Below are 284,360 nucleotides of genomic sequence, written 5' to 3'. Positions count from 1 at the left end.
CTTCCTGGATGCAATGGCCTGGAACTCCCCTGGGGGTCTGGACCACAACTAGATGCTCGGTGTGTCCCAGTTCAAATGGGAGAATTTATGGTTACCAGTAAAAAGCAACCCACAACCTGGGCCTTTAGTCCCAGATAGACCCCAGCTCTACTCCAGCCTCAGAGCAAACCCCCGAGACCACAATCTCCTGTAAAAAATGAGACATTCGTGCTATGGCTATTTTTAAAGCCGCTCCTGAGTTGCAGCCTGTGTCCTGGCACGGCATGTTTGCCGAAGCCCCAGGAGCCCACGTCTCCCCAGGGGATATCCCTGCTCTCACCGGGGTCTGCTCCTTACCGCGGTGCCACCTCAGCCTTGTCCCTGGCAGCTATCCCATCAAACACCCAGGATCGGTCACGAAGACCCTAGCATGGCTTTGTGTTTCCACTTTCATATTCAGCTGCCATTTAGGTTTTCGAGGGCTCTTTTCCTTTTCATGTTTCTTAAATTATTTAGATGATATTTTATTATTGTAATAAAGTAATTGCACTGGCACAAGCTGAACATTAACATTTGCAGTGTGGGTTGAGAAAAAAAAAACACCATCTTTAAGCTTCCACACTGAAATGATCTTCACCAAGAAATGATGGTGTCACAGCAGAAGTTCCCCCTGCAACACAAATCACTGCTCCTCCTTCAGGTCTTTTGAACTTGAATGCCTCCACCACAAACAACACTAACAAAAAACAAAATCAAACATTTTTTTCCCAACAGACACCCGGTCCTTGTGATTTCAGATGTGTTTTTGTTTCCTTGTTTTATCTGCATGAACAGTTTGAATGGTTTTATAATTTGCCTGTGCTTCCATTTTATTGTATCTGCCTTCCATCTGTTATTTTTACGGTTTATGTTACCATTCTCCTCTCGCTAATGCCAGCGGCTCTACTGTAAAACCGATGTTGCATCCTAGAAACTTATCACCTCACTCGAAAAATATATCTTGTGCATGATGGCATAAGAGCCGCCTGGAGAAGAATGAATGGATCTTTTATTAATGATTTTCTTGTAGGAAGAGCCCATGCAACAGCCATACTTGGTGCAAATACATCTTCTCGCTGCACTTTGCAAAAGTCCCACTGAACGGTACAGAGCCCATTCACCTAATCTAAAGAAAAACCCAGTTACACAGGGGTGTTTATCCCGTAGGTAAGGGATGACACCACTTTCTGCATTTCTAGAGGGTAAACACTTCACATGGAGGGAAAACCCTCACCTTGTACAGCAGCCACGACACCGCACTCTGATTGCAGCAGGAACAGAAAGAGCACTGGGGAGCCGCCCAGCTCCTTCCCAGGTGCCGCGCTGGGCTACGTGCAGCCTTGGGCTCGTCTTGCCAGGCAAGGATGCACCGGAGCAGAGAGCCGGTCCCTGGGGATGCTCCGTGATCCATCCAGGGCTGCAGAAGAGAGGGGGACATGAAAAGCCAGCCCTAGGACGCCCAGGCCGGGGCTTTAGTGGCAAGTGCCCACAGCTCTCCGTCACTCTCAAACAATTATAAGTAATTCAGTCACTATATCGTAACAGTCGTCCTTGCTTCTAAGGAATTCAGCAGATCATTGGCCAGGGATCTCTCAACAAAACACTTTTTAATCAGAGTTAATTCACTGAAGCTCTCATGACATGACCTGTTGGGTTGTGCTGGGCAGGCATCTCGGGTCCGCAGAGCCCGAGCGAGGGATGTGGGAGCCCAGCGGTCCGGCCACTGCTGCCGCAGCAGGACATGCACACCGATGCCGCCTTAGCATCAGGTGGAGGAATCCATAAATGTGCAAAATAAATACAGATTCCCTTAATATTGTCTCCAATACTAAATTCTCAACCTCAGATAGAAAACAGATGAGTCCCGCATGTGTGGCAGTCTTAGGCCAGTTAAAATTTTCACTTATTTGCGGCAACACACAGTTTTTCTCCTTGTTTTATAATTTTCCAAGCACAAGTACAATTGGCTCTGGCCTGCTACCAAGAGGTTTATTAAAATGGCAAGGGATGAAACTAATGATTGTTAAGAAGATCTAATTCCAAGGATACCAAGTTGTTCATTACACATTTATGGCTACCAACCAGTGGCGCTCAAATAAAGGCCTGTGGATTTGTTTACCTTGCCAAGGCACTAAGATGCATCCAGTCACAATAATTGAAAGATTGAAGCATAAATCAATACAGAGCTACTAAACACCCTGCTGCGCAGCTGGGAGAGACTAATTTGATGATGAACCTATGAGTCCAATAAAAATGTGCGTAATTTAAAATGTATTAAAAACATAAGCTGCTAAAGCATCAATACTTAAGCACCATCCCCTGCAGTGTCACCACAGATTTTGCAGGAAGAGCAGATATTGTTGAACATGAAGGTGACAAAGATGCACGAATTGCCCGAAATACTTCTTTGGCCAAATTCCTGACATGGATTTGAATAAAACTGTCTCGGGGATAAATTTGGCCCCAGGTGTTCTCCCTCTCATTGTTAAGAACTACTGGGAAATGGGTTTCTAGTCTCCGTGCAGGTAAAGTGAAAGCCAGATGAATGCACGGAGTTAGTTTTCAGCTGGAGCAGCTCCGCAGCGAGCACACACTGCTGCTCCCACCGGGGACGCAGCCGCTGGACGTGCTCGCCCGGTGAGAGTGAGCCTGGGTACCTCTGCGTGCCGCTGGATGACGTTAGGCAGGAGTATCCTGAGGCAGGTCTGCCGATCATCCAGCGCGGAGCCCAGGCAGAATATTCAGGTTTCAATACAGTCAGTGGAGGGAGGCTGACCTGCCTGCTGGAACGTACCTTTTTCCATGGGATACTTACTCGGAGCCTAAAGGCGAGGGATGCTCGGACCGTTTCAGGTAAACAAGTCACTACGAACGCAATCCGGACGGAGTCACAAGTGACTCAGAAACTCCTAAGCCCTGCTGACGATCAGTGTGTGCATCCAGTTCAAACACTGCTTGAGAGAATCGAGGGCTGCTTGAGAGAATGTTTTCAGCTGCCGATCCCAAATCATTTATCATTCGCTTTCCGGCGTCGCTTCATGCCAAGTGCTTCAAAACACCAAGATTATTGGACAATGCAAAAGAAAATCTTCTACATGGTCACACCAGGAGACAGATGTTATTGCTGAGGAGTGTGTTTAGGGACAGCGTGAGCCTGAGCACAAGCAGAACTCCACCTGCGATTTGGGGTGAGGGAGGCACGTTCGCTTCTGAGGAGGCTTGTTCACAAAGGACAGAGCTCCATGGCGTGCAGAGGACTAAGGTCCCAGCTTAAAACTGCTGGCTCCGAAGAAACTGGCTGTGGAAGGCATGCACTCAGCAGCTCCCGACAGCACAGCACTCCGAGACAGCTCTCTTACCCATCCTCTCCCAAGACCCGGCAAACCAAGTAACAAAGCTCCTGCAGAAGCATCTGGGTGCGTGAGAAAGCTCGCTGAGGGCCGGCCCCGCGACGGCGAGGTCTCTGCTCCCAGCCTACCGATGATCCTGGGCCAAAGCACTCGCACACCAAGGAGTTGTGCTACACTGGCTAATTTGCACTTTAACTAGCTTACTGTTAAAGAGATCCTTGCATTAGTTAATTCAGAGGCCATCTGCTGAGGAGAACGCATTTATTACTAAGAATCTACCTATCTGTATTGTACTCGGCATGCACGTGGTGAATCTCAATCATTTTAACTTAGACACTCTATTATACATACCATGAAATTTAACAAGGTATGTCCTATATGGGGCTGTAACATTGCAGCTGTGTGGACTAATTAGATAACACTCATTATTGTTCATTCAATTTGCGTTTGCAGATGCAGGGAGCTGAGTGCTGACTGCTCTCGAGGCTCTGATTGATTGCTCCCACTTTGCATTCATTAGGAAGGTGGCCTCAGCACAGTAGTTTTACAACATGTGTTTGCTACCACTTAACTGGATGTGCCAGTCAAATGCCTTGAACTGTGTCTCTTGATTAACAATATTTTGCAAATATGGCGCAGTCTATTTTAGCAGCATGACAGGCGGATTGTGGAGCCGGCGTGCCGGCGAGCACCGCTCCCTGCAAAACCTTCCCCTTTCCACACGCCAAGTGGGAAGAAATACAGCTGTGACAGTAAGGGCTGATGACAGCTCGCCAATACATCAGGTTCATAGGTGGCAGTGTCCATTGCTCATCTCCTCCAGTCAGACGTGACTTACAGAAATAAATGAGCCTGTCAGAGCGTTTGACTTTGTCAGACAAATACCAAGCCCATAAAACTAGAGCAAATACCGTTCACGTTGACCTCTGCATTTTTTCCCTAATGTCCCTTTGCAGCTACAGACTGGGGTTTGCTCTGTTCCGTCTCGCCTCCCTCTCCGCGTCGCCCTGCCCAGCACCAGGCAGCTGCCCCAGGTGGACCGGTGGGTTCAGGGGCTCATGCTCTCACCCAGCTTTCTGTAACAGCAAACCACAGCCCAGCAGCACCTGGTGGTCCCAACCCCAGGGACCCCGAGACGCTCTGGGCCCAGGGTCTCCCACCCTCCCCAGCTCGGCCCTTTGCCACCGGTCATACAGACGGACGGCAGGGCTGTGATCACGGTGTGAGCGCACCCAGGAGCTCCAGCCCTTCCCAAATGAGGTGGTTCTTCAGATCGTACTTTAAATGAGCCAGGCAATCAAAACCTGTTAGAGAATCATATGTGTTCCCATAGGGCTGAGATTGAAATGATGCCTGTCTGTAAATTATTCAAGATTAGGTTACATCTTGGCAAAGCCTATGGTCAACATAATAAAGAAACAGTGCAAAAGGCAACTGATATTCATGAAAAATAACTATTGTCACACTAACTCCATGGCCAGGTTGAAAAGCAGACTGAGCAGCCAGACTGGAGCATCTCTGAGTGCTGACTCCGGCCAAAGCAGTCACCCCACGTCCCGCAGCGGTGCTGGAGGCTGCAGCAGCCTGCGTTCCAGTGCACGCACCGCGCGTTACGAGCAGCCAGGACGCCAGCGTGTGCCTCCCTGCTCTCCTGGGAGGCTGTGGTGGAGACGCTCCGGGGCTCCCCAGGCTCGGGATATCATCGACTCCATGCATCGATCGAAGCTCTTGCAGGTCTGCACGTCAACCAGCCCCGCAGTGCCGGGGTGAATGCCAAAACAGCCTCAGCCCATGGTGGGCAAAGAGCAATCAATCTATTATTAGCCCTCAACTTCTCTTAAAAACATTTACTCCAGCTTCACTGACATTAATTTAGAGGGTAAAAGGAACTGGTTCAGAAGTGGTTCCTGCAGCCTGGGGACGTGGGTACCTGGCTATCTCCAGGGCGATTCATCAACTCCTTATGCTCAGCCCCGCTCCGGCGATTGTCCAGCACTGGGCAGTAGGACCATCACAGCCCTCTCCCATTCGGCAGGCAAGCGACCTACACCGATGGTAGAGCATTTTACGGTGATGAATTTAGCGCCCTGCTAAAGACATGGGCTGGCATTCACCCGTCCCGCTTTCAGCACCCCGAGGTGAAGCTCAGGTGAGACTCACAGTCTCAGCAGATCCAGCTGATGTTGCTGGTGGACACCAACCACGCTCAGGAGATATGGGAGCAGAGGCTGCCGAAGCTCTGAAGCAACATGTCCCATTAACACCTTTCCCTTTGCTCCCTGTAACTGAGGGCTTTATTTCAAGCTGTGTCGGCTGCAATGGCAAAGCCACAAGAAAGAGCTCCCACTTTGCAACCGTGTCCCCCTTCCCCACACACACTCTCTCGCGGGGCACGCTAAACTGGGGGACAGAGGCCACACTGCACACAGCCATCCCCAAAGTGCCAGGCTTGGCAGCTGTAGGCCAACATCGCTCATCACCACCTGCAAACTCAGGAGCAACCTTTACTGCGTGGCAGCTCTTCCAACTGAGAAGCACAGGCACAACGCAGAAGGCTCAGAAAGTTCCTTCCTCAAAGCATCGCCATCTCAGAAATAAAAAAGGGGGAAGTCGGAGCAAGGCGAGATGGATGCTATTTGCTCAGAGCAAGTCTGAAGGCTGGAACGTGGATCCCACCACCACCCACACCAGGTGAGCATCAGAGTACACTTACCCCTGCAGAGCACTCCACTGCCAACTCTAAAATTTAATCCTTCTTTCAACCCCGGTAGTAACTGTCTGCTTAGTCAGTCGGACTTCTCAACCCCCGGGGGCCTCGTGTTTCATTTTTCACAATGCTGTAAAACAAAACCCAGGAAATAGCTTTTCCTCGCAATAATGAAGTCTCCACCAAACAGGAGAGCCGTGCGTCCCACTCGGTGCCGTCTGTCACTGCAACGGCTGGTACCAGGGCACCTGCCGTCCCCACGCCGCCTCGCCAGAGGTGTTGATCTGGCTGATTTCAAGCCAAGTTGACAAAGCAGCTGTGAGCCACAGTCTGATAGACACCAAGCTTGGCCAGAGCAAAGAGGAAGAAGAGAGAACCCTTGCTCGTGGCCTGATGGAGCAGCTGGGAAGCTTCAGCCCTCTGAAACGAATTGGGAGCTTACCAACAGAGTGGATGGGCTAGGGACCAAAGTCACGCATCCTGGGCTAACCAGCAAGGCTTCCATTTTGGGGCCATTTCTGGGAGAAAGGCATACTAAGAATCAATAAATCTGCCCAGGCACCCTCCATTGCAGTCAGCGCGAGGGTCCTGAGAAGAGGCTCTCGGTCCTCACTCTGCACCGGAGCTCCCGGCTCTGCGGAGGAGCAGCGCAGGGGGAGGCGTTGGGGGCTGGATACCCCGACCCAGCAGCACACCCGGGTGGGGATGCACGTGCTGCTGTGGAGGAGAAGGACCGGCTGCCAACAGGAGTACGCTCCGCTTGCAGGGGACTCTCGCTATTGGCACATCCCGCGCGACGTTTTACAGCCCGCTTCCCCGGCAGGGCGAGTGCACTGTAACGGCAAGATGATGCCATTCAGAGCTGATCCGATTTCAGGGGATTTTTTTCATTAAACTCAGTGTTGCTAGGCTGCTAACACAAGGCAGCTCCACTGCCAGCATGTTAGGCAGATGAGCTGTCGCTTCAGCTCATTTCAGTGTGAAACACTGTCACTTTTTTCCTTTTTGCATATGCAATACTCACTGGATAGTTCAGGTCTATGCATAACATATTTATTCAACAGTAATCGTTTCATTTCTGCAAAGGAAATATGTTCCACTATTCCTGCAGCTGACAGGCTCTGGCATAAGTTGGAAGCTGAGGCTCCAAAAGGAGGGAGAATATGTTTATGGGATGAACCACAGCTGTTTGCAGTATTCCTCTGCCCTAGCAATTATTTTAATAGGAAGAATTCCTGGAGGGTTATTTGGCTTCTGCACAGCGTGTGCTGTGTTCACAGTCACTAGTTAGGGTATCAGACGAGTGAACCTCCGAAGACATTTCTGTTCTTGTAAACCATTTTTTAAAAAGGAAGAGGGTTCAATTCTGCAGCCTGCTCACACACCAGAAAATACTTGCTCCTATGGGTGGCACAGAAATAGTAGAAAAACTGGTACATTAACATAATCTGCATTATCATAACGTTGTTTATTAGCATTGCTGAACTGCCCCATACCTTCTCCCGAGGTATAAGAAGAGATTACTACCCAACTTAAAGATGCAGAGCAAGGTAGGACACATGCCTACAGAAAAGGTGAATTATCTGGCTCTATGCATTTTTGCCTGAGGAAAAAAAGGTAGGACCTCCTGAGCGTGTTTGCATTGCACTGTGATTTCTGTGTGTGCTTTTTTGCACTAAGTCGTAGAGCAATTTCTGGAGGCAGAGTCTCAGGTCAGGCTTGCTGCAGTGGTGTAACAGGGATTGTTTGCTCCATTGCTGTATTTCAACGATAAACTGGAATCTATTTAAAATTCAGCAGCGCCTTGTGAATGTGTTGCTGCTTTGCCTCAGAAATAATCACTGTCAGGACAGTCCTCAGACACCATGCTCACTAAATAAAAAACCCAAATTCCTCTCTGAAGGGGAAAGCTCCCCAGGGACTAGCAATATTTTAGCCTGCTTGTCATCCAAGGGTTTCAACGTACTTCAGAAGCATTAATTAAGTCTCGTGACATGCCTATGAGACAGAGGTTTAATGTTTACTTAGCAGTGGGTAGCACTGGGGTCTGCAAGCTTGCAGAGTCGCTAGGACTGTGGAGGTTTGGATCAGGCGTTGTGAATCTCAGAGCATCAGCTGGTGCCAGCACAAGAGAGAAGAAAGTTCCTAAATGCCCGTGAACCAGCCACCGCTCACCCTGGCTCTTGCCATAACCCAGACACGAGGATGAGGCTGCTGCCGGTGGTGTTGCAGAGGAAGGTTTTGATCCCCAGGTCGGGAGATGCTCCGCTGCCACAGCTCTGCACGCTGTCCCTCCACCAGCTCCGAGGCAGGGCAGCTCCAGCAAACGCGCTGGCTCTGGCTGGCTTCCCTGTTGCTCGGCCAAGTCTGCGAGCAGCAGTATTCCCAAGCCCGCACTGTTTTGATTAGTACTGGCAAATGTCCATGTCCTTCAATAAAAGCATCTTGCACAGCCATTGTGATTTGTTTCAGGTGGCTTAACGAGAAAATGAGTAAATCCCTGCCTGGATTTTTACTTTCAAATCAGCTGTCCAAAACATTACATATTTGAATTCCTTATAGCTTTAAGATGTTATACTCTCATTTTTCTATCTAGAAATGCACATGCTGTTTGTGCACAGGAAAGCTGCTAGCAGTTCATCCCACCAACGGGGCTTTATTCACAAACTTATGAGTATGTAAGGCTGAATAGTCATCTGGAGGGATTCGTCTAATAGACCTGGTTACCAATGAAATCAAAGAGCAGCTGAATGGCATTCACACAACGCAGCGTTTGGCGCGACTCAAGCACTGCAGAAACGAACACCGGGATGACGCCCCAGCCGAACAGCCCGTCAGACACTGTGCTGGGGAGGGAGGGATGGACGGAAATCGCCTTCCCCGAAGATCAGCCTTCTGATCAGCTCCGGCTCAGGGCTGTCGGTGGTAAACCATTAATCTAATCCAGCAGCTGCCGGATGCCCCCTGTGAAGTTTATTACTGTTGACATTTCAGTTAATAATGGTCTATTTTGATGAGACTGTCTCCATCATTTCTACTAATTAATATGCTTGAGAAGTCCACCACTATGTGCAGAAATCAAATTACTCTTCTTATCCAAAAATTGCCCCTCCACCCTCTGGTAACACAGCTGAGGAGGGCAGACATGATTTCTTTTGCCATGGACTTGGCTAGGCAATCCCCAGGTGTAACCACCAGCAGGGTGTTCATCTGCAGAGAGAACCGTCCGCTTTTCCACTTAGCACAGAATCTGTTTTGCAAAAGTCGAGTTCATTTGCGCTATGTGAAGAAAATCATCTATGCTCACCCCTCAGAGACTGCAAACCATTTCACCACCATGTTCATAGGCAGCTTCTAATCTTCGCAGGCAGAAAGGGCACGTTGCTAATAGGGAAAAGGCAATGAGAAAACAAACTCCAAAAAGACTTCACCCAAAATGTGATTTTTAGTTCACTGTGCAATGGAAGAAGACAGATGCAAACACACCCAAGCCTGTGATTATAAACTCCGGGTCACAGTCTGGATGTTCCTAAAAATCATGATTTGTGCATGTCACATTCAAAGCAGCTTAAAGCATCTGACAAGAATTAGGTTATTTACTCTTCACATGCCCTGAAAATCTAAGCCTTTATGATCGCATTTAACAAAATAAAGTCTCACCTGAAGTCCAAACCCATTTTTGGATAAAGGCTGCATCCGGCTTTTCACTGTGCTTCATCTCTCCACAAGTATTGGCTTGGGAGGATTTGCAAATCACACTCGGGATCAGGGGTTCATGTTTATAGCATTCCCAGAGCTAAGGAAGGGCTGATGAGCGATGCTGTCTGCCAGAGCTGCGCAGTAACCAAAGTGGTGGAAAGATCAGCACGGAGACTCGGATGCTCCCAGGTATCCAGACATGTTATTTCTAGTTGAAAGTAATGGGAATTGATGGCCTAAATGAAAGTTAAATGCTTTAATACTTCTGTGGAAAAAGATGTAAGAGAGCAAAGCACAAGTAAATAACATCTGCCAAATCATGTTTCAGAAAGTTGGCCAGGAGAAAGAAAAAACTAACAAATATCCTGTAACTCACAAAGGGGAAAACAGATAACAGTTTGCTATCACCAAATAATGCTTCTTGCATACAGAAATGCCACCTTTTATCTAGATATTTAGAGGAGAACAGAAGTTCAGTGATTTTTGTCAGTGCCATTAGTTTCTCTGGAGAGAATATTAGAGTGCTGCTACCGACAGAACATCAATAACAGGGGAGATAAATTCTTCTGAAGCGTTAATTTTCTCAGCAATGTAAAATCTAACTTATGCATCATCGCTATACATCAGTGAGGGATAATGTGAGCAGGCACCGTAAACACCGTGCTAGAAATAAAACAATATAATTCAAGTGGAATCTGTTTCTGGAAGAGATTTTCATTTGCTAACAGAGACGGGGTTTCAACAGTTTCCAACAACAACACTGCAGCCTGACACAGCTCCGGTATCTGCCTTTTTCACAAACAGCTTTGCAATAAACACAAAATAAAATAAGGGCCAGATCTTCTAGGTATGAATCAGCGCAGCCCCATGACCCCAGCAATCTAGTAATTACGGGGAAAGGAAAGGCAGGAGCAAACGGGGAAAGTAAATGTCCTTTAGTGACTACGGGGAGTTATATGCAAACTCACCCTTAGTTGCGCTGAATGCAAAACCATGTGAAAAGGTAACTTGCGCTGTATTTCCAGCGCAGGCTTGACTTTGACCTGTAGTCTGGCTGCCCCAATCATTTGGACCTTGGGAATATTTAATTCCCACTTAATTGCTTCAGTGCCAAGCAGTTCTCTCACTGTACTTTCTTCACCCCGTAACGAGGTTAAAGAAGGAAAAAGGACCTCCTAGATCATCCAGTCTGCGTCCCTGTGACCGTAGCACACAGGCTCCTTGTTGGGATCATACAGCTGGATATTTGGCTCTCTAACAAGAACTGCGTAAGAGATTGAGCAACTCTTTTCTTTTTATCTGCCCTCCTACTTTATCCAGGCCATTACTAGAACTGGGCAAATACTGCAAACGATTATGCACAAACATTCCTTGGAATTTTTTTAATTAATTAGTCTCGACCATTTTCTCACTCCTTTTACATGGGGTTTTCACTCCTGTGACTTTATTCTACCAGCTCTGTTTACTATCAGAGTATTCACTGAAGCAGCAAATTGTACATGATTATTGGATATTATTCACTGAGAGTAAAGTGATAAATGAATTATTAATTCTCACTATTAGCACTGTTGCCCTGTTGCCTGGAGGCCTCACTGAAATCAGGACCTCATTGCTTGAGGTACTGTATAAGCAAATAGGCAGAGACCGTTCTTGCTCCCAAAGGGCTTTCAGCCTAGAGGTGACACGGCGCAGGGGGAAAGGATGTGAAGAGACGAGATGACTTGCTCAGCATTGGATCAGCCTCTCGGTGGCAGAGCTTAGAACAGGGCTGTCCTTCAGTGTGCCTCTGGCAAGAGGAAACCTCGGGGTGCGGTTTCTTCTCACCTTTCTTTGTGCATTTACAGTTTCCTCGGGGTGGGCCAGTCCTCCACAGAGAGACGACATCTCTCTACACCCATCCGTGCATCCTTTTTAACAGAAATGTGCACAGAGAGACAGGATTAGCAACCAGGGAAGGCAGTTCCTAAGGGCTGAGCACACGAGCTCTGAACCAACCCCACGACAGACCGGCTCTCACTAGGCTGAAGGCACACTTGGCTTCTCTGCTGGCTGGAGGTCTCAGCTCCCACCTCCCAAAAACCTTTACACCTTGCCTTGCACCTCCTTGCATAATAGCTACCCCAGCTTCTCAGCTGCTTTCTGTACCAGTCAGGTCATCCCCACGTCCATTGCATCCCCTCAAAGTGAGGCAATGCTGCTCCTTCGTGCAGAGCCGGTACCCTGAGCTGCTGACGGCATTGCACCTGAAGCATAAAATCACCATCGCATCTGTGAGACAAGACGTAGCCTCAAAAGACATTACTTCACCACTGCCCTACTGTACTCCTCCAGCAGAGAAAGTTCCCTCAAATCCAACACCTTGTGACCAAAATACAGCTGAATTTCTAGAGACAGATCTCCAGACCTGGGCTAAAGAGCATTCAAAGGTTTATCTCACCCCTTGAGGTTCAGCTCCAGCACAGTGCGATTACTGCTGCCGTGTCCTATCGTTATGCCGGCCTGACTATTTCAGGAACATTCAGGCTCAGATAAATTCAAGTGCCTAAATGCAGGTGAAATTAAAGAGGGTCCCCTCTGGGTGACAGCTGAACCTGGAGGAGGAGAGCACCTCCAGGGCACGTCGGGTGCTGGTAGGGCAGTTGCATTGCCATGGCTCAGGGTCCATGGCAATTCCCATCCCCTGAAAGCAGGCAGGCAGCAGGCAAGTATTGACAGGATCAAACGTGGTACGGTCACACTCTCTTCCTTCTCAAAGAATGCTGCATTAGCCATTAATTTTATTTAAGTGCTTTCTAGTATGTTGTTGAACTAAATTGAATCTGTCCACTGGCAAATGCCCTAGAAACAAAGCAACAAGCGTGCGGAGCATGTGGGACCATTCATAAATTCAATCCATATTCCTCTAGTGAAGATGCGTTGCAAGACAGGTCTAGATACTTCATTTAGATTGACAGGAGACCTGATAAAGACAGAAGTGGAGGAGCACAGTCTCCAAACTACTGTCTCTTTCTCTGGGGAAGACTTGTTACTAGCCCCCAGAAAAAAATATTTTAATTCATAAATGTCTACAAATGCCCAAGTAGCAGACCCTTCCACAGCAGTTTTGTGAGCCTTCATTAGCACATTCCTTGTTCCAAATTCATAACAAGCTCGCTGGTGAGTTTTGTTCTGACTTTCACACCCATCATAAATGCCCTGGAAGTGAAGGAATTCACATTTAAACCCCATTTAAAAATATCTTTTAGCCTAGAGCTACACCTAAGGCATAAATCAGACCGATGAAATGCTGACGTTGATTTTCCAGGTCATCTGTGCTGCAAATGTGCAGGTATTGAGCATGTAACTGCTGCAGCCCTTACTGCAACAGTGAACCCAGCCCTCAAGGGCTGCAGGCAGGCAGGGCAGCAGGCAGGCAGGGCAGCAGGCAGGCAGGGCAGCGGCTGCCCGGGCAGAGCCGCAATGGAGAGCTGATGCTCACAGTCACGCAGGTTTTCCTCACACAGAGCAGCAACGAGAAAGGCACTGTTCACCCACGGTATATTCTTATCATTATATATCGTGCCGATTGATAGTAGTAATGATACTTTAATCAATATTAATAACATTTAATATGAGCACTAAAAGGCCCCATTATTTTTCCAATGTAAAGAGCTACGAGAAATAAATATCCTTTTCCACAAAGTTTGCTGTTTTACACTCAAAGCAAAAGGTAGATAAAATAAGTGGCCAGAAAAACCCAGGACAAGAATAAGACAATATAAGGAAAGAAAGGGTTTTATTCTGTTTTGAATTAACTCAGTGGTTTAGCTATTCCCCTACCATCTCCTGCCCCAGGCATCTGAACTATTTGTAGCTCAGTCATGGTCTTGCTGAACAGAGAAGATGTTTTTAACCTTTCTGGGCAAAAGCTTCATGCAATATGTGCAGTTCCTGCTGAGACAGACATAAATTCCATGCAGGACAAGCTTGCATAATTTAGGAGGCCTGGGTTTTAATATCACTATCTGCAAACATTAAAAATTACACTTTTCCCCTCCCTAGGGGTAAATTGTAGAAATGAAATAGCATATCTGTGCAATATGCAAGTACGTTCAAACTACCACTGCCACTTAAGCTACATACATCCTTTGCTAATGGTCAGCTGGTGTCATGGTTTAACCCCAGTCGGCAACTCAGCCCCCCCAGCCGCTCGCTCACTCCCCGCAGTGGGATGGAGGAAAGAATCAGAAGAGTAAAAGTGAGAAAACTCGTGGGTTGAGATAAAGACAGTTTAATAGGGAAAGGGAAAGCCACGCACACAAGCAGAGCAAAGCAAGGCATTCCTTCACCCCTTCCCATGGCAGGCAGGTGCTCAGCCATCTCCAGGACAGCAGGGCTCCAGCACGCCTAACGGGGACGTGGGAAGACAAACGCCAGCACTCCGAGCGTCCCCCCCTTCCTTCTCCTTCCCCAGCTTCACACGCTGAGCATGATGCCATACGGTGTGGGATGTCCCTTTGGGCAGTCGGGGTCAGCTGTCCCGGCCGTGTCCCCTTCCCAGCCCCTTGTGCCCCCCAGCCCACTCGCTGGGGGGGGGGGGGGGAGCAGAACAGGCCTTGACTGTGTGCAAGCACTGCTCAGCAGGAACGAAAACAGCCCTGGGTTATCAACACCGTTTCCAGCACAAATCCAAACCATAGCCCCATACTCGCTGCTATGAAGAAAATTAACTCTGTCCCAGCCAAGACCAGCACAACTGAGGCTTTTTCTAATGCTAATCTTCAAGCAAAAATAAGACTAGGTATCTGCTTCTTTACTGCAGCCCTTAAAAGGCTTGCCTCTGTGCCACAGACAAGCCTGGTTTTGAGAAAGATACTGCATCTTAAGGCACGTACCTTAAAGAGATGTTGGTGTATGTTCAGGCTAAGACATCATTTCAAAGCGTGATGGATTCTGTACTGAAAAGATGCCCAGAGGTTTCCTCATTTATTGTGTCTGTTGGGTTGAAAGGACGCTTCACACTCCCCTGGAGAGCACATCATCCCTTATTCAACACTCCTACAATGACAAAACACAAATGACCACTCTCAATATTTCTGTCACTAACGAACACCACTTGCAACTCTACAGATTTATCCATGGTCATTTTATTTCTTTGGCATTTTCTGCTCTTTGGCTCAGAGGTTTAACCTCGCCTCCAACATCCAAGTCAGGAACCTGAAACGCAGATGCTGAAGCTGCTGGGGAGAAGGTAGGAAGGGAGGAAAAACCGTACAGAGGAACAGTTTCTCCACTCCTACACGGACTGCAGTTTGCAAAATGTGATCAATATGATGTATAACTGTGGAAACCCACACACACACAAATAAAACAAGAAAGGTGCCGTAAAATATGTTGGGGCAGGAAAATGAATGATCTCTCTGTCAACTATTTAAAAGCAATCCAGTAATGTGAACAATCAGAAGTGAAGAAAAATCAATACACTTCTCATGGTGCAGAAATGGAAAACAAGCTGGATTTTACTCCTGCAAAATCCATGCAAACAAAACCCAACAGATTAATTCTGCTTGTCAGTAAGCGCGGTCATTTCTTCAGAAACAGAACCACCTCCAGAAGAGCACTCCCTTTACAGACAATACTGTGTTTATTGACATCCGTTACAAAATCCCCACTGGTGTCAGTGGTACACGATGGAGTCTTTACACGGTATTTATGAACAATTGCTCCCAACCCATTTAATTTGTTTAATAAAAAAATCCACCACTAAGACCTCAAGCAAAGCAAACAGAGGGAGAACAGAGCGTGCCAAATTCAGCCCAATCTCTACTTCTCTGCCTAATTTCCAGAAAGTGCAGTAGAGCAAAGAAGAAAAGCAATACTATCCCTGTCAGAGAAAACGGGCAATTAGAGGCATGACTGGAGTGTCCCAAAGCGGCCATTTCTATACTCCAAATCGCAGCCAACTTCTGACTTCAGGTAACAGAGGGGAAATGGCATCAGGAGGGTAAAGGCAGACATTTCTGTAGCACCTCAGGAGGTGGGGGGGTCCTTCCCAGAAAGAGGTTGATGGAAACTGGGGGGGCTGTAATATGGGGGGGAATCAAAGCGGAGATGGATTAGTGGACAGACCGTAATGTAGCAGTACAATTTATCATGCTGCCCAGCACTTTACAGAGCTACACAATTTGTCTCACCGGTCTCGGCACCATGTGTGCACGGAAAGACAGATCTATTAGTTTTCCTTTCCAAACTTTCCTCTCCTATTGGAGATATGAAATATAGCCAGAAACATCACGGAAATTAAAGACCATGGCACTGGCTGTAAGACGATGGGAACTGCCAGACATTTAGTTAGCTCTTGAGCCTTAGCCAAACTTTTGTTTGTCATTATTGGAAGTACACAATTATTCAGCAATCTTCTCTCTGTATCTTTCAGTGGCAAAAGCAATGGCGAGCTCCACCTAGCATGGGGCAGTCCTGCGTTCGGTTCCTCTGGTCTTCTAAACATCGCCATAGGCAGTCACCCTTGAAAGCAGAAGTCAGGAAACCTGGACATTTAACAACTTGGGATATATTCTAGCTTGGACACCTAACCCAGACAGTCTGCATGTCAAATCCTTTAAAAAGAGCAGGCAACCTCCATCAACAGAAGGTGAATGCTGCTGGCAGACACACCGATTGTCCCCTCGGCTGCTCCTCTGCCTCTTCTGTGCCCCAAGGGACCACGGCACCCTTAGCAGGGCTGCAGGGAAAACTACCAACACGAGCAGCAGGCAGCCCAGCTCCTCAGCTGCGCCACAGTATTATCTTGTTCTCCAGAATCTCAGCTCTCACTAATAATAAGTAAGTCATTGGCTGCTAAAGTGGGAGAAGAAAACTCCCCAAAAGGCCCATTTTGTCTTCAACACACACTACAGATGCACACAGGGCACCTGGATGCAGGCAGGACGCTCTCGCTACAGGCAAAGTATGGCTGTTAAGTGGAAAATTATGAAGCTGTGAGGATCTTAACTACAAAAAATACCTAGTTTTTGCAGGAAATATGTTCCTTAAATCTATTCTTATGATGCGACTGCTTTCCCCCCCGTCACCCTTCCTTTTTGCTGAGCTGCTTATAGGATTATCCTCAAAAATCAAACTCTTCAGAAAAACCAAAGTTCATATGAATCTGTCACCAATCTTCTTCCAAACCAGGGGGGGTGGAAAAGCTTCATGAGACTCCTAAGAGTTCTGCTCAGTTAATTGGCAGACAATGAAGACAAACGCAAGGGGAGAAGGCTGTTTCAAACAAAAAAACCCAACAAAACAAAACAAGCAAACAAAAAAACCAACCCCCCACCAAACACATACCAGAGCCATACCCTAGTTTAGGATGGCACTGCCTTCAGCAGCCCGTGCAACCCCTCTGCTGGGAGCCAACGTCTCCAGGGCAGGATCAGAGAAGCCCCCGTGGACCTCCTGGCTCCAGCAGAGGCTCCGGGTCTCCCCGGCAGAAGCCGGGCGGAGGCGCAGGGTGCTCCTGCCACCGCCATGCAGCCGAGGGGACCGCGCGGTGGCGGGGACCCCTGCACCCCTCCAGCGGCACTCAGCAGGGCAAACACCGAGGCCGTGCAGCATCCCTGCGCGTAACAGAAAGTGAGGTAACGCTGGAAGAATTTCAAGCAAGCCTAATTCATTTCTTCTAATTAGGACAAAAATGCTTTGAAATTGTAGCATTTGGTAAAGTTGTAAAGGAAACTTTAGTAACGCTATGAAAATAAACCCGCCTTTCTCAGCTCGCTGCACGCCATTGGTGCTGAACTGTTCCTAATAGCAGCTGTTCAGTTTCTGAGAAGTAGCTCTTACGGTGTGTGATTTTTGAGGTCTCTTGCAGCATCTCCAACGTCGCAAAAAAAGAAAGATCTTCCCATTTTAGTCAAGCGTGTGAGCTCTAAGCTCCTACAACTAAAATGATTTATTTTTATCTTCAGCATCTACATTGCATGGTGTGCTTGGATTTTATTTTTGAAGTACAGAGCAATGGCAGGCGGCCAGTGAAGCCCTTCGCCACCGAGGCGATGCTGCCGCTCTGTGGCTCCTGCGCGGCCAGCCTGAACCAGCCTCCCCTGCACATCACAGGGACTCCAGGGTCTGTGTCTGCTTTCAAATGAAGCAATTCATCCTCATCCCCTTTGCATCACTCCTCCTGTCCACGTAGTTTAGATCAGCTTGAAAGAGCCTTTCGTCCTCTCTTATGGCAAGCTGGATTCAGGTCCTGCACGTTAACTGCACGTGCGATTATGAAATAAACATTCGTCCTGAAGGACCTACGCAGTACGGGAGAGATAACTCTTGGTCACACAGCCAGGGACGCCAATGTGCTCAGGACACTTTTATCTATCTCAAACGCGGCCACCCAGCTCAGCAAACAGCAGCTCTCTCCTTGTTAGTACCAAGAGGAATTGGAAAGATGGCACTTGTCAACTGTAAGCGTAAAGGACAGTGCAGAACAGGCCAGGCAAATTCTTTGTCACCGGGAGCTTTTCACTCAAGCTGGTCTTTCCACACACATCTTCCACTCCCCCAAAAACACTTAAATTCAGTTTAATGCAGGAATAAAAATTTCTGCCCTCTGTTCCAAGCAGATCAGCTTCTCAGAACAACTGCTCCAGGCCTTTAGGGATGCATGGCCCATCACCCAAGGCACCACGCGCAGCTGCAGTGGGGACCCAGACTGATGGTCCCCACTGGTCACGGGAACAGATCCGCTCTCATTTGCTTTTTGCCCAGCAGAGGCGTTTTCCCACACAGACTGCGCAAGCTGCAGCTTACAGACCCCATCCTTCACAACCACTGCAGCAAAACATCTCTTTTTCTTTCAGTATTCCAGATAGGCTTTCTGGCTTGTTGGTGGGTTTCCTTCAGGCAACCCGAAATGAAAAGCTGCTTGCACCAGCGGACTACAGATTAAGTCAGACAACCCTTGCAATTAGCCAAGGGTTACAGCGGCCACCCCAGCTCATACAGCAATAATCAGCACGGACACAGGCAAAGCACTGCCAAACACCAAAAATTTTGAGATTAAGAGTACAAGTCTCAGAGACTTTTGGCAAGTGTTTTTGATTTCCCTTCCTCATTCCTCCCCTTTCTTTTTATAGTTCAGCTTCTGCTGTCTCCTATCCTCAAGCACTGAAGTAGCAAATTGAGATTAAAGACGTCTGAACAAACAGCTTCTCCTACCTTCCAAAATAAACTCTAAAGCTCTTGAAAGTAGCTCTAAATACATTGTTTTAAGGTAGTGCATGCTAAGGGATGAACTACAGCAGTGCCATTTACGGCACTTTTGATAATACGGATCAAGTCACAAAAGTACTTTTGCAAACACTATGGCTCGTCTCCAGCTGCGGGCAGGAGAGCAGGAATTACTCCTTCACTTTTCCCTTCTGCAAGGGAGGAGGACCATACATCGAGAGCATCATCTCCATGGTGACAGCAGGAAAGCAGCAGGAGGCTTCCTAGAAAACATTGGGTTTGGTCAGAACTTGTTCAGGAAATGAAGCAGCTGCAGAAGAACCTTTTCAATTATTCAGCTGGAAGGAAGTGTCGAAAGCAATGTTTCTAAACCAATGGGCAGCAAGAGGATCTTCCCTGGAAATCTAGATAAGACAGTATCTGCTGAGGGCTGGCTGTGCCATAAGCAGTGGAGACCTGGTTCCGTTTTAAAGTAAAGGGCATTTGTCCTTAGGCTAACGACACTAGCAGAAAGTACTGTGACATGTCCACAAGCGTGCAATTTCCAAACCCCTCTGCTGCCTGATGTCACGCCTCTCCATATATCCCCATCCTAATGGCATTCTGAAGCAGCAGAGACAGCAAAAATGGCAACACCATTTCTAGGAATAGAGCCAAACTAATAAAGTAATGTACATGGCACAACAACTGCTTTTTCTGCATATGGCACCAAGCTCCATAACAACTCATCTAAAAACTGCCCTGCTTAGTACCTGTAACGATGCAGCATTACAGTAGTGGAAACCTCACTTCGATTATTAAAGCTAAAAAATTCTACAGCTAAGTATAGTTGCCCGTGTACTCTTGTTATCCAGTAATATAATAAAAAGAAAGCTATTATTTATCTCTTTCCCTTGCATTGCTTAAACTATTCATTGTGTTGTCATTTCTAATTCTGTAGGAGCTTTCTGCAGAAGGAGCTGTGATTCATACCTAGAAAGCATAATGCATATGAAAAGCACTGTTTAAATAAGACAACTGATGCATGGCAAGAGACATCAAATTACCACTTAAATGTGGCTTATGCAAACACATCAGCAGGTACTGATGAACTGCAGTCACTTCTGCATGTGTCTTGTTATCCCGAACTTTCGGGGCTATGACAAGTTACATTAGATGCTAATTCATCTGTGGAGCTCAGACATATTTTTAATATGTTCTGTGATAACTTCCATTAGCCTTTGTAGTTTGTTCAAAAGCTCTGTGGGCATAGGCTGGAAGAACACCCTACATTTCACAGAACTAGCCAGCTATGCTGCTGTTTGGGATGGCACCCAGAGCACATACTGTACATCCGAAGAATTCCCTCCCAAGCCAGCACAAGTCACCTTGTAAATTAATCCTCTGCAAGAGGCTGAACGGGACCCTTAATAACTGAGGAAGAGGGAATGCTCATCTTTTTGAAGGTGAGAATAACCCTCTGACAAGATGTTGCTCAAATGCAAGCCTGCTTTGTAAAAGCAAGCAGATGATTACGCTTTCATTCCTGTATTTCCAGTGCCACCTTCTGTACAGAAGAGGAAACCTCTGAGTTTCAGGAGCTCCAAGGAATGAAACTGGAAAATTCTTCCCCACCCACGTGGGAACACAGTCACTACTGAAATTAAACACTGAAAGATTTACATTTTCAGAAGCTCAACAGCATATTGAGTTGTGTGCTTAAGACACCCACATGTGCCAAAAACTTCTAATTTTACAAAGAAAGTACACCAGCTTCATTTTGTGTTTTCCATAAATCCGTACAGCTTCTGGGGTGACATGTAATGGATGAGAGAAATAATCATCCATTATTATTAAAAAAAAAAAATCGAACTGAAGTATAAATCTGGCTATAAATATCAAAAACTCTTGCTAAATGAATTCACAGGACCATAATTAAAGTAGGTGAGTAGGGATAGTTGTTTTTCTTCTGTGTCATCCCAAGTCTTTCCCCAGGGAAAAGTTTGAAGGGATTTTCAGTTCCATTAGACTGGCTCACGGCTGCAGCGCGCTGCCTGTGCTTTGGGAATGCACCCCTCATCCTCGAATACTCAACTTTATCCAATAGCATGTACAAATGACTGCTGTAAACATTTGCTGTGAATAGTTTTTTCGTATGGTATCAAGAGTTCACAGGCATAAAAAAAAAATCCCTAAATTGGAATTTCTTGTCCCTAGTTCCAAATTTAAATATTAAGACCAAACCTGCTTTTTATGAGCAGCTGCCTTGATTGCTTCTTAAGCCACACAAAGCCACCCATCAGAGCTGGGTCTGGAGCAGTGGCCCAGCAGAGATGCCCAGATGCCCCATCACTGGCAGTGGTCAAAGTCAGGGGGGACGGGGCCTTGAGCAACCTGATGTAGTGAAAGATGTCCCTGCCCACGGCAGGGGGGCTGCAGCAGATGATCTTTAGGGTTCCCTTCCAACCCAAAGCATTCTGTGATTTCAGTCTTCATTCTACTTTCCAACAGGGGCTAGAAAATTACTTGATAAATTACATTCAGGAGGTTTTCTAATGAGTACTATTCAGCATGATTATCTGGTACATATAGACTTCCATTAAAGAGACAGACAAGGTCTTATCAGCTTCCCTAATAGATGTACCGCAGTGCTCTGCCAGATCCGATAAGCTCTGAAGATGATTCAGAATGGCCTTAGAGTGTCTAACCACTTTTAATTGGGGTCGGAGCGGCACAGTTCACACACGGGTGGCAGCAGGGCCACGAGCGTTGCCAGCGAGCACCCCGGGGACCGCGCTGAGCGCCCCGGCAGGGCAGAGCGCCATGGGTGGATGGTGCTGGGGCACTCGCTGCGGGCAGCCCCAGCTGCTCCCCAGGGGAGCAGGCAGGGCAGCACCACCTCGGGCTTCTCCGACCGAGTTTTGTCTAATTAACACGAAGCCAGCAGAGCAGGGAAGGAGAAAGGGCTCTGGCTTTCCCCAGCCACATGCAAACACCTGATCTCTGCTCCCTTCCCACTTGGCAGAGCACAGCCGAGGCAGGGCAGCTGGTTCTGCTCCAGGTTTTGCCGCTAATTGTGGGTCCCAAATTTCACTTGTTTCGGTCGGTGGTTTTCAAACCAGGAGAGGCAGAACATCAGCGCCGTGACTTGTGTTTGCTTATGGGCTCGCAATAGTCAGCTGGAAGCCTAGAGGGCTGACAGCCGCTCCTTGCTGCTGCATTTGTGATCCACATAAGTACTCCATGTGAAGTTTTAGGTGTGATTTTGTGCTGTGCTTGTAGCATCAAAGCCTGCTTCATGTCTGCAGATGCTCCTGTAACTGAATGATCAAATTCTTCTCTTCTGTGATCAGAACTAGCAGTCCACGACATAGCGAGCACACCTACAAGAGGCAGAGAAGATGCTTGGGCAGTAAAAGCCCTCATTCGTCTCTCCGCGATTCCAGTTCTCCAAGCAGGTAAGCAGCCAAGCAAAAGCCACGGTGTTCTCAGCTGTGGCTTTGCACACATACGCAGTTCACTCACAAAAGCAAGTTGGGTGCTCAGTTCTTAGTCCTGTGGAAAGCTGGAATTGAACGAATTAAACTCCAAGCAAACATCTAATGCCTTGTAAAGCACAGAGAAAGAAAGATCACTTCCAGGTAAGAAAGTTACTCGAGGCTATAGACAGTTGCATGTCCAAAGAAAATATCTTAAGCCAGTAAGTAATCTAGTAATAAACCTCTAGGAGACAAATGCTGTAACGATTATTTATATTTTCCTCTCATGCCTGGATTCATGCTTGATTGGACTCTCTGTAGTTCACGAGAAAAGGAAAAGCAGCCGAGTTTCAAAGTGCCACTCATGCGTATCTGCCTATCGACAGAGCCTAGAAAATTAGAATCCTCATCGGAGCACCTCGAGTTCAAAATTATATGGAATAAGACTGAGCTGTAAAATTGTGTACACAGCATATCATAATTGCAGCTACTGCTGGAATAAATTATGGTGAGTGTCTTAAATACTCTAGGGCTGAACTGAAGAAGGTTCTTCAGCTAAAACTAGAAGAGCTTCCTGTCCAGAAAACATAACCCCAGGCTAGAGATCAGACTGAGCTCAGTGACCTCGTGGGGAAAGGATCTGCCATATTTGGGGTTGTATTCCGCCCGATGAGCAAGACTCCCAGCAGTTGAGCACTCTCAAGCACATTATTTAAGGATTCGGTCCATCTCAGCTGCAAAAGTGAACAATTTAGCTCAATTACTATCCTCCCAATCCTCTGAAACCTGGATTTAGGCGGTTGTTTCCACAACACTCACAGTTTGTTTAAAATATAAGAGTGAGTGAAGCAATTCTGGCTGAGAAGTCTGTTTTGAGTTGTTTTCCAGTTGTCTGGAGAATTTGAGTTTCCCTCCCACCAAGTTTTAGAGTCCAGGTTCTTTGGGCAACTTTCCAAGTTCTGGCTGGGATATTCAACCACTAATTCCTAGATTGCCCATCTGCTAGGTCTAGAAAAGATTTCTGTACCCTTAAAATGTATGTCTAAACTGCTTGTTTAACTGTCAGCATTGTCTCACAATGTTTAAGTTTAACGCTTAACTTTTTAAACCTCTCAAGGCTGATACTGCTCTATATATGAGGAACCATCAAGAATTTTGCGCTGCATAATAATTGTCTTGTGTTTTACCAGGCAAGCTTTGCTTGCCGTACTGTGCCAGCTGCTCTCTGGAGAGCGGACGGTGGTACAGCTACTGCGGGTGCACCAGCCCCGACTGGGGACGGTGACACGGCAGGGTCTCTGGAGTCCTCCCGCCCACCCCAGCTCAGTCAGGAGATGGCAGCTGACTTCAATAGTCCTCTTACAATTTGAGCTGAATACACACAAGGTGTTCAGACACCTCAGGGGAGATGAATGCTGCTTGTACTCTGGCATTAAACAAATGATCTGTACTGACAGGGGCCAAAGGGAACCTTTTGCAATTGAAGATGAAGCCCTGCCTGGTTTCACTTGCTGTCTGGATTAATTACAAAGCACAATATTTGGTGTCATGTGCACTAAATGAATACATATAATTTTTTACTGCCCGATAAAAGTTAAATTATTTTTTAAAGTTTTGTTATTACAGTATACACTCTTGCCACTGAAAATGCAAGGAAGAAAATCCAGAAAATTCCTCTTTTTTTATTAAGCGAATTATGAGTGTTTCCAGAGTACGGAGGATACCAGATTCTAGGCAAGCTCACCAGTAGTGAAAGGCTCCACAGATCTGCAGTTTCTCATTCAGTTGCGTACAGCAGTTTGAATGCAGCATTTGTTCCTGATCCTCGCAATCTCCCACATAAAGAGGGTTTCCAGGGGCTCACCCCATCCTAAACATAAGTTTTACATCTTTTTTCCAGACCACTTATGAGGACGTTGACTGCCACTAAGCCAAACATCCCACGAACTTCCTTGACTCACGTAACCGCCCTCAGCAGCCGCTCCCTGCGTGCGGGCGAGCCCTGGGCAAAGCGAAAGCAAAACCCGCTGGCGTCGGGCAGGGGAGGCCGGCTAGCCCCGCCATCAACTACGGAGTGCGTTTCGCAGCTGGCTGCCTGCCGTGCATCGGTACGTACCCTTCATAGCTCGCTTGGGGAAGCAGGGGAGCGCATCACTGCACCCCACACTCGTGGGTTCTGCTCGCTGCTAGAGCCAGCGGTGGAGCAGGCGGTGGCCTTCCCAGCACCTCGGATCCCCTGAACCAGGCACCAGCCAGGGCGTTTCAGGGCGTTTGCTGCATATTTCTAGCTTGAAATGTTTCCACTAGGGAGGGGGTAGTAATCAAGACCCTGTAAAGTGTTTTAAGTAGCCCCAAAGCTAAGAAAAACCCTTGACATTTCCAGAAGTGAAATGGACCCAAAAGTCTTTTCATTAAAAAGTAACTCAGGGTTTCACAGCCATTTGTAATGGACTACGTAAAATAAGCTGACTCAGTTTCAGAAATCGGATTCGGTAAAAGTGAGTCCAGCCTCTGCTTTGCCCAGGAAAAAAAAATAAAAATCAAAAACTCACAAGTTACCCTGCGCTGGTGCGTTTTGCAGGGCAGCCGTGTTCACCTCCAGCACACAGCGTTTGTGGGCACAGCCAGGGACATCCTGCTGCGCGTTCATTCCTCAGTTCACATACGTAAGATGCGTGCATCTTCCGAGCCTTTTGTTTTGCTTTGCTCCGTTAAAACTTCACCTTCTCTCCTATGTTCCCCAGCTAATTTAACAGCCCTTCCACAGCACAACAGTAAGGTTTCTCACTCCAGCAGGTTTGCCATCCCCAATTGGCTTGCCTGCTTCTGCCAGTTTCAAAAAGTCTTGTTACGCAAAAATTATTGTGGTTATGTATAGTTCTGCTGCAGAGCAGAGCAAGACAATATTCACACATTGCTATTCCCACATCCTCAAACAGCTCTCCTTAAGAAACCCACAGTAATTAAGGGACACCTAAAATCAGTGTTCTCACTAACAGTCCTTGTAACATTATTATTCAGGCTGTATTGAGCCTCTGTTCTTAAACTCCATAGCAAAATGCTACCCTTGCAGCAAAGGGATTCAAGGAATCCACAATATATTTTCTGTAATTAGGAAGTATTTTGCAGTTTCAAGTTACTGCTACTTCTTCTCCTCAGCACGGAACAGCAACCTCTGCACCAGAAGCATGGCTCCGTATCAGCCCTCTAGATGGGGCAGGTACAGCTCCCAGCTCCCAGCAGTAACTAAGGCCCATCGCTCACCCCAGCACCCAGTGCGAGTCACGCCCGCTCGGCCCCCGCCTGGGGGGTTTTACCGCCCCGGCCTCTAGCACTTGGCGCCAGCCTGCGCAGCAGGGTGTGTGGCTGGGCTGGGCTTGCCCACAGGTAGGGCTCCCCGAGCTTCGGGGAACGGCGGTGCCAAAGGGCAGGGCGCTGCTGGCTGTGCAGCCTCTTCGGAGAGCACGCGGGCACCTGGAGACCTCCACCGCGAGAGAGTTATTCTCTTTCAGCAGGTTTTCCTGCATCGCTCTTCCCATCATTATTCTTCCCTTTCGACTCTTGGAACAAACATTATTTTAAAGTGATAGTCATTAAAAAGTTATATTTTAATGAAAGGAAGGTATTTGAGTATTAAGTTTTTAGAAAAAGTGTTCCCTGATATAACCAGCTTCCTGTGAGCTGTATGGATTCATTACATGTGTAATGTGGCTACACAATTTTTCTGCTATTAGTAAGCTCAGTTTTGTTACTCTTTCAAGGTCAACCATGATGTTGTTAAAATAGCTTGTGTATGCATGGCCACGTCTTTCAGGACTCTTGGGGAACCCAAATGGAATCGCTGCAGCGGGCACAAGTTTCAGGAGAAGCAGGCAACTTCCCTGCGTGTTTGAGACGAGCAAGATCAACCCCCTGTCAAAAGAGACCGAGATCATCAGGCTGAACATCAGGCTCCTGCTGAGCAGAACCAGATCGAAAGATGGTCAAGTGTCTCAGCCAGAAAACCTTCCTCCAGACAGTATTCCTTCAGTTATTGTACAAAAGTGAGTTATTTGCGCAAGTCAAGTGAGCAAGTCTTGCTCCTCATCAACATGAGAAGTCACAGACAGCATCCTGCAAGAGGGGCAACAGATCTTGTACCTGGCATCTGCAGGCTGCCCACCACCGCTAGCAGTTGGAGTGTGGAGGAATGGCAGAGGTGCCCCTCTGCTCCTTTTTGCAGGGACTAGGGGTGATCTTGGTTTTGAAGCCCCACCTGAGGTGATGCTAGCTGCATCCACAGTGGTAACAAAACCAGTGATGCTCTGGAAGATTCAGAAGAGACATTTGCCTCTTGGAGTATTTTTGCCCTTAGACTCTCTGTGTTTCAGGTACTAAAGATATAAAGAAAAAAAAAATCAGCATTTCAAAACTCAGTGCCTGGCTAGATTTCACATTCTTGTGAAGATTTGTCCTTGGACTTAAGAACATCACCTTGTGAGAGTCTGATTTTGGGTGACACACAGCTTGTCCCCTACTACACACTGAATAAAAGAGGAGTCAGACATCCCCTCCTTCCAGGTGAGGTCCCCAGACCCTCTGCAGTCCCATCAGCGGGATGCTGCACCTTGCAGAAGCGAGACAGAAGGGACAGAGTTAATTCATGGAGGAGCTGGCTCCTGGGGGCTGGTACGGTGAGACAGACCACGTGCAGCGCAGAGCAAGGCTGGGCAGGACTGCATCACGAGCTGTGCGTAGATGTGGGCTGGGTTTGCTGCACAGTTAGATGGGCTGGGATCAAAACAAGTCCTTGCATGCTTTTTCTTAGAGTCCTCACTGGATATTCTTCAGTATGCAGACGAGGATATCGGCATGCTTGACTGTAGGATCAGCCGTTACTTTACAGCAGACACTCAGATCGTCTGGCCTGGGAGAGAAATCGGAGCCAGCAGTTCAGACTCCTGGTTCACGTGCACCATAAAACACACAGCTGGAAAATACACAGCTACAGCCTTCCTCGTGCAAGCCCAGAAAGAAAAAGAGAACCCAAATCCCAAACAGCTTTTCCCAGGCATTGCAGAGCAATCGCACCTTTCAGGTAACAGAAGAAGTAACTTTCCCCTGGGGACTTTCATGCACTGAAAGCATTGAAGGGAAATGCAGCTGGCCAGGGCATCACAGCTGCAGTCCCCCAGGGTAAGTGGTAAACAGCTGCCACTGCTGTATTCCAACTGTACCCCAAACCCGAGACCTTTTCAGAAGGCTTATGTGGAGGAAGCCTGCCTTTTCCTCCACACCTACGCTGGGGCGTTACAAATTCATACTCTGGTTTTACACATCGCAACAGTTGTCACCTCCATGTCACTCCCCAATACTTAGCGTCTGGGCTTCTGTGATTATGCGCTTCAGTCTATTTTTAAAGGCCTCCCAAGTTTACAAATGGTTTAAGCTAGCTTTTTAACATACTGTAAGACAAGATGCTTTTATTAAAAAGCATATGTTCTCCCTTGTGTTGAGGATTATGCATACATTGCAGAAGCTAATAACTTCAAAACAGCTTCTCAAAAGCATAATTGTTTTCTATTTATATACTTCCATACCATCATCGCTAAAAGCCCTAACAGCAAATACTTAAATCACCAAAGCTTTAACACGGCCATACCCATTAAGCCTTATCGTAGTTTTTCAGCAGACAGAGCACGCTCATGGTGTTTGCATGGAGAGCAAGCTCTGTGGTGTGAGCTGCCCTTTTACGGTTAGGGAGAAGTTTCAGGTGAAGAAACCGAAAGAAGTTGGTCAGCTGGTGCGTGCAGAAGGGTTGCAAGTCAGGGTCAGAACAAGAAAGCAAGGCTCTAGCTCCCATCTCCAGACCACAAACCTGTGTTGCTTAACCCCCCCCCGCCCAGGACGTGGCATTATCTGATCGGGAGATACGCAGCTGCAGTGCTTACAGACAGCAGAAAGAAGACTCTGAGGTCAAGCAGCCCGGGATGCGGCGGCTGGGCCGCTGCGGCCAGGAGGCTCCCAGCAGAGACGCACGGCCCCGTCCACGCAGCCCTCCCGCAGGGCTCTGCGGTGCTCGGCGACACAGGAGCAGGCAGCGGGCAGTGCTCAGCGCTGGGCGTTGCTGCAGGGAGCTGCAGAGCTCATCGCTGGCACGTACAAACGCCCTGCCTACACAGCAAGCTTCTCAGATTCTCCCCTCCCCTTGGCCCACATCAGCCTTTCCCCCATCCCTTGTAAAAAAAAATGGATTTAAATTGATTACTTACCCCATCAGGAGCACTTTACTGAGACTATAGAGCATCCAAGAAGAGTCTCTTTACTGAGACTATAGAGCCTCCAAGCAGATAAGCCATGGCAGAAACTCAGCCTGGAAGCCAAGAGAGGGACAGCCCTTCCTAGCACCCTCTTGCAGGCAGCCTGCCTAGCCTTGCTGCTGCCACCCCGCTGCCTTTCATAGCCTCCCCAGCAGGTTAATTGGGCCACTCAGCTGACTTCCATTTGCCACCCAAAGTGTCTGGGTGCTCTTTAGCACTTCCCCGCATTGAGGTCACACGTGGTCCCCTCTGCACGTTCCCTCGCAGCTTTTAGGTTTGCAACGACTTCCAGAGCAACAGTCAGTGTGGTGGGAAGGAAATGCTGCTTCATTAAACCTTCTATTGCAGTAAGAGTTATGGAGAAGTTATTATATCTGTTATTCTGTCACATAAAATGAGGCGAGAGCGCAGTGTAACACGGCAGCGGCGCAGGGACAGAAGAAAAGAGTTATAAGAACGCCTCTTGGGCAGTACCGGACTGTGACCTTCCTGCCTAACGCAGCCCCGCAGCCACACTTGCCACGTCCCGTGGCCGTGCACAAAGCGGGAAGACCTCGCGGCCCCGAGGCGGGGGGGGGCTCGCCCCGGCGGCGGGCAGCAAGGCCGGCCGGGTGCCCCTCCCGGTAGCCATGCTCTGCAGTGCGGCTTCGGGTCCCTACGTGGCAACCGGGCCCCACTGGTGCTCGCCCTGCTCGGCCCCACGCCCGGCCCTGGCTGGGCCCATGCCGCCTCTGCCACCCCCACGATGTGGCCGTCGGGCGGGAGCCACACCGGGAAGGGGGGCCCAGAACCGGGAACGCGGGCCCAGAACCGGCCGCTTCGCCTCCAGGGGCCCAGCGGGCAGGAGGGACGCGTGGCTCCCGGGGAGATGGGCCTGGAGGAGGCCCCAAGGGAAAGGCTGCTCTGCTGCCCAGAGACACGGGAATGCGAGGTGCAGGAGCCTGCTCGTGCTCGGCGTCAGTGGGTCTCCTTACCGGGGAACAGGCAACCCAGCTGCAAATGGAAGTAACAGCATGGGCTTGGGGTTTTTCTTTAGGACTGACGGGAAGTGCTCAGACACAGAATTACAGAATCACAGAACCGTATAGGTTGGAAAAGACCTTTAAGATCATTGAGTCCAACCGTAGACCTAACACTACCAAGTCCACCACTACACCATGTCCCTAAGCACCTCATCCAAACGTCTTTTCAATACCTCCAGGGACGGTGACTCAACCACTTCCCTGGGCAGCCTGTCCCAATGCTTGATAACCCTTTCAGTGAAGTAAAATTTCCTAATATCCAGTCTAAACCTCCCCTGGTGCAACTTGAGGCCATTTCCTCACATCCTATGGCTTGTTACCTGGGAGAAGAGACCGACCCCACCTCTCTACAGCCTCCTTTCAGGCAGCTGTAGAGAGCGAGGAGGTCTCCCCTCAGCCTCCTTTTCTCCATGCTGAACAACCCCAGTTCCCTCAGCCGCTCCCCATCAGCCTTGTGCTCCAGACCCTTCCCCAGCTCCGTTGCCCTTCTCTGGACACGCTCCAGCCCCTCAATGTCTCTCTTGGAGTGAGGGGCCCCAAACTGCACACAGCATTCGAGGTGCGGCCTCACCAGTGCTGAGTACAGGGCCACGATCACTTCCCTAGTCCTGCTGGCCACGCTATTTCTGATACAAGCCAGGATGCCATTGGCTTTCTTGGCCACCTGGGCACACTGCTGGCTCATATTCAGGCAGCTGTTGACCAATACCCCCAGGTCCTTCTCTGCCGGGCAGCTTTCCAGCCACTCTTCCCCAAGCCCAAGACACGTAGTATATAAAACTGTGTTCGATCTTGTTTAATGATGGAGACAGAATTTGGAAGTTGAGAGGCTTAGCAGTGTAATAAATTTTCACTCACCAGAAAAACCCACCGTGACCATCAACGTTAACTCCCTGTCCCTGGTGGAAGGAGAGCAGCAGAAGCTGGTCTGCAACACCAGGCACTACAACCCACACGGCATCCAGCCTCAGCGGCTCCGGGAGCCGAAGGACTCGTGGAAGGTCCCCGATGCCATGAAGAACGTTCTCTCGAGCAGCCATGGGCAGAGCAGCAACGGCACCTCAGCTCCTCCAGATACTTCCTGCCCACAGCATCCCTGAAGGACGATGGCCATCAGCACACGCTCTGGGCAAGCCACCCGGGCCTGCAGCCCCCCATCAGGAGAAGCGTGACTGTGGCGGTGACAGGTATGCTGCTCGCCTGGGGACATTGTCCCCTGCACACTTGACCCCCGTGGGATTGCTGGAGGGGAAATTCCTGCTGATGTTTCCCCTTTCTCACTCTTCCCTTCCACTGCTCTTCTCAAAAAAAAAAAAAAAATCCAACAAAATACTCTTTTTTCATCAGACTTTCTGCTGTCTTGATGAAAAACAACAAAATTGACTCCTCAAAATTAAATAAATGAGACAGGCCACTTTTTTTTACCAAAATGTCCATTTCTGAGGGAAGTCAGTTCCTGGCCAGTTCTGGCCTCTAATTAACAGTCTTTTTCATATGCAAGAGCCGGGTCTCTTTTGAAGCATCTACCAGATGCCCATAGCAAAACAGAGAACTCCCCTGAAAACAGCTTTGAAATGTGAGGGGGGTTTTTTGTCTTGAGTAACAGAGGAGATAATCTTTGCAGAGAGGATTGAATGAGGACATCATTTCAGACCAAATACCAGGGGAAACCTCATGCCAGGGTATTTGGGGTAAATCTAAATTTGCCCTTTAATTCAGTGGGATCAGTGGACTCCAATAAATGTCCTGCAGCCTGATTGCAGTTGCAGGATCACCGCTGGCCTGCTGGGGCTCGTCCTCACTCCAGTCCCCTGCAGTCGACCTGTACGAGCTGCCGCTCCCATCCCCGTCCCCGTCCCCTGCGTGCGATGGCAGCGTGGCCAGGGTCAGGCACCGCAGCCGCCGTGTGTCTCTGCTGTTCTTTCTTTTGTTCAGGGGCAGAAGCTACCTCCACCGCCCGGCTGCCGCTGCTGCTGCTCCTCCTCAGCCTCGCCGCGTGCCACGCAGGCGTCCTTTGCTACCATCACAGAGTAAAATAACCTCAGGCTACCAAACCCGGGCTGTGGGGCGGGAGGGAGGCTGCTGGTGGGGGCACTGCTGTGCCAGCTGTCCCCACGGTGGGCGGCCGAGGGTCTCCCCGGGACCCGTGTCGCCGAACTGGGTTACCAGTGCTGGGAGGTGGAAGCTGTGCTTTGTCTTCTTTTAGTGACAATCTCTTTTTTTCCCTTTTTCCCTGCCCTAGTGAGAAACACATTCGGTGCTTTCCATTTTACTCTTCGTTAATTCATTGCTCTTTTACCCTCCAGCCCAAACCTTACTAGAGACGGGACCTCCAGTGCCAGCCCGGTAAGGAGCAGAGCTCCTCTAAAGAGCACACAAAAAATGCTGGGTGCCAAATCTGGAAGGGAGGGTGAGAAACGACAGCATGAAAGGCCGCTGCGCTGTCTGCCGGGCAGGCGTGGAGGCAGCATGACGCAGAAGGTGCTGCCCGGCGAGACTCGCCGTGATGGCGGCAGGAGGTGGCAGCCCGCTGCCTGCGGGAAGCGCGCCTCGGAGCTTCCAAGGGCTGCGCGTCATCCGCGCTTCCACGCCTTGTCAAAGCTACGACAGTCCCGCAAGGCATCCCGGAGCAAAGGGGAGGAAGACGATTGGGACAATGTTTTTTTCTGGAGTCTGTGGTAACCACGGCAGTAGGATGGGCGCTCTCGGATGCAGTAGGCTTGTACAGGAGGGAAGAGAAGGCAGTAAAAGTGAGACAGCATTCAGTATCGTGCATTGCAGGGCGAGGTGAGCGCTTGGTCTACGTGCTTATGCCATCCATTCTTGTTCAGTCTTTTCTTCTTCTGAAACTTCTTTTCCTTTGGTAATTACTGCCCCTGGCTGAGCACATAAAGCTGTCATGAGCATACCCCAAGAGCAGTGTCTGTTGAGGCAGCCAGCAAAGGCCTTCTTTGTGCTAGGCACAGCATGTTGTCCTTGGCCAAAAATAGGCTAAGAGTGGGAGGAAAGAAACCATATCCCTGTCTGACGTGGAAAATGTCGAAGGTTGCTCAGTGTCGGGGCAGGCTCGGCTCCTCCCCTGATTTCGGAGGACAGCGGGGGGTGCACAGAGGTCCCCTCTAACTCCTGGGCTGTCTGCTCGAAAGGTGAAGAGCTGCTTTCTCCACGGTTGCTGTGGCTGCTCTAGACCACCCCTGATGGCTCACCCAAAGCCTTCTGTTCTCCCTCTTCATGCAAGCAAGTCTGGCACTTTACTCATGACTCTGCAAACTCACGGAAATGGCTCAGTTGCCATATATTTAAATTCTGGCAGGAGGCAACCAAAACCCCAACCAGCCCGGCTGGATCTTTGAAAGAAACAAATTGCCTGAGCAGTGTACATTTCCATCATTTTTTTCAATAACAAGCTTGGATTTTAGAATATTTTCTTATAAAAAATGAGCACCAGTTGGCTAATTTTGACAAAGGGATATAATTCTCAGATATAGTGAAGTTCCTGCGAGGTCATTTGTTGTCTCTGAAACAGAAGTCCATGCAGAGGAAGAAGGCCTTGGCAAGGGAAAAGATATAGCGTGGCTCAGGCGGTGTTGTCGTAGGGTCAGGGGAGAAAAGAGGGAAGATGTGCAGGACGGACAGAAGCTGTAATAAATTTCCTTCTCATAGGAGAAGCTTTAGTGGGAGCTGCATTGTCCCAGAAACCCAAAACAAATCCAGAGACTATTTATTAATTTTATTTTTTTATTCCCTTTTCTTTGCTCTCCTTTGGGTTTAAAAGGGGTGAAAGATGGGTTTTTTCTGACCAACGAAGAAAAAAAAGCCGTAAAAAGACAAATGTGTTTATTCTGATTCATTGCAACAACAACAAAAAAGTAGGAACTAAAAATTCAAGAGAGGAGAAATATCTCCAGCACATTGCCAACCCCCCCAACATATTTCCCTACCGACACAAATCCAGTAACCATCAGTCACTAGCGACGCGTTCGTGCAGCAGGACCGACGTGCTGGCTGTCGCCAGCCCTCTGTAAAGCGCTTGCCGCTGTTTCAGGTGAGTTTTGCCATTCTCCTCAGGAAACCAGAACCTGACCACAGCCGGAGGAAAGAGGTGGCTTCATCTTGGGCTGAACTCGCTTCGTTTTAGCCACAGATGGGATTTGGCAACAGACGGATTCAGTGCTGGCTCATCATCCTCTGGACAAGGGGAGAATTTGGGTTCAGTAACCGAGAATAATTTTTACTCTAATAAAGATTTGTTAAGAGAAACAGAACTTTTTAGGTTTGGTTTTGTTCTTCATCTGCCATTCCGGGGGGAAGCCAGGGGCCCTGGTGAGCGCATCTCCACAGCTCACGCTCTGCCCTAGGCGGGCGCGCGCAACCCGAAGCAAAGTCCCGAGTCTGCGGTTCAAAGGAGGCTGGGGTGACCTCCCCTGGGCGCTGGCAGCAGCTCAAGCGCTGCCCAAGCCCCTTTCCCGGGCAGTTTGCGCTTGGCTTTGCTGTGCCTGGGCAAGAGCAGCCGCAGCCCCAGCCCATCCCACCCCGCTGCTGCAGCCAGCGCCCGCCGGGACCCCGTCTCGGCCCCCCGGGCACCCACGGCCCCAGCTGGGGCTGCCAGGGGTCCTGCCGGAGCGTCCCCCGCGGTGTCGAGCTGGGGTTGCCGCAGGGTCCGCGGGCATCAGGCACCCGCGCCTGGCTGCTGCCTTGTGGAGGGTGAACAAAATGCTCCTTGTGGTGGAACTTTTTTCCTGGCAAAACCAAGTATTTTATTCTCACAGGTACAAATTAACGGGTTCGTTCCCCTCATTACAAAACGTTAAAAAGCTGACGCTGGCTAATAGCTTTGTGCTTCATTCCTGAGCCATGGGGAGAATGTACCAGACACACCGCCTCCAAACAATAACGGCTTTTTTCTTAGCGCCCTGGGAGGAAGAGACCCGGGAAATTAGGGGGATTTGAAAGGAGCCTGAGGAGCTGGAGAGAGAAAATCCAATTTCATAGTTAGCTCACGGAGGACATCCAAAGGCAGCCAAGATGCCGGAGACCGACGACCCAAGGTAAACTAAGCTGGTTTAGACAAACTGAATTGCTGCCTGATTATTTTCTTTACCACATGTGGGCTGGCTGCTGACAGGGACCGGTTTATACTGAGGGACCAGTTTATATTGAGTTTTATGGGGCACTAATTCCAGTTCAAACAGAACAGTTCACCTGATTAAAATTCCTAGGCATTTGTAAAAGAGAAGCCGGCTCCTCCTCTGCTGAGCCAGTCCTAGCGTTCCGAGCATCAGCAGAGATGTCCCGATTTACGCCTTCTGGCACCCTGACGCGCCTCTGCTTCAGTTTGTGCCTTTATGTGAGCTCACCCAGATTCACAGCAGTAACGGCTCAGCCCCGTTGCATGGTTTTTACAGGGATATAAAGAAGATCATTGTCTGCTCCCAAAGAGCTCAGTCACTTTATGGACATACACAACGTAGTACACATATGGACACAAAATATGTTATTTATTGTGAATTTGCAAAGACACAGTTAAGCAACAAAATATACATTTGTGAACCTTTAGTTTTATACATAACAAATACAATCTGCTACCATAGCAATAAATTAAATGTACATTATTTACAACAGACATAGGCCACCAGGAACTACAAAGCACCGCCTCTCTACATAAAAAATAAACTTTGTCAGATACATTTCTTCAAGATTTATTTGCACTCTATAAACTCGCTTCACATTCTAATGATATAAATTCAGCATTTCCCTTTGCAGGATATACGCAGTGCTACATTCATTAAAACATAATGAAAGCATGCTCTAGGACTGGGGAATGACAGACTCTTTGCCAGCTCTAGTGGAACAGAAGTTGGAACATCAGCAAAGCAACATGAGTGCAAGGTGCGATCTGCAGAGGCGCTGAGCTCTGACCAGCCGCCGGTTTTAAGAGCGGTTATCAGCGCTAAGCACCTCCTGCAGTCAAGCCGAAGACAGCCGAGAAACCTCAGCCCAGGTTAACAAACCCATTCACGCCAGCGACACACCCTGGCCCCTTCACCTGCCATTCCTGAAGACCCTCAAAACTCTGGAAAGAAACTAAGTTTGTGCTTAGGATCCCCCCTTGTCGCTCAGAAAAAAAGCACTTTCATGTTGTGCTTAAGTGTAATCCTGTGCTTGACTTGGTGGGAGTTCAAGAGGATGCAAGTACATGCTAAGTGCTTTCCTGAATAAAGCCCAGACGGAGCAGCAGCTCGCTGCCAGCTCTCAGCGGCTGCAAACCAGTCCCCAGGGCTAACGCAGGAGACGCTGGCGGAGGGGAGCAGGTTTCCCTCCCCGCTCTGCTGCGAGGACCCGGGCCCTGCAGCACCGGCACTGGGGAGGTGGACCTGGACCCGACCTGCCTCTGCCTCTCACCAAGGTGATGAACCGGTCCAAGCCAAGGGGCGGCCAGGGTGCAGCCGCAGCAGGCGGGGAGTGAAACCCCGGCGAGAAGGGGAGCAACCCCCCGCGACAGGAGAGACCTCCCCACGCAGCCGGGGGCTCCCCCCATCCTCTGAGCCCCTTCTGCTCCCGGTGCAAAGTCACTTCCGAGTCCGGTAGAAGTTATGTGCATGGAAACGGTGGGGATCAGAAAGGAGAATGCACTGCCCAGTAATTTTAGTGTCAGTTAAGGATCCTTTCTTTTATAGATAGATACATATACACATATAAAAAAATCCCTTTTATATATGTATACATACGTGTGTGCCACTTACAAGCACAAAACATGTTGCAATATATATACAGGAACACCTTCACCCACTGCTGGAAGTGCAAATGCCTCCGAGGTTTAACACAGCCGCTGGTCAGTCCCAGCACCGCCACGGGACAATTCGGGACAGTTCAGGGGCTGAAAGGAGCACGCCACGCACACACAGCTGCAGGGCAGCGCAGGCAGGCAGAAACCACGCCAGAGCCTGGCTAGGACAGGGGCTTTAAAAGCCCAGTTGCTACTAAGGATGTTGCAGTAGGCTTTTACAACCTGTTGTGAGGAGCGCTGTTGAAAATGTCCCAGAGCACGCAGGAGCCGCTGGCAACCCTTGTGCCAGACCTTGGCTCCAGGCCCTGCTGCCAGTCCAGCAGGCTGGCGCGGGGAAAGACAAGTCCAACGCACCGCATCTCTCTCCCTGAAGCTTCACACTGTCCTGCCTGCCTGTTAATCCCACTAGAATAATTCTACAAATCAATCTAGGTCAAAAAGGAAAGTCACAGTTTCAAGTTAAAAAATAAAAATAAAAATTAAAAACCCAGCTGACAGTAGCCACTGCATCTTCTGCTGAAAGATCTCACGGAGATCAACACCCATGCGAATGTCGATGTCTACAGAATCAAGCAACTTCTCAGGGAAAGAAAGCAAAACCAAGAACAGACCCTCAAAGCAAGTCGTTGCACCAGTCAGTATTTCTCTGCACAGCATAAGAAAACCAGACCAAAAGCTTCTAAGAGGAAGAACTGGGGATGGGTTTGAAAGTGCTGCCAAAGCATCGTCGGACAGAAGTGCTGAACAGCAAAGTATGTGGATCCTGAGACATCTAGAGCTAGCTACGGGCCAGGCTAAGCACACTGTGCTTTTCCTCTTTCAAAGAAAACCTCAAGATTTAAGCTCTATTTAAATGCAACTCACTGAAAGCAGGAGGGGGTGTCCCCACTGGCGGTTACTGGTATTTACTAGTCCTACACGGCGCACTTAGGGCCTGTGAAACTGTTCTCCGCCTTTTCCACAACACGCTTTCCTCCTTTAATCTGGTTCCTCTCCCATTAGGGCTACAGCCTTTCCTTTTCAAATGGATAAATTACATGCACAAGTGGGAGCACCTATATGAACCGAACAGTAAGGCTGTCGGATAGTCCCATGCAGACTCTCGGTTAGCAGAGCCGGTTCGGTTTGGCTTGGCTTGGCTTTGCTCTGGTCCAGGGGGAGGTGACGGGGAGGAGGGGAGGCGATGGGTTGCTTCTACAAGCGCTTGCCCCCGCAGAGGGGCAGCCCCCGGCGGGCGGCCCTGGGAATCCCCCGCAGCGGCTGCCCGGGGCTGCTTCTAGGCATGCAATTCTGCATGCGCCTCCTAAAATTCGCTGTCAGATACTTCTGTGCCCCTCGGAGCTCCAGCTGTGTAAAGTTAACTTTGGCACTCAAAGTTCTGTTTTCATTAGGAATCATGAACTCAAAGAATTGCTTTCACTTGAGATTGAGAACCTTATTTCATGGGGGGTTTTGCAAAGGTCACAGATTGTGGTAAAGGGGAGGAGGGAGCATCTCTGCAGCATCGCAGTGTATCTTTCCAAAAACTGATACGGGAAATCTATGAGTAATGTCAAATTCATGGACAGACTTTGGAAAACTTTAGCCAAAGTTCCATAAAAGAGCAAAGGATTTCTTGGCATGTTGAGAGAGGTATTTTTTGGAAAAGGGCGTTAGGAAGTCACCTTGCAGAATTCATAATCCTCGTCTTCCAAAACAAACAAAAGCACATTCAAAAGCAGAGGGAGAGATTCTGCATGGGTGGAGCAGCCTAATGCCATCCAAATCACCGGAGTTCTATGCATTTGCTTGCCTGGTGATCCAACCCATGGGTAAAGCAGAGCCCACACAGTAAATGCACTCTGAGTGACAGTTCTGGTATTCAGATATACTAGAGCTTTAGCTTTGGTTAATCTTTTCCAGGCCTGTGCTCAGAGTTTCAGCCAGGGAAAAGGCAGGGAAGCCGTATAAACCATTTCCCGAGCTGCCAGGAGAGGATGAGTCGGCCCCGCTCACCGGCTCTGCTCCCCCGGGACCGGTTCAGACGCCCTCCTCTTGCGCCAGACACTACGTACGGATGGAGTAAGAGGCTGCACCTGCCCTGAAAGTTTTGCAGTGTGGGCAGAGAGCTGGAGGGGGGAGGCAGCCAGGGCTGGCGAGCTGCTGCAGCTCCCGCTGCCCTGCGCCGGGAAAAGCCGCCCGGGCAGCACTGCAGGGGGGAAATTTTGCAAGGGGAAAATTTTGCACGGGAGAAATTTTGGCCCGTTGTCTCCAAACAGAGAAGAGCGACAGCAAACGACGGGGCGGGGGAACGGCCCTGGGGCCAAGCAAACACATCAATTTGCCCTGACCATCCACCCTTCCAAAAACCAAACACAAAAGCCCCTGTTTCCCCTGATAGCTGCAAAGAAAGCATGGAGGCACCCGAACCGCGCGGGGGGTCCGTCCTGCTTCCCCTCTGCCCGAGAGGAGCCGGCAGGCAAGCTGGGAGGGGGCATGGATGGCGCCCGCCTGGCACCCACCAGCCACAGCACACACGGGCGCCCGCGGGGTGACACGGCACGGCACCGTGGAGGGGACTCGGCCCCCGGCCGCACGCGTGTGCCAGGCGGTTGGAGACGATCTCCTCCCGTGGCGCGGAGGGAGGGGTGCGGGGCATTGGCTGGCAAGGGTTCACCCAGCGGGAAGGTGGCCGGGTCCCTGTCGGGGCAGAGATCGCAGCAAGGTGAGAGCTTCTTCCCAGCGCAGAGGTGCAGCCGGGAGGTGAGGGCACCTCGCTGCCCGCGGCCGGGGCGTGCATTTTCCCATGGGATGTTGAAGAGTTTTCCCTTTGTTGAAACAAAAATTCTCTGCAAAGAAGAAGAGGATAAAAGTGTCAGAGACTGTGGGAGGAGAATATTCTGGCGATGGCGGCGATGGCGGCGAAGCACTGGTCCCAGGGAGGGAGCCGAAGCCGTGGCAGTGCCCATCCCTGAAATGCCAAGCAGCCCACCGCCCCCGGGCTGGGAGAGGAGGAAACTCAGTGAGGGGCTAAAAATCATTGCTTTTTGAGACCCATGCTTTCAGAAATGGAAATTCCTCTCATTTTAAGTTTTATTGGCTCTTCTACTCAGCTAGAAACTTCCTAATGAAAACCCTGATTTCAGGACATAGAAAGACTCCAGGAACCAGAGCCTGTGAGAAAAACAGTAAATAAATTCCTCACGGCTTGCAAATGCCTCCTGCGTGAAAGCACCCACTCGTGCTGGTGGCCCTGCGCACGGGCAAAAGCCGTGGCCCCGGACAGAAAGTCCCCCAGCCACCGAGAGCCCAGGCTAATCACGCTGCTCATAAAATCCACCTCGCAAACTGACTGCTCCCGTCTGGTTTTTGGAAGGGGCAGGGACACCTCCTCTGCTTTTCCACCCCCAGTGCACAGAGCAAAGCACAGCAAACTTCATCCTCCCTGCGGAGACGGGCACAAGCGTTTCACAAAGCGGTTAACTGGGAAGAAATGAAACCTGCTGGGCTGTGGCACATCGGCGCGGGCGGCCGAAGCACTGCGGGAGCACCTGCAAGGACTCCAAAAGGAACACGCAAAGCTATGCACCGGCACCGACGGGCACAGACCTGCCTGTCATTAACCGCTACAGTTTTTCTCACTCAGTGCTGCCCTCATCTTGTAAAAGCATTCAGGATGCTTTAAGATATATTATTGATCACGTATTTAACAATAAACAGTGCAACTAGCCAACGTTAGCTACGCACACTTGACCACAGATGAGACAAGTCATTTTGCACGACACCGTATCACAAACACTCACCTTTTACAAGTTCATGACTTCTTCTTCCTGCTAGTGGCTCTAAACGAGAAACAGAATACGGGTTGGGTTGCAAATGAAGGGGCAAGACGTCACGAAATCCCTTCCCCGCCCTCGCTGACTGCCCCTGCGGGCTCTGCCTCCTGCCCCGCAGCCCCCACAAACCCCGCAGCCCCGCGCCTGCCTGCGGCCGGGCAGGGCAGGACGCGGCCACGCAGCACCTCGCCTGGCGAGGGCCACCGGCACCTACCATGCTGGAGCTGCTGTGGCTGAGCTTGTCGAAGCGAAACTTCAGGTTTGACCTTGGAGAGTTTCTGTTCTTTATATCTGCTGGAGGGAGGGGAAAAGCAAAGAAGAAAAATAATAATCTGTGAACAAAAATATCTGCTGAAGCTGTAGCGCTGACTGCCGCTCGACCAGCCTGACAGCCAGGCACTTCAATAGACTGTCATGAGTGCTACCAATATTTAGTCTATCTTGGCTGAATGTTTGGCAAAATCTGTACATTAAATGTTTTTGATGGAACAAATTGAGGCTTAATTACATTTCAGTCTTTCTACTGGAAATGCCACTGCAAAGGCTAGAAGAAATGACTGATCCGTATAATGTATGGGTGGATTTCCATGTTCTTGGCAGGAAAAATAGAAAATAAACACTTTAAACATTAAAAGGGGGTGGTTTAATAGTTCAGAATATCGCTAATGAAATAAGGAGGAGGACCTGTGGGGTGCTGAGATACAAAAAGCCAGCCAGCCTGCACTCTGCAGCCCAGCTTTCCCCCGTGTCGTTCCCAGCTACGGAGCTGTTCAGGACGGATTTGTGCCTCCCTGGCTGTTTCGCAAACAGCTCCCAAGTTCACGGTGTGGGTTTTCACTTGGATCGCGGTGCCTTCCGGCAGGCGTGCTGCTGCACGAGGAGATTAAAGCCGCTGTGATCTGCGGGCGAGGGGCGAGCGCTGCAGACATTCCCCAGCCCCAGCACCACCGTGCCGTCACCGCAGGATGCAGCAGCAAAGGGCCATTTCTGCCAGTTTTACCCTGTTGAATTGCACCACATTTTGCAAATCGTCCGACTGGAACGGATGGAGTCGGTGGCAGAGTGAGTTAGCAGCAGGGGTAATGGAGCCAAGACCAAGGGATGCTGCTTGTTTATGAAATAATTTGTGAGTCATGGCTCGGTCCTTGGAGACAGTGAGTTTCCACGACTACTGCACACGTCTGGCAGGGGAGAAGGGAGGAAACAAAGCCACAGCAAAAGCCACCTCTGCGCTCTAATTTAGAAGGGAAACAAATTCCCCATGGAAATGCAGAAATAAAGCAGATGGGGCCGCCTCTCCAGAACAGCCCCATTGGGATCGGGGTTTCGGGAGGAGAGAGGGCTTGCCCTGCATCCCGCGGGATGCCCACCCTGCCAGGGCAAGCATGGCTGCCGCTTTGCCCCATCACCTTCGGCAGCCGCCTGCAGCCCGGGCGAGGCTGGGGAGGGGGCTTCTCCGTCCCAGAGCCGCAGACCCCATCCCAACCTGCCACTGCGGAACCCCAGGGGCTTCCAGGGACTCCAGGAGCAAAGGCAGAGCTGGTGCCCCCCCGCCCCGGGCCCTCCCACGCCCCCGCGACCCACCTGTGGGGCTCCTGCTCATGATCACAGGGGTGGCCGCAGCCCCCACGCTCGGGCTCTCGCTGCCGGGCGAGGCGCTGTAGACAAAGACGTCCTGCTTGAACGGCGATGCCGTAGACGGCTGGCTTCCCTGCATGGGGAGAGACCGGGACACAGCTTGCTTTTGTGCAGCCAGCTTTCCTCCCCGCGCCCTGCTGGTGCCTCGGCACATCCCTGCTCACCAGAGCCCCGCAGCGTGCCCGCCCGCGGGAGAGCTCGTCCTGACGGAGCAACGTCCTGGCCCCGGCGTGCCGAGCACTGTCCCAGTGCACGCCAAGGCTCACTGGGGTGTCCCACCGGGCACCCCGACCCTCCTCCTCCCCGCACCCAGCGACGGGATTAAGCCCCTCGATGTCGGCAGGGAGGAGGCAGCTGGGGGGGGCCACAGGACACTCCCCCCCCACAGAGACCACCCAAGGGTCCGGAGGCAGCAGGAAGCCGAGGGGCGTGCGGAGCTGCGGGGTCCTGCGCCCGAGCGTGCCGCGGGGCGGTTTTGGTGCCTACCACGCTGTCGTACTCCTCCAGGGTCTCGCTCTCCCCCGCCGTGCTGCTGAAGCTGCTGGTGCTCGAGGAGGAACGGGAGATGTTTGACCTCCCGTTCTCTTTCAGCTTAATAAACGGCCTAGGAAGAGAGGCGAAACGAAACGGAGAGCACGTGATTGTCACTGGGAAAGCCACGTCCTTCGGGCTACGACAGCGGGGACAGACCCTCCCGCGCACCCTGGAGCAAAGCAGCTGCTAGGGACAAACCTGGCGGGGTGTTTCTGTGAATAACCGTTCCCAAGAGCGTGGGATACCGCGGCCGGTGCGTGCCACCAGCAGAAAGCCCCGAGTCAGGCTGACTCGCCGGCGGCAGGGAGGGACGGGCACCACGGGCCTCCCCAGCTGCCACGCCATGAGCGTTTGGGCAGCTTCTGTCAAACACTGCTCTTCGCTCTTCTTCCTTTTAAAGATGGCTATTTTCAGACCCCAAAGTAGCTGTGCTCATGAATCACCAGAATCTTTTTTTTCCTCCCTTAATATCAAACTTATTTATAGTAAAACCTGGAGACGGTTTTGTTTGACAAAGTCCCTGATGGTCTGTCAGCTACAGGGTGACTGGAGCTCCGCTGGGAGGAGGACGGGGCTCCTCCCGGCTCACCTCTCTTTGCTGGGGCATATTTCAGGGGAGCTGGGGTTGGACGAGGTTTCAGATTTCATCTCTTGAGAAGAATGTCCCAAATCTGCTGTCTTCTGGGCTCCGGAAACACTGTCACTGAGGGCACAAAGAGACAGGTTGCATGAGTTATACAAGAGACTTAAAAAGGATGGTCAAATTATACTCCCTGACACCAAACGCTAAACCGTAAGAGTAACAGATGCTCTCTGGATACCACCGCTTCGATTTAAAACAGAGGGAAGGGATCCAAGGCACCGTTCCCTCGAGCACGGCAAAAGCAGCTCTCGTTGCTGGCTTGTGTGGGAAGGGGAGGCCGCGCCCCAGACAAGGTCTCCAGTGCCCGCCAACAGCTTCGCTAATGTTTAACACGCAATAGGGCTTTTAACCTTAGTGACCAGGGCAATGTCAAACTTACCACCTTGTCCTGCTCTCCGCCTGGCTCTCAGACCCCGTGTGCAGGCGAGGGAACAGCCCCGAACGGCGCTTGATGGGGCTCCTGGACTGGTTCTTGGTGGCAGCTGCTGGTACGGGCGGCTGGAAGCACAGAACAGTCCCGGCTGGAGAGCAAAGCTCCTTCCTAGAAGCTCGTAGGACTAAACATCCTAGGCGGAATTATGCTGCCCGCAATTCTCAGCCTGCGCATCTAGGAAACGTGTAATGCCAGAATTTCTTTTATACCTCCTTTGTACTTTGGGGCTGAAAACCCCAGGAAGCTAATCTTCGGTTCTTCCACAAAACAAACCCAACTTGAACACAGCACTCATAAAATCACGCTCTGCTCAAATCTGCTCCTCGCCCTTGCATTCGCTGCCTGCGCAGGGGACTGCCGGCTACGTCAGCGCAGCGCAGCGCCCTGCCAGGCTGGGGAGGGAGGGACGGACAGGGGGACGCGCGGCCGCACTCACCGAGAAGGTGGTCTTGGTCACCTCGCCGCTGTTGTGCGCGATGCCCCCGCTGAGGCTGCCCGGGATGCCGCCGCCGTGGTGCTTCTTCTGGCTGCCCACCATCGTCTCCATGGAGTGGCTGCGCACCCGGATGGCTCTCTGCAGCCAGAGGGGACGGGGACAGCAGGCCGTCACCGCCCTGCAGGGCGCCGACCCCAAACCCCCTCCCCAGCCCCGAGCCCTCCCCGGGCACGCCGCGGAGTGACCTGCCTGGTCCTCCCCCAAGAGCAGGCGCACACCAACAGCAATCCCACCAGTAACAGCAGCAGCCGCTGCTCCGCACGGCCCGAGGATGAGTGGCCCCGGGACGGGGTTGGGCTTCCCCCCGTGACGCCAGCTGCAAGGGCGAGGACTGGAGCTACGGGACTGGGAGCAGCGGACACGAGCCCCGGCGCCCTGCCTCCCGCCCGGCGCCTGGCCGACCTCCCAAACCCCTCAGAGCAAGAATGCGGTGCCCACAGCTGAGTCGTGAGCCAGCGTTTGGACGCACACACCCCGCCACGACTCTCCCTGGACCGGAGACGACGGGTCCCGCCAGGAGACTCCTGCCCTGCCTGCTGCCTGCACCTCTCCTGCGCGCTGACGGACCTCTCCAACCTGCCCCGAAACATTCCCAAGAGCTGGAGGCTTCACAGCCTCTTCACAAAAGTACTTCTGTTCTTCAGCATGCTTACGCTTGAAAAATACGTTCAGCCTGAACCTCTTCTGCTGCTGGTTTGGCCCAGCCATCCCTGTAACGGACCCACAGATGAGCGGCGCAGCATCGTCCCCACGGCACTCGCAGCACGCTCACAGACTCCCCCGGCTCCCTTTGGTCTTCATTTCTCCAGACCAAGCAGCCCCCTCCCCTCACTCTCTCCAGAGCTCCGGGCACGCTTTCCTCCCGACCGCCCTCGCCTGGGCCACATCGCCAAGCCCCGGCACAGCTTCCAGCCGAGAGCCCGCCCGCGCCCAGGCCTGCCGTGCTCCACGCCAGCGCTGCAGCCGGCACGGCTTCTCCTGCTGCATCCCCGCTGCCGGGTGCAGCAAAGCAACGGCAGCCGCTGCTGTGCCAACCTCCTCCTGCGGTCCAACCCCTCGGCCAAAGCGCCCGTGGCCTCCTCCCGGCCCAGGCTGAGGGCTTCATTTCCCGCACAGCCGTAGGTACCCCGCTCGCTCCGCAAACCACAGCCCGCTCCCAGCTGCCCTGGAACATCCGTGCCCGTTTTGGCACAGGCTGGTTTTTGCAGGACGAGATGCCCAGCGCAAGGCCTCGTGCCCGTGTTCCCTCCGGCTGCCCTGGCGAGCTGGAGCACCGCTGGAGCTCCGCACGCCAAGGGGGGCCCACGGCAGGGCACGCCTCGCCCGGGCACGGAGCAGAGGCACCGAGGCCAGCCCACCTCCGCGGCAGAGCCTGGAGCCACGCCGCGCCGGGTCTGGACGCAACAGGACTCGCAGCCCCCGCAGAGCTCTCCACGTCCCCTGGGAAAGGGCCAACGGCCAGGCTCTGCAAACGCTGGCGGCACAAGCCGGGGAAGAGGACTGCTGTAACCTGTTTTGACTCAAACCGTTGCAAGCAGAGCTGCACATAGCGGGGGCAGAGACCTTCTGCAGATCCGAGCGCTCGTCTGGGTGCTTAAACAGGACCTGAGCTATTTTTAAAGTCTTCTCTCAGTCGTTGTCCCAAGCACTTACAAATATGCCGACGAGATCTTTTGAAAGTCTGGCACACGCTATGAAAAGCAGCAGTGAAATGCACAAGTTAAAAAAAAATCCATACCCATATTTTAATTACCGTAGTCACCATAGTAACGGGAGCCCAAACTGGCCTGTAATGCCAGCGTGCCAATTACAGGAAAGTTGTCCTTTGCAGCTTTCCCTTTGAATTGCTGCTGCACTACCCGCCACGCCACGGCTACCTCTCCTCCAGCCCCTTGAAACCCAGCTCAAGGTGAAGGGATTTTGCAGGAAACAAGCCATCAACAGCCGGATTTCTGGAGGTGCCCAGCACCATGTCGATGGTGCACAGGCTCCAGCCTGCTGCTGGCTCCAGGGGCTACTGAGCTGCAGGCGGACCTGCGCCAGGGTGAGCGGGAGCCGCAGCCCCGAGCTCTCACCGAGCCCCAGCCTGTGCCGCGGACGGTGGCTGCCCCGACAGCCCCGTGCTGTCCCCTCCTGCCCAAGCAGTAACAAACACCAAGCAAGAGTCCACCAGACCTGATTTATTAGGGTCAGCGATTCATACAAAATTCGACAGCGCTCGCAAATAAAAGCAACTGGTTGCTCGCTTTGCTGCCAGCAGACGCTCGTGCCGTGCAGGCAGGAAGGTTCCTGCCCGGGGCTGCCGAGGCTGGGGAGCTCTGCAGGGCACCCCGACACCCCCTCCCAGGGAGGGCTGCCCAGAGGCTCCTCTCCCCGGGGCAGGGAGGCGAAGGCACCCCTCTCGCTTGCTCAGAGCCCAGCAGAAACAAGCTCCGCTTTCCTCTGAGCGGCCGGTCCCCGTGTCCCACGGCCAGGGAGGAAGGGGCTGTGGGCTGAAGGCACCAGGCAAAAAGAAGCCGCGGGGATCAGGTCTCGCCCCCTCCCAGCCCTCTTATTTACCGTCTCTCCTCTCCCCCGTTCACTCTGACAGCGCGCGGTGGAGGACGTAAGCTAGGATGCAGCCCAGCAGCGCGGTCCCGAGGCAGCCGGGCAAATGCAGCCCAGCCCGGACCACGGAACTCACCGCCTGCCCCAGCGCACCCTGCAACGCCAAGAGAGCAAAGTCCACTTTCTCGTAGACAAAAAGCATGCAAAAAAAAGATTATTTAACATCAGCGCCTCAGACCCTGAAGTGAACGCCGTGACGTGACTGCCCAGCGTCTCAATTTCTACAGCGTATCTCATGCCTAAACAGGGCACACCCGAGCCTCCACCCGCCCCCACGGTGGGAGCCAGGGAGCTGCTCGCCCCTCCGCTGCAGCCGCTGGGTGCAGGACGAGGTGACCCATCTCCTACCGCTGCCTGTTTCTCTACGCCACAGAGAAAACCGTGCCTGTAAGGTAACTGCAGGAGTCGTCTCCGCACAGCCGCAGCCAGGGCAGCTCCCCTGCCCAGGGTGGTGACGGCCACCCCGCACCAGCACCCGTCCCCGCTGCAGATGCAGCTGAACGGCCTTTGCCCAGCAGAGCCGACGCGCCAAGAGCAGGATGGGGAGAGGCACGGGGGAGCTGCACAGGCCAAAGCTCGGCCACAGGCGTCACCCACGGCAGGGACACAGTGCCCTGGCTCGGGGGCTCCGTTGAACACCCACCCGTGGGTGCAGCCCGGATTTCCCCGTGCCAGCCCTTCCCAGCCGCCTCCCCACCGCTGTCGCAGGGGAGCCTCACCAGAGACTTCTGGCAACAGCTCATCCCCCAAGACTCAAGTGCCACCCCTCCATTTCGAGGGACGTCCCCCGCTGCCCAGCTGGTCATCGTCCCCACCTCCAACGGCTGCTCAGTTTCAGCCACATCATTTTATCTCATTTCTTTTTCTCCTGCCCCCTTTTCTGCCACCCCACTCCCCCTTCTCTCCCCTTACACCCCCAATCCCCCCAGCACACACCCAGCACTGTTTCCCCTCTCCACACCCAGCACCTCTCACCGTGTCTCCCATTTAACACAACAACCACCACCCCCACCTGCTTGCCGCGGCAGCCGCCCCCAGGCGTGCCCCCCGCCAGCCCCATCCCGCAGCCAGTGTGCCACAGCGGGGCCACCAGCAGCCCGGGGACACGAGCAGGACTTGCCCTGCAGCAGTGGAGCCCGACTGCAGGCACAGCCCGCGCCAGCACCCTGGACCGAGATGCCTCCGGAGACATGGCGAATGCCAGGGCACGCTGGTGGGAGAGGAGGTGCTCTGGGGCTCTGGAGAGGCCACCCCGATGGTGGCACTTGCCAACGCCACAACCATGTCAGCCTGCGCCTGCTGGGACCAGCTCGGTGTCCGCTGGCTGAGCGGGCACTGGTGATGGTGAGCTCCTACCTCCTCCCGCCGGGGGACATCTCTCGTCCCCCGACACCGCTCATCCACATCTTCCACCAAAAGGTGCTTGGCCAGCCCTGGCTGCATTTTAACTCTGCTGTTGGCAAGGGACGGGGGTTTACCTTGAAAGACTCCAGAAAGCCTCCGTGACCCCCGTTCTCCAGCTTGTCCTCCTCGGGCCCCAGCCCCAGCATGGTCTGCGTGTGCCCGTGGAGCTCGTCGTGAAGGTTGTCCAACAAGGCGGCCCGCGTCCGGTCCTGGGGGAGCGAGAACAGGCTCAGCCGGGGGCCCCGAGGGAGGGGGCGGTGGCGCTGACCTGCGGCTCGTCCCCCCACCGAGGGCACCAGCGGCCCCACGGGACCCCACGGGCATCAAGTGCGCGGAGACACGCGCACACTTTGATCGCTCGTCCCCGCACGCGCTGACCCAGCTCAGCCAGGGAAACGCAGCTCTGAGGAGGAACGCCGAGAGCCTCCCTGCGCCCGCCGCGGCGCTGGGCAGGGACAGGCGAGCAGCGTTACCTCCAGCTTCGCAAACTTGTCCGACTTGCAGCAGGCATTCTCGGCGTTGATGAGCTTGGTCAGCAGGAACTCCCGGAACTCGGGGCTCTGGGGGGAGAGAGGCAAGGTGGAAAACACCAGCCAAAGACTCTGCGTATCTCTGGTACCAGAACCGTACCAACCCAAGAGCCGAGCTCACGGCACCCTGCAGCCCACTCCAGATGTGGGAGCACTGGCAGAAAACCCCAGGTGGGCTCGGGGTACCCTCCTGCGCTGACACGGGCGCTCCGGCAGCAGAGCCGCAGCTGCCACCGTGCACAGGTTACGCTGCGCGATGGCGCACAGCCTCCCGCCCTACCATAAACCCCATGGGCCTCGCTAGAAATCCAAACAAATGCATATAAATTCCAGAAGTCACGTTTTCCCTAAGCAGGCGTGCTTGGAAACATCTCGGACAAATGCACAGATTTTTTTTAGGGCTTGGAACACGCTTCCCGTCTCATCTCTTACTTTCTGAAACACTGGCGGGCTCGGCAGGGGCGGGCCGAAGGAGGGGACGTCTTCCCGGGCCGTGACGGACACCTGCGGAGCCAAGAGAAACATTATTCCCGTGGGTGCAGCGGGGCAGCCCCCAGCGCAGCCACCCCTCTCCCGGAGGGCAGCAAGCACGGGGCGGGCGATGCTGTCCCCGGCGCACCCAGCCGAGGGGCCCCGAGCCGAGGCGCGCGCCAGAGCCCTCGCCCTGCCGGAGAGACGCTCCCCCCAGCCCTCATCAGTCACCGCTCCCGCCCGCACGGCAGGGTTAACCACGCACAGCTTTTGACACTTACTTCCTAGGAATTCTGTTTTCGTTTGTGGCTCTGAGCAACGTGCTTTCAGTTTGAAAAACTTTTTTCAGTTCGAAAAAAATTTCAATGTCAAAATGACATTGAAAAATATGTCTTACTGGATCTCTTCACAGAAAACAGAGAGATAACAGGGTTGATGCTACCTGCGCTTGAGCGATGTGTTAGACGGGTATGAGCTGTTCTGAGGCTTATTCAAATACCGAGTAACACCAAAAAACTTTAGTAAATGAGCATGCTATTATACACGCACGTGTTTTATACACATATGTAAGTATACACACACACTATGTAGTAGCACATAAACATATGTGTGTGTATATACGTAAGTTTAATATACGATACCTCTTCCAGTTAGGCACAATACTGGTTGTATCACCGAGCACACGGGCAGGGCAGCCGCTGGGCAACCGCCTCCAGACCTCGGCCTGAGATGCCGAAGCGAAAATCGGCACATGCAAGCGGAGATTCCCCTCACCTTGTACGCTGTGTTATCTGCCTCGGGGTTCTCCACCTGCACAACAATGTAGGCGTGCAAGAAGTTGGAGGCGATCATGTCTGGGACAAATGGCGTGTTCTCTTCTTGGAAGATAATTGCCACGATGTCGTTGCCAATGTGCCTCTTCCTCTGGAGCTAAGCGGAAAGGGAAAACATTTGGTCGGTAAAGCCAGGCGGCTCTGCTCCCTCGGGAGCAAACATCAGCTCCGGGTGCGCAGGCTGCCGCGCGCCGGGGAGCCCACGCGGCCGCTGCCCGTGCTGCCGCCCGCCAGCCGAGGATGCCGCGGCGCTGGGGCTCAGTGGCCGGCGGCGCTGGGCAGGGCAGCGCCAGCGCGTCCCGGCTCAGACGCTGCTGCAGAAGGAAGCTCATCTCTCTTACTTGTTGCGTATCTCCTTCGGTAAAAGGCAGCTTTGTAGAGACGTGAAACATTATCTCCCTGTCCCTGAACACCGTGTACACAGACTCTGCTCCCGTCTGCCCGTGGCTGACATCCAGACCTCCTCGAAAACTGGAGACGAAGGGAAAGTTGGGGAGAAATGAAGAAATATTAATTGAAAGCTTAGCAGAGACTGCCGGCGGCTGTCAGGGAACAGGGTGATAGAACAAACCAGCTCATTTATCTTTATCTAGTAGCGAGCAAATGGGAAAGAACAAACCGTGCGTCACGTATTGTAACTAAGCATCGCCGTCACCAGTCTGAAATTCAGGGCGCGCGGCAGAGCCGTGCCCGTCGGCCAGAGCCGACCGCAGCCGTGGGTGCCAGCCATGGGGCCGGCAGTGCCAAGCGCTGCCGTGACGGGTTGCCCACGCCTGCCAGCCCACGGCCCTCGCCAGCAGCGGGGGTCTCTGCCCGCACCGTGACTGAGCCCGCAACACCGGACAGGGCACGTTTCCGTATGAAGTTCTTTTCATCCATAGCCAGATTTTCTCACAACCTCAAAACGGCAGGAAAGGAAGTTTTTCTCTCTTGGCAGCTCCAATTTTTTTTTGAAAACTCCCCCAGCTTTGAAAAACAAGCCAAAGCTATATTTGCTTCTGCTCTGTACATCCCGCTCATGAGTGAGATGACTTCTGTTCTCACACGGTAGATATTTTTACATATGACATGGTCTCTCATTAAATGTGTTTGCAAAATCATTCCTTTTATTTAACTTACCCTTTGAAGTCCTGGAGTGTTATGGTGTCTCCCAGAAAACTTAAGAAGTTCTTGAAGGCAGCGCTCTCTTCATTATTGCCAAACAGCTCCTCCTCTTGGGTCTACAAACACAGGGCACATCTTTTAGGAGCCCCAGCCCTGCCTTTTTCCAGCGGCCAGCCCGCCCGGGCCGTGCAGCGCCCACCAAGCTGCTCCCGGGGGACGGAGGAGAGTCTGGCCACGGCTCCGTCACCGCGGCATCAGTCTGGCAGAGCCGCAGAGGCCCCCGCGCTGCCCGAGCCGAGCATGACCAAAGCCACCGCCCCAGCGGCCGCGACGCCCTGGGACAGCCCTGCACCCTCGGGGACCCCCAGCTCTGCTCCTCCGCGGCGCTTACGGGTGCCACGGACACAGCGACCGCAGACACCGCTGACGCGAAAGGTCCCTTCGAAATGCGCCTTCTGCTTGTCGCCCTGCTCTGAGCACCTTCTGAAAATGAAACCTTGCAATGCAAAAGTGCCCCAGCAAGAGAGAAAGGAACCCGTCCGCCCCTGCTCCGAGGGCGATCTCTGCTCAGGCCACCTCTCCCTGCCCGCCTGTCTCCTGCCCCGTGTGCAACCCGCCGGGGCCATGGCCAGCACCCTGTCCCTGGGGTGCCGCGCACGGCTGCAGGCTGCTCCCCGCCTCCGCTCCCCAGCCGGCACCACCACGCTCGGCCACCGGCACCGGCCGTGGGCCGGTCACAGCCCGCTCGGCCACCATGGCACCCAAAGGTAAAGCTGCTGAGAGCGACTTCTGACCAAAAGCAAGGGACCTTAGGATAACGTAGAGGAAATACCAAAAAGCAAATGAATCCTTCATTGGAAAATCCAAGCCTTAGTCATCCCTTGCGTGCTATATTTCAAAACAATGAGACCTTAATTATGGTCTTGCATGAGTTACTCAATCCAAAATAAAACGTAACACGTACAGATAACTAGAGGGCCTGCCAGAATAACCTTTGGTGAGTTGTAAGACTCAGCTGCCTCTACGCTCCCCAGCCGGAGTCCCTCGGCTAATGACAGCATTTTCAGGAAACGCATGTCTTCCGAGCCCCCAGTCCTCCAAGACAAATGTAACTGTTTCACTGTCTAAACACATATCTGATTAAAATACCATGCCTGCTAAAATCCATTTTCACATCCAGTTTTCCCTACAGCAGCTTGTGGGCTGATTTCCATACCGAATTTCTCCAGTCACATCATTTTTTAATGAGTCAGGGAAACATCCAAGCAATACGAAATGCATTATTAGTGAGGACACCCGGTAACTCCACATGTTGCACGTGACAGAATTAACTGCAGGGCCGAGCTTCCGCTTCAGGGGTCCCACGCTCGTGAAACGCAGAGCTCTGGCAAGCGGGGACGTGCTCCACGAGAACGGCACAGGGATTTCTCACCTGCCTGAACTTCTGATAGATCACACCGAACTTGAACGTGTTGTTGACCTCATGTTCATCATAAGACACTATCATCTGGGATGCCTGCAGTAAAACAAAACATGAATTATTTCACTTGGTAGTTCAAAACACGACGTCCAGAAGAGCAAACCCTGCTCGGCGCACACTGCTGGCCGGGCTCACGGCTCCGCTCGTGGCGCTCGCCATCGCCTGCGGTTCGGCTCCTGGCAGTGGGCGGGGGGGAGAGCCCACCGGAGCTGCAGCGGGGTACGGCAACAGCAGGGCAGTGCCCGAGGGAGCGGGAAGGGGGCAGAAGCCGAACTTCCACATAAATAGGACCAAAGTTTTCAACAGCGGCCCTGGTTTTGGTTACCAGCCTCCCCGCAGCCTCTGCCACCAACAGTCCACCGGGATGCCCATGGGCTCCGGGTGGGCACGAGCTGCGGCCCAGGCGTGGCGGGGGTGCGGGAAGCCCCGACTTCTCACAGGTTTTCCGGGGGAAGCGTGGGGCCCTTTGGGCGCAGATAACGGCAGTTCTCTCACGGGGATAACGGCCCCAGCTCCATGGTCCCAGCCTCGCTCTGTGGGAACCTGCCAGAGACGTTCGTCTTCCCCAGCTGGGCACTGGCTGTTCTCAAACTTCCAGACGAGGGTTTGACAGCAACACCAATAATGACAAGGGATGAACAAAACGGGTTTGACCCTGGCTACATCAAAGGGTGTGAAACTGCCTTATAACTTACTGCCGTGCCTGCCACAGAAAAGGTCTCCCACATAAAAGGTACTTGAAAATGATGGATTTGCTTTGTGACTTCCCAGGAGCGGGTCTCTATGGCACCACGAGAGCGCACGGGAGGAGAAGCGATCCTGGAGCGGGTAATGAGTCGGTCCCAGTACGTCACCAGTGGGGACTGCCACCCGGATAAAACACGCTGTCCCCCCGCAGCGACCCACCCGCCTCGGCACCTCTTCCTGCACAGCTTCCCAAGCACAGGCTCAACGCGTCTCACCGGGTTTCAAGCAACCCTTAAGGCATCAGACCCAGATCCAGGTTGCTTTTACACCCCACAGACGGTCGCCTTTCCTTCCTTCTCCATAATCTGAGGGCAGATTAATACCAAAGTGCCATCAATCCCTGGTGGCCAGCTGACAGGACAAGACGGTGGCACGCACATGCCATCAGATGGCAGCTGACCTGCTGCCCAGAGGCACGCACGGCACGGCACCGCCGCACGGCTCACATCCCCTTTGCAGGCAGGTACAAAGGCAGAGAGCTAGAAAGCTGCGGTACAAACATCCATGCTCTGTATCAAAGTAGCCGTTGGATCTTGGAGAAAAGGGGAGAGTTAACTCTATCTGACCTTCTCCGCCGAATACGTGACCGACTTGGGGTAAGTTACCTCACCTTGGGGTACAGAACCGGGTTAAACTTCAGCCCGGAGGCGTCGTCACAGAAGGCCTGCGGGCAAGGGGAAAGGGCAGTCAGTGCTGGGTCCCCAGGCGTGCGGAGCAGACACCCCTGTGCTGCCGGAACTCCACGGCAAGGCTGTGAATGTCTTATAAACGAGCCAAATCCAGCCTCCGACTGCGGGAGCTCCCCTCTTTGCATCCTCTCATTGGGATGCCCCGTGGCCCGGCTGGTACCCGACTGAGGATGCAACACGACGAGTCCCAGGTCTCTCCATGGGTCCAAGGTGCTGCCACTTCCTCACCTCTTCCCCCAGGTACCAACCCGTGACCGGCCTGGGATCAGCGGGAAGCCGACAGCGGGGCCAGCACGCGCTCCTCCCCCCGCCAAGCGCCCCCAGACCCGCGAGCCCAGGCTCCGCTGCCCCACGCCGCTCGAGGCGCAGTGGCGTGGGCTTTGCTGCAGGCATCCCAGCCCAGCCTGGCATTTTACCTTTGCGATCTGGGGGATGCTAGGGAGCTTGCTGAGTCCTGCCAGGGGGATCCTTTCGTGCAACGTTTTCACTTTGGACCTAGCAAAGAAAAAGACATGAGCGGACGTCAGAGAGCGTCTAAGGCAAAGAGGCACCGGCTGCGGCCCCCAGCTCGCCAGCCCTGTGGCGTGCACGCAGCGATGCTCCGCCGGCTGCTGGGAAACGATGTTCTGCTGAATTTGTTGGGCCTGGTTAGTAAGCAAAGGCTTGATTTGTCTTCTCAATTCTGCAGCTCTTAAAATATTCATAGTTTGGAGGGAAATGACACAACAGTTCAGACACGCTGGGTCTTGTCAGCTTACAGAGGGATGGCGATAGATGTGACTGGTATCATCCCATGTCACAGAGAGGTTTACACTCAGTTTCAGCGGGCTTAGCAACGGATCAAAGTCTCGTGTTCATTATCGGGAGTCAGGCAGTCCCAGCGCAGAAACAGCAAAAGGACGACGACGCTGCGACCCACCCCCAGCCCCTCCGTGTGCGACAGCCTGCGCGCTGCCAGCCCGGCCCGAGCATTTACAGTAGAAACACAACAAGGGACTCCCAGAGAGAAAATATTTTGTTAAAAAAAGCTTTTTTTTTTTCCATACCTGAGTATAATCCTTAAATATTCCGTGCCATCTGCCTCCTCACACTTAATAGAAAGGATCAGATTTCCGAGGCTGCTGGCTGTACAATAAAAATTTAAATGATCCTAAAAATAGAAAATGCTGCGTTAGCGGCAGGGGAGGCGGCTCGGTGACGGCAAGGACGCTGCCCCCCGCCCCGGCCGGGAGCAGAGGACTCGCCTGCCACCCCGACACCCTCCCGCCCCTCGGGGACACACACTCGCACCCCCTCCTCGCCGGGACTAGGGCTTTAATCCCTCTGCCCGTGGACTTTAGCACTCTGCTCTCAGCTTTGTTCAGAGGGAGAAAGAGGATTACAAGACTGTGAGCAAGAGGGCAGGCAGGCGGCTGAGCCCCGGGTCCCCGCAGACAGGGCAGGCTCAGAGCCCATGGGCCCACCCGGTGTCCGGGGGGGGCCCTGCCGGCCACGGGGCCGGGGGCAAAGGCTCCGTGCATGGCCATCGCTGCCACGGCTGGCAACCCGCTGGTCCCCTCCTCTCCTTGCACAGAGGGAAGTTGCAAAATTTGCCCATTTTGCTCACAATTTTAGAATTTCTTTTTTTCTTGGGGGGGTGGTGGAATTTTCAGCCGACTGCTCGTCCCCTGCAGCAGGGGCACCCACCTTCCCCAGGAAATGCTTCCTGTAGGCTCTGGCCTCTCCTTTGCACTCCAGCTTGTAGCCATAGGTGCTGGGGCTGAGGTTCTCCTCCTCCTCCTCGCAGATGCTGCTGTCGGACGAAGTGGGCGTGCCGAGGTTTTCCGGGTCTTCGATCCAGTATCCCCCGAACTGGGGCAGGATGATCAGCGGGTAGGGGCTGCCCTTCTCTAGGATCTGCAGAGACACGCGCCCACGAGGGTCAGGCAGGACCGGGGTGCGGATGCGGGATGCAGGGGCTCATGGCCCCGTGTCCTGCCCCCCACCGCCCCCTCCCGCCGCAGCCCCCAGCCCCGGCACCGCAGGGGGCAAGCTCAGCCCCTCTCTACAACCTCCTCTCTCCCCTAGGAGAGGGCACATGCTTCCAAGGAAAAGCAGCAGCCACAAAGGCGGGGAGGGGGAATGTGCTTTCTGCCGCTCCTCTGGGAAACAGGCTCTGCCAATTCCCCTCTTAGCGGCAATTTGGGAAAGGCATTTGCCTGAAGGCATTCAGGGTGGTCCAGAGCACCCACCTCATCGATGCTGGGGTACGGGATGTAGTCTTCCTGGAAAAAGGAATCAGAACACCACGTATGACCATCTCTTCCCCACCAGCCATCCCTTAAGACCGCAGCCTGGCGCATCCAACACAGGGAGCGCTTCCAGCCGCCCGCTGCACCGGTCCCTCCCGTCCCCACGCCCTGCACCGACTGCCAGCTGGTAACGGAGAGCGATGCTCGTGCCGGGCAAGGCCACCGTGCACGGCGACGGCTGCGAGCCCCGGGAGCGGTGCCACCACGCTGCCCGCGGCTGGTGGACCAGCACCAGCACCGTGGCAGCCCGGGGGGGACACGGCGCGGGGACCCCTCCCTGCTCTGGGGGTGTGGGAAAGCACTGCAGCCGGTAAGTCCTCTTCCAAAGGGGTCTCCGCTACTGGTGTAAGCTTCTCAGCTCTGCGGCAGAACCCAACCGTTTTACACAGCTTGCCGCTGAAATACACAGGTTTGGACGTAAAGCTGGATTAGGGATTTACAGGCACCACTCTCTCATCTTTGCAATTCAATCAGTGTCTTGTTTTTAGATAACATTTAAATCCTTTTCGGTCCTTTGAGTGACTATCTTTGACAATACACATTAAAGCCCCGAGATAAGGCGGGGACACTTGAAGAGATCCACACAAGACACAAAATTCAACCGACCTTATGTTTTTGGCTTCCAGTCCTCTGTTCTTCAAGTTTTGGTGCCTGTTTGGAACAAAATGAATAGACTGAATGATTAAGATGTTTTCAACAACACAGATGAAACCACAAGGGCATTTTGCTACACAGAAATCACTCTGACACGAGCGGCATGAAAGGATGGGGTTTCTGCCCGGGACAAGCCGGGCAGAGCTGCCGGCGTGGCAGGACAGACCCCGTCACAACACAGTGAAAATGGGTGACGGGGATGTGGTAGGACAAAACCTGGGACACGGCGACACCGCACTGAATGTGGTGTCTAAATGTGAGGCAGGGACTATGGTTTCCCAGGTGCCAGCACAGCACCAAACACAAAATGCCCCAAATCTCACTCCAGCTTCACCTTAATTTCTCTGGGACGGGCTCCTAAAGGAAATCCCTGCGCTGCCTTCCTGCAGAGCAGGGACAACAGCCCCGACGTGCGGCAGGGCGATGGCCCTGGCTCTCTCACAGTGTCTGTCCCAGGCAGGAGCTCGGGGATGGCAAACCCTGCTCGCGCTCGCCCGTGCCACGCTGGGGGAACACCAGGCTGGGGGAGCACCGCGCGTCCCGGCATCAGGGGCGAGCGCCGCCTGCCCGCGCCTCTCCCGCGGGGACGAGGCACGTGCCAGGGGACACCTTGGTCCCCCGACCCCCCTCCGCAGGCAGATCCCGACAAGAGAACGCCTGCCCTGACCTGAGGGGCATCGAGACAGTGTTTGACGCAGCCGTGCTCTGTACCAGAGCCTGCCGTTTGCAAAGACAGGCGGCAGCGTGCTGACTTTACCAGGGAGCAACAGGACCGCGTCTCAGAGCGTGTGCCCCTAAACCTCCTTTTGCAAAACTGCTCAGGTCGATGCGGAATAACCTCAGAGGAAGACGCGGCCAAAACCACTGCTGTCCCCCCACACGCTGGGGCGTTTCTGCGCAGCTCCCTTCTGCACGGTCCGAGCTGGGAAGCGCCTGCTGTGCCCCCTCTCGCAGTGCTGGGGACTTCAGCAGCCATTCAAAACCTGTTCTGGTCGTACAAGGCCTCCCAGCACGCTAAACGTACAAGGTGCTGTGGGATCCTTGCAGCCTCTGCTGGGTAGGGAACGTCCCGCGTTACTGGCACGCACGCTGCTCCTACTCACCTGCATTTTTTCCAGCATTTCGAAGAATTCTGCAGACTGAAAAAGAAAAGAAGGAAATCTCCTGTTCAATTAAGACAGACGTGAGGTGAGCCAGCCCAAGCCACACCTAGGCAGGGACAGCAGACCCCCCCGTACTGGGCACACTGGCTCTGGCCCACAGCAGGAACAGGACGCAGGGACTCTCTCTCTCCCTCTAACCGATGGCACGTGCCCCCGAGACGCCGCATCCAGCCCCGCTGCCGGGCAGGGACGGAGTCCCACAGACACCCCAGGTTCCCGGGGCCGGTGGCCATCCCACGCCAAGTGCCCCTGCCGCAGCTGCGGGCAGCGCACAGAGCAGCGAGCGGCAGCAGCTCCCCACCTCCTCCTGCTCTGCATTTAATTTCCGAAAAAGCACGAGAGGACGGGCTGAGTGACGCTGTGGCACTTGTCCCGCTCCCAGCCATGGGAGCTCCCGTCCAGCCTGACTCAGAGCTCGGGCTTCGCTGCTGCAGTTCACCGTTGCCGGTAACGCTCACCCCCGGACAACTTCCCAGCCCACTCTGTACGGTTTGGTAACGGTTCTTTAGTCATTTCTTTTTGTAATCACAGCAGTGTTGGCACCATCAGCTGGGCAATCTCTTTGGGTTCCTTCGAGTCCCCTGGGTGTTTCCTCAGGTCTCCAAGGTCTGTGTTTCCCAGCTCTCTGCACCGGTGACAGAGGCTAGAGACGCCAAAGGGAGAGCGGAGCCGCTGGTGCAATCCTGCCCCGAGGGGCACGGGATGGCCTGGCGGGCGGGAAGGGAAGGGAAGGGGAGCACCGGCCTCGGCCACACTCCTCCACTGCGCCGCGATGCGCTGCTTGCTTCTGCACAGCGGGCGCTGGATCTTGGAGACCAGGCGGGGAGAAAACCCAGACGGCTGCCGCGGGGCGCCCGGCAGGGCTGCGGGCGTGGGGCTTGCCGAGGACACGGGGCAGAGCCGGTCCCGCTGCGGGCAGAGGGACGGGGCACGTGCGCCTTGGCCCCCGCGGTCCTCCTGCTGCTTTGCAGGGCTCCTGGCAGGAGGAGGTCTGTGCATGAAACCAGCAGCAAAAAACTTTCCTTTTGAAATGGAACAGGCCCAGACTGATCGATCCAGAAAAGCAAATAAATACTCTTGCAAATGAGACACCTACGGCAGCCCTCCCCACGTCCCTTACCTTGCAAGGTGCAAGCCCTGGGCTCTGCGTTTCACCGGCTGCGGAAATGCCGGCAATGCCGCTGCCGGCAGGGCTGGGCTGCCCCGTGCAGGGTTAACGGCCTACTTGCCAAATGAACTAAAGAGATTAGCGAGCCCCGGGCTCCGATTAAAAATCCTGTGTGGCTCCTCTGGAGAGCAGCCCGACGCTGCAGCCAGGGAGCTCGTCCTGCTCCCCCAGCCGCTGCCCGGCTCCAGGGCTGCTGCCTCCCCGCAGCCGTGCCAGTGCCCGCAGCTTTGCAGCCCCGCCAGCATCCCCAGCCGCTGCGGGCACGCAGGGCACGCGGCTCCCGTCAGCGCGGGGGGCTCGGGTACAACAAACCCAGACCGGGAAGAGCCCGTCGCCGCCTCTCCAGGAGCCACGTCTGTCCTGCTCAGCTGTGCTCGGGCAAGAGGGGACTTCTAGAAACCCCGTTCCTGCCCTGATCTACCTGTGCTGCCCAAAGGGCCCCAGTCCTGGCAGCAGCCAGCGCGTCGCTGAGCTGCTCTGGGCTCGGCAGACACTGTCCGCCTTTCCCACTCGGTCCTGCCGTGACGTTTGGACGCAGCAGGTGCGGGTTTGACCCGAGTGACCGGCACAGGCACGGCCCCACCGCGTGCACAGACATGGGGAAATCAGTGCTCCGCCAGCACGCACCGGCCTCCCGGCTCGCTGGGCACCCGCGGGGTCACCCCTTCGGCACAGCAACTGCCGAACCTCAGCTGGACGATCCTGATCCCTCGTCCGGCTTTTCCTGCTCTCAAGTACATGCAAATAAATTATCTAGTCAAACTACGGCTGTAAATGTCGGGGCACTCCTAGTAAACTAGTAGGTGGCTTTGCTGGAGACACGAAGCAGCAGCCCTGTCCCTCCTCTCCCCCATCCTCCCCGCACCTCTCCTCTAACCCCTGTTTGCTCCCGGCCACTCACCGCGCTCCAGCCGCAGCGGATGGGCTCAGGGCTCACACGGCCGAGGAGAGGCTGGGGCCACGGCAGATGCTGCCGGTCCAGGAGGGAGAGCAGAAAGCAGGATCAGCAGCTCCGATGCTGCTGGCTATCAGAAACGGTTTGCAGAAGAGGGATGCAAGATTTGGGGCAGAAGGGGTCATGGTACCAAGGAGAAAGGCATGGGGGGCGATTTTTGGTGAGCTCTTAGAATAGACTGAATTTCTCAAAAACAAAAAAGAAAAAAACAGAAGAGGAGATGAAGAAATTCAAATCAAAGACCAAAGGAAAACCTCAGACAGATTTTCTTTTAATAAATGTGGCGAGCAAAGGTTAGTTTTACGGCATGAGCAGCCCAGTGACTGCCCTCAGTGACACCAGCTGGGATGGGGGAAAGATGCTGCCCACGCAGGCAGGGCCTGCCGTGGCTCAGAAGCAGCCCTGGCCGTGTTTGCAGCTTTAGACTATGCCCCATTTTTATCTACTGCACCTACGGGAGGAAGAATGAACCCGGGGCTCAGAAGAGCTCTGTGCCCAAAGCTGGGAGCACTTTAAAAAGGCTTTTCCTTATTTTGAGCTTGGTTTAGATTCCAGTTTATCTTCAGGTCTCTGTGATGAACAAAAGCTCTTTGAGTCAATTAAAACAGTTTCCAGGTCCCACTCTGCCAGCAGCCAGAACCAGAGAAGCAAACGGCACAGCAGCACCGGATCCACCTGCTAAAGCAAGTCCCAGCGGCAAACGCATACGCTTATTGAATAAAGCAGACAGCAGTACGTACCCTTTAGGGATTTACGCATACTTGAAGCCAAGCTTTACCGGGCCACAAATATTTTGGTAATTATAGTGGAGACAATCACAGCTTTGTGACGCCCGGCAGGAAGCAATGTCCCCTGCCGTGGGCCCGGCCGGCAGGAAGGGTTACGCTTGCCCCGCTCGGGCCACCGAGACTGTCCGCTCCAAACTAAACCCGCGTCTGCTTCTCAAATGCAACCAAAGGCAACACCAGAGCGGACAGCCGTTTCCCCTGCCACCTTCCGCAGGACAAACCTGCCCAGTAGCTCGTCCTCACGACCTCGGAAATGCAAAACACTCAACCCGCAATGGTATAGTTGCTGTTCCTTTCCCGCTCAAGTGTCCTCACCCCTCACCACTGAGCGTGCTACCCCGGCAGCGTGAGAGGGGACGTACAGTCGCATCCCAGTGCTTCAGCACAGAAAAGTACGTGGTTCTTCTCCATCAGCACCGGGCAAGGCACCAGGTCTGAAGCCGAGCCGGCTGGAGCACACAGCGTCTCTCCGACCACCCCAGCACCCCGGGGGAGAGTTTAGGGAGCAGGCGCGGAACCTGCAGCCGAGGAGCGCTCGCAGCAGAAGCTGCAGCGCAGCCCCTGAGTACCCGCTTTGAAGGTTTCCGAAGAAAATGACACCCAGAAAGAAAAACCTGCACCAGGCGGGAGCCACCGAGGATGGGGCGCGGCAGGGCAGAGCTCTGCCCAGAACCCCTCCCGGCAACCCACCGCCGGTCACGCGGCACTCACCAGCAGGCCCTGTAAGAAATCCATCACCTTCCCGGCATCACCGCCGGCCGCATCGGCCACACAGCCAGGGCTGCTGCCGCGACCAGGCTTCCTCACGGGCACCCGGCGAGCGCGGCGGCGGCGGTGGCGGAGCGCCAGCCCAGCCATCCCTCCCCAGCCCCAACGCCTCCCTTCGTTAATGTTTCTCCAAGCCAGAGGCACGGCAGCACCGCGGCTTTGTTATTTCAAAGGGTGGCTCCCCTGGGAGGCAAAGTGCCCCAAACAGGTTGGGCAGGAAGCAGGTGAGGGTTTGCAGGGGACAGGCAGGCTCCTGCCCTCCGCTCGGCTCCTGCCGGGGTGCACAGCCCCACGGCGGGATGCACGGCCCCACAGAGGGATGCACGGCCCCTTGGCGGGATGCACGGCCCCACGGAGGGATGCACGGCCCCACGGAGGGATGCACGGCCCCACGGCGGGATGCACTGCACCCCTCGGGAGAGCACTTGTGGGGGAGAGCTGCAGTGGGAACCGGGCGCTGGGCAGGAGGCAGAAAATCCACCCTCTCCAGCTGGAAATCTGTATGCACAAAAAGCCACAGCCCTTCCAAAGGAGTGGAACGAATCCCAACCTTAAATCCCCTCAGAGTCAGCTCAGGACAACCCAACCTGCTGACCCAGGAGCTGCACAGTGGGCACCAGCACCGACAGGGCCTTCTCATCCCAAAACTGCCCGGCGAGGAGGCAGGACACGACTGCTTGGGCCAAAACGCCCGCATGGCTGTGCCGGAGCACAGGCAGTCCCAGCTGCCGGGGACACGCTCCTGTCCCTGCTCCCACCGCCCATACCTACCCCTCGTCCCTCTCCGTGACACTAAGTCTTGCAGAGATCTCTGGGAAGCACCTTAAAGTCTACCGAGAGCAGAGCAGAGCAGAGCAGGATGAGCACCGAGGGTATCGACTCAACGCACCCATGCTGCGCAGCATCTCATCGCAGGTTCGGCTACACCAGCACCGAGCCAGCACCCAGCGTCCCCTGTGCTGACCGTGACGGTCAGGGGACCGAGCAATGTCTCCAGAAGGACCAGGTCTGTGGCTCCCAACCACAAAGTCACCCCAGGTTTCCCTTCATCAGGCTGATGGCTCCTTAATCCCTGACATCTCCTCTCCCAGGCATCTCCAGTTCCACCTCTTAAATGCCAGCAAACGCACACCCAGCCCCTGCCTTTCAAGAGCTGGCGGCAGCTGAGACCAAAGCAGCAGCAGGGCCGCAGGGAAGCTCCAAACAAGCAGACGCACAAACCAAGCCCAGTGGCCCACAGCAGCCCCCGGCCTGAGACAAATGGGGATATTCCTCTTTGGCCCCTCTGGAGCTCCCTGCGCCTGGCAAAGACGCAGGATCCTCCTCTGCCGCTGCCCGGCTGGGTGCCGGCGCAGGCAGCCGTCACCGCAGCAGCTCTGCCATCACCAGCACCACGGGGACTGAGGGACGGAGGGAGGGCACACGCCGTGGGCTCCCAGCTCTGCCTCGCCTTTCCGAAAGGACAACCTGTGCCATCTGCAAAAGATTCTGGAGCCCTTTAATCCTGCTGTAAAGCAGAACAACTCAGTAATCGCCTTTTAATTGCTTTAATTACGTGATTATAAAAACGAAGAACCAGCAGTGAAACAGGCAGCCTCCAGCCTTGCCGCGGAGACCAGTCCCCCGGCGTGTCCTCAGCCAAAGCCATCGCCAGCCTCTCCCCCAGCCACAGCACCCACGGCGAGATGGGCCCATGCGGCTTGCGATGTGAGAAGGAATGGCCATCCTTGAGATGCACGAAGAAAAAAACCTCAGCATTTGCCTGTGGGGAGTTTACATTACCTGAAGCATATGGAGTAGCATCTACACACTTTTTCCATGCCAGGCTTTCCATAGGCTTCCATGCCAAGTTTCCCATGCTGAGGGAAGCCCTGAGCTGAAGTTTAAACACCCCTGAAGAGCCCGACATCCCGCTGCCCCGCATCGCCCGGCTCCAGCCAAGGAGCAGCCGTACCCCCCTGCCTGCAGCGTGCCTGGGGTCTTGCCCCTCATAACCCCTCCTGCGGCAGCACCCGGGCAGGGAGCAGACCCCGGCATTGGGGGCCACCTCTGCACCCACGCAGCCAGGCTCAGCCTGCCCAGCTCACAGGCTCATTAAAAGGCAGAATTTCCACTTAAAACATGACGAGGGCAAAGGCAAAGGCAAAGGCAGAACCTTTCAGGACGCAGGTGCTGCCGTAAAGCCTGGGAAGGCACGAGGGAGCACGGCAGCAGGACGAGCCCCAGGGACGCTGCGGGGCTGCAGCGCTCACAGTCACAGAAAGTCCTGCCTGAACTCCAGCCAGGTGTTACCGAGCAATTTACCATCTTTCTGCAAGGCAAAATAAATTGCACCAGCAATTTGTTTCCTCCCGCAGGGGCAGGGCGGGCAGGACAGGGCCATGGAGGAGCCACGGTGCTTGCCCAGGACGGCCCACGTGAGAAACACCAACGCCCGCCGCTTCCCCGGCCGTGCACAGGCAGGCGGGCACCGGACACCCTGCCATGGGATGCAGCAACACCCCTGAGGCGAAACTCCTCCAAGGCCCCAGGAGGGCTGCTCATGGCCCAGCGCCATCCCGGGAAACTTCTCGTCCTCTGAGGCTGGTAAACGGCGCGGGGGCTTTGGCTTCCCCTCCTCGGGCACCAGCCCAAGGCCAGCCAGGAACGCTGCTGGCACGAGGACCGGGAAGCACGCCGTGCTGCTGGCACACCGGCACCTCCCGCACCCGGCACACTGCCCGTCCCGGGGTACACCCCGCAGGTGGGATCCCCCCTCTCCCCCCGTTTCCCACGGTGCCCCCAGGACAACGTCCCCACTGCCGGCGGGCTCTCCCCAGAGGCACGTCCCCGCTCCCTCCCATCACTCCAGGCTTCGAGCCCCCCCCAAGACCCCCCTCTCCTTCTCTGCAGCCCGACGAGGTGCTACAGCTCGTGTCAGCAGTGAACCGCGTCAGCTCCTGCCCGCTTTGTGCGCCCAGGTCATACGCAAAACCCTAAATAAGCCAAATTGTCAGAAGCTCCACTAATAAACTCCTCCAACTCAATGTGCTATTTCCAAGCCCACTTGCGCTTAACAACCATTTAACCAGGTTCTCAGCCACCTCGTAATCCTCACATTCATCTCATCTTTTCCAGCTTAATGAGTAATTTCCCGGGTGGCAGCATATTGAGCGCTCTGCAGCAACCTGGGGAGAAGAGCTACAACTGCCTTTGTCTGGAAACTGGTATCGCAGAAATGTCTCCAGTTACTCTGACAGAAGCTACTTTTGGTGAACCCGTGTTGCATTTTATCCTATTTTCCCATTCATTTCCATGCCTCAGATTGGTCTTTTCCTGCCAAAATCACTCTGAAGCTTTGCCCCAGGTCACCGCCCCGGCTCTGCATCGCCCTGCTCGGCACAGGGCTGCGCACTCCCTGCTCGCTTGAGACTGTTTCAACAAGATAACCGCGAGCTGGGAGCTGTGGAGGTGCCCAGTCAACCTTGGCTCAAGCAGGACCGGCTTCCAGGTCTGACCAGGTTGCTCGTGACCTTCTCCAGTTGGGTTTGGGAAAGCCGCAGGAGGGGCAGCGCCCTGCCGAGGCAGCCTGGCACGGGCAGAGCGGAGGGGAAGTGCCGTGTCCCGTGACCTGCTGCCTCTGCCACGGCAAAAGGCCGCGGCCGAGCAGCCCCCGGCAGGAGCGAGCGGTGGGTCAGACCCCACCAGCAGTGCCTGCCAGCCGGGGACGCGCCGTCTGCCTCGTGCTGGCAAGCAGCCGCCCACCACGGCACCCAGGGAGGGTTATTAGAAGGATAGCAGCACCGGTATTCTGCACCCTGCTTGGCGTCGCCGCTCGCGATTGCGTAACTTGAGCGGCAGCGCAGGATGGGGCCCGCCGGCACGCACGCCCCGCTGCCGCTCACGGTGTCTGAACACGCTGCAGGCTGAACTCCAGAAACCACCTACTGCTGCTCCCTCGGGAACAGCCCAAATCCGTACAGCCGCTGCGTTGGAAGTGCCGCTCCTCACCAGCTTCAGTTTCCAAAACCGGCACCTCGGCTGGCCTGCGCGCCCACAGCCCGGCGCGGCGTCACCCGGCCAGCGCAGCGTTGCCCGCGCGCTCACCTTCATGGTCGGCGGGGCGGTGAGCGGGGGGGACAGCGGCCGCTCCGGGACGGTCACATCCGCGCTGTTCAGCAGCTCCTGTTTCCTGAAAAACCAAACACAGGCGTGTCAGGTTCCCCCGCGCCCCGAGCCAGAGCGCGAGGCGGGAGATAAGGGCTTATCTTCTTTGGCAAAGCCGCGGGCGTGCGGGCTGCCTGTAAAATAGTATCTCGAATCTGAGAAAAAAAACACAGAGGTCACATAAAAACATGGTAAAAGCCATCTGAAGAGCCCCGTGCCCAGGGTAGGCTGGGACCCCTCGCTGCCTCACCGAGTGCCCGGGCTCTGTCCCTGGGAGCCAGCCGGAGCCCGGCTGCGGGGCTGGGGCGCGGTGCGGTGACAGCGGTGCCGGGAGCAGGGACAGCAGGGCCGTGTCTCTGTGACAACCTGTCCCCACGGTTTCCCTCCATCTGGTGCCCTCCCTGCCTGGGCAGGACCCAGGGCTGTTCGGCCTCCCGGCAGCCCAGGCGCCGTGGACGGTGGAGGAGGCTTCCAGCTCGGTGATGCCAGCGTAAAACCCAGGGACTCCCCGGCGAGGGTTTGGCAGGGCCCAGCTGAGGGCACCTCTGCCACAGGGCACGTGGGCACGGGCGCCGGATTTGGAGGCAGCGAGAGGCGTCGCAAGGACACAAGACCCTGGGGGAGCCGGGAGCAGCCCCCGTGCCACGGACCCGCCACGAAAGCACCACGCAAAAGCCCTCCAGCCTCGAAAAGGTACAACCTCGTCCCTCCACCGATTATCTGGTAAAAACACCCCGTCCCCTTCACACCAACAGCTTCCCAGGCAGACAACCAAGCCATCACTCGCAGCTGTGCTGCCAGATGCTACTCTGGGAATCAGAAAATCTGAGATTTAATTTAGTTTCCTCTCATCCCTGCCAGGTTAGTCCTGCAGAAACCGGGCCAAAATGTCCAACTGTTTATCTCGCAGTAACGAGGTTTGGTTCCCATGGCAGCCCGCCTCGGGATGGCACGGCACAGCGCAGCACGCACGGCGCAGCACGCACAGCGGCCGGGCTCCGGTGCCCGCCGGGGCCCTCTCCAAAACAGGCAGCTCCTGCCAGAGGGTGCGCACCCGACCTCCTGCAACGCCTGCCCTCGCCGCCAGCCCCACCGCCTCGGCCTCTGCCCTCCCACCCACGCTGCCCTCCTCCGCCAGGTCCCAGCTCTCACGACAGCAGCGACAACCACGTGCTTGTCGTGGGGGAGGCTCAGGTGCCTGCAGCCCCTCCTCGGCAGGGCCCTGCGCCGCGGGGATGCGGCGGGGATGCTGTGGGCATTGCAGGCAAGTTTTCTCCAAGACCGTTGGTGCAACAGCGAGCGCAAAACCCCACCGTCACCTGCGTGAGCAAAGGAGCGGCTGTTTGGCTGCGTCCCTGCGAACGAGAGACTGAACCAGAGCTTGAGAAGGGCTGGCTCCTGCTCCTCCTGCCTGGATGCACAACTGCACTTGCTAGTGGGCTTCTCCTGTTCCTGATGAAACTTGACTCCATTTCTTGAAACACATAAATGTATGTATGTACACACGCACACATATATACATGTGCATATAGATGAGCTTTCAGGAGAAAGCCCTCTGCACGCTGCCCGTCCGCAGCCCCACGCTGCAGGATCCCAGCCGGCCGTTCGCAGTGCCACGGCCCAGACCGGGGAGCTGGCATCTCTCCCCGTGGCTGCGGGACTGGCTTCACGGCAGAGCAGTGGACAGCAACCGGAGCCCGCGGTGCCTCGGAGCCCGCGTCCCTGCAGCCGGCACGATTCGATTTGGATGGAGGGGGCTGCCAGCTGTCAGCCTGTGCCGTTAATGTACTGCACGTATGGAGACAGGAGAAGCAGGAGCTGCAGCGCCTGTGACCGAGGGAAGGCAGGGACCAACAGGACGCAGATCGATAGTTCTCATTAGTCAATGACCAAGGAACAAGAACTAACGAACTTCGGTTGTAGCCAGGGGAACATCGGTTGGATGTCGGGGGAAATTCAGGGCTGGAGTTCAAGCCCGTAAATCTGTCCCGGAGACGTAAGACCAGCCCAGGCGGGGCACGGGGAGATCGGCACGGCACGGGGCAGGGCGACGCACTGCCATGCCGGGCAGCACCGCAGCCGAGACCAGCTGCTGGCACGCAGGGGCCCGGCTCGCAGACCCCCGGCACCCGGCAGACCAAATCCTCTGGTACTTGTAATTAACTGCTGATTGCACTTTTCGGACCCGGGGCGGCACAGGCGTGCGGGCAGCAGGGCCCTGCCATCGGGACTTACTTCCCTTGGACTCGGACGGTCCTGCCGGGCTCCTCCCGAGGCGCGGGCAGCCGCAGGCAGGAGGAAGGGGACTTCTTGGCCTCCAGGCTGCAATGCGATGGAGCGGGAGGAGCGGGGCAGAGAGCTGCTCCGCAGCTGTGAGGGGCGAAGGCAAAGCAGGACCAGCAGCACCCGTCCCCATCGCAGCCACAGGGCACCGAGGGCTGGGGCACCAGCCGGGCTGTGCCAGCAACGCAGCCGCAGCCTGAGTCACCAGGGGAAATATCCAGCGGTTTGTGTCCAAACACGAATCCGGACCAAGGACTGACATTTTACGTTACATTTAACCAATATACATCTTTTTTTCTTTCTATTTTTTAAATCAGAGCAGGTCAAATTTGCCTGACATTATTACGTCTCATTTAAGCTCTTAGCATCTTCCAGTTTTTCTAGGCAAGAAATGAACCGAAAGGATGTGGGACTGTGTACGGGCAATAGCAGAATTCATGTCCTGCCCACCTGTAGTGTTTATCGAGCTCCTTCCTCTTCTCCTCTCCACAAACTCACCGTGACTCCGCTGCTGAAAAAATGCCGAGGATGACAGATTTCTACTGTTTGCTCTTTGACTTTCTAGGACACTAAAGCACAGCCTGATCTGGAGCAAACCGCTCATCCTTTGCTCTCGTTGCTTTGAACCCTGAGCTCTGCCTGATTACACTAATCTGCACAGTGGCCTCAAAGGCATAAAATGTATCAGACTTTACAAAGATTAAAGTTACAGGGATGCACACAAATAATTTGATTTGATCTGGGATTTGTAACAGGTTGCCATAGCATCATATTCTAAGTATTATAAAATCACTCACACAACTTAACAACGTGTTCCTCTGTCACATGCTGATTGCTTCTTTGGGGCCAAACTGCTGGAACTGCTCCTGCAATTCCGGGGAGAGCAAAACAAACCCATTCACCAGCCACCGCTTGTAATTAGCCTCCGTGCACTGGAAATACGTTACGTTAAACTGCAACGACTGACTCGGATGATTCAGTCTGCCGCCAGCTATGGGGTCAAGGGCCATCAGCCTAATTCCCAAACAGATTACCCTCACGGGATGATAAATGAATCACGAGGAAGATCAGCATGTCTTTATCTGTGCACCGGCACGCTCGCACGGAGAAGCAGCCCCCGGGGATCTCCCCTGAAGACGACGCCAGAGCCAGCGGCTCCTCGCAGCAGCCCCACGCCGTGACCTGGTCCCCGGCCGGTGACAGGGGTACAAGCGCGTGCAGAGCCCGAACCACAGCAAAGGTCCCAGGCGTTCGCACCAGCGAGGACCGGGGCCGGGGGATGCCGTGCAGCTCCCCACGGCACCAGCCCCCGGCTCCCACCCACAGCAGGGGCCCCAGGAAGCGGCCCCAGGACCTTCATCCCCCCCGGGGTTTCCCTGCAAAGCCAGAGACCGGCCGGCTGGGGGATGCCGGTGGCCCGCAGCGTGCGAGCATCACCTCCTCCGCCGCGCAGCAGGATGGCCTCCCTCGCCCCACGGGGCCGGGACCCTCCCGCGACACGGCCCCCAGCGCGCTCTGCGTCAGCCTTCCCGAAAGGCTCGCGGCTCTTCCACCGAGTCCTGCACCAGGATGGCGCAGCGCAAGAAGAAAACACCTCTCCTGCCTGAGCAGCCTGGCCGCAGACACGACGCAAGAGGGCGATTAGGAAGCGGGGAGAGGACGGGGTGGGGGAGGACGGCAGGAATAGCGTGATGAGCGTAAGCCTGGCCTCGGCACGGCACGGCTCCGATAAACGGCCTCTGCGATCGCTCCCCGCTCGCCTCTCCCTGGCACCACGGGGGACGCGCGGCTCGAGGACTGATAACATACCCAAAGGTTACGGTGCTGCGCTTGCTGCCTGCCAGGCGCTGGGTGCTTCGCCCGGCACCCACCCCCCGAGCCCACCCTGGCCACGGCCGGCATCAGCGCACGGGATGGGCGAGAGCATCCTCCAGAGCTGCACGGCTGCACAGCTGGACACCCGCCTTCCCAGAAGGCAACACGGGCATCTTTTTTGTAATTGTATTTCTTCATTTTCCTCATTAGGCAAATTAAGAGAGAAGGAAAAGAAAGAATTAGAATCCTACATACTTAGTAAATCTAATTAAGGAAATACCTTAATGCAGTTACGCAGGCCCAACTGCAGGGTTTCCTAACGGAGATGGTGAGATCAGCCCTGCCAGCCCGGCACGGGTCCCGCGCTCCCCCCAGGGCCGGGGCTGCAGCCGCGGGGCTGTGCTGGGGGGGACCCCACTGCCGCCAGCCCCACCGGGAAGGCACGGCCTGCGCGGCCAGGGCTGCTCCCCCTGCTTCTCCCAAAGGGGGAGCAAATGGGGATTTTTTCCCCCCCCATTTTGAGCGTGTGGGCACTGGGTTTGTAACGCTGGCAAGTTCCCAACACAGAGAGGGCAGGTGAAGTCTTTCTCTTGTCTTTAGAGCATCCTTGATCACATCCCAAAAGTGTCTACAGACTCATATCCTGAATTTGGTAAACGCCACCAACGTCCTGCAATTGTGATTAAAATGTCCCGTTCAGTAGAGAGCCGGGGCTGCCAGGGCCCCCGGAGCCCCCCGAGCTTCCCCAGCTGAGCCCCTGCCTCCGGGCGCACGCTTCCCTCCCACTTGCTCAGTCTAAAGCCTAATGAAAAACTTCTAATGCATCCCACCTTCTTGTTTTGTTCGTCTGATTTACCAGACAGGCTCCAAATTGACACAGTACGTTCATATAAATTACGTGTGGGAAGGGGAGATGTCAACATATTATCTGACACGACCAAGTGTTTCGCACTACGTCGTTAGCTCTGCCTTTTGTTACGCTGTGTAAATTAAACACGGAGCACTGCAGGTTACATTTGTGCCTACGCTTAATTCTGCAAATGAAACCTGGCCTAAGGAGGTGCAAAACTCTTGCAGCAACAAGTTCAGCCTGTCTAGATGCTGTATCCTTGAGAAGGACAGCAAAGATGATCCTGTAAATTAACAGCCTCTATTTTTGGAGCCATAATTTTTTTGTCCTTGATGGGCATCACCTTGCCAGCTGCTCCCTTTTTAGTTTATTTAATATTCAATGCCCAGTGTCTTCAGGGGACCGTGCTTCTGCACCGCTTTTCATCCTCACACCGCCCCGGGTCAAGCCCCCGCCGCGGGGCGGGTGGTGGGAGCGGAGCCCAGGCTGCTCGCCCTCCGTCTGCGGGAGGGTCCTCTCCATCCCCGCTCCCTGCGGGCCGGTCCCGCACGGCTGCTGCGGCTCACGGCACGGCTGGGACCAAGCCTCCGACATCCAGCTCCTGGGACGCTGGTGAGCGCCTGCTGATACCCCAGGCGTGGAGGCGGCCAGGAGCCCTCGGCCAGCTGCTCATAAGTTGCAAAAAATCCAACCTGAAGATGGTTTGGTTTTTTTCAGCAGAGACAAGGGCACCGCGCTGAGATTCTACACCTGGAAATCTGCAGTGAGTGCTTGAACAAGGCACCTTACTCTGACTTTGAACAGCTCTCCATCCAATCCCGGGGACTCTAGGCAGGCAAGATCTCGCTGCATCATCACTCATCCCGCGGAGGACGTCTGCAGAGGACACGCGCTGCTGCAGGGCTCCCGCTGACTTCAGACAGCCCTGGGGCTCCGCAGACACCCCAGACCCGGGTTTCATCCTCCCGGCCACGTGCACCCAGCGCTGCGACGCTGCCGGTGCTCTGAGGCTTAAACAGGCGCGGGGCAGAGCCCCGCCGTGGAACATCTCCCCTGGGAAACTGATTTACCTGGTTACGTCCTAGGCTCAGGCTGGCCCTACCCTGAAGCGTTACCTTCTCGCATTGAAACCTGAGAGTCAGCAGAAGAAAAAGCGCAGCATTTGCTGGTCTAGATTCCTTGCAATAAATTACACATTTACAAATTGCCAGCCTGCCTCTGTGCGCACACACAGCCTCCCTGACTGCACAGCCCGCACAAGCGGGAACCGAAGCCCTGCTCAGAGCAAGGTGACATTTAACTGCCAATGAGTTTAGCTTTAATTACTCCTCTGCACCAAGAATATTGTTGAGAACAGTTCGGAGCGTCCCGCGCTCGTGCGGGCAGCGCTGCCTGTGCCGGCTGTGTGGGTCACTGCTGCGCCACGCGTTGCCCGTCCTGCTGGGGGGGACAGCGAGGAGCTGGCTCCTGCTTTGCCTGCACCTCTACAGACACTGGGTTCTTTCCAACTGGCCAAGGACTTCCCACGTGGTCTGGCTAGGAAGGTAAGGCTCGATGGCTTGCTTTCCTAGCAAATAACGGTGGAAAGAGATTTTTATCATTTACAAATTTTTTCGTCTGATCTCACTTGCAGAAGCAGAGAGAAAGCGGTGATTTCCCGCAGCATTTGGGTAAATCAGCCAAGGCGCTCACGGACTTTTTAAGACCAGAAGGCTCGTCTGATCTGATTCCTGACAAACACGAGCCAGCAAGCCTCGGGCAGCCGTTTCTGAGCTGATTCAATAATTTGCAAATTGCAGAGAACAGCTCCCAGAAACCAGCGTCTCCAACCGCCAGCAGAATCGACGGCAAAGGGCGAAGGGATGCTGTCCTCGCCTGGGCATCCATGCCAAGGGGCAGGAGGTGGAGCAGGAGGGGAGAGGCCCAAAACGTGTGGGACGCTGCTCCGGTGAACGTCCCACTGAAACAAACGGGGATTAAAATTGACTTCAGCAGTACAAAGATTTCCCTCAGTGGCTCCGGGAGACAGACTACCCGTGAGTAGCCCTTGCTGAACCAAGCAGTAAACTAACAGCAGCGAGTAGAGCCATTTGCCTTATTCCCAGTCGCCTATACCATAGCCGAGACCGATAAGCGAATGGAGGGGTGCACCCGCACCGGGACACCCACCCATCGCCTTTACCCCATGAGAAGACGGCCACCAGAGCACCACCTGGCTTGCACGTGGGACGTTCAGGAAAATCGATTTAGATGAAAATACCCGGTTCCAAATCCTAGGTTTCTGGAGTGGGACCGGAGCCAGGAGGAGCCCAAGCCCACGGCAGCAGCGGCCCCCCAGGGACAGCTGCACGTTACTGCTGCCCCCCTCCAGCTCAAGCGCGCAGGACAGGCACGGACAGATTGATTGCGGGCGGAGGGAGCAAGGTAAGCATCGCCCCGGCTCTGCGAGGGGAGCTTGGTGAAGTCGATTTGTTGTGCTGCGCTTTGCTGGGTTGCTAACAAGAAAGGGACATGGGCCACCAGGGACTCTGCAGCTGCCACCGATCCTGCCAGGCTTGCATATGGCTCATGTAAAGCAAAATTCAGTTGCAAACACAGAACAAAGCCCGAATGTAGGAGGAAAAAAAGAAAATAGGAGCAGGTGGAGGAACAGAGTCCCTTTTGACGATGCCGCTAGCAGTCCCTTCCTTTTCCTGCAGATTATGTCACTTTGATGGCCCTGGCAGCTTGCATAAGATGAAGCAACCACCGTAAAGCACTGCTTGAATTCTTGCAATCGCTCCCATGAAGGCTCCTCAGTCCACAGCAGACAGGAAAAAACCTCCTCAGGGTCTTGTTCTCCCCTTGAGATGTCTGTGTGACTCTCATTGTCCTCAATAAACCCCGCAGCAAGAACTACACTGAGAGGGTTTGTGCTCAACGTGATGGTGGGGAAAAAAAATTAAAAAAAAAACAAACCAGACTCACACATCACCGGCCAGATTTCTGTGAGAGTTCAGAGCCAGATTTCTTATCAGCCCTCAAGTATCATGCTGAGCTCATTCATAGAAATCTGGTACCTAGGGGAAAGACAACTCTTTGGGAAAAGTCTTGCTCGGTGTGACCGGTAAAGCACTCTCTTCCTTCCCTGCCATACTTCGAGGCGAACACGGGATGGCCAACGAGTTTCAGCAGGGAAAATGTTTGGAGGAGCATTCGGGCCCCCGCCAGTGGCACAGACCTCCCCAGCACTCGGACGCTCCCTACACGCAGCACGTGAAAGCGGGAGAAGAGGCTCCGGACCACGGAGCGCTGGGGAGGCACGGGGGCCCTGGCCGCCCCCAAGCCAGCCAGCCCCTCTGACACTTGCTGGCCCGTAGCTGGAGCCCACGGCCCATGGGCAGAGCTACGGCAGGGACGGGCCTTGGCTAAATGAGACAAAACCCAAGAGGCAACAGTGGGGACGGGAATGGCAGAGCCCGCCGGGGCACCCCAATGCAGCCCCTGCACCCCGCATCCCAGCCGGGGGCAGGGGAGCACAGGGGTCACAGCCATGGCACGGCCCAGCTCAGGTGAGCGTCCCTCTCTGCTGTTTACTCAGGACCATCGGGACCTGCGGGTTGTTTTTTTCCAACTGTTCAGCTTTGATGATCTACCTAAAACCCCAGCAAAGGAGAAGAAAATATCCCAAAACAACAACAGCAACACATGAACTATACGGGAAGGCCACCGTTAAGTCATAAAAGCATCGCTAAAATCCTGCTCTCAAGGGCGCCTGCCGTCCAAGGCACAGCACCTACGGCAGCAGCACCGAAAAACGGGGTATGGACCCTGCGACCCAAAAGTGTGGGTGGACAAAGAGCTAACGCTTCATCCCCAGTCGTCTTACTCTGATTTTTCAGGCTCACAGATTAGGGGGTGGGGGGGATAATTTACAATAAAGATTCCAAATAATCAATTCTTCATTCATATGGTTTTGGCACAAAATCACAAACTGAACCAAAAAACACCCCCCAAAAACCCCTCAATCCGCAGCAGTGCCCACGTTGCTTCCATCCCGAACCAGAGGCGTGCACGCCCCTGAGGTTTGGGTGCATATTTCTTACTATTTTTAACAACAAAGTTGCCAGAGCAGCAGAGTCCTGGAGGAGAGAGAACTCCTGACCGAGGATGCGCAGCATAAATCAGAGCAGGGTAAATCTTTGAAGCAAACAGCAACTCCCCTTAACGAGCGGGGGGAAAGCGGAACCGTGCAGAGCAGATGCCAGCTAACACAATATTGCAAACAGGCTATTTCCTCAAAACACAAAGTTGAACATAAAGTACAACCCGTGGCTTAGTCAATGAAAGATGAAACCATTTGTCAGCTGTTCCCAGCAAAGCGACAAAGCTGTTGAGCCGAGTTAAAGCAGTTCTGCGAACACGGCGATCCCTGAAAGAGCGCGGTCCTTCTCGGTCTTCTGCGGCGGGAGAAGCGGGTGTCGGGGTAAACCCGCCTTGGAAGGGCCGGAGTCCACCCCCTGCGCGTACATGCACAGACATACAGACAGACATACACATACACACGCGCCGGCAGCGGGAGTCCCCGCGGCTGCTGTCCGGCTCGGGGCAGCGCTGCCGCACACGCACGCCGGACCCACCCACGCCCCCGCCGGCTCGCCCGGAGCCCCCCTGCCCTGCCCCGGCCCGGCAGCTGCCGAGCGGCAGCGGGGGCTTCGCCCCGCCGCCCGCGGCGAGGGAACGGCGGGCACGGCCTCGCGCGGTACCTCTTCTCCTTGCTCTGCCTGCGGGACCGGTGCAGCAGCCCGATCAGCACCACGGCCGCCCGGATCCCCGCCCGCCGGGAGTGCATCCTGCCGCCCGGCCGGGACATCGCCGCTGCCGGCGCCGCCGACCGCGCTCCGGCCCTCGCCGCGGCACCTGCGGGGGCGGCGGCGCGTCCGCGCCCGCCTCCGCGCCCGCGTCCGCGCCGCCCTGCGCGCTCCCCGCCGCCGCCGCGCGGGGCTGCTCTCCGCGGAACGGCAGCGCGGGCAGGGCCGGGCCGGGCCGGGCCGGGCAGGGCAGGGCAGGGGCGGGCAGGGCCGGGCAGCGCATGGCTGCGAGCCCCGCGGGAAGCGGCTGCGGAGCGGCGACCGCTCGCCTTTCCCCCCTCTCCCCCCCAGGGCTGCCGCCCGCCGCCAGCCCGGGGCTCTGCGGGGCGAGCTGGCTCCGCAGCACGGCGAAGGAGCAAGGGCCTCAGCTTCTGCGGCGGAGCTCCGGTGTCACCGCTGACGCCGCGCCACCGCGGTGCCAAGGTTCTCATGAGAACAGCCCGCAAGGCCACACCGGGTTCTTTAAAGGGCGAAGTTACATCACAGCCCCTTTAAAATCTGAACAGAGGGAAGGATTTGCTCCTGCCTTGCAAACGTCGCCTTCTGCCTTTTTCAGCGTTAGCAGACCCTCCCCATACCGGACAGCTCCGGGCCGGCCCGAGCCCGGCACCCGCTGTGCCCGAGCCAGGGTGCACATCCCTGCCCGCTGCGGAGCTGCTCGGAGCCGGGCCTGGGAGCAGCGCGGCAGCGGCAGCTCTCCAGCTTCCCTCTTGCACGGGGGAGCTGGCACACGGCTTGCTCCAGGAAATATAGATGTGGTTTTTTTATTAAGTAAACTGTAAATGATCTACTTCACAACCTCAGCACCCTTCCCTGGAAGTCTCTGTTGCCATGGTGATAAAACACCCGGGTCTCTCTGCCCCAGCCCCCCCACCTCTCATCTCCCTCCTCTGCGAGTTTAATTTTCACAGGAATTAGACACAGGACTAGCTACAGCATCTTGAGCATCTTCCTCGTTAGAGGGATGAGAACACAGTCCGTGCTGCAGGCATGTATGTGAGAACGTGCCGGCCGAACTCCAGCCCTCCACAGGACTGAAACGTTGGCATCTGCCCAAAACCCACCAATGCTCCGCACCTTCGCAGCCAGCCTTCAGAGCGTCGTAATAATCCTCCTGCGTCGCCTGGTCCAGCCCGTGAAGGCGTTCCCCCGGGCGTGCTTTAACCAGCCTGGCCTTAGAGCAGGGAGAGCACAGCCTGCCACTGGCAGCGGGGCGCAGGACCCCCAGAGCGGCTGTTCGGCAAATTGTCACAGCCGACAGGTCAGGGCTTTTGGGGGGACCCTGCTGCAAACAGGCGGCCTGCCGGGGGGCACACACAGGCTGCAGGGCCGACGGCGGCCACCCCACCACCAGCATCCCACCCAAGCGGGACCCCCCCGCAGCAGCTCCTGGGGAAAGATGGGGAGAACGGCCCTCCGCTCCTCGCCCACCGGGGAGGCTATCGGGGAGGCTATCGCGCACCCTGCAACGGCCCAGTGTTCTCGACAGGCCACGGAGCATGAGCTGCCTGGAAACCCCCTGCCAGGGCAGTCAATCATTAACAGCGCGTGGGGCTCTCCTGGCAAAGTCCGTAATAAATGTGTTTGCTCAGGAGCAAACAGCTCGCAAAGGCCACAGACCACATCTGGCACAGAGAGCAGCCGCTCTCGCTGCCTCCTCCTGCCTGCCGCCTGCCTGCCATGCTTAAGGTGAGCGACATAACCTTAGCTCCGGCCTTTTCTATCCACATGTTTCAGCACAATCTCTAATCGGATGAATTCTTTAAATTCAACAAAAAACCCATCATCACTGTAATCTCTTTATGCATTCTACTGGAAGTCAGACAAAAATACGTGCAATAAAAATACTGCCACATTAATTCACCCTAGAACTGACGGCAGTTCAGCCGTCACCACACCATTCATATTCACCTACACAGCATGCGTGTAGCTCTTCAAAGCTAAACTTAAATCCAAGATTAGTATTTTCATATTTCAACAGACCTTAACGGGTCCCTGGGAAGGCTGAAGCAGCAGAAGGGTCTCTCCAGAACAGTAATTCCAGCAGACGAGTGTCAAGGTCCCCACTTCCCCACAAGGAAAAGCCCAACCCATTCTTAAAACACCCCGAAACGCGTTTCTCCCTCTCTGGCACAACATCAGATGATGCCAAGCCGTGTGTGGTGGGTGAGAGAACACGAGCGAGTAAGAGGAAAGAATTCCACTGAGCCTGGGTGCTGCCTTCACCCTCACTCGCAGGGAAGAGCGCGCAACTCGCACTGCGACGCCTTTTAATAAAGTTTTTGTGGGACCAACAAATCCCTTTGTTCTTGCAGAAAATACCTGTCTGCTTCCTTTCAAGCAGAAATCATCGGTCTGACAAATTTCTCAGGCATGGCAAAAAAAAAAAAGAAAAGAAATTAGAATCCATTTCCATGCCAAATTATACCAATTCTCCAGCACCTCATTAGCTTCCAGTTAATGGAGGGGGAGGGGTTTTAATTTTAAACCTCTTGCCTCTCGCATTAAACAGGCAGCTTCGAATTTCATTGAATCTCTCTCTCTGGAGACATTTTCCACCGTCTCTCTTCCCCTTTTCCAGACAAGTTAAGTATTAATCTCCTCTTGTTTTATGCTGAAGTGGCTTTGTATTGATTTTTAAAGATGTTCAATTCTCTCATATTTGAAAATAGAGAATCACTTTTAGCAGACACACTCAGCCATATTTTCTTCTGCACCCAAATACGGCAAACGAGCCCATGCTATAATCAATTTCTTCTGGACTTCGTTGCAGCTGATGTGTAATTTATAGGACGAGGGTAAGATAATAAATGGCAAGGGGCCGGTTGAGGGCTGGCGGGGCAGGAGCTCAGTAGCCACGTTGCAGCCATGCCGTGCCGTGCCCCTACCTCCTCTCTTGCACAGAGAAAGGGCTGCGAGGGAAGCGCTGGAGCCCCCTTTGCTCCCCGCACAAACAAGCTCCTCTCTGGTGATAGCAACATCTTCCTAGGAGGCCATGGGTTTTCCTAGGAGGTCTGGATGCTCAGCCACTGGACACGCAAGTGAAAGGGCAGCAGGGACCTCCTGCTCCCGAGGACGTCGCTTGTGGCTGCGACGGTCCCTAAAGAAGCTGCCCTGTATTTCTTGTGTTCTGCTGTCTCATAAAAGGCTCCAGGACAGACTGGGGCAGGACGCCAGGGACACCCAGGGAGGCAGGGGAGGTGGCAGGGCTGGTGGCGGCCCCTGCCCACCTTCCCCAGTGCCTGCTGCTCTCCCCTCACACCCAGTGGGTCCTCCTTGCAAAGGGACAGCTCACCGTGCACGCAGCAACGATCTCTGCTTGCCAGCCGGCGGAGCAGGAGCAGGGCGGGCACAGCAGGCTGAGCGGCACAGCGAGCTGCACCGCGTGGCCGGCGCGGGCACGGTGCCGCGGGCCGTTGGGGCACCCTGACCCAGGAGCAGAGCCAGGTCTCCTTGGCTCCTGCAGTGTGCTGGCCGTGGTGTGCGTCCCCAGTTCAGCCTTTACTCTCTACAAGAGAGGATCCCATCAGACTGATCCCAGCAAGAGGCAAGTACTCTGCCCGCGTCCTTGTCAGCCACAGAAACACCTCTGCAGGGCATCTCCCCAGCCCCATGCCTTGACCCCCGGCTCCACGGGGCCGGGGTGACTCCGGCCAACCTCCAGTTCCCGCAGTGGTGCCACCAGAGCATTGTCCTCCTGAAGGTTTGAGAGAGGGACGCTGCCAGGGCCAGCACCTGCGAAAGCCCTCCAGCTGCTGTCTGTACAGATGTGCCGACGGATGTCTCGTAAGACAGAAAGCTGCAGCCTGAGAGGCTTAGACTGGAAATCAGGGAAACTGGGGAGGTTGGGTCAGCCCTGGAAGAGGTCCCCGGAGGGGCTGCCAGCTCCTCACCCACGGAGGTTTCCTGGGCTCAGCTCGAGGGAGCCACAGCCGCTCTGCGATGGAGCCTGGACCAGAGACCATGAGCTCCCTCCCTCCACCCCCCGCGTTTCTGGGCTCCTCAATCGCCATCCTGCCTTTAAAGATTCAGTATCACCTCTGCAGTGACTAAGTAGCCTCCAAGTTAAGCAGCTACCCCTGTTTTATGAAGAAATAAATATCTTTTAAAAAATGCCGTGATGTGCTTCAGAAAGCAGTTTAGCAGCTAACTAGGAAGCCGGGTCCCGAGGGGCTGGAGAGAGCTCACGGCAGGTTAGGACAATTACACGCTGTGATTAATAAATCACCTGGGTGGCTGGCTCATTTATCCAAAGCCTGGCAGCGTCTTCTGGACACTCTGCTAAGAAAGAAGGATCTGAAAATACCAGATTGCGACAAGATCAAGCCTTCATCCCCAATATTACCGAATCCCCTGTGAATAAATGACACTATTAATATTATTAAGAAGCCATATATTTATGGAATAACTTTGTCTTTTGCGTTCATGCTGCAGTGAGATTAAACCACCCATCGGTGAGCAGCCCATCGACCTTCCCAAGCCGCCCGCGGGGGCATTTCCACCCACGAAGGCCCCCAGGGCCCCGTGGCTCACACCTGAGCCCGGCTCCGGTGACTCAGGGCTTCTCCGGCCAGAGCCGCGGTGCTGCCTTGTCAGACGGCGCAGGATAAGTCCCCAACACCCTCTGTGCCTCCCTTCGCAAGAGATATTTCTGGTTCCCTCACTCACGAGGGAGAGAGCCAGAAATACACGAGCTATGCCAGGCATTTGCCACGGCCGGGCTGGAGGCACGGCCAGCCCATCCCCGCAGCGCCGTGGCTGAGCCGCAGCAGCCGACGGGGAACCGAGAGCTCTGCCCAAGCACTCACCCGGAACCCAAGCACTCGCCCGGAGACCCCCGCGGGTGCTTCCCCCCCCCGAGCAGGACTCGGCTGGGTGCAGGCACCCACGCTGCCCAGGTGGGAGAGCTGGGCTGGGGGCAGCTGCGCCAGCACCAGGAACAAAAGGAGCCGAAGCAGCACGGACCAAAAGACAAAAATAGTAACGGGTTCTCTGTAAAGGAGCAGTCACGTTCCAATTTCCCTGGCGTAGGAAGAAAAGGATTTGGGAGCTTGCAAACTAGGGAGAAAGCGATTATAGCGTTTCAAACGGTGCTGCAGGAAGAGGATAAGAGTGCATCCAGTTTTAAGAGAAGTATCGCAAGAAATAGAGCTTTAGATTATGTTACATCAGCCCTAAGTAATCCGATTAGAGATTTGTGTTATAGCTTCAGTTAGAAAGACATAGAGGAAATACCAAGAAAGCATGAAGCTGGCTCCTCCACGCAGGCAACGCAGAGACAGAAGACAGCAAGTTTCTCTCTCTCAAAACGGTGCGAGACGCGTGCGATACGCCACCAGCAACCTTAGCACCTTGTCAATTTAGAGTGATCGGAAGAGGGACTGATGGGTGCCAAGGCGCGGGGCAGACCCGGCTCCCACCCTGGCACAGCCGGCCAGGCTTCCCCCGGCACTGCAATGCCCAAGCCCCGGTGGCTCCCTGCGCCCAGTACTGTGGCCGCTGCACGGAAGTACAGGACCAGTGTGCAAAAAGAAATTCATCTGCCTAGCTCGGCTTGTCCCCCATCCAGAGCCCGTCCCTGTCACAAGCACACACAAGCATTGACCTTTTGCCTGACGTGGGGCTGAGCATGGCCTGCGATGTTTCACCTCCCCAGAGCAATTATCAGCCTTCCCAGGAAATAGGCAGAGAAAGCAATCAAAGCCGCAGTGAAAGAACAAAAATTCATTATGAGTGAACAACCTCTCGCTGCAGAAGGAAGCCAAGGCTCAGCCAGGCATCGCAGACATTAAAAACGAGCCGGCCCCACGCAAGGGCAGCAGGGTCTGACGGTCAGCAGCACTGCAGACACGGTGCCCGTAAGGGCTGGGAGGCAGCCAGGAGGCTGGGTGAGCAGAGACCGGCGCGGGTGCACGTGAGCACCCATTCTGTGGTTAGAAAGGCTTTAAGAGAAGAAACTTCAGCATGTAAAGCGATCACAAAAGACGACCTAAAAATAATCAGGGGCTTAGCAGGCCCCAGACCCGACCCCGCTTTGGCTGCACCCTCTGTGCACAAGCCACCGTTTCCCTAGAGGGGGGGCAGGGCTTTCGCTGCATCTCGTGATGTCCCCTCACTGTGTTAGCACAGCAAAAGGGTGAGAGAAGCGGGCGGCAGCACTGAAAGCACCTCCCAGCACCTCAGAGCAGGCGTCGGTATTAAAAAAAATTTAAAAAAAAAATTATAAAAAGCCACAGCAAATGGGCCAAGCCCTCAAAGGAGCACAGCATCCACGCTTCCCTGCAGGGACCCGCGCTCCTGGCTGTTAGACATCCCTGCGCCTGGCCGCTCCCCCGCCTTCATCAGCACGAGCGAGACCAGAGGGTCTTGGGGCAAATCCCCCTTGGCCACAGCCCCACACGGTGGGGAGCACGGCTTCCTCCAGGGGGATCCCGGTGCCCTGGGGTGGGCAGCAACAGATACGCCCTCTGCCAGCTCCCCTCGCCCGTGCCGCTCCTGGTCCACGCAGACGTGGCAGGAACTGAGCCCCACGTGCCCCCCCTTCACTCCCAGCCTCCTGAGGACATTGACTCCGGAGCCACAGCCAGTGCCTGGGACACCCGCACGCCTGCGGCTCCTGCGGCCGCAGTCAGGGCAAGCCCTGACCCCGCACACGGCGCTGCACCCTCCGGCCCCCGTCACGACGGGCAGCGGGGTCCCTGCGCCACAGGGTGGGCTCAGGCTTCACCCAGGCTGCCAGCAGGAGCCTGAAAACGCTCGGCTCCTGCTCTGGCCAAGACAGGTGGTCCGAAGGGCACGCTGCAGCCCTTATCGCTCCAGTTTACGAGCACCTCCAGCGCAAAATGTGAACAATTTTCCCACTGCGGTGCCCCAGCGTGAAACCGGGCAGTGACACCAGCACCAGAGCTGAGCTCCTTGAGCAGAGCCCGGACGGCGGCAGCGGTTCCGGTGGCACACGCTGTACTCAGTGGCCTCCCTCTCTCATCCCGCTGGTGTGGAAACCGGCGCTGGGAACACCGGCAGCACCCCCTGCCCACCCCAAAACCATGCAGAAATCGGTCAGCAGAGCCCCTGCAAAACCCTGGCCGGCAGCAGGCTGGCCACCGCAGCTGCAGAGGTGGCTCCTCGGCCATGCACAGTCTGTTCCCATGCTGGCAGACACCCAGACTCGCACACAGACCCCCCTGTGCCCAGTGGAGGAGAGCTAAGAAGCAATTTAGGCTTCAGTAAGAGGCAAGAAACGCCACTCAATTAAGCCATGGGGGTGCAAATTGCTCCTTGCTGGGAACCGAGAGGCTCAGCCCCTCTGGAACCCCTGTTTGCTCTCTGTACTCCGCAAAGAGCAAGACACGTCCCTCATCACAGACGTTACCCAAAGCAATCAGCTGTTTGCTGCTGCTGCTGCTTACAAATAGATCCCAGTCCTGGCAAGTTATGCAGACTTTTCTGGGTGACAGGAGCGGCAGCGAAGGCAGGCGTTGGCAGCACCTCCTCCCCGCACACCCTGGACCGTCCCCGCTCAGGGTCGTACAGCCTCCAGAGCATCACCACGAAACAGGTAATCCCTGCAGAGCGCACGGACGATGCCAAGCACCGTGTCACCGCTGCTGCATGCGTGTTATTAATCAGACTTTAAAATCCACCTGAAATGGGCTGTCATTTGTTAGAGCACTCAAACGGAGATAATAAGAACTAGTGGAAAACCAGGGATCAGGCGTGGCTGTATGTGGGACGGGAACTGAGGGCCAGCATGGAGCAGGCTGGAAGCGAGAGGGGTTTTGCCATGAAATCCAGCTGGACACTTCTGCACAGGGTGCCACTACCAGCCTTTTGACACTGCTGCATATCGCAATAGCATGCAGAGTACAAACTAAGATAACTCTGCGTTAGCACAGTAACAAAAAATGAATTTGTATTATCACACTGCAATTAAACGTCGAGCACAAAAGACTAAAAGTAGATGTTACGATGGGGCTATTTCTGGGGCTTTCTGTACCCCAGAAAGGCGACCCATAGCAGAGCACCGGTGACGGTGCAGCCAGGCCACGGGACCTGCCCGCCGCGCGATTGGCACGAAGCCCCTTCCCTTTCCCTTCCGCTGAGCAGCCGGGAGAAGGAGGCAGCAAATATTTGCCTACTTCGCAGGCTGGCGGGAGGTCAAACGAATGGCTGTTTGCTCAAGTGCGAGAGCTGCTGGGATTTGCACCGCAGAGCGCGGGTCCTGTCTCTGTCCGCTCCGCCAGCGGCAGCCAGCGACACGGTGCCCCTCCCGCCATGCCCCCTGCGCCCGCGGGCACCCGTCCCTTGGCCCCCGCACCCGCTGGCTCCAGAGCCTCATCCCCAGATAGCAGTGAGCAGCCACACTCCTCCAGTGCCACGTCCTTCTCATCTTCCGTGACCAGCCTTCGAAATCACAGCCTTTTAATTAGATGAGCTGCAAATTATCCACTCGCTCATTTCCTCTGGTGGCCCCGCTCCCCGCTGCGAGCGGGCAGGCCTGGACCGTGGGACGGGAACCGCGAGGCACGCACCACGCACCCACCGGGAAAGCTGACCGGCCAACCCAAACCTTCGCCCTCGGCACCCTGGCTCCGGCCGAGGGCAGGGACGCTCCAGTCCCCCCTCCTGGTGACCAGGGCGGCAAAGCCCAACGAGAAGTGCCCCCCAGCCCCCTCCCAGGTAATGAGTCCTGCTCAGGACGAAGCATCCCCCAAGGCACAGGTTTCGCCTTTCCAGGGGCTCATCAGTCGCGCGCGGCTGTCATCACTGCCGGAGGAGCCGCAGCAGCCCGTGGCACTCAGGGTTCATCCAGCCCGGGAAGATTACCAAAATTATAACCGTGACTTGCAAAGAAAGCCTTGCAGGCTGAGCGAGGCCACGCCAACGAGGGCAAAGCTCTTCACCCAGGGCTACTGCAGCAACGCTTTCCAGATCAAACACTCTGGGGTCAGATGGGAATGTTCAGTTCTCTGGGCTGTGTTCGGCGTAAAACCGTCTCTGACAGTCCAGGGGGCTTAGGCAGCTGGAGCTGCTTTATGCAAGAAGATACACAGATATAAATCTTTCTGTCTACATATCTACAGATACCTATCTACATGCGTCTATATGTCTATCTATAGGTTCTCATGGTTTTATTTTTGGAACCGTTCCTCCTTCAGCAGCCTCCAGAGAGACACAGCTTTGATAAGAAGCTCTTGGAAAGCACCTTCCCATCACACGCATCCCGGGACTTCAGAACAAGAGTCGCGTTTTGGTGCCCAGCCCACCCTTCAGCGCCGGCGAGCAGAGCAGCGCTGGCCCCGGCTCCTCGGCACGTTGAGGGGCCAGCAAGCACCATGATAAACCAAAGCTGTTTTGCGGACAGGAAAATGGTAGCATGGGGAGATGAAGTGAGTTGGTGAAGGCTGGGCAGTGAATCAGGGGCAGAGGAGCAGGCAGGCGTGCATCACGCTGCTGCCGTGGGCGGGCAGGGGCCCCAGGGCTTGGGTGCAGCATCAGCCTCTGCCTGGTTTGCTCCCTTGAGTGACTGTATCATTTCTGATGGTTAAACACAGCACAAGGTAGTCATGCCTACGACAGCAGCACAATTATATGGAAATTGTATTCCTGACAATTTGGGGTACTTTTCCCTGCGAACGCAGGCTTTCTGAAGAGACGAGTTCCAAGATTTCAGCATTCAATTAAATTAGATCAAATCAGCAGAGGAAATAAGTCTTTACAGCATGAGCAGATCCTTTGAATTTTACTGGCAAATCAGTGAACTAAATGCCATCATTTATCATTAACATCGCTAATAAAGCCAGATTCAGGATGCACCGCAAACTACCATCAGCCACACGCCCGACACTTCCAGCACCACCAGCACCCTCCTTAGCCCACGGTCCTTCCCCAGCTCCCCGTGCAGAACAAAGACCATCCCTGAAGCCGTTATTCCAATCAATTGCCATCGGCATCCAGCTGGGAAGCTCAGGATTAGGCCCAAAGTTTAATCTCAACCGAGCGATGCTCCTTCCCGAGGATGCTGCAAGGGATGCGGGAGCAGGGAGGGGACCCCAGGCAGAGGAGGGGGGGCTCGGGCAGAAGGGTCAGGCTGCCAGGGACCGCTCGCTGGAGCCCAGCCTTGTGGGGAGAGCCGCCCTCCACCCTGCACCGGCTCTCATCAGCCACGGGCAGGGGAACGCCGGGAAAGGCGCGGGGCCAGCCAGCACTGCTCCTCCGACAGCAACAGGCGATGCTGATCCGTGCCCCTGAGCCCAGCTGCTGCGGAAAGCCACTGCGTCAGCCCCATCCCTATGGGAGCCGGATTAAACATCCCAAAGCATCCGCTGACGGGGTGGGATGCAGCACCGTGCTGCCAGTCCCGCCCTGCACAGCCTAAAACCCGGGCGCGTGAGTCATGGGATTGCTGCAATTAAAACTGACACCAGGGCAGGGTTTTGCTTAACTTCTGCCTGAACAACCGCGGCAGCCCCTGGCGCTGCCGGGCACACCAGCACCGCACGGCGTCCAGCACAGGCGGGCTGGGAGCAGATCCCCGCCTGGGCAGAGCGAGCAGAAGAGCCGGTGGCTGCAAACGCAGATCCTTGTGGCAACGCTGAATATTCAGCTGGCTTGGCTGGGGTTGCTCCAGAGAAGCGCTAATCACATTATGCAAAAGAGGAGCCCCAGCCAAGCGGAGTGCACGCCTGGGCCTCCCTAATCCCCCTCGACAGGGCAGCGGCACCACGGTCGCTCCTTCTCCCGAGCCCCCCACTGCCGCAGCAGCAGCCCCCCGGCCCAAGGAAAACGTCAGGGGAAGCAAGTTAATCTAAAGGCGTGATGGGGAGATGGCAGCCTGCAAGGACGACCAGCCTGGCCATGGGAGCCCCGGAAAAATCCCATGCTGTCTCTGGGCCTCAACTTCCCTCGATGCTGAGGTGTTTTGGTGATGGGGAAGGATCGTAGCTGCCTCTGCGTGAATCCGTGCTGCGATATGCTCCCGTACCCCCTCGGGAGCAGCGCCAGCACCCGGGCAGCACCGCAGACGGGTGCCGCGTAGGGAAAAACACTTTCTACCTCTAGAAACCTCTGGGGGAGATCAATGCTCTGCTTTGCTGCGCTCACGGTGGGGAACTGTGAAGGGTGGTCATCGGTTTGTGCAGGAACACAGCCTGGTGCCGCAGAGGGCAGCAGCCGGACCAGCAGCTCCCCAGCCGATGCCGCCATCTCGATTACCCGTCTCCCTGAGACACCTTGTTTGATGTGAGAGTGTTAAAAGACATATAATTTGTGGAGCTAAAACACAGGTATTATCTCAGTGACACATCCGTACAATAGGGAACGTGCTGAAGTCAATCACACTCAGAAATGGGTTTCTATTGCTCTATGGCTTTTTCCTTGCCTCTTGCTCCAGATCAAAGAGATAGAAAATGATGCAGTTGTTAGCTGGAAACCCGCCATCTTCCTCGTTAAATCACCTCGCGCTGTGCAACCTCATCAATGATTGGGAACAAGAGACCTGGATCAAGCGTGCCAGGGCTTTGGGAAGCAGAGGGTACGATGCCCGCGGGCAGGAGCTCTTGCTGGCAGCTGGTGCTCAGAACCCGCGCGCGAGGGAGGCTGGACAGAGGGGTACCTGCTCCGTACCAGCTCCACGTGCACGCTGCCTGTACCGCTGTAGGGTCTCCGGCTGGTTGCCTGTCCTCTCTAGGAGGAGACGTGCCTGCAGCAGCACGGGAGTGCCCTGGGCAAGGCAGCATCTTTTGTACGTACAGCCAGCGGCCGCCGTGACCACGTCCAGCCGCAGCAGCTGTGGTGGGCAACGGTACAAACACAGTCAAAAGGAAAACTCTCCTTTCCCACCAGCCTGGGATGCAGAGAGCCTGCAAGGGGACTGGCATCTCAGCTGAAAGGACACGACTTGTGTCCCATCTCTCAGTCCTTCCCTGAGCACTGGCGCTCTCAGGAAGCGGACACAGACCCCCGGTCTGATCCTGAACCTCTTACCATCACGTTCTCATTCTCCTGCCTGTCAGCACGCCTCCCTGTCCTCGAGCTTAATGTGCAAGCGAAGAACAAATCATTTGGCTAACATGGTTGCACTGGGTTTTGGAGCTCCAGTGAAGACCTGATGGAAATCCTGTCCCGCTTCCGAGCTGCCGGTGCAGCCGGGATGGCTGGTTATTACCCCCACATCACCAAGCAATGTAACCCACATCATCTCAGGGAAGAGAATATCAAGCTCTGCTTTCCAAATTGTAGAGGATTAACACCAAATTGCTTGTAGGAGGAAGGAGCTGTCGCAGTCCCTGGTGTGACAGCGGTAACATTTGAGAGGAATGAGACAGGACAGTGTCTGAAAGGAGTGACCTTTGAGTCTTCCCAGAGACTTCATAACGTAGCTTCGACCTATTCAAGTACCTGTCAAGCCTCTACACGTCTCTTCTGGGTGGGATTCCGAGACAAGCCAGGTTTTTACAACAGGCTTTGGAAGACGCGAGGTCCTCAGATATCGTATGGGTCCAATGCTGGTGTTTGCTGAACGAGCACAAAACCAGCATCACGAGCCCCACTGGAAATAAAACACTGGAGATGGAGAGGGCCGTTCCCAGACAGGAATCACGGGCACTGCCGGCACCGAACTGTCTCGTGGTGCGGGAGTGCTGCCGGGCAGCTCCCGGGCACCAGGCGCAGTGCCAGCGGCTGCCCGTCCCTGCCACACCGCGGGGCTCGCAGCGCCGGTCGCCATCGGGAGGCCGGGACCCCGCCAACTAGAAGGAAAAGCGACAGCCGGCGGGAGCGGTACAGTAATTAACAAAATTATCATCAGGAGCAAACCACAGACTTTGGCAGAGTGCCTGCGCTCCTGCGCCAGTGCTCCTTGCCCTGCTCTGGGCTCCTCGGCTCAGCAGAGCCAGGGCTGCTTCCACTCCCCAAATCGCACCCACCCCGGCGGCAAGCGGACGCGTGGCCACGGCCGAGGGGAGGCCAGCAGGCACGCCAAGCAGGGTAAAAGCCCCTCCGAACCTCCGGCACTCGCCAGCGGCCAGGGACCCTGCCCCAGGTGAGCCCCACGGCAGCCCCAGCTGCGCCCCTCGGCTCCCGCAGACAACCCTGTCCGTCTGCACCCCCCGATGTTTGGGAGCGCACCGCAGGCAGACGGTGCCTCTATCGCTCCAGCCGTTAAGGCTCCCTCCCCCATCACAACAATATTTGCTTTTAGAAGGCTGCTATTCTTCCCAGCGGCCGCCTTTCGATTGTCTGCAAACAGCTTCTATTTTGACAGGCTATAAATATGGCAGGAGGGAAGATATATAAACCAGCACGGTTTATTAGTTCTGAAACAGAGCTAAAAATAGACCCACATGGGGTTGCTAAGTCCTCTGGGCAGATGTAATTGTGGATAATCTAGCTTTAAATATGCGAAGGCTGTTTTGACAGCAGCAACAACATTTTAACATATGGGACTGGGTCGCACAGGAGCAGAACGCGCCGCTGCGCCACCTCCAACGTCACCGGGAAGCGGCGTTTGCATCGCCAGATCCCAGCCCACTGCCTCCGCTCCGTAGCTGGGGTTTCTGCAGTAATAAACCCCCAAATAAACCCACGTATCTACAGCAAGCCACTGAGAGGAAAGCACCTAGCCAAACACCAAGGGAAGCCTCCCAGGGTGGGAGCACCAGTGGAGCTGTGCCAGTAATCCCCCCCCAGTTTTAAACAGATAAGGCTTACCAGATTAAAGGGCCGAAACACCCCAAGCCATCAAAGCTGACAGCACCTTTCTCCTCCTGGGAAAGCCTCCTCCATTCCAGGCAAGCTTTGAAACGTGCTGCAAGGATGCTGCGCGGGCGCAGGGCTGGGTGTCTCCGAGGGGTGGACGGGCGATAACAGCCCTTCCGCGAAGAGGGAAGCACGCCCGCCTGCTCGCCGGAGATAGAGGGGAGACGTTGGGACTGGCTGGATTTTGTAAATCCCCAGCCAGCCCTGGGGCTGGCCAAGGCAGGGCTGACTGTGCCCCTGCCACCGCTCACCTCCCGGGGCGAGCACCCTTGGCTGGGCTGCGCTCTGCTCCCTGCCGCTCCCCAACCACCCGTCCTCTGGCCACCATCTCCGGAGCGTCCTTGTCCGTCACCTCCTGGCCACGGCAGTACCACCCATGCGAGGGTCTTTTGCAACACAACGCGCAGTGACCGGCCGTGCGACGCTGCTCACGTGGGACCCTCGGTCCGGCACCCACCCCGGCACTGCTGGGAGCTGATGAGGACGAGCGGACCCCTCCAGCTCGTCCTTCTCCCACCGGTGCCCACGTGCCAGCGGCTGCCCGGGGCTGGTGCTGCACCGCTGCCCGTTCCGGCTGGCGCAGCAGGTTACCAAGCAGCAGTGGCAGCCCCGGGGCTCCAAACGCTGCCCTCTTTGCAACACGGAGGGTCAGTGCCCCCAGCCCCAGGGTGGCTCCTGGGGCCCTGCCCCATCCTCTCTGCTGGGACGATGAGGACAAGGGGGACACTGGCCTCCACCGGGCTGTGCCTCTGCTCGACCAGACCTCGCCAAAGCTCCTCAGACCCTTCTCGATTTTTCTTCTTAAAATTATACAGTGCCTCGCAAAAAGAGCCGCTCTTGTACCCAGTGAAAGTCACTTCTGTCCGTAAAGAAAACAGGATATCATTAAGGTTCCCATCTCCCAAGTTGTTTTTCCCCTCTAGAAAATAGATGTGATTTGTGGGGGTGGTTCTGCACTTGAACGTGGTGTCAATGGGATGCCACGCTGTTTGAGCTCCACCAGCCGCTGCCCCCAGCCCAGCGCATCACCCCAGCGCAGCCGCAGCCTCCAAACCCCGGCGCTGCGTCAGCCCTCCGCAGGGAGAGCCCCTTTCCCTTCACCCCCGAGCCTGCCGGAGGGCCAGGGGCAGAGACCACCTGCCCTGGCATTCGCCCTGCTTGGGTTTATCTTTAGTCACAAAAGAGAGATACCAAAAAACCACCACTAAAACAAAAGCAACCCTAAAATCCGTTTCTGTCCTGACTGAGGCCATCAGGTGTAGTCCCCAGCATCCCCCACCCACGGGCAGAAGGGCAGCGCTGCCCACCAGCAGCACCTACTCACGGCCCCAGCCAGCTCTCGGCTCCGGCAGCGGGGGCTCAGCCGCGGCAAAGGGCCTTTTGGGGCCACGAGGGGTGTCCCTGCACCCCAGGCCGTCCCCGGGCAGGGCAGGGCCAAGCCCCGGCGCAGGGCCAGCGCGGGACGGGACCGTCCCTATCTCAGCCCGGCAGCCAGCGCTGCCGTGAGGGCAAAGCCCAGATTTCACAGAAGTGGCCGGGGCTGGGACGGGCCCTTCCCGAGGCAGTGGGACCAGCTCAGCGGTGTCGGCTCTGCGGTGACCGAGGTGCCAGCACTGCAGCCAAGCTCCAGCCAGGGCTCGGTCAGCAGCCCTGAGGCCACCCTCCTGCCCAGCACCGGGGCCCGCTGCAGCCCCGGCCGGGCAACGGCACAGCGCTGACCTGCTCATCCACGGGCCCCTAAACTGCCAACAAAAACATGGCTGGCAGACTAACTTCTTTGCATAAAAAGCAAATAAAGCGACAGCAGTGAGAGCTGGCTGATGATTCACTCAAGCCCCCAGACGCGCTGCTCTACTTTCACCCCATTTTCGCTAGTTTTACGTTCCTCCTTTTAAATTACTGACTCTCACCTTTGCTTCCTCGCGCCAAAGATCTCCAGCCCGGGGATGCGCAGGCAGCGCGCGCCGGGATGCGGGGACCGGCCGCACAGCTCACCGCGGCGAGGGTCCCCAGGGCACAGCGCTGGGCAGGACCCCCCCCGGCAGGAGCAGGGGCAAAGCCAGCACCCGGTCCCCGCTCCCCCCGAGGGAACCGAGCACTGCGCCATCCCCTGCGGCCCCCATCGCTCACACCAGGGCCGGAGGGGCGACCACCACAGGGCGGCTCGTGGCGTGAACCGGTGACGGGACTTGCAGCAGCCTGGTGGCTATCAGCCAGAAACCCCCTCAAAGGGGAGGAGAGCCGCACGCGTACGACCACGCAGCAGCAGGACCCCAACGCCCGGTGCCTGGGCTCCCCTCGCTTTTATCCACTCACAGCAGGAACGAGCAGCAGCGAAAAGCCAAGCGCTCGTGTGCCGACTGCCGGCACGCCTGGGAAGAGGCTTCAGCCGGGGAAGCACCGGAGGGGACCAGGGGGACACAGGCAGGAGCCCCGGCCTCGGCAGCCCCAGCCGAGCACCCGCGGGCTGCAGCCAGGCTGGGAAGGAGCCTCCGAAAGGCCGCGGGCCGCTCCCACGCCGCAGAGACCCGCTGCCTCTCCCAGCTTGATGCATCTGCACTGCAAGTGAAGGAGGACTTGGAAATGCTTTCACACGTGCCCACCTCCTCCTCCCAGAAGAGGAGGATCGAACTGAACTGCCTGGGTCTGGATCCACGCCCGAACCTGGCCAGAGGAGAGCTCCCCCCTCCCTTATAAAAAAAACAAAAAAACAAAAAAACCCACACAAACCCGAAACATCACTGAATCAGTGAAGGACTCGAATCTGGATGCGGTGCTGCCAAAGCCCCGGGCAGCTCCAGCCGCCCGCCGGCCGCCTGCACCAGGAGCCGGGGCGGGCGGGCGCTTCGCCTCCCCCCGCCAGCCCCTCTCCCGCCAGGCAGAGCCGTCGCCTCAGGCCTGCGTGAGGGTAGAGCCGGCATTCGTCTGCGCAGGCCGCGGCTCCCCCGGCACCGGCAAGGGCTGGCCCAAACGCGCAGGAGGAGGCTCTGAGGCAGCAGACGGCGAGCGGGGATGGCAGGGACCTGTCGCCGTCCCCGGCCGCTTGCCTCCAGCCTCCCTGGCACTCGCAGGGGGCTTCGTCGCAGCAGGGCCCCGGGCACGAGACCTGCCGCGGACACAAGGGCTCGTCTGCCTGGGATGCTGCGTCTGGCCACGTCCCTCCGAGCTGCCACCGCCCTGCACGCCCACGGTGCAACAGGAACCTCCCAGGAGAGGAGGCAGAGCAGCACCTTGACTGGGGACACTGGGGAGAGACTAAACGAGGTAAACCGGGTTTACACCACCGTTTTGGAGGGACTGCGCCATTTCAGGGTGCGCTCTGCCGCCTCACCCCTCGCCGCCGCATGAACGCAGGGGAAACCCTGCGGGAACCCACCCGACACCTGCGCGGGGACTGCTGGGTCGTGAGCCATCGCGGAGGGTTCAAGTTTCCAGAAAAAGCTTTACAAAAAATCAGGGTGAGATTAGAGTCGGGACCAAGAAAGACGGTTTAGGAAAAGCTCAGAAGAACTTGCTGCGATTAGATGAGCCACATGCACATCAACAAAAATTAACATGACTGACAACAGCAACATCAGAAAGGGAGAGGCGTCGCTCAGGGCGAGAAGAGCGTCCGAGCCAGCAGGGCGATGAATGTTAAACAACCTGCCCTCGGCTGGGTGCCCAATCAACGCTCACCCGCACACAGACCCGTTTAGGGACTCTGCCCAGCACTCGGCTGGGAGCCTGGACCAGCCCGTACCTCGTCTGCCCCTCCAGCCCCAGCACCGATTTTAACCGATTTTAGAGTTTGCTCAGAGTCCCAGGGCGTCCTTCGCACACCGGCCCCATACGCTCGGTTCTTCTCTTTCATTTCTGCACCATTTCTGGCACGCCGGCTGGGAGGGAGTCGCTGCAGGAAGTTTCACCGGGCGGGCTCGGCAGCCCCGGAGAGAAGCGGGTACGAACCACGTGAAACGGGAAGCCTGCCCGCCTCCCCTGCTCCCTGCAGACGGCTGCTTTGCAGTAGTTTTGATAGCGTTTTCTTTGCAGCGTAACGCATATGCTACTACAGCTAACATATAATTGCAAAACATCCATTTGCATGCAATTATCCATTTTAAAAGATGGTAAAGTCAAAGGAATTTACTTAGACACAATCTGCTCTCCAGACCTTGTCCTCACAGGACCTAACGCAAACCTCTGAGATTACTGCAATAATCAGTGCAGATACCGCCAAGAAGCTAAATCATTCCCACATCTTCCCATTAACTCAGCTCTGGCCCATCAAATATTAAAGAGCCTCAAGTCTGGACACAGCTCATTTTATGAAGGTCAAGTAAATCTTTCATCTCTTCCATTCCCACCTTTATCTTCCACCACTGTTCCCATCATCAGATGAGCACCACATGCTCTTTCACGTGAATTTTAGCTGTACGCACGCTGACTCTCAGTAATCGGTGTACAAGGCTCCTCTGTCCCACAGAGACGTGATTATTTCATTGCTATTTTTGCTTTATAAGGCTAAAGCAAGAGGTGGCTCTTTGCCTGAAGGAGGGACTTCTTTATTGATTTTTTTTTTTTTTTTTTTTAAATACTCCGTGGTTTCTCAGTACATCCCACTAGTGATACCAAAGAGAAAACCAGAGCGCAGAGGGCTGCGGAGGCATCGGCAGGCAAAGGGCTGGCTAACCTCCCGTGCGGGACATCTCCTGACCAGCTCATTCCCGAGAAGTCCGGCTGGATGGAGGAGGAACGTCCTCGCGGGTTCACCCCCATCAGAGGAAGCTCCCCACGGGTTCGTCCCCATCACACCTTCCCACCCCCGGCGTCCCCAGTACAAGGATTCCCGGAGGCAGAGGGGGCTCAGGGGTCCCTGCGTGGCCCCTTGGGACCCCTGCACTTGCTGTGCTGCCTGGGGTTAGTGCAGGGCGGTCATGAGAAGCAAACCACCTCACTAGGCAAGCTCATCTGGCCGAGGCTGATTTTTGATACGCAAAGATCCTTTGATAGGCTGATATTTTCCTCCAGGGTGACCTCCCCGGCTCGGGAAGCGGGTTTAGCCGCTGCCTAGCTCAGCTCTTCCCCTGCCCAGCAGCACAACCTGATCTCAAGCTCCACCACGTTTTACAAGCTCTGCATGGAGCCGTGTCCCAGGGCGCACTAAGGGCACCCCAGGAGCACCCCGCCATCCCAGAGGTGCTGCTAGCTTTCTGCAGAGACTCGACCTGACACAAGAAAACACCAGCACCAAGCCAAGGTTTGGAGGGCTGCTTCTGGACGTGATGCCCCTTTTGCCAGCCTGGGGGGTTCAGCTGCCCCCAGCGCTTTCCCATGAAGCGGGTAAGGAATAAAAAAAACTTAACAGAAAAAAAGGAATCACGATGGAATCGGTCCATGCCAAAATTCTTGGGTCCGCACACGCCAAATCCTGTTTACTGCACAAGTGCCTTGGTCTGCATCTCTCAGCACCCTGGGGCTGGCCCTGGTCCCGGCAGCTGCTGGCAGCCCCGGCCCCTCTCCCGGCACCCGCACCCCGCAGCACCAGCTCCTGCTGCCAGCCCTGGGGACACGCACCCCCCAAAACCAGCCAGCAGAGCATTTCCAAGCCTTCTCCGAGACTCTCCATCCCCCGTGCGCTGCCTTCGGGCGCTCTGCAAGGCTTCCCCGAGCAGCCCCCAGCCACGCGAGGTGCGAGCGTGCCCGACCTTTCCAGAGCAGCCCACAGCTCCCCACGGCAGCCAGAAACTCAGCTCGCTCCTGCCCCAGAACAGCGTTTTTTGCAAGCCAGGGACAGCCCGCTGCCAGCCGCACGGTTAAACCCGAGCAGTGGGGCCGGGCACACAAGCTCCTGCTGGAGAGCCGACGCTTCCAGGCTGTTCTGCCCCAGCAGGGCGCGGGCACAGCTCCCAGAGGCAGAGCCAGACCCAAACTCACCAGAGCTTCCTGGGCATTTCGGAGGCTGAGCAGCAAACGTGGCCGTTCAGCAGCAGCTGCCCGGGGATGCTCGGTCCTCCGCAGAGCCTTCCCCGCCCGAGCGTGGCCCCAGAACCTCCCTGCGCTGCCCGTCGCCGAAGGGGGCCAGCCGAGCCCCCGACCGCAATGCCAGGGCTCCCCATCCATCGCCTCTCCTCCAACACTCCCACTCTGCAATGTCTACTCATTCTCTCCGGTTCCGAGTCCCTCAGACATATTCATGGTTACCATAGGAACTAATGAAACCCATATTAAAAAAGAAAAAGGAGAGACAGACAGAGGGAAAACCACGTCGATGCTCTGGTGCCACCTGCGTGTGAGAGTTTATTACGACGAAGGACAAGAGCAGCGGGCAGGGAAGCGTCCCGCAGCCCACTCCGTACTCACGCTCTCCCGCTGCAGCGCTCGGTTTCACCAAACACCGGCTTTGCACAGGACCCGGCCTTCGCTCTCGCTGGGACGCGCAGCCCACAGCTCCCCTCCGCCACGCTCCCCGGGACGGAGGGGCCCGATGCTGCCCCAGTGAACAGCCCTCACCCCGGGCGCGGGGCTCCTGCAGCCCCCCAGCCACGCGGGGACCCCCGCTGCAGCCAAACGCTCGGGGCCACATCCACCACCACACGCTATTCCTCCCCTGCCAGGTTTCTGCAAGTCAATATTGATGTTTGCAGCATGCACAAGGCTTTGTGAAGTGCTCCTTGGCTTGCAGAAAGCAGCTTGTCTTTTTGTTAACAAGTTATACAGAGAAGAAAATTGCCTACGCCTGGTATCTTAGCCAGAAGGCTGCAGCAATAATAAGAGGGTGTTAGAAAACCAAAACTAATTTTTTAATTTTTTTTTTTTTTTTTAATTTTAAAAGCTTTTACAAATATCTAATGTGGCTCTGGCTGGGCCCCAATTACAGAACCATTTAATGAAGCAATCTGTCCACAAACCAGAAGCATTATGAGGCTGTGGAAAGCATTAGCTGCAAATAGCGGGGATAAAACAACTCCAGTGGATGCTCATCGAACGTCCCGAGCAAACCCCTGCCCCTCCGGCCGGGGCAGGAGGGACGGAGAGAGAAACACGGCCCCAGACCCTCACCCCTGCCCAAGCAGGAGCGCGGCAGCATGCCCCACAGCACCGGCACGGCACTCTGAGCATGGCACTAATCGCTCGGCACAGAGGGCAGAGGAGGTTAAATGGTATTTCTCCAGCAGAATTGCTGCACAGGCCCCGAAACAAAATCAGGGCACAGCATACAGCAGCGTACGAGGAGCAGTTAAACCCTTCTCAGCTCCACGGGAAAAGGAAAGTCTACTGAGATTTCCCTCCACTCCCAAAAGCGGTAAACATTGATTTAAACTTCTCATTAGTTCAGCAAAAACCCAAGCAATGAGCTTAGCAGCAGCATTTCTGTTGTGCTATTTACAATGGGCATTTGCAGGCTCATTCAGGCAGCCCATTCCCCCAAGGCTTTCTGTATACTTTTCCATTAATGAATAATTTGCACAAGTAATGATTATAGAGAGAAACCGCATGAGCTGTTACCCATACGCATTACCCTGAGCTCAGGGGAGGCTTGGCCAGCATATTTCTATATTAGCACACAGCTACGTTGATAGCACCAGAGCTGTGCGCGTGCTTGCAATGGAAAACCCTCGACTCGGGGAGCTGATCCAGAAACCGGGGAGAGGGGAGGATCCGCCGCGGCAGGAGGGAAGGGATCGGTCCCCCTGATCGTGCAGCCAGGAGAACAAGGCCCAGTGGGAACGGGAGGCAGATCCCAGACAGCCCCGAGCACCAGGAGAACAGCGAGCATCGGTACCACCGTTCCCAGCCGTTCCCCAGCCAGGTGACGACAATTTCCCGCAGGGGTGGTGATCCCGCACGCCTCGCTCCATTCCAGAGCAGGATCGGGCCAGCAGCAACCTCACCAGGAGCCACACAGCCCACACCGCCAGCTTTCAGCAAGTCCGTGGCAAACCCAAGATGGGCCCACCAAGCAACAGCTCTGGCTCACGGACCCTCCTGCGCTCCAAGAGCATTTTCACTCCTCCAGAGCAACAGCCAGAGCCCCCCCAGCAGCACAGCAGCAGGAGCTGGGTAACAAGCACAGGCACCCCTTATCCCACCGACACCCACCCCCTTTCCAGACTGCAAGATTCAAAAACAAAACAGAAACACCCCAGACTTCACCGAATTCACAGCCAGAAGCTCGGTGGCAGCCCGTCCTGCCAATTCCCACCCCCGTCCCTCCCCAGGCAGAGCTGGTGCCCCGTGAATTGCACCGTGCGTGCCTTAACCCACTGATGATACAGCGATTGCATTGTTGCATTTATTCTAGTCACCCAGTGCCTGAATCACCTTGGACTTGACAGGAGAACAAGCTGCGTGACGTGCACAAACACATCTCCAGGAATGGGTAGATACGGCTGGCCTACCACGGCACAGAGCTGGCGCCGGGGAGACAGCCCAGCTAACAAGAAAGCACCCTCCGCGCACAAAGCCATCTCTCAGAGCCGCGTATCTCGCAGGGAAATCACTTTACGCGAGGGAAGAGCGCGGGTACTCACTTGATCTTCAGGCTGGCCAGCATCGTCTTGTCGATCCTGGGGAGAAAGCAGAGGAGCGTGTTACTGCGGGCGCAGGGGGCTCCAGGCGCAGACGGGAGGGCTGCCCCTCCTCCCGACTCGGGGACCGGGGGCTGCTGGCAAACCCGACCCCAGCATCTCCTTTGGAGGTGCCATTGGTCTGGCTGCCACAACCATCACCACAGAAAGACTTGACCAGAAAACAAAATCAACCAAAATTTAATCCAAACTTAAGCCTGGCAGCAAGTAAAACAAAACCCCCCCACTTATTTCCTGGTAGTGACCAGTGGAGAACTGTTGCCTCCCCACCCAAAATGCCAGAGGTGAACGGAGCAGCAGGGAAGGACATTTATCCATGTCCAAGCTCTCTCCAAAGCACTGGTCCCACGCCTCCCACAAAACACACATTTAAAGACAACAGACCCGTGACAGACCCAACGCGCCGGAAAAAATCACACCAAACCCCGCAAACTGGACCCTGCAGCACGACGAGCAGCCCAGTCCAACGGGGAAGGAATAAGGATACAGCAAGGCGCAGGATTCCCACACCTGGCTGGTCGCTGCCTCGCGGCGTGAGCTCGGGCTCATCTCTGCAGGGCTGCGCCATCCCCGCCCGGGCAGCAGCCGCTGATTCACCCTTCCACTTACCCCCGTACCCGCCCGCAGCTGCTGCGAGCACCCGCGCCGAGAGCCCCAAACGGAGGGAACGCAGAGCAGCCCCATTGCCCCCGGCCGGCTCACGCAGGGCCCGGAGCCCCAGTCGCTTCACTTATTTATTTGGCACCGTTAATAAGTGCCTATCTCCACAGAATTATTGCGGTTAAAGTCATATTGATATTACCATGATTTGTATTCATTAATGTCTCAAAATGCAAAATGATGTCTTTTGGCAGTCATTGCAAATGCTCTGTTATCTGCCACGTGGAATTAATTCCACATCTCTAAAAAAAAAACAAACACCAAAAAAAAGCCCTAAACCCCACTTGTTTTGCACTGCAATTGCAGAGGACACGGCGAGGCTGCAGAAATGCAGTTTCCCCTCTACTCACAGCTTTACCTCCCTCCGCTGCCAGGCTGAACTTCTCTATCACGAGGAGGCTGCGCCCGCCGGTGACGCAGAGGGGCCGGATCCCCGGCACGCCGTGCCACAGGCTGAGCCGGCACTGGGGCAGACACGGCAGGATCCCCACGTGGGGTGGCCCCGCTCCCATGGGCGAAGGCGAAGCCACCCTGCGCATCCCGGCGCCTCCTGCCCGCCCTGCCTGCCGGCACCGTCGCCCTCCCTGGGTCCCTCTCTTGCTCAGACCAACGTTGAGCTCACAAAACCCCAAGGCCACGGGAGCTTCATCCCAGGCATTTCCCCAAACATCAGCTCCTGTGCTCCGTTCCCGGAGAGCCGGCACGCTACTGCTCCTAAAAATAGACCCAGGGCACTCGCTCTTGTCACTTAATACTTAACAAGGCTGTCCACAGACCTTGTTGATCATTAAATCAAGTTGAACATTAAAGCGTGCTTTATGTTCGGTGTAAATAGCCGCTGCCAAACTTGGTGACAGATGCAAATGGGCCACGGGGACAGCGGGTGGCCGGGGCAGCTCCTGCAGGACCCGTGCAGGAGCAGGGAGCTGCACCGAGCAGCTTCATTTGGAACCGCAGGAAGAAAAATCAGTTGCTGTTATTTGGCCTCTTGGAGAGGAAAAAAAAAAAAAAAGGGCAACAAAAAAAAAGAAAAAAATGAAACACACAAGAAAGAAAACCCTCAGCTAGGGAAACCGCAGTTGCAATATGACTAAGTTATGAGAGCCGCTTCATCAGGCCTTGCCCTGCGCCCTCTCCCGAGGTGGGGTGCAGTGAAACACCCCACGCCCAGCTCCAGCCTCCTCCCTGCGCGCCCTGGGGCTCCCCGAGCCCCGGCAGCACCAGCAAACGGGGGGGTCTCCCCCCAGTGCCGCCGGGAGCCGCGCCCGGGGGAAAGGAGCAGCCGACACCAGCTGGGTGCCGACGGCTCAGGAGGAGAGGGGAGGAGGCTGGCACCCACATCGGTCACTGGGGCCCTGGTGAAGGGGTGCAGGCAGGGGGCTGGGCTGGCAGCTCCCGGGGTTGCACACACGACAGCTTTGCATTGCCCACGATGAGCATCCCCGCGTCCAAGAGCGGCAGCACCGCATCTGCCGCCCCAGGACAAGCACGCTCCTCCCAGGACCTCGCTGGCAGCAGATGCAGCCAGTAGACAGAAAACACACAAAAAAAACCCCAACAATTTATGCTCAAGCGGAGGGCTGGAAATCGCAATTGCAGCTACAGACAGCGGTGGCTGGGTGTGCCTGGCCACCCCACGCATGGTCCCCACAGGAAGGGTGTCGGCCGCGGGCCCGGGCAGCCGTGAGAAGATGCAGATGCTGTACGGGGCTGCGGCAGGTCCCTTCCTTTCCCGTCAACACCCGGAGAAGCGTTTTCCTGGCTGTGCACGGTGCTCTCCAGGCAATGCACGACTGCAAGGGGCGTCTTGCCCAGGGGCCCCCGGGGAGCTGTGCACCGGCCCTGCTTGGGAGCTCCCCCCGTGGAGCACGGAGAACAGGGCTCCCCCCGTAGCCCTACTCTGTCTTTCTCACTGTGCAGACACCGATGCTGATATTTAAAGGAAAGCCCGCACCCTGCTTCCCTCCAGCCCAGACTGCGACGGCGGCACAGCCCCCTAACAGCCAGCAGACCACGTTTTCCTGCGTGACTCTCCGGCTCGTGGTTGTCTTTTCCCTGCAGCTGCCAAAGTGCAGAAGGAAAACAACCGAGCAAAGACCGGATGGCCCCAAACGCCCCTGCAAAGGGGGTAACGGCTCCGGTCCACCGCAGCAGGAAGCCTCGACAGCAGCAGCTCCCAGGATGCGCACGGCGTGGTCAGGACACCAGAGCCACGGCTCCCAATGGCAGCTGCAGGCAAAGCTGCCTGAGAGCTGCCGTTTCTCTCTGCCACAAAACGAGCCCACATTTCACAAAACTTATCTGTACAGAAGTTTACAGACCGCTTCCTTCCCATTTTTATGTAAAGAAAAAAATATCCAGCTGAGACAAAACACTTGGCTTCAGTAAGGTGCGCGCTATTCCCAGGAGACTTGGCCGAAACCCTCAACAAGTTCCCTGCCCTCCCACAACCCTCGCAGTTACTCAACGTTTGCTCCAGCAGGTTCAAGCAGCTCCAAGCCCACCGGCACAAGCACTCTGCCAAAGCCGCCGGGGCTGCCGGCTGCCCAGCCCCAGCCCCTACAGCCACCGCGGCACGGGGAGGGGAAGGCAGAGCGACCCTCTGCCCCACTGCCAAACAGCCAAAAATCATTACAAAATCGCCAATTCGGCCATCAGTTCCCACAGCCTGATCACAATCACGCAGCGCAGACTTAGAATGGGCATAAAATACCTTAGAGGGAGGGAAACTGGAGGAAGGGCAGAGGGAGAACAGTGCCATTTTCTTAAACTATTTCCCTACAGATCAACACATCTCGGCAGGAAGGGACACGAGAAGCAGTCCTGCTGAACCCAGGGTGCAGGCGGCAGCTGTGGTGCTCTGCCAAGGACAGACGGAGCAGGGATGACTCGGGGAGGTGCTGATGGCACCGGGAACCTGCCACGGACCGGGTGGGACCTCACCGTACGTGCCGCAAGGTGCCGAAGCACCTTGTAAGCATCGCTGCCAGGGCAGAGGAGGCACGGGCAGCAGGTCCTCGGCAGTGAGAGAAAGGAGTCGGGGGAGAGCCACAGGACGCTCTCGCAGGTGCCGTGCCCGTGGGAGCCCACCACGAGCCCCCGGGAAGGTCCCCTCACTGCTTGGCACCCGCAGGGCTCACAAGGGGCTTTGCTGGGGCACAGCGGCACCCGCCTGCTGAAGCTGTGCCGGGCTTCCCCACAGACACAGGGGAAGAAGGTCCTTCCCGACTCCCACGCGCCGCTGTCGGCGTGGGGCAGCGGGAAGGGCTCTGCCGCGAGGGCACCGCGCCGCAGCACCGCGGCGCTTCCTCCTTTGAAGCCACAGAGAGAAGAAAAGCTCCTCGCGTGGCACCGCGCTCCCAGTAGCGAAGCGGGGATAGAAAGGAAAGGCACCCACCAGCCATAGCCGCCGAAGGAGACGCTGCGCTTTCTGTGGAACATGGTGGCAGCTCGGTGCTGCCAGGGCGCTCCGGCCATGGGGGCTGCAGAGATGGGGCCAGCAGCACCTGCGTGCCAGCCGCGTGGAGGACGGCCACGGCGGGTGCTTCCTGCCGGCGTGCACGGCGCTGCACCGGGGCCGGGGGACCCCAGCGCCTCCCGGTCAGCTGCCACAAGCGCAGAAGCGCATGCACACGCGCACACACACAAACACCAGAAAAAGTCATTTCCTTTTTTTTTTTTTTTTGTGGCCTCAGGCTTTTCACAACCTTACGCTGCAAATATCGTATTTCTCCTAATGGCAGGAGCCACAGGCAGCGCTGCGCGGGCAGCGTGGGCATCGGGGCCGAGCCACGGGCACGGTGTCGCCCACAAGCATCGTGCTGTGGGGCCGCCGGCACTCCGCCTGCGAGCCCAGCCAGCCACCAGGCCGGGTGCAGAGGGCCACCGGTGGCAACGCAGAGGTCTGCTTCGCAGGGTGGCTTTTCTCTCCGCTGTCCCCGAAATGGCAGAGCTGCGTTCGCTGCACCAGGCTGGCTCCCTGCTAGGGGATCCTCTGACTGACCCTCCAGTGCACATCCCACTAAAAGCACTGAACCTCGATAAGCAAAAATCCCGTCACCTCATGTCTCACAACAAACAGATCCCCAGCTGCCCTGGAGCCCGGGGCAAGGCATCTCCCACCCGGCCCCCGCGCAGCTGCGGCACGCAGGGTTTCTCTCCTCCGGTTCCCAGGCAGCTCCATAACGCCAAAGCGTGCGTCTGCAGCCTGACCACCACCGAAAACCGCGGTCCTTTAACAGCCAGGCTTCAGAAATCCCATTTAAATGGAAATGCTGACCTCTAGCTGGGTATGAGCTTCCGTCAATCACAAAGTCCCAAGAAAACAGGCTGCCGTCCCCCGCACCAGCCTTCGGGCATCGCAGGGCACAGCAGAGTCGGCGGGGACGTGAGCCCTGTGCAAGGTGCCAGCGGTCCGTGCATCATGCCCAGGGGGCCGTGCATCGCACCCGGGGGCTGGCCACCCTGGCCTCACACCTTCCGCCTCCCCAAACCAGCCCCCAGCACCCGGTCTGCGCCCACTCAGGCCTGGGCTGCAAGAGGGGCTCACCCTCCACCGGTCAAAGTGAGGAGGACGGGTGGGAACCCCAAGCACCCCTCGGCAGTCGCGGGGGGCTGCGCGACCCCAGGGCCGCAGCGGGACTCGGCGTGGGTGCCGCCAGCGCGACGCCGGAGCGGAGCCTCGCACCGCAGCCAGGAGGGGACGAGCTGCTCGGCCGCGCATCGTCCACCGAGCTCTCGAGATACAGGAACCCAAAGCTCACTTCCCAGAGTCCCGGCAGTGCGAAGGCCAGCAGAAAGCCTCTGGCTGCCAAGGTCCTACTGGTTCGGCTACCTGAACACTCACCTCCTACTCCGGTGATTTAAAAGATCGCCTGGCGCACACAGAAAACATCCCCTTGCCTCGGTGCTGCCGGGCAGTGCCTGGCTCACGCGGCTCCCAGGGGACTTGAGGCAGCTCTTAGCCCAACGCTTGGCACTTGCAGGAGTCAGACTCTCATCCAAGCACCCAAAAGCTTTAAATTGAGAGACATTTGGATTCTGTCTGATGTGTGAAAGAAGCGGGGGGGATAGGGAGTTGGAGAGAGAAATCGCTCAACTCCAGTGAAAAAGCTTGGATTGAAATCCAGCTATTTCAACTCCTACTTTTCTGCCCACAGCCATCTCTCCTTAAAGGGATGAAATGATGGAAATCCTTTGCATTTCAGAGCTCTTAAAGACGTTATTTAAAAAAAAAAAAAATCCCAAACATGCTGCAGGCTTGAAAGCCATAATTCAGGTACCATGAAATATTTGGAGCAGACATTTGCTTGGAGCACATTTGTTTCTGGCCTGCACGCTCCTTGTTAAAGCTCTGCATCAATAGCAGTGTGACATTATCCTCTCACTTCATCTTCCCCCAGGTCATGTCTTTCTTACACTCATACCAGTTGATTTCTGCCCAGCTCTACTGAGCTGCTCACGATTTACGTGCCTGAAAATAAAAGCAGAGAGCTTCCCCGCATGGCCAAGCTCTGCGGTGCGTCAGAACAACGCCCAGCCGCCGCAGCTCCAGCGCAGCCCTGCACACAGAGGCGCGGTGGCAGGTAGCGACAGCAGCCATGGGAAGCGTCAATCTATAGCTGGCATCACACCAGAAACAACCTGGAGAGTCCCAGGAAAGCGGCCAGCTCTTCATTTAAACATTTACTCTTGCAGCGCTGTAAGCACCAATTACCGCATCTTGTTCTGCCACTTCAGTCCTCGCATGAACTCGCTGTCGTCAGAGGCAACATGGAAGCAGAGAGGGCGACGGGGAGACGCACAGCAAGGCAGGCCCGGGCTCCCCTTGAAGGGGAGGTCAGGTCCTCTGGCAGGTCTTCCTTACGCCTCGTTGGCCTGGCAGTTCTGCTAAAGCACAGAGTGATTCACATACCTCCCCCCGGGATTTCGGAGCGCGGGAGGGCAGGACCCCGATACGGCTACAGGGAAATTGTCTCCATTTCCTCCTGCCCAGGAGAGGTGCGAGGCAGCCCCCACACGAAGCCCACCTTGCCCCGCACCAGCGGGACCAGCGCCCGAGGATGCCCGTGGCCGGTGGGGCAGAAGCGGAGCTCTCCCTGCTCCCCATCCCCAGGGCCACGTCGGCCACCACCGATACAGGTGACAAACGGCATGTGAACCAGGCAAAGGTTAAAAATATACCAGGGACCCAACTCCAACCCCCCAGAGGCCACCGGCCTCCCTCCGCTCCAGGGTATCACATCGACGCCTGCCCAGCGCCACCCACCCCGCACGGGAGCGCATCCAGAAATAGTTTGTCTGCAGTGACATTTTCTCACTTCCCCTCTTCCCCCCGAGGTATGTCACACAGTTGGGCTCAAAAACTAAAGGGAAAAAAAAAAAAAAACAAACCTCCTCCTTTCAGAGCAGGCACCGCCAAATCATAACTGATCAGCCAAAATTAAGAAACAAAGGCCTGGGGGAGGATGCCTCCTTGGTACCATCTGCACCAGACAAAATTAACATTTCCCAGGGGCCTCTGCCAGAACCAGGAGCCCATCGCCCTGACCTACCCTGGCTCCGGTGAGCAGCCCCAGCCCCGCCGGTAACACCGGGGAGGGGGCGCGGCACAGCTGGGGCAGCAAGCCACATTATTAACAGCCAATTAATAAAACCAAGCTCCCCTGGAGCACCAGGCACTTGCAGCTCCCTGGAGTGCAACCCCAGCCCTGGAGACCCCGGCGCAGCTCGCGGGGGGAGCGGTGCCGCATTTCGGCTGGCTCCATCGCACCCCCCAACCAGGCACAACAAAAGAGCGAGAAAGGGGAAGGAGCGTGAGGCTGCGGCCATAGCAGTGCGCTGACAACTGCACGGCATTAGAGCTTAACGAGCCCGGACTGCTGGGCTGCGATCCTGTTCAGGAAAGGAAACACAGGCTAATTCTGCACAGCCCCGGCCCTGCTCTCCCATCACCTAACAGGGGACCGCGGGGCTCGAACTGCCCCGCCATCGCATCTGCGGCTGCCAGCGAGACCACCGAAACCAGGGCGTTCAAAGGTCCACGCAACACAGCACCGGCGAATACACGAGCCGACGGCGCAGAAGAAAGGAGGGTCCGAAGGCACCTTCCTCCCAGGCAGCTGAAGCTGTCAGCCCGGTCTCCTGCAGACACGCCAGCCGCAGGACGGGTTAGCCAGGCCGCCAGCCCCTAGGCACGCCGGCGCAGCCGCCCAATTCAGCGCCCAGTTCCCTGCAGCACGGGACCCTTCGCGGTGGAGCCAGCACAGGCGGCACCCGCTGCTCCAGTCCTCAGGGGCTGCTCCGGGCTCCTGCGGCAGCCCGGCAATTTGGACAGACGTAGAAAGGTGAACCACTCGCGAGGGGCTCCGGCGCGGGCGGCGGCACGGGGCTGACCCTCTGCCCACGCGAGCCCTTGGCACGGACGGCACTACCCCTGCCGAGGGACGAGCGGCAGGCGCAGGCAGAGGAGGGGGCTGACGGGTACCCAGCCCTCTCAGCCCACACGGCAGAGCAGAATTACGCCCAGGAAGGGCAGCGTAATTCTTTCCTTTGTTACTGGGGCTAAGAGAGACTGATTGCATCATTAGTGCTTTAATATTGCATGCAGCACACTGAGGGTATTCATCTTTCTATTATGATTCTAAGGAAGGTTGTGGGCACCCAGAAATATTAGATTTTGTCCTGGCAGGAAGAACACGCTGTGCATATCATCAGCCTCAACGTACAAAGCAAAGCAAAACAGTGTCCGAATTAATTCTGACTCAGCGCATGGAATATTTTTAACAGTATTTTCTCCCCTTTATGGTGCTGCTGAGGTGAAATGAAGTGAGAAGCTCAATGCCTTAAAACAGCAGCTTCCCACAAAGCCCAGCTTGCTCTCAAAGGTAGCGGCTGTTTACTGCTCAACAGCCAACAGGCCTGCAGCACTAACCGGCTGCCACGGGGGCTTCCGCAGCCCCAGCCGCCGCGCTGGGAGGGGGAACGCTGCCTGTCACCCAAAAGGTGAGCTTCAGCCCAAGAACAGCAAAGCCGAGGAGAGCTTCCAGAGACCAAACCATACCTCCATCAGCCACGGGGCTGCTCACTGCCGGGGACTCCGTGACCGCTTCCTTCCAACAGCCCGACCTGCCGCTTTGTTCTTCAGGGACGGACGGCAGCCTGGGGAGCTGAGCCGCACAGCCTGCTTATCTACAACCCGCTTGTTAAACTCATTAGGGAGGGCTCAATACATCTGAGGTTTAACTGGGAGGATCAGCCTGCAGAACAGAGCAAGAACTGCAAACACATCTCCACAAAGAAATTAAGAGCTAATTCCCAGCAAAACACTCAGCTGGCCAAAAAAAAAGAGAAAGTTCAGCGTACTAGCAGCCTCCTTAAGAAAGGCAGTCCTGCTCCAGGTGCCCCTAACCCGAGGAACAGAAAACAGGGAGAAAGAGTGCACCGAACGCGCCTGGGGAGAAGGGCAGGCTGCGCCTCCATCCTGGGCACCGAGGTTTTATCCAGCTGATGACAAGGCTTGCTGGTCCATGCACCGGCAGCACCGGAGAAGCGATGCGCCGCAGCCCAGCGAGCCCCCAGCGCAAGTACACATCCACTTCGTCCCCTGGAAGGAGCCATCGGCTGCAGCGACCCTGCAGGTAATGGCTCTGGTTCCCGCAAGCACCAGGGCTTCCACAGGAGCCCCAGGAGCCGTGGGTGCCAGCTGTGCACGAGGCTGCGGTCCCTGCTCGGGGGATGATGAGGGGAGGCTGGGTTAGACACCACAGAGCCCAGCCCACGGAAAGCCCCGTCGCTGGGCTCGCCCCATCCCGCGCGCTCTGCTCAGCGGCACTCGAGCCGCTGGAGAGCGAGATTGGGGCAAGGGACAGCGGGGAGCTGGGGAGAGGCGGGCTGGCTCCTGCCCTGCCAGGGCCTGCAGAGCCCTCCCGGGGACATCAGAAACATGGCAACGGCGAGGGTGAACGCTGGGGTCAGGGCTCCGGGGAGCTCATCTTCCACCCGCAATATTTACGCGTCAGGGGCAGATTCAGCGCTGGATAAGGCCCGAGAGTTTCTTCCTTCTGGAGACCAAGGTTACGCCCAGCCCATGCTGCGGACCGCGCGCCAGCTCCTCTTCCACGTTCTCGAGGCCATCTGCCACCGCTAACAGCTCACAGACTCATCCCAACATCCAAAGCCATCTGATCCCTCTTGGTCAGTCCTATGAAAATGGCTAAAAACCAGATCTTGGAGGAAGCCGCTGCCTGACCTGCGACACGTCACTTCTCAGACAGCGGTGGCAGAGGGGTACGCGTGCCCAGCTCAGACCCTGCAGCCAGGCGCTGTGCCACGAGCATTCCCAGCGGCCCGGGGAGCGCCCGGCTACACCTTGGGGACCACAGCACAAAGGAGGGGACCCCAGGAAAGCAACAGGCGCTGGCTGAGCCCCCCCCCAGCACTGGCCAGGCACCCCTGCCGCCCACAGCCCCTGCGGCTGAAGCCCCTGGCTCAGCTGCAGCTTTCAGGTTTCTAATGAGCTCTTGCGCCGCTGCCCCAAGATGCACAGGGGATGTCAGAGAGACGGAAAGGTCGGATGACTCAGCCGCACGGAGCCGCATCCAGCCTGCAGCACCCCCGGCTCCCCTCTGCCCTCGCCAGCAGCTCTCTCACAGTCCCTGGCCGGCTCTTTGCACACCATGAAAGGGAGGAGCTGGCGTGAGCCAAAGGACCAGCAACGGCACGGCCCGCACCGCAGCCTTTCTCCCTACCGAGACCCCGGGGCAGGTGCGGACGGCCCCGGGCTGCACCGGATCTGCTCCAGGGTCACCAAGAGAGGTGGAGGAACCTGCTGGCTGATGGTTGCAGCAACCGAGCAAGCCCAGCGCAGGGGGGGCTCCCGTCCTCGTGCGCTTCAGAGCTGGGGAACCCACAGCCCGGGCAGGACAGACCCCGCGGCCATCGCAGGGGAGAGGGGCAGTTCCTCCCCATCCATCTCTGGAGGCATCCCCACTCCGCGCCTACCGAGACACCCAAACGCCTTTGGGTGGCGGGAACGGGGCAGCACCGCTGCTCACCGTAAAGTGATTTCTAAACCACGCAGTGGCTGCTGCCAGGCACCAGGGAGGCTGGGTCCACTCCCTAAATGAGGCAGCTCAACGACCAGCAGAAACAGGAAAACTCTGATCAGCCAGGTTGGGGACCCTAGAAAGGGCCGTCCCCGAGCCCCCCATCAGGCACATCCCAGTGAACACTGGTGGTGGGTGGGAGCGGGGCTGTGGGACAAGCCAGCGAGGGCTGGGCTCAGCCTGGCAGAGACGCAAGCACTTCTGCGGGACGACTGTGGAGGAAGACACGGCCAAGCTCTGCAAAGCCTGGGTTGGTTCAGGACAAAAACATCAGCAGAAATCAATGTGTTTAACTGTTTCTAGGTCTGAAGTCCATCAATGCTAATTTGTCTTTTCTTTGCAGTATCGATCTCATTGCTTCCAGGCAGCGCGGAGGGGAGGCAAGGAAAGCCCGGTCCAGGCCATCCATTCAGGAGCAAACCTCGCTTGCTGCCACACAGAGCAAGCGACTCCCCATCCCTCCAAAGCTCGCTCTGCACACAGCGTTGGGGGAGTTGGATAAAATCCTCCAGGTCCCCAGCTGCCGCCTTCGGTCCTCCTGGGGGTAACTGGGTTTGCCGCACACCCTGCGGCACCGAGAACATCACCAGCATTCACATTTTGGACGCACACGTGCTCTCTGGGTACCCAGCCTGACACACATTAGCAACCGGTTTCTCCCAGCATCGCACGACCCAGCTCTTTACTGCAGAGGGACACAGATCTTGTCTGATCACAGCGCTATGCACAGAAAGTCATCACACAGACTTCCAGGTTCATTAAATTCTTCTCAGCCCACTATGAATTTAACGTACAGAGTTGCTGGTTTTCCCAGGTCCACCCATTTGAGAGCTCTGCCTTGCTAGCGAGGGGATGAAAGTCCCTGGAGAGGCTCGCTCTTTATGAAGAGCCTGTTCAAGCATACAGATTTCCTGCGTGTCCGTTTTCCCCACCTCTTCCAACCATGGCCCTTCCCGTGCAAGTTGAGCCCAAGAGAGGATGCTTCAGACGAGCAGCAGACGCCCGCGTCCACACGCCCTGTGCCTCCCCCCAGGATCGGGCAGGAAGGTTTCTCTGTGCGTGCTGCGATACGCACGCGGCGTCCCTCGCTCGGGATGCTCCAGAGACAGCCGGCCCCAGGCAGGGCAGGCACCGCTGCCCTCAGCGTGCCCCCTCCCGTGCCCAGGGGCAGCCCTGCTGCAGGCAGGTAGGCAGCAGGCGAGCAGGCAGGCAGCCGGCCATGCCCGCTGCCAGGTCCGTGGGCACCGTCACCACGGCTACCTGCACATCCACCGTGCATCCCACAGCGTGGTCCCCTGCCACGGCTGCTCGGAGGAGCCAGAGCTCTTCGCCTGTCTGCCCGGGCACTGCAGGGGCTGGTGGAGGGAGGACGCGTTCGGGCAAAAAACAACAAAACCCCGTTCCTGCTGGTTTTCACCTACGTGTCCATCCAGTCACCTGCGGACCCGGGGAGGGAGCCTGCCGCACGCCTGCCCCAAGGGCCGAAGGCTCCCACGGGTGGGGGACAGGCTGGTGCTGGCGTGCAGCTAGGCCAGAGGAACTGAAGAGCATTTGGCCCAGATCACACGACAAACACGGGGGGGATGCGACTGCAGCCTATGAAGAAACTGTGGCAAGGCAGAAAAAGAACTGCTTAAACTAAAAACCAGGGCTGGCAAAACATGGGGGTGGGAGGAAAGCATGGATATGAGATAGACCTGAACATGCTTTGGCTGGAAATTAGGAGGTTTCTAATCTTTAATACAAACAGTCTCTGGAACAGTTTCCTAATAACAGAAGTAAAGGAAAAAAAAAAAAACCCTAACAGACGCTCAGCACGTTTATGAAGACGTTACACGAGATGGTGCCTGCAGTAGCAGGGAGCCGGGCTCGGTGAAGCAGCGCGTGCCCTCGCACCCGCCTCTCACGGGGGCTTCTCCTCACAGCCCACAGCCCCCCGGCTCCCCAGCCCTCCGACAGCATATGGTTAAGCAGTGACTGCCTGAAGCCAAGATGCGCTGCCACAGGATTAGATTTAGGCAGCAATCAGGGCTCGGATTCAAGGCCAAACTTGTACATGGTTCCATCTGAACACTGCAAACAAGACACGCAGGATTTGGACTCCAGCTTTTCAAAACCCTGCTACATCTTGCCAATATCACCTGTATTTTTCCACCATTTTGGGTGGTTTTTGAAAGAGCTGGGCTAGATTCAAATCAGAATCAAGAAACAGCTCTTTCTGGTTTGGCATCCAACTTGGAGGCAGATGTTAACTTTAAGCAGGGATTCATCTACCCCCATGAAACTGGAAGGAGGTCTGGGGAGAATGAGCCGTTTTTAGCTCCTGGAAAAAATGTCTCTTCCTACTGTTGCTGCTGAGGTCCTGTTCCTGTTTCCACAGCAGCCGGTAATGACAGCCAGAGCATCTGACTTCAGGTACACGACAGGCAACAGCAGCAGAGGGACTCTCTGAGCAGCCCCCAGGACCCCGCTACCATACGGATACGCTGAGCCACGAAGAGGCAGGAAGGATGATAAAACAAATATCACCAAAGAAAAAAGGCAGTTCTGCTGCCATGGTTATCGTGAGCTGCCCTTTGGGAGGAATCAGCAGCAGAGCGAGAACGAAATATCTGTTAAACCTGGTGCGTGCAGCGAGCGAGCCTGCTGCCTGGAATCAGGCTTCTTGTTGAATCCGAATTTAGACTCCTTGGCGTGTTTCCAACCCCCAATAAATCGTGCCGTGCGGACAGATATTACGTCCCTTGCGCTAGTAAAACAACAAGCAGTCTTAAATAAAACAGCGGAGCCTGAAGCGTGCGGAAGGCGAGGAAATAAGGCAGTACCTTACTCCATCCTGCATCCATCTCGTGTCCCGTATGCGCCAGGGATGCAGCGACATGCTCGCACAGCCCTCACCGGCGCCGCCGAGCTGGCACGGCGGGTGACACCGGTGCTCTGCCCGCAGAGACGAGCAGGATAAAGAGCAAGGCTCTGCTCTGGCTCTGCCTGGTGAGCAGACATTACGCTGCTTGTCTGGCAGAGATAAGCTGCGATGTCGCTCGAAGAGGGAGGGGAGGAGGGTTACCCCGCAAACCGGGCGCTGGGTGCAGCGAGAGGCTCCGAACAATCTCCTCCTGCGCCCTGTTTCCGCCAAACGCAAAAAAACCGGGGGCTGCTCAGCAAAGGAGGTGCCCTGCGAAGGCAGGACCGTACCCCCGCAGCCGGAGAGCCGCTCGCAGCAAGCACGAACCCCCCAGAGCACCGAAAAGACCTTTTGAAGTTGCCTCCTTCGCGTTTTCAGTATTTAACACGAGCGCCGCACCGGTCCCGGCGGGGCGCAGACCCCGCGGCCCCCAGCCCCACGCACGAAGCCTCCGTCGCGAAGTGAAACGCGGAGGGGGAAGCCGAGCACTGTCGAGCGTTTCAACAACAGAGCCCCCGGCTCCGCCGCGCCTTTGCATCCAGACGAGCCCCCGCAGGGTACAAACGAGGGCAAACAGGGGCTGCGAGCTTCCCCTGGGTATTCACATTCCAGCCCCCACACGCCACCTAAATACCGCCATATATCGCGACGGCGGTTCGGATGTCGCCGCTTACCTCGAGTCCCCGCTGCTCTCTGTGCAAAGCCCGCAGCCGCGGGAGCCCGGCGCGGAGGGGAGCGGAGGGGAGCGGAGCAGCCCGGCGCGGAGCAGCGCTCTCCCCGCCCGCAGCCGCAGCCACCGCACGGCGGCTGCCGAGGAGCGTGCGCCGGCCCCGCGGCCCCCGGGCGGCCCCGACACCGGCACGGCCCATCGCGGGGGCCGGGCCGCAGCCCTGCTCCCGCCAGCACGGAGCCGGGGGCTGCCGGGGGCTGCCGGGGGCTGCCGGGGGCTGCCGGGGGCTGCCGGGGGCTGCCGGGGGCTGCCGGGGGCTGCCGGGGGCTGCGCCGCCCTCCTGCAGGGCTGCAGCCTGCCCTGCCCTGCCGACACCCCCACGCTTTACCCCTGGAGAGGGAGAGGAATAAACGCTGCTCAGGTGAAGTGTGTCAGCGAGCTGGAAACTGGGACTGGGCCCCTGGGGGCTGGGGGGGAAGAATATGAGGGTCAAGATGCAATGGGTTCCTGAGCAAAGGTTATTCACGGGGCGAGGTCGCTGGAGCAATACCCACCAGCAAAAGCCGAGGATCTTGCCCATTAAGCCTGCTTGGGGCTTTTAGAATGAGAGGGCTGTTTTGTGGAAGAAACATAAGTAGAAAAGCGAGCAACCCCCTTTGCATTCAGCTTTGAAAGCAGACTTGAGTGTTACATGTGAACCCCTTCATCTGTTACAGCTGAATTAAAGACAGACACAGACTGGACCAGGCAAAAGAGCAGCTTCCAGGGCCAAAACCTGGACTCACGGAAAGGAAAGGCAAAGTTTCCATTCCTACCAACAGGCCCATCCTTTCTAGCTCATGGGGCATCCACCCCAGCCCCACGCTGCTGTCACCCGGCAGAGCCCAAAGGATGAGCCGGCACCACAGAGCTCGGCCCCATCGTCACAAAGCTGCATCGCTTTGGTCCCACTGGTTCCTAAAGAAATTCAGTGAAACCACTGCAATTCCTTTTTTTTGGCAGTCCTGAAACCTGTTCAACAGCACCAAACATGGACATAGGTGATTTCAGCTACCAAAGGCGCTCAGGGCTGAGCTGGGCAGCCCCCTGCACCCCACGCTGCTCCCAGCTGGCTGCCTCCACGCTGCCTGGTCCCTGCCGGAGCACACCAGTGACACGCACAGCTTGGCCAGGCCAGTGCTTGCACTGGGTGACCAACAGCCTCGTGACTCTTTAAAACCATCGCGGTCTCCTGCACCCAGGTTTGCTCTGTGTTGCGAGCCAAACAGCCATGGACGTCACGCTGTTCCCCGGCAGCGGGCAGCCGGGCTCAGCTGCCGAAGCCTTCCCATGCCGAAGGAGAGGCCCATCCCAGCCAAAGCAGCTCTGCCAGCCGCAGCGTGCCTGCTGCTTCCAAACACAACACTGTGTGCACGGGACCAGGGCAAAACCAACCTGGCTGTGTGCAGAGCCATAGGAAAGGGGACCCCTGCTCTCCTCCTTCTGTAAAGTGCTGCTCAGGTGGGACCAATGAGTACTTTCATGTGTGCAAAGAATAAAAATAACAAAATGCACCTGTTACATTAACCCCTTCAGCAGATCAGCCATCCTCTTGCTCAGCTGTGTCACTACCATTATGCAAAGAAAAAGCAGCAAGTGCAAAATGGAGACAGTGATCCGATTAATGTGACAGATAAATAATGTGACAGCCTGAAATGCCACAGAGCATCCCAGTGTCAGCATGCCACCCGAGGCACTAAAATGTTCCCCAGCCGAAGCCTCTGCAGAGTGTCAGCGCTGGGAGGTGGGCACGGCTGCCCGCTCCCCGTGCCCTGTCCCTTGCCTGCCGGCAGGGACACGCTGGGCCAGGAGGATGCGGGACACCTCACTGCTGCTAGTAACAAACGAGGGCCTTAAAGACGGTAACACATCCCCGACGGGGCTTCCTCCTCCTCACCCCGTCCCATGGAGCAGCTGCTGAAGCGAACAGCACGGCACGGGGCCAGCAGCTCTGCTCCCCAGCTGCAGGCACTGCCTGAGCGGGCTGCTCTCCTGTCTGCTTGTGGAGTCAGGGTTAGACAAACCTGGGACTGCCTGAGCTGGAGTTTGCACTTGGGCTGCCCTGGGCAACAGCCCCAGCTGCAACGTGGGTAAAGATTTTATCCCCTTAAGAGGGATGCAGGCACAACTGGCCACACTCTACGAGACTTCAGGTAACATCCCAGCCCGCTAGGAAGTCAAATGAATCCAGTAGAATTAACCCCAATGGTACTTAACATTAATTATAAATGACATTACACACATTTAAGTTCCACATGCTGCATGATATATGTGCATTGGGGGTGAGATTAACACAGCCTTTAATTTTTGCAAATTGCTATCAGTTAAAATCAATAACCAGCATGGTAATTTCAGTTTTTGGAGAGCCTCTCTGGCTGCAGGTGGAGGAATCACTGTCTCGGGAAGCGGCCGTGGCACACGTGCACACCAGGGCTCCCACCAAGGAAAGTGGGGCACCTCCCTCCTGCTCCTAGAAATCTCTTCTAGGCGTGGATGTTGCCTCCCCTCCTGCTCCCCATGAGCAGGGCAGGGCCCTCCCCACCCAGCCCGGGGGCTCTGCTGTATCTTGTGTCCCCCAGAGACCCCCCCCACCCTGCAGGGAGCCTCCGAGAGCACCCACAGCCCTTCCCCATCCTGGGGAGGGGCTCAGCCCCAGCAGCGAGCCCTGCGTTTCGGGCACCCCCTCCCTCCCGCTGTTACTCTGGTACGTGCGATTCCGGAGAGGTAAATACTTCAGGGCTTTAAGGGCCCTCAGAACAAAACTGCTGCTGAAATAAAGAGGGAAAAGCTTTTAGCCGCACAGCCACCCAGGGACTCGGGGTGTTTCAGTGCTCTTAACAGGCAGGAAAACAGACACTGCGCTATACGTGTCTTGCGGCCCGCAAGGCTTTTATGTTAATGGCATTTTATCACCAAACACTGGGATCCAAACCGACAGCGATGCATATGCATCAGCAGGGAGAGCCATGGCACATGCCCAGGACGCGGCCCCAAGACATGTTCTCAACGAAGGGGAGAGTTTAAGCACCAAATGAAGTCAGAGTATCAGAACAAATATTTTCCAGAGATCACTTATGGCTGGGAGATACGCAGCCCCTGGCTCCCAATTTATTTCTTAAGTAAATCTCAAGTGTGCTACATGTGTAAAGCAGGTCCACAAAAGACTCTGCTTGACCAAAAGCATGGGGTGTTTTAAAAATAAAAGTTTGGGGAGGCAGTCAGTAATTTGTCCTTTCCACTGCTTTAAACCAGAGGGGTACTTATGCAATGTTTGCAGCTCCTGGCTGCGACCCCTGCATCTGGGGCCTTACTTTAAAGCGAAACCCAAGATGCTGGGATATTCACAGGGCTCCGAGACCCACGTCAAAACCACGAGGGCTCATGACAGAGCGGGCTGCCAGCAGCGCTGGCAGGGGACATGCCAGCGCTCCCCGTGGCCCCCAGCCCTGCACCCACTGGCCCCCCCTCACCTGCTGGGCGAGCCCAGGTCTGCCCGGCTGACAATGCGGTGCTGGTGGGGCGAGTACAGCCACTGGAAAGCCGTCAGCGTCCTCTCCTCGATCCGAAACCGGCCTTCTCGCACGTACCTAAAAATAACAGCAAGAAAGACTGAAATATTTATTAGCGCAGGACTGGGGAGAGGGAGCTGCAGGACGCAGAGAGCAGAGCGGCTGGCTCAGCAGCGCTGCTCCGAGCTGCGACTCCAATACCACCACTAACAACATGTTCCTCACTGGAAGCAGCAAAACGACGCTGCCGTCCCTGTCCTTCCCTGCCCATCAGCGGATGCTCCCACGGGCACGCAGCCACGGCTGGGACAGGGCACCCCTTGGAGGGCATCCCCCAGGGGAGGGGACGGTGGCCGCCTGGCCACCCTTGCTCCCTGCCACCAGAGCAGCGGTCCCCATCACCCAGCGCAGGCAGCGACCACAGCGCAGAGCCTTGCAGAGGACGTGGGCTCCCCCCAGGCACCCGTAACCCCCGTGCGCAGAAAAGCAAAGAGCAAACATTTCCAAAGCAGCGCGGGACGTTTCACTGTAAAACCCTGGGAGGCAGGGGTACAACACCCCCGGCTCGGCGTCACCGCCCTGGGGCACAGCCTGCCTCCAACAGCTCCCGCCTGGCCGCTCCCCACCAGCCCCAGCCCTGTCCCCAGCGTTATCACCGGCTCCAAGACCAAGCTAATGCCTTTCTAACATTATTTCGAATGTCAGGCCAGATGTTGAGGCTTATTTAATAACATTCAAGTGATGAATTTATGGTCATTATTTTGATTAGAGAAGTACGGGTTCTCTGTTACATGAGCAAAACGTCGGTAACCGCAGTTGTTCCCATCTTTTAGTACACAATTCTGCTGCCTGTCTCCATCCCAACAACCAGCTGCACTTCACACACCCTCCTCTGAACATGAAATTTCATCAGCAAGCAATTAATAATTTAAAGCCCCTGTAGTACTGGTTGGAGACACACACACACACGCGCGCACACACACAGCTGCGGCATCCATGAAACCCCAGCCAGTGCTGGGGCGAGCTCGCAGTCCTCTCCCCTGCGTGCGGATGCTCTGGGCAGTGCGTTCCCACCATTAACTGCAGGGATCCGGTCACGCTGCCTGGATGGGGCCACGGGGATGTGCCACGGTGCCACAGGCTCCCCGCAGCCCTGACGAGCAGGGCCATGGCTGGAGCCATTCACTGCTGCTGGGCTCTCCTGCCTGCCCAAATTCACCCAGCCCAGCCCAGGGCTGCTGGGTCCTGCCGGGGCCAGCGACAGCGCTGGAATCGGGACCTCCCTCTCTCAGCAAAAGGAAATCCAAAAGGCTGCTTGAGTATCCCCCGGTACAGACCGACTTGCTAATTTTCTTGGTATAAGCAACCAAGCACATTGCAGTCCCAACGCTCCCCTGCAGCTCTTGCATATGATAACATTGCACAAAGTAGTGGCAAGCAAGCCAGAAGGTCTTTTGGGAAGGAAGGTGGGGCTGAGGCAGTGGGGATGGCAGAACGGCCAAGCCAAGTAGCCATTGTAACAGTTTGGGTCTAAGCGTGCAAGAAAAAGAGCGCCCTGGTCTGCTGGGGAGGGGAAAAGAAGAAAGAAAAGAAAAGCTTCACAAGCTTAGAGTAATCTTCTGATGATTTCCACTCCGGCTGTTCATGCAGCTTTGCAGGGATCCCACCCAGACCTGGGAACCCCAGCACCCAGCCTGCCTCTGCTCCCTGCCCGGCCGGCGTTGGGGTGCGGGACAAGCCCTGGGCCCTCTCCCAGCTCCTACATCAGCAGCAGCACGCTGTAACCGGAGTCACCCCAGACACAGCCTGGCATCGCTACAGCACCCTGCTCAAAAGTCACAAGCTTTAGACGTCACAAACTACACAATTAAAAATAAAAAACACACAGAGAAAGCTTGTTTCCGATGTCAGCCCGCCCCAGCTGCTCCGGCCACTGCGCTCGCCCCGGCCCCGGCAGGAAGAAGCGGGTCCCCACGCACCAAAGCCTGGAGCGGCCTCAGCACCCCTTTGCCCCCACGGCAACAGCCAGGGTGCCCCAAAGCATCCCCTGCGGGTCCCAGAGACCTCCCGCCGGCAGGCACAAGACCCAGGCATGCCGGGGGCCGCGACGCTGCTGCTCCCCACGCCGCTCCCGTGCGGGGCAGGGCCGCTTCCCAGAAGCGGGATCTCGCTTCGGGATCCGACTCTTCTACCTCGACTGGACCCCCAAAAGCCAAAGATCCCCCTGGCAGCAGCTGCAGCCCCGGACCGCGCTCTCCCTGCCCGGGGGCGTGTGCCCCCGCCCGGCTGGAGCGGCCGCCCCGCTGGGACCCACCACAGCCCCGCTCCCCGGCCCACGCTGCGGCCCTCGCAGTGCCCTGGGGGGCCCCGGGGCTAAGTCTCGCCCCCCGCCCCCCCCAACGCCCCCGGAGCCCCCCCCGGCCAGGACTCCCCTCCTCACGGGGCTCAGCAGCCAGGACTCCTCCCGGGCTAGGAGCACCCCCACCCCGCCCCGCCCCAAAGCCGGGACCCCTTTGCAAACTTAGCCCCTCCCGGTCGCCCACGGAGGCCCCCTCCCCGAGCCTGCCGGGACCCCCGGCCCCCCCCAGCCCATCCGCAGGGCCCCCCGCCCGGCCCCGCACTCACCAGCGCACCAGCTCCCAGCGCCGCTCCCCCGCCGCCTTGCCCGAGGCCATGCCGGGGCCGGGAGCGCTGCCGCAGGGCGGGCGGGGGACGCGGGGGAGCCCCGCCGGCAAAGCCCCGCTGCGAGCCGGCCCGGCGGCGGGCAGCGCCGGAGCACCGGCACCGTCCCCCGGTCGGGCACCGTCCCCCGCGGGGGCTGGGGCGGCTGCGCCGGCTCCTGCGCGCTCCCGCCTCCGCCGGCACCCGGGGGGGACCCGGCCCGGCCCGGGCAGGTGCGGGGGGGGGGGGGGGTCACATCACCGTGCCCGGTTACGTAAAGCATTACGCAACGCCCGCTTCCCCCCCGGGGAGCCCCGAGGGCGCGGGGGGGCTGCACCCGGCGCTCCCGGCCCCGCTGTGCAGACCCAGCTGCGGGAGGGGGGTCTCCCACCGGTCAGCTGGATCCCGCCAGAGCCTCCAAGGAGACGCGCGCCTTCCAGCCTCTCAGACGCTTCGAGCAAGCCCGAGCCGAGTACCACAAAGTCCCTCGGGAACGGTCACCGGTGGAAGTAAACCCAGAAACGGGCTCCTGCCAGCCGGGCACCCCCCCAGTCACACCGTCCCCCTCGCAGCAGAGGCACCCGGCCACACCAGCACAGGCTGGGGGCTGGAGCCCACCCCTTGAACCCTGGTTCCGTCACCGGCCCTTGCTCACCCTCGCAAACGAACAGCCCAGCAGAACTTGCCTGTGTGAGGTCCGGCAACGCCGAGCAAAGATTATTCTCCCATGGATTCAAAGCTAAAACCTGCCATCGGCCTGAGCCGGGGCTCCCCTTCCAAAGCCCCTGGGAGCTGCCGGGTGTGCTCAGTACAGACGGCCCGTAGCGCTCAGGAAACAAACTGGGAGCACATCTAGGTGTTATTTCAAGGAGCTTCAAATCACACTAAAAGCTGTTTCTCAAAAGTGATGTTCTGGCCCTAAATCCTGACTTTTCTGATCTTTGAGAACTTAATTTCACAACTCAGCAAACCCAGGTGTTGCACCCACAATCCAACAGCTTCATTTAAATCAAATGACATTAATTACTCAAGTAATTACCTATTCTCGGTAATTCTAGAGCCCCACTCTTGTGGGGCCCAAACACAGCTGAAAGGCACCGATGCCTCCATCCCAGCTGCCCCTTGCTAGGAAGCAGAGGGGTGCTTTGCCGTGTCGGCTGTGCCTTGCTCAGCGTCACATAAAGGGAATTTGGCTGGGGCTCTCCCAGACTCTGGGCAGTGACCTTCCCTCTGGAGGAGCCGTCGCCTCTTACAAGCTACGGCCGAAGGCTGGAGGGAAACAACCCGCCCAGAGAGGCTGTGCCCGTGCGCTGGTTTGGCAGCTGGCAGCCCGCTCTGCGCGGGGACTGGGAGCTTGGTCCTCACCTGGATGCTTCGGCTGAAATTATGACCAGGAAATTGTTGATACATCATTTTTTAATGAGCTGGGCGGCAAGTGAGCTCACCCCGCAGCAAGGCCCCGTTACCAGCAGCCTGCAGCCGTCCGGCACCAGCTCCGCCTGGGTTGATGTTGCTCACGATCAGATTCGGAGCCAAGGGCAGATAAAAAATCTGATCCTCGCTCTGCAGAGCCTGAGAGCCGTGATGAATTTCACACTTATAAGCGCAGAGACAGTCTCAGTCCTGATGGATGAGTCTCCGGTGCTCGCAACCGCTGCGGGAGGTCACGGGTGGGAAGCAGCGATGGGACCCTGTGGGGATGTGGGGCCAGAGGAGTGGGTGCAGGAGAGGCCAAAGCTCTCCCTTCTGCCCCGGGAGCCTGGGAACTGACCCACCCCCGTTTCAGCACACATATGTTTTTGCAGGCCTGTGAGATCTAAAGAATAAAAACAAATTTTATTTTTAAAAATTGAAAAAAGTTCTAAAATAATGAGAAATTTTAAAAATCGGAGTGTTCACATAGCACGTATGCACTAATGTGTCCGACACCTTTCATGTGCCCCTTTGCGCTGCCAGTGCCGTGCTGATCCCGGCTGGGCGTCCCTCCGGGCCAGCACGGCAGAGCCAGGCTGACAGATTTGGCCTGTTATTCCCCAAAGCTTTGCCCCCTTCAGCCGGGCGTCACGGGGCCACGCTCCCCTGCCTCCTTCCCCCAGCATCGCCGCAGCACGCTGCAGCCCTCCCTGCAGTGAGCTGGGCAGAGCAACAGCTCTTTGAAGAAGGACAAATTGCGTTGCTTAGCTCAAGCAATATCCTCGCAAGTCTGATATTTTCAAATCCCTGTGGAAATGTTAAGCTAATGTTAAATTTATCAAAACTCTCTAGCTTTTAACCCTCCATCACTTTAAGGAGCTTCTTATTAGGTTCTTCAAAGCAATTAGAAGACACACACACATTACATTTCAATTAGGTTGGAAAACAATATTTCAGGCAAAGTTAAACTAACTTTTAAGTTAAATGTAAAAATTCCCCTAATAATTAACTCGGGAGGTGGAGGGGAAAGCAGCAGCCTAAAAGCACTCCACATAGTCTAGAAGGGCGCAGGATGCAGGTTTAACTTCAGCGCGCACCGAGATGCACGCTCCCCTGGGGAAGCGGCTGTTTAATCCTGGTGTCAGTCACCTCTGACGTGGGCCGGTCTCACCTAGCGCAAGGCCTTTAACCGCAGACAGACCTGCGGGCAGGGGCCCACGGCCCTCAGCTCCTTCTGCAGCTGGAGGAAAGAGGGATGCACGGTCAGGAGCAGCCAGAGGAAAGAGGGATGCACGGTCAGGGGCAACGCCCGGGTGCCTCTTTCTTTCCACTGCCTGCAAGTGGAGTGCGAGATGGCTACCGCCTTACGTGCCCTCCCCGAACAAACGTCTCGGCTGACATGGGATCAAAGCAGTGTCACAGCCAGGCCCCGAGCAAGACCGCGGCTCACGGCACAGCTTTCCTTGCGCCGCCTCCCCTCCGCAGCCGCTCTCTCCACAGGGCAGCACGGTCACGGCCGCAGCCCCAGCCCTCCCGCCTGCCCGGAGCACCCGGGAAGCCTCGCACCAGGGCTGCAGCCTGCAAGGGCCGTGCGCAAACACCACCGACATGGGGACACATGCGGACACACACACGGACACACACGGACACACACGGACACACACATGGACACGCACGGACACACGGGGACACACGCACAGACACAGGCGAACACATACATGGACACGCACGGACACACGCGGACACACGCACGGACACACACGGACACACAGGTGGACACATGCAGACACACGCAGACACACACGAGGACACAGGCGGGGACACACACACACGGGGACACACACACACAGGGACACACGCGGACACACACACGCGGACACAGACACGCGGGGACACACACACACACGGACACACACACACACGGGGACACACACACACACGGGGACACACACACACACGGACACACGGACACACGCGGACACACACACACAGACACACACACACGCGGACACACACACACACGGGGACACACGGACACAGGCGGACACACACACACACGGACACACACACACGGGGACACACGGACACAGGCGGACACACACACACACGGGGACACACACGGGGACACACGGACACAGGCGGACACGCACACGCGGACACCAGCGCTGGCCCCCGGGCTCCGTGCCCACCCCTCGCTGCCGGCCGAGGCCTCCCCGCCCCGCAGCACCCTCGGCATCCCCCGGCCACCCCGGCCACCCCGGCCGGGGAGCCCAGCCCCGGGCCGGCCCAGCCCGCCGCCGCCCGCGCCGCCGCCGGTAGAGGTCAGTGCCGGTACGGAGCTGCGGGCCGCGGGCAGCCCGGCCCCGCACGGCGGGGCTGCAGGGGTGCGCAGCCTCCGCAGCCCGCGCCGTCCTCTCTCCAGGGCGGCTTCCGAGGGGAAAAGCCGCGTCTCCGCAGCAACGCCGGGCCGAGGCGCTCGGGTGGGTCCCCCCGCAGCCGCCGGCCCCGAGCCCCGCTGCAGCCCCGGCACCCGCCCGCGCCCGCGGGGGCCCGGCCAGCGGGTGCTGTCCGTGCCCTCTTCCACCGGGCTTGCGGCTGGACGTCGCCCGAGCCGCGTACGGCAGGCAGGGAGCGGGCCGGCTCTGCCCGCAGCCTCCAGAGCTCAGGCACGCCCCTGGGCTGGCAGCAGGGACCCCACAACTCCTCCTGAGGCCGAAATGGGCACTCCTGCCATTTTTTTACTCGTTACGTTGATGGCAAACCGCCTCAGACCCATCGGAGAAGCGGTCCCTGTCTCTCAGAGCAAGGCAGGAACGGGGAAGGGTCGCAGCGTAACTGCGGCGCAGGACAGGGCGGCTGCCGGAGGCGTTAGCCAAGGGACTGCTAGGTCGCGTCCCACTCAAAAAAGTGGAGAGCAGCTCTCGCAGAGCAAAAAGCCACCAGTGAAACCAGTTCACCGTGGAACGGTGAGCGCAAGCAAGAGAGGCGACGGGAAATATTAACGGGGTGCGGGCATTGTGGCTGGATCCGAGCCGCCGGGCAATTGCTGCAGCGGCAGCCGGCTTTATCCCATGCCACGCTGGGCGCAGAGGACACGCTGTGCTCCGCTGCCTTCCCCCACAGCACGGCTGTATCCTGGAGCGATGACCTCATTTACAGAGGCAGCTCTCTGTCCCTGAATGCCCGACCTTGATCACTTGCAGGCTTGTCTTTTATTCAGTGGAAAATCAATGAAAATTGTACAAACCTGGTGAAGTCACTCCCCCTCTTCTCCCTGCCTCCCCATCTGTAATTCACTGCTACTCAAGTTAGCACATGGGTTAGGGGAAGATACAGGGAGACATTAAAACGCCCCCCCCCCCCCCAACATTGCAAACTGCACCGAGAGGGACAAACGACATCTCGGCAAGCGTTGAGCTGGTGGTTACAAACGGGTGAGAGGCGCTCCCCATGAGACGACTGCACTTCTCTGAATAAGAATGTCTGCACTCTCCTCCTTCACGCAGAAGTCCTTCACCTCTTAACTTATAATTGCAGGAAGAACTCCTTTTTTAAGAGAAAAGAAGCTGAGAGGAGGCTCACACAGGGGCCAGCGTGACTGGATGAGCGTTAGGAAGCACCGAAGCTCTCGATTGTGCCGGCCGGGGCCTTCGGCAGAGATGTCTGAATAATTCATTGCAAATCAGGAGCTTGTGTGTGCATGTGCAGACCTTCAGACCTCACTGGGCACCTTTTCTCCTGATTTAATGGTTTCTCTTTTAGTGTGAATTAAACTCGTTCTCCACAGAAGAGCCCTGACCCCAAGCCCAGTCTTCCTCTGCCATCAGCCAGCACCAAGCCAGGCCGTACCACACCGCTTTGCATCAGGTAAGGACCCGCTCTGCAGCTGTTACAGCGCAGGGATGTTACAGACGCACCACGTCACACCCGGACTTGGCTCCTCTCCGCCCGCCCTCCTGCAGGCACGAGGCAGGACTCTTTCCCACGGCATGCCCTCGATGGCTTTGGGTAGCGCAGGCGCTCAGCCGGAGGTTTGAAACATCCAAGGGGAAGAAAGGATGTGTGGGACGACAAAATGATACCACAAACCACACCCTGTGGGCTGCCTTACCACACGTTCACGTGCTGTCTGTGCACCGACGGCTGACATACGCGGAACAGTGGCAGTTTTAACGTGAGGATGGCAGCGCAATCCAGCTGAGCAGTGGGCCAGGAGCACTGTGCTCTCTGTAGCAGATTTTGGTTTAAGGGAAGGGGAATCAGCAGGCTGTCAGCTGACGGGGAGGACGCTACCACTTCTCTGCTCCTTCACTGCCGCGCGACATGGAACAGGCCGCTGCATCTGAGCTTCCCCGGCTGTAAAAGAGGCGCAATGAATGTAGTCACCTTTGAAAGTGGAGCCCCAGCGGCTCTGGATGGCACAAACAAAAGGCCACGAAGAACTAGTAACCACATGAGTAAACAACCCTTTCTCATCATCTCTCCGAGCGCAGCTTCTGGGAAGCTCTTTTTTGGCTCGCTCTTCCCCCCGCTTTCCGCCTCGCCTTCCCCCGTGAGCCGCGTTTCCCCTAACAGCCCCGCAGGGGACACGAGCGCTGCCGGTCCCCCAGCAGAGCCCGAGCGCCCCGGCTGCATGGCCTGCGGCTCGGCGGCTCCCCGCGCCCCGGGGCTGGGCGGGGGGCGGCCGCGGGGCCCGCGGCGGCGGCGGCGGCGGCTCCGGCGGGCGGCTTCAGCACCGCGGACAGCGCCGGGGCAGCCGGCGCCGAGCCCCGCCGCAGCGGGGGTCCCCGGGAGCGGAGCCCCCCCGGGCAGCGGCGCCCCCCGGGCAGCCGAGCCCCGGCCCCAGCGCGGGGGCACGTCCCCGCCGCCGGGGTGGGTGCCCGAGGCCCCGCCGCGCCCGGGTGCTGCCGGAGCCGCCGCGCCCCGCGGGCGCCTGTCCCGGCGCGGCTCCCGGCGCGGCCCCGCTGCCCGCCCGCCCGCGCCTCGCCCCGGCGGAGCTCCCCAGTTCCGGTCACGTTGCCGCCTGTTTACGGCGCGGCTGGCGGCGGCGGCGGGGCCGGGCCGGGCCGGGCGGGGCGGGCCCGCCGCAGGCAGCGCGGGCAGCGCGGGAGCCCGGCGCGGCCCCGGCCCCGGCCCCGGCCCCGCCGCCGCCGCCGCCGCCGCCCCATGACGCCCAGCGGGCGCCCCGCGGGGCCCCGCCGCTCCCCCCAGGTAAGGCCCGGGGCTCGGCGGGGCTCGGCGCGGGGGCTGGCGGCCGGCGGCCGCGGCGGGGGCTCGGCCGTGCCCCGGGCGGGGAGAGCGGCCCCGGGGGCGGGCGCGCCCGGGGCGGCGGCGGCGCGGAGCTGCCGGCGGGGCGGCGGCGCCGGCGCGGGGAGCCGGGGGACGCGCGGCCCGGGCGGCCGAGGAGCGGGGACCGGCGCGGGGAAGGGTAGCCTGGGCTGTCCCTCCAGAAGTTGTCCCCGGCCCTGCTCGCGCCTGTTCTGGAAGTCGCTTCCCCCCGTACGTGTCGCCGGCGGCCCCTTTCTCCTCCCGCGGCAGAAAGCGGTTCCGAGCCCGGCGGGGCTGTGCCCGCTTGCGCGGGCAGCTGCGGAGCCCGGCGGCGGCGGCAGGGCTCGGGCGGGGACCAGCGAGCCTTGCTCCGAAATTCCCGGAGTGCAGGATGGCACCGCTTAAGATGAAGGCTGATTCGAAGCGCCGATGGTGGGCCCAATTCTGCTCCTGACGGAGGGCCGAAGCCATAGTTAATTCCCCCGGAGCCAGCAGGAGAAGCCACGGCCTTGCTTTCAGCATCTGCAGCCGAATGACGAGCTTCAGCTCTGGCTCTTAGTCAGGCAGTTGTGTTTAGAGAATTGCGAGAAAACACAATAATTTATAATCAACGTTTGTACTGATTTTATCTTTAAATAGATACTGATAGATAAGGAATAGCAAATAGGACTCCGAGTGTAATTCTGCCTCTGCTGAGACCAAGGAAGGTTTCCCACTGACTTTCCCAAGGCCCGGATTTCACCTCTAGGTTCTATTCCTGGCATTGCCACTACCTCTGTGACCTTCTGCAAGTTTCTTAGCTTCCTGCTGCCGTATTTTCCTTGCATTTGGAGACGAACTTGCTTCGTGGCATTGCAAAGTTTGCGTTCGTGTTCTTTGAGATCGTAAATACTAAGCGGTAGAGATTTCTAATATGTATCAGTGTTTATTCCTGCATACGTTTTAATGCGATGGAGAGGGGGTTGCTGGCAACCACAGCAGGATAAATTATCGACCTGTTCCTGCAAACCTTGTTTGTGCCCTCTGACTCCTAGTTAATTTGCCATTTGTGGGGAAAAATGATTGCGTGAATAAGGGCTGGATCTCGGTGTGACGGTGTTTGTGCTGGGGTGTGTGTACATGCAATACCGTATCTGCCTTTGAAGTGCATCATCAGGAACGGAGGATTTTTCTTAGGTCAAAGCTTTGGGATTCTGACTGGCATTAAACAACAGCCTTCAGTATCGTTTTGTGCAGGAAGCAAATTCTCAAACAAGCTGTCTGTGCAAAGGAAATCAGTTCTTAGTAGACTCGCAACTAAATCAGTCATTGTAGCTACTGCAAGAGGTTGCTTCAGTCATTTTGTCTTGTGAGAAATAAGAATTATGATAAACTGGGATGAAATTGCAGATCTCACTGAGGTCTTCTGATAGCACTTTGAAACGCTCAGCTGAGATCAGGACTCCCAATGTGCTTGTCCCAAAGGCTGTCGTCAGATGGTGAAAAGATAAGGAGTGGGAAAAAAATGTGTTTTAGAGATGGAGGCAGGTCCACAGGAAGGCTCAGCAGTTGAGACTGTGCCCACAATCACCCAGCGTGGGGAGTTGCAGGGACTGAGCCCAGCACCGCTGCGCCCCACCTCGGTGCCGTGGCCGGGTGCCAGCCCACAGCCCGGGCTTGGAGAGCCTCTGCCGAGGGACCGGGCAGGGGCAGAGCGGGCAGGGGGTGGCCGAGCATAGCAGGGAAGCTTTCTGTGCAGGGAGCAGCTCTCCCAGGGCCATTCCGGAGCGTGCTCACCTCTTCCTGGTGAGTATCTCCCCAGGTTCATGGATTGCACTCATGCGGACTCCCATGAACTGCTTGTGCTCAGCAGCCCAGAAACCTCCTCTGACTTATCCGGCACTTTACCAGCTCAGCTGTCACAGGTTCTCTGAGGAAATTTGCAGTTGAGGGTTAAGATATTAAAAGTGCATTTTTAAAGCTAAAGATCTGGTCCCGAGTGCCCTGCTGAGGGCTGTCCCACCTCTCCAAGGAGAGGCCTGGGAGTCCTGTGCTCAAAGCCTTGCATGGTCACCAAGGGAAACTTGTTCCTGGAAAGCTCCTTCTGATGGAGCAAAGCCCGTTGGAAGTCCAGTCTCCAAAACCGGAGACAGTGTTCAGCCACAGCTGTGCAGGGAGAAGAGGCCAGCTCAGACTGCAGGTGTCACCTTTGAATAGGGGCAAAAATCACTGTTCAGCCGATTGCTGCCTCCTCTCCAGCTCTGTGTGTGTGTACATACAACTGTCAGAAGCACAAGGGCACAGAGCATCCTTCAAACTAAAGGGGACTATCACTTATCCTTGGCTTTTATTCTGAATGACGGTGTTTTCTAGAGTTATAACCTCATACATAACTCCTCAAAGCCACAGAGTACGTGGTCACTGCGAAGGCTTCCACCACCAGTTGCTTTGGCAAGTTAGAACTAGTCTGGAAAAGAAAAGTGACAGCTACAGCAGCAAGGCAGGGACCAGAGCAGGGTCACTTCCAACCCCATCCCTACTTGCAGCACAACCATCCTTTCGGGAGCGGCACTCGCGAGGCCGGGGCGAGGGGAGCTGGTGCTTCTTAGCATCCCTGGGAGTGACAGCCCTGCTCACTGTGCTTTGGGTCTCATGCCCCTGACACAGGCTGAAGGTTCCCACCTTGCTTCACCTCATAGAAACGTGGTCATCAGCACTTGCCGGGTGCTTTGAAGCCCTCGACGTGGCGAGCTTCGGTGTTATTAGCTGGGAGATGCAACGGCCCAGTAAAGCGTTAAGTCAGCCAGCAGCAGCTAATCCCTATTAACTCCCAACACCTCGCAAGTGATTGTGCTGTGTGAAATGACCAAAGGCATGCATCAAACTAAAGGCTCAGAATGCTGCTGCAATCTCCGCTTGACTTCAGAAGCAACGGAGGGACGATATCAGTCGTTGAGAGTTCGGTTCTGAGACCCTTTGGGGTAACGGGTGGACGCAGCCCCGGCGAGGCGAGAGTTCATCCGCTGCCTTCTGGTAACGTTAGAGACAGTCGAACGGCTTACAGGTGCTATTGAAGCCTCAGGACTAAATTGCAGCTTCGTTAAAAGCTCTTGGCTCTTGCATCATGACCTGCGATACAGCTGTCTAACGGCTGCGGTGCAGAACGGCGCGTTCCTCCCTTCGCTCGTGGGGGCTGTGGGGCCGGAGAAGCGGCAGCAGCCTCAGGTCACCACCCGTGGCCCCCCGGGCTCCCCTTGCGAGGGGCACCGGAGCCCCAGGAGAGATCTCCCCATCTCTGCTCTCAGGCAGCAGCGCGACCGTCACCAGCGATGTCCCCGTTTGCCTGTGAAGGCAGCTCCTGCCCCTGCCTGCCTCCGTGTCCTCTGTGCCGACCGGAGTTTCAGACGTGGACAAAACGAGGTGCTCTCCCCCCAGGCATGACACCTCTGACGTTCCTGCCACAAGCTGAGAGCTGTTTCTCAAGGGAAACGGTGAAAGTCACGTTGGATAGGCAAAGCTGATCCAAACCCGCTAAGGATTTCCCATAGCAATTTTGAAAACAGACTTTGCCCCCCCCAGGTAAATTATGCAGGCTTTTTATCTTCCAAATCAGGGACAACAAACAGATCTCAATTCCAGAATTTTTTTCTTTGACTTTCTTTACAGCTGGATATTTATCAACTATTTAATTTTAAAGGAAAACATCTTCATTGGTAAAAAAGGGTCATTTCGCACTTAAAGAGAGGAGGGAAAGTTCAATGGAAAATTTGCAGCCATTTCTACTAAAGACATTTCAACTAGACAGAACAAAGTGCTTGAAAATAGCACTATGTATCCCCCGGGCTTCGTCCAACCTACTTCCCGATGTTTCCCGAGATGAGGTGCCACAGTCCCGTCACGAAGCCGCTCCAGAGCCCAGCACACCGCGCTTCACAGCCCCCCGCAGCCAGGGCTGGCAGGAGGGTGTACGCTGCAGTACGATTTGTATTCCTAGCCTACAGCAGACGCCAGATAACTTCCATAGCTGTTGCACTGGCACAAGTAAATTACCCCCCCACCTTTAACGAATCGCCATCGTTGCCAGCTCTCACGGTACAAAGAACGAATGCCAGCTCTCTTGTCTATTAATTATCGTGCCATCAGGAAAGGCTAGGTGACTTACAAGACTTACAAAAATCATCACGTTGCCACTCAGAAGAATAGGAATGATAAGGAAGTAAAGTCTAGAGCTAGATTTTTTTTTTGCCCCTGATCCATTTTAAAATGCCAAACATTGAGGGACTGCAAATCCCCTGGGGTTCCTGGAAATGCCCGTGGTTTCCTTGCACAGAGCGTACACACCTTACCTTCAGCCAGGCAGGACTAAGCAGGCTGATCCAGGGCTATTTTCATTTACATGACATTGTTCCACAGGGAAGCTTTAAGCCGGTATAAATCATACCTCCCACAATAAGCACCTTAAATGAGAAGCAGGACCTTTGTATCTGTTGCTTTTATGTACCACACCAGCCTTTTTCGTGCTTTCCCATAGCATTCATGGGGTGAATGTCTGGAGCATTTCATTCCCTGAACAGCAGAGCTGTCCTAAAACTCCCAATTTCATTATTTTGCCCCCAGAAATGGCTCGCTGGGACATGAAAAAAACCCAGCGACAATCCACCATATATGCCAAAGCCCGTTCCCATTACCCGATATTCTTATTTAAGGCTTTATGCAGAGCCCCCGCAGGCAGACGCGCCTCCAGGCTGCAGAGCGAGCCCCGAGCCAACCCTCCGAGGGGAATGGCCGGGCCAGCCCCCAGCCCCTCGCGCAGCTTGGGCTGACCCCCGCAGGAGAGCACAAGTTCTATGATTTCTACTTTTTTACATGCCAGTTAGGTGTTGCACCACTCTAACCACCCTGCCCGTGCACCGCCAGCATCACAAGTTGGGGCACCCACCCAGCCCCCTCCCAGCACACCCCACACCGGCTGCAGGAGAGGAGCGGCAGCACCAGAGCTCCCCGACCCCTTGGCACTGGCCTGCCTCGGGGGCACGCAACCAAGAAATCCCCCGAGGAAGCCAGGCTGATGGCTGGCTGCCGGGCTTGCAGGGGGTGCAGCAAAGCAGAGTACCCCCCATGCAGCACCCCAGGAGGCAGAGCAGCACCAGCCCCTTGCAGGGGGGTTATACCCCAGGAGGGAGGGAGCGAGGGCCGGGGCAGCTGCAGCCAAGCCCGGGGCAGAGCCGGAGCAGAAGCGGGCGTGCTCAGCCTGGGCAGGGGGCAACGTGAAGGCAGCATCACACTGCGCCATGGCCCTTCTCCCCAGCCGCAGGGCTCGCCACCCTCTCACCCCCGCAGCCGTCTCCTGTACATGGGGGCTGACGTTCCCCACGGATCCCATGGCAGCCGTGGCTACATGAGAGGTGTCAGCAGAGCCACCGAGTCGCCGACGGGAAGGGTCACGCAAGTGCCAGGAACCACGGCTGGTGAGGGTGGGCTGGGGCCAGCCATGGGGCGATGCCGCAACAGCGGGGCACGGCAGGAAACACCCCGAACCCGTTAGTTCTGGAGCCTCGCTGCACCCCCCCTTTCATGAAATAGTAGGAATACGGAGACCTGGCTGTAAGGATTTCATGAATCTGGAGAGGCTTTGGCAAGAGCAAAGCTTTGAACTCGGGGCACTGCCAAGATCGCTTACTGTGGAATCGAGCTTAAATGCAGTTTCATTCGATTTTGGTTGCGGGAATTATCTTAAAATGTACTACATTACCAAGCTGGGCGTGCCGTAAATATGAGCCAAAGCGTTCGCTTAGTTCTGAAGTTTCTATAGAAAGCAAACTGAAGTCAGACGCAGACGAAGGAGGGAATGGAAGCAGCTTCCCAGGGGCAGGACAGTGCGTGCCGTCCCTCCGGCTTGCTGGCAAAACATCTTCCCCACCGTCACCTCGGTTTGCTGTGGCTTCCCCTCCTCCTGGGCTGGCTGTGGGGAGTAAGGATGGATCCCACATCCATACAAAATGGTATTTCCCAGGATTAAGGGTTCTTTCAGGGGTTTATTTTTATCTCCCTGGTGCAGCGGCACAGGTAGGCAGCTCGTGCAGCTGCTTTGCTGAAGCCATTAATTAACCCGTGGTGATGGACCCCCAACGCGGGCTGAGCCGCCCGGCGCAGGGCCGACAGCAGCTCTTGTCTGCCAGGCGAATTACCAGGGAAGACGTTTCTTCTTCTGGAAGACAACACGACTCTCCTCACCACATAACACTGATCGGGTTAGATGGAGCATATTGTATTTTTCATGTGTTAGATCTCTTGCTGCAGTTACTGCTTCGTAATATGTGGCTTGTCAAGCGCGAGCCAAAATCGTCTGTGGTGCAACTCCCACCTGGGGACTGCGGGGAGCAATCCTGTCCCAGATGTAATCCTGCTCAGTGATAAAACATTTCCTAGGGCCAAATTCAAAATAGAAACGAGCCGTTCGGATGCCAAGGTCCATGCAGCAGCATTTTCTGCTCACGCAGTCCCTGAGCCTCCCAGCCCGAGCGCGGGCAGGACGGGAGCCGGCCCCGAGGGGCACTGGGGCGGTGGGATGGCTTGGGGGCCATTCCCCGGGGGTCTGCTGAGCAGAGCTGCTTCACCCACAGCCACGTCCCTGTGGAAAGGGCAGCCGAGAGCAGTCACCCGCCGGCCCACCCCACCCTGCACCCGGCGGGCTCTGCCCCTCGCGAGGGCTCCGGGGACCAGGCTCACCAGCCCGGTGTGCTGCTGCGTGTCTGATCACGAGCCATCTCCGCTCCCCGCAGGCCTGGACTGTGAATTTGGTTGCGATGGAGACCGTGTCCCTGGAGCACCAGATCCAGAGCGTGCAGCGGCACATCGCTTTTCTGAAGAAGGAGCAGATGGAGCTGCTCCATGACCTGCACCTGGAGATCCTCCGCTTGCAGAAGCACTGCTCAGGTGAGCGTTGGGGTGGCCACGGTGCATGGGAGCTGCGGCCCACGGTCCTGGGGCCGGTCCCGCATGGGAGCTCGTGCTGGCGTTCAGCAGGACGCGGAGGAGGTGAGCGCTAAGCCGCAGGGGATCCTGCTTGGTGTGGGATCAGGGGATCTCCATCCCCTTCAGCCTCCTGCTTGCACCCCTGGCCCAGGTGCCACCAGCCCCTCCCTGGACCATGCTACATGGCCGCCAAATCTGGTCTGGGTCAAACCCTCTGAAATCGCTCCTCTGCGAACGGGTACCAGCAGCTTCCTCCAGCTGCAACACTGAAGAACCAGAGCGATTTTTTTTCTGGGCATCAGCTGGCCAGGCGGGTGATAAGACAGCAGGCTGTGTTGATAATCCATCATTAAAACCCTCTCCCTTTGTTTTCATGCTGTGCTCGGGGCACGCTTCTGAACGAGGATTAGCCCCGGTAGCTCAGCACTCTCCCCGGCTGCGTGTTCCTGCACCTTGCAGTGGTTTGGCTGCAGCAGTCGCTGCCCCAAGGGATTCACTGGTGTAAGGAAAGGGAAAAACCCAGCATTAGCCAGCAAGATGGTCCTGCCTTTTCCTCCCGTGATCTGTGCCCACAAAGGTATTTTGATCATTAAAATGTAATAGTAGTTCATCATTTCTCCCGGGTGCCAGCGGGCTAAGGGAAAGAAGAGAGTTGAACGCTGTCAGTAATGGGGGTGTATGAGACCACTTTCAGAACGGGAGGAAATGTGGTTCTCTTGTTTATATGTTGTTACTCTCTATTCTCTTGCACACAGGGAGGTGAAATCCGTTCCCTTCCTGCCGGCCCAGCCCAGAGCAGTCCGGCACTAGTGCCAGCGTTGGTACCCCTTGCCGCGCTTTGCCGCTGCGGTGCTGAGTGAGCGCTAATGCCCGCAGCATCAGCGCGTCTCTTCCCACGCCCCAGGCCGCTCCCTGCTCCGGAGGGGGGGTCCCTGCCAGGCATCCTCAGCAGCCCCTCACGCAGAGGCTGCAGCCTCCCAGCCTTTCCCGGGATCGGGGGCTGTCACCAGGAGCCTGGCCCCCCGGGAAGGGCGAGCGGCTCCCCAGGGTCACGGCAGACCCTGCAGCAGCTGGCTGGGGGCTGCCCGTCTCCAGTCCCCAGGAAGCGCAGCCACGAGCCCTGCGTGGGGCTCGAGGACCTGCCCCAGCTGCAGGGCACGTAGCCACCGGCCCCCCACCCGTGCCCTGCTGCGGCAATGTTGCCCTTCCCTTCAGCCAGTCTCACAAGAGCAACGGCTCCCCGGCCTCCTGCCCACCACTGAAACTCATCCCAACTTGTGCCATCGCTCTCATCAATAATTCAGCCGTAGCTAATTATTCCTTGTCTTCCAGCCTCTCGTCCTCCCTGATTCTTGGGAAACAAAGACATGTCTGCAGTGATAGAATTGTCTCTTTTCCCCCACCCTTCCCAAGCTTTTGCTGTTCTTATTGTTTTCTTTTAATGGCTTCATCTACAGCCTCTCCACATAGGCAAGACAGCAGAGTTCTCGTGCCTAAATCAGGCTGGGGGGTTCTGAGTCCCCAGGGGCAGAAAGGAGCCCATTGCACAGTCGGTTATTAGCGATCTCCTTCCCAGTGCGGCCGACCGACAGCACTGTCTGACCGGACAAGTCACATCCTCGTCTGCGAGGCGTGTGATTCTGCAACGCCTTTCCATTAGGAGCGATGGGGGCAAAGCCCCTGGTTAGTTTTAAGATGACTTTGCTGATGGTTGGAATGCCATTGTCTGGCGGGGCTGTTGGCACGAGGAAAGTGGCGTCGGTAAGTCAGCACTTCCCCTGTCGTGCCCCCGTGGGGCTGTGCCGGCTGCCCTGGAGCTGTTGGTTCAGACCTTGACTTTTGCACCATCCCCTCGGTCTCCTCGAGGCGTCACCGCTGGAAATGCCCACCCCCCTGCAGAGCTCTCTTTCTCAGCTGCCACCTACTCAGCCCTGAGAAGCTCCATCCGCCTGCAGCGGCAGCAGCAGTGGCAGTTTCCAGGTGCCAGAGCCCCCACCGACGGAGGGACCGAGTGCTCCGAGGGGGACCCGAGCCGGCTGTGTGCGAGGGAATCCCAGGGGGAGGCACGCAGCAAGCCAGCACCTTTGGATCCAGGCTGGATCCAGCAGCAGAACAGCCGTCTTCAGAAGGGACCTTATTCAAGTAAATAAACCCCTGGGTTTGCTGCCTCTGGACCCAAAGCAGTTCCGCTGGCTGCACCCAGCGTCCCAGGAGCCTCCGACACCAAGGGCTGCTGCTGGGCCAGCAGCAGGAGCTGAAAGCGGGACGGAGCCTCCGTGTGCTCAGCCCCCGCGAGCCCCCCGACGCCGGGCAGCCTTGTGCCCTCGCCGCAGCCTGGCAGGAGGAGGGGGCGGCTGCTTTGGCAAATACCGCAGCCCTCGCTGCGGGGCCAGGGCAGAGCCGGCCCCAGCAAACCCCTGCAGCCCAGCGTTCCCGGTCGGAGGCTTTACAGGAAGGTAACGCAGCCCAGCGCCGCGTGCTGTGATTCATGTATTGGAACGAGCCTTGCGTTACAGAGGAGAGTTGGCTTCCCTCCCACTCCTGTTTTATTTGCAAGGTATAAACACAGCAGAAATAGCAATAGATTCCTCTGACTCTTCTGTTTCTCCTTTTACTGGAAGATGAGCTCAAGCCTTGTGGCAATAATTAGCCTGCTCAGTGGTGTTAACAGAGTGACGGAGGGAAGGCTGGTGCAGAGCGGGATTTGGGGGGGATCCCTGCAGGCGGTGCAGTGGATAGCAAAGCTGGCCGGACGGGCTGTGCCAACGGTCCCTCTGCACCCTCACACAGCGGGGCACAAGGACGGTCCTCCCAGGCAGCAAAGGGGGAAGCCTGACACGTTGAGAGAAGACGTGTCTTAAATGAACCCATTTCTAGCTTGCCTGCGAGCGTCTAGTCCCCCCGAGGGGCACGCAGCCACCTCCGAGAGGGTCACAGGCCCTCGGGCAGCTGGGGCTGGGGCTGGGGCTGGGCGGCTCCTGCGGAGCAGACCCGTGTCTCCTAGCCCATGGCAGGGATTACAGACCAGCATGTCCTAGCCCACGGCAGGCAATACAGACCAGCATGTCCTAGCCCACGGCAGGCAATACAGACCAGCATGTCCTAGCCCACAGCAGGCAATACAGACCAGCATGTCCTAGCCCACAGCAGGCAATACAGACCCCTCCTCAGTCTCCTCCTGCACCAGGCAAGTTGAAGTGCATCACCCGGCAGCGCCCCGTCCCCTGCCCTGCGCAGGGGACACGCGGAGCCTCCAGGGCCGAGCGGGAGAGGCGCTGGGAGGCAGCTGCAGCCAGGGCTGGCAGCGCGGGAGGTGGGTATGGAAGTGCAGAGCAGCTGGGTCCGTCCCGCAGAGGCCAGGACGGCCTGAGAGCCCTGCGGGGTGCTCTCCCCCGGATTCGCCCCTCGGGGGTCGTGGCGACAGTACTGGGGCGGGTTCCCACCAGCCCCCGTGGCCCCGGCACAGAAGCTGGGACCCGAGTTATGCATCATCCCCGAGCCTGCGCTCGCTCAGCAGGGCAACATCTTCTTTGGAAACGGGCGACTGCTTTAGTTTTCATTTGAAATATATCTGAAACTCCAAACCTATTATTTTGGCTTCAGAAAAATAACACAGTTGCCATTGATTTCCAATGGGGCAGCCAGGAGTGCTGAAAGCTTTCCAGAAACTGCATTACGTTCTCAGTTACTTCTGCCTTCTCACTACAGATTTGTTTTCCAAGACAGACGGGCAGAGCAGCCTGAGCCAAGCGTTTCGTTTCAGCAGGATGGCAGTGATGAGGGTTAGAGTCAACATGAAAGCAGATTAAAAGAAAAATGTAGGGCAAAGATTAACCATTTTAACTCATTTTTCAGTGGGAAAAAAGCCCCAAAACAACCAAATGCTGCTGCTGTCCCTCTCTTCGCAAAGCTGCTGGCAGTTTGGTGGGCTGTGATAATTAATTCAAAAGAGATTGTTAAGGTGTGCAGGTTAAAGTGAGCTCCGGAAAGTCCCTGAGCTCCCTGCCTCGCTGCCCTTTGTGAGCTGGTTTTGCAGCCCGGGGCTAGGCAGAGAGCAGGCAGCGAGCAGGCAGCGAGCAGGCAGCGTGTCAGGGCCGAGCAGGCGAGCAGGGGCTGCAGCCCTGCGATGGGCTCATCCCCGCAGGACGCTGCCCTTTCGGCTGCTGCTGCTGCTGCTCCTGGGTGCGGCGTGGGCATGGGGCAGCGCTGCCCGCAGCTGCCTGCGCCCGGACCCCAGACCCGCAGCACTGCCACCCTGTCCTGGGCCCGCCGCAGCGGGAGAGGGGACAGTCACAGGGACACTTTGCAGTGCCCGAGGTCTGCAGCCTATGTCCCGCGGTGGGACGTCTGTATCCAGCAGCCCTGAGGAGCCTCCCTCGGGAAGCTGGGGCCACATCCCGCAAACAGCAGCTCCTCTGCAGCGCTGCTGCTGCCTTGCCCCCCTCGCCCGGGGTGATACCTGCAGCACCCGGGCTGCGCTCAGTGGCAGGCTGAGAGGGGACTGCGAAGGCGCACATTGCCCCCGGAGCAGGGCAGCATCCTTCTGCGGGCACATCGCGCAGGGACGAGGCCATCGCGCTTGTGTCACGTGCAGAGGCAGAGATCAGCCTGGAAGCATGATAGCATAAATTATGAAATGCTTTGGGTGGCAGCTTACACTTTGGTCTATTTTCAGTCCATTGCTCTGCTCTTTGTCCCGATTTAAAGCACCAGAAATGGTTCAGCAACTCTCTGAGACAAAGAAAAGGCATTGCCGGAGAAATGGAAGCTCTCCCCGCGCTGTGGGGCAGGACCTGCAGACACTGCCTTGGCCACGTCGCAGGGGCGAGCGCCATGGCAGATGCCAGATCCCAAGGCTGCTTAATAACATATAAATTGCCAGAATTGTCTGGTTTTTGTCTCAGCCTGTGGCCGGTGCTCCAAGATGGCCACGCTCACACCGTGGGCCGGGCAGAGGCAGTGCCGCAGCCGCGGCGATAGCCAGTGCCCCGGCAGCCCCGGCGGGGAGCAGGGGGAGACACAGGGAGCGCACGGGATGGGCAGGATGCTCCTCACTCCTGTTTGATTTCTCTTCCAGAGCTCACCCATGACCTGGAAATAAAAGAGCTGGAAGCCCGCCAGCAAGGTAAGAGCACAGGTTGTGCATGAGATAAGGGGGAGCACGTGTGGGTGCGGGGGGCCACCCCAAGAGCCTGCGGCCAGAGGGGGCCCATCGGGGCCGCCCGGGGAGGGGACATGGCCCTTGTCCGCAGGAGACAGTCGGGCTGAGGGCAGGGCTGCGGCTGGGAAGCCAGCGTGCACTAGGGTGGCTTTGCTAATGCCCCGACACAGACCCCCAGGAGCAGCTCACAGACCCCCAGGGCGGGACTCAAACCTCGCAAACCCTGCAGCCCCAGGGAAAAGCCAACCAGGACATTATCACCCCCCCCCGCTCACCGATTGCAATCCAGATGCTGATTCAGAAACTCTCCCAGCACCCGTGGTTCATCAAACAGTCAGTTTTGCCCACCAAATAATCTTTCACATTCCAAAATAAGGGGGAGAAAAGTCTTGGTGCCTGAAAAATGTCTGCAAGCTCCAGGCACCACCGCAGGCCTGGGACCAGCAGCAGAGAGCTGCCCAAAAGGCATCGCACAACGCGCCGTCCCCTCGGGCCACCCGGCGCCTTGTCCTGCAGCCCCCCCTGGGCTGCTGCCTGAGGCGAGGGCGGGTGCTGGGACCGGCAGCCCTGCCTGCCTGCCTGGAGAGCTCTGGCAAAGCCTTTCCCCAGCCCAACGGCAGCCTCCTTTCCCCGGGACCAAACCCGCGGGCAGCTCCCCCAGCCCGAGGCCATGCCGGCAGGACATCTGCTGCCAGGCCAGCACGTGATGGGGCTCTGGCATCTCTCAGCGCTGGCGAACAGCAGCCTGGCCCTGCGACCCAGCGGCTGGGAGCAGGTTTCCAAATGAAAGGCTGCGCCGATAGGCACGGGAGCAGGGAGCTGGTGCTGAGCTCGCCCTGATTCCCAAGGGGCTAAAGGCATGCGGGCTCAGCGCCTCTCCTCCAGCAACGAGTGCCCAGCCGGCTGGGGGAGCAGAGGAGCGGGGGGAGCCGGGGGCCTGGCCGCGGGCTGGGCTGTGCGCGGCTGCACACGGACACGCCGGCGGAGCAGGGACCCCTGGGCACGGTGTCCCGCTGCCAGCACGCGGCCGGGCGCACACACGCACGCACCCGCACCCGCAGCCCTGACCTGCGGAGCAGAGACCGGCCAGCCTGGCGCCCGAGCGGGATGCGCTGGGCAACCCTCCGGGCGGTGGGCTGTGGCCAGCGAGGCCCACGGGCAGGCGCTGCACGCTCCCCCAGAGGATGTGCCCAGCTCATCCACCCTTCCCGGACGGCTGCGGTCCCCTTTCCAGCGGGGCTGCGGTGCCCTGGGGCTCCCACTGCCCGCCGGGCTGGGGCCGTGGCCACGCTCTGTGCATGGCCCAGCAGGGAGGGGTGCGGGATGGTGTCCCCGGGGTGTCCCTTGGGGCCCTGTTCTGCCTGGCCTTGCCTCTGTCCTGAGATGCCACAGGCCGAGGCCGCCCTCACCACGCTGCTCCATGGGCCAGCAAATGCCACCGCATGGCTCCGGGTGACGCATCCCCATCCCCAACAGCACGCGGGTCAGGCAGGGGCAGGCAGCGGTGCCTGGGGACCCGTGGCCAGCAGAGAATGCTCTGTGAGCAGCCCGGCTCCTCTTCCTCCTCCGTCCTAGGGATGAAGCTGAAGCTCGTCCCTGGCGCTGCCCGGGCACGGTCCCTGGCGCCGAGCCCCAGCCTGCGCTTCGTCCTCAGAGCCGGGGCTGGCGGTGCCAGGGCGGGCACGGGGCCGCTCTCACCAGGGCTGTCGGGGTTCTCGTCCCTTGGCAGCACCGCCGCTCAGTGCCGGGGCCGGCTGCAGGGGAACGCGGCTCCCAGCCCCTGGGCCATGCCCAGGAGGAGGACGCGCAGCAGGCGGTGCACACCCAGCCCCCCTCAGCCCATCGCAGCCCCCAGCGGACCCCGCTTCCCAGCTCACACCCCCCCGCCAAGCCCGGGGTCCCTTCCCTGCACGGGTGGGCCCGCTGCTCGCGGGAGGGCCTCGCGTCCAGCCCTCCGGGTGCCATCCGTGTGTCACAGACCATAATTTGCAGCGAGTCCCACCCACAGGTCTCTGCCCATCCTTCAGCCTTTTAACAGCTTATGAAGAGTAGGATCACATTTGCCACGTTTATGGGGCAACCACCTAATTTAAGATGCTATCAAATGATTGCTCTTCAAATGCCACTCAGGTAATAATTACTGCGTGCAACTGCCTCCCTTAAGATCTCATTAGAAAGCATTTTTCCTCTGCAGAAGACACTTAGGAGATGAGGCTATAAAGCGGTTGCAAATCGTATCGTAAAAAGCGGAGATTATTGCAGACAATGGGAGCAGGCCCGGGCAGGCAGGGGTGAGCGCAGGGGGGTGCCAGCTCTCGGGGGGAGCGTTCCCTCCCCTCCCTGCACCCCACCAAGGGCTGGGTGCAGGAGCTTGCAGCCAGGGCTGCCGGGGCAGGAGTCCGGCTGCAGACAGGGAGGGTGCACCCAGGCGGTCTGGCCCCCCACGCCCCTGTGCTGGGCTCACGGCGCGGCCGCACAGCCCGGCCCTCCCGCTGCCGCTGAGCTCAGCCCCTTCACCGCAAGGGCGCGAATCCCCCGCGCTGGCTGCTCCCGTCCCCCAAGCACCTTCCAGGGCTGAGCGCGGGGAACGCAGCCGGCCATGAACTGCGGTGGCTGCAAGCGGAAATCTGTGCCTGGGCCAGGTCCCCGGGGTCCCGTGAGAGCCCTGCGTGAGCAGCATGCCTTTCCTTTTGGGGATGGTAAGAATTTTTGGCTGCAGCCAAGAGCGCTTTGAGCCACTGCCCCCTGCTCCCTCCTGCCCGAGAGTGCGGAGGGGAGGCAAAACCTGGCTGCCGGCAACACTTCAGTCTCCTCCTTCCCGTTTCGGAGCATCCTTCCCAATGCATCACCTCCAAGTCGGTTCTGCCGTCCCGAGCGCAAGGCCACCACCTGCGGAGGACGGGAGGCCCCCAGGGAGGCCCCCAGCACTCAGGGCTCCCGGCCGTGCCAGCCTGCAGGAGGGCTTCTCGGGGCGGGGGGTGCTCGGGCCAGCCCTGCCCCTCTGGGGCGCGGGGGCATCTTCCCTGGTGCGCAGAAGTGGGTCCCTGCGGACCCGCACATGGCTGTGGGGCAGGACCTGGGTGCCCTTGTGCAGGGACACCTGCAGTGCATTTCCACAGCGGATCGAAGGCTGCCCAGAGGAGTGGAGAGAGTCACCGTGAAAGGAGTCGCTGCGGCTGCCATGCTTCCCCTCCATCCCTCATCTCCTTCAGCTTTTCAAGGTCATTAGGCAGAAGGGATTGGGGAAATGCAAAGTTTTGTTATCCAGACTGCTCTACAGGCGTTTACTCAATGCGGTCTCTTGACGCCACCATGGCAGGTGGGATGGAGGAAGGATGGACGGCGGGTGGGGTGGAGGGAAGGATGAATGGTGGGATGGATGTCGGGCAGGTGTTATCCTCCTGCAGGCAGGTGGAAGGGAGCCCACGCGGGCTGGCCGGAGCGGTGCAAGGTGTGCAGGAGCAGCGTGCAGGGCCCCGTGTGAAGTCACGCTTTTTTGGGTGCCTGGGGTGTGACTCAGAAGGGCCAGGGCAGGGAAGGCATCCATCACCCGCCAAGGTGTGGGAAGGGCAGGGAGGGCGGTGTGAGCCGTGAGGAACCTGCTGCTTGATGCAGTGCCTCTGTTTTAACAAGCCCCGTCCGCGCCCCATCGCTGGCAGGCAGCCGCTGCCAGGAGCAGAAAGATGAGCAGGTCAGGCATTGGAGCCAGAGGTGACGGCCTGGTGAGCGCACAGCAGCCGGGGAGGGCTGGCTGCCTGGCCATCCTGCCCCCCAGGACGGGCTCCCCCTGAGCCCACTCCTCCTGCCCGGGGTGGGGGTTCCTTCCCTGCCGAGCACGGCCTGGCTCCTCCGTAATCCTGGATTAGCATCTCCATCCTCTCTAATCAGGCTGCGCAGTCTTGGGGCTTGAGGTCGACGACCCCTGCTAAGTTGGGCTGATGGTTTCACTGCCGCCGTTTCCTTTTCTCTCCCAGCCCGTACGCTCCCTGCGCCCTCTGTTTGCACGCACTCAAAGTCGCTTTTAGGGTGAAAAACTAGTTACCCAGGGAAATTTTAAAACTGCAGCACGAGGCTGCAGTGACGCAGGGGCGGCAGGTTCCATGGCAACAGCATCTCCGCTGAAACTGCCTTTGCTTTCACCCCCCCGCATTTGGGTGTTACGCATCCCACCGTGCCTGCGGCACCGCAGCTCAGGGCTGACGGGGGTTCCCGTGCCTGCCCGCGGTGCGCGGGGAAAGGCTGCCTGCGCCGGCGGGGAGCCCGTGCTCGGGCGGCTCACGGGGAGTTTTGGAGCCCCAGCTGCCAGAGGCCCCCGAGCAGCCTCGACAGCACCGCCGGGACACGCCAGCACCGCGGAGCGGCCGGCAGCCGCGCCCGCGGGCCCTCGCAGCCACGTCGCGAGCAGGCGGGGACCACCGCGGGCCCAGGCCGTCGTGCCGGGCCGAGCCCCCGCTGCCTCCCCTGACCCCCTTCTGTGCCTCGCCCCCGCAGACATCCTGGACCGGGAGCTGGAGGAGAAGTGCCGGGTGATGGAGGCCCAGCTGCAGGAGAAGGAGAAGGACAACCTGGAGCTGCGCAAGGAGCTGCGGCACAAGGAGACGCTGGTGGCCGCGCTGCGCTCCAGCCTCCGCAGCAAGGAGCGCCGGTTCCTGGAGGAGCTGAAGCGCCGGAGCCACCGCGTCACCATCCTCGACACCGAGCTGCAGAAGCAGACGGAGGCGGCCGCCTACCTCTCCCTGCAGCTGCACGCCACCGCCCAGCGCCTGCCGGGCCCCCGGGCGGGCGGGCGGCCGCCCCCCGAGCAGCCCCCGGCCGAGGGCCGGCCCCGGCGCCGCGGCCCCCGGCCGCACCCGCGGCGCCCGCCCGGGGCCGGCGCCCGCCCGCGGGACGCGGCGCAGGAGGAGCACGACGCCATGCCCGACCCGGCCCTCTTCCTCCGCGCGGCGCGGCCGCTCGGCCCGCAGCGCCCGCCGGCAGAGCCGCCGGCCCCGGCCCCGGCCCCGGCCCCGGCCCGCGGCCCGGCCCCCCGGGCGCAGAGGGCCCGCGGGCAGCCCGCGCAGGAGCCGGCGGCCGGGGCCAGGTCGGCCACGGGCGAGCCCGGCAAGAGGCAGGGCCTCGGCCCCCGCGGTGCCCCCCGGGCCCGGGAGTAGGCGGCAGCGGGGCGGCGCGGCCCGGCCCGACCGGCCGGGAAGGCCTGAGCCCGGCGGCACCAGGGTGGGCGCCGGCCGAGGTTGCTTTCCCCCGTCCCCTCGGAGGGGAAGGGGCCGTGGGCAGCGGGTGCCCTGCTCGCACCTCCCGCCCGCAGGCAGCCGGGAAGGAGCCCCTCGCCCCACGGGTGCGAGCCGGCAGGCGGGCGAGCGGCCCGGGGCCTGCGGAGGGGAAACGGCCGAGCGCCCGTCCAGAGCTTCCGAGGGAAAAAAGGAAGAAGGAGAGAGAGGAAGAGGAAGAGGAAGAGGAAGAGGAAGAGGAAGAGAGCGAGCGTTTCTGCGATGAGAGGGTCTTCCTGCTGCTGCCGCCCCTCGGAGCGGACGCCGGGCGCGTTTTCCCCGGCCGGGGGTGCCGGGAGGTGGGTGCGCAGCAGCAAGCGGAGGGCTGTGCGGCACACGGCTCGGCACAGCGGGGCGAGCGCGGCCGGGCCTCCAGCCCTGGGCGTCGCTGGCACCGCGGCCGGGCTGGAGGGCCCCAGGCGTCGCCAGGAAGGTCCTGCGGGACGCAGGCAGCGGAATGACAGTCGGTCCCGTGGGCGCAGGAGGGATCCCCCCTCCACGGGGACAGTGCGGCTCTGCCAGCCATCTCCAAGGCCCCGTCTCCGCCGCACAGCGGTTCGGCCGTCTCTAACGCAGATTTCCCCGTGTTACATTTACACCTAGGACTTGGACGAGGCGGCTGGCCGCGACCTGCGAGCGCCAGCCCTGCCGGATGCCCCGTGCGGCTCCTCGCCTGCCGCAGCCTTGCTCCGCGTGCCGCTGGAGCACGGCTGCGGCTCGTGCCCCCCGCACCGGGCAGGTCTCGTCTCGGCACCAGCATTTCGGTTCTCGGTCACATCCACAGCCAGGTCTGGGTTTCCCACCGCCGACTGAGCAGCCACATCAGGAGCGTGCTGGTGACAGCGAGCGATGGCGCACCCACCACGATACAGAGGAACCCTGCTGGGGCCAAACCAGCCCCAGGCTCAGCTTCCACAAGGAGCAGAGGCTGGAAAAGCCACTTCACCCATGTTCCTTGACGCATCCCCCCGAGCCGCTGCGGGGCCCTCCAGTCCTCCCCCAACACCTCCCAGTCCCTCCCAGTGGCCGCACAGCACGCAACCTTCGCCCTGCCGGGGCAGCCTTGCCCAGTCTCCAAACCAAACCAGCGGCTTTATACGTCCATTCTCGGGATGTTCTGAAACAGCAGAAACAGGGAGAGGAGAGAACAGCTCCGGCAGCCGGGCAGGGCGAAGGTCTCGCTGTCCGGGCACCAGCGGGAGCTGCGCTGCTCCGGGCAATACCAAGGGGCAGGTTTCGCCCCGGTGGTTTGGCTGCCAGCGATCTGGGGAGGCGATGCCCAGCTGGGAGCCCCGGCCCCTGCCCGCAGCCAGCGCCTTGCCTGGTCACCTCCCGCGGGACCCCCGCTGCCCCCGTGGCTGGCGCGGCCAGGAGGAAGCTGCGGGCCGTGATCGGACCCCATCTCCGTCCAATTCAGTTTGAAACCTCTTCAAAAACATCGCCCTCATAGACCAGTCGGGCTTAGCCTGCCCGAGCTCACCCGCAGCGTGCCCATGCAGTCAGAGGTGTCTATTTTTGTAGTTCAATATTTATATACTATATTAAAATGCTTTTACGAGATTCTCAGCAACAGTTCCTAGGCCAGCTCTTTGGTAAAATCAAACCCCTAAGCATATGAGCTGCACTAGCAGGACAGAAATTAGCAGCTTTTGCTTTTGTACCTTTTCTTTGGCTGTGATGTGAATAGTCAGGCTTCGGAGGGCAAGACCCCTCCTGCTCCCCCCAGGGCACCCTCGAGGGATGGGACCCCCCCCACTCCCCAGCTGCTACCATGGTCTCTAACGCACTCCTGAGTTTGGGAAGAAGCCCAGCAAAGCTGCGCCTGGGCAGGTCCCGCCTAGCAGGGGCCCAGGGAGCGGTCACCCTGGCTGAAGCCCTGAGGAGGTGCACAGCTCCTGGGGGCAAAGGCGAATTTTGCAAAGGCAAAGGGGAAATTTTTGCTGCCCCTGACACATCCGGAGCCGCTGCCTCGGGAGCCAGAGCCCAGCAGAGCCCCCACCGGCTCCCGCCTGCCCTCCCCAACTGTCACCCCCCGCAGAAGGCCGCAAAGAGGCCGGGCATGGCACTCGCATGCCCTGGCTGCAAAGCACCGCGTGCCCAAACTGCCTCCCAGGGCAGGCAGGGTGCAGGGGCAGCACGGGGTGCATTGGTAACGCCCAGCTGGGGTATGAGCACCGGGCTACAGCGGCGCAAGGAAGAAAAGCCCCAAGCCTGGCCCTCGGGAAGGCTGCGGGATTTTTCCCACCTGTTTCCCACCGCAAAGTGATTTAAGGCAGGCTCTGCCCGGGCCCCAGCTCCGGGGAGAGCGTGGGTGCTTGGGGCCCTGCTGTCGCCCCCCGCCCCAAGGCAGGGCAGGGCAGCAAGGGGCCGTTGGCGTTGCGTTGCACGAGCAGTACCCAGGGGCGCAGCATCGTGGCCACCCGGTTCCTGGTGGTGGCACGCGGGTGAGGTGCCGTTTGGCCTTTGGAAATCGCTGTTTCTCTCAGGTTCAGAGGGGTTCTGCTGAGGATTCGCCCCTATTCTCTTTTAACGTGAAAGAGGGTAATACATGTCTCTGCGCTGTTCGGCTGTTCCTTTAGCTGTGGTGTGCACAGCTGCTTTCCTCTCTCCCTCCTAGACAATCCTGATAAACAGTGTGTCGCATTTTTATTATAAAATCCTTGATAAGACCATGGTGTTCATGACTGACCTGAGCATTGCAAAGGGGAGGGAGAGGTATGATCCTTCTTCTGTGTAAATACATTCCTAGCAAACATCATTTTTAGTGCCTAGTATGTAAATGAAGCAACCCTGTCTGAGCTGCGGGATCCTGTCCTCTTCACCACTAATTAGCAGCTTGCTCAAGGAGTTGGTCTCATTTCCAGTCCCCCGATTGTTTCTCCCTCCTCCTGGTGCTCACGGGCAGCGGGGCAGGCCCTGAGCCCCCCAGCCCTCGGATGTGCGGGCAGAGCTGCCTGCAGCGAGGGGGGGTTGCTTCCTGAAGGGATGGGGGGGAGCACCCCGGTTCCTGCCTTCACGCCAGTGCAATGTGCTTGGGAATGAGTTGTCGGGGCGAGCCCTGCGCTTTTCCCTGGGCACCCTTGCCTCGGAGCGGGAAGGATCAGCTCGGGCGTGCTGTACCTGCTGCAGTCACTGCTGCTTTTCTCGGGGGGGAGGGAAGCTCTAGAGATAGTATATATACACTTATATATGTATACACGTACCCGCACTTGTTTTGAAGGGAAAGCACTGTATGATTGTAATAGAAATGATGTTGAGATAAATTATTTTAATCTTTGTATTTATATAAAATGATCAAAGAGATCAAAATGATCAAAAAAAAGAACAAAAAGACAGCGTTCCTATTTTTTAACGAGTAGGCCGCTGTTAGCCACAGCGAGCCCCAGGGAGCAGCGGGAGCCCGGGCAGTGCCTGCCCTCCTCTCCCTGGGCGGGGGCCCTCACAGCCCCCCTGGTCTGGGACTGTAAGTTCGCCCTCAGCCTGTAAGGTCTAACAGGGATCTGCGATTAGCGATTAGCCACAGCTGCCGGACTCCCTGCGAGTCCAAAGGGTGCGCGCGGCTTCGACCTGCGCCATATACCCGCCACGCATGGACCGAGGAGTGTAACCGCTGGCACCTACCTGCTTTGTATGGAACAAGCAATGTTTAATGTTGACTCGTAAAGCTTAATGAATAGACTGGAAACGGATGCATAGCAATAATGCTCGGTTGTTAAACGATGTCTTATGTGTATAAACCACAACGTGCTGAGAGCTTTCTGCGTACAGACTAACAGCCGGGCACCTCTCCTCTGCACCCCCCCTTTCTTTCTGCAGCTCTGCAGAGGCTCATGGATTTGATGTGTTGGGTTTGCTAATCTCTCTTTTCCTTAATATTGTTCCTAATGCTCTCTGAGAAAGCAATGTCTCAAATTGTGCAACCTTGCAGCAGGCGCAGGCCGAGCGGCAGGTGGGGAGGAGATGCGCCCGCTCCACTCGCTGCGGCTGCGCCCGTGCCGGAGCCAGTGGCACCGAGAGGCAGAGCCGGTCCTGGTGACTCGGTGCAGGCTCCTCCGGACTTATTTTAGCCCCGGGCAGACCGATTGGGAAGTTCTCCCTCTTGACCCTGTTAATTAAAAAGCCATATTTTCTGAATGTGTTTGCTGGGGCTAATCTAAGCGCTCCTGGCTGCGTCCTTCCCGTCCCTGCCGTGAGGGTGCCATTGCGAGGGCCTGAATAGCGCAGCCGCTCCCAAAAATCCCCTCGGGAGGCTGCACGACCTTCCCCGCTGCCGCATGGCACTGTGCAGAGACCCGTCCGTGGCAGGGCCTGGTCCTGCTGCCTTGGGGAAGCTTTGCCTGAGGCAGAGCCCAAGGCTTTCTGTAAACCGCCTTACTGCGAGAGAAGTTAGGCGCAGGGCGCAGCTGATGGGTGTTACACAGGGGCAGCCACGGCGGAGGGGCTCAGGGTCTCTCCTGGATGCCCAGGAAGGCTGGCAGCAACGCAGCAAGAGGCGTCCCACCTGAAGCGGCTGGAGAGCCGGAGCCAGCAGCGGTCGGGGATTGCTCTGCTCCGCACAGAGCATCTCTGTGCGCGAGTTCCCCAAAGTAAGCTCCCAGGAGGCAGAGGAGTGGCAGCACCGCAGCGCTGCCCGGCTAGCTCTCCCCACCGGGAAGGCAAATCAGCAGCACGCTGATGGGCTTTCATCCACGGGACCGAGGTGAACATTCCGGGGTCCTCGCGTGCAGCCTTGTGCACTGGCTACTGCTGCCCCAGTGAAGCCGCGGCATCCTGCCCTTCTCCGGGAACACCAGCCCTGGCTTCCCAGCAGCCCTGACGAGCCAGTCTCGCTGTAGTGAGGCTGCAGCTGCCTCAGTGCACGTCTGTTCTTGTCACCCTCCTGCACTGTCGGCGCCTGGCTGCCAAGTCCTACAGGGAGCGCGAAGGAGGGGAGAGAAAACTCCCTTACGTCTGTAGGTTGCCTCACGCTGTGGATAAGATCAGCAATGCCAGTGTGCCGGGGCTGGGCGAGCAAGAGAGACCTGGGATCGACGAGCACAGCCGCCGCGGAGGATCCCGCCAGACCACGCAGCCTGCAAAAGCACGAAGATAAAAGTGCCGTGTCTCCTCGCTGGTTAAAGCTGCCCTTTGCTCCTCAAGGCCAGGTTTCTGCCTCTCTCCTCTCTGCCAGCGCTGCCTAGGGGCTGGCCCCGCAGTGACGCTGCCGTCCCAGCTCCCTGCTGCGGCCACGCGAAGGGCCGGTGCCTGTGGGCAGGGGGACACGGGGTGCGACACTCGCTACGGGGTACTGTCACCATATCAGATCCCTTCATTTCGCCCTCCCTCCCCTCACGCCTTCGGGCGGGAATAGGGTCATGAAGCTGCTGGTGTGAGAGGTGCACCCAACACAAACCCAAGGGGCACCTGGTCCTCCACGGGGTGCGTGATGCCTCCTGCCTCTTTCCGATAGATCTCATGGATCTTGTGGCTTCGAAAAAAGATCCCCTTTCCTGTCATTGCAGTTATAGCAGGAATGAGACTCGGGCCATGGGAATCCCTCAAATCTTTGTATGTCTGAAAAACCAGACCCTTTCTCCCCCAGGGGACGTGGGTAAGGTGCTGAGCCACAGCCCCGCGGCCCTGCAGGGACGAGCACCGTCGGTATTTCCTCGGGTGTTTCAAGGTCACGCAGAAGGTTGCTGTCATCCCAGCCCTTGCCAAGGCTGTAACAGCCCTCCCTAGACGGAGACATCACCTCTGCCTGGCCAGAGCTGTGCTCTGGGCCCCGGGGAAGGCTCTGGCCGAGGGAATGGGATGGAAGCACCCCCGGGTACAGCTCCTCCGGTCCCGGAGCAGCTGTGGTTTCGTCGGAGCAAAAATATTCTCCTTGGCTGAGTTTGCGAAGCTCAGCTGAGAACAGTAAAAGCCTGTGCCTCGTGCTGGGGAGAGCCATTGTGGTGGGACAGATGCCAAAGGTTTGACACTGCTCTGCTTTATTTGAATGTTCATTTTACTACATGACACCATTATTCGCCAGGACGATGTTAATGTCGACTTTGCTTTTTAACCAAGTGCTTTTCAAAATGTGTTAATACCCAGAGACTAGAGTATGGAGCTGTACTTTAGGAGTCGTCGTAATATGCCTTTTTCTTAATAAAGAGATTGAAATCTGCAGTGTTGCCCTGTCCTGCCCCAGCACCCAGGACCTCCAGCCACAAACCACGAACGTCTGTGCCTCCGTCCCCGGCCCTGACTCCTGCCTCACGGCCCGGAGCCCCTCGCAGCTCTGGGATCTTATAGCAGCCTTGGAGGGGGCCTGCAGGGAAGATGGGGAGGGACTCTGCCAGGGAGCGTAGTGATAGGACAAGGGGTGACCGTTTTAAACTGAAAGAGGGTGGATTTCGGTTACGTAGTAGGAAGAAATTCTTTCCTCTGAGGGCGGTGAGACACCGAACAGGTTGCCCCGAGAAGCTGCGGATGCCCCATCCCTGGAAGTGTTCAAGGCCAGGCTGCGCGGGGCTTTGAGCAGCCTGGTCTGGTGGAAGGTGCCCCTGCCCCTGGAACTGGGTGATCTTCCGGGTCCCTTCCAACCCAAACCATTCTGTGACCGGTTCTGTTCCATGAGCTGCGGGGCTGCGCGGGGCCGGCTGGAGCCCGCGTCTGCCAGCGGTGCCAGGCGGTGGGCCCGTGCCCTGTCCGTCGGGCCCGCAGCGAGGGCCGCAGGCTGCGTCCCTGCTCCGGCGAGGGCAGCCCCAGGCACCCCTCCGCGTGCCCGGGCTGGGTTCGCCCCCGCTCCCCCTCCACCCGCAGCCCCTCCTGTCCCAGCACAGGGAAGTGGCCGGCCTCGAAGGCTTCTGGCCGTGTTTGCCGGTTCCCCGCTGCCCTGGGGAACACCCCAGTGCCCCAAGGGGCGGGGGCCGGCCCCCGCAGCTCCGGCGGGACCAGGAGCAGGAGCAGACGTGGCCGCGCGGGACGGGGCGCACAGGCCCCGCGCCACCGGCTCAGCCCCGCGCGGCCCTTCCCTTCCCTTCCCTTCCCTTCCCTTCCCTTCCCTTCCCTTCCCTTCCCTTCCCTTCCCTTCCCTTCCCTTCCCTTCCCTTCCCTTCCCTTCCCTTCCCTTCCCTGCCGGGCCCTTCCTGCCGCCGACCTTGCGGCCTCCGGGAAGGTCGCACGCAGCCGGGCGGGAGCGAGCGGCTGCGGCAGCCGGTGACCTTCACCGGGGCCCGCGGGGCCGCCCTGGGCCGTGCCCCCGCCTGGCGCCGCGCCGAGCCGAGCCGGCAGCCCGCCCCCGGCCGGTGCAGGGCCCGCCCGCGGCCCCACGGCGGCGCCCGCGACGCAGCCCCGTCGCGGGTGCGGCGGCCGCCCGGAGGGGCGGTTCGCGCAGGGCGAGCCGGCCGCGCGGCGCTGCCCCTTTAAGGCGTTGCCGCCGGGCGCGGAGGTTGGTCCCGGGCGGCGTGCCGTAGCGGCGCGCGGGGTCGCGGCACCACGTGGGGCCGGAGCGGCGCTGTCCTTCGCGGCGGGCGGGCGGGCGCGGGGCTCGGCGCGGCCCCATGGTCATCAAAACGGACGAGATGCCGCCGGCCGCCGTGCCGGCCGCCGCGCAGGGCGGCGAGCAGCAGGAGCCGGGCCCCCGCGGCAGGAGGCCGGCGGAGACGCAGCAGCGCCCCGGTAAGGGGGCGCCGGGGCCTGCGGCGGGAGCGCGGGCCGGGCCTGGCGGGGCCTGGCGGGGCCGGGGTGCCCGCCCCGGGGGTGCCCGCCCCGGCAGCGCCCGCCCCGGCGGCGCAGGCCCGCCGCCCCCTTCCCGGCGCCGGGGCGGTCGCGGGGGGCCCGGGGGAGCGGGGGCCGGGGCCGGGGCCGCGGGGGGCCCCGGGGCACTTCTGCCAGCTTGGGCCGCCCGTCCCGCCGGGGGAGACCCCGCCGGAGCGGCCCGGGCCCGACCCGTCTGCCCCGCCGCGGGGTCGGGCTCCCGGGCCCCCCCGGCCCAGGGCCCCCCGTTTCTTGCGGGGAAGCCGTGCCGGGGCCCGACGCCCGCTCCGCCGCTCGGGGAGGCTCCGTGCAGCCACGCCGGGGCCGCCGCGTCCCCGGGGAGGCGCTGGCTGCCGGGCCCGGAGGCCGCGGCGCTCGCGGCGGGGCCGGGACGCGCGATTCCCGCTGCTCGTCCGCGTCCCGGCCAGGCCGAGCCGGGGGAAGGAGCCCGGGGAAGCGGCGGGGAACCGGCCGCGCCGTGCGGCGCCCCCGGCCCGGCCCGACCGGGCCCGGCCCGGCGGCGCGGGGAGCCCCGGGCCCCGGTGAAGGTCACCTTCACCGGGCCGCACCACCGCGCGGCCGCGGGGGGGGGGGGGGGAGCGGCCGCTCCGGGGCCCCGCGCGCTCCCCCCGGCCCTCCCCGCCGCTGCCCGGGCCTGGCCCCGGCCCCGCAGGCGGCGGAGCGGCGGCGGCGCGGCCCCCTCGGTGGTCCGCGGGGCCGGGCCCGCCCGGTGCGTCCGCCGGTGCTCGCGCCCTGGCTGCGAGGAAGCGGCCGCCGTTGCCGCCCGCCTCGCAGGCTGCGGTGCCGGTGCCGGTAGCGCCAGGCGCGGGGCGGGCCGCGGCGGCGGCGGCTGCTGGTGCGGGGGGGCCGCGGGAGCGGTCGCCAGGCCCCGAAGTTCGTTCCGGGCGCCGCGTTGGGCGCTCCCGTGCGCGGGTGCGGGCGCTGCCCACGTTGCGGACGTTGGGCGCTGCGGCGGTGGGTGGGAGAGGGCTGGCTCCTCCTGGAAGCCTGGGATACCGGCGCCGGTGGCACGCTAGGGAATGCTCCAAAGCAAGAACTGGGGTTTTCCTGGGAAGGGCAGGTGGCTTGTCCGAGGCCTCGGCTGAAGACTGCGTGCTTTAACTGGTTCTTTGCTGGCTGCTTTTCCCTTGAATCGGAGCCTGAGCGGCTCAGGCCAGGGACGAGGCGCAGCCCCACGTCCTGACCGTCCCCAGCGCCTGCTCCAGGGCTCTGGGCACAGGCCCTGCGAGGCCACCCCCTGCTCTGGGTTTTGCTGAGTTTGGTGTGTTGTATCTTCAAGAAGTTACGGTCCTGAGCGCTCGTCTGGGGCTCAGCCTTTTTCCCTCGTCCTTAACGTACGAGAAGAAAGGGTGGAAGCAGCGTGGTTTGTGGCTGGCCTTCGTCCTGAGGCACTTGTATCCGCTGAGCGAGTGCCCCGCCACTTCCTCCCTCCCCTGCTTTTATGGTGCCAAGGTGCGTTTTTGAAGTTTGTCACCTAAAGCAAAGTTTATTGGCGTTTGGTGCTGGAGCAGGCTGGACGCAGTTCAAGAGCGGGTAGAGCAGTGCTGGAAGCCTCCCCCTCCCCCTTGTGCACCGTTTTTTAAAGCAGGCGTCACGCCTGCAGTGCCAGCAACTGGGTTAAAAAGTTACGCTGTGTAATCCCTGCCTCTCGGGGCAGAAGCTGATTGCCGAAGGAGGCAGGGAGGTGGAAAAATCCTCCCCGTGTTTCAGCACTGCACAATTGCTCAGGCACCTCGTGGGTCTGGGGAGGAGGGGGAGGAAGGCTCTCATCTTGTCTGGGAGCCTGGGGCTGTGGCGGCGGTGCTGGCCGCATGGCTCCCAGGCAGAGGTGCTGTGCCGCGGTGGCGGCGGGGGCAGCCTGTCTGCGGTGGCATCGGCAGCGTTAGGAGCTCTGGTTCCCAGGCCTCTCTATCTGCCAGGGAAAAGAGGCCTCCGCGCTGGTGTCCCCACTGCTGCCTGTGCGGCTTGCGGAGCACCCGCCTTGGGCACCCTGCTTGGCCGAAGGAGACTGTCGGTACTGCTGGGCAGCGGGCGGGCTCCGAGCGGGCTTCTTGCTGAGGAAATACACCCTGCTGCTGCGCCAGGTGTTGAGACTTCGGGGTGGTTGTCTCTGCCTCTGAAAGGCGAGAGGGCTGATGACTGCTGCTCTCTACGTCCAAGCCAGACAAAAATGTTGGGGCCGCTCCGTCCTTCTGAGTGCAGAAACACACAAAAATGTGAACAATTGGGGTTTCTGTAATGATTTCTGATGGGGGCAGTTATGGGTTAAGTTACCTTTCTTGTTAGCTAGCACGAGATCAAGAGACAGCCATTGTGTGCAGCGTTTCTTGGATTATTTCTGTTCCTGCAGTTGTCACTGCCTTAGAACAAGTTTGTCTCACGTGCCTGTTTAGCAGTGCTTCTAGCTACCGTAAAATGCTTTTCAACCTTACCTTGCCTTGCCCAAAGATTTGCTTTTTCTAGCTAGGTCCCTCCATCCCTGTTCCTCCAGGCCACCCATATCTTCAGCCACGTCTTCTGTTAAAAAAGCGGAGAATGCAGGTGTTAATGGAAAACTGCTGTGGAGGCAAGCGTAGCTGTGCGTTAGTAACAAGGTCAGAAGACTGATTCTTAATCTCGGGATCTGCTATCGCTGTCTGTCGCCCGACCTTGGAGGTTCGCTGGTGTTTTGGAAAGAGCCGAATTGCTGGCAGTTGGGTTTTTTTAATATGCAGTTGTAGCAGGCTTCAGGGGGAGAATCAGAGGAATATTGTGCAAGAGAAATCTGATCACTGCTACAAGGTTACAAAGAGGAAAGGAGTGTGATAACACCGCATTTGTGCGGCAAGGTGGGGGATGGGAACCTGGGGGGGCCATGTCGCCAGGGCCCCATGGAAAGCAGTTCTGCTGGCGGGGTGACAGAGTCGAGCTCCCGCTGGAAGCTCGCTGCTCTGCCTGAGCAGCCTTGCGCGTGGGTTTCCCAGCTGAAAAGTGGAAGTAAGTAGGTCAGGAACGTGCACCTGGATAAATCCACCCGCAGACGCAGAACTGCCTCGTGCGCAGTAAAAACAGCGTTGTGTTGCAGAGTCCTGTGTTTGTCTTCGTTGTCTGTAAATGGCGAAACTTGGCAGTGAGTCCCTCTCCTGGTGCAGCTTTCCAGCGTTCACTTTGCTTTCTTGTGTTGTGTTTTATTGGTTGTACTAGAAAGTTGTTATTTCTAGAAGCTTTAAAGGTCTGAAGTTCATGTGGTTTTTTTTTATTTGCATTTGAGAAGTAAAACCAGTCCACAGGGCAGTGCTTGGACAAAGCACAAAAGATGAAAACCAAAGCGTGGCTGCTCCCATGGCGGTGGTGGCTGTCGCTTTTCGGAAGCAGGTCAGTTTTTTGCCAGTAGTAGCAAGGCTGTCTGAGGGTTAGTGTTTGGTTCTCACCTCCTGCAAGCACGTGGTTGATGTAGCAGAGCTCGCACGTGCCCTTTTGGCAGCTGAGCTTTCTGTTGCATTCCCCCTTTTTCACGTTAGTGAGTCTGGGATGAGTGGTTATCTGGCATTTTCTTGACAATTCAGCATAGATGCACTTACACAGGCATCAAATCTTCTCTCTTCGGGTGGGAAAATAGATCTACGTGCACAGAAGTAAGCTCTTTTCTCAAGCTGAAGAAATAACTGCTGTGGTGCTCACCAGCCGCTTGACTGGTCCTGAAGGAAAAATCCCGTGAAGCAGGCCACTGAAGTAGGGTTCCCTACAGCTAAGTGACGTTAGAGTAATGGCACATTTTTTAAAAAAAATTTAAGGGCATTTCCTTAGTTTGCCCTTCTCTTTCTCTTTAAGGAGAAAAGCTCTACTGCAACCCTTTGATGAAGCTGCAGGCTCAGAGGAGTTTTATGTAGTTACTGTCCAACAATATAGGACTGCAGGATCGTGACTCTTGCCCTGCTTGCCTACAGCTGCTGTGGGTCAGATTAGCCTGACAGCAGCCCTCCTTCCCAGGCTCTCCACTAGCTAACCTCCTGCCGTTGCGGTTGGACGAGACTGGAAATGGTAATGTGGATATTGCCTGTTAGCAAGCCGTGTTGTGCAGAGTGCCCTGCGAGCAGGCACGGGGGGTAAGACTCCGTCTTTGCTGTCTGTCAGTGGCGCTGAAGCCTGCAAAGCCTCCGCCAGCCTGGAATCTCGGTGTGCAGGTTTGGCTGGGGTTAAAGTGGGCTCTGGTGCCAGCTCAGGTTATGGCAGTGTGCAAGGTCGGACGGCGTGCTCGATATCCCTGGCAGAGGGGTTTCTGCGGGACGGGCGAGTTTCCCAGGCTCCTGCCTGCAGCCTGCTTCTGCAGAGCCGCTGGGAGCAGCCGCCCAGCCTGTTTCCCTGGGGCTGTGTGTGGCCCCGAGCAGGCCCGGGGCAGCCGCGGGTGGCTGGCACAGGGCTGGTCGGGTGGGAGGCTGCGGGCTAATTGGCACATCTGTGCCGCAGGATGCAGGAAGGCAGCGGGAGCTGCTGAGGACAACACTGCAGCCGTCGGATCTCCCCTGCAAACCCTACCCAGAGCTCCCTGCCATCAGCTCGGCAGGTCTTGGGGCTCTCAGCCACATTAAGATTTATACAGGGCTCTTGGGACTGGCAAAGTTGGTCTTTCCAGGCTTGTGCTGCATGGAGTTTTCTCCAGAGCCGCTGTGGTTGTGGTGACAGGCGTCAGTGGTAGCGCGACGTGAAGCTGGAGTCTTCCCTGCAACACTGTGGAGCTGTGGCTGTTGCCTCCCAGTGCGGCTGCTTCTGTCTGCAAGCCTGATGTTCTGCTGGTCCCACCGCACACAAAGTCTAACGGGATAGTTCACTGTCTTGGGCTCTCGCTGTCTCAGTAGCTTTCTGAAACTAAGGTATGTGCCAGAATAAAATACGTGTACTTGGAGAATTATCGACTGGTTCTTGGTATCTCTCTGAAATGTGATTCCTTCATCCGGCTCTCTTCTCTTGAAATTTGAGAAACATGCTCTTCCTAACATAGCTGATGTTTTTGTTGGTGCTGATCTTTGCACTTTGCCTTAGGTCCTAGTCTTTGCTCCCGATTTCTGTGATGTTTGAATTGCACGTTGTTGTAGCAGGGTCACCCAGCCAGCTAGTTTCAGGACTAAATTGCCAAAGTTTTGGCCAGATAGAAAGTTTACAAATGGGTTTAAATGTAGTTCCCAGGTGTGGAGAGCACAGTGTGGGTAACTCAGGGTGCCAGATGCAAAGCATGAGGCATTTCAGTGGCTTGTAAGTGCCTGAGCCAGCAGCTGTGGGACCCTGTGGATGCCCTAGGGCACAGCTGCAATGCAAATGTCCCCGGTCTCATACGAATACAGAAAAGCCACAAACTTCTAAGTGGGCTGGAATGTGGCTTGAGTTGTTTAGGTCTATCCAGACAAACTTTACTGCAGATGCACAAGAGCTAGGAATGAATAATTTCGCCACTTCCCATCCCTGGATTGGTAGTGTTGTAGGAGAGATGTCCAGACCAGTGAGCCTGGGGCCCTCGTCGAGAGAGCCGCACACTGCAGCCCTGCTGTGCGCTCCGTGTGGTCAGTCCCCGGTGTTGTAAAGCTGCTGAAAAATAAATGCAGTGCTTATACCTCTACCCACAGATGGGTTATAACCAATTTGAGTTTAATGATGGCAGTAGCACAGCTCTAACATTTCACTGTGGGCCCTTATTAAAAGAAGTGCTTGTTGCACCTAAAGTGCTGAAAGTTTCTGGGAAGCTGTGGTTTCCGCTGGGGAGGTAGAGGGAGGCACATCCATGCTGTCTCCCACCTCCCCTGGGATGTCCTGCAGAAATGTTTCCACTAGGGCCATTTCTGGAGCTAATGCCTGTTCATTTAGTCGATTTATTTACATTCATTAAACTATTTTTGTTTAACTTATAATTCAGCTAAAATTTAATTTGCATTTGCTATACTGACACCAGCCTTCACGTGTTAAGGCTAGCACATACTGCACTGCTCTGAACTTGGTTTGGCTTGGGTTGAAGAAATGCGGCTCAGCTTCATGAGACCTCCTGACCAGGTACTTCTCCAGGAGGAGATTTTGCCTCTTCCCAGAGGTCTCTTGATAAGGAGGAAGAGTTGAAGCTGTCAATACATCTAAACTCCTTCAAAAATCATCAGAAAAACATGAGTTACTGATGCTGATGTGATCTGAAAGTTGGCACTGGCTCCCGAGGCTGAGGGGTGCCTTGTCTCAGGGCTCCAGGGCTCCTGCCCCAAAGGAGCAGCCGTGGCGGTGCCTAGGGCTCCGTGCTTATTGGGGCAGGAGCTCAAACAGTTTGGCGTGGGAGAGCCTTCTCTTCTGATTCCCCTTCCCTTTAAAAGGACAGCAGAAGCTAGCCAGGGTTTTCTGTGGAGAGCTTTTGCTCTGTTTTTCAGCTGGTTTCTGCCTTTCTCCTGGCAGGTGGCTTGCTGGCGTGGAGGCTCTGGGGGCTGCTCCTGGCCTTCCCAGTGCCGCCTTTGGAGGAGGGATTGCCCTTCCTCTGTGTGTGTTGTGTTGGCCTTGAGCAAGCAATCATGTGAGCTGTGTGGTCTTGGCTTTGTTTTAGTTTTGAGATTTTTGTGCTAGGGATGTGGCACATATTTTTCTTCTGCTCAGTGCGGAGTTGTGCCCCTTCCCATCCATGAAGCAGTCGAGCGCTTGGGAGACTTCCCAAGGAAGCCTGTGCCGAAACTTGGGCTGCCCAGGAGTGGGGGAGTCGTCAGGTTTGCTAACCAGACACGAAGGCTTTCCCGGGCAGGTCCAAGGCCGGTCGGTTGAGGCTGCAGCTCTTGCACATCACATTGTGCGTTTGAAAGATCCGGCTCTTCGCATGCGTCCTGGGAAACTGGGGCCGCTGAAGGGACCCAAGCAGCTGAACGCCGAGCAGCATGTGTGTCGGTACGGGACGTGCGCCTGCGCGCGAAGAGCCGTGGTGCCTGGCTGATGGCGCGGGGGGAAGGCGAGGAGCGGGCGGCTGCAGCGCAGTCTTGCTGGAGGCATGCTGCGGCCTGCTCGGCTGCAGCCTCCCCGGGGCACCTGGTGCTTGCAGAAATCTCCAGCTCTGTAATCCCTGCTTCAGTTGCAGGGATTTCTTAGATTAGCACGGAGAGAGGAGTGGTGTTAGGGGGTTGTGTGTGTGGTTTTGTGGTTTGTTTGTGTTTGACATGGCAGAGCAGGGTGAGAGGACAGAAAATTCGTCTGGAAACTACTTACTGGTTCACTGCCTGGCTGTTTTGTGCTCGCCTGCTTAGTATGGATGGCTGTGCCTGGGCCCGGGCGTGCCATAGTAACTGCCCTCGCCTTGTAATTCAATGCATCTCACTTGCTTACAGGTTTGGCAGCGCTGAAGCGCTCTAGCACTCGTCCCATGCTGCACTGGTGCAGCACTCGAGATTGGGCTATTTATAACAACCTCCAGGGCGATCGGGCCGGCATCCCTCTGCGAGCGCGCCTGAAGAACCTGTTAGATACGCGTCTGGCGTGGTGGGGAGAGGAGAGCTTCAGCTGCGGGGAGCTGCTTTGGGGCTTCATGGATATCATGGCGGTGTGAGCGTGGCAGTCGGGGAGAGGGGTGAGGGCACGCGGTGGATGAAGGTCGCTCGGCGGCACTTTGGGAAACTGCTGCGAGCCCAGCGCCTGATTCTGGCAAGCACGTGAGATGTGAGCTCAGGGCGTGCAGGACGCTGCGCGGAGTCAGCTGCTGGCCCTCCGCGTCCCACCACCCTGGGGCCAAGTAGGAATTTTCTTTGGAGAAGGCGGCTGACTGCGTGAGAAGGCGAGCAGGTCCCGGCTGCGGAGGGCGAGGGCTGCCGCGTGGGAGTTTGCCTTGTGGGGACTTCAATATATGTGTGCAAACAAAACTAACTTTTCTAATCCAGTGCTGTACGAGCCGGGCTGCTTGTGATCATGGGGAACAGCCTTTTTGCAAACTGCTGCAGGCATGTCACTGATCTAATCTTCCAGACGCGCAGCTTTAACTTGCCCGATGAGAGGTCACCCCTCTTACCAAAGCCTCCCACGAGCTGCGCCGTCTGCCCGGAGATGCCAGAAGCTGCCCAGTGTGCTGGGCTGTATCCAGACATCATCCCCAGTGAGGCAGTGACTGGAAGCTTGCAGAAGTGCACCTACATCCAAGACCGATCCCAGGCCAAGGACGAGGAGGGAGCAGTGACGGTGTGTGATAAGAGCTGTTTGAGACCTGGCGTCGGCATTGCCGGCCTGCTCCGGCAGGCAGAGGCATCCCGTGCGGTGGCTGTCCTTCCAGCCGACCTTGGGGAAGGGCCGGCAGGGCTGGTCGATCATGCTCACTCGTTTGAGGCCTGCCAGAGCTGCGTGAAACTTGAGGACAGCGGCTTAACCCATAGATCCTGCCGCCGGGAGGAGCACGTGGCAGCAGCTGACGGGGGGGATGCGGCCCCTGGAGCACGTCCTGCCGGCCGGGGCCACGGCAAGGGACGAGCAGCCTTGTGTTTAGACACAGCCTTAGTGGGTCCTGACAGCGTGCTGAAACACAGAGGTACTGCTCCCTCCCCAGGGAGCCCTGGGACACCTTCCTCTGCTCCGCTAGCAAGTGCGGGGAAAAGCCCGCCGGCCCAAAGGACAGTCGTGCCGCCTGTCCCCCCTGGCGAGGTGTCGTCTAAGGCTCGGGACGCAAGTACTGGTTTTGTAGTGACGGACCCCACTGCCTGCCCTGGTGGCAGGGCAAGCTGTGATCCTGACTCTCCGGTGCAGGCACTGCCCTCAAAGCAGCACCAGCAGAAAAAGAAGAGGAAGAAAAAGAAGCAGATGCTTCTAGGTGCTCAGTGGCATGGCACTGTGTTGTGCTTCGTGTAGCCAAAACGCTGTATGCCTGTAACGGGGGTGGGTGGCTGCGTGTGCCCGTGGGATGGGGCAGGATGAATGAGAGGGGAGGCAAGGTGACGTTTTAACTTCACGGCAGAAGGAAAAGGAGGAATGTGGTGAGGTATCCCACCCGGGCTGCGTACCACGGAGGGACCCGTCTGTGCCTTGTCCATGTTAGCAAAACAAACATAGGGGGGTTCGCTTATTTTTTTTCTTAATTCATAAGGCAAATCCTTATCTTGTTTGTGACTGCAAACATGGTCCTTGTGAAGGATGGGAGCGGGTCTGCCAGGCCCGGCCTGCAGCAGTGCAGACAGGAGCATGGGGCGGCGAGGGACTGGAGCAGCATTTGCTCAGAGCCTTTGGCTCCCTTCAGCTGCGTGCAGGTGGGAGGAGATGCCCGAGCTGCAGGGATGGAGCAGCTCCGCGGCCGCCCTGAGCGCAGGGACGGGGGATGTTCCTTCTCCTCCTTCGCCCAGTGCATCTTTCCAGTGCTGTGGGGACAGCGGGGCCCCAGCCAGTTGCTGCAGCGTGGGAGGGCAGCAGCCGCTCGGCCGCATCCTGCTTTCCTCCTCTCCCGCTTCTCCACGAACTGGCACAGCACGGCTCCAATGTGGCACCACATGGGTAATGGAGCTAGAGTGGCTTTTGTCCTCGCCGGGATTTTTAGGATACGAGAAACTCGCGTTATTATTTTTCAAGTCTCAAGTCGTATTTTGCTGTTCTGTCACGTTACTTTTTGTTCGGTCCCTGTGCAGTGGCTGAATCTCGGTCTCAAATGCTGTCTTTTGGTGCCCTTGGTGGCACGAGGGGATGTGTCGGGTGACTGACCCGAGCTGGTTGCTTGGTTTCTGGTTTAGCACCTTGTTTGCTTTCCATGTGCCTGCTGGCATGTCCGCGGGGGGTGTTGAGGCTGCAGGCACGGCTGGTTGGGAGACTGTGCAGAAACCTTCACACTGCTCAGAGTTCGAAATACCTTTGAGGAGGGAAAGGCAGAATTTGGGCCTTCAGAATGACACTGGAGCCGATAATAAGAAATGCACTCCTAAACTCAGTGATGGAGAAGGTAGGGTCTTAATTTTCAGTCTTTGTGTCTCTAATAATCACTGCTGTTACTAAATGTCGGGAAGGAAACGTCTCCTCTACAGAGCAGTCCGTGGGTTTGGTACTGTTGCTTCCCCCACTCTTCAGACCACGCTAACTTGCAGCAATGTAACGTTGCCGACTTTTTGACCTGATCCTTTAAAAAAAGGACTAGTCACTGACTTCGGTTTAGAAGATTTGTTTGAATGTTAATTAGTTATTAACTAAAACTTCCCATGATCTATGCTGTCTATCGCTGGATGCAGCCAGCGACGTTCAGGTGTGCACCCTCTTTCGTGCTGGGGTCCTGACCGGCCGGGTTCGTGAGGTGCCCACCCCCTCTGCAGGCTCACTGTAAATAGGAAGTGTGATTAAAACGGGGCCTGTCACCTTGGCGTGTGCAGTTGTCCAGGTGCACGGATGAAACTTAACCCTTTTGCTGAACCTCCCTACCAGGTACAAGCTGCAGTCAGGCAGTCGATTCCTGCCAGTGAGGTGGTGCCTGTGCCGCCTCCTCCCCTCTTCAGTGTTTTGCTTTGCCTGTTCTCCTGACGCTTCAGTCTTGCATGCACTCGGGGTTTGTTCACGCTGTGCTCCGAGTAGCAATGAGAACATCGTGTTACAGCTCGGCTGCCAGCCAGCACAAGCTGGAGCTTAGCAGCCTCAGACACGCCTACGGGTACAAACCAGGGGCCGAAAGGAGGAGGGTCCTTGCTGGGACGCTGGCACGTCCCTTGGAATGACAGCGGAGCCTGGAGGTCACGGCCTTTGGTCGAGACCGCAAAACCGCGTCTCAAGGCTGACGCGTACCAGGAGGGATCTCCTCGCTCTGTCTCCAGCCGCGCGAGCGGGGCGGTAAGCGGGAGGAGTGGCCGGGTAGCACCCCTGGAGCGGGTGGGATCGCTTCCCTGTGACTCAGCCGCCTTCTGCAAAGCCGTCCGGGGTGCATCGCACAGTGCTTTCTCCTGCGGGTGAGAGCTTGCCACTAAATGCAGCTACTGGCCCGTTTGGGGCTTGAACAGAGAGTGAGTAACAGGAGAGAGGTCTCTGCAGGTGTCTCTCAGGTGTCCTTGTTGTTCTTACTGCCATCTTGAGTATGCTGAAATCAAGTGCCCGATGCTTTTGTCTCGCTCTCCTTGCTGGCACTGCTGAGGCCACGGCACAGCCGGTCTGCAGCAGGCGGTAAGAACCAGTGACCCACTTTAAGGCAGGCGGGTGAAGCTCCGCTTCCCCGCGGGGAGAGCACGCGCGGTGAGTCGGCACCCAGCAGGCAACACGTCCCCCAGGCAAGCTCACCTGCACTGCCGTCAGCTGGGGTTGAAACAAAACGCGCCGTTTTTGTCGAAACGTACCCATTCTGTAAAAACACCACTGGAAAGCCTTCCCTGGCCTTAAATCAGAGGGTTAACCTGCTGGACAGCCATTCTTTCTTGGTCCAGGCTTAACTTTTGTTTCTAAACTTAAGACGGTGCTGGCTGGAGCTGGATCTTGTGGCATAAGGAGACATGAAGGTGTTGCCTCTACATGTCTCTTCTGTCGCGAAGTGCAGAACTGTACCATCTCTGTCTTCACTCAAGTAGGTAAAGAGGGCTGGAAAGTGCCAATATGCTGTATTTCTGCAACAAGAAACAGCCTTCTGGTTTCTGAAGCAATCGGTAGTTTGGGGATCTGATACCACTGAGAGGTGAAAAGCAGAAACGTGGTCCTGGTTGGTAACTTTTCCTTGCTGCGTGCAAGCTTTCCCTGTCTTGCTTTGCTTTGCAGCTGAAGGTGTTTGCTGTGCTCGAGACCAGCGTGCGCGTGGGTTGTTCAGCTCTCGTGTGAAGCCTGCCTCCTGGTTTGGTTAGTCCCTATGCACTGCTTTCCTTCTCCCCACTTCCAGCTCCAAACTGGCCAGTTAATTTCTGCTCGCTATGGAGGCACCTTCTCTGCTGGATCTTGCTTAGAAAAAAGACAAAACAAAATCACATTTACCCAGCGATGACAGTGTCCCTTTCAGGAATATCCTGCCAACTGTTGTGGCACAGAAGTAGCTTCAGATCCCACCTCGCTACTGCTGATGAGCCAGTTGGTTGGAAAGCATCCTCGGTCAAGCCTTTAGCATGACTGCCAGGCACAGGAGCGTGCCTGGAACATGGCACAGGGCGGACTGCAGGAGCATCGGGACAGGTGATGTGGCTGGGAGCGAGAGCAGAGAGACAGGAGCTGGCACATCCCGTGGGCTGCTCCTTCCACACCTCAGCTGGCAGCGAAAGTCAGCTGTTTGTAAGCAGCACCTCGAGCTTGGCATCTGCAGCGCTGCCGGAAAAGGTCCTTGGTCATGGATAAGTGGAGGCTGGGGTCTCGGGGCAGTGGGCAGCACTGCTGTGGCTGGATTTTGCCCTTGGCTGCTGCCACAGAGGTTAAAGATGGGCTGTTGGGTCTTCAGTCAGTGCTACAGCCTTCCTCGTAGCCAAATTCTGCCTCCCCTTTCTGGCTGCTACAGCAGGAGCAGAAGTTGAGTGATCCTGCCCTGCTTGGGTGGGCAGGGGCTGGACCACGCCTGGCTCAGGAGCCTGGCAGGTCATCCTGTCTACGGTACTGGTAGCCCCAGGTGTAGCTTTTCTGCTCTCCCTCCTCGTCCCCGCGTGTTCAGGCAGTCCAGGAGCGTGGCTGTGCTGGCTCTGGGGTGTGACGAGGGGCTCTCCCCAGCCCTCTGGGCACGGTGTGGTTTTTCTGAAACCATGTCTCTTGGGACACTCTTGTGTGGAGCTTTTTTTCCTCCTTTCTAGCATGACTGCAGCTTGCTGGAGCCAGAGCCAGGCCTCTCGTCTGGCTTGCCTGTGGCTTCATCTGTCAAAGAAATGAACAGCTCGTGTTAGGGACATACGCAAAGTGACAGGGAACATGAGCAGCAGCTGCCGAGATGCTGAAGGCAGCAGAGGCTGCTTAAGGTAGCTCTGTTACCTGCTGCCTTTTGGAACGGGTGTGCTTTCCTTGTGTTCCTTGCTCTTTCACCATGTCCTAATTCAGCCTTGACAGTCGTCTCTGAGGCGGGTTTGCTGTTGGCATTCGTAGTCTGGAGCAGGAGTATGACCCTCTGTGGACACTTCCGCAGGGCTTGTAGCTGCAGCCTCGTGTTGTGCTCCAGAGGTGTGCAAGGGGATGAGGCATTTCCATCCCTGTTTTTATACATGGTGAAGGTAGAGTGACTTTTCTGGGCTGCAGGAGCAGTTGGGGCTGATAGGTGAGAACTAGCCATGATAGCTTTAGGTCTTCAAGCCACAGCGCCAGTCTGCATTTCAGAAATGATGGAGGTTGAGCTGCCATCTCCCCCAGAGCACAGCTGGGGCTGGGACTGTTGCCTTGTTAAGAGGTGAGGAGGAGGAAAGAGACCGGCCAGGTGGAGCTGGCTGGAGGACTGCAGCGTGGTGCTCAGCAGCCTTGGGGTGTTATCCTGGCTTTGGGTTGCCCCGACCCCATGCAGCCTTTCAGAAAGGCTGTTCCCAGTGCCTGGGAAAGCCCCCAGCCCGCTCCGTCTGTGCCACCTGCGAGCAGGTGCCTGGGAGCACCAAGCTAGAACCGCAACGTGTGACTTTGGGGGTCCAGCACCTGGGTGTGCTGGCTGTGCATGTTGTCAACACGCTGCGGGGCACGACGCCCGCTCCCTTCCAGCATTTGCTGCGCGGGGTAGGTGGATCAGAGCGGTGCCCTGCTCCCAGGCTGGGGACACCGGGGTCTCTTCCCTCTCTCAACAGCTGTCATCAGCGGCTCTTTCCACAACTCCAGCTTACCCTGGCAGCACCTCGGGCCAACAATGCAGCGTATCCTCTTTAGTGTGGTCCCCAGCCCAGTTTGGTGGGCGTAGGCTGCTCTAGGAGACCTGCAGCTTCCTAGATCTTATCAGCTCTGACACTATACACCTTATTGGAAAAGAAAACAAACCATTGCAGGAGTGGTGAAGTAGGTGCAGAGAGCTCCCTGTCCCTGTGACGCATCTGTCTAAATGAGCACTTAAAATGTCGTCACCTTTTTCTTGAATAAAATTGCTTAGGCAAAGCCTCGCCCTGGCACCATGGGATCTCTGCGAGGTACTGTGGAAATGCAGAGGGTGGCCAGATGCGGGCAGGGGCGTGGGAGCTGTTTGTGTGCCTGTGGAGTAACCTGGCTCCCACGTGACGCGCAGCTTAGCAATGCAACTGCCGTCTCTTCCCCTCCCTCCTCTCCTGGCTGAACAGTAGCGTACCAGGAGGTATGTTAGGAGCTGTGTAACATGTTGGTGCAGAGGTTACAGCTGCCTCCGGGCCGCAAAGCACCACACACCCATTTCTTTTAATTAAGAGGCTTCTTAAGACTAAGCTGAATGTGTTGTACACTGACCCATCCTTCCTGCTTTCCTTCCCTCCCCTCTCCGCACATGGTTTGTGGAAGATGCAAACCCCGCAGGCGAGCGAGAGCGCGTTAATTATGCTGTGAGGGGAAGGGCCTGGCACACCTATGTCTAGTAAACACCAAGTGCAGAATAAAACGCTTGCTGCCTTTTAACCCCTGGTTCGCTTGGGTTGGCCAGAGGACGGTGGTGTTGTCCGAACCAGTCTCTCTAGCCACTTGGAGAGGACCGTCCATTTGCTCAAACCTTGTCTAAATCCCTCTCTTCTCGCCCAGAGCACCCGTCTGGCGTGGCACTGATGAATGGCGGCGGCCCGCACGAGAGCCTCAAGGGCGAGAAGGATGCCAGGCAGAACGGTCACGAGGAGGCTGACCCGGGAGAAGACGGGAACGACCAGGAGGTCATTGTCATACAGGACACAGGATTTACCGTCAAGATCTGTGCGCCAGGGATAGAGCCCTTTTCCCTGCAGGTACCGCCCTTTGCCGGCTGGGGAGGGGAACGGAGGTGTGGCACTAGAGGATGAGGAGGAGGTGGGAAGCGTTTGAGCCAGGGCACACACGGCACCGTCCCTTCAGTCAGCCAGGCAGGGAAGGGGACAGGGGACTGTGCCCAGGAAGGGCCCTGTTAGTCCCCGCAGCCTGGACAGTACCTTCAGGCTGCGCACAGCTCCCTGACTCGTCCGTCCTCCGATGGGATTAAGTGGGGAAGGAGGCAGCAAAGCATGGAGGGTGCAGGAGAGAAGCTGCCTGACTGGTGGCTTCTAGAGAAAAAGGAAGGAAGAGGAGACGTGAGCAACAGGCTGTCTGGCACAGGCCTGCCTAGGCTTTGCGAGGATGTTTTGCTCCAGGTCCCAGGTGTGGAGCAAGGGGAGGGGGAATTAGCTGAGGTGTAGCTGCTCCTTGCCCATCACAGAGGGGCTCAGGCATGGAGCTGAGCACAGGGCAAATGGCCTTCCCACTTCTGGGCTGTTTTAAAGGAGGGATGTGAAAACGTGATTTCTGGGCCTGTGTCTCAGGAAGGGAAAATCCCTTGCTTGCCCAGCGGTTTTGGCGTGATGCTCCTTCAGGCTAACCTGGGTTTGGTACAGCGACGGGCGCTAGCGCAGCTCAGGGAGCTCGAGCACCAGCCTGAAGATCAAGGGAACAATGCAGTCTCTACTTCCCCTCCGCACGGAGAGCTCTGCGTGTGTCGTGTGGACAATGACGTGTGCTGCCAGACCAGGACGGGCTTTGACATGCCTAGCTGATATTCCGATTTAGCTTGATACTTCACTGAAAACCATTTGGATGAAGTATCTCTCACTTTGGGGGAGGCATCTGGAGTCTAAACCCAGTGGGAAGCCTTATCTCCCAAAGACCAGCAGAGAGTGCAGTGAAATTACATCCCCTGTGGAACTAGCTTTATCTCAGCCTAGCTTTTTTCTCCTTTAAATCCTTTTGGCTGTTAGTTTTAATAGGCTAATAATAGCAGGCCACGTTGTTTACAGCAGCTTATGTAAACTACCCTGAGTCCTCCTAGCTTGAGAGCAGTGTCAGCGGTGCTGGAGCCAGAGCAGGGAGGTAGGAGAGCAGCCCTGGTGCACAAGCCGGGGCGGTTCTTGCGTCACGGGAGCCGCGCGCTTGCAGGCAGCGTGCCCTGGAGGTGTGGCACTGGCACGGACGTGCCACACCACGCTGCGGATACTGCGGCAGATCGAGTGGAGGAAATGGTCTGTTTTCCATGTGCATCGCTCAAAGCCTCACCACAGCTGTGCAGTGTGAATGGATAAGGGAAGAGCCCCCCGTTTCCCCCCACCACCTTCTCTTCCTTCGCTGCCCTCTCTGCCATCTCTGTCCCATGCCGAGTGCTTGGCGTGGTGCTAGGCTGTGACACCTCTGGGTGCCGAGCCCTTTGGGATGGAGCTGGGGTGGCTGACCCTGCCAGAGGTGGCAGTGCCCTCCCAGCAGGGACAGAAGTGATCTTCCTGGGAGGGAGAGCTAGAGTCTGCCTTTCCAAGCCTGGGGGGGTACGCGAGGTGTTTGATTCTGCAGCAGAAGGACAAAGTTTGGCAAGAACACGTGTGAGGACTGAGAATAACTGTCTGGGTTCTTCCCTTCTTAAGGTCTCTCCTCAAGAGATGGTACAAGAGATCCACCAAGTTTTGATGGACCGTGAGGATACCTGCCATCGGACCTGCTTCTCTCTGCAGCTGGATGGCAATGTCCTCGATAACTTTGCTGAGCTGAAAACTATTGAAGGACTGCAGGAGGGCTCGCTGCTGAAAGTGGTGGAAGGCAAGTTCCTCCAGACTTCGGGAGGGAATGAGTGAAGGTTTTCATAGGGAGCGGTTCTGGCCACCTGGCAGCCCTTTCCTGTGGTTCCTTTTTGAGACCTGTGTGCCAAAGGAGTAAGCAGCTGTGTAATTCCAGTTTCTTTCCTCTCTTTTTGCTCATCAGAGCCATACACAGTACGAGAAGCCAGGATACACGTGCGTCACATTCGGGACCTTCTGAAGAGTCTTGACCCATCAGATGCTTTCAATGGTGTGGACTGTAATTCATTGTCCTTCCTGAGTGTCTTCACTGAAGGAGACCTGGGAGGTACGGGGCAAAAAGGCTTCTCTGGTGTGGTCAGTGTTTTCATTCCCCTGCCTCCTTGCTTTGTTAAAACACATCGTAACAATCAGCTGTCCCACATCATTCAGGAGTGCAGAGAAACACTCAGAGCACTTCTGCATTCCTCCTTGAATAATTACTGGAGGAGGGGATACTATGTTTTTCAGCACTGACTTTCTATCTCTGTCTGTTCTAGACAGTGGAAAACGGAAGAAGAAAGGTACCGAAATGGAACAAATTGACTGCACCCCTCCTGAACATATCCTGCCAGGTAGCAAAGAGAGACCCCTGTGTGCCCTTCAGCCCCAGAACAGAGACTGGAAGGTAGAGTTCTCCTGTGTCATTAAAACAGCTATCGGCACGTTCCTTGCAGCAAACTGGTGTTCAGGGATTGGAAGCTGCACTGAAGTGGACTTTGGGATTTGCTCTGCTTGATGCTTAATGAGTGCTGGAATAGCACTGCTTAGCCAAACGAATAAAGTCCAAGAGCTTGTGTGCAAAACACTGGACACCGAATTTGGACACCTGCAGAGCGTAAAATGGCCAGTCTTGTTGGGAGGGATGGCAGGGAAGGGAGGACAGCATTTCTCTGCAGAGTCCTGGAGACGGGATCTGCAGATCGCTACAAATTACCCTTAACTTTCCCATACCCTCCCACTTGGATTCTGGTTTAGAGGCTGCCATTTGAAAACCAGTACAGCAAGAAATCCATGCCTTGTGCAGCGCAGAGGCCCAGGGTGTCTGTTTTTACGTGTGTCTTACAGTGTGAAAGGCAGTAAACAGGCAAATTAGTGGATTGCAAATGGCTCAAGGAAGGCTATGCTCTTGAGACCAGGTTATTTTGTAAGCTCTGTTTCTGGAACCAAGCGAGGGCAGCAGGTAAAAGGAATCTGGCGTGTACATCGAATGGCTCTGTAACTCAAGGGAATTAATTCCTGCTAACAGGAGTTGCTTCTGTTTTGTTCTTCTGTAGCCTTTGCAGTGCCTAAAGGTATTGACGATGAGCGGCTGGAACCCTCCACCCGGTAACCGGAAAATGCATGGGGACCTCATGTATTTATATGTCATCACTGTGGAGGATCGGCACGTCAGTATCACTGCATCCACTCGAGGATTTTACTTGAATCAGTGAGTAACTAAGATTCCTCCTGCCCTGCCCTGCAGCAGGGAGCTTGCAATAGCCAACTGGAAAAGAACCCACAAACAAACAATTGCTGCCTTTTTTTTTTTTTTGTGGAAAATAGCCTATTTTAATTTGCTGCTCACATGGGTTTGTAGGAGTTGCTATACTGGATTGGGCTGTTCAGTTATGCCTGGTACTATTTCTCCACAGTGGCTAAGTGCCTGATGCTTTAGGGAAAGTTTAAACATCCCATAACGTCATCAGCTCATTAGAGCATTTTGAGTTGGGAGGGAATTCCTTCCTGACCATTGAAACTTATCTCATTTTGCCCTAAAGCAAAAGCACAATCTGTCAGAACTTCCTAAGCTGGGCACAGATTTGACTAGATTTCTTTTTTTTAATAGTGACTGTGAGAGACTGTTAAAGCGGCTGTGCTGTTCCTGTCAGAGTGGCTGTATTGAGGGAGGTGCAGGGTCCATCCAGCCCAGCAGCCTGTAACAGAGACCTCTTGAGTTGAGGGTGGACAGGAGAGAACTTCAGAGCAAGAAACCCTGCTGTACCTGAGCAACCATCAGCTCAGAGACATCTCTGGGTGGCCTTAATCCTGCAATCCAGATAATTGCCTGGGCAACCATAACTGCGTGCTTGAAATACAAGGTTATAATTCACAGAAGGAGAATGAAGCTGCCTGAAGAGGGGGAGAGCTTAAAATATAGAAGATAAAATTCAAGCACATTTCCTCCTTCTGTCTCATTATGAAGTGGAAGTGCTCTGTATTAAACTGGCTCGTGGAAGAAAGAATTTGTAGTCCATTGTGGCCCCCCAGATCTGTAAAAATAAGTGCTAAAAGTAATGAGTCTTAGGGTACGCGTCTGAGTGCAGGTCCCAGGAGACCAAGTGGCACAATGAATGTGAAGCAAGTGGCCTTTCTGAGTTTGGCAGAACGTGACCTGGGGAGGGGGACCTGTCGGCGTGCTCCTGGCAGGTCTGGTGCTCAGCCTTCCAGCTGGGAGACAAGGTATCTTGAGAGGGCACCGACTGTTTGGTATAGTTGGTGCCATTACCGTTGGGTTCTCTGTTAAACAAAGGCCCTTTTGGTGTGTTTGGGAAGCTCTGTGAAATCAGTCCTTCCCAGCTATAAAAATATAAGCCTTTCTTGAACCTGGCGGTGGCTGAAGAAGGTCCAAATTAAATTTGCTGTGCAATCCATCAGGGCCCAGGTACAGGGTTACTAGCTGTATCTCGTGTGGAGAGACTAGAGGGGGCCCTTGCAGCCCATCTGTCCGTGTGCCACGTGGTCGCCATTTTGCAAGCAAGGGCACATTGTGCAGGCCTTTCATGCAGTGCATATATGGAAAGCTCTCATTCATGTACCACGTTCCTAGGGTATGGGAAATCTTGGGTATGACAATGGCTTGTGACTTTGTTTCTTTTTTCTCTTGCAGGTCTACTGCGTACAACTTCAATCCCAAACCTGCAAACCCCAGTTTTCTCAGTCATTCCTTGGTGGAACTACTTAACCAGATCAGCCCTACCTTCAAAAAAAACTTTTCCGCTCTGCAGAAGAAACGGTAGCAGCGCTTTTTCCTCTCTAGTTGCCTTGAGCAGTCTGTTGTGAAGTTGCTTGGTGAGGCTCAGCTATGTGGCTGGTTCTGTGGGAACTGGATGCCACTCTGATATAGCAAGGATTGCAATGCCTGCTTTCTCTGAGCTCACATAGCGGTGGGGTGGTCGGTACATGCGAGTCTACGCAGCAAGGACCACAAAATACCTGACTAAATATCATGGCAGCACCGTGATGTAACTGTCTTTCCCTTGCTCAAAACATGGGGCTGTCGGGCTGATGTGATTTGTCTGCTGTTGTTCAGCACGACAGTAACAGAGGCTGGTGGAAGCCCAGAGTCCTGATCCTTATCCACTGGATGGTTTCTCTTGGCTGTAGCTCCCAGATGACTCTTGCTTACAGCATGTAGATTTACGGATTTCAGTTCTGCCTAAAGCAAAGGGTGGGGGGATGACAGCTTTCCATTGCCACGGGAGTATCAGCTGTGGGCCTTACCTGGAATTCAACGCGCTCTGTCCCTGCTGAGAAACTCAACACGTAGGGCAATTGGCACAGTGGGAGAGAAAGGCCAGAGATGGACTGCAGTGTTCATACAAGGGAAACTGCTGATGTGTTGACCAGCTCCTGAGAGGTGGGTCTCCTCGCTGAGTCTGCATGCTGGCTACATGCCTCGTGGGAGACTTGATGACTTCCTAGCTAGCCAGGCAGCAAAGAGTTAATGTGAAGCATGGCCCCATGCTGGAGCAGCGCTGGGCTGGCAACCTGATCAGTAGGTACTTCTCCCCTGACTCCAGAAAAGAGACTGAAGCATAAACTATCAGGGAAAGTAACACGAGGGCTTTGCATAGGCTTACAGTGGAGAGAGAATAATTACTTTAAACATGTCTGTACATGTTAATTTTCTCTAACTTCCTCTAGCTCCTATAATAATAATAAAAAACCCCAATAATGTATTGTTTTATTCTCCTGTCCTTGCTGCAGGGACCATTTATCCTGCTCCAGGACAGTGGGTCCTGTGCAAACGCCTGTCATTCTTTAGAGTCCACTTAATGAACTGCCTCGGCTCAGCAGGGTGCAAATTGACAGGCACATTGTGCGGCTTTCAGGAGCCCTGCTTCTGCTCTCATTAAGAAGATGAAAGTGACACTAGACAAGGGCTGGAAATTAGCAGTGGCCTCCAGCCACCACTGTGACTATCTGGCCATTTAAAAATGATTATACTGTGTTGCTTCTTGGGCCAGAAGTAAATACAGATGAGACTCCAGCACCTGCTGAGAGCAGACAGATTACACAAGAGGCCATTTGGTGAAGCTTGCTTTGTCACTTCATTAGTGGATGTGTGCTGTAGGCTGGTTTTATAATGCAACCCCTGTGGACTGGTGTGAAAGCTGAGGGCCAGTCTGAGAGGTGGCTGGCTGGGAGTGGGCATCGTCCGCCTCTGAATGCAGAGGGTGATGGGGATCTCGGTGATAGAACTGAGGCTAAAACTGGGGAAAGGAGGATGGGGAGAGCCCAGGTAATTCTGCAGGCTGCTGTTGAGAGATGCTGCCCGTGCCAGTCGCTCATCATGGGGTATAGTACTTGTTAAATGAAAGTCCACTGTGTGGCTCACGGGGCCTGGTCTTGCTCTTTTTTTTGTCAGAAGCTGGTGTTGCAGCAGAGGGAAAATTCTCTTAGAATGGAAAGAAATCTTCCTTTAGAAAATGTCTAATTGTTTTCACTCCCAAACTAGGGTTCAGAGACACCCTTTTGAAAGGATAGCCACTCCTTTCCAAGTGTACAGCTGGACGGCTCCGCAAGCAGAACATGCCATGGACTGTGTCCGGGCAGAAGACGCTTATACTTCTAGACTGGGCTATGAAGAGCACATACCTGGACAGGTATTGATCTTGCTTCGCCTGAGAACACTGGCAAGAGTTTTGCTGCCAGCTGTGCTGGGAACCAGTTAACTTTTAACAAGTAGACCTCTGGTATTTGTGGAAGGGTTTTTGCTCATCAAGGGAAAACTTGTGGGAGTCCTTGTTCTTGACAGTGCCCTTGACTGTACGGGCTGTGCTGCTCAGGCTGCAACTCCCTGAGCACATAAAGGTCTGAGAAGAGCAACTTCTGCTTGGGTGTTTATAAATCCCATGTCCCTGCTCTGATGAGTGCCACTGCACAGAAGGCAGAGCGCTCTTCCATGGCAGTCAAGCCTGGAATAGCTCTTGTGTCTCTGAGTAAACTATTCCAAATACTTCAGTTGCAGCTTCGTAGCATAAAATCTTGCAGGGCTGTAATGGCTGCCCATGGGCAGCTGTCTGCCTGCAGTGCGACCACATTGCAGTGTGGTGGCTAGTGAAACCTGCACTGTGCTCCTCCAGAGCTAGCAAGCTGCTATTTCAGTTAAACTGCACTGCATAAGCTGGGCTAACGTAAGATCTATCCCAAACTGCTGTTGAATACAGTCCACTCATGAGGAGTGTTCATTCCTGCTGCTAATTCACTTCCTCTGAACTCCACAGCAGCCTGAATTCTTGCCCCTTCCCCTCCCTTCTCTCACAAAATGCCTCATAAAGCAGAATGCTGACTTGCCAGCCCCTTCCCACACAATGCATTGCTTCCCACAAGGCTTTGACTCTTTCAGACCAGAGACTGGAACGAGGAGCTGCAGACCACGCGAGAGCTGCCGCGCAAGAACCTGCCCGAGAGGCTGCTGAGAGAACGAGCCATTTTCAAGGTAACTTTGGGATGTGCAGGCAACTCCTCGCGCATCCCCTTCTCTGCTGCCCATATTGCATCTGGACACTTCACCTGGGCTACCCTTTAGAAACGGCAAGAGGAGGATCCCTGTTCGTAAGCTAAGGGGTCTTGTTCTCTCTTGCACGTCTGCCTTCTGCTCCCAGCCCCACGGGGAAGAGTTGCGCTCCATGACCCCGTGTCTCCCTGCTGACCCCAAGGCAGCCTCCTCTTAGTTCTCTGCTGTTCTGTCGGATCCAGTCCTCCCTCGAGTGGGTGTGAGGAACAGGGGGAGGGGGGACACGCTTACATCTAAGCCCTCCTCTGCAGACAGCTGATGAGCCTGAGCCATGCTGATCTCTAATGTTCTGGCTCCTGGAGCTTGTATCCAAGCCACTAGCCAGGCTCACAAAAGTAAAAGCCAGCTGACCTGCCTGTCTGCCTGCTGGAAGGCTATCAGGAGGACAGGAGTGAAGGAGAAATTTGCAGGGAGCTTTGAGAGCAAGGTGCTGGGAGGGTGGCAGCCCTTCCTTACCCAGCTTTCTCTCCACCTACCTCCAGGTTCACAGCGACTTCACTGCAGCAGCAACAAGAGGTGCTATGGCTGTCATCGATGGCAACGTCATGGCCATCAACCCCAGTGAAGAGACCAAGATGCAGATGTTCATCTGGAACAACATTTTCTTCAGCCTGGGCTTTGACGTCCGTGACCACTATAAGGACTTTGGCGGAGATGTTGCTGCTTACGTAGCTCCTACCAATGATCTCAATGGTGTGCGGACCTATAATGCTGTGGATGTAGAAGGGCTGTACACGCTGGGGACTGTAGTGGTGGATTACAGAGGTTACAGGGTGACAGCTCAGTCTATTATTCCTGGCATCTTGGAACGGGAGCAGGAACAGAGCGTCATCTATGGGTCAATAGACTTTGGCAAGACAGTTGTCTCACACCCCAAGTACCTGGAGCTGCTGGAGAAGACCAGCAGGCCACTTAAGATCCAGAAGCACAAAGTCCTCAATGACAAGAATGAGGAGGTGGAGCTGTGCTCCTCGGTGGAGTGCAAAGGCATTATTGGCAATGACGGGCGTCACTACATCCTGGACCTGCTCCGCACTTTCCCCCCAGATCTAAACTTCCTGCCTGTCGAAGGGGAGGAGATGCCAGAGGAATGTAAGAAAATGGGGTTCCCCAAGCAGCACAGACACAAGCTTTGCTGTCTGCGGCAAGAGCTTGTTGATGCCTTTGTAGAACACAGGTGAGCTGAGCTCCCCCCTTCCTCCACCTGCAACTGGTAACGGTCCAAGTCAGGACCATGCTGTGTTGTCCCAGGGACATCACAACAGAGCTCCCAGAAGTGGGCAGCTAATTTCCCCATTGCTTGGCCATGCAGGTGCAATTACAGAGCCTTAATTAATGAGAGGTAAAAACAGTAGGGATTCTGACAGGGTTACAGGGAGCCAGGGAAAGAGGTGGTTTGCTTTTTAGTCTCCAGATCTGGTTTTGTTGTTTCCTGTCCAAACATTTAGAAGTTCTTCTTTCCCTGCAGATATGCTGTGCACCTGATGGCTAGGGAACGGGAAGGATTTATGCATCTTTTTAAGGCTCTCCAGATGTCTTGAATGCTACTTTTTTTTCCTAGAGGCTGAAAAAAAATTCCCTATGGGAACTGCTGTAGGCACTTTTGTGGTGGGATGTGTTGGCATTTGGGCTCGCTCAGTGCAGGCGAGGAAGTGGGAGCTCTGGGAGCAGGACAGCTCGGAGTCGTGTGGTGCGGCCGCATGGTGCTGGCGATGTTGACGCTTCTGCTTCTGATGTGAAGGGCTGCAGGTGCTCTGCTATCACGGATGGTCAGAGCCTGTGCTTTGCTTGCTGGGAAGACAAGCCCTCCAGTTGCTGATGGAGGAGCCCTGCCCACTGAGCAACCAGTTCTGCAGCCAGCGCCCTTCCCGGTTCTGCCACGTGCCTGCGGGCAGGCTTTGCTGCTCCTTGGGAGAGCTTCCAGACCAGCAGCCTGCAGGACCGTGGCCGTAGGGTGCTGCTGCTGCTCCTCCTTGGCTAGCAGAGGCTGGGCCTCTCTCTGCTAAGGTCTCTTGGCAAAATTGCTGCTGGCTTGTGTTTGACTAGTCCTGTGCATCTGGCAGTGAGAGTCTTCCCAAGCTGTCTGCTGATGCTGCGCGTGGAAAGCAATTTGTTACCACTGCAAGGAGATTAGTTTCCCATTGTGATGGGTAATGAAAACCCACTTTTTTTGCTTCTTCCAATAAACTATGTGCACTCCTTTGATTTTGGAAAGCTCATGGGAAGAGGGTGTACATCCTGCCTTTCCACAGGGGAAATGGTATGCTAACTTTGTGAGGTTTTTCCTCGCAGAGCAGTGGTGATCCTCTTGGATTCTCCTGCTGTGCTGAATTCCTCTTTTCCTTTACTGTAGGTATCTCTTATTCATGAAGCTGGCTGCGCTGCAGCTGATGCAGCAGAAAGCCAACAAGCAGGAGAGCTCAGGTGCGCTGGAAAATGGAGCCTCTCCGGAGAACGGTACTGCAGACAGCGAGAAGTCTGAGTCAGAGGATGGTAAAATAGATGATAACGTGACTGGACTTGATCAGGTGAAAGAGCTTGCTGAGACCATTGCATCTGATGACGGAACAGGTATTTCATCCTCAGCACCAGAAGCAGCCCAGGCCTCCTGCCCTGGCCGGTGGGCTGTGTCACTGGTAGGAGCTATGCCAGACGGGGGGTGGTCGGGGTGATTATTTGTTGTTAAGGAGGACAGGCACTGCTGCCTTCTATCAATATTGCCCCAGCTCTTCGCATAGACCTGTTCACGCACTAATGAATTAATCACCCTGGGGGACGGGTGGGTGGGTGGGTGAGCGTCTCTGAATGCGGCAAGCCCATCAGCTCTGCCGCAGGAGCGAGAGCCTGGGCAGCAGGCTGGCCTGCAGGGTCGGCGGCTGGGGCTGGGCTGCCAGAGGCTTAGTGCAGGTGGAGGGGAGCGGGCTGTGGCAGGGCTGGGAAGCGTGCAATGCGCAGAGACCTTTGGGAATCCCGGGCTTGGATTTCTGAGTATCAGGGGAGGAGGGGGATGTCCATGGGTTTTCTGGGTCATCTTACGTGCTCTTGTTCAGACTTTGCATTTTGCAGCCATCCTCCTTTCCAAATATCTTACAATTGATTGTTCTTATAATGGATTTCTGCAGAATGTGCCATCATTGCTGCTTTCAGTAACAGAACTTTTCTCTTAATTTAATAGCTCGGCTTGTCACTTTCTGAAATCCACATTCATTTGTATTCTATTTTTCTTCCTGCTCCAGTGGATCCCAAAAGCAGAGAAGTGATTCGAAATGCTTGCAAGGCTGTAGGCTCCATTAGTGACACGTCATTTGACATTCGGTTTAACCCAGATATATTCTCACCAGGTATGTGTACAAAGAGCTGGCTTTAGTCCTCCTTCAGAGGATTGCTGTGTCCAGCCAGCTACAGACAAAAATTGTGTTCTGTAGCTAAGAATACTGCTGGCTTTTGGCTGGCTGGGCGTGGTGCAGGATTCTGCATGAAGCACAAAGATACAGAAAAGAGAAAGAAGTGTAATTGATTGCAATGCTCACACTACCAAACGCAGGCAGTACGCTGTCTCCCACTGCTACACTTGGGGGAGGTCTGCACATTGCTGCCAAAAATCTTCTTGTGATTCTCCAGCATCCCAGCTGCTAGACCACATGAAAAGAAGCAGAGGGAGGGAAAAAATTAAATTTGATCCTAATGTAGTAGTTCACACAAAAAACAACAGTTGTAGTTGAATGACTGATGTTGCGTCCTCAGTGAAGGGCAGGATTTGTTTTAGTAACATTGTGGTAAGCAGGTCACAGTGCCCTTTCAAACGCATGCATCAGTCGCAGGCGTTGTATGTAGCTTTCCATGGCTGCAATCAGTATTTTTTTTTTTTAATTTGGAAATACAGAAGAAGCTCCCAGAGTGTTTATGGGGGTGAATACCGAGGCTGTATGCATGGCAATTGCAGGGGAATGGCCATATAGTTGAATTTAGCTTGGAATAAATGTGTGAGAAGGAGCATGTGTTTTGAAACGCCCAAACATCTTCTAAGGCTGGTAAGGATTAGTGCTTTGGCACAGACTTCGCCGCTAGAACTTAAAACCTTATTGTAATTTTGGTGTGCAAAAGCAAAAGGCTCTGAGTTTCTAGCAGTTGCAGTATTTGCTGGTCCATCTGCTGAAACATTCCCACTCCAGTGTAGTCACTTGACTCTTGCACTGGAGTGTACCCAGCACTTTGCAATGGGTAGAATGGACCAGATAAAGAGCAGAATTTGGGCTTTTAAAAGCTGCGTTAAGAATGAATGAGTGGGCAAGAGCAGCGCAGCTACTAACCAAGCAGAGCAGCTAATGCTCTTTCCATTGAAACATGTTGCAGAGTAGATGAGTTTTTGAAGAAGCATCTTTAATTCCAGGGAGACAGAATCACTTTAACTTTTTACCTGCTCTTACTATACGCTTTCTGTACATGACTTGTATCTTCTTTGAGTTGATGTGTTCTGGTTTTCTCTTTACTCTCCTAGGTGTTCGTTTTCCCGAGTCTAGCAAAGAGGAGGTGCAGGATCAGAAGCAGTTGCTGAAGGATGCTGCTGCGTTCTTGCTGTCGTGCCAGATCCCAGGTTTGGTAAGGAACTGAGGACCGGCAGTACCCCCCCCTCTGAAAGCTTGCCTCAAGCCTGGCCGCTCTGAGCAAGCACTGACACAGCGGTACACCAGCTTCGCCTCCCGAGCAAACGCTGTGTTCTCCTGCTGGCAGCCGAGTTCTGGCACTGGTGGTGAAGTACAGTGAACAGCGCAAGCATCTCTGGTGCAAGCGCAAGAGTGGTTTTCCATGTCCCGTCTTACCTCGTGGCACAACTTTCCCACCTCAATCCAACAAAGAATTTTTGGCACTAGTAATTGACAGCTATTGCTAAGAGTTTGGGACAATAAAGACCACATAAGTCATCCTCCCTTACCCCACACATCTTATTGTATTATCTGACCTGGACTGTGACTCAATTGATGACTAATAATTTGGAGTGAACTGGGAAATTGTTCTTACTAATATCTGTTGCAAAAACTCCCTCTGTAAGTCTTAAGCATTTTGGATGCTTACCCATGCACCTGGCTAGATGATAAATACCAGCCTTTCCCTTCTCAAGAGGCTCTCTAAAGTGACTGCTAATGCATATGTTACAGCAGCACTGTAACTAGGAGGGTAGAATTGATGATCTCCACTCCAAGAGGTTCAGGAGTTGTTGGTCTTGTATACGAGGGGATTTTCCTTGCTGAAAAGTTCCTTCTGAACTCCAAATCCACTAGTTTTGTAGTCAGCGTAACCTTTAAGGCCAGCTATTCAGCCTTTAAATAAAAAAGGAGGGGGAGTGAATCAGAAAAGGGCTTGGTGACTTGTTTTATAAGATAGTTTATACATTAGCATATAAACCCAAAATGCCACACAAGCATGTGTGAGGGCGCGTTACAGGCTGGCTGCTGTAAGCAGGCAGTCCTCCATACTCCGTGTATCAGAGTAACTGGTGTTGCTCCATGACGTGAATTAAGTGAGTCTTTATCAGCACTGCAACACAACTTAAAATGAAAGTGCCATTTCCTCTTATCAGCTTAGTGTGTGCAACTCCATGTAGTCTTCTAATTGGAAATGTTTTTAGTTAGTGACTGGGAGGCCCTTAAAGAAGGGTTAGCCTGCTAGTTCCACAAGCATTAGTTAAATAAGCCATGCCAAAGGGAAAGCGGTTCTCATTGCTGGAGCCACAGGAGTCCTCCGAGTCCCTGCTCTGCTACTGAGTTCCTCTGGCCTCAGGCAAACCGCTGGAGGTTGTGTGCTGAGCTATGCTGAACACCATCACTGTCTCCTTGGGCCACTCCAGACACTGCGTGCTCAGCACTTGGTTACAATCCTCTGCGCTGCTCCACGGGGCCTTTGCCTCTGCTGGTTTTGCACAGGGAATTGGATGAAGCCTGAGCTGTTTTACTATGACAGTTGGTCTCTCCACAAGTTTCCCAGTGCTTATTGGGAGTGCATAGTGCTGCTCATTCTCCACTGAGACATAGGAGTGAAAACGGTACAAGTGGCAAGGAGTGTGCACAAACTGCTTTGGGCTGTCTGCTGCAAGTGTTCCCCCTGCCTGTGTAGTGTGGTGGTCTCTGGTATACAGCACTCTACCCACTGAAAGAGCCTTGCTCGGGGTCACTGTCGGCCTTCGGGGCAACCCTGAACCCCAGGTAACAGAGGTGCGTGCGACCGGCAGTCGGGGAGCAGCGGTGCTGCCCCCCTCGCCCTTGCAGAGCTGCGCGGATTGCCATCCCGTTAGCGCTGGAGAAAGAGCTCTCCCTCCTGCTGCTGGCACAAGGCCGCTCCTGCTCGCAGCCCCGCGGCTGTGCAGGGGGCTCGAGGCTGTGGCCGCTCAGGCTTTCCTCTGTGCCGGATCCCAGAGCAGCAGTCCCACCCCAGAGGCAGAGCAGAGGAGGCACTAACCAGAGCTCCTGAGGAGTCTCTCCAGGCTGAATTTATCCGCTGTGCCGGCTGTGGAGCCTACGGCCCAAGGCAGGGAGCACCCAGCAGCCCTGGCTCCGGCTGATCAGTGCTCTGTACTTGCCAGTTCTTGCTGTGCTTGTAACTTAAATGTCATCCCTGGAAACTGCCTTCTCTGTCAGACAATGCCTTTTCCCTCCTCAGTCAGATTTTTTTTTTAATTATTTTTCATTTTTTTAAAAATTGAAATTCTTTCCTTCATGTTTGCTCTCTGTAACTGAAGTTTGCGTACACCCTGCAGGTGAAAGACTGCCTGGATCACACGGTGCTCCCGATGGATGGGGCTACCTTAGCAGAGGTCATGCACCAGAGGGGCATCAACATGCGTTATCTCGGCAAAGTGATCAGCTTCATCTCCAAGACCCCTGGCCGTGCTCAGCTGGATCACATTTTTGTAAGCATCAGGCTTAACTTCAGAGTGACATTTAAAACTGCAAAACTGCCTCTGGCATAATTTGCCCTGTATAGGTTCCAACTTGGCCAATTGTTTTCTCTGTGTAAAAATAAACAGCTTCACAAATAGAGGAAGAGGGAGAAGGACCTGTAAGTGGTGGATGGGGAGTTTTGCTCCCAAATCTTTAATGGCTTTCATAATGTTAGAGGGTTTGAGCGTCCTTTGGGATAGAGAAGTGCTTCAGGGATTCCCAAGTGTAATAGCAGGTAACACGCAGTTGGATTTTAAGCCATGCATTGTTTAAGCCTCCAAGATCTGTCAGGAAAGGTGTTGCGAGCACGGCTGCCCGCGAGCGCGCACAGGGCTGGTGCTGCGGTGGCTCCTGGAAGCACCGTTAGAGCTGAGCTGTGCCGCACGGGGTGGCTTGTGGTCACCGTGCAGGGTGCGCAGGGGGCTCTTCCCCAGCTCCAGGAGCGTTGTCAAATGCAAAACAGTTCTGCGCTGCAGTGTAAGGACTGGAGAATGCGTCTTCTGCAGATCTTGATAAAAGCCTGCTTCAAAAGCAAAGCCTATTTATTGTTGTTGCTGACTGACTCAATCTCTGTTCTTTATTCCTTTGGGTAGAAAATAGGAATCAGCGAATTGATCACTCGATCGGCTAAACACATCTTCAAGACGTACCTCCAGGTATGACCCACAGTCTAACCTCTTGCCTTGCATGTCCTCTCCGATGACTTTTTTTCCCCGCAAATAGAGCTGCTGGAGTCTCTCTGCTCATTAGGCAGTTCCTAGGGGTTGCCTAGCAATGGGAAGTACAATCTCATTAGTGCTAAAATAGGTGCAGGCCTGCGCGTAAGGGAAAGCAAGTTCCCACTTGAAGATAGCTTTCGCAGAGAGTAATCATTCATGCTTTTCTTCCCCAGGCTCTCACTCATTCTGTTGAAGTGAAATCACAGCTTGTTTTCCTTGTGATACCTTTTCCAGTGTTGCTTTGGCCCCTCTGAGAAGCTTCTTTTAATTGCATGAACACAAGTGCTTCCTTATACCTGTCCGTACATAGCACAGCAATACACCTGGCTTTATTCCAGTGTCCAGATCTTCTTCACACGCTCTAGTTTCTCTGTCCCAGGTAGCAGCCCGAAATGGAACTATATATTTGTGTGTGTGTGTAGGTATATACGTATCTCTTAGATCTACGTAATTCTGCCTGTGCTAGTTCCACTTGCAAATACTGCCTTCCTCTCCCTCTCCTGAAGATTTTCCTGTTTCTGGTAGGACTGGATTTGTGTGAGACTCAGGGTCGGAGTAGTGCCTGTGTGATGGCAGGTGTCTTCCACGACTGATTTCGGTGTCTCGCTGTAGGGCGTGGAGCTGTCGGGTTTATCAGCAGCCATCAGCCACTTCCTCAATTGCTTTCTAAGCTCCTTTCCAAATCCCATTGCCCATCTTCCAGCTGATGAGCTGGTCTCCAAGAAAAAGAACAAGAAAAGGAAAAACAGGAACCTTGGAAATGCTGATAACACTGCATGGGCCAGCATGACCCCTCAGGAGCTTTGGAAGAATATTTGTTCAGAAGCAAAGAACTACTTCGATTTTAGTCTTGAATGGTAAGCAGAGCAAACTACCCTCGCTTGTGTCTGGACTCTCACCAGATGTCTGTAGCTCTTATTGTTCTTTAACAGGACCTGCCTTTTGGACTTGTTTTTCTGTTTCAATATAAATTTGTACTCTTGAGTGTGTTTTACGGGCTTATAATGGAAAGAAGTCAGGCAAAGAGCAGCAGGGGCAAGTGTAACTGAAATGTGAAATTAGATGAAACCTATGAGGCAAAGGCAGGTAGGAAAACCAGAGGAGAAAGGGAAACCTCTCCTTAGTGGTGCAGAGGGGAGCAGAAGGCAAGAAGCTGAAGGAGCGTAGTCAGAAGACACTTGTCTGTATAGGCGATGATTTAGGCTGAAGGGAGCTTATGTTCCAAAAACAAGGACAGCTTCTCCTGTATCTGAAACAGAGATGGTGAATAAGGCTGCTGGAAGGTGCAGATAGTGACTGTTAAACTGGAAGTACAAGCAGAGTGGCCCAGGAGAAAAACCATGACTAGTTGGCTAAATCAGTGATCGTCCCTTCAGGTCAGGGACAGCTCACTCTTTACCAAGAGCTGAAGGCATTCAGACTCTCGCCTAAACTGTGCAGTGAGCTTTGAAGAGAACACACAGAGGATTTCAGTAAAAAGTACTGTTGTGCATCTCTGAGCTTTAATAGACCATTAGCAACCACTGTAGTGTTAGTCATTGGTTTCGGTTAGCACCCAGCTGTACAGGGACCTGTGCTTCAGCTGCACCGCAGTGGAGCGATGTCCTTGAGCAGAAGCTTACCTGAGAGCTGAAGCTTGTGTGTGCTTTTTCCAGTGAGAATGCTGACCAAGCAGCTGAAGTGTATAACCTACAGAAAATCACCCTGCTTCGTGAAATCTCCCTCAAAACTGGAGTCCAAGTAAGATCCACGTCTTCCCTCCCTTCCCCATCATGTTCTATACTGAGAAACATGAAGAGTAAGTGCAAACTACTTTGCAGGGGACAGCCTTTCAGACAGACACTGCGAGCCCCTAAAGGTCTTTGTGGTGTTAATGTTGGAATACAGGTTCTAGCCCTGGGGAGAGAGATTTCTAGTCCAGTTCCCTTTTAGGGTAAACTTGCTGTGCATCTCCCTTGGAAGATGAGCCAGCCTGATACAATTCCTGTAGCTTGCTGCTCTGACAAACCAAACTCACATCTTAAGTTCATGCACACGCATACTCCCCATCCAAAGAGAAGCAGCTCTCTGGCTGAGCAGAGCAGGACTTCAGGGTTGTCCTGGCTTGAAGAACAGGGGGTTTCCTTCCCCACAGCACTGCCTTCTCGCTCCTCTGTGGGGTGCGGGAGCTTGGCTGGATGGGGTTCCTCTGTTGGGGCTCCAGTACTGGCACGACCGTGCCTTGGCGCTGCCGTGCGATTTTTGCCATGCACACGTGGTGCTTCACACCTACACGTCACCTTCTTTCAAAAGTCTGTCCCTGGGTAGTGATACAGGAGATGTTTCGACTGTGGATCCGCATGCAGAATTCAAGGCTCATTTTCCCCTCATTTCTTGCCAAGTATCTATGAAAGCGGTGACCATGACCTCTGGTCTTTTTGGTTCCTCCAGATACTGCTGAAAGAGTACAACTTTGACAACAGGCACAAGCCCACCTTCACAGAAGAGGATATTCTCAACATCTTCCCTGTAGTGAAGCACGTAAACCCCAAAGCCTCAGATGCTTTCCACTTCTTCCAGAGCGGGCAAGCAAAGGTTCAGCAAGGTACAGACCCAACATGCCTCTGCCTCTTGAGGCAACTGCTGATAAAAGGAAGAGCAGGGTATGTGTGGCGTGGCCCGCTGCCCTCCACCAGTGTACCCCCGCCCACCCCGTTTTGGCACAGAATCGTGGTCTCCAAGACCATCTGAAACACACACCTGCTGTAAAGTTACCAACAGTGAACAAGGGTGGATGCAGGGCAGCAATTTCCTTCTCCTAGGTTTTAGGCATTATACAAGGCAGTGGCCTATGGCTACGTATCCCACCAGCGTCTTCAGGTCATGGGCCACGCGCTTCCCCAGTAGTATTAGGGGTTATCTAACATACGTGCGTATGTGAATGTAACTTTTTTCAGGTTTCTTGAAGGAGGGCTGTGAGCTCATCAATGAAGCCTTAAACTTGTTCAACAATGTGTATGGTGCTATGCATGTAGAAATCTGTGCCTGCCTGAGGCTACTAGCTCGTCTCAACTATATCATGGGAGATTATTCAGAGGTAAGCAAGGGCTCGGACGGGGTCTGTTTAGGCCTCTCATTCCTTCCTCATGCTTGCTTCCTCAAGTGCACAGCACTGCGTGACTTGCTCTTGGGTCTTCTGTTCTGTTTAGGCCTTAAGTAATCAGCAGAAAGCGGCGCTAATGAGCGAGAGGGTCCTGGGTATTGAACATCCTAACACGATTCAAGAATACGTGAGTACAGGGTGCTGGGGGAGAAGCAGCACCTCGTGTGTCCACCTGGAGTCTGTGAGCCTTAAGTTGTGTCTGCATCTAGAAAACGGCCGCAGTTCTCCTTCCTTCTGCAATGTTCTTCCCAGAATCCTCCACTTGCATCACAAGTCTTGTATCTTATGATTTTGTAAACCAAACACCTAAGCATTTGCATTATAAGCGTCCTGCATGGTCAGTATTTGTCCTACTTAGTTTAGAATTTTGGGGTTTTGTCTGCTGAATGTTTATTTATATTCATTAATTCTGCTTTAATTCTACTAATTCATTAATTCATTAATTTTGCCCTGGGCTTATGTCAAAAAAGAAGAAAGAGAAAGAATCTCGCCCAAAAGCGCAATCAGAATATCGTATACATACAGGTCAATTTTGAAGTTATTCCTTGAGGTGCGCAAGCGAAACTGAAATGAAACACTTCAGCTTCCTCAGTACCGTGTCTTACGTGGTACCTCAGCGGAGCTGTAAACCAACCAGCAGACTGGGACTCTTCTGAGTGGCTGGAATCCTTTTTAACCACAAAGGAAGACCTTTTTATTTGTGTGCAGCTGAGTGAAGGAGAAGAAAGGAGAGATTAATTTGCTTTACAGAGTGGTAAGTAAAAACCATTCATGCTGGGTTACTTCTTTTGTTACAGATGCACCTCGCTTTGTACTGCTTTGCGAACAGCCAACTCTCTACAGCATTGAACTTACTGTACCGTGCACGCTACCTCATGCTATTGGTATTTGGGGAGGATCACCCAGAAATGGCCCTCTTAGATGTAAGTAAGCTTTTAGACTCTTCAAGTTTCTAATCTCCAAGAAACCTCTTGGCCTTTAAGATGCCCTTAGTGCTGGCTATTTAAAATAAACATTTAGGCGCTGCTTTTTCCTCCCTGCGTTACTACCAGTTAGTGCTATTAGAAGGAGAGAAAAAAGGAGTTGGACTCCTTAGCTGGGAAGGTCAGCCTTCTGTGGCTGGAGCTCTGCACTGGGACGCTGGAGATGTGGGGTCGAGCGCCTGTAGTTCTTGGGCAAATTCCTTAATTTAGCCTGTTCTTGTTGCCCTTGCATAAAATGGAGAGAGTTCCTTATCTCTCTTTTGTCTGGCTTGTTTGGACTGAGCTCCCAAGGGGGAGAATGGTCTCCTGTCATGTGTTACGTGCTGTAGAGAGATCTGCTGGGGCCTTGTGGCTGCTACAGCCTTTTCAACAGTGAAATACCTGTGTGGTCTTGGTATTTACGAAGCAATAAATGCGTAGTTTGAATTTGCTTTCTGAATGCCTACTTGACTTCTTTGTGCAGAACAACATTGGCTTGGTGCTCCATGGGGTTATGGAGTATGACCTGTCCCTCCGGTTCCTGGAGAACGCGCTGGCCATCAGCTCCAAGTATCACGGCTCCAAGTCTTTGAAAGTTGCACTAAGGTGAGGCAGGGTGGAGTGCTGGGCTGTGTCACCGTACTGTTAAAGAGAGCGAGTACATTCACCATGCGCTCATACGGGAGGATCTGATCCACCTGTGTCCAGCGGTATCCTGTCCAATTCGAGATTGTCTCCCAGCTGTCGGACTCCTCGGGAGTGCTGGGCTGTGTGAGTCAAGGTCATGGTGCAGCATCCAAGTTTGTGGTCTCGAAAGACAGAGATCCCTTGTTCTTAAAGTTAACTGTGGGACCTGCTGTAATGCTGGTTGCCCCAGAAATCTGTCAAGATGACCCTGGTCCTTGTGGACTCTCAGTAGAAAAACGTATGTGGCAAGCGAAGGTTGGAGAGCAAGGCTAATGTAATTATACTGGGAGACTGGGATGATACGTAAACACTTGTATTTAATTGTTTTAGCCCTCAGGGAGCTATCTTTGGGAAGCATATAATTTGCTTTTGTCCTTTACCATAAAGCCTTGTATTTGAATAAAACACTGAGCGGCTTCCTTGTTTCCAAGGGAGCCATGAGCAGTCGGCACCTTTAGGCTCTGCTCTAGATACCCACTGCTCTCCAGTGCTGCGTGCATTGTCCTTGAATGCAAAACTGGCTCACTATCAACCAAGCAGTGGCCCACTCCTAATTACTACTACCACACCGCAACCCATCTGTTCTTCGTCAGGGTGAAAATAAATCTTATTAAGCACCCACAAGAGTCTGATTTGTTTTCCAGCAGTTGATGGATATGCATTCTGCAGAAAGCATCTTGCCTTCCTTTAGTAGCATGGGGATGCTTGATGAGATTCATCACCTCCCACAGAGTCATACTGCCAAAACCAGAAATCTTCTTTTCATTCCAGAAACACTAAGGAAGCAAAGTCCAAGCCAAGTCAGCTCTCCCAACTGGAGAGAGCCCAGGTGACTTGGGTCCCAGCTCTGCCGCTGGTTTGCTGGTTGTTTCTGTGCTGAAAGGTTTTTTGTGGTGTGTTGGTTTGTTTTGTTTTGTTTTTTACTTTTGGCTGTGAATAATCAAGGAATTCACACCTTTGCTTTCCAAAAACCAAAAAGACCCTTTTTGAAGGGTAGGGGCTTATAGCTGCTTCCTTCTTCTCCTGTTAACAAATCTAGCCCTGAGATGTTCCCGTGGATGTGCTGCCTCCATTCAGTTCACTGCTGTGGCCTTCAGCTTTCCTGGGTGCAGGAGGAAAAAATCCCCAATTCAGCCTTTACTTCTGTAGGTCACTCCTCAGCATTTCAACAAAAATCCAGCCCAAAGCAGCAGAGTACACTAATTCCCAAACGGGGTGGGGAGAAGTAACTACCAGGGTGCTGTATTCAGAGTCCAGTATCTGCCCTCTTTGGCACTGATATTAACACTTCTAGCCTAAACTTTGTTATGTTAAAGTCATGCTCGCTGTAGTGCAGAAATGTTTCTTCTTCGTTAAAGTACCTCTAAACCCCTGTCCTTCCATCAGCCACCACTTGGTAGCCCGAGTGTATGAGAGCAAAGCAGAATTCCGGTCAGCTCTGCAGCACGAGAAGGAAGGCTACACCATCTACAAAAACCAGGTAACGAGTGTGCAGGCTGTGCATTTGTGTCGCATCACTTCCCTGCCAGAAGTGAGCAGTACCACGGCAAAACAGTGCCACGGCTTGGAACTCGGGGAGGCCTTTCTTACAAACAGCTCCGAGCAGACGCCAGGGAATCTTCTTTCTAGGGACAGGGCAGAATTGCTGCCCTGTACAATAATTGACCGGATTTTACGCCCAAAGTCCTTGAATAGCCTTCCTGGAAGTTTGTCCTTGCTGTACCCCTGTCGCTGGACAGAAGCTTCTGTTGGTGGCACAGCCCCGCGTTCTGGCAGGGCACTGAGCGAGCTGGTCTGTTCTTCCCACTTTTTGCACCACCTGTCTTTTAAATACCAGATCCAAACTAGTTTTGATCTAGTTTGCCCACGAAAGTTGGGCAAACCTTCTCCCGCTCGCAGCCCTTGCTGATGCACAGTGAAACTTCTGCATCCGCCCGGGGTCTGTCCGAACACGCCTGCGGTTGTGCAATGTGATTCAGCGCCATCTCACTGGCTGAAAGCACAGCCTGGTGGAGGGAACGCTGCTCACCCTGCAAACGTGCTCCTACTTGATGGAAATGTGTAATGTTGATAATAAGGCTCCTAAAGGAACTTGGTTGGTTTGTTTTTTCAACGCCAAGGCAGGTGAAATCCAGTTCTGAGGAGTTTCTATAAGGATGTTGAGCTAGGAGAGACTGGGAGTGCACCCTGGTTTGGGTCCTGTTCTGGTTTGTAAAGTTGTATCTTTGCTTTTCCCCCTTTTCCGATTAGCTTGGAGAACACCATGAAAAGACCAAAGAGAGCTCTGAGTACTTGAAATACCTGACTCAGCAAGCAGTCGCTCTTCAACGCACAATGAACGAGATTTACAAGAACGGCTCCAATGCGAACATCATGCCACTTAAGGTAACCTTATGCGATGAGAGCAATCGAGAGCACTTGCCACGGAGGCAGAGATTTGTATGTAGCGGCTCCTGAAGGACACTGAGCGTACGCAGGCAGATGCTGTCTGTGCAGGAGGCGGGCGTGGCTGTGCGGTTGCAGACCCTTCACAGGCAGGAGGTCCCTGCAAAGGCAGAGGCTCAGACAGACACAGCACAGCGCAACCGGTGCGGACCAAGCGTTTGTTCCCTCCGCTTCTGAACAGAGCGGCTCTGGGCTCTGGCTCTTTCTCCTGAGCTCAGGCAGTTGAGCACAGCTGACCGCGTTGCAGGGCACCCAGGGAAACGGGTAAGGACGCGCTGGGCAGCTCGCAGCCTGGGAGCCTGGGACGCCTACGCGCAAACCTGCCCCTCTGCTGACTCACTGGCTGTGGGCAGGTTGCTCAATCCAGAAGTGGTTCAGTTTCCTCACCCTAAAAAATGCTGTCATCTTTCACCAGGTGCTTTGTTCTCCTTCCAAGGATTTTGTGGTGTGGGGAGGCTGGGCAGCGGAGCGGAGCGTGGGGGGGCCTGCCTTGCCTTGCCTTACATGGAGCAGGAGCGGCTTGGCCCTCTTGGGCCAACCCCAGCTGCTCTTATCTGCCGGTGCACCTGGCAGATCGCGCCAGCCTGTCCGTGGCGTAGCTGGGGAGTACGCGCTAGCTTGTGCGATGGGAGCTCTCCCTGCCGTGCTGTACGCTGGTGGCTGCCAGAGGATTGTGAGGAAAGAGGCTTCCAGCTGCAGAAACTCCCTCCCAGTAGAAAGGGCAGAGCACAGTAGTGCTCGGGCAGTGGCTGGGTTTTCTTCTCACTGCAAAGAACTGGGTACAGAACTGAGGAGGTTATGGCAGAGTAATTTGAGCATAAGGACCTTGAATTGAGTAAACGGTCAAGTCCAGAAAATGGTGTCCAGCTATGAGGCCCAAACCCGTAGAACGGTAATGAAGATTTTACCCTTGTTACAACACTTGAAGGAGAGAGGGAAAAAAAAAAACCAACACATTTTGAACTCACATATACACTGCATTTAACTGGAGTCCCACATGGTTCAGAGGGAAGGCTGCCCACGGTGACCACAGGCCTCTAGATGCTGCTTTTCAACTTATGGATATAAGGAAGTAGAAAATATAAATTATGCCACCTTACAGCTACGTGAGTGTCGTATGAGACCTAGATTTTTCTCAGCTGTTGGTAAATGGTGTCTGGACTTGCTTAGGAGCTCTAAGTTGTTCTGTCTGGGTTTTGACTTTAAAAACTTTCTCTTACACTGTAGTTCACGGCTCCCAGTATGGCCAGTGTCCTGGAGCAGCTCAACATTATCAATGGAATTCTCTTCATTCCACTAAGGTAGAGTGATACCTCTGTGTGCTGTACCTTTAGAAATCAAGTAGTCTTTTTGTGTAATCTTTGTTCCCAAGACAGCATAAATGCAATGCTTCCCTCTGCATTAAGAGTCCCTCACATGAAGTGTGGAGTTTCCAGTGATCTTGGGTACCTCTTCTCTTCAGGCAGCATTAGGCAAATAAGGGCAGAGACTGTCACTTCTGCATGAAAACTGCTTTTGAAGGTGCTGGGTCCCCTGAAGGCACTGCTGAACACTTGAAGGGCTGCTCTACGGGGACCCCTGGGCAATCCTTAGCGGCACTAAAAAAGCTCCTGGTTGGGGGAACATTGCATGAAAGGTCAGGTGTCTCTTTCCAAACTGTAACCTTGAGCTTGTAGCAGCAGTCTGGTCTCATAGAACCTAAAACCCCCAGCTGCTCCATGAAGCTAAAGGAAATCGGGCAAGCTTCCTGGAGCATTGATGCATCAGTGGGCAAGACCACTGTTGCGTGACTTGCCCCATGGGTCGCTCTGCAAGCAGCCAGGAGCTGGCATCTCCCCTCGTCGCCTGTTCTCAGGCCGTCAGCCCAGCAGCAAGGGGATTCTTTCCTGCTCTGCAAAGAGCTAAATGAGGTAGTTGAAGCACAGTCAGTGGTCTCTACCCAAAAGAAATGAAGTGAGCAGTGCTGGGCTGTGAAGAACAGCGCTGACTTCCACAGACGAGGCTGCTTAGCAGGGTAGTTGCTTTAAGTACATCTTGGAGGTATTCCTTCCCCAGCTCCACAGGATTTGTTTACAAAGAACATTAGCTGAGATCATAACACTAGCCCTAATTATCATCATCATCTTTAAGACCACTATAAACAGCAGTATTCTTAAATTATTTTTTTCCATTTATTATAAATTGTCTCTTAGCCTTTTAGTTGAAAATTTGATTGGGGTGGTGGTGGAAAAACAAGCTAAGCTGAGACTGTGTTCTTCTAAGGCTATAAATAACCACCGATGGTAAAAATTCACCAGAAGCAGCTGGAGGCTGCCTGCACGTAGACAAGCTCAACCTCACTGCCTCCGCCCCGAGTGGCCACTGGTGGGTCACACCCTGGTGCCTCTCGGTTCCAAACCAAATGGCAAACCAAGCACCTAGCCTTGCGTGGGTATTGCTGGGCTCTGGCAGAAAGAGGGCAGGTGCTAGGAGCATTCCCATTGTGTTGAACGCTACCTTGTCCCTGTGCTTCGTGCTGTTCCTAAAGCTAGTCTAATGTTTGCTACCCTTCCTGGTTTCCCCTTCAGCCAAAAAGACTTGGAGAACCTTAAAGCAGAGGTGCAGCGACGCCAGCAGCTCCAAGAAAGCATAAAAAGTGGCGAACAGCTGGAACCAGAGGACAAAGCTGTGGAGGAGAAAGAGGCTGAGCCAAGCATGCCTTCTGCTGAGATCCCCTTAACACAGAGCTCTGCTTAATGTGTACCTCGCTTAAAAAAAAAGTTTAAACCACCCTTTTCTGAATCTGACCCAGGGTCTCGGACTCCCCTGGAGCAGCTCCTCCTTTTTTGACAATGTTATTGCACTGGTACAATTAATACACAATGCAAAGAACTAATCTGAGAAATGTAATCTGTCTGACTGAGCTTGTGTCTGCCACGTGAAGGGGAAGGTGGCCAGGATGCAGCAGCATATGAGAGACCCATCCTAGGTGAGCGCAGCCAGAGGCTGTCGTGCCTGCGTGTGTACGTGTTGTGTGTGTGCGCATATCATCAGTTATTTCTACTTTGTACATATGAATTCCAAATGAACTGTCTTGAGGTATGTAACATTTCTCAGGTCATTTTTATGTTGACTAAGGACACTGCTTTGCTAAAACAGTACAAAACCAGCCCCATCCACTGCTCAGCATTCTTGTAAAACGTGGATTCCAAGCCAAAAGATTTATTTTCCCCCAGTCACTATCCTGATTTGTGCTAAGGAAAACTAAGCAGCCATATTTGTATCGCTCAGATGACTGAAGCCTGTAACGTGTGTGTATAAGCAGGGGAATGTACAGCATTTTCTACATCAGGATATAGCCATTGGATTCCTTTAACCATTTTTTCTACTTTTGGTTGGCAGTTTGGCGGGGTTTTGTAACATTCACATTCTAATTTTCAAGGTAAAGATATAGATAGAGAGAGAGATATATATATATATATGATACTCACAGTTCCACCTCTCTGCTCTGCTTGTAGCTGAGTAACTTAGGATACTGTATCCAAAGAGTGAGGGCTTGATGTTTAAAAAAGCGCACAAACTTCCACTACAATGGAAACCCCAGTGCCTAGGAGAGATTGATAACGGCATCAAATGAGGTCTGAACGAGTGATTTAGCAGGAACTTGTGGCCCTAGCAAAAGGGGGGAAGAGGGGAGGAAAAGCCAGAAATAGGGACTTGGTCTCATTTGCAATAGCAACTGTAACACAGAGCTGATGGACTTTAACCTGACAGGCAAGTTGAACCAGATTGGAATCCTACATTTCCCACAACCTGAAATTACTTGGCTTTGGGGAGGGGAGGGGGTTTAGCTAAAAACTAAAATTCCCACAGCACCAAAACCTATGGCTAATACCTTCTGAACTACCTTTTTTGCACACTGCATTTGAGATTGTTGCCGGGGGAGTTTCCATTGCTGGCAATGGACGTTACTAAAAGGGCAGATGCCACTAAAATCCTCACGCCCCCTCCCCACCACACACACATCGGTGGTGGTCGTCAATGACTCGCGCGTGCTCCCCTGGCCGCGCCGGTCACAGAGCAGGGGAGATGTGGCCACTGCAGGCCACGGTATGCCGACAGAGTTGAATGTCCTTTTTTCCAAACAGATCAAGCTGTAGAACAACTTCCGAGCGCTAGTCCACAGCCACCCTGTGCTGACAGGGGAGTCCAGTCCCTCTCGCGTGTTGTCTGTCATGGATAGTACCCTGTGCTAATTTGCGTTGCTTCTTTTACTGACCTTCTGGAGAACAAGTGCTGTCACTGTGCTCTGTACCCTTGGTTCCCTGTACTGCATTACAGGTATTTGTAACTCTTGGTGGGGGGGAGGGAAGGAGGGGAGCAGCCTCCGAGTTGTTAGAGGCGACGAAGCAGGAAGAGACTTTACTGCAAAAGAACTTGCTCCTATTAGAAAAATTCTGAATTTCCTGGAGAGCAATCAATAAATGACTACAGTGCATCTTTCCTACAAGATTTTTCTTTTACTAGTGTCTTTCAGTCCATTAAAAGCTTTTTAAACTATTTTAGGTACTTTATTTATTGGTTTCTTTACAGTTTGGTGCAAGGGCTTGGATACCATGAGGCTGAACACCATCACTAGAGCTGCCACTTTTGAGCAGGAGCCAGTAGCAGAGAACAGGTACAGATCAGCTGGAGGCTTTAAAACCTGTAACTGCACTGATGCCACGCTGGGGCGTTCAGTGCCCCATTAAGCACTCCTCTACCTGCAAATACGTGTTCTCTGCAGCCAGTAGACACTCCCCAGCTTCCATTCCTTAGCGATGCTCAAGGGTGGTGTGTGCACACTGGGTTGTTTCACCGGCCTGCTGCACAGGGGCAGGACTGAAAGCTCGGGGTCCATTTCAGTACGAGCTTGTGTGGTTAACGCTGCCTCTGCTCTGTGCACCCTCTTCCTCTGGACAGAGGAACTGACTCCAAAAGATCAGTAATAAAGCTAGGACCAGAATCGCAACCACAGCACCCCAAACCCCCGGAGAAGCCAGCACTACCCTCTTCTGCCAACAGCTGCTTCAGAACCACTTTTGCCTCAAGGGAGAGGAGCTACTTCTCCACCTTGCTCAAGGGGAGAGGGGGGAGCAGCGGCACAACTGCACCGAGGATTTTTGTAAACGTGTGAAATGAAGCTGGAGGATGCAAGTCCCGGCTAAGAAGGCTACACAGCTAAGCAGCCTGAACGCCATCATTAGCTGTTAAGTAACCGCATTTACAACACGCATTCCGTAATTCTCTGACCCTCGTTCGGGATTTGGGTGTTCTCAGGTACTCCGTTCACAAGTTCTTAAACAAAAACGAATGTAGAAGAACGGACTGAACTAGTGCTGGGGATGTACCGGGTCAAGTGGAGGTGGGCCTTCAGGAACTGAACGCAGCTCTCCCAGCCCCAGAACAACTCGCCTCCATGAGGCCAGCTCTGGTCCTCGTGCTTACAGTTACCCCTAGGCCACCACGCACCTTCCCAGACCTATTCAGGTCTGGCTCAGACAGGATTTAACACCCCGTGTGTAAGTAAGTCTCACGTAGAAGCACTGAACCTCAGCTGTTCCCATCCCTGGCAGGTAACTATGCCACTGCCTGATAAAAGTGACTGCAGCAAAATGAAATTATTTCGGAGAAAGATGAAAAACATCAGCAACGCTGAAGGAGGCACACAGAAACACATTATTTTTATCCTCCTTGCTTTCTTTCCAGACAGAGGGATTTCCAGCACTTAATGTCATCAGACATATCGCATACCACAAAAGCTAGAACTTTCTTTCAAGGAAAAGTCAGCGGTTAAACCTTCGCTGCATTTAGTGGTCGTACTGTTCAGAGCGAAGCCTACTCACCTGAATAGTCATCTTCCCACCATTGACCAGAATCCCTATACGTGCAATTTCTTTTCATATTCAACCCTGTCTGCTGAAAAATGCTTTAATAGCCATCAGTGCTATGTCAAAACTGGAAACAACTGGCAGAAACTGGTCTCATAGCCTTACAAAGCTGCTTTCAGTAAGGCGCTCGCTGCATAACCAACAAGTCACTGAGTTGAAGGGGAAAATGAAATTCTTCAGCTACCCAGATTGCTCTTAGCAACTTACATTTTAATATCCCTTCTCTCTCCCTTTTGATAAGCTTACTGTTTGCAAATATATAGGAGGCTTTCCTTTCAAACCTGCATCCTAACACCGTCTCTGGACCGGACACTCGGGACAGCCAGCCCGTTCGGCTCAGCCAGGACTTCCGACTCGCACGTTAGCTCTGGCAGAGCAGGAGAGGCAGTTGTTTTTCCCAAACGACAGTCAGTCTCCCCCAAAAGCCTATCCCAGGTCAGTTCCTGCTGCTAACGCCGTGCAAGACGCATACACAGAACACAGCTGGTAGGAGCCTCGTTTCATTCTCTCCCCCGCATCACAGTCAAGGTCACGTCCTTGCTCTTCCATCAATGAAGAAATGCACATTTCCATTTTAGTTCACTGACCCATTTATAAGCAGTGTTCAAGGCAATTAAGGGCAGATCACAGGAAAAAAAAAAACCCAAAAGCAAATTACACACCAACTGAAAGACACCAATAAGCAAACCAAATTTCCAAGAACCATTCAATGCCTCAGCTTTCCAGGTATGCACCTCCCCCTGCCCAGGACCTGTGCTGCCTTGGGAAGCCCAGACAGGTTACTCCCACGCTGAATCACTCGGAGGATTCACCACAGAGTGCAACCTACAGCGTCAACAGCTCCAACGGTACCGAGCAGAATAGCGAACGATGGTCCTTATTAGGTCTGCTGTAAAGTAAGGGTCAAGGTAAGGGGAAAAAAAACCAAAACCAAACCAAAAAAGGGGAAAACACAGCCCTGGGACAGGAGCAGTAAGGGAGGGAGCTGCCCTCCTGCACTCGGCAGCCCCGCACAGCAGGAAGCCGTCCGGTGCTGCACGCCCGTACCCACAGGGCCTGCTTCAGCACCAGACCTCGGGGTTGCTCCCAGCACCTTAAATAAATTACGCTCCAAACGCTTCTTCACTGAAACTCCATCAAGCAGTTCCCACTACACGCACGCTGCCTGCAGCGCGCCGGTCACTCAGCGGGCACACAGCGCAGGCTTCGGCCAGAGACCCAGCGCAAGCGAGCCAGCAAAGCGTGCGGCAAGATGTCAACCTTCCGCACAGCGTTAGAACAACGCTCCTCCAGACCATGTACGAGACAGCTTAACAAACATGCACGGATTTTTTATAAAACCTCACTCCACCATATTAACCAGTAAAACCTTTGACTCTTCTAACTGTAACCAACTGCCCTAAAAATGCTTCACATCTCTTCAGTCCAGCACAACTTAGAATAGATAAAAAGCAGCAGGTATGGAGCAAAATCTGAAGGGTGAAACACCAATAGCTTTTTTCAAAATAGTTTTAATTCTTGCATCCAAGGAAACAAAAACACATCTAGTTTTATATGCATTTAATAGTTTACCAATTGGTACAATAAGATTTTTTTAATATGCAGAAAACATGAATAAATTTTGTTTTACACAGTCTGAGAGCAACAAATCTTACTGTAAAACACAGAGCAGTATTATATACATTCCTTTACTGATTTTTTTTTTCTTTTTTAAATTGTGTCAATAGCTTCAGTTAACTCCTACAGTCTGGGAACTGTTTTCTCCAATTGCAACCTCTAACATTGTTCTTATGAAAAAATTCGACGTTTGCCTTCATGTCGATGTCAGGATCAACTTCTAAAACTTGAAGATTTTGCTAACTTATCTTCAGAATGAACTTGGGGAAGCCTGAGGGATAGGCAGGACAAGAAAGCAGCTACTTACATGACACAGTGGAAAGATAAAAAGGCCAGTTAAATCCAGTTGTGACTTGTAAATCCAACTCACCTTCCCCGCTCCTAACTTGTTTATCCCTACCATTTTATGCACGTATTCTTGCTAGAAGATTCTTGGTATTGACTTTTTTAAATACACTGGACTTTATGTACAGCTGGACAGCAAATAACTCATTCTAAGTGCGTTTCTCCTTCACTCAACTCAGTATTTTTTTTTAATATTCAAATCATTAAAAGGATTATCAAGCCACCACTGTCTACAAAAACAAAGTATAATCTTTTTCTTTTAAATAGCTTTCACATGAGTCAAAAGCTATTTAAGAGTGATATTATCAGGCAGTTCACATAAAAACAGGAGGAGGCAAACAGGAGAAGCAGGGTACTGACAGTATAAGTAGACTGGGCTTGGTGAGTCTATAGCCAAAGCTTTCAAAATACTACAGTGCTCCACAGCCCTTGGACAACTTGCTAGCAACTAGATTTTTTTTTCTTTTTCATTAGTGCCCCGGGCACATCATTGGTCACACCATACACAAAAGCAGGACGGTTTTTTTTAATCTTCTAAAGTGCAAGATGCTATAAAACATCAACTTCCAGATTCTGTCTAAACCACAATAAATGTTGCACTTTTTAGAATGCATCTAAGACTTCCTGGGCACGTTGCATTAGTGTGGCACTGGAATGTCTGTCTGGTTTTAAGCCAAAAAGTCTGTATTGTCTATTTGGTAACACGGTCTATATATAGTTATTTTTTAAGCAATGCCAATTTTAGTAAGGAAAGTGACAAAGCAGCAGTGAACCTCTTAAACCCTCTAATAAACTTGTTTTGTAATCCAAACCAGTAACCTCATCATTGTACTTATCATCACAGGAAAGGCACAGGATTAGCTGACAGAAAACATTGCAAACAGTGGAAAAAGTTCAACACGGTGTAGTATCACGGAGCGACACTGCAGGAAACCCTCACAAACCCACCTCCTGTGTTGTGGCTTTCACGGTTTTGTCTAAACAGGGCTTTAACTTTTGATCCGTTCAGGACCATCCCTGAGATTATTCACTGCTTATTCAAGGAGAAGGTTGCAAATTGCATTGCAGAAGTACTTAGCAGACTGTTTCACACAAGCAATTAAATGCTGCTTACATGACTTCGGTTCGTCGTTTGTCCTTGTAAATAGTTGTATGCTAAAGGGAAAAAATGCAGTAGACAACTTCCACTTAATAGGTACCTTTAATTTCTCATTCATGTTTATGAATTATGTACATGGTGTGGCTTACGTTAAATAAAGTTTATAGGTCCTATCAGGAATTAAACAGATGTATTACTTTACAGTTGCAGATGCACTGAGGAATTTTAAGATGCACTACTTGTGTATCTGGAATTCTCAAATAGGACAAAAAGCAGCAAATTTTTCCAGTCCAAGCAGCTAACAAACAAAAAAATACTTTATTTGTGCATGCTTAACTGCAGAAACACACACTGAAAGTTACATAAACCACTGGATTTCAGAGATTAGCCTGAATATTAAACTGGCTCCAAACCCCCCACATCAGAACTCCATTTCCTCCACCCCTTCCCAAGGCAAGTCTACGCCAGGATCCAATACCCAAACCCGTCTCCTCCACGCAGAAGAATGGATCCTTCTGTGGGTGACTGTAGGAAATTAACGGCCATACCCCTCACCACTTTAGTGTGTACACCCTCCAGCCAACCCTGCGTTGGTCAAGGATTCTTATTTTTAAAAGGGACAGTTTTAAAAGCCATGTATTAAACAAAATGGATAAAATAAAGCACAAATTCACCTGTTAAAACATCAGACTGGTACTTCATTATATTGTAAATTTTAAAGTGGACTCTTTAAAAGACCTGGTTAGTTTGGTAAGTATTGTAATTCTTAGTTATCTACAATGGAATTTGTCACAAAAATGCTGATTAAAATACTAATTTATAATATTTTCATTCACTTCAGATCAAAATATGTAACTTTAGGGATATGCAAATTAAAAATTGTATACACCAAACAACATAAATACTAATAACCAAGGCAGGCTAGTTTTGCCGATAGGATTCGCTTTTGTTTTTAAATGTTTACTTGATAGCATCATTCCCACAGATGGGCTTTGTTTTGTTGATGGTGTTTTGTTTTTCGTGGAGAAGCCTGTATCAATCTGTATCTGCCATTATAATCTGATTCTCAAGGTATTTAGTGCTTTCTTTAAAGCATTTAAATACTGTATCCCAAGATGTTTCTCAATATGCAAACCACAGTACATTTTTATTCAAGCCACATTGTCTTGTCAAGGTAAGTATAACCTCATTCTCAAAAGGGTTTCCGAGGAGGCACTAAAGAAACCAAGAAACCTTTGTATACCCCAACCTCCTGCAAGTGAGTAAGAGGGAAGTGTACTTTGATACTGTTGTGTAATAGGAATTGCACATCTCTAACAAACATTGAAAGCAAACAGCAAGTTGTACCATGGCAGTCATTTGGGAGATTAAGCTCTAGTGGAAATTAGATCACTAAATTCTAGTGGGATGGACAACTCCTCCTGGAAGTTCGTCTAGCATTTAAAAAAAAAAAAAACCACAAACAAAAAACCATTTAAACTTAGTTTAACAGCACAGCTTAACCATTGAATGACCAAATAAAAAATAAATACATTTATCACATCAGCTGCTACTAAGATTTGTTGTCTTATTTCAGGTTTACAGTTAGTTATATAAATATACCAACCCTTGCGTGATAGGAGGCCAAAACAAGTGTATTCTGTTGATTTGGCAAATGTTTCATGACAAATATTCCAGAGTTTAATTAATTTCCATTAATTACATATAAGGTTCAGAAGATTCTGAATTGCAGCCTTATTATCTAGTATTCTTAGAGAAGATTTATTAAGCACACTTAAGTGATGTTACATAGATACACATTTCTGAAAGAGCCCTACAAAACTTTTCCCAAATGAGGTCACCAATTCAGGCACCAACAGACAGCAGAAAGAAAAACAGGTATAATTATCCGACATAGAACGACACTGTCAACTATTCAGTTAAGTGCCCTATTTCAATTATCCAACTTCTGCCTTCTTAGGTCTGATGTGACCAATGCCAGCCCATGTTCTTAAACCTATGGTACTTCTAGACAACGTATGTAAATTTACAGTATACAATTTGGATTCACCATGCATGAATACTTTGTGTGTAACATTTAATAAGCTCAATCTACATCCAGAATAATTTACATGAAAGGACAATATTTATTTAAACAGAGCTCAATGGGTAACCATGGTATCTGAGTGCATCCAGAGGAAAAAGGGGTCAAATGTGAATTCAATCAACGGCACTCCCACACTTTTACTGTTTGATCTACACTTCCAGTAACCACATACGGTGCCGTCTTGTGGAAATCTGCGAGGAAAGAAAAGCTTATGTTAAGAATGAATCCAAAACTTCAGTATTTTCCGCTCTTGCTGAATGTCATTACTTTTTCCAAAAAAAAAAAGATACCAGCTCAAAGACTAAATTTCAAAGCTCATCATGTCTGCAGTTCTAAAGGCAAATTCTCTCATGCTGTAGTTCTGTAAAGTGTGAAAATCTACCTTCAGTTCAGTTATAAAGGAGCTTTCATGGAAAAGAAATCCAGATAAAGTTATAACAGAGAGGAGTCCAAAACTTCTCAAACTGATAAAACCCTTGAATACTACCAGGAGACAGAACTTCATGTATTTACATAAGAGGTATTCAAAAATCAGAAGTCAAGAAACTTGACTTTTTCTTTTTGCTGTGAGCTGGTATTTAAAAAGATGTGAAGTGTACTGTTTCTCAGGAGATCAAGATATTTCATATACACAAATCAATTTTGGACTGGGTCAGCAGACAGTACTGGGAACTTTAACCAAGAGGAGTCAAAAAGCCTCACTGTGCAGAAAGGGTTCAGCAAAGCAATCTATAAACTGAAGCAGCCAATTCCAAGGTTAGCCAGCCATGCTAATGGCTTAATGTTCTTCAACTCATAACTTTTCTTTGCCCCCTTCTGATCAGCTGTCTTCAACAATTTCAGAGCGAAGTCAGAAACCTGCATTTTGATTAGACCTGCAAGTTTGATTAGGAAACCTTAGTAGCCAATTCCAGGTCCACTGCTAACCTAATTTACACAGCTTTACTGAAGAAGCTATAAACTGCCAGAGGAATACAGAGGAAAAAAAAACAATGGAGAAGATTCCAGAGTAAAGCTAACGCTGTTGAATAGCAAGGGGTTGGTTTGTTTTGTTTTTGCCAGGGCAGGGGGGGAACTAACGTCTACCAAGATCTAGTAATACCAACCAGGAATGCCCATGAATTCAAAGTATTTTTTTTTCTGACCATTTTTCCCCCCTGCCCCTTTTATTTTGCTGGGCAAGCATTTGCAATACAGCACTCCCCAAATGCCTCCACACTCAGTGGTGAAAAGTTCCAGAACACCCTGGCAGTTAATGTCTTTATCCAGCGTGCAACACTGGCAACAGAAGTGGAAAAATCCAGCACGCTCGAAATTCATATCTGTCCTTAGTTGATTAAAATACACATAGCACCAAACTTCACTGGAATCCAAAACATGAATGTCTAGCTTGGTGCTCAACTTCAGCTGGTGAAGATGTAGAAAAATCTGTATCTCTGGCACTGTACTTTGCAGTAAGCACTGTAGAACAATACATACCCAAAGAGGTAACAAAGTGTTCGTGCGCATTGAGGGTTTTCATGCATCGTTTGTTCTTGAAGTCCCAGACACGTAGAGTCTTGTCATCAGCACAGCTCAAAATAAATTTTCCCCCAGAATGGAACAGAACGCCACGTACCCAGTTATCATGCCCCACCTTGTGCATAAGGAGAAATCAGTGAGGAGGTGCACGTGTTAAGGCTGACTATTCTACAACTTATGCTATGGCAAACTGAGTGACTCCTTGCCCTGTTGCTGCAAGGATAGCATTTAGCTTTCTAAAACCCATCAGAACTCAAAGTTTATCTTCAGTTTCTATTATTATGTCTATATCAGCACTACCAACAACATGAGTTCCTGTCCTTGAAGGCAAACAAACAGAAGTTCTCATGTGATCTGCACTGATTCTGCTCCCCACCCCCAGCACCAACATCCAGTCCAGCCTGAATACAGGCCGGAAAACAGCAGTGCATAGCCTGCGGGAAGACCAACACACTGAAAGAACACAACAGCTTACAGAAGACAAAATTCAGATGATTATCAGCATTTCTGTAGACAAACCAAGGTACTCATCACAAACTACACCACAGTACTCCTGCATTTATACTATGTATTTTGAGATTCTTAGTATTTCTTAGCAATGACAAAAGCTGAAATATAGAAGCCATTAAACCTGTGTATTTCCAGAGTTTGTCTTATTTCAATAACTCTGGCTTCTCTTGAAAACAAAAACATGTAAGATAATTCATTCCATTAAAACTGGTTTTACATATGCAGCTATGACCACCAGGAAAACACCAATGAACTTACAAGTGTCATAAGGCACATGCCAGTGCTAATGTCCCACATCTTAATGGTCTTGTCTCTGGATCCAGACAGCAGAAAAGGCCCAGGCTTGCCACTCTTCTTAGTCTACAGAAAATTATGTTTTAAGTTATGGAATACATGGGGGGGGACAGAGGGGGGAGAGGAGGGAGGAAGCAGATCCCTTCTGAAGGCTATTTCTTAGTAGCAAAATTAGATCTTATGACAGCTTACAGCTAATAAACACACAATGCCAAAGCTGGGAGTCACAGGTGTTTTGTTACTAATACTAGGAGAAATAAACAAAAAAATGAAAGGAATTAAACAATCTGTTAAAAGAAATGGTTGTATGTCCTGCTGATGCACCAAGCCAAGTAATACTTTGAATCCACACTTGCCTACTGCAAGACATCCTCTGTAACCTAGGCACAGTTCAAGCAGAGTCAGACATCTCAGGACAAGAGTATGAAGTTCAGACATACCTTTGTGTTCTCATTCTTCATAAAAAGTAATGAAGCAGGTTTAAGAATTTTTGAAAAGCTCCTACTCTGAACTTATTTCTATTTGTAATCATGGAAAGTATGAAAGAAAGACTTAGTTCCCAAGAATCTGAAATGTTTCAACTGTGAAGTTAACATTGACTCGCTGCTTGTTGAAAGTTAAGTACTGTGCTGTATATAGTTGATCAGACCAGCAGAGGGCAGGGGAGACACCACTTCAGATAGTTACCACTGCAAGAGGAAGTGAACATTTGGAATTTAGTTTGAATTACTTCTAATTAAAAGATTATAAGGATCTTTTAAGGATGCAACTAAAGTTTCACTGAAATAATCTGTAAAATCCAACAGTAGACAAGTCCCTGTCTGCAGTGTATCTACTTTTCCCCTTGGATATTTGTGTCCTTTTTGAGGAAGAGGGCATGGCAGAAATGCTTGGGGGTTTTTTAACTAGAAATTGGGAGTTAATTTCTAGTTCATTTCTTCTACACTTTGTCATCCTTAAAAGGAAATTTTTGCTGACCTTTAGCAAGCCTTTCTTGAAGATTTAGTAACCAAACCAGAGAAGATGTATCTGTGATCACACAAATGGGGATTTATTTTTGTTAAAGAATGCTTTCTCCTATCATTGACTTTGTACCCTAGGACATGGCGGTCAAAGCTTAATTCCAGCGCAATACACTCAAGACAGCTTCACTTCTGCATTCCTGACTCACTAATTCCCTCAATACCTTTCAGTTGCTGAGCATCCTTATAATCTTCACGTTATGCCAAATAAGCTACCTTCCACATTTCTTTGCCGAAATATGTGAAAGTAGTCCCACTCTCAGCCTTCTCAGAAATAGAGCATCTCTCCAAAGTTCACTTTCGTTAGTGCAAAGGTAGGGTCCTACTGTTAAAAAACACAACAGCATGGATCCTATGAAGCCAAGATGGGGGATTAACAGTACATCAAGTATACTCAGCAAAAAATACTCATACACCTGCTATATCTGCCAAGCACTCTGAGAACAAAGCTTAGTTGTTCTAAATACTATCCAGTAAGTTCTATATAGAGCATAGTCAAAAATCTTACTGTATGTGCTTATTTATTAGCATTGGAAACATTACCTCTGATCCCGTAGCTTCTGATATGGTGGAGTACGAGCTCTCGGGAGCCCAGGAAATGCATTCTACCACGTGCTCATGTTCTCGGAGCTCAGCTTTGCATTCCTTTGTCGCTACCACCCAAACACGCACTGTCTGGTCATTAGAACAACTGGCAATTAAGGTGCCATCCTGGTTAGGCCGCACCATGCGCACCCATTCTCTGTGACCCGTGAAAGTCTTCACACAGTAACTATTCAAAAAAAGAGAAATACAGCATGACTCAATTAACAAGGCAATAAAAGCATTACACATGCCTTTGAAACGTAAGGACGCTTGACCTACTCTTAGAAATTAAGATAAAATATTTTGGCATGCACGTGTCCATCCTGCATGATGATGTACAAGGCCATAAAACAGTTCATGGATAGGAAGTTGACATGAGAAAGAAGTGACAGCTAAGAACTGTCAAATCCTTGTTGAGGTAGAAGGCAGGAAGCTTGGGGAAAAAAAATGAAGCTGACACACAGCTTGCATTAAATAGGTATTTTAAGAACAAGTAGAGATTTACAGGTTATTCAGATAGCCTTCACCTACAGCTTACCAAATGGATGGATTAAAGAGACAACTGATGAATGAAACAATAAGACAAAAAAACACCAACCAACAACAAACAAAGAAACCCACACCCAAAACAAAACAAAGCAGGAGACATCTTGACCTGTGTCAAGAAAGGCAATAGATTTCTCCTCCCTATTCTCAGGCTCCCTTTAAACTTGTGGTTAACCACTGAATTTATATTCCTACCCGGTCCTGAGTTATGGTGTTCTACCCTCATAGCTCCCAGAAAGATAAAGCCAGTTAGTTTTAATTAGTCACTACTAAAACCTAAAACCCTGTGCTTAATGACTTAAGGCAGAATCCTGAAGTGAAATACTCTAAAAGGCACAATGTCATACCTCCATTCCAATAATGTTTGCTGACATTCAAGATTTATGTGGCCCATTTCCTATAAACAGTGGTTTATGCTCGTTTTGTTTAGGTGCAGGTGTTTAGCCAGAAGTGCACTTACCCTGTTTGGACTTCCCACATTTTGATAGTTTTATCCCTTGAAGCAGAAACTATATGATCTCCATTGGGCATGATGGCTACTGAAGAAACATTATGATCATGACCTAAAAACAAAATAAAACCTTTCTTAAGTGGTACTGTAATAGTTTTTACAGAGCACACAGGACTTCCTATTCATTTATCTTGGGCAAGTAGCTACAGCAGTAGTGCATGCTTTATGGAATAATCTTTACAAGTGAACTTGAGGTTTTATGAAATAATCTTTATATTTTTTAGAATCCACACAGTCCAGACACTGAGCATCGTTTAAAATTGTTTCAAAAATTTAAGATGTTTTAAAGCCAGACACCACTGCAAACAACACTTCTACACAGTTACAAAAGCTGGTAGTTTAAAAGAGAGAGCTGCTACAGTGACTGTCTTTAAAACTATCAGTTAGATCTGATTACAGTATGGTGATGCACTATGCAGAAGATGTTTAAAAGGAGAACAGGTCTTCAGTGAGAAGCACGCCAAACCTCACTGCAGAAGCTTAATGCTAAAAGACTGAATGTTTCCAGACATCTGATACTAGGTTTTATTAAAACACTGTACTGCATTGATTGAACAACCAAGTAAGAACCAAGTGTATATACATGACAGCAACTTCTACTGTTGAGACAGCGGAGAGGAAGATGATCAGTCAAGTCAGGAAAAAGCATCCGGATCATTTCCTTAATGCAAACTCCTTATGACCTTGTGTATGTGGTTTCAGCTCTTGACTTTACTCATCCCACAAGCAATGGAACATAACATACAAAGGGAGATAACACACTCTGTAAAGACTATTCATTTCTAGTATTACAAAAAATTAGAACTTGAACTTCCCAAAGTGGCAAACATTAGAATTAACTATTTTGAAATTTTAGTATTATCCAGAACAAGCTGTTGGGTAGGGGGTTTTTTGACAAGTCCAGTGTACAAGCTTGACTATAACAGTTCATATATAATTCACACACTTGTCTTACTCTAAGCTCTGCAATTGTCCCTACTTAAATTGTCGGGATTAGAAATTAATCTTCTGAGATCACTAGTTTAGAGTAGATATAATTTCTCAACATATTAGAGGCATTAAACAGCTTCCCTTTTTTCATCTGGAGATATGATGTTCTTTTTTCCAAAAAGTTATAGCCAGTAAGCTCACTAATAAGTCGCTTTTTTTCTTTTATTGGCAGCTACATTGCATCCTGCAAGCCACGTACCTATGATGCACAACTTCACAATTTTCATTTCCATTTTTTCCACTAAGAACTCGGAGCCCCTGGTGAACTCCTACTAAAAGGCAATCACACCAGTGATCAAGTATCTGAAGTGTCAGAGAATACTCGATTCAGTGCAAGTATGGTACTTTGGAACTCCTCACTGAAAAGATTATTTATTTCTTTTTACTTGAAATTGAGTTGAAGGGATGTAACTGGCAACACACGTGAAGCTAGTTCACCCACACTCATGTTACAACATCCAATTCATAAAAATACACATACTGCATGGGTGTTCTTATAGAAATCTTTGAAGACCAAAAAAAACCCCAAACCCTGTAGCACTACTATATTTTCTTGCTATCACCCAGCTGCAACATCTGTTCTTCCTCTCCAATAGTGTTCTGTGGCATTTAAAGAACTGTACGCACAAAAGTCACCAGCTTTCTGTTTTCTTTGGTATATATGTGTGTGTGTGCACGTTTATTTTCGTAAGTCTCAAACATTCTCTATTCCTACTCACCACTTCTACAAGAAGATACTAAAAACAAGACAAGCAGCAGTATAAAAACGCTTTTACATCAAGACTGTAAAATAAATAGTTGCTGTCAGTATTAGAATCTTATAGCAGTGGTCGTTTTACTTTCCCATTTTTCCCTATGGCTTTTGAGCCTAATGCAAAGGGCATGTTCATTTGAAACCAGACAGACATGAAAGCAGAAGACTGCACAGTATATACAGAACACCTTTCATGCTAATTCCTTCCTGAAGCAGTACATCAGGGAAATACAGGGGTGAAGAAGGTAATATTTTTACTGATTTGAAGGCACAGTTTTATTGTCTAGTAAGCATTTAATTTTTAGCACTAAACCCCTCTAACTGCCATTTCAATATCATTATGGGATGCTTCCCACAGCATCACGCATAGCAGATTTGAGATGCTATTGCATTCCATATACTCTGTAAACATATACCGCATTTACAGAGCACTCAAAGCATCAAAATATCCCCTCTTTCTTTTGGACAATACCCTGGTTTATAACCCCTTTCCGCATCAGCAGTTATCCTGGATTTAAAAAAAAAAAAAACAAAACCAACAACAAAAAAACCCCACAGCAAAAACAACCCAACCAACCAAAAAACTCCTGCCCTCTTCACTTTACAGACCAAATCGATTCCCTTTATACCTTACCATGCATAGTTCTGATGCACTCAAAGCCCTGGAAATCCCATAGCTTAATGGTCATATCAGCAGAACAGGAGGCCAATAGTTTGCCAGTGTGGTCAAAGGAAATATCTTGCACAGAGTCTGTATGCCCCTTAAGGGTTCGTTCAAAGTCTCCTGTCTCATAATCCCACACCTGACAAGTGAACAGAAAATCCGTTAACAGCAACGTATTACTCTTTGTATTCTCCAGCCTTACATTTGCACTCTGCATGCCAGTCTGGCACCTTATTCAATAATTAATTGAGCAAGAGACAAAGTAAGACAGCCCTAAAAAGCCTAACAGCATAGAAAAATAAGCATTATTTTTATATGATTTTGTTACTTACAAATTAACTGAATTCATGCATCTTGAAAACTGTTTTTCAACTAACTTAAAGCATTATAAACACAGCAGGAAAATAAGTTCCACTGTATTTAAAAGTCTTAACACCCAATATCCTTAAAAATAAAGATCAATTTAGAAAACATTGGACAGAACAAATCCATTTTGTACAGGTTTTTCTTCCTCCATCCCTTTCTATGCTAGTTCTCTAACTCCAGCAATACAGCCCATTTTCAGTTGGTGGGGAAAGCATCATCTTTAACAATCCCCCCTCCCTCCTTTCCCAAGCTGTTCTGTGCCTCCAGAATTTACTTGCTGCTTCAGAACCAAACAGCAAATATTCTGCATAGTAAAGAGCAATATTCAGAATGCACTGGGTTAGGGATGATAATCCAAAGCACTCTGAAGAGTCTGATATGCACACATTAGTAGATTACAGAATTTGTCAGAGTTTATTTAAACATTTGCAGTTAATAACTGCAAGACAGCATGAAGTCCCCATTCTCACCTCCTAATTAAGTCAGTCTTCTATCATCTAACCACAAACAAAAGCCTTTGAAACAAAACAAGCTCCTACAGATTTTGTGTGTCTCAAGCACAAAATTAGACATTTCATTTTAAATTATATCCTAAATAAACAAACAAAAACACCCCCACCAACAAAACACCCCCACCAAAACAGACCCAACAACAAAAAGAATCCATCATCCCAATAGATTGCAATCATTGGGAATGCAGCAGTCAGAAATTAAGCTATACAGCTTGGCTTCAAGAATAAGGAAATTCATCCAGTGTATCCATAAGAGGGAGCAAAACCAAAGCTAATTAGGCTCCTCTCTAACATCTAACAAACACAGAGCTGTCACTGTTTCAGCTGGCCCTGTCTGCTTGAGGAAAAAACACACCAGTCCTCTATGTTCACGTCTACTACAGAAACAAGAGCAGGTTAAAGCTTAAAGCTCTTCGTGACCTAGATATGGCTGACACTATTTTAATCTTCTCCAACAGGTACCCACTATTAGAACAACTTGCATTTTTAAGCACATTGCTTAATATGCTACTCAACGTTTTTCAGAACAGCACTTTTCCAAACAGTTTTCAAACCAGCATAGAAGAGAACAATGAGAAGTATCCTTTATTGGGATAATTCCCTTAAATTGTGACATTGAAACAAGAACAAAACGCACAATCATGTCTTTACAGGATGCTAAAATAAGAAACTACTTGCCTACTAGAACAAATCTCTTCATGCCACTGTACATTGCAATAAAGGCCTATGAAGACCATTTAAAGTTACTGAAAGTCACAGGAACTTCATGGGACTTACATGTCCCATTCAGAATAAATGGGAAGAACTAGTTTTCAGTTAAGAATACAGCTGCATAACCACTTTAACTCAGCTTTAAAAATAATAACTTCAGATTACTTGAGGCAACTGTCTTCCTCCCTCTCATCACATCACTACTCTATACACTATGTCACTTCTCCTTTACTGAGCAGTCAAAATGCATTCTTCCCCCACCAACCCTTTATCTATTTCTCCAGTCTCTAAATCCACATTAGCTTAAGTATTTTTTCCTCAAGTCAAAGGATAGTAAAATACTCTTGAAGATATTAATTGGACCAGCATAAAACTAAAATTTGTATATTACACAGGACATCATACTTGAAAGAACTGTCCCTATTGAAGCTAAAGCAGAATCTGAAACAGTCTTCCGTCAGTACAACGCACATCCAGCTTGAAGTACTGATGTTACATATTACACATCCTCTGACTTGCTTAGTTTAATTTTCTGTAGCAAACACATACCTTTATTGTGGCATCCTCTGAAGCAGAGACCATAACACTGAAAACTGGATGGAAAATGACTCGAGTGACAGGACTCCTGTGTCCACTCAATGCATACTTCTCTGGAGGACGAGGAATCCACTCTTTAGGGTCTCGTTTCTGACCAAGAGGTCCACCTGATGTAAATTCTTCCTTAGCTTCATTCAGCTTCGATTCTAATTCCATTACCTAAGTTTATGAATTTTAAAGAGACCACTCATTCCTAGTTTTATACCAAGATTCACCTTCACTCATTAATAATCCAAATACCAACTGGGTCCCAAACTCACATTAAAGCAAAGATTACATGAATCCAAACTGATTCCAACATTCAATAGTGTTGGTATTTCTAAAAATCAAACCTAAATTAATAATTTCTCATTTATTCTTCTCTGACTTCCCAAATATTTTGACAGGAAAAAAAAGTTCTACAAAATCACGTTCACTCAAATACTGTATAAATATGTTTGAGCTACTGTTTTCACAAACTATTGAAGGAGGTTGTGTTAACAAAAAGGAATGCTACTACTGCAATAATTTTTTGTATCCCTGAGATGGCATGCATGTTAACCAACAGCAGAGAAACTGAAGGTGTAATAAAACCCTAGATACATTAACCTTTACAATAGACAGGTCTTTATTGTTAGCACACTGATTTTTTTTTTTTTTTAAAGCTTTTAAGATACTCTAGATCCACTGAAGCATTACTAAAAAGAGTTTTGTACTGTCCACTTGCAGTGGAATCACTTGCTCTAATGCACTGGAGTTAATGGTTTCCTCCCTTTAACGTAATGGCCAAAGGCAACTGGCAGCACACGTTTTTACCTTCTTTCTAAACCAGTTAAGCCTTTGGGAGACAACCATTCAATCTTTTCACTCACAAACTGCCTTAAGGCATCTCTTTCATTTCCAGCTTCAGAAATTGCACATGCAATCCATAAACTAAAGTCAAGAATTTTTATAAAGAAACCAAGAGGATGTCTCTGCTAGCACCGAGATAGACAAAACATTTTCTACAATGTGGATTTAGCTATTTTCCCTACTCAAGTCCTCAAAATTCATCTTTGAGGCATGATTTTCTAAACCTTGCATTTGTCTGACAAGGAAGATACGTAACATTCTGTTCAGTGATGGATGTTTGATTTCAGTCATAACTTTGTATACAAGTAAATCCATCAGATCTCTACTTACCTTCTTTTGTAATCTTATAACGGATGTCCATTTTTTTTCCAGAAGTCCAGCATACTTCTTATCTAACTCTTCATTCTGAGAAGGAGAAGCATTTAAATAAATTAATAAATTCTAGTTCTAAAGCCTGTAGAAGTGTTTCTTCAAAGGCAACATAAACAACTCATTTTAATTCAATCTCTTGACCACAGAAAGAGGAATTCAAGCAAAAGACTATAGTCAGTTTTACTAGTTAAACAGAACAACCACACTTCAAATTTTAATAGCTACAATTTACATACACAGAAAAGAGGAAAACATTTTAAAATATATTTTTAAATTAAAAATACTGCAGCAGTACAGATTAATGATGCTAGATTCTGCAAATAAAATCCAAAAACTAGGACTAAACTGGTACCTATGCTGTTTTCTATCTTCACTACTTGAAAGCCAAGTGCTCTGCACATCTGAGAATGTTGTGTCATATTTTGTTACAGGATTCCCCCCATCCCTCCCCCCAACTAACTCTTTTAAAAAACAACAGCAGACAGCACGCACTGACTGCAAGGACCAAGATACATAGAACTGGTAATTAGTTTCTCAAAGATAGCCTCCTTTTTCATATCTACCAACTAGAGCATCAGGACTAACAAAGTCCTATCTTCAGAGTTAAGACTGTGCTAGCACTACTACTTCTTAGCACAACGCACTTCTCTCATGGAAGCACATGCAGTTTGGAAGTGGCAGCCAGCTGTCAAGAGTAGGATTACATATATTCCATCTCACTTGAAGACCAGTTAGCCCAAATTAACTCTTTTTTTTTTTTTTAAACTTGATTATAGTTAACCTCAAATTACCACCATAATACTGCATTATTTTGTGCTACCTTTTCAAAGACAAGCTTTAAGTACACTCTCCCTGCATCTTTACTTCAGTAACTGAAGCAGAAAGCAGACTACTACACCTGCCCTACTGAACACCACCTCAGCTTACTGGAGAAATCAACACTGACTTTGCAGCTCTAATGAAACTTTAATGAAGAATAATTTTCTTGCACTAAATATTTTTCTCCTTTGGGCTCTAAGGAATAGCTGAGGAGCAACAATGAACAGCCAGCTGATGTTATTGTAAGAGCCAGAGGATTACTCTTTTTTTTTTCCTCCCACCTATTAACACAAGAAAGAGGAAGAAAAGCAACACAGAAAAACAAACATCAGAGGCACAGAAGAGTAATTAAATGCTGCACACTTTCTTTCCATGTAAAAAATGACAAATCTCATACTAGGATAATTCTAAACTAGATGGAGAATAACAAAGGCATAGGGAAAATAACAATGCCATGGCTTACTCCATAAAAGCTCTGAGGAGTGGCTACCTTGGTGAGAGACCAGATGTTAACCTACTACTTCAGGGGCATTTGTAAAAGCTGGAGTTATCTGCAGGAATAATCAATACAAAAAATGAAATCCCTCTTCGTAGAGCTACAATTGAATCCTTCCAATTGACTGAAATAATTTCTGCCTTTAACTTTTTTTTTTGTCATTTTAGTAGAGCCACATCCAATTCAAATTTTCTTGCAAAAAAGTCATGTGGAACTTTTAGCAACTGCATTTTCTATTTCCCTCAGGATCATCTAGCCTATTTAGATCGCCTTTTTAACCTTTGGGAAGGGAAGACTTAATTAGGTTGATAGATAAGGCAGATAAGGGAATGGTATCAGGATTTTCAATTATAAGTATGGTATTCCAATTTGTCATTTCTACTTATTTATTAGATACTGGAAGCAGATTGGAGAAATTAAGTCAAACTTCAACCAAGCATTTTAGAAAAAGAACAATGCAAGATTTATAATACAGAAAAGGCAAGGATTTATCAAAAGTCAGCACACAAAAGTTTACTACTCAATCCAGGTGTCTCCAGAGAAACTTAAACTCAGATGAAATGCACACCTCCTATGCTAATAAGTGGAAAGTTTAAAAATTATACAAAGAATTATCTGTTACAAAGGCAAAACAACAGAATTAAGTTGCAAGAAGTGACTGGTCTAAGTCACTAGCATCCGTACAGTCTAACAAAATAGAGTTGCTTACCAGACCTGATCAACTCATATTAACTATTTAGGCTTACCCTCCTACTATATGGTTAAGCAAATGGCATGCAATAGTTTCAGGCAATGATTTAACTACTGACCCAATTCCAATCACAAAACAAATTTCCACCATTTGCTCTGTATGCTAAAAGAGAACACAAAAGCAATCCTGTTTTGTCTTCCTGTTTCTTAAACATCACCTGTGAAGACAGCCTCCGAAGCTGCATAGTCTTACACCATTTCAAATCTGGTTACAAGAGAATAGTCTTCTGTTTTCTAATTTTGTATTGCAGAAAGTTTATGCTTTTATGCAGAATTCCATGATAAGAATAAGCACAGTTAAGGAAATGAGTTACAGGGAGGGGAGGTGGGGGGGATGGACACAACAGCAGGAAACAGAAATTAAATGTGTTAAAATTAGACACATTCTTCTGAATATTAAGTACAGAATAGTTCAGGTTGGAAAGGATCTCTTGAGATCACGAAGTCCAAACTCCCTGCTCAAAGTAAGGTCAGCTGGAGCAGACTGCCCAGGACCTGTGTCCAGTGAGGTTTTGAGTATCTCTAGGGACAGAGACTCCACGACCTCTCTGGGCAACCTATTCCAGTGTTCAATCACTCTCACAGTAAAAAAAAAAGTTTTCTATTATGTTCAGATGGAATTTCCTGTGTTTCAATTTCTGCCTACTGGCTCTTGCCCTGTCACTAGCAGCCCTGAGAAGAGCTCTGTCATCTTCACACCCTCCCATCAGATATTTATAAACACCAGTAAGGTGCCACTAAGCCTCCTCCAGGCTGAACAGTGCCAGCTCTCAGCCTCTCCCCATATGAGAGATGCTCTAGTCCTATATGGAGTTGCTGGAGTGAGTCCAGTGAAGGGTCATGTCTTTCTTTTTTTTAATATCATCTTATATCACCTTTCTTATACACTTACATTGCCTTTTGTTAGCTTTGTTTCCTAGCACCTTTCATCTTGAAGTACCTAGGCCCTCTCAAGACTTGGATCCTTAAAAGGTCATTATAGGAAAAACTCAGCATTGTATACACGAGTGGTAGCTAGACAAAAAAAAAAAGATTAGAAATATGCCTAAGTCATTAGTTGAAGATAAAGGTAAGAGTTTTGCTCAGAAATCACCAAGTCATCCAATGATTATTTTTAAATTTTATGGCAAGGCAATAAGCTGTACAAGTTTATCACCTCCAGTTCTGAAACTGCATGAGCTAATAGGTACATAATAGATATACATGTTCAGAATGGATGCAAGTGGTATAGAATTATAAACTCTTTACTTAAAATATAGAGGAAGAAACTTGTTTGAACTCACCACATCTAACTCAGCTTCCTTTTTAAAAACCGAATATGCCTCTTCATAGCCATTAGAACGAAGGTAATCTGCTATTGCTCGATTTCTAAAAAACAAAGAACAGTATCTTCAGCCACAATTCTGAATAAAAGAGTAGAAGAATTGGTTCAGACTTTTCGTTTTTATTTTTAAAAAAGCATGATCAGCATCTCAGTCTTCAATGCAGTACAACACCTAGGATTATTAGGTTTGTTAAAAGCCCAAGCTAATTTTATAAATACATTTGGCAAACAGATTTTGCTTCAAGATGTCAGGATACACTTTTTCTTTATGTTTGGTGAAGAGGTTTTTTTTGTTTTTGGTTTTTTTTAAGTTATCAAACATTGGAGTAGCATGAATATACTTATCAATCTGTGTCACACATAAACCCCACAGCAGATACAAAAGCGACAACCACATCTACATATTAAAGTTGTGGCTCTGTCTTTGAAGGAAAACTATTTTGGGTAGAACAGTTTAGGGTACAAAATTTTACTTCAGTTAAACTTGAATAAAATGCTCAGTTTGAGAGAACGAGTCTTAGCTTTGTTTTTCAAAATGATACAATAACTTCTAGGTAGATTACAGGAAGGGATACTGCCTGTGACCAAAACGTACAGTGCCTCAAATTTTACATTATTCTTCAAAATATTCTGCACGTTGACACCAGACAATTACCAAATTAATCTGTCTTGAACCTCTCTCTCAAGATAGCATGCGTTTGTTTTGGGCCTACTCAAAGTTTCAATATTATTCTAAGACTTCAACAAGCAGTCAGCACCTTCTGTTTAAGAGAACAAGACTAAGGAAACCCTGCATTTTCAGAATTTACTTCAAATGGATAAAAATTTTCAAGTTACACAACAAAGTTTGCTTAAGAGAAGTAAGCTCAATGTTCTAAACAGACTGAAAGGTAAAATGACTTTATCAGCCTCCAGAAGGAAGCCTATTTTTTTTTCTTATTATCACTTACTTTCTTGGGAAGGGATGTGTGTGTATACATACAGATAGGGAGAGGGGAGGAAAAGACATACACATACTAAGATATTTAAGTAAACTGATACACAGATGCTTTTTAAAAACAAAAATCAGAAGGTCATCTACACAAGGCATTCAAGAGAAAATTAATACCCTTTGGTAGCTGAAGAAAGAAGAAAAATTACTTTTTGTTCTGAAAAGAATTTGCTTTTCACATGAAAATTCTTCCTGTGGTTTTCATCACATTCTTTCCTACCTTTTACATGTATTCAATCTCCCCTCAGACATTCAACTCTAAATATCTATGCATTCAAACAGGAATTTCAAATTTATCCCCATAAACAATGTATGCTAAAGCAAAGTATTGCCTCCTCATCAGACCTCTAAAGTAAATCCTAAGTCTCTGGTCATTTCCCATTTCCCTTCATAACAGTTCATTACTTCCATCTCCCCGTTAACGCATGTACTCTTTGCAGTTTTTGCCAGAAAAAAACTTCAGAGAATTGAAAAAAAAAAAATCATAATCTTGAACATGTTTAAACCCCAGAGCTTCTCCAAATCTAATGAACAGTTGTAAAAATCAAAATTTGAAGATAGCTTCTACTCTGCTTTAAGAAGTAGAATAACTGTATTTAAGCATACAAAATGAAAAAGTAAAGCACGTACTATCTTTAATATAAAGGGGGTTGAATCATTACTGGAAAAGTGAAGAAGCTCTATATTAAAAAAAAAAAAAAGAGAGCTTACCATGGACAAGAGAGACACCAAATGCTAAATGATACTTGATCCATACTTTTAAAAGGAATAAAAAAGTTTATGAAAGTGGGTATCATGTGAGACACTGCCATCCTGATTGCTACCCACCACTCGCTCTATCATGATTTATTACAGAACAGAAAGCAAACTAAGACATGGAACTTGACAGCCTATCCCTAGCCTTAAAACCTGGAAAGAATTCCACATCTGAAATTGAATTAAGGTGGGGGGTTTTGGTGGGGTTTTTTGGTGGGGTGGGTTTTTTACTATTTTGTTTGGGTTTTGGTCGCTTTTTTTTTTCCTTTAAATATACCCTTCATTTTAAATGCAATTTAAGGAGTCAAAGAAAGATTGTAATCACAATGTAGCAGATCCTGATCAGATCCTTATCTACACTCGGGAGTAAAATAACAAAAAAGTGTCAGAATTTACGCAAGAGAAAAGAATTCACAAATCAGTTTGGAGCATATATTGCAATGTGCTTGCTGCTTACTGTAACCCCTTCTTAACTTTGTGACTGAAGTCAAAACAAAATAGAGGATAATAAACTATAGCAAATTTAATAATCCATTTTTATGCTATTAATAACTTTGAAATTATATTTTCACCATTCCACAATTCTATTATGAAATACCAGTGGTTGCATCAAAAATAAGACTACAGAGATCTAAACCATAATACATGGTATTTGATCGGCCTGTGAGCAGAGCCACTCTGTAAAATCTATTTGGAAACAAAAGTTAATATTTAAAGTTTAATGAAAGAAAGTGCGACACAAACTTAAAAATAACCATTCCTTACAGTTCATCTCGTTGCCTTTGTGACAGCACCATTGTGGCTGCGATGTCAGGTTAATGTGATTCAGCAGTGGCTGCCTCCTCAAGATCTAAAGTCTTGGGAACCCTGGATCCACAATTCAGCCTGCCACGGAGTGGTTTAAATAAAAAATATTTTTCCAGACGTGAAATCCAATAGGAAATCCGGAGGCATTCAACACAGAAGATTCAATCCATCTAGAAGGTAGAGAAAGAGACACCATTAATTTCCTTTAAATAAGCATTCATTCACTCTGGACTGACATGATTTTTGTACTTGGATTGCAACACCACTCTGTACAGAACAAGCTGACTAAAATTATGAATGCAATTTTATTTTGCTAGTCTGGATTATGCCCTTATAGCACATCTCCATCCTGGACTGAGTAGCCTGGACAAACTTGTATGCTTTCTTTATTCCCCGTCTTCCCACCATTACTCCTTCAAGAAAGAGAGAGAGCTGAAGGAGACATCTTCAGTCACAGCCCACTTCTAGTTTGTGGGCAACTCCATGTTTTCTTGTGATGAAAAGCACTTAGGCCTACTGTAAACAGCCTACTTTTTGCACTCGCTACTCCTATCAAAAAGCTACACACCCAAATCCTCTACCCTTATGCTAGATTTTTTAGCTTCTGCTGTAGATTTATCTGTTCAGACTAAACCCAGCAAGGTTCATTCAGTTGATTTTCAACACACCCTAGAGATCAGCTAATGCTCTCCTGTATCTTTCAAGCTTTGGGGGAGAGTTTAAGGAAAGAAGGGAACATTCCAGAAAGGGACTATGGAAGATGCTATGGCACACTTCAGGCCATAACCAACAGCATCAAGGCACACTCAGTTTGTCATTGTAGCTCATTCATGGCGTTACACTGGGCAGTTCTCTAGGATTTACCCAACCAGCATCTTTAGAAACTACAGCTATAATTCAGCACGTGAACTTTACAGGTAGATTACTACACAATTATATTGGACAAATGACTTTTTCTATTCTAGTAACACTATCTGAAGAAGTTCCGAAGAACCACGTTCTAAAAGACAATACTCGCCTTCTTTTCAGTCATGTGTTACTATGGTTTACCTATGGTTAATCTTTTATCTCACCCATATTTGGGGTACAGCAAATTTTTAAACAGTTCTTCAACCTTATCAGAGTAGCACAATTACCATGGTGCAGAGTTCCCACAAGCCTGTTACTTCAGCTGGGTTCAGAGAGTGAATCGATCACTACACATGTGACAATGCAAGCTAATTCAGAATACAGGTGAAATTTGACATTTTCAAGCTAGTGTTCAAGTCAGTCAGAATTGTGCCTTTCACAAATTACTTCTTTCCCCCACACACACACTATTTAATATCTTCTCATGCAGTAACATGAACTTCAGTATTCTTAGCATACAATCTACTTCAACTGGACAGTTTTAATCTTAGTCAAGTGACATCACCAAAATCATTTTAGCAGCACTGCCTTTTGATTTCTGCACTGCAGGTACTCTTTTGTAAGCAACGTGATTATGAAAAATGCTGAAGTTGGCATTTCTTGCATACAACACATGATTTACTCAAGCCGTTAAGCAAGTTTGACCAACCGGCTGTTAGCAACAAGATAAACTGAACACGACAATACCCAAAGACTGAGGAAAGAGTATCTGGGTTTGTAAACTCTACCGACCACTCCAGGAAACACGTGTTCCCATTGCCTCTCCCCTGCTGTTTCCCCACTAGACATACAGGTACACAAGGTTCACTATAAAAGTTGGATAACAATTTTGGTAAGGAGCTCATTTCAAACCAAAGCCTTTCTTATATGAAAAAATTAAAGAAAATACTAAGCTTGTATCATTAATGTCTACTTATCCATCAGAGGGGATCAGGAGCTTGTTTCTAAACCTATCTAGGCTCTGCTGTCTGCTTCAAAATAAGCTTAAGCTGCGAGTTGCTTGTATTTCACTCTGCTGGTGGATTTTCCACATCAGATGCTGTACACGATAATACTGCACTGCAAGCCATTTAGGACAAGAGCACTCTAAACAGGCAAGACATTATTTAATTAGTTTGACCTCTTCCCTAATTGCTATTTCAGAAACAATTCAGTTGAAAACTGATAGCACAGGCTGCATCCTTCCAGAGAACAGAAGCAAGCATTTCACTTGTCCCATGCCTTGCTTTCTGACAGGTAAAGAGACAACTGGTTTTCAATAGATGCATCTGCTTCACTACATCGTAGAAGTACTGCACAGAAATTAATGGAAATGTAGTTAATATAAAAAAAAATAATCTACTGAAATGATCAGAATAAGTGCCCTCTAGAGGGCAATGCTGCTATAAATTTAAGTACTGAAAAATAGAGGCTTATAATGGCTGAATCTCTGCACTTCAGTATGAACATAGCAACGCTTTCAGTAGCGATAAACATTGCAGAGAAGAACAAAATAAGGCCCTTCTTTATACACAGAAGCACTGTTTGAAGCACTGAATAGCAGAACACAAAGATATCAACTTCCAAAGTCTGCTTGTAGTACTACCATGGTAAAAATCACGGTATTAAAACCAGAAGGTGGCTTTTGTATTATGAACTACCACAACGCAGTGAATGCCTTGTAAATCCAGCATCGGTGCACTAACTCCAGTAAAAATCATACTCCGATATTTTGTCAATTTTGTCATTGCGTCTGGGAGATGCAGCTATAGCACTTGCCTAAAAATAACAGCAACTGCATTCGTAAGGCAAGCCTTGACATGCCATCTAGTTAGAAAGGCATTTTTCCCCCTCAGATGTAAAGTAACCCCAAACTTCTCCTGTATCCCCAACACTTGGCAACGCCTGGCCTGCTCCATTGCTCTAACTCCAAACTGTTATTCAGAAACAGATCTTAGTACTAGATAAATTTCAACAGCTACAGGGCAAAGCAGCTATTTCTGCTATTAGCAAATTACACATGTTCCACAATAAGTTACCAATCAACTGACCTACAGTATCATGCTTCTCTGAAAAGTGTGTGTTCCAAGCACCCTTCTCATTATTCCTGACTTTTTAACTACAAAGGCACCTGGATATAAGGCAAAGTATTTTCAGGGCAGCTTCCTCCATATAGACTCTTTAACAAAAGGCAAAACAAAACAAAAAGAATGAAAACAAACAAACAGGAAAAAAAAAACCCAACCAAAAAAACCCCACAAACAGACAAAAAACCCTCCCAAGCAAAAACATCCAAAACCAAAAAGCCAAAAGGACCCAACTTTAATTATACACCTGGGCCACTTTTAGAAACAACAAAGAGTGAATAAATAGTGTCCATGTGCATTGCCTTCTCCTTGACCAGAGCAGGCTTTGTGACATACAAAACTCAGTGGAGCAAGACTAACCAGTCCTCCCTCCTCCACTGCCTATCACGGTTTACAGTCACCACTGCCCTACACACACACCCGCAAATAACCTCAGTGATGAGAGGAAGCAAGTGTTCCAAGAGAACCCTTGGGAAAAACAAACCCACAACAAACCCAACCCCTGTTCATTACATCTTGCCTGAAATTGGTCATTTTTAATACCGGCAGCTTACTCTGAATAAGGTGGTGTCAAGACAGAGCTAGATCTTTTTTGAAAGACAAACGTCTTTGTATGAAAATTAAAATTTGTTCTCTGTAAAGTACAGAAAAAAGAGGCTGAACCTAAATGGAGCCATCCATGGAGTAACAGCTACTAATTAAAGGTAAAACAAGATGTGCCTTCTATTAATAGCCCCACTTACACTGCAGAAAGTTTTAGTTTCTAACTTAAGACCTGTTTGATTCCATATCAGTAGTCTGCATACATAAAAGCACTAAGTGGCAAACCTCTGCATATGTACAATCCTGCAACAAAAGTGGGCTACAAGTACTTTCAGCAAGATCAGTTGTCTTGTTTATAAACATTTTAAAATTGGGAGCGAGACCTGGCTGGACACAGCACTGGAACAGGTATGACACATCAAACGCTCGCCTCTTGCTCCTCCTGGCAGGGCAGTACAGTCTCTGCTCAGTTTTCTAGAGTGTACCGCTACCTGGTGGGAGAAGAAACATGGACATCACCCACTGCAGTTTAGGTAGGCTACTTTGTTATGGAGCAACACAAACCATTTGAAAGCTGTATGTAACATCCTCAGCTCCATGAACAGTAGCATACCCTCAACAGACAACTCCATCTCATCTCAACTGCTAACTTTTCCACTTAGCTAAAGATCAGCTTTTATACTTACGACTGGTAGAAACATCTGAGCAATAAGGATAAAAGATCTAATTCAATCCTTAACTGCTGTAGGACTGGAGTGGCATACTAAAGCATAATCTTTTAAAAATAAATAAATAAATAAAAAGCCAAGAATCATCACAGGCCAGAATGTTTTCTCTACAAAAGCTTCTAAAACATACAGAACTATTGATAAAGAGCAACAAATTGGGCAGAAAAACCCTAAAAGCAGAAGAGTCCTTCCTTGTAAGGGAAGGTGGAAACAGCACAGTATAGGTTCTTCCGACTTTCTCATAAAAAAAAAGAGAAGTGGAAGACCCTCTGTCTCTTCACATCCAAGAATCACCTCCCATCTTCCTGAACTGGGATTCAGAGATTCCTTAGCTTCACCACACACAGCCTTTTGCTGGAGCCAGCTGCACTCACCACAAGGTTCACCCACACTGCACTGAGGACACATTTACTCCTATTGAAATTGCTTTGAGGCTCAGAGATTCTGCCTGGCATGCATTTAAAGATGGTCCCACCCTGATGGTGACTAAATACATACCTTTCGCAACTGGTTAGTGTCAAGGCACCCAGCTGAGTCTAACTTTGCACTTGAAGTGGACATCACAGATCTGATACTGTATAGGAACCACCCTCTTCCTGAGGGTGACTAAGACATCCTAACAATTCAAAAGACAGTTTCTTCTTCCTGACTTTAAACAGTAGGTCCTTATACCGATGTAGATCGGTGTGGTTCAAGTGCTTCCTGGATTACTGGAAAACTTCTCAATAACTTAACAAGAGACACTGACCTGCTAACCATTCATAAGATGCACAAATAGAAAAATGAAACAGGTTCAGCTACATTTGTTAGCTCTTTGGGACGGCTATATAGTAGGTATTCAAAGCACAATAGCTGAACAGATACAGTCAAAGCAATGAGGTAGGAAAAAAAAAAAATCACTTTCAGGCAAGAGATAGTCAGAATTCCCCTGAGTTCATGATATGTCATGCCAATAAATAAGCCTTGGCTTGTAGGTATTTCTATGATGATGTTCATACTTGCTTCAGGAGACATTTAAATATTATTTTCCATAAGTATTCTCCAAATATAATTGAGAAACAGGTTATGGAATCAAATTAACCCTTCAGCATTTTAGTCTCAACCTGCCAAAAATGCCTCTTCATTTACCTAAACTAGCATCAAGCAAGAGCAAAGTTACTGGAATTAAAATTCCTAAAACTGCCCATTCTGTACACACACACACAAAAATAAAATTTAGTGTGTAAATTCCTTCAGAGTTCATTACGTCTTTGCTTATCAGAGTACACTGGATGCTGAACAGTACTAAAATTTGGTTTGAATACCTATGTCTGCTAAAGACACTGTGCCCTGAATTAGACATTTAGCTTTTATCTATTTCAAGCTGAACATCTACTTTGCAAACCTACAATGAGACTAAACAGAAGTTTTCAAACACACTTGAAGACAGAAGTTTTCAAAAATCAAAAACAGCCTTTCTTAGTCTTAACTGCTAAAATAGTGTTTCTGGACTTAATCCTTGACTTATTGATTACTGCTGTTAATTACTGCATAGATACCCATCAATACCACAGCTCATCCAAGTATTTTAGAGCAGGATGAAAGTTTTGTTATTTTTTGTTTCACCTACTTCTGTTTTACTACTGTTATTACTTTGTTTAACAATTGTAATAACTCACTGCTACAGCTTTAATCGGAGGGTTTCATCTTCATGTGGCAGGGAACCATTCAACTCTTTCAAAGCAACACATATGTTGTACCGTGACAAAATTGAAGACATAAATACGGAGGTCAAAGAAACCATTAGCTACTAGTTATTAACTCGTGATATAAATTATACCTTCAGTAAGATGCTACATTGGTCCCTGCAAGGTATTTAGCATCCCAGAAAGAATGAGGGCTTTTGTCCTTTAAACTGCCTTATGGGAATCACACCACGGGAAGGAACTGCACTCAGTGCTCACCAGCTGCCAGCACACGACAATGAAGTTATTAACTTCTCCGCTGATGTTGCCATCAACAGGGTGTTTCACACGAAGTTCTTATGAAGCCCTTCCAAATCCAAGCATTTTCATAAGTGTATCTGGAGATACCGAACTGTGCCATCACAACCTTATCTTCCACAGTATTTTATCAGCAAGATCAGTTCAAGGTTCTCCATTGTCTTTCCTTTACTCCCATCAAGTGTGTATCGCAAAATACTGCTATATTACAAAAATACTGCTTATGGATCAACACCATAAACAAATCACTGAAATGGCTCACCTAACAATACCCATTTCTGCTCTTCAGAAAAAGTTATAGTAAAAATCACTCCCAACTGAGATATGATCCATCTAAATTGCAGTTAGCAAGTTAAACAATTACATATTTTATCAGAAACAACATATACACCAGTAAATGTAGAACACATAAATGGGAAATAATGTTTGTCAAACTCATCTTTCATTCTGGATGTAAGCTTGCTTTGCTAGACTCAGTGGAGCACGCCTCTGTAGCATGAGCAAGACCCAATCTAACATGCCAGCGTTAGGATCAGTGCTCTCCTTTCACTGTGAGTGACCATGCTTCACAGCAAAGCCATCTGTATCAATGCCTTGTTGACTGGCAGTGCTCTGCTACCATGACAATAAGGTTAAGAAAATCTACACAAATATCAAGCAGCGACATACAGACAGAGAGCAGAAAGCTATTCCAAGTTCATCATGAACCAGTATTCTTTGCAGACATTTGTAGGTTCTAACCAGATTTTTAAAGTCACCTCAATAAAGCTGCACAGAGTAATGCAGAGAAAGATGTATTGCATTATAAGGCCTTTACAAGTTTCAGAAGTTCAATTTTACAGGCTTCTTTCATGGCCTAAGTTACTCTGATTACTTAAGCCAGGGCTCCCGTCATTAAGAAAATCCTCATCAGCACCATGATGAAAGCCGGTCTCACCCACTGAAATTCCAGGCTCAAAACCTTTATCATTCTGGTCGTTTAAGTCCTCAAGCCTACAGAAACATTTGCTTACTAGCTAGTACAAAAACCAGTCAATCAGCCTTAATACGTTCTTAAGTACTTTTTCTGTCTCCCATAATTCCCACAGGCACACTTGTCCCCCCTGTATTTTATGTTTTCTCTCTTAACTTCTGAATTTTTATGAGTTAAACCAAGAAAATCAGTTTCAACATCATTCCTTGGTTCACAACAGCAGCAGCAAATAGTTAAATATATCAGCACCACCCCAAGTTCACACTGCTGCTGTCTAGCAACCTAACAACCACTGCTGACCAATCTGTTATTGCAGATCTTGGAATACATGTTCATAGCTCCTCCAGGAACTTAAAAATAAATAAATTAAATTTCTGCAGTTTTAATGACCGTTGCTTAGGCTCCATAAACAGTCTTCCCCACAAAAACACAAGCTACATGCACTAAACACATAACTGTAGCTCATTATATCCAAAATTAGAAGAGATGGATGGCATAAATTACAGAGAAAATGTATCAGCAGATACAGAACAGACCAACACCTTTCAACTCTGAAAGCTTATCAAAGAGCTGTGCGCTGCTGTGCTTTAAGAACAGTAAATTTTTGCTTTTTTTCGCAGAATCCTAATACCCTAATAAACTCACCTACAAGACCATTTGTTTTCTAAGTATTATTATGACAAAATCATGTATTTAATAATATTCTACAAGAATGTTTCTTTGAAGGAGACAAAATCCGACTTCACGTTCTCAGATTGGCAGGTTAGTACTAAGCACTTAGGTTATAAAAGGCACATAAGCCCTTACAAACACAAGGAACACACAACTGGGTTCACATTATGAAATCAATTACAGAGTTTTAGATTGCTCACATTTAGCTTCAAATGTCAATCTTAATTTGCAATCATTAAGAATTCCAACAACCTGCGTATCTTGAGTGTCCAGCTACATGCTACCAAATTCCAAGTGGTTTCTCTAACACATTCTACTGTTCTTACGCTTCCTTATGTTCTTACGTAAGGAAAACTCCTTACGTTTTCTTCTGAGTTTGTTAACATATCTAAAATCCTAGTTCAGTTAGCTTCCTCTCTTCAGGTAATTGTTCAACCCCAGTGAAAGGTAAGTCACTTATGAAGTGGAAGCAGAGAGCAGAGCCACCAAAAGACTAATTGAATTGATACAATCAGAATTAAATTCCACAATTCTTTAAAGTTGAGGCTATCTATTTATGCATTAATAAAGTAGAAACTCTTGTTGCATTGTCACTTGCTACATGGCTGGCACATTAGATCCTTACAAAGTTTTTCAACAGTGTATCTTGTTTCATAACATATTAACAGGACTTAACAAAGTGATTATTTGTGAGTATTTGCAGGCAATTAGAGCTACAGTCCTTTATGGGAGAGCTAGATTAAATGAATTGTTTTCTTGTACCTCTAGATTATACTGCTAAATTCTAGCAAGTATATAAGCAACTATATAAGAACACTTCCTTTTAATCTAGACTAATTTTTAATGGTCTGATTTTGTTTTAAACCCAGTAAGCAAAAAGCTGCTTTATCAAACTCAAGCCACCGAGTAGGACAACTCTTCCCACAAATGTACTGTACAAACAGATTCCATAGAAGCTGCTGCTTAAATACGACTCTAAAAGTGAAGTGATATCCACATTTCTTGGGCATAACTACTATAACCTGAAAAGGTTTCTTAGAAATCTGTCTCCATCCGTTTTTCTTTCCGAAAAATGGTAACAAGTAAAATAAAACATCCAGTTCCTTTTTTCCTCCCTTCATCTCAGCCCCAGTTACAGCAGAAAAGCACATATAGAGTATAATCACAAGTGAACAGCCGTGCAGTTCTTAGTGTGGCAAACACACCTTATCCTAGCAAATGTTAGAATTCATCACCTGCTAAGCCGGCAGGGATGAGCTGAAGAATACAAGAAAACTACTCACTTATGAGCTCGGCTAATCTTTTTTCCACTTTTCAGCCAAGATCAGTAAAGCTAGCTGAAGGACTATGAAAAAGTGAGCTCCAACAACTATCTTATTTTGGAAAAACAAAACAAAAAGCAAATCTGATCTGAATTACAACTCTGTGCCTTATTTTTAATTCACATGTTTAGTAAGCCTGTTATTCTGCAATTAAGTGAAGTCTTAAAACACCCATAGGTCTTAAACACAAATGCTTTGCCAAGTATATCAATATAGCATTACACATAATATAGCATTTTGTGCAGTGTTTGTTCACATTTTGCAATAAGGTACCAAAAACAGTTTCCATTTCAGTTCAGGTAAAGGTTTATCAAAGCAAATATTTTTAACACAAAAAATTGAAAAGTCCTATGCCTGTTTTCTTATCCATTTCAGCTACTTTTACAGGTTAATTGAATTGACTTCACTAAAAACCTGATAGCTTACTTCTGAAAATAATTCAACAATAAATCCACGGGGAACTACAAAGTAATCTATAGCAGATCACGTATAGTGCCTATGTTCCAAAGACTTGGAATGCAGGTTGTAATTATATCTAAAAAATAAAGCTAGGAAATGTCATCAAGACACTATAAAATAGGAGCAAGTTAACTACTCTATACTGCATGTTCCCTAAATAAATGCATTTCTGTCCTAATTAGAGATGTGCATTTTGAAATAAACTTATATGTCCACCTACTTTCCCATATTATTTCAAGTTATAATCATTACTTAACAGATCACTGGCAGTCACTACCTACCTTCAGGACTGTAAAACAACAAAAGACATTTTTGGCCTTGTTACTTTCCCAGGCACTGTGCGACTTTTCGATGCCTTTGGACCAAGTTTGCTAGGAAAATATTTTTTTGGGGGAAAGAAGTCTTTAAATTAATACAATCTTGACATCTATCCTCCCTCTATCACTTCAATTTTGCAGTTCTGGTAGAAGCATGATACAATTAGCCCTCAGGAGAAACATCTCAAGCACATAGTCACTACATACCATTTTAGAGCCTTTAAGCTTCTTCCAGGTCAGAGTTCCAGTCTGTAGTCTACGTGTAGACTTTGGCAGAAAACAAGTGAAAACATCTTACTTCTAGCCTGCCTGTCCAGTTCTGTGTGAAAATGCAGGTAAATTTAACTATCAATAAATGAACAACCTGGAAAAAAGCAGGCTACAGTAGAAAATAAACCTTTAAAATGTGTGAAAAAGTTTTGGACGTAGAACTCTCCATGCTCTTGTTTAGTATGTTGTGATAGTGATACAATAGCAAGGAATTATTTCACAAAATTAGTTTAAAATTCATACTAACCCCCACCAGGTTTTCACTGAACTTTGCTGGAAACCTGAATGACTTTCTGGTCAGACACGGGTCAGTGAAATTTGGGGGGGGGGGGGCGGAGTAGAAGAACAGGACAGAGGGAGAAGGGAGGAGGAGGGTTAGTGTTACAGCAGACTAAAGTATTACAAGCTGCTACTCTAAACTTGTTCAGAGAAATGCACAACACGCGTCATGGTTTATCTGGATGACTTCAGCAAAAGATATTTTTCAAAATCACTTTTGCTAGGTCAAACAATACATACACATTTTTCAATAGCAATTCTAGAACACTGTATTTAAGCTACTTTCTCTTAGCCACCAAGAGAAGAGGGCATGTACTCAGAATAGTTTCGTACAGTTGGTCAGCAGTCATGCACCAGATTTGAACTTTGTTCTTTTCAGTTCTTCCCTCCATCCTTTTCTGGCTTGAAGAATTAAGTAGTAGACTTACAACTGTAAAGGAGGTCACAGGACTACATCCAAATTTAAATATTTTGATTATTAAACTGCCTGTTATATTGGAAATGTGATGTTAACAAAAATGATTGTGACTTGACTAAATTTATATATGAAAAACATTTGGAAGGAAACTTGAAGGAACACCTACGTTAAAGCTTTAGAAACAGGAGAAGGTCAAAACCACAAAGAAATCCAAACAAAAATTCAGACAGAACTGCCACTCTTCAAATCATGAGAATGCTCTGTCAGTCCTTTAGCCATTTTCAAAGTCTGTTGACCAAAAATGGCTTCACTTGACAAGTAAAGAGAGAAAAAAAAAAGGAACATCATAATTGTTATACATGCATCTTATCCTATTACACGGAACAGAGTTTAATCTTTCATGACACTGGTACCAAAAGTAATGAAATCAGTATTCTTGTAGAATGTGTCTCATCTTTCTTACGGCCCATCTTCACCGACTACACTACTGCCTCTAAAGCAGATCTGAAGTTGTGGGAACCAGTCCCTAAGAAATACCTGACTTCCTCCTCCCAACTTCACCAGCATCCCTTCTCAGAGTCCCTACCTCTCCCATCTATTTGCACATGCAGTAACTCTCCTGCTGAAGAGGAACTGCTCTCCCTGGAGGAAGGTCCCTCATCTAAGCCAAGAGAGCGGAAGACAAACACAGAATTACTTATTTTACTGCTGAAATGGAAAACACCTTCCCATGTGGAAGCAATGTCAGATAGCACAAAACAGGGCCAAGAAAGACCAGACACTAGGCAGCGGACATATTCACCACCATCTCGGTTCTCATTTGCTGATGTATAAATTTGTGATTGTGATATGCTGTGGTACTGGAAAGTATCTATCATTAGTACTCATCCCAGCCTTATTAGTGTAACAAAACCACAGAAAAGATAAATTCCAAGTTTGTTGGAACAGGGTTAGCTATTCACAAGATTTTATTACAAAAATGGCATGCATGATGTTAAAACTTTAACCCCATCCTCACTGTCTGCTGTGGATGAATACAAGGGTTGGAGCTCCTCTGTTAAGCTTCCTCTAATCTAGTTTGTGCTTGCTGCCTTCAAATCCAGCTGAGTGAGAACCAAAAACTTCCACCATTACTGATTTAATAGACACCATCTGTTTCAAAATACATATACACACACTTGCATTAACGACATCATCCTCTTGATAGATTGTAAAGACACTAGCATTTAAATAAACCAAATTGTTTATCTGATCTTTTTTTCACCCCAAAAAACAGGTGAATCAAGCATAAGACAAACTGCCAACATTGTTTCTTTATGGAAAAAACAGTCATTTATCTACAGCTAAACAGGCCAGATGTTTCCAACTGATTTTCTTCTAGTCTTAAAGAAGGATAAACGTAACACCTTTGCTTTAGCATTAAGCTACCTCCATGCAGAAAAATAAGGCAGAGGCAACTGGGGGGGGGGGGGGGGAAGACTTGTCTCATTAAACCAAAGGAACTTAAGATTTGTGGAGCACAATAGGAACAATTAACATTGATACAAGAGGGAAGGTATAAATCTCAATCATGAAGGCCACTGCTCTATCTCAGATGTAAACTAGGACGGCATCATGCCATAAAACCTGTTACCTTTAGCCCTACCTCAAAGGAGGTAGCCAGCTGACTCACCAACAAGCATGGAGGACAAGAGGTGCTTCAGAAAAGCGTATCTACGAACTCACTCAACAGGGACCTATTTAACAACAGATCTGAGAAAATTACAGGACAGACATTTGCTGCAGCACCACCTGTAAGCCTCAACCACGATGGATTGTCCCATAACTGGAAATACCTTCAAGACTGCAGCAACTAGTTACTGGTTAAAAATATCAGGTAAGTCATCTAGAATCAATGGAATCACAAGCACAAAGATGTATTTATTACACGTAGTCACAATCCTTATCCATAAGCAGCCAAGTCAAACTGCTGGGCTCTCTCAGAAGCAGCATCAATAAGGAAGAAATGGCAAAAGTACTTCCAAATGTATTAACTAACAAGTACTTTGAATTCATAATGTTGATTTTTTTTTAATATAGTTATGCATGCATCAGTGCACTTGATACTGTTTAGTATGACAATGCTGTGCACACATGATTTGCTTTGAAGAGGACTGTATGTTTTATATAGTACTGATGAAATGGATCACAGCATACACTTACTTTGTAAGTAACACTTTTTCTTTTAAATTTCCTCAACAGCACATGCCAGCATGAAGTGATATGATAGGTGGCTTCCATGACAGTAAACTAAAAGCAAGATAGCCTAAGTCACACCTATCTAATCCCCTAAAGAGAAAGCATGAGGTTAAAAAAAAAAAGAAAAAAGAATGAGCTTTTAAACATGCTGAATGAGACAAGCGTTGCCTCATTCAAGTCCTGCCTCAATGAGTATTAAGAAGAAAAGGCCCTTCTTTGAACAACTAAGATAAGATATAAGTTAGATATACACATTTGTTGGGGCTAACCTGCAGTACCTAGCAAGTTGGCCAGGTTAAAAGTAGAACTAAATTGTTCATCAGATAAAAATCATGGTTCTTTCAAATGTTTCTAATATGTAATATTCATCAGTAGGTCTCAAAACATGGCAGGAATGAGGAAAAGCATTGTTCTAAAATAACTGTAATACAAGAAATACAGACACTTAACTCAACCTAGGGTACAGGCACCACAATGAAGCTGACATAATACAGCTACAGCTCAAATCACACCTCTGCATTTTCAGAAATGGCACAAGCCTTCCATGCAGAAGATGACCATGTGAGCACTCCTGCTAACTTGGGCAGCATTTACACTAAGAATTCTGAAGAAATAACTTTATGTACTTGAAAACTAGTTTTAAGCAGGTCAGGATTATGTCAGTGTAAATGCCTATTTTTAAAAAACTTAAATTGAGGTGTAACCTACGCTGTCAGGCAGATCAAAAGACGAAGCAACATCACCCATTAATAAACACCTATGCTCACAACACCCAAAAGCCACATTAGGAGCCCCATTCCCCTTGTGTCAGGTAATAAAGTAGCTTCCGAGAAAGCCATTCAACCCAGGCAAGGCTTAATCAACTGAATACATTTCTAGTAGACAGGCTGTTCCACCAATGATATTTAAGCTCTTATAAAAAGGAGAAAGAGGAGAGCAGTTGTAACTTCATTAACAGATCTGCATGTATAGACAGTACATAACTTACTACTACTCTGTAATAAACCTCAAAGAAGAAACCCAGAACCGTTCTGATTAACACACACGGCTCTGATACTTGGGAAATATCTTCAACTGCCATCAGAAATTACACGTTATAGGCTGGAAACTCCGGCACACCCTATACGAAATCTGAAATTATTATTTATTAATAATAGTTACTGATTTTTATTGTTCTCTTGATTTCCTAAATTTAGGCCTAAGCAGTTCTTATTTTTAGGCTAAGTATTTCAGCATTCACTTCATGGACATTTCAGCAGCCCTCCCACAGTCTTAGCCTTTAGTTTAGAAAACGGGCCTGAAGTTCACAAAAGTAAGGGAAAGCTGACTGAAACAGAACTGTTCAAAAGCTGTTCCCCTTCGTACTACAGTAATTCCAACCGCTCTAGTTCATAAATACCAGAAGCAGCTACGGAGGGTTGTAAATAAACCTTGTTACAAACATACACAGTATATTTCTGAGCTATAGAGAGGCAGGGGTTTTCCAGCTATTGTTTGCCCAGAATATTTTACAAGAGGGTACACACACTTTATAATTAGCACTGATGGAAGCTGGTTACAGAGTTCTTGAAGAAAGACAAGGTTGGAGTGTTGGACAAGACAGTCAACAAATGTTAATTCAATAGCTGTCCCATCGATAGCAAGTTGGATAGACAAAAAAGTTGAGAGCAGACAAAGAATACAAACTGAGCACTCAAGGCTGGGTGGAGCATAGGAAACAGTATAGGCAGAAGAGTCAGCAATACATGCAAGACAGACCTTGCATACAGTCATAAAGGTAAGTATGAATGCCTTTTCCTTTTGTAGAACAGAAATTAACAAGTTACTCCTGTACAGAAAGTAACTGCCATCAGTTCAAGGACAAAAATCAACCAAAGTTATAAGGAGGCAACTATTTTATTGGATTCTTCATTGCTCTTAGCCTGGATTCGTTTTTAGACACAGGCATTTAGTGAACACATCCCATTGAATCCTGTAACATCTACTCTAAGTGAATGAACTACGTCTTATAAAAAAGCCACTACCCTTTAATTTAATTTTGGGCAAATTAAAACCAAATGCAGTCCCATCTGTGGCCACCTACCATCAAAAACTGGACTCCAAAACTGAGACAGACCCAAGAAAAAGCAAAACCTGAACCTACTTCAGAATCATTCATGTTCCATGTTGTACTCACTCTGATCAACACTGAATTCAGGTGGGAATGCCATGAGCCACATCTGGAACAGGAGAGCACTTCTACAAGCAGCCCTTCCTAGGTGCTTCATCTGATCCCTATTGTACTCCCCAAATCCTTTGTTCTAACGCCTTTCCTACAGAACTTTAAGCCTAAGCATCAGTATTACCCCATGATGCAGCAGTACCCGAGTGGTACAGTAATGCTCTTACAGAGCCATATTGTTCAAAAGGGCTTCCAAAATCTTGAGATGTTATTTTATATGAACTCGGCACATGAAGAAGGGTAACGCAATTAAGTCCGTATACTACTAGGAGTTACTCTGCTGTGGGCACCAGAGAAAGCAGGGATTGTCTTTTCTTGTGTGTCCACCTATAACCCACTCTAACCAAGAAGTTATAGGAACAAATAATAGCACTAAGAAACAATACAGGGGGTTCTCTGTATTTCAGAGAATCTTGTGTGTAAAATACCTGCACAAAAATTATAATTCTTATCTAAAGCACAAATAAAATAAATTCAACAAGTGAATATCTAAGTCGATAAATTGAAATCGTTATCAGACAAAAAAATTCTGGCTTTGCAACAGTGACTGGTCACTTCTCACTGTCAGACAAATCAAGATCCACCCTGCAGAAAAATAAGCCTCAAAACAGAATGTGAGATTTGTTTCATTTCAGAAGGTTCCTGCACCATTAGATTCTTCCCTAAAGAAGAGACTTCATTGTTACGGCAATTAGTATTCCTCCACCCCAGCAAAACGCAAGCAAAGGGAAAAAAAAAAAAGCTATGAAAGGGTAATCTAGCCATTTCGCAGCTTTGCCTCCTTACTCCACCCAGTCTCTTCTCTGCTCAATGGCTGCACACAGCATCCATAAACATGGTAATATCAAAAGAAACACACAAAAATGAGATCCCTGAGAACAAGCTAGAAATTTGCAATAAATCTTCCTGTTTAAAAATATTTTCTTTGTTTAGTTCTCTAACATAATTTTCCTATTTAGCAAAATTACTCTAAGACCAAATAACATTTTGATAGCAGACCCTCCCTCTTCCAAAAAGCAGCCGAATGCTGCACAATCATTTGCGAAACAATCATCACTGAACGTAGGTTCTTTAACCCCCATCTCCTAATACTATATAAACAATGCTGTCATAGGAATATACACTTAAAATATTATCTCCACATAAATAGATAATTCAGCCAGGTCAATATGCCCAAACATTTATTTACAGTAAAATAGTGTTTATTAAAGATTTTTAATATCGGTTAGATTAACCTTCCACCATCCCCTGGTTAGGTAATTCATTATGAATTGACTTGACCTGCAACAACCAAGCCCTCTGCTGCAGCACTATCAGCAAGGAAATTTTAGCAGTGATACTATGGCAAAGAAATGGAAGGTGTCACATTATTCTTGGTATTAAAGGTCAAGTTTAACTGCATCCACCTTAAACAAACAAACAAAAAATCTCACACCCACAGAACTGAGTAAACCCTAAACTTTTTAAGGGAGGTACCACTCCCACCCCCCAACTTCCATCAAAAGCCCTGCCTGCGTATAACCTCCTGCCGAAACAAAAACTCAAGAATAACCATAAATAGAGCATTTTAGCAAACTCGATTGCTATTAAAAGGTTTTCAAGGCAAGTCTGTGCGACACTAGGCAACCAGGCAGCGATATGACCCCAAGGAGAGATTAGACCTCCCTCCCCCGTTTTTACTGCAGCTGGTTCTGAAGGTCTGAGCCACCTCCTATCAATGCTTTCCCTGCTAGCTCACTGCAGGAAAACGGGGTGGATGTGAAACAAATTCTCAAAATAACACCTACTCCTTTCCCCTGTATTATCAATTCTCGTTTTGTCTTCCGTGCTGCGGCCGACTCGGAAGATCTGGGCCATCTCCTGACAAACGCCTGCCTTGCCCTCGGAGAGGACGGGGGAGAGGAGAGCAGGAGGAAACCCTCCCGGAGGAATTCGGGGAAGGGATGCTCGGTATCCTCTCCGGCACACGCACACCAGACTCCTCACCCCTGCCTATTTCTTTATCATTATTTGCGCCTGGCCCATCGCCTCCTCCCCGGTATCTTGCTAAGTCACCAGAAGAAATGAAGCGGCCTAACGGGGGGGAAGGACGCGAAGGCCGGGAGAGCCAGAGCGCACCGCAGGGGCTCCTCTCCCCCTCACCCCACCCCGCTCCCTTGTCTGGCCCACTCCTCCCCCGCGCCCTGTTTTCCTGCTAAGTCACCGGCAGCGAGGACGGCGCTGAAGCCCGGCAAGGGCCAGCGGAGAGGGGAGGGAACCGCGCCCGGCGGCCCCCACCCCACCCCGCCGCGCCGGGCCGCGGGGACCGTCCCCCGCCTCGCCTCCCTCCCTCCCGCCCCGTCGCCCTGCCTCCCCCGCCTCCTCCCCGGCTCCCTCCTCACCAACGGGCGCGGCCGCCATTTTGAGAGCGAGCTGGAGAGAAAGAGGGAGGGGGCAGGAGAGGGAGCGGAGGGCGGGGAGCCGGAGGGGAGAGGAGGGGGAAGAGAGAGGAGAGGAGAGCCGAGCCCAGCCGCGCCGGCCGCACGGCCCGCCGGGCCCCGCCGCCGGCCGGGACAGCCCTCCCGCGGGGGGCGACGGCGGCCGGGGGAGGGGAGGCAGGCGGGGAGGGGAGGCGCAGCCCCGGCCTTACCCGAGCCGCCGCCAGCGCTGCCGCTTCGCTCTGCTCTGTGGGGCCGGCGCCGCCCGCCTCTCCCATTCACCGGTGCGGCGGGGCGGGGCGCGGAGGAGGGGTGTCCGGGGGGTCCCGGAGGCTCTCGCCGGCTCTCGCCGCTCGCTCCGCTCCGCGGTCTGTCAGTGGCGCCCCGGCCGCCAGGAGGGAGGGAGGGAGCGGCGCGGCCCGCCGCGCCACTGCGCATGTGCGCGGCGGGGGCGGGGACAGCCGCCGGCCACCATCTTGGGCGGCTGAGGCGCAGGGCGCGTGTCCCGGCGTGCCCCGCGCCGCCCGCCTCCCGGCCTGCCCCGCGCGCGCGCCCCGGCGCGGCCTGCCGGGCGGCCTGCCACCGCGCCGGGCCCCAGGCCCACCGGCACCGGGCCCGCCGCCTCCCTTGCTCCTCCCCCGGCCCCTCGCTGGCCCCCCCGGTGGCCCCAGGCGTTGTAGCTCCTTGTACGTGCCCCTTCCAGGCGCCCGGGCCGCTTTGCTCCGGCTACTGTGGCAACCTGCTGTCCTGTCACACGCACGCCCTCCATCACTGGCACTGCCGCTCTTCTCATCGGTGTTTTAATTAGCGGTGAAGCTGCGTTAGTGATGTCTGTGAATGGCAAAACAAAGCTGCAAATATCAGTGAAGAGACTAATGCTACTGGAGGGGCTAGGGAGAAAGAAAAGGCACAGTAAATGTATATAATTTCCATTTATCTGTACAGTGTGGCTTGGAGAATGCTCCTCAGGCTGTCCACGTCACTAGCGCTCACACGACGTGAAACGCACAATAATCTGCATCGGTGCTGTGCGAAGAGATGGAGAGAACAGTGAGTCGGGGCCCTGCGATGCAGTGCGGCACAGCTTTCTGCTCTAGAAGGCCATGAAGGAGCTGATGCTGGCTTTCTTCTAACCAAACTGGTGCAACTGCCAAGAAGAGTCTTAAAGCAGAGTTACACCGCTCCTTTCTGTGGGCTGTTGCATTTGGTCTCGCTGCACAGATACACTGCTATGGCCTGTTCTGGCTTGTGTGGAATCTGCTCCTGAGACAGCACTATTTTTAGTGAGTAACCTTGTCCCACAGACCTAGTGTTACCAGATTTGAAAGAAGCATGCATATCATTTGTGACCGTTACCTCTGTATGACTGGAACTGTATGATCCAGGAACTTGGCATGTCCCTGTGCATCTTGCTAGTGCACATTCAGAGTATCAGTGTGAAAAGAATCATACTTTACTCTTGGAATAGAGTGTTTTCATAATCTTCTACAAACCCCGCTTAGTTAAATCTCAAAATATCCTTGGTTTAATATATCAGTGTTCCTAATGGTAAACTGATAATTTACCATTTATAACTGATCATATACCATTATCAGTGGTCTGATAATTTAATCCACTGATAATCCACACGCTCACAAGAAGTGACTGACAGAAGAGAGTACAGAGTCCTGGAGAAATGGGCTGCCGTCTCCCTCAGTTGCCATTTGACAAACATAGTCAAGCAGCTGTGTACATCAGAAGCCGAATTCTCCCCTCAGTTTTCGATTTTGCAGTCCTTATGGTCTTCAGCGGTTTGAGTATCGGTGACAGCAGTCCTTGCCCAGGTGCTTTGCAAAATACTCTGTTTGGTAAATGCCAGAGATGAGCTGGTGGCAGACCCAACCAGTGCAACTGCTTAATCGGAGTAAATCCAGATGCAAAACAGAAAGAGCCCTGCTGTTACAGGAAACAGTTACATGTGTCACTATCAAAGACTGGTGACCAAAGTCACCTCTGATGTTGGCAGGCGTAACAGCATAATACAATATTTAACATCGGCCATAAAGTTTTCTGAAATGCTGATTTGAGGAAATAAGTAATTCCACATGTAAAATTATCTGTATAGCAAAAACGTGAAGAAACTTCAAGGGACACTGAAAATTTCATAATCAAAAGCTGTGTAGTTTTATCTGTTTCTATCGCAAATAGCAACTGAGATTACTAATATCTAAAATTTATGTAATGAATCTCTCTTTATGTACTGAGGGCACTTGACAGTGCTTTCTGTCAGCTTCACTGTTGTGCTATGGCTTATGGTCAGTCACTTTCTCTTTTGTTTATGTTGTTGTTTTATATAGCAGTAGGCAAGAGAGGGCTATTTAAACCCAATACACAACGCAAAACTGCAAGTCCATCCAGGACAAATTTTGAGTACAAATCTGTATTTAACTTATTTTTTTAATTGACTAGATTACAACTTTTAGATCCATTTAAGCCTTGAAAATCATTTCTTATCATTTATACCCAGAGATGATGATATCGCAGACATCCCCAAATACACTGGTGACATTCAAAATGGACTAAAAGTATGAAGTCATTCAGGTTCAATATACTGATTAATACAACTAGTGATGAGATAAACAGTTGGATAAGTCAGTAGGCCAGATTTCCAGTGAGGAGGCAATGCAGTGTGGATCTGATCCTTTTCTTAATGAAAAATAATCAAACGGAGCAGCATGTGTCAGTATCCCTTACCAATATTTCAAGGAAGTGTCAGATACTTTCCAAAAAGAGGACTGGTTTTTTTTCCACCCAGTATTTCTAAATTTCTGTGCTGACCACTGGCAATAGCACTTTCCTTCCGTGGCAGGGAGAACAGTCCCGGTTGCCACGTGAGGCACATGTCAGTGGTATTTCGTAGGCTTGTCAACATGAGAAACAGAGTGGATCAAATTTGCAAATCTGCATGATCCTTCGTGCCACTCAGGTATACAGAAAAATTATGCGTCCAACTGAAGATTATTGCTCCCCACATTCTAAATCTTAGGGGGTATTAGCCATTGGTCAATTTAGCCTCTTAAATTGTTCTCTGGCAATGAACATACTTTTAATTTTTAAATGTGTTAAGTAAATTTTCTTATCTCTTAAGAGGCATACAGTCATTGGCTCGTTTGTTTTTTAATGTGCTGATTATAAATGGACAGGCCTGGCAGTAGCTTAGAGTCTTCCACTCCTACCATCAGTAAGGGATATGAGCCCTTTTCACGTTCAGGTTAATTACCCGTAAGCACATTCTCAGTGTCATTGTTCTGCATGTAGCTTACATCCTGAAGCCCCCTGGACTTTGAACTGCTGGTTGCAAGCCTTTGAGCCCAATGGTTCAGCCATTTTTCCCCCACCCGTACAGTCTACCTGTCTAGTCCATATCTCACCAGTTTGGCTATAATGATACTGGGAGACCATGTCAAAAGCCTTGCTGAAGTCAAAGTAAACAACATCAACAGCTCTCCCTTTGTCCATCGCACTGCAGAATATCGGGCTGGTTAGGCGCGTTAAGCACAGCCCGCCCTTGGTCGATCAATGCTGGCTGCTCCCAGTCATCTTGTTTCTTGTGCCTGAACGTGGCCTCCCAGAGGGTCTGCTCCGTAACCTTCCCAGGAGCCGGGATCAGGCTGGCCAGTCTGTAGTTCTCTAGCAGTGCCCAGTATGTTAACTGCAGCCAGTGAGCAGGGTATCTGCAGAAACAGGGACTGAAATTTAGGATAAGACTTGAAAATAGTATGCCGAAATTACCTTTGCTTTATTTCAGTTTGTTGCAAAGCAGGCAAAACTGCTTTGCGTTCCCAAAATTCTAATATATCAAGTATTTTGGGGTGCATACTCAAGTGATAATTAGCACCTACCCAAGAAATTAAATCCATTTCACAGAGATTAATGACTTTTCCCAACACTTTTATGACACAGGTATTTTATTCTCCTTTCACAGCTGGCCTTCCTTGTAATATCATTGCTTGATACTGGGATGGAAAAAAAATCCCAGCTCCCAGCACAGCTGAACTATGAGGAGTTTCAGAGCCCATTTTTCTTGATAGTTTCCTTGATTGCCACAGTGTACCTTGATAATAGAAAACACATACCCTCTGCCTCAGCGGGGACGTGCAGATCCAAATTGCATCGCTCCTTCGGATTCCAATTTCAAATTTTTCTTCAGGATATTCCTAAATATTTACAGCTTGCACAGCCATGCTTCAGAGCGAGCCAGGCTTCTTCTGTGTATTATTTCCATATGGGGTGGCACACACAGCTATATCTGCTACACAGGAGATTACATATTTCAATACGTTACATCAAACCTTGCTAAAAGGTTTCTCCTAAACACTGAAAACCTCATTCATTGATCATTCATACGTTGCCTATGAATGAAAGTTGTCATTAATATTCTATGTGTCTACATATTTGTGTAGCAAAACATCTGTAACGACTGTACCACTGTAATCAACTAATTTACATGTTGCAAGTCCATCTTGGTGCCTGACCTACAAAAGATACGAGCTGTTACAACTACAGAGCTTTGAAAGATAAAAAGTTGTACAAAAATGCCTCCACAGATTTGAACTGAAAGATTGACTCAGTTTTAGGTCGGGAATAAATTCTAGTGACACAAATACTGTCGTAACTAGGTGCCTAAGCACATACCAAAGGAAAATTAACGTCTAGCTGTGTCTTGCCGTTCAATTTAATGAGTCAATGGGCATGTCTACCTATGTCGTTAACCCTGTCATTGGAATAAATCACAAGAAGTGAGAATTTTCTCATCTCTTTGTTCACTCGTAAATAGTGACTTCTCTGTGGCTCAAGCAAGACTTGCCTCTAAAACTTCAAAATTGTCCACTTTATTGTTTTTATAGATGGAAGTACATGCCAAAGTTTCTGCCATTGCATATTTTTGAATTTTAACATCTCTTGGGGTTTAACTTAAAGATATTGAAAAAATTACTGTTTTTGCAACCAAAACAGAGAGAAAATACCTATGTGTGGGAAAATGTTGTGTTCCCAATGCAAAGCATAGCACAAAAGCACTCAGATTCCTTTTTAATGGATATTTGGGTTTTAGAAATCCTACTTCCAGTACTCCTGTGGCCTTTCTTCTATATTATCAACATAAGGAAGAGGGCAATCTGTAACTCTAGCCCTCTCTACCCGACCTTCTTAATAGCATTAAAAAGAACAGCAGATAAACAAATCCGGTCTCTAATGTGTTTCAGTATTGAGAACCTTGGCCTTGTGCAAAGTCTTCGCCCTTCACAGTAGAATCTTTTACTGAGGTGAACCCCTTTTCAAATTTATTATAAAGAAAGTGAAGTGATTAAATTTTCAGCAAGCCTTCCATTTTTACTACTAGAAGTTCACCTGCCTATGTTTATTCCATTTTGCTTCTCAACTGGTCATCATGCATAGGGTATATATAGTTTATGCTACTAAGAGTGGCAATGTTGTCTTTCTATACCTTGATTTAATAGTCTATTTTTCTATAGATATTATTTTCATATGGTTCTTTCTTTAAACTCACATGTTAGTCCAGCAACTACTTTTCCTAGAACTGAAGGGTGAAAGTCCAGGTACAAGTAGCATTCAGTTTTGTTTTTACTGGCTGTACCCTGACAGAAGACCTTATATAAACTTTATTGTTCACCTTTGAAGTACAGCTTTATCTAAGAGCTGTAAGCCTGGCTCACTTGTTAAGTCACAATTTATCTGCTGGCTATTTTGCGTTTTAGGGAGGGTATAGTCAGTGTCTGCTGTGACTCACATTCAACCTCCTCTGTCCGCATACAGTGAGATATTAGAAGTGTCCTTTTGTGTGATGCTGTGAAAATGAATATTGCATATAAGAACCTTGACAAAGTTTTTAACATAAGAGTATTAATTGCAGGTATTTATTGCCATACAAGAAGATGTTTTCTGGTCCCAATTTTTTTAAATTTAGATGAGAATTACACTTATTCAAAGGATGAATATACTTATTTTTAAAACTTTTATTTAATATTTTCAGCAAATTATTCCTTATATCTTCAAAATGTTCTTATGAGTTTAAGTGAATGCCAGTAACATGTACATTCCAATTAAATGTATAGTAAAGCAATGCGGGGATGATAGAAGATCCGCCTTTCAATCTCATGCACTTTTGCATGCAAAAGATGCACACAGTTTTCATGCTAATTTAGAGGTGTACTACAGCTGAACATGCAGATTAGGTCATCGTAGACTCCTGTAGCTAACTAGAATAATTTGTGTGCATAAGTACCTGATTTGCATAGAAAGCTGCTGCAAATGCACATGCAGATATTTTAGATCAGATAAATCATTCATCAATCTTACAGATATGTTTCTAAGCATATTGCAACTGCAATTAAGCAGTTTGACGTGCTCTAAGTGCAAGCCTTTGTTGTCCCTCAGCATCACTTTTTCATTCACAGCTATAACCTTTAGAAATCACACTTCAGAATGGAATAAAAGAAGCTAAGTATACAGATTGTGAGAAGTAGCGATGTAAGGTTGCTTCACAAATTTGTGTATCAAAGTAAAAAAGGCGACTATAGCGTAAGAGTTGATCAGTATGAAGGTTGGGGAAAATAGTCCAAAGCACATTAGCATGAGGTAGTAGTATTAAAAGAGGGGAGCACAAACTAACATCAATGTATTCTTAATCCATAATTATCCCAGATTTGGATTAAACTGCCTTCTGGAGGGTTTTTAGGGCCCTTTTTATATTGAAGTGTTTGCCTTTGGTCACAGCATTTCTCCTTCTAATGGGTTTATATTTTTAAAAAAGAATGAGAGAAACTTTTCTGCCAAGTATATCAACAGAATTGCTGCTGAGTCAAAAGCGTAGGTAAAAACAAAGCAAATATGTTACTTTTTTAATTCTTTAAATTCCATTGCTAATTATAGTAATGCGTAATAATGTATGTTGTTACTGCTGACACTATCCACCCCCTTCTAAATTCCTTTCACTATATTCCTTTTCACTTGAAATAATAAAGCACTGCCAGCAGTGCTAAATGGCATTGTTTGCATTTTATATAGTCATCATACGGCAAGGGGTAGTTTCATTGCACTCAACCTAATATTAAAAGACGTCCTCGTGTTATTTTTCATGCTTTTATAATTTTATTGTTTATATATAACACATAGAAATCTGGAATTTCCTTCTAAGTTAAGAGTTTCTTTCCTCTAAGTCATTTTCAGCCATACGTATTAGTTTGTTATTGCAGAATCGTCAGAAGCTCTTTCAAGTTCTGCTTTTACAGCAGAAATCTGTTGCTCGAGATATTGTAAAACAGGAGGGAAATATGGCCTCTGCCCCAAGGACGCTGCAGCATTCCAAACACAATTTTAATGGTACAAGTATCTTTATTTAATTGACCCATGAAAATTAGAGAAAGATGTTATGCATAATGTCATTTCTGTTATAGATGGGGGAAATGGAAAAAGCTATATAGGAACTGTAACCTGTGGCTGTTCTAAGAAATTTATCAACAGTGACTGACTTTGTAACCATTGCACGTCTTGTTGACATAACATCTTACTGTTCTAGTCAGGTGCAACAGTAAGCTGAGCTGGCTTGAAGACTGAGTTGCTGCTTCTCCAGAAGGATGATGGACTTTGCAGCTGAAGTTATTAACGAGCTAGCAGAGGAGATTTATAACATACAGGCTAAGGTATGCAGTAAGCCTGGTCAGTAGCTACTTGAAAGATTATTTTTAATCTTACATGTCTTCTAAACAAAAATATAATCCTGAACAGAAATACCTACCTCTTACAGCCAAAATTAATGCTCTTTTCCTAACGTACAATCTATTTAACTAATAAACCTGTTCCAAACTTTAGTAAACTGACAATCTATTCCCCCTTCAAACTCAGAACTATTTTACAAAAAATAGAGCTATTCAGAATTGTAAATGCCATACTGATGCTTCATTTTTTAAATTTTAGGATATTTATTATTACCAGAAAATTAAAATTCTTTTAGTTTAGAAAATTCATAACTATTGTTTGTCAGTAACATCATGAGTGTTATTGGTCCAATTAGAAGGCCTAGGAGTTAAAATAGATGTGTGCTGAGACTGCTGTCAGCTTTTAAAAAGATGGTCCGGGTTTCTTTCTAATAGGAAGGAATATTGCAGCTTCCCTACTACCAGCAGGTAGGTGGCTCATAATGCCTTATGATTCACATACATAAGAACGTACCGTGAACAACCCATGCATAGATACTCACACACCCTAATCAAATTATATGTTTGACACATTCTTAAAATGAAACTTTCTGAATGCAATTATACTCGTTAGTTGTGCTGTGATTCAGTATTATGCTAGCTAGTAATGAAATACTTCAGTGGAATTTGGCTTTCTTCGTAGCATATCTTGTAAGGAAACAGTAACCTTAGCTTGCTTTTTTACCACTGTTTTTCCTCTGGAGAACAGCTATAATTAATATTATGCTGTCTAAAATGGGTTGTGAAGAAACCACTTAGAGACATCGCCTGTCATAGTAGGTATTTTCTAGTGAATGTACTGAGAATTGTAAATGGAATTACAAGTCTGAGATCTAAAACTTTTATCAGACAGCAAATACACAGAAAGAGTGGGGTGGAGTGCTTGCTGTTACTCTTGGGGTACTACACTGCTACCCATGTGGAAGTTCAGCATTGAAAACTGTGAATGACAGAAGCAGTAAAATGATTCATTCTGTAGTACCTGACTACATATATTTCTTTAGTTAATCCCTTCTATCTGAAACTGTAATTCTGAATAGTGAGGAAGATGGTAAAAAGAAGGAACATTGGTTCATTTTTGGAAAAGTTACAAATTATTAACACTGATATACTGTGATGTTGTCCTGTGCTTTGTTCTCTCAATAACTCCTTTTGGGCAAATCATTTAACCTCTTTTGAATACTTCTTAAAATATTTTAAATGTCGGCAGTGTTATTTCATGTTTATGGAGTTTGTTTATATTTATGCTTCAATAAATGTCGCCACAAAAATAATATTAACAAATATTGGAAAAAATCTCTTTCAAAAACAGTGTTAAAGCTGTAGGTGACTGTGATAGAATTCATCATCTAGCTGGTCTGTAACGTTTATAGCAGAAAGTTAACGTGCGTTCACACTCTCCTGGCTGAAGTGCTTTCTCAGACCTGTGGTATACTTCCATTATTTATTCTAACCATAATTTAGTGCCCTCAGTGACCTTATTATGTTTATATATATCGTTAGAAAAAGATACATTTCAGGATGTGACATTTTTTGGCCAGGTTAGAAAGTGCACTTAATTAAAAATGCTTTGGAAAGGATGAATTGTCCCTGACTCTCTACTGTATTTTCTGTTTTCATTCCAAATAGGAAAACGCTAAGCAAATTTCATTAAATTAATGTGTGTTACCTGAAAAATTGATAAAGGCTGAGTGCTATGGTTTTAAGAGCTCTCTATGAAAAAAGGGAGTAGAACTTTACCTGAAGGTAAAAAATTAGCATCCAACCATGACATAACATTTTGCAGGCAAAAATTCCATTGGTTTCAGTTAGACCTGCACTAAAATAAAATCATAGTTAGGTAATAGAATGTTTTATTGAATAGTTTCATAATTCAATAAATTACTATACCACTGAAAGAGCCATTGGACAGAGTGGTCTCAGCAGATGACAGGACATGATTTTCAGAGTGTTTACCCTATATTTTACATCAGTACTCCTTCTGGCTTATCCAGTAATGATATACCAGTTTAACTGGGAACAAGATGTGAGACTGGAATTATAAAAATTACAGCTGTGAGGTTCAGTTTGTTACCATTTTAATGCATAGTGACATCCTTGGTTAAAAATTGTGTTCATAAATAATGACAATTCTTATTTGGAATTGAGAATAATTTCTAATTGAGACTGATTTACTAATTCTTAAAAAAATGGGAATGAACTCCTCTTTGGTTCATTTACAGAATCCCAGTAGATGTCCATTTGGCCTGGAGAGCTTTCTCTGTCCCCGTTTTCAGGCTTCATTGTGTTATCTGTATTCACTTCTTTATCTCATATGGCAGCTTTTTCATTATTAAGCAGGCTCTGTGAAGGATATACTAGATTAGAACATTTTTGTCAGTTTATGGTACAAGACAATACAAAGTATCTCCTAAGATTTCTGATATACTGATAGAGCAGAAGATGTATTGATATAAACTGTAACACATCTAATCTGTAGTAATCTTCCGAAACATTGTATTTACAGAGCTACTCTGGAATTTTTCAAAAACAAACAAACAAACAATTTGCCTCTTTTAAGGATTTGTTCAGAAGGATGTAAACCAGCCAAAGATCCTGACCAGCCAGCAAGAGACTGAGAATTGCATAAATAAGAAGTTCGGGTTTGCAAAGTTGTTTCTTCCCATAGCAATATTACCTAGGACTCTGATTTCTTAGGACTTAGAACTAATCAGGCCAATGGTATGTAACACAGCTGAAAGAAATATCTTCTGTATTCTTGTAAGTTGGCATTGTAACCGTAATTTTAAAAAAACCCAAATGGTGTGTGTGGGGGGGCAACTGATTGACATATTATGCCAGAATAATTAAGTTAGGTAAGGCTGTTAAAAATAACTTGAATTATGGTAAGACAGTAATAACTAGTATGGGAGTCTGGACTTGAAAATTTTCATCTGTAGTAGATCAACAGTCAGTTCTGTAAAATTCACCTTTCTGTAGCCACCTACACATCTGTAGGAGCAGGCATTTACACAGCTGATAAATACCAGTCTAAGAGCTTGATTCTGAAGCAAATATATATGCAATTGCCATTTGTCACAGAGGCTGTCGCAGAAGTAGAAAGAAATTAAGCAGCCCAGAAACTGCTAAGCGTTACTTTAGTAAGTTGAAAAGAAAAAGTAAGTTATGAGGACAAAACTGAATCATTTGGGAAAAGTGTTGGAGGGCCTGATCTTCTTTTACGGAATTCTGCTTTCTCCGTCTCCTACTCCATCTACTGATGCTCAGAGTACTTTCACCTTTCATTGTAATGTGAGCAGAACTGGGCTCCATGTGCTAGCATACCTTTCAGAAGCATTCTTCAAATGTAGAGAAATTCCTATAGGCAATTCCAGCCGCACAGCTTTTATTTTCATTTTCTTGAAAGAAAGAAAACAAGCACTGAAAATTGCGATAATTACATTTTAATATCCAAAGAAATCAGGTAAGTTTAAATGTCTTAAGAACAAATGTTCATGGGAAAAGAAAACAGAAACTTTCCACCTTCACCCCGAGACATCAGTCTTCAGAGTACGTAACCTGCCAGATTCTGTATGTTCACTGTTAGGTACTTCGTACAGACTACCTTTTTTAGTTCAGGGTGTTTTTCCCACAAGGGAATCCTTCCATGCTCCAAGTTAATTATGTTTCTCTCCTCTCGAGTTTCTTTACTACCTAGAAATTTAAGCTAATGTAGTCTATTTTAGGTTTTTAAAAGTGCTCAGTGCTACAGTATCTATGTACTAATCTAAAAAGATTATAAAAATCTGAATACAGGGAAGTAAGAGGACAGCTAGGGATCATCTTAGTTCTCACAGAACATAGTATCTTTTGGCTGGCTTAAATAGCTGTCCTGAAGTAGTACTGCATTATGCTATGCAGAATGTGTACATTTTAATGAGGTGAGTTAATCCCTATATTCTAGGAAAAGACCTTGATAGCATTATCTGTCATTACTTACAATACTGTATGCATTAGAGTGCACAGAGCTATGCTTGGACTGCCAGACCAGTTAAAGAAAAACAACCTTTTACATGGAACTAAAATTTAGTTGCTTACAGGCTACTAATCAGTCACCGCAGTGAGTATCAGAACCCAGAAATGACTGCTGTGTTTGCCGTGAGCACTAAAGAAGGGCAATGAGGGCACTGGCAAGGTACTAAGAACAACTCACTGGCTTTTGCAAGTTGCAGGGGCTCAGCAGCACTCAGCTCCAATTTGGATCAATATTAGCAGTGACAGCTAAATAACAGAAAGAGTGACACATACTTGACTAAGATAACGCCAAATACTGAGGTTTTGTAATAAATCCCTTGCCCCACACTTCCATCATCCTTGTCCACAGCTGGAAGTCTTCAAAGCCTGTTAGCAAACAGCAACAAGTATTCCACTGACACCTAAGAGGGGCAAAATAAACGCCAGCAGTGCTAAATGTCACGCTTGGAAATGACAATCGTACTTGTTCAGCAGCCCTTTATCAGTTGAAGATTAAAAAATAATGTGGGTCCTTGCTGATGGGATGCATTGCCAGTCAGAAAAGTGGAAAGCACTCTCAGATCAGAAAGAGCTGAGCCAGCTGAACGTGTTGGAAGGAGCTCTGTGCCAATGAGCTGTTACCTAATAACTTGGTAGTTCAAGCTCTGACACAGTCAGAGAGCACGAGAACCTCTTGTAGCCTGACATTTAGGCAGCTGAAACAAAGTCAGCTAAAATCACTGGATTTTTTTGTTTTTTAATATTAGTAGTCCAGTGTTTATGTGAGCTGTGAGACATAAAGGGGAGCAAAGTGAAGTTACATGTGGCTGTAAAGCCAGAATGGAGACATGGGGTCAAATAAGCAAGCAGGAGCCTCTCTAATGTAAACTGTGAGCAGTGAGGGCTCCGTAGTCCAGTAGTGACGAGACACTGTTACCAGGAGCAGGTACCAATACTACATGGAAGATGATGGAAATGCAGACAAGTCAGCAGCTACACGAAGGGCCAGATGCCCTGCAATGCCTTTTTGTCCTCGCTTTCCAGGAGAGCACTGGTGTGACCTGGGAGGCATCTGGCGTGGTGATTGCAAAGGGGAGTGATGCTGCTCTGCAGGAGGAGGCTTCTGAAGGACAGGAACATTCTTTCAGTGGCTGGTGATGTTTGTGGTTTGGCGTGTGGGTTCCTGACTCACCTATAAATTCTTACGAAGATTGGCAGTAATTCTATTGGTAGAGGCTCACCAGGTAAAGGAGAGTAAATGCTGCTCAAAGGTGGTCAAAGAGGGTGCTCCTGCTGATAAGGGCTCCCTAAAAAGCAGCAAGAGTTTCCTGAAACCTTCTCCAGCATGGATGCAGGAAAATCAGTTGTCCAGCTGAAAAAAGGTTAAAAATAATGTGAAGACAGCAACTTGATTAGTTTAACATTCATTCCTGTCTTAATGAATATCTAAAATACTTTATTCCACCTTTAGACTGTAGAGAGATACTCTTCCTATAATTACAGGGCTATTATGAAAATTGGAAAGAAAAAAAAAAGCAAAAAAAAAAAAAAGGCTACAAAAGATAAGTAGGCTAATTCCAGGAAAGGCCAGAGACATAGAAGCACATAGCTGTTGTGCTTCTAAAAAGGTACCAGCGCTTTGTCTAAATGACTGTTTCTGACAGACAGCTTCCCCAAACTGAATTTTGAAAGTGAATTAAAACATGAACATTTTGTCTCAGCTATTGTTGTGTTGCTCAGGGCACTAACACTCTGAAACAGCATGTAGGAAGGGAATAAAAGGGAGACAAAGTGACAGATCACTAGAGAATTTGTCTGACCACCTTCCTTCCTTTCCTTTCTAATATTTTTATCTTGGACCACAAAGTGTAAAATTCTAATAACTTATTCATGCAAATATATGTGTCTATTACTATATTATTAGACATAGATGCTGTGTGTGTGTAAATAATACAGTATAGATATGTACCTTCATGCCTATAATATTGCTAAAAGCTTGAGCTGAACTTACCATGCAGATTCAGAAAATGGAACAGAATCATTTTGTATAAAGAGACTTCTTCAGGATTAACCACATCTGCTACTTCAATATAATATCACTTTGCCATTTTTCAGTGCATATTTTCAGCTCATAACATCTTTTTGCTGCTAAATGAATCCTATGAACACTTCCTTGGTGCTGCAGTTATTAGAGGTGAGCTATTTATCCTGTGGTTTCACAGTAAATGTTAACTGCTCTAAGACAGCGCTTGCAGCTAAAAGAAGTGATCCCCTCTTCTGCAGTTCCCAGCCTCCTCTTTCTGTCCCCATGCTGTTCCCTCCCTTGTGTGATGAATGGATGGGAGAACAATCAAAGAGAAACATAACCAAGAGCGAAAAATGACCCTAGTTTTTACCTGGATCAGTTTCATGATGTGTTTCATCATGTGGCTACATGAAAACTTTGGCTGGGACAAATAAAAGGGCCGTATCAGTGCAGAAATGAGCGGATGGAGAAGCATGTGGCTGCTTCTCTCAGCACCAGTGCCAAGCTATATTGGTTTAAACTGGGATGTCCAAACTACAGTACACTTCCCTCCAGCAGCTGTAGCATACATACAATGAAAAGAGAAAAACAAGTTCCATAATCTCCACTTGGATAAACCAAAATGTTTCTATTAACTTCAGTTAAACTATGGCTGTTTAAGAATTCGGAAGATCACCCCCTGGGCCACCTTATCTCTTTGTAGCCTGATCCAGTTCTTTAAGCTTATGGAAAGCCCCCCATTGAAGTCAACTGAAGCAGGCCCTTTAAGGTGCAAACGAATCTTTGGTTTATATTAAGGAAGTCACACCGGGAGTGAATATAGCCCTATTCCAATCAGTGATCTAATTTTTGTACAATGATTGCAATTAACAAAGTACACTTTTTTCAGATAATTTTTAATGGATGTAAGAGCTTGACGTTAGCTACTTGCTGTATCCCAAGACCAGCTTAAAAACACTGCAGAACCTCATCATAGTACATCTGAAATCGAGTAGAAAATTTCAGCACTTGTAATACTTTTTTCTTTAAGATCTTGAAGTAATAAAATTAATTTTCATAGCATAACTTAGGATGTTTCCCTGTGTGATGCTGACAGTACTTTAGAATTCTTTAATGATTTATTTTTGTGCACTTCATTCTTCATTTTCCATTGCCTCGCTCCTTGTGGAGTAATTTACATATATGCAAAATGAATGTAAAAAAATCAAATCAAAATTGTGGCCTTTCTCACTAAGGCTTTGCAAGTGCTAATAATAAAACAGGGTGCAAGGCAAGTGGAGAATCTAGCCTTCAGGCATGAATCTGATTTCATATTATTCTTGTCCAGTTCTTTGTTTTGATGTTATTCTTAATTTTTATCAGTATTTTTGCTAATTAAAAAACATGCAACAAACTACACCATTCAAAAATTGTTGTGAAACTCATCAGCTAATACAAATTTTAATCTGGAGTGTTGAGAATGATGGTGAGAGGCAAGACAGGATGGAGTGGGGGTAGGGAACTTGGAATAATTTAAAGAAATTGGAGGAGAAGGCGAGAAGCTCATTTTATTCTCATGTAGCAATTAAGGCCGGAGTCTGTCTTTATCCGTTGTAGCAGACAGAGGAAGGTAAAGAGAGGAGGGGGTCATGAGTTGGGTGTTCCTTTTTGAGCATGCAAGTTGTGATGAGAAAGATGAATAGAGCAAAAGAGAGACGTTACTGTCAGTATCCACGATAAAAAAATGTCTTAGCAGGTTGGCAATCAGCTCGTCAGAGATTCTGTAGCCCTCGTATTAGCCAGGTGGCCAGTTCCCCACTTAGCCTGCCAAGTGAGTTGATCATCAGCTCGGAGCCAGACAGAGTGCCAGGTGGCCAGATCCATCACTCAGCATCCAATTAACAATGACACTGGTTCGGAGCCAAGTGGAAAGGCAGCTATGAGACGGGGAGAGGGAGTGTCGCTGTACCACCAGTCCAGTCCCTATGTCAGGTCCAGCTGCCTTTAATTTTTCTAGAAAGCTTGATTTTTTTGAGTCTTTGCTTTGAGTTGTTTTGGTTGGTTGGTTGGGTTGGGGCTTTTTTAAGCAATAAAGCTGTCTAAATCTTTTGGATGTCTCCAGTGTGGCACACTATAAGTGGTGAGTCTGCCCATACTAGAAAGGAACTACCCAAGTCATTTAACTTGTGAACTGTGTTTGAGTATTAACCCAATGTAGGGAATGTTAGCCCATGTCTGGTACTGGGTATCATGGCACAGGTGGATCTCACCTGATTATACCTGAATTACTTGGCAAGAAATGATCCTCCACTCAGTCCTCATCAAGAATTTTAGATATAGGGGCAGTTCTTGAACTCTGTTTTTCATACTGTTTCAACATTTAATAAAGGCAATAGTCCTTTAAATGCTTTTTCACTTCAGTGGATTTTGTAAGATGCTTTTTATTACATACACATTACTTAGGGGGTCTACTTTTCCCGCCCTTTAAATCTGTCACAAATTTTCTATAGGTTTAAATGGAAGTATGAAATTCAATATTTGTTGTGATTAGGTGGGTATAATCATGCATTTCCTAAGAAAGCTTTGGGAGACAATCAGGATTTGGGAGATGGGGTGGCCCAGTGAAGCTGGAAGTTCAAATGATCCTATGTTTGTTGGGATAGTTGTTGTCCACATTGGTGACTGCCTGGAGGTCCCTACATGAAGTGCACGTGGTCTTTTATTGCGCCTTACTGGTCTGCCATAGGAGCAAAGCCAAAAATTAAAAACGTTTGAAGTCTTTTCTGCTCCCTAGGAATCAGGTTGAGACATGTAAGTAGGGAAAATTTGTCAGTTTTATACACACATTGTGAATAGAGGTCTTCAATTTGTAGTATCTTGCCTAAGTACTGAGGTATTAAAAAAATCGGGGAAAGGGGAGTATTAAAAAATTCAGCCCCCTTTAGGCCTCTCTCATAGTCTGGAAATAGCATTCCACCTTTAGGCTGGCAGTTAGGGCAAGATAAACACTTTTGAATGAAGCAAGCCGACTGGCCAAAAGTGAGATAATAGTTCATAGGGATAGAGCTATTTATAGCCCGAAGGATGCAGCGGTTGGAACTACAGTCCCCAGTGACTCACGGTCAACTTGGGGAAGGTGCTCTCAGGGGAGAGGCTTGTCCAAACCCTCAGAGCTGTCACTGCAGTTAACACAAATGAAAAACTCCGATGGAGAACGAGTGTCAGAGTTTTGTGGTTCTACCTAGGCAGCTACAAATAATAACATTTAAAACTCAGTTCCACAGGCCAGGTATCAGATTTGTCACATCTGACTGCTTCGGTATATATTAGTACAAGGATATGCATATAAGAACAATTAGCTACATCAAACAGAGATTGTTTAAAAAGAGATGGTGGTTATCTCACCTGACAGATGAAATACAAAAATATCAGTGCTTATTTCAAGTTCTCAAATACTTGATTCGGTTAAATCCTGTAATACTTTTCTGTATTAGATTTCTCAGTGGTAAGACAGGAATAGCGGTTTTGATCCATAACTCCTTAAAATCAATGAAATATCCTGGCATTTTTGGATTAAGGACTTAGTAACTGATGTATTATAATCCCGAGTTGACTCAGAGTAGCCCTGTGACCTTGTGTTAGCCTCTCTCAACAGTTTCCATAGATGCAAAATGGAGCTAACAATGCTTAATTATCCACTTTATCTACTAAAGAGAGTTAAGGCTAGGGACGTTATGACCATTTAATTGCTCTTTGTAATGAGCTCTGAAAATAAGTGACTAAGAACCCGTGTTGTTGGAGTAAATCGCATAGCTGTTGGATAAACTTTGCGCGGGTAGGGTGGGAAGGCTGAGCGCATCCGGAGGGTTGCGCAGCAGATGCGGATGCAGATGTCACTGCTGGCTCTGCAGTCCCAGCTCTGCACGCCCGCTGACTGCGCGCAGAGCTGGGCTGTCTCCGGTGGATTCCAGCGCTTCCTCGCCTCTTACGAAAGGGTGCAGTCTAGCGATTGCTAAGCATGATGCCAAGCTCCTTGCATCATCCGCTCTCCTCCCCCTCTCTCCACCACAGCTGTGATAGTAACAATTATGCTGGGAGGAGTGTGTCTATCTGTGGCATTTCTACCATTTGATCCCTCTCAGACATTCACATGGAGGTGGGGTTTCTGTCTTGCTTACGTGTCTGTATTTTTAAATAAGCCTCTCCTTGTGTTGCTGCTCTGCAGTCAACATACTCCCAGGCGGTCTCTGTACTGTACCGTGTACCGCACAGTGTCTGCATCAGGTGATAACAACTTGTGGCTTGCAAACTGCATGCGGCTTTTCACAGACGCTGCCTGCAAAGATCAAATACCCGGACACCCTGCTCGCCTCCAGAGCACCCCGCTATTCATCTCTCCCTCCTCCCCGGCTGACCGGCCCTTCAGCAGTACGCAAGAAGGAGGGAGATGTTCTTTCAGTGCAAGGGAACTTGGAGAGAGGAAAGGCTGTGTTAGGTCAAGTTTTTGATTATCAGTGGCAGGACACAGACTCCCAATAGAGGGCATGATAATTACCGAACTGACGCTGCTTGCCTCCGTCACCAAATACACTGAGCCCCGTGGTATGCATCAGTTCTGCCTTTTACTAGTACATGTTTACGCAGCTACTCCAGCAAACCTACGGATATCCATAATGCCTGGCCAGTACACAATGCACAAGCAGAGCAATTCTGGTCCCTGAAATTGATTTATTTTGAAAAACAACTTTAAATAACAAGTTTTTGCTTCTGGCTAGGTCCAGAAATGCTTCGCTCTCTTGTGAAATATATATTTATATTGTGAAATATAAAGAAAGGAGGACTTTCTGCCTTTTTCTTATATTTTAACGTAACTTCTTTTAGAATGCCTCCATCATTTTGGACAAGAAGAAAGGTGTTTTCATGTCAGCTTCCTAAGGGCCGTTAATTAATGTAGTAGTATGCATGGATGAAGGCAGTGCCCAGCCAGAGGAAAAAAGAAAGGACAGAGAAAGGAATGGCCAGCTTTACATATTTCAAAACAAAAAGTCCCAGATAGGTCCTCCCCCAGATAATTTTTTTTCCATTTTAAGTAATTCTTCGATCTCTATTGATGTTTTTTACCAGCATCATCAGGCAGTATTTACATTTGTTTATTTTGATATTAGAATGTTGATGAACAACATGTGAAAGAGCCAAACCAAAATGAGTTCAAAGATATTATCACTTTGTCATTAGTGTAATTTGGGGCTTTTTTATCAACAATCTCACATTCTCAGATGCCAGTTCAAAATCTGCTGAAGGAACATACAATTGGAATGGACGGTCTGTAATTGAGTCCAGTCAGCTGCTGTCGCAGGGAATCATATAATCCTGTTCCTAAATGTCTGTGACACCACAGAATTTCGTGGGGGTTTTTTACCACAAGAAGATGAGAATCTTCTCCAGGTTAGAAGAACCTCTCCTGAGCCTCTCTTCTCTGGTGGTTAGAAATCCTGACTGCAGGCAGGGACCTATCTCCTGGATGGGCACTAGGGAGTATTTTGCAAGACTTTTTAAGGGTAAAACTAACTATTTGCTTTGATTGTAGGTGGTTTCACTGGCAGCACTGCTAAATTCACACTAATTTCAGTGTATGTTTGACATATTAAGCCCTATATATTTCTAAGGGTGTAGCCAGGCTTTTCAAAGTTCTTGCACCAGTCCCTCTGTTGACAGCCACATATCCATTCTCTGCCAGGACGGACGTTCCATTGCACATAATCTGATCACTAATGCGGTGAGTGCGGCTATATGTGCCTGGCAGCATGCTCATAAAGGGCCTGATGAAATACAGAAAGCCCCTGCCAGTCACCATAAACAATGCTGCCCCAAGGAAATGAAAAATTGCCTGCCTGTTTTACACCCATGTGCTTTACAGATTAGAATATGGCTTTAGGGATTTAGGTGCTTTAAGCCTGACTGTAAGATTTTTTTTACCCCCATAATAATGAAGTGGAACTAAATGATCTATTTTCCAATATGCCACAAGGCTGATTAAAAAGGAGGCTGGAAAAGGGGTTTAGAGTCAACATTTAGCTTTGGGTATTCTTTTGTTTGTTAGGTTTTTTTTAACAGTAGGTTGGAGAAGATTACAAAGCCTGAAATGAATTAAATAGTTTCCTGATTTAAAAAAAGAAAAAAAAAAGCAAAAGAGGACTTAATTTAAACCTTGCCCTGAGGACCTGGTAGCTCAGAGCCATGGACTCGTGTAGTAGAACTGTAAAGAGTAAATCCTCACCAGAAGAAAATGAAACTCATCTAGTTGGTTTTGCTTCACAATGTTCTTCTAGCCTAGCTATTTGTTGTGCTATTACTAACATATTCAGACTAGGAATTAGGAAACTTATTTATAATATTAGTGCCTACATAGCTCTCCTTAGCTTCAGAATACTTTCTTAGCATCAACAGATTTCTACAACACTCCTGAAGTGGCAGTGATCCTCATAATTCTAATAGTACTTACCTGGGAAATATTAGTAAATGTTTCCTCCCAGCACACCTGGGAATAAGCAGCCTGGGAATATTTACCCATATATGTGTAACTTATGGAGGTACATATGCACTTCATCTACACAGATGCACAGACACAGTCTTGTCATGAGGTCCTTGCAGTCCAAAGCCCTGAGCTTGTGACTGTTCCTTGTCAGTACTCCGTCTCCTCCAAGATTCCCGTTGGCTCCACTCAGATCTGCCCTCAGTTGCATGATTGGTGTCAGTTGTAAAGTCATGCTTCAGGAAGACAGGCAGAGAGTACAGTACAGAGGGAAAAAAGAAAAAGATGGAGGTGTGTAGGAGCACAGCCGCTGACAGGGTAAGCAGGGAATGAGGAAGATAAATAGGGAAGGAAGGGCAGCTCAGATTTGTGGAAGGATAAGAAGTAAATGTCTGTGGAGCAAGGAAGGACAGGAGGAAATCCCTCCAGGTGATTCTGAGTTATGAGGAAGAGATTGACTTTGGCAAAAATATGACAAGTTTGGGTGGAAAAAACCTATTATAGTTGTGGTATTTGGGGTGGGCCACTGTAACGGACCCCGCTGTTGGAAGGGCTAATAGAATGCAGGCTGTAAGAACCAGGGAGTCCCCCTCCTGCAGGTGAGAAGTTGGGAAGCAGGAGCAATCCCTATTGGAGCATTTAAAATTGGGATTGTAGTATGAAGTTACTTCAGGTCCTGTAATTTGTATTTGAACGATGATATGATTTAGGAATTTAAACTCTTCGGCTGTGTCACATGACACTAGAAGTCCCGATCCATTTGGGGGGTCCTGGATTTACTTACAGCATTAACGTTAGTTAATCAATGTAATAACACTGATATCGTTGTTTGTTATCTGTAAGAGTTACATGGGAAGGAAGCTTAAATGTCCGTATTGATAGTTGGATAGAACCAGGCAGGAAGGGCCCAGTAAGGCGTCAAGCAAGTCAGGAGTGGAATACCAGCCTGCTGCTTCCCAGCTCCCACAGTGTGACCTCCAGGCAAGATCTTTCCATTCGTCCTAGCACTCAGTTTTTCTGAAGAAATCTGGCAAAGGATCAGGCAAAGCATAATGGAAAAGCTGTTGCATACTGCAAGCAACAAACCCCAAAGCATTTTGCATTTATTTTTGTTGCATTTGGAGACACGGACTGGGTAATCTAATATGTCTTTTATGTCTTATCCAGCAAGATTGTTTAGTGAGCATGCCACCTTTAGGCATTATTGATGAAAAACATTTGAAAATAGAACCTTAACAGGCTGCTTCTTAAGAAATATGAAAGCACAGATAATGCTTACAGCAAATCTAGGGCTACATTGCCAGCTAGCACAAATAGCCGTGATTTACTGCCTGCTGAGTTACACTTACTGAGGATGTTGTCCACTAAAGGCATGCTGTGCTTAAACTTTCTTAATTTAAGACTTTACGTAGGAACATATGGTAGAAATACAATGAAGCAGTTTGGAAATATTGGTGGAAAATAATACACCTTTACTTATCCCTGTTTTCTTATTTACAGATCTGTGAAACCATAAATAACATCTAAATGTGTTTGTTTACATCCATATTGCATCTTATATCTGTTAATTAACAGGTACAAAATATCCCTGTCTCTGCCTAGTGCATTAGGAAAAGAATTGTAGAGGGGTTTTTTGACTCACTAATTAATATAGATTTTTTATCTATTGAGAACAGGGCTGAAAGTGGACTTAGCAAAAAATGCCCCGTGGTTGGTGTTTTTACTGTTGTCCTTTAGTGAATTCCATCCACAATGGTTTCAGTGCTTACTGTACTTTGCCTTCTCTGCTAAGTAGAATACAAAATTATATATAAATATATAATTATACATTAATTTAAATATATATACACTTAAATCTAGTTTTACAGCACTTTGGGGAAGATGGGGATAACTCTGACCCAATTTTTCACTGAAGTGATTAGTAGTTCTATATGCCTCAAACTGAAATACATTAAAAGGTGCTGTCTTGTTAAAGTTTTATCTCTGGTGATCAAGTTTCTTTGAGAAGTCTGTAGTTAACCACTCAAAAATAGATTCACTAACAGTCACTAAGTAATTTCTGAATATTTAGGTCAGTCGTTCTTCTCATTTCTAGTTTTCAGCTTTTGAGACAGGACCTGGTGCAGGCAGTTACTGATTTGAACTCACTTTGTTTGAGTGAGTAAAGTTAGCGCGAATTCTGCCATGAACTTCAGTGGCCAGGACTTTTTGTAAAGGCTTTCTCTGAAATTATTTTAAAATCTATTTCCTCTGACCTGGGGGAAATGTTTGCAGAATGGAGCATTTCCCATGGCGTCAGCCTTCTGATCTGAAACTTGCCACAGCTTTTCTAGTGCCCCTGCTGATCCTCAGGCTTGCACATCTTTCATCGTGCCCAAGGATGCCCTGCGTGACTTGAGGGTCAGCGAGGAGGGACTGAGTGGAGCATGCTCACATTCCTATAACGGGGCAAAGAGACGCCTGGTTAAAGGATTTTGATTCTAGGAACTGTTTGTGTGCTGTAATTTCTTTTTTTCTTGACCGTTTCATGGGTACCTTTTGCTGTGGGCTTTTTATTTTTCCCTTTCTTTGGGAGTTAGAGGGGAACAAATACAGATACGGGATTGTCAGATTAGAAGTTACTGTAACTTTTCTTTCCAAGGTGAGAGAAATATCTCTATTGGTTTCGTAAGCTGTTATTAAAAAGGCTTCAGCACGTCTGGAGAATCACCGCTACAGGCCCCTGCAGGCCAGCTGCCATTTTGCGTAGCACTGACGCCCTTGGGAGCTCCGGCTGGAGGAGGTCGGTAGCCATAACGCTGCAAAGCCGCCCCCTTGGACTTCAGCATGTTCACATCTCCTCTTCCCAAGTTGCTGTGCAACCTGCAGAAGAACACCGTTAAAAAGCAGCGTTAACGGCACTTGCTCAGATTCTCTTTCAAGCTTAAACGTAGCAAAATGTCAGCATTGCTTCCACTGCAGTTTCGTGTTTCAGAGCTGATGTATACCTTGCTGCTGTTTCAAGTGCAATTGTTCTGGTTAGTTAGGAGTTCTTTTGACTGAAATAGCTATGTCAGTGTAAGCCCAAGATGTTTTAGGTTTTCTGGCATAACTTCTTTCCCTTCCTTTTCTGCTATGTCAGCTATATCTGGACTTGGGGATTTGCTGAGCTTTAACAATCCCTTTATAATCACAGCGATGCAATTTGCCTGTAGACAAGCTCTTAATGTCATTTACAGTGATTATACCTGTGTTAAAATTACAGTATTGGTTCAGAGCAATCTAATTATTTTAAATAAGTACTTCAAAATAATTGTAAAACAAATCGGTCATCCTTTTAAATAAAATTGCTTCAAATATTTTTTCTTCAAATACTTTTCTTCTCCTCTTTAATGTATTGATATTGTGAGGCCTCCTCTCGTTCTGTCTCAGCAACTGTCAAGTGCAGCCAAACTCAGCTCACTTTGGTGTTACAGCTATAGCGTGCACATCTGGCTAAGCAGAGATGCAATTGATCTGCTCCGAGTGGCGGCGAGAGATCTGTTTGATGCTCAGTCTCTCCTGGAGCATCAGGAGCGCTGAACTGCCATCAGCGGCCATTCACAGCAGAGCAAATGGAAGGCCAGCAAGCCGGCTGTCGCAGAGGCCGTGCAGAAACCCAGCATATCACCGCAATGAAGTCTGAAGGGTGACCTTGCAGCGGCAGGTCTCCTGCCCTGGCTTGGAGTCCCTTTTATGAGCACTGCTTTTAAAGGATGTTGTTCTTTGAGATAAAGAGCTGGTAATGAAATGGTTTCCTATAATGTCAATTGGATAATTAAATGGTGTTGTATTTTAGGTTGAAGAAGTGTTGAAAAATCAAGCTGTTAATTTTACAGTAGGAAGTAAATGCATGGAAGTACATACCATCAGGAAAATGGACCTGATCCTCATTTCATTTATTCTAGTTGTGCATCATAGACTTAGCAGTTACTACAAATTTAAGTTAATGGGGTTTTTTTAAATTATGAGGGCTGGTGAGAATCAGGTCTGGTGTTTTTAATTTCAAAGTTGTTTTCTAATGTTTATCTTAATTTCCAAAACGAACCCTAATTTACATGTTAAAAGAACTTTGTCTAGATTGTTTTTATATGTGATTTTGTCACCGGCTGTTTCTTTGCCGTTGGTGGGACATTCAAGAGAGATTTTTTTTGGTCCTGAGCATCATTATTGAGTGTTTCTCTATTTCCTCACAGCAGATTTCCACCCTTGGCAAAATGAACTACAGTCAGTTTTTGCTCCAGGATAACTGCCCTGTCCCCGTACGGGAAGGAGTTAGCAGCTGGCATTTCAGGTTTCTGTTTTGTACTGCCTGCGACTGGCTCTCCTTGCAATATCATTGGATTCTTGCCAGAATGGACTTTTATAGAAGTAAGATTCACATCATCTAACTGGTAGAGTTGGATTTTTTAAAATTATTTTTATTATTATTCTTTTCTGGATTTTCCATTTTCATTTTACGCTCCTTGGCTCAGATTCTCCATTACCTTGCACCTTGTTCAATGATTTTATGCTTATTCTGGCTGGTTGTGCTAGCACGCTACAACCCCTTTGCCAGTGCAACTTTTCTCACCCTTTGGAGAAACAGATCTTCTGGCCTTTAACCCTACAAAAAAGAACATTAGTTTATCTTAGTTTTCTGTACTTTGATACTTGATACTTGAAGATTTTAAGAGATAAAGAATAAAAGTTTCCCTTTCTCCTCTCCTAATTCAACAGTGTATCTCGACAGCTCCTGATTTGGGACATTTTGTGTAGCTGTGACTCTGGACACGTTTTGATCAGACAGGATCAAATCTGGAATTGAAGATCTCAAGGCATCTGTTGTCTGTGCTGAAAGCCAGCCAGCTCTGAAACGTCTTTATATGGGCTGTCCATGGGAGGGAGACAGCGAGCTATGCCAGGGGTGTGGAAAAGGTGCTTTTCAGCCCTGGGAAAAATCTCAGTGTAGCTGGGGCTAACTCAGGAACACTTTGCAGGATGCCGGAGTCTGCATGCTGGTTCTGCGTAAAAATTAGCACATGGCACAGGACATGAATTTACTGTCAGGAGAGGAGTGAAATTGAGAACACATGAGTTGCTATCAGATTCATAAAGGAATCGCCAAAAAATAAAAAAAAAGTGTTAAATCAGGCACTTCTTATACCATATACTTGATAGAAATGTGAGACTTGAGCAAATGCTTTCAGCATCTGAAAATATTACCGCTATGTAGTGTGCTCAGATTCATCCTGGCTTTAAAAATTTTCTAATGCCAAACAAATGCTGTTTGGGTTTATATATTCAGACTAATAGTGACATCCAGTGGCTGATCAACCCAACCACAGGAATAGAAACAATCATTTCAAATGGAGCGTCCAGAAGCGATGAGCTTATGTTGATTTGGATCAGATGGAGTTCATAGTAAATATATGTAATATGCCACCTTCAAGACTTTTGTGACGGCCAAAACCTTGCCACCTTCACACTTGTCCTTCTGGGAAGATGGCAGTGAAATTGCACAGTGTCTAGAGGAGGAATTGCTGTGTCTTCTCCTGTGGTGGTAGGCAGCTTTGGACACAAATTGACACCTGCTTTAAAAATCTCATTTTATCTCTCTAAATGAGTCTTACAAAGTACGTAAGCGCTTTGGACATAAGCAAAGCTGACAGCTATTCTGAGAGCTGCCTAGGCGCTGGGGAATAGGCAGGGCTGCAACAGCAGTTCTGGTTTAAAATGTGGAAGATTGTTTCATGTGCTCATGAGTCGTCCAAAACCTTTAAAGGAAACTACATTAAGAAAATGTGACTAGTAGAACTGATAGTGCAGTGTCATAAAGAGGGTTAGGGTTTCTCTCTGCCCCTAGAGCATCTGATCAGAGTATGTCCATAGAAGATTTTATTTATTACTGAGGTGTTATTTATTACTGGCCTTGGGCCCAAAGACAGCAGCTGGACCTACCATTGCGAAGACTGACCGCTGCAGCCCTGGGCACGCCACAGGTGAAGAATCCATTGCTGGTTTGTGATGGCTGCAGCATCTTTCCTGATGGTAAAATGCAATGGTGGGGTCAAAGTTTGGCATTTCCGAAACCAGACATCCTTTTATCTTACTGCTCAGTTTACTGAGAGCAGATTTGTATTTTGTTTCCCAGAGCAGTCTGTAGGTTAAAGGAAATTTTAATGATGTACAATTCACAGAGCTTTAGGACATTGATTACGGTAGCAAACTGCGTTCTAGGAACCAAACAAGATATTTCAGAGAAACCTCACACAAAAACAGTAACATCTCCCAGGAGAAGTCTTCTGATATTAAGCATACAAATAGCTTGATAGAATAAATGGTTGCTTCCATCATGAACAGAACTAATTTTAGACAGGAGTGCCTAATATGCCTGTCAGCACTTCAAAATGAATGATTAAAGATAAAAATAGATTTATTATGTTTTCAATTGCATTGAACCTCAGATCTGCAGGAAATATGGTATCTACTTGCTGAAAACACCCGTGTAAAACTGTCCTAATGTATTCTGAAAATGATTTCACGGTGTCTGTTGAGCACAACTAATTGCATTGTCACAACGGTAAATGTTTCCAGTCCTGCTTGCAATTACAAGAAGCACCTGGTAAATTTGTTTTGACTTTACTGTCTTCTGGTTAACCTAAAAGTGCCAGGTGATGTAAGTCCCATTTTGTGGTATACTTCATTTTCTTCTAAGAGACTGCCAGCAAACTGCACACATGATGAGGAATCTGTTTTGTAAGATTGACCTGAACATAGGCGTTATCTTTTCTTGTTTGTACTGTACATAGCAGAGCTGCAGAGGCATCGCCACTCCTCTCCCTTCCAATCTCTCTTGGGCTCTGGAAGCCCAGTTCCCCTCACCGGTATGCTGCAGTAATTCCACCAGCATCACTGGTGTCGCGTGGTGGAAACCTGCCTCGCTGAGACTGCACTGCAGGCACCTGAAGTGTGGACCGGTGTTTGATCATCTTACCTATCTGCGACGGGCATTGGAAACGCAACTTGGTTGTGCTCACCAGGAGCGTCTCACTAGCACAGGCTTGCCCTCATCTGCTTAGATTAGACTTTCTTGTAGAAAGATGCATGAGATACACATTCCAGAAGCACATATTAATGAATGTAAAGAAAAGGTATTTTCTTTTAAAAAGCTTAACTTCACGTGATGCCACTAAAAGGAAGCAGGTTTTTCCCCCTCAAACCTTTGTTTAGTTTAGTTTATTTAGTTTATTTACTGTAGAATTGATTTTGTGATGACAGTATCCATTTAGCAAAAATTTTTCTTCTAAAATAACTCTGTCTCACTTGCCTCTGTCTTGTGGCTTAATTTCTAGCAAATATTACCGGAAATATATAACAGCACCAGTAATATAAAAATACTGCCACAATACTATTGGAAGCCTTAAACACTTGTTAAACACAAGCCTTAACGCTTGCTAATAACATCTCCTTCATAAGGCTGAAGCATGCCTGTGGCAGCTCCACCGTGAGCACCCTCAAGGTTTAGCAAAAATCTTTTGCAAAATACCTGGCTATAAGATACCTCCATCACACCTGCTCAAAGGGCCAAATGATTTCTCTCTTTTTATAGGCACATAATTTATCCAAAGAGCACCGAAGAGTTAACGGATCTTGTAGTTAAGTGCTTAATTAGCAACTAAAGAGTAAAGTCAGAAAAATTCAGTTCATTATTTGTCATGGATACAGAGTACATTTCACTTTACTATGTAGAGTAATACATTTATATTAAGACTTTACGCTTTCAAGGTTCACAGGTCAAGATTAATCAGTTGTGACCTTGGAACACAGCTCTTCTCTTCATGAAGTAAAAGCTGAGTAAGGGAATCTGAAACAAGGGCCCATACGTTTATATACAGCTCGAGCTGATTGAATGGTTAAAATGTAATTGACCAGCAAAAATAACATTCCTTTTCAGAGGAAGAATGAAAGACCTTTGGAAAAAGAGAGGTGAAATACAAGTAATTTTTCAGTGCAAGTGACATTATGAATTAATCTCTAACATGACTGAGGTTGATGGTTATAGTGTTCCTTTCCTACTATAATTCTTTCTCCAGAGCAGTTCTTCCTGCTTAAAATATTCAGCAGAAGAAGATACAAATATCAACATTTTAAAATGCCAGGTGCTTTGGTAACAAAGGTATTTGCTGCCCAACAGAATGCATGCTTGTTTCTACGTGACATCTTTATTTACAGAAACCTTAATTTTTTCTCTACTTTATTATATGTTTTGTAGTAGCAAAACAGAATGTAACTTGATAATAGGTTGTTGCAGTCACCCTAGCAACATTAATCAACCAGCAAAGATGCCTAAAAAGTAAGGACCAGTTTCTCTGTATCAGAACTCGGTTTGGGCTTTGCAGGAGAGCAAGGCTCCTGTCTCAGCTTCTTGGCCCCGAGTTTACAGATCTCTGTATACGTTCAAGCTGAAAAGGAACAGCTTTGATTTATATCCTGACAGTGACTTGTCAGTGATTTTTGATGGAAATAAACTCTCTTCTCTCACACTCCCCCTTTTTGTTATCCCCCCCAGAGCATCTTAGACCTCTGCCCTACTGCACCAGTACAGTTTCCCTTCACAAGGGGAATTCCTCACTCACTGTTTCTGCCTGGTTTAAGGTTATTTCATGCTACTTGTCAGGCCTGGCACACCAGACATTCTTGATCTGATAGTTTAGATGATTTTTATTTGTGACTCTGGAAACAAAAAGCCTTTATAGTTCCATGCATAATACTGGCATGAAAGTCTGTGTTCTGCTTGTGGTCTGGCTGCAGTGATGCTATTCAAATTGTTGTGCTCAGCTGTCTTTACAACCGTTTTAAAATTGTCCACTCAACAGTTTAGCAAATCTTCACCTATTTCCACAGATGTAGAAGCAATTCCAAAAAAAGAGTATTTTTGCTTAGTTATGTAGTTTTCTCTGCCCTGCTCTATTCTACACATTATCCATTAAAGTTTATACATGCCTGCATAGAAAATGCATGACTGTTACCATAAAGAGTAATTATTTTGAGCCACAACCTTTCTTCCTATTACCTTCTGGTTTTATGAGCTTCTCTGCCAAGACTAATCAATATGTAAACCCCAGCATGTTTGTTGCTAGTTTCATCTTTTTCTATTAAAAGTTGTATTTCATAGCTTCCAGGTCTCGTAATTTCATCACAGCTTTCATGATATTCACCTTTCCCTTAACTCCTGCAGGCAAGTGTTTTGTTATTTTAAATATTCTTTTCAGTTTTGCAGTTGTTGATAAAAGCTTGCAAATATGACACTACAGGCTTGACGATTTCTAGGGACATTACAAAGTGCAAAAGCTTAACCATTGAAAATGAGGTATTATTTTAAAGTTTAACTTGAGGAGTCTTCATCCTGATTCACAGTTTTGGAATTGCAGGACTGTATCTAATCCGCTGTTCGTTCTCTCTCTTATTTTATATTGATGTTCCAACCCAGAGAAAGGAATTAGGAGACACCCTGCCGTGGTCACTGGTAGCCCTGGAGTAGCCCAGCTGTGGTACCTTCACCACCAGCAGAACACAGTCTGCTTCAGTGGGGCGGATCGCAGACCTGCCCTGGCACGCCGGGATGTCTGGCAGCACCAGCATTGCCAAGGGTGACAGTCACTGAGACAGAAGTCGGAAGCGCAGTTGCATCAATTTCAGTTTCCATTTCTTGTGCCTAGCAGCATGCTTTACAGCTTGATGTGCAGTTTTTACATTGATAAGTATTGTTTGAACCCAAACTAGGATTTCTAGTCTTTTTATAAATCCCCTGAATCATTTATGTTTGTATTAAGGTTTGTAATCTTGTTTTTGAAAAAGGAGCACTGACCTTTGGCCTATGTCGTTTGCCAGACTTCCTCTAAGCTATGCCGTCAGGTATTACGGGAATAATGAGGTGGAACAATTTATTAATCTGTCATCCCTGAGCAAATGAGTTACATTTGTTTTGAAGCCTTAATGCAGTGGTCATAGGTTAACCATCTTGTAAAATCCCTTAGGCTTTTCTTTTCAGGTATGAATAAACTAGGATCTTACTGACTTACCATATATCAAGGAAAATAATGGGTGAAATCTATAATTAGTGTCAAAACTTCGTGGATTTTCATAGGGTCAAGAATTCACTGATGGCTTCAATGCTGCAATTCATTGCACCTACAGAACTCTATACTGACTTTAGAAGAGCTCTGTCCAGCACTGCAATTTGCAGGTTCATGATCTAAATTGATAAATCTGTTCACCTGGTTTTGACCATACAGCAGTCGGTGTTTTCAGGCATCATACCCATCGTTAAGACAATTATTCAACTGTTGATTTTTTTAAACTATACTTTTATCACCTTATGTATCCTTAACTGCAAAATTTATTGTAATTCACATAAAAATAACTGTGGCATTGACTCGCAGCTATTTAGTGTTACTCAACAATTTGGAAATTATCTCACAAAGAATAGAGTTTGATTCTAGTATAGGCTCAATCAATGCAGTACAATTCATCCTGATACGCATTTAAATATTCATGCTACGCACAAGGGGATAATAGTTATGTAGTGTTGGCTAGCAAACTCTGGAAAGTATAGTTTGCCTCAATCTTATAGCAAATTTGTTCACAGTATTATTTTCAGTATTTGGTATTTTTTGTAAGAGAGTACTGATGACCCAGTGTTTGATACCAGCTGTCTTGACATTTTTTCCTATTAATAATCATGAAGTATTTTATGTGTGGTGGACATTTGTGGACAAGCATAATTCTTACTGTCCTCTTGGGGACTACATTTTCTAGTAGGTAGTAGATCTCATTAGATATTGTGAATTTAACCAAAAATCCCAGCAGAACCTTTGGCGTGAGATTGCTGTCATGGGCAGAATGCTTCTGGTCACCTAACTTACATCGTGAGAGCTTATAGGTCATGCTTTTGGTGAGTGTAAGGATGAATTTCTTCAGGAACAGCTACTCGAGAGTAAGTGTTCTTAGTTGAGGCAAAGGAGCTGTTTGTATATGAGGTCAATGAGAAACTGCTACTCCGCAACTAGAATACAAGGGCAAGAAATCAGCAAATTTGATTTTGAATCAATTAAATCTTCAGTTAAGCCTGCTTGGCAGTTCCATATGTATTCGTTCTGCATAGAAATGCAAATTTACCATTTGAAAAATGCAAGTATTTTCAGATGAATCGAAATACCATTGTACTTTCTTTCTGAACTTCAAGTGCTCTTTTTCATCGTCTGTCACACACACGCTTGTTTCTATTTAACATTTTCAGCTAGTATGTGCATAAAGAAAATTTTGTCATGAAAACACCTGCTACAAGTGTGTCCTGTTGCTCTCAAAGCATGTGCCATTTGAACAGTATGTTATAATCCTGGATTAGCTTCCCTCCCAGCAGATGCTCACTAAACTGCTGTATCCAGTCTAGACCTTGTGTTCCACATGTTCTTGGCTTGCTGAGCCTGCACAGAAACATTGTCTGGCTCTGGGCCTCTCGTCATGCACTCCAGATGCAAACCAAGTGTCTGATACCACTTTTGGCAGTGGGAGCTACACAGTCTGGTTGCTTAGGCACTATCGTTAGTCCTTGCTTTCTAAATCTTTCATAATAGCTATTGAATATGCTCATATTTCACACCTGTGCACCCTTTACTTCACCGTTTTCTTTGAAACACTAACAATGGAGAACATCAGCACATTCATGTGCTCACGGCCCAGATAGCAGACAGGATAAACAAACATATAAAAACCTGGAGAAACTTATTGCAGATCCTTATTTCATTTTTCTTATGCGTCCAAAAATCAACAAAGATTTTGTCAGTGTCTTCTGACCTTCTACTTGACCTAGTTTTCTTCTAGTCTAGAACTATTCCCTCCCCTTTGCCCTTCCCCAAGTCTTCTTTCTAGAGGACCACGGGGTAACTTTTAACTCCCTTATTAGCTAAGCTGCTGCAAGGACAGCAGCCCGCCTAGGGGAATTATGTTGCCTAACATCTGCAGATTTTCTCATTTGAAGAGGTGATTATCCTGTAATAGCCTCTGACCACTCTACATTTGCCATCCATTGACAATGCTATAGGAATCACGGTTAAATGCTATGGCATAATTCTACAATCATCTCACCCGCTCTTTTAAAATCAAAATGCCCCTTGCAATTAGAAGGTGACACATACAGCCATATGCTGATTTGTCACATAGTGCAATATAAGTCCTTCTTTAGGATTGCATTTTGGAAAATAAATCTACAGATCCCCTCATCTGAGTTGACTCTCCACAGAGCAGCTGCAACAAGTCAGTAATGTCCTTACAGTCTCACTTACTACTTTCCATTTGTTCTTCTGTCTGTCTTCCGATGTGTCAGGTCAGTTTTGGTGGTCTGCTCCTTTATTTTTTCTGAGAAGATGAAGAACTACAAAGTCACTGTCTGGCATCGTACATCCATCTCTCATCCCAAAGAAACTGAAATACTCAGCGGTTCACCTGCATTCTCTTCCCCATCCGAGTCAAACAGAGGGCAGAGCTAACAGCCCTCACAGTCCTCAGCCTTACCGAGAGCGCTCTGTGGGCCTGTATTTCGCATACAAGCTGTCACCTGTCTTGCCCACTTCCATACAGTTGTCCATCTCAGCAGGACCTTTTTTCAGATGCTCTGAATCTGAGGTGGATCCAACACAGCTGCTCCTTTGCCAAGACCCAGGCACAGCCTCTTTTACAGTTGCTGTGGCAGTGATGTGCTTTACCCACCCGATTGCCCGCAGCGGTGAGTTCTCCTGCAGTGCAACTGCTATTTCTCATTTTGGCATTCTTCTGGAGATACTGTGAACCTATAAAACTGTCTGTGGTGTCCGCTGAGATTTGATGTTGTGATGCCTGTACAGCAAAAACATCCTCCCGTTTCAAATCCAAATGAATTATTATCTACCCAGACCCTCCCCATCATAATCCACATAGTCTCTCCTCAGCCCTTCTAGGCTAAGCCAAACATCTTGAAATTTGAGATTCTCTCTCATTTCCCTCAGGCTGGATCTTGTGGTGTTTGCCCAGATTCAGCACGGGCTGTTCCCCAAATTTCGGGACCCGACGAAGCTGCACTTCCTCTGTTAATCCCTCCTGGGTCACCTGAGCTTTAAAGGCAAACTTTCATAGACATTAGTCACCTTCATCATTGTTGGGGGAGGCAAAGTATTTTACTTCATAGAAACAAATCATTAGAAGCTTAAGCTATAATTTGACTCATCACATTCTTTTCCTCTCTTGATGTAATTTAGAGTCATATTAGAAGTGACTGATGTAGTAGAAACTGGATACCGCGCTGGATCAGACCACCCAGTTCAGTATCCTACAGCTATTTGATTTCTTACATTTTTTGTTGTTTTTCTTATAATGGGAGCACATCTGTTAAAATGCATGACCTGAAACTTCACTGGGAGCAAAAAAATTGCATCACACTAGTGAACAGAAAAGCTGCCAGGGATAGAGTTCAGTCCTTCAGGAACATTTTCTGTTCCTGCCTTACTCATTGTAGAGTTTCCAGCTTCCAAAACAAAGTATGCAACCTGCAGGCAAGAGTCTATTTGTACACAGGAAATCTGACTTCACCCTAGTCCAGTTCCATCCTGTGCATGGAAGAACACATGTACAAAATGCAGCATGTTCGTGACTTACAGCGTGTACACGCAGTCAGAAAAGTCAGTCTATCTGGCACCTGGAAGTTTTGTTTATATCCCAGGTTTGAAGAAGAGAGAACCGTGAATCTGAAAAGAGTGCAGACTTGAGTTCATTGCTATGGTGAAAGGATGAATAAGGTGGGATAATTTATCAGGCCAAGGGTTTACCTGGAATTAAAAAAAAGATCGTAACAAACTTCTAGGTTAAGCCTGTAGGTAAAAAATGCCTGACGACCTAGTCCAGTGCAAGCAGATTGATTAAATCCCATATGCAAGTGCTTGAATATCAGGCTACTTGCATTGTAAATATCCAATTCCAATAAATGCAGCTTAAATGAAGAGTACTACTGATCGCGTTTAGGGCAGAGAGAAAGTCTAAGTTATAATATTGCTGACACCACTATTGTACTGTGACTAAAATATGGCTTTTGATTAGTAAACAGATGGATTTTGATCTGCATCCCGAGCCTGAATGAATTTGTTGCCAGTTCTTGAAGCGATTTGTGTTCTTGGAATCAAACTACCAAACAGTAACAGATGTGAGTACATTGAGCTGTCAAGAGCTTAATGAAGTAAAACCGAGATCACTAGCCAGTTTTAGAGAAGGGTTAAGGGGATCCCTTTTTGAAAGCTAATTATTTAGGACAGCACACCTGTCATTAGGCAGCAGAAGATACCAAAAATTAACCATTGTCTTGCATGAATTCTCGCTTTGCCACATGTGGTTGAAACGATAGACAGAGTTGTAGCTCAAAATTAATTGAGCTTTCAAATCTGGAGAAAGTGGGAGAAAAAAATTGATCTAGGGTTATTAAAAACAGTTGAAATCACTAGCACAGCATGCCTTCCATTATTATGAAACATTTCCTGTTAATTCATAATATTATAAAGACATTTTGGTACCCAGGACACTGATAGTTAAATCCAGCACAGTAAATGCAACCACAGGGAGACATCTGCTTTCAGCATGGTGTGGCGACATACAGAAGAGCACGGCCTCGCAGTAAGGCGATGGGCAGCGCCGGAAAATCCCGGGTGTCTGGGTCTGCTCAGGTCTCTGACCGTGGGCAAGTCACTTAGCGGTGAATCTGGCAGAGTAACACTTCCCTTGTCTGCCTGGTCTGTGCAGGCTGTGAACTCCGATCTGGCAAAAGCTGTCGTAGTGTTTGGATAGTGCCCAGCACAACTGGGCCTTCATTCAGCTGAAGGCTTCCTGGACTGATGAGACCATGCCAGTGAGCAGAGATCAGTTATCTGTATGCCTTTCTTACATTAGTCTGAACAAAGTGTGCGCTTCATTAGTAATTATATTTCAACTTTGGCAGCGCTTTGATGACCCAGGCCACGTTGCTCAATGAAGGCAGGAGTTGCTCCTTTCCCTGACCTAAGGATGTAAAGTCACAGTTAAAGCTTTGAAGATGCCATCTATTGCTTTTTGTCCCAAGTGAAATGTGATGCAAAAGCTAACCTACGGGGTCAGACCCGCGGAAGAGCCCAGAGAACCCCCTCCGAATCCCGCAGCACACCCGCTGCCCGGCAGCAGCCTCCTCTCCCTTCACGCGATGCAGGAGGGACGTCAGCCAACGTGGCTGGGGGGTGAATCGCCTTCTAGCAAGGGACACTTATATTTGCAGCACTTGTTTGATCTTTCCAGTGAGAACAATTTAGGTTAATCACCAATCTTCATTAATCTTACTGCTGCTGTAAAAATAGCCATTGTGAGAAATCAGTATCTGCTGGATTAAAATTGCCTTTTCTGAGTACTTTCCAGTGAGCAGTGCTTCCCGCAGTCATGCATGGAAGAAATGTGATCTTTCCCAGTTCCGATTTTCTGAGGGTGTGTGGGGGTGTTGGGCCTGAAGCCATCTAGAAAGATACATAGCTATGAAATAATGCTTCTCTGTAAATCAAAGTTCTCCTGACAGAAAATGTAAGTTAAAATTCGTGTCTAAAATAATCTCGTCACAGTGGTGAGTATTTTCTTGAAATCCATCAAATCCGTATTTCCACGACATCTGCATTGCTCCTGTGGAGGCTGGTGACCGTGCCAGTGTCTGCCTGGGGACGGGAGGACTCTTCATGGTGATGATGGCGCGTGATTCGGTACAGGGTTCTGTATGCGAGCAGTTTTACTCATGCGACTCATACGATTAAAATCGATCACCTACTGCTGGCAGATGTAGAGGCTTTAAAACACAGGCATGTAAAAGAGACACGATGGCTGGCTGGCAGTAAAAGTATGGAAAGGAGAGAAAAATCTTGGTTAGTATCTCTTTCTGCGGTACACAAAGGATGCACATTTCTGACCCCAGGGCTCCTTTACAGAAAAGCAGGTTTATAAGTCTTAGGAGATTGCTGCATTTTTACAGGAGACTGGGGTGAGTGTATAACTGCCTCCATAGGAGCTTTTCATCATTTAGCATCCTACTGATGTCTGGTTTTCCTCTCCACAGGAATCCTGCCCCAAAATGATTGTAAATTACCAGGCAGAAATCTTTGATCACTCACCAATTATCTCTCTTCCTTTCAACATGTAAAGCTCTCTATATGAGGTAACTCCGGTAACTTCAGTACAGAGAGTAACATTTAAAATCAGCATATGGGGAAGCTGGTTACCTGTTACTTATTCCTGAACAGAAAATTTCCTCTGTGGTTCTTCTTTTATGCTATTCCTTTCAATGTAAACACAAACCTAGTGTGTACGCTTGAATAGCGTTACTTACTTTATACATCTCCTGTTACAAAGACTTAAATATTCTAGCCAGACTTAAATCTTTGGACTTTATAGATTATTTTGGTGAGAAGTAATACCTTGTCGTAGCAGAGAGCTTGAGATGGAGAGAGGACTCTCACTTCTTACCTTAAACTTTTCTCTTTTTTCTTGGAAGATAGTGGGAGGCAATAAAATAATCAAGATCTGCTTCAGCTTAGCAAGTAAGCGTGGACGCTTTAGCACTGCCATTGACCTCAAGATCGTAGTCCTGTGCTTAAAATGAAGGCACCTTGCTCGGCTGGAGCCTACGTTATCAAAGGGATCCTATTCCTCCTTCATTTTTTAGAACTGTGAAGAGAAAGATTTGCTTTCTTTTGAATGAAGGATTTTTCAGTTGTAATTCTGCACTATTTTATATTTTTAAAGATTGAATGATACTTTCCAAATGGCAAACTCCATTTTTAAGGTTGAGATGTCAGTATGATTGCAGCCAAGTTACATGTAAGGGACTGAAGTCACATGCGAGTTGCCCCTTGAAATTAACTGGAGCAGCAAATTGCTACACATGGTTGTTTACAGGATTAGGTTTTACATTTGCAAAATGTTGACCTTTTTAGGTCAAAAGAATTCAGCTGATTCACGCTACCTCACCAGCGGTAGCTGCCGGGCGGGAGGGCAGCTTTGGCTGAACCAGTTCTCGAGCGGAGTGAGGAGCAGCCTGAGAAGGACCGCGAGCCGCCTCCCTCTACCAGGAGGCCAAAGCCAGCATTGCCGCCGGGAAAACACGACGTGGTGGCATCCCTTTGACGTGCAGGATGTAGTACTCCAGTGCACAGAGCTCCGGCGCTGAAATAGCTGCTGTAGCGCACAGAGAAGAAGGAATGGCAACTGGCAAACGTCCAGCCTGGGAAAAAAGCAGTGCTGGAGCTGCTGATGTTACACCGTGCTTTAGTTCATGCTGCATTTACACTTACTTTATCAAACTTCCCGTCATTTGAAAATTATTTAACAGGACAATATATACTGGAAGAAATTTGTTCTTCAATATTGACGTTTTACAATTTTAAACAACTTCCCCCTACAAACTGTTGTTGAGTTTTAACATATTCTCAAGTTCTCATCTTGTAGTAAGATTAGGACTTTTATTTTTTTAACTCTACGTTATCTTACTTATTCCTTCCCTGAGGGAAGTGTCCCACATACTGAATCCAGCAGAGTGGCAGCCACAGAATTAGACTCTCACTTCCCCAGTGAAAACGTTGCAAAGTTTCTCCTGAATTTTGTTCTACTTTTGTTAAACCTATACAGTGATTTTTATTTCTAAAATAAGTTTTCTGACTCTTCCACTCCCAAAGCAGATATCTAAACCAAACAGTGATTATTAACTATTTATAGTACAGTAACTATTAAAAAGACAGGGGGGTATTAGTGTGGGTACCACTGAAACAGGCAGATCTTGTCAGAGAAAACAAGCATTTGGGATAGAAAAAAATGAACAGCACCAAAACAAACGGTGGCAGGGTAAAGAGAGAAGGGTGAGAAGTCCCTTTCCCAAGGCCACAGCAGATCCAGGAACGAGCCCTGCGGAGCTCTGCAGACACCCTGCCAGCTCTCGGAGGGCTGCCCGGGGTGCGAGGGGCAGCAGGGCTGCTGAAGCCGGGCAGGCAAGCCGGGGAGAAGCGTGGCTGAACTGCCTGCCTTTGCCAGCAGAGCAACATCAAGTATGATGTGATGTACTAGTCGGATTTTTAAGCCAGGGAGTTCTGTGTATGCACAGTTATGCTCCTGTGAAGTGGCCTTTGACACTGTACTCGATGTGAAATCTACACTTAAAAGTTACGCTGACAAAATCTCCTGGGTAAATGCAGCTTACGCCTGTGCTCGTACTGTCAAGCCATGGCACTCTTTTTGTTGGGGTGAACCGAAGTTACCAATTGCCATGCTAGTGGCAGTGTTTGCACTTGACTTGCATCTTTGCATTTAAAAATTGATTTTACCATTTTTATAGTGTGGTGAGTACTCCAAGTGGATCGGTTACAGGGGATGAGCAAAGTACATTTGGAAGTGGGAACCCCTGGGTTCTTTCCAAGGCAGTAACACCAGCATCGTTATAAGAACGTTGCTTTGGTTTACACGCTTATCAAGAATCGAATCCACGCAGCCATCATTTTACGTAGCTCTCATAGCGGTAGGCGGGCTCTGTACCATTGCAGACTACTATTTTTGAAAGAGTAGAACAGTTCCATTAGTTCTTTATTCTTCTTTCACTCATTATTTTACAGCACAAAGAAAACTTTTCCTGCTAGAATGTCTTGAAGTAAATGCGTTGTAGGAATTTGTTTTTTATGGATATTTCTTCATTCACAATCAGTAGATAATGACATCAAGCTGTCTTTACCTGGAGGGATTTGAAAATCATACTAAACCCTACAGTCACATCACCGCTCAAATGACATAGATCACTTAGGGATTAAGATGCTGCCCTCCTCCCCCCAAACCACAAAGACCTGTTAGAAGGAGAGGTGTTACCGTCCGCCACCTGTCCCTCCAGCTGGCAAGATCCCGAGTCAGTTCATTAAAAATGTGCAGCTTTTTACATGATGCACCTGATCATATGTTTTCTGGAGACTATAGAACTGAACCGGAAAACATCCTCTCTGTGCTTTTGGTGGCTGGGTGACATGCCCTGCTCGGGAGGAGTTTGCTCGCTCCATCATTTTGGTCACTTTCCTTTAACTATCCCTGATGGAGCCAGTGCTTGCGGCACAGGACTGGCAGCGGCTCAGCTGTCTGTCATCGCAGAGCTGTGTTATCACCAGCTCTGAGAAGCCGGCGGGTGATCATATCTAGCGGGCAAAAGCTGTGTACCGGGCTTTACGCTGGCCTGGGCTGTACACTGGTCTGTGCCCAAATGCCAAATTTCAAATGTCTTTCCTGTTTGGTGTTTTTTCCTTAGAACCGAGTCACAAAAGATTACAGGTAAAAATAGGGGGAAAGTGGATTTTCTTCCCTTTGATAGATTGTTTTTATTTATAGTCCAGTTAAAGCATAACAGCCCACTGACTATATAGTAGGCCATTTGTCCTTTATGCAACCTGCAAGAACAGGAGCAAGAAAAGAGCAACTTGCCCCGTGTGTCCGTTTAAAAGTAAAAACCAACAATAACATACACTCAGGGAACAAAATAAACCAAGTTCAGCAGTGATCATTTCTATTCAACTGTAAAACACGTTCGCAAAGACACTTGGTTCTTTTCTAGGTGACAGCCCGTGCGAGGAGAGCACATCTCCTCCTTCGGCCAGCTCCTGGCTCTTCAGCTTTCAGAGCTACTGGCTTGATCCATCGGGTTTTGTAATTATTAGTTCTAGTGTTACCTATTGGGGCTGCTTCGATGGAAAACACGTGTGGGTGGGCAAGGAGCAGCAGCTCAGGCGTACATCTGTGTCCGTAGACATCATGTAACCCCTTCCCTCGGAGCATTGCAGAGGGCTTTACATATATTAATGACCCGTGCGCGTTTCCACCCCGCTGAGGGCTCACCCTTGTTTTACAGATGAGAAACCTACAGGACGGAGGAAAGGAGTTTATTTAAATCAAAGGTGGCTGGAATAATCCAGCGCAAACATTTTATTGCAAACCCATTACTCTTCCTCTCCTTTCAGTCCTCCCTGCCACGCTCGCAGCGCGCACGCCACGAAAGGAGGCTGTTTGGGGCAGGTTTGCGCTGCCGGTGCCGGGGGCACGGCCCAGCCCCTGCCCACGCCGCCCTCCCCATCGCCTGCCGCAGGCAGCAGGGCTCCTCGTTCGTAGTCACCCAGCAGCAGCCTTAGTGCTGGCTCCGCTGACACGCGTGTCCCTGTCCCTGCGTGTGTCCGTGTGCGGCTGCGCGCACGCGTGTGTGCACGCACGAAGCGGCAGCTTCCCGAGGCGGTGGGGGCAAGGGCGTTTCTCAGTTGGGGGCAAAATAAATGCAAGTCGCTCATACAGCCCTGGGATGCGGGCAGGCTGAGGAGCACAGCGAGAACAAGAGCCAGCTAAGCAGAAATATTGGCCTACATTTTCTTCTCCTCCTGGTGGAAGGCATGCGAGTTTCTATGGCAACTTGTGTTTCTGTTCGTCAGGCCTACTGACTCACTTCTGGGGGAGCCGCGCAGAGAAAAAAGCTTGTGTTCTTTCCCTGCCAAGTCAAGGGGCTCCTTTTCTGCAGCCCATTGCTCTCCTCTGAGTTCGTCTGGTCGGTGTCTGAGGCTGGCATGGCTTTGCAGAATCAGTTTAGGGCCACAAGAAAAGACAGTCAAACGCTACAACATCCTCATCCCCTTGAAAAATCATTGGCAATCGGTTGAGTTTATCTGCTTTACGAGAGGATGTCAGCCTAGCTGAAACACGGGGCTGCGCTGGGCCGGCTCTGGCGACAGAGCTGGGCCGTGCAGGAGGGGAGCGCGGCGGCTCCCGGCACGCTGCAGGTCGCCTGTTCGGGGAAGGCACGAGCTGCTGTGCCTGTGCCGCGGGTGGACCAGAGCACGCGCCCCGGGTGCACGTGTGAGCGCTGACGGGACAACCTGAACAGAGGGGCCCGAAGGAGACGCTGCTGGGAGCGGCTGTCCGCCCACGCTGGTGTTGTAAGGGGAATCAGAGCTGGCGAAGGCACGGCTCAGCGGAAGGAGTGGACACGTGTTCAGAGCCCAGAGCCAGGCAGTGCAGAACACATTCATTCCGGAGTGCCTTTGTGGTGATAAGCCTTTTTTTTTTTTAATCTACTAGTCCATTTTGTCTTTTACTGACATATTAGATCGTCAGCCTGGCTTTAGCAGCTATATGCCGAATGGCTTCCCCCACGCAGACCAGTGTCATTGCTAAAATATTTGATTTATGGCTTTGTGGTGGCATCTTGAGCTTCCTGGATCAAAACTTCCGTGGGAATGGACTGGCATACCCTCCGTGATCTCACCTGATCACTCCAGTTTTTCTAATTGGGAAACTTTCATAGGTATGCAAGCTTGCTTTCTCAGCAGAGCCCAGGGATGCTGAGTAACCATCTTTCCTTGAAATAGAGGGGGAGCTTTGCATCTACTTCTCTCAGGCTCCGCTGAAAATTCCAGCTATTATACCCCCGAGAACACTGCGAACACTCGGACGACCAGCATTTCTTCTGGAGCTTTTTGTTTTGCCTAATCACAAACATATGGTACACTTTAAGGGAGATTATCTTTACATTGTTAGCTTTAAAATGCAGCTGCCTTCTAGCTTTACAAGGTCACAGCAGCTATCCAGTTAAATGGTAGAGCAGAAATAAAATGTTAACGCAGCATGACCTTGGTCAATCAGTTAATCCTTCTCTACCCTATTTACTCCAGCAAAATAAAAATCCATCCCCACACACTGCAAAGTGCTTTGAGATCCTGGGGTGAAAGATACATCATAAGCCAGAGTATTAATTATTTAAGCCCTGATCGTATGCTTGGTACTGGAGGGAATACAGATGAATTTACTGTTATTGTCTGTTTGTTTATGTATGGCTACTGCTCACATTGATTGCAGTGATGCTGCTGTCAGTAAACCGTACAGGTTGGAGTTTGCAGACATGGTATGCTGCTTCTCCCTTTTTGTGACTCATCCCACTAAGATTTAGAAATGACAGTGAGGTATGCGAGGGCTCGAGCAGCAACGGTACTACTACTTCAGGGAGTAAGAACGTTTTAAAAGACTTATGTCAGCATTTTACGTAGAGCTCCTTATTAATTATACTGCAAGGGGGAGGAGGGTTAGGATGTAGCCAGCGCTGAGAGCCACAGTGTATGCTGTCAACCCAGCATGGATCCTACAAAATGGTATATGTGCATAACATAGGGGAGGCAAAGGCTCGTTCCTCTTGTTCCGCATTGCAATTGCAGTTCTTGAGGCTTTGTGGGAAAACCTAATCTAAAATTGCTCATAAATTGGTTTTCTGGTTGTTACATTCAGCTGGATTATACAGTGTAAAGCATTGGTTCTTAGATTTTTAGAATGCTGAATAATTTATGTGCACATTGCCTCCTAAACTAGATTGTGGCAGTTTGATTGCTCTGGCCCTTAGAACAGATCCAGACAACGACTGTTTTAAGATACAGGCAAACTTTGAACTGTCTTACTTCTTAGCATCTGCTTTAAAAAGGGGGGGGTCTTTTCTAACATCATGTTATGTTATTGCAGTTTTATTTTACAGTGTCCAACAGTGTCATCCTACCGCAAGCACAAAGCATGATTTTTAGAGCTGCTGTTCCTTAAAACCTGCTTTTGCTATCATTCCATTTTAATATGGCCATATATTACAATATAGAAATGTTCAATAGAAGCATGAGTACATATAGACAGAAAGGGAAAATTGTATTTTTAAGAACCATGCAGACGTTGATCATAAATCTAAAGAAAATCTTTTTTCAGAACTTTTGTCAAATTGAATTGGCTTGTGCCATTCAAAAACTTCTATTTTCACACATGTATATTGTAGAATACATTTAAAAATAAAACAGCGTGTTGACACATGAGTTATTTAACTGTGTGTTTGCACTGTCATTGTGCAGAGACTTTGTCTCTGAAGAGCTTAAGACACTCCTGTATGGGTTTAAGTCATGTACAGACATTGATGATAGGTATGTAATTTCTCTAACGACTTCATTTTATTTTCAATATTCTGCCTCTTTACTGATGGTAGCAAACAGGGCAGAATGTGTTGCTTATCCTCTTGCGCTGGGTCAGCTTTGGTTAAATCATCAAAAGCAAGAAACATCTATTAAGTGTTCTTTTGCTGAGTCTTCAATTTAAATGAACTTGCAGGGAGCAGCAAATATTTTTCCTCCCATTTTCTCTAGACCAGTTTCTGCGTCCCTCAGAGGTCACAGCCTCCCCAGAGAGGAGCCTGATGTCTGAGAAACGCTGCTCTGAACAAGTCCAAACGCCGCTATTCAGCAACACTGTAATAATCTCACCTAAATACACCAGCTTCCATCCATCAAACGATTGACCCTATATATGAAAACCCCTTGGTAATTGTACTCACACAATGCCGGCTAGCAAACTGGTCTTTACGCTGGCCTTTACCAAGACGGTGCATTATCCTTACACAATAAGTTATTGACACCATGTCTGAGGCTGACATTTATAGCGGGGTTATTGACAGTGATTGTTCGGTGCTGGAAATAGATGGCTGCTTATGGCGCTTTGCATCCTGCCCCGATCACGCCTGCTTACCCTCGGCTTTATAAGCACCGAGACAGAGATCACTCCCCGGGCAGGGATTGCACGGCCGAGGCAGCGGCCACGGCCCTGCAGGGAAGGACGGAAAGCAGGGGTCAGCCTCTTCGTTACGGGGGGAAAACACGGGGCGTCCTCTTCGACGGCAGCACTGGCTCTCTGCGCAGAGATACCTCCTCGCTTAGTAGATCAAGACCTCTCTTACACTACACATCCCTCTCCGTTGCCCAGGCCGATAAGGATCCCTCACCCAAACCCTCGCATCCTCGTTTCTTGCTTGGCTGTTTCACCAGCGTGTTCTCTTTTGGTCGCTTTGTTTTTATTTTAGTTGTAGACTTAAATAGTTTTTAGTGCTTTTGCATTAAAGACGAGGACTAATGAGATGCATACAGATCTCTCAAATGCTAGATATGAATTTAGCAGCCTCAGATAGAAACTGGTCCCCCTGTATGGCTGCAGAAAGGTAATACAGGGCCGCGAACGAGTACCTGGTTGGCTGACCAGTCCAGGAATGTGCGCAGAGCTGAAATAATAGTAGCGTCCAACAGTGCTGACGACTTTGATGGCTTCGAAGCAGGCAATGAGGACGCCTCTCTCGCATTGTCCTCGGTGCTCCTTAGCGTCAGGTTCCGCCGCGGCACCGCCTGCCAGCGCGGCTGCGACTCCGCTCACGCGGGGCTTGGCAGAGCTCTGCGGGCACAGGCCCGCGGCCGGCCGTGCCCGGCCAGGCTGCTGCTGCCGGAGCTGCGCCCGTCGCTCCCCCCCGGCCCGCAGGCTGCGGGGTGCCCGTGGGCCCGCACCGCCCGTGGGTCCGCACCGCCCCTGGGCCCGCACCGCCCGTGGGCCCGCACCGCCCGTGGGTCCGCACCGCCCGTGGGATCGCACCGCCCGTGGGTCCGCACCGCCCGTGGGCCCGCACCGCCCCTGGGCCCGCACCGCCCCTGGGTCCGCACCGCCCCTGGGTCCGCACCGCCCGTGGGCCCGCACCGCCCCTGGGCCCGCACCGCCCGTGGGTCCGCACCGCCCGTGGGCCCGCACCGCCCCTGGGCCCGCACCGCCCCTGGGCCCGCACCGCCCGTGGGCCCGCACCGCCCGTGGGTCCGCACCGCCCGTGGGCTCGCACGGCCCGTGGGGCGGGGGCGACCGGTCCCGCGGGGCGGCTGCGCCGGGATGCGGCGGCGCGGGGGTCCCTCTGCCGGCGGTCCCGGGCACTGCCGCGGCCTCGCTGGGGAGAGGCCTCCGGTACCTGCGCTGGAGAACGAGATCCCCCCGAAACACCGCCCGGGGGAGGAGGGGGGCTCCCCAGAGGTCCCCGGGGGGGTCCCCAGCGCTCCCCGGGGGTCCCCAGCGCTCCCCGGGGGGAGTCCCCAACGCTCCCCAGGGCTCCCCAGAGCTCCCCGGGGGTCCCCAGCGCTCCCTAGGGCTCCCCAAAGCTCCCCGGGGGTCCCCAGCGCTCCCTAGGGCTCCCCAAAGCTCCCCGGGGGTCCCCAGCGCTCGCCCGCGCCATCGCGCTCTGCGGAGCACCGCAAGTTGCCCGGTCTTTGCAGTCTTGCCAGGGAAGGACCTTTTGCAGCAGATTGAGGCAAGTCTACGGGGATTGGAGTAGCTCAAGGTCCCCTCCAACCCCAGCCAGCCTGTGAGTCTGTGACTCCGTGTGTTGAACCTTTTCTTTGGGTTGTGAGGTTCACGTAGCAGGAGAGCACGGTTGGGTTTGGCGTGCCAAAATCGCTCTGCAGCTTTCCTCTCCGGAGTTCTTTTATTTGGCACAATTTTAACACCATTTAGAGGTGACTCAAAGCAACGTAGAGGCAAATCCAGTTCTCAGTGGAGAATACTTGGATTTCTCTGTGTATCTCATAGACGAAATTCTATCGTTCCCAGTAGGTGTTTTATCACAGACAACAGTTTGCAGCAGATTGGGAAGATACGTTCGGTGTTCATTTCTTAGTCAGCTATTGCTCCCCAAGCCCGGGAGACCTTAGCACGTAGTCTATGGACTTTGGATGGACCTTCCCCCCCCATTTATCAACAATTCCAGAAGCACTTTCTGCAGCCGATTGCAGCCTACTGCTGCTACACGGCATTTCCTTGTTCTGTCGTAAAGAATGGGTCAGGTTTTTACCTGCTTAGGAATCTGCAAAGCTAATATTAACTGCCTTGTGCTTTAGCACAGACCACATCCGAAGTTCAGCTCCACACCTGACAAGTGCTCCGGCTGCACAAGTAAAGACTACAGGATTTAGCAGCGTGCCCCGAAAAGCCAGCACTGAGAGTGAACACTGGGAGCCCAGTCGCTATTTCTGAATGCCAGAATGACGGTTCGGTTCGGTTTATCTGAGCCAGTCCCCCTTATGCACTTCTGTAGCAAGGTATGCCGTATATTGTAGAAATACCACGAGCGGTGCTGGGGAGAATGTAGCCAGGAAGAAATGCACAGTAATGGTGCTGGCACTGGCACGCTGCTGCAGGCCCTGCAGATGGTTGCCGGAGTATCTAAGGCTGGTTTGGCAACAATAGAGATTTTACTGGTGTGTATTGTATTGGTGTGATTGATACTAATATATTGTACAGAGCTTTGGTGTCCACAAGAGTGAGTGAACAACGGAGAGTGAAGAAAAGCTACCTTTAATGCTTCTGGGGGGTTAATATTCATGTACCTTACAGTCAGAAACTTAAAACAACTCAGCCTGTTTGGCTTACCCAAAACACTGAAAGACAACTGCATTACAAAATGTAAGTAGTTTTCTGGGAGGAAGCACAAGGTAGTGATCAGTCCCTTAAGCTAGCAGAGCAAGCTGTAAGGAGGCCGAGCGGCTGGAAGCTGAATTCAGGCTTCTTCAAAGGAAAAACTAAGCACCGCTTTTTGCTGGGGGGTGTAAAACACCACTGGGACAAGTGGAAGTGCTGCTTCTCCTGCTCATTATATTTCCAGATGACAACTAGGTATTTTTCAGAAGATACACCTCACCATAATACAAGCTGTCCTATGTCACGCCAAAGTTACTGGACCAGTATGGACATTACTGGGTAAAACCAGGAGGAATCTGGGGACTGTCCGAGACCTTGTGAATCCAGTGTCAGCACTTCCCGGGGCTGCCCGAGGGTGGATGTCGGGCACTGCTGCGGGGAGGAATGGGCAAGATTTCAGCCGTATCGGCAGATCTGTGCGAGACCCATTCATCACGTAAGTCCTGCTTAACCACTCTTCATGATTAAATATTTACAATAAGAATTTATTTATTATTAAAACCATAAATAAAAGGATTACAGAGAAAGTCAGAATGGTTCAGCCAGGAAAGAGCACTAATTATTTTCACCCTGTGGGTTTTTCTGCATTCAATGCTTTAATTTTGTTGTGGTTTAACCCCAGTCGGCAACTCAGCCCCCCCAGCCGCTCGCTCACTCCCCGCAGTGGGATGGGGGAAAGAATCAGAAGAGTAAAAGTGAGAAAACTCGTGGGTTGAGATAAAGACAGTTTAACAGGGAAAGGGAAAGCCACGCACACAAGCAGAGCAAAGCAAGGCATTCCTTCACCCCTTCCCATGGCAGGCAGGTGCTCAGCCATCTCCAGGACAGCAGGGCTCCAGCACGCCTAACGGGGACGTGGGAAGACAAACGCCAGCACTCCGAGTGTCCCCCCCTTCCTTCTCCTTCCCCAGCTTCACACGCTGAGCATGACGCCATACGGTGTGGGATGTCCCTTTGGGCAGTCGGGGTCAGCTGTCCCGGCCGTGTCCCCTTCCCAGCCCCTTGTGCCCCCCAGCCCACTCGCTGGGGGGAGCAGAACAGGCCTTGACTGTGTGCAAGCACTGCTCAGCAGGAACGAAAACAGCCCTGGGTTATCAACACCGTTTCCAGCACAAATCCAAACCATAGCCCCATACTCGCTACTATGAAGAAAATTAACTCTGTCCCAGACAAAACCAGTGCAATTTCAAAATTAAAATGTTGAGATAAACTCCCACTTCCATGTGAGTACAGTTGGTGTAATTTCTTATTCAGTGTGAAGCCTGAAAAAGGAGAATAAACACTCATCTAATCATTGTCAGTCATAATTTAGGCCCTGAGCAACAAAGCATTTAAGCAGACGAAAAAACTTTAAGCAGTCAAGTATTCCACCGACTCCAGAAGGATTATTCAGAGGCCCGAAGTGAAAAGTTGTTTATCTGGAGTAAGGGAAGAGCAGAATTCACGTGCGCTGGCAGCCGGGTCGTGGCGCCTGAGCTGGGGAGACGGATGATGAGAGTTGCCGACCTGGGGTGCAGAACGCAGAGCTCATTCCCTGCATGGCCACTGGCTTGCAGGGGGTGACTCCCTGGCTAGCGGGGGTTTCGTATGAGCTAGGAGAAGCCGCATCACTTTGTCTAGTACTGCCCCAATGATCCAACCTGATGCAGATGCGTGTGAGAGCGTGGCACAAAATCAGTTACCCAAGTTGCTCATCCAATTTTTATTTGAACATTTATAAATAGTATGAATAGTGAAAATTATTAGACTTTTGAAAGTAATTTAGCTGGATTTCTAAGAGACATTTAATGAGCTTACATTACACAAGGTGCTCTAAAACCAACTATATTTCAAATGAAATACAAATAATTTTGGCTGGGACGTAACTTTTTACCTTGCCAGTAGAAAGCTCCCATTTAGGTGTTATTTTTTCTACCAACAGGCACAACAAGGAAGTGATATTCCTTAAGAGCTCCTTCCTGATGAGAAAAAAAAAGGAAACCAGGTAAGTGGTGCATGCACACCGGACACCGCTACGCAGTGGGGTTGTCCGCAACCGGCAGAGGAGCAGCTGGGGCCAGGGGCGAGAGCGTCGGACAGAGATGTGGAGACCAGGCTGCTCCCCAGCTGCAACACGCAGGCGACGTGGTTTCTCCGGGGCTGTAGCAGAAGCTTTAAAGAACATCCTGACGCCAACAGTGTCAACACCCAAGAGCTGCTCCTCGCGAGCCTCAAACCACCTCCTGCTCCGGGCACCTCCCGCCAGGAAATGAATGTGAGTAATTTCTGAACTGGGGGGAAAGTCTTAGTGATGAATATTGCCAGAAAACTAAACGTACTGACGGTCACGTGATGCAATAATTCTGAGGATAGTTTTGTGTAAGGAGAAGCTGTTTGCTGCATAGGCAGAAAGGAAATAAGCAGAATAACAGGAAGGAGATGGTCGAGTCTTCAGCAGTACTGCAGCTATTCTTCCAAATCTGCACGGCTGAAGTTGTTTTTTTTTAAACATCCATCATATTTCTAGTACAGAATATGATGTTTAGGACATTGGGTGATCCTTGTGGCATTTTGTGTATAGGTGGCATTGTAAGATAGTGTCATCCTCAAAACGGCAATCTTTCATCTCCTTTGAAATCTTGTCTATTTTTGGGGGGGAAGGGCGGATATAAGGATAGATAACGGGACCTATAACCACTGCTTGTTTTCCCTGCACTATCCATGTATGAATATCACGATCATAATTATATCTAAATAAATCTAAACCCATTCAAACTTTACGTAATGCCATCGATAACCCTGAAAATAAAGAAATGCATTTTACTGAGTACAGTAAGACTTTGCATTTGTTGTGCTATTCAAAACGCTTAAATGTGTTTTTTTCGCAACCCAGCTTCACGTTTAAGGTATTATCCAAATTCACCACTCATAGCGTATGGGAGCAATTATTTCACTCATGCTCAACTCCACTGATTTTAAACTTACTACAGCCAGACTATAGTAGAGATTAATATCTGTCCCATCTGAATATCATCCAATATTATCTAAAGAACTGACTAAACAGGAAATAATAAACAGGTAAGAAGTTAAAATGCCCTCAGCATTCCCTCAACCCAGGTAAAAAGACACACCTCGGAACCTGTATATGCTTGTGAAGGAAACAAAAGCTTTACATTCTCATCGGGTAAGTTACATCTAATCTTTGGAGAAGACGAAAGAAACATGAGTCAAAGGATTTGACTGAAAGTCTCAGAACCACAGATGGAGGCTGAAGGCCCTCCTGTCCCCGCCAGAGACGGGCTGGACGACGGTAGCTCCCGCAGAGCCCCGGGGCTGCCCCTGAGGAAGCAGCCGAGCCACCGGCTGCGCAGCAGAAGCGGCAGGAGCCCCCTCTCCCTGGGGAGGCTGCTGCAGCCTGCAAGCGATTCCTGCCCCCGGGCTCGTCAGGAGTAGCCCAGATAAGGAAGAGCAGCGTAAACCCAGAGCAGAGTCCACGAGGCCGGGCGGCCCGCAGGGAAGGACGGCTCTGACTTCAGACCCAACCGCTCTGCTTCTTGGTGTCCTCAGCCCCCGACATCTGCGTTCGGCTGGGCCGTATAGATCGCCCAGTGTCTGCTCTTCACAAGCGTGGGGTGTAACGGGGTAGACATTGGGCCTCTTTGTACTTCTAGCTCATACGCAACGTTTTAAAAACTCTCCCTAAGCGCTCACAAAGTCAACCCCAATAATTCAAGTGTTCTGGTGTATTGCCGTCCCTAGGAACAGGGTCAAACGATTCAGTGAAAACCTTTCTTAGTACAATCCTCCAGAGGTAGATGAATACACAGTTGATGGAGTTTGGATGTGTTCCCAAGCTGCTGCATCAGTTGGGTCCAAAAACTCGCAATAAATGAATTTAATCAGGAAACATCGCTCTGATATGAATGTTTAATGGCACTGATTTGTACTTCCAGCTGCCAAAGTCAGGAGCTAGCTTAGCAGTCGAGAGCCCACAGAGCTCAAGGTTTCAGAACAAACGACTCTCCTCGGAGCTTAAAGTGTTGCAAGAGATGTTACTAGATGGGCAGAAGGGAAGTTTTGCCTCCTACTAAAGCAGTTAACCCAGCACAGGACTAAACTATTCAAATGTTTCTTTTAAAAGCTGTGTTCTGACAAGTATACTGCTTTAGACCACTGGCTGTTGTATTGTCAGTAAGTTCCTCTAACGATTCATCTTTGTTGTCTTTTTATCTCACCTGCTAAAAACCGAGAGCTGGTGGCACTTGCAGGAGCGCAGGGCCAGCAGCGGTCTCTGAGCTGCGCTGCAAAGCCACAGGCAGGCACTGCGGCTCTGCAAGGGCACAAGTTCTGTGGGTTAGGAGGTATTGCTTGCAAAGCAAGTTTGATCGCAGAATAGCAATTCCTTCTTAAAACTGGGGCCATCTAGAAGAACACTCTGCAAACCTGTGTGGTTTGTAGGATTACGCACAGTATGAAAG

The 284,360-nt window shown here is 51.2% G+C and overlaps 4 protein-coding genes, 1 long non-coding RNA gene and 1 pseudogene across 14 annotated transcripts; 4 read left to right on the top strand and 2 right to left on the bottom strand.

Annotated features, from left to right (window-relative positions):
• Positions 1–15,443: 15,443 nt before the first annotated feature.
• On the top strand, positions 15,444–31,802 carry LOC140661040 (uncharacterized; annotated as a pseudogene).
• Positions 31,803–35,256: 3,454 nt separating this feature from the next.
• Positions 35,257–89,509, bottom strand: RAP1GAP2 (RAP1 GTPase activating protein 2). 4 transcript variants are annotated; one of them, XM_072882327.1, is made up of 25 exons: positions 89,416–89,509; positions 88,105–88,255; positions 65,848–65,932; positions 58,023–58,058; positions 56,872–56,916; positions 56,206–56,238; positions 55,661–55,870; positions 55,021–55,124; positions 54,391–54,469; positions 53,896–53,949; positions 52,491–52,574; positions 51,074–51,174; positions 50,296–50,425; positions 49,896–50,051; positions 49,083–49,154; positions 48,594–48,680; positions 48,195–48,329; positions 44,050–44,187; positions 43,560–43,678; positions 43,127–43,240; positions 42,490–42,607; positions 41,950–42,076; positions 40,580–40,659; positions 40,333–40,371; positions 35,257–39,378 (listed from the first exon to the last, which is right to left on the bottom strand). In XM_072882327.1, the coding sequence occupies exons 3-24, from the start codon at positions 65,851–65,853 to the stop codon at positions 40,363–40,365; spliced, it is 2,037 nt and encodes a 678-aa protein (XP_072738428.1). In that variant the 5' UTR covers positions 65,854–65,932; positions 88,105–88,255; positions 89,416–89,509; the 3' UTR covers positions 35,257–39,378; positions 40,333–40,362. The 4 variants fall into 4 exon arrangements, with proteins under 4 accessions (XP_072738428.1, XP_072738427.1, XP_072738429.1 ...); XM_072882326.1 differs by lacking the exon at positions 88,105–88,255 and having other exon boundaries at positions 89,416–89,462; XM_072882328.1 differs by lacking the exon at positions 88,105–88,255 and having other exon boundaries at positions 40,580–40,656; positions 89,416–89,462.
• A 34,859-nt stretch (positions 89,510–124,368) lies between these two features.
• Positions 124,369–145,004, top strand: CCDC92B (coiled-coil domain containing 92B). Its single transcript, XM_072882621.1, is given in 7 exon segments — positions 124,369–124,548; positions 124,910–125,053; positions 125,056–125,118; positions 125,121–125,207; positions 132,026–132,179; positions 137,296–137,343; positions 141,871–145,004. Coding segments are annotated over 7 exon segments (1,335 nt in total). The 3' UTR covers positions 142,530–145,004.
• A 4,980-nt stretch (positions 145,005–149,984) lies between these two features.
• On the top strand, positions 149,985–192,126 carry CLUH (clustered mitochondria homolog). Of its 3 annotated transcripts, none has more exons than XM_072881917.1 (26): positions 149,985–150,063; positions 164,943–165,139; positions 166,772–166,943; positions 167,106–167,249; positions 167,461–167,588; positions 168,238–168,392; positions 169,833–169,958; positions 171,684–171,831; positions 172,575–172,667; positions 173,228–173,922; positions 175,099–175,316; positions 175,982–176,086; positions 177,244–177,344; positions 179,497–179,649; positions 180,274–180,336; positions 181,012–181,256; positions 182,055–182,139; positions 182,830–182,983; positions 183,336–183,475; positions 183,588–183,668; positions 184,339–184,464; positions 184,988–185,109; positions 186,577–186,670; positions 187,441–187,575; positions 188,863–188,936; positions 190,203–192,126. In XM_072881917.1, exons 2-26 carry the CDS (start codon positions 164,966–164,968, stop codon positions 190,369–190,371), a joined length of 3,900 nt encoding a protein of 1,299 aa, XP_072738018.1. In that variant the 5' UTR covers positions 149,985–150,063; positions 164,943–164,965; the 3' UTR covers positions 190,372–192,126. The 3 variants fall into 3 exon arrangements, with proteins under 3 accessions (XP_072738018.1, XP_072738017.1, XP_072738019.1); XM_072881916.1 differs by lacking the exon at positions 149,985–150,063 and adding an exon at positions 150,080–150,293; XM_072881918.1 differs by lacking the exon at positions 149,985–150,063 and adding an exon at positions 158,265–159,168.
• Positions 192,127–195,089: 2,963 nt separating this feature from the next.
• Positions 195,090–233,663, bottom strand: PAFAH1B1 (platelet activating factor acetylhydrolase 1b regulatory subunit 1). Of its 3 annotated transcripts, XM_072881784.1 has the most exons (12): positions 233,447–233,663; positions 219,322–219,429; positions 215,379–215,590; positions 212,826–212,910; positions 209,436–209,510; positions 208,227–208,433; positions 206,059–206,227; positions 203,630–203,732; positions 202,582–202,810; positions 200,981–201,082; positions 200,171–200,327; positions 195,090–198,882 (listed from the first exon to the last, which is right to left on the bottom strand). In XM_072881784.1, the coding sequence occupies exons 3-12, from the start codon at positions 215,408–215,410 to the stop codon at positions 198,809–198,811; spliced, it is 1,233 nt and encodes a 410-aa protein (XP_072737885.1). In that variant the 5' UTR covers positions 215,411–215,590; positions 219,322–219,429; positions 233,447–233,663; the 3' UTR covers positions 195,090–198,808. The 3 variants fall into 3 exon arrangements, with proteins under 3 accessions (XP_072737885.1, XP_072737883.1, XP_072737884.1); XM_072881782.1 differs by lacking the exon at positions 219,322–219,429; XM_072881783.1 differs by lacking the exons at positions 219,322–219,429; positions 233,447–233,663 and adding an exon at positions 233,199–233,344.
• Positions 233,664–233,694: 31 nt separating this feature from the next.
• LOC140660694 (uncharacterized) lies at positions 233,695–257,901 on the top strand. Of its 3 annotated transcripts, none has more exons than XR_012045461.1 (3): positions 233,695–234,517; positions 240,811–240,934; positions 257,733–257,901. It is a non-coding gene; the product is annotated as an uncharacterized lncRNA (long non-coding RNA). The 3 variants fall into 3 exon arrangements; XR_012045462.1 differs by lacking the exon at positions 257,733–257,901 and adding an exon at positions 246,026–247,970; XR_012045463.1 differs by lacking the exon at positions 257,733–257,901 and adding an exon at positions 241,385–242,451.
• The last annotated feature ends 26,459 nt before the right edge of the window (positions 257,902–284,360 follow it).

This window comes from Ciconia boyciana, chromosome 17 (assembly GCF_034638445.1).
Source record: "Ciconia boyciana chromosome 17, ASM3463844v1, whole genome shotgun sequence".
NCBI lineage: Eukaryota > Metazoa > Chordata > Aves > Ciconiiformes > Ciconiidae > Ciconia > Ciconia boyciana.
This window is presented reverse-complemented; position numbering and strand designations above follow the sequence as displayed.

Bases quoted from the DNA above. Each gene is read 5' to 3' on its own strand.
- RAP1GAP2 (XM_072882327.1), bottom strand. The intron at 54,470-55,020 runs GTATGGAAAAAA...TTTCTTTGCTAG, and splicing joins TATTTAAGGATTATACTCAG to GTCCAAAGTGAAAACGTTGC. The intron at 48,330-48,593 runs GTAACGCTGCTC...TCGCTCCCCCAG, and splicing joins ACAAGTTTGCGAAGCTGGAG to GACCGGACGCGGGCCGCCTT.
- CLUH (XM_072881918.1), top strand. From the start codon at position 158,280: ATGGGGAACAGCCTTTTTGCAAACTGCTGCAGGCATGTCACTGATCTA. The intron at 159,169-164,942 runs GTGCTCAGTGGC...CTTCTCGCCCAG, and splicing joins AAAGAAGCAGATGCTTCTAG to AGCACCCGTCTGGCGTGGCA. The intron at 175,317-175,981 runs GTATTTCATCCT...TTCCTGCTCCAG, and splicing joins TGCATCTGATGACGGAACAG to TGGATCCCAAAAGCAGAGAA.
- PAFAH1B1 (XM_072881784.1), bottom strand. From the start codon at position 215,410: ATGGTGCTGTCACAAAGGCAACGAGATGAACT. The intron at 206,228-208,226 runs GTATGTGTTTGC...TTCACTTGTCAG, and splicing joins CAGAGGATGCCACAATAAAG to GTGTGGGATTATGAGACAGG. The intron at 202,811-203,629 runs GTAAGTGCACTT...TTTTTTGAATAG, and splicing joins ATGTGGGAAGTCCAAACAGG to TTACTGTGTGAAGACTTTCA.